We start from the raw sequence: 255,333 nt of genomic DNA, 5'->3' as shown, positions 1-255,333 counted from the left end.
TCTATCTCTAACCTCTAATCTCTATTTCTAACCTCTATCTCCAATCTCTATCTCTAACCTCTATCTCTAACCTCTATCTCTAACCTCTATCTCTATCTCTGACCTCTATCTCTGACCTCTATCTCTAACCTCTATCTCTAATCTCTATCTCTAACCTCTATCTCTAACCTCTATCTCTATCTCTAACCTCTATCTCTAACCTCTATCTCTAACCTCTATCTCTATCTCTAACCTCTATCACCTATCCCCTATCTCCTATCTCTACCTCTATCTCTAACCATCTATCTCCTATCTCTATCTCTATCTCTCTCTATATCACCTATCACCTATCCCCTATCCTCTATCACCTATCCCCTATCACTCCCTATCATCTATCCCCTATCTCCTATCCCTATCCTCTATCACCTATCCTCTATCCTCTATCACCTATCACCTATCCTCTATCACCTATCCTCTATCCTCTATCACCTATCACCTATCCCCTATCACCTATCCCCTATCCTCTATCCCCTATCACCTATCCCCTATCCTCTATCCCATATCCCCTATCCTCTATCACCTATCCTCTATCACCTATCCCCTATCACCTATCCCCTATCCTCTATCCCCTATCACCTATCACCTATCCCCTATCCCCTATCCCCTATCATCTATCACCTATCCTCTATCCCCTATCACCTATCCCCTATCATCTATCCCCTATCACCTTTCCCCTATCCTCTATCACCTATCCCCTATCACCTATCTCCTATCCCCTATCACCTATCCCCTATCATCTATCCCCTATCACCTATCCCCTGCACCTGCAGCACTGCCGCTTACCACCTCTGAGTGTCCAGCGGCGTAACTATAGCACCGCAGCCCCCGGGGGGGGGGGGGGGGGCGCTGTGCATGTGGGGGCGCAGGGGGCTGCGGTGCTATAGTTACACCCCCCCCCAATCCCCCGCAGACTTACCAATCTCGCTGGTCCCGGCGGCTCCGTTCTCTGAAACTGTCTGCTGTATGGGGGCGGCCATTTTGTGGTGGTCCTCAGCAGAAGAAGAACGGAGCCGCCGGACCAGCGCGATATATAAGGCTGCAGGGGATTGGGGGGGGGGGTTTGCATGGGCAGCGGGGGGGCGCCCAAAACTTAGTTACGCCACTGTGAGTGTCCCACAATAAGAGGAGGCAAGTGGCAGTGATGCGGGTGCAGGAGACGTATCTCATTAAGAAAAGAGCTGCATGTGGCTCAAGGGCCCTCGGATTGGCCAGTCCTGCACTAGAGGACAAAAAGAGGATGGTGTGGAATTATAAGTTCCCACCAGATGGCGCTGTCACACTCAAATAAATTTTTCTCCCTAATACACTTAAAATTGCTTTTGTGCTTGTGATTTTTTAATAATCATACACCATGGTATACATAATAAAATAGAAAATGCGCATTTTACATTTAAATTTTACACTCAAATATAACAAACAAGACAAACAACATTTAACATATAATGGGCTAGACACAGGCTGGCTATGAGGCTTTAGGCTGCATAATGCTTCATGAGACAATAATTGCTGTGAGCAAATAGTTACCAGTCCACACAGAATGGTCCCACTTGTGTCTCAGGGAAAAAGTTCCAGGTCCTATATCCGAGCAAGAACTGCCAAGTGTATTGCAGTGGATGTCCACTCCCTTTGTTGGAGGGGTTCTGCTCCAGGTACTGGTACCGTCCCTTAATAGACTGTCCAATCCCAATTGGGATATTTGTAATCCGCAGTGGTATCGACTGGCAATGGTCTGGGCAGAGCAGGCTCCAGAACGCGTTTCTCGCCCTCTATTTTGTATCAGCGGCTTCCTCAGCTGGATGCTCTGCCTCCCTCTCTGCTGCTTTTTATACACAGTGTGTTCGCGGGCTTCCGCGACTTCCGCATTCGCGTGTCGCGCCTCGCTTTCATCCATCATATCATATTTTCGCGGGTCTCTGTGACTTCCGCATTCAGCGTCTCGCGCCTCGTTTCCACCGGGACTTCCTGTATGTCATCTTCCGCATTCTGCGGTTCATAGCACCATCTCAGTTGTTTCCCTGATCAACGTGACTTCCGCCTTTCGCGGGTCACACCCTGTTTTGGGAACCATTATGGCGGCCATCTCCTTTGATAACCTCCGCATTTTGCGGGTCACATCTCATCCTTTTATTTATCACACAGACATGTGACAGGGTTTATTTGCATATATCATAGCGGCCATTCCGTTGTTGTTACAACCATTAGTGGTCTCCTTGGAAACGGTATTCCTACATATACATTGCCCGGTGGCCATTTTCTTGGTTGGTTATTAATATACTATTAGCCTTCATTGAAGTATATCTCCCTTATAAGCTCTCCCCGACACCATTTTATCGGTTTGATAGTATGTTAGCAGCCAATACTTTATATTATAGGGATCCTTTTTATATTTCAATATAGCGATATAAACCAATTTCTACCGCACACATAAGCAATTTTTATTTTAATTATGAACACATTAATTTGCATCTCATTCATTGAATTTATACATGTATTATTTCAGCCTCTTTTGCCTCTTTTCTAGCCGCTCAGCCCAAAACCTATTTGCTCATTTATTGTCTCATGCCTTCATACCAGGCCTCATGTCTAGCCTTACGACAGATAATTCATATCATACATCATATTAATATCAATATTTTTTTTAAAAAACATATAAAAAAAGGAAAGGATGAAAAATGAATAATGAAAAATAAGTAAAAATAATAATAATAATAATAATAATAATAGAAAAATAAAAAATACTAATAATAAAAATAAATATAAATATAGAAATAAAATAATAATAATAATAATAATAATAATAAATACATAGTACATATAGCAATGATATCGTAATTGTTGCTATGGCAACCTTATCATCCCTGGTACTTTCAATAATACTAGTGATAGCCAATGATGTCAGTAACATATGTGTGTTTAGTTAATCTTACTAGTTGGTCATAAGTCCACATTTATTTATGTTATATTACATCCCACATGTCCTCACTCATTACTAACACATTGTTGTTAACACATCATTATCGTTCCTGGTCTTCTTAACGATACCTAATTACATCCAATTATATCGAATGATATTAATGACCTCAGGGAATCTTATTATATTATTCTATTATTTATAGTAGAAGATCGAATTCTACCCCACATGTCATTACATCATTCTGTTATCATTAATTTATTACATTACTTTTCCTAAGGACCGGACCCCAACAGTGTCACCCATTAAGGGGAATGGGAAACTGGAGCTCTAGGGCTAGGGTGGAGACACGGCTAGGATACTCTCCCCATGTCCTCCACACCTAGTAAGGCATCAACAGGGAATGAAAAAAGAGGAAAAAACAAAAGAAAAGAAAAGAAAAGGCCCCCTGTCTGATAAGATACAGATCATAATATGAAAACAGGGCCCCATCTCTATTTGTTATTATATACCATTCATCTCTATTGTATCGTTCAGGCCATGCAGGGTTAAGGTTCTTGCACTAGAGGATATTGTAAAAGATATCGCTCAGAAAAGGCTATGTGTACAATCAATATCGTTAACGACTCGTCTGCTGAACGTGTAGGTTAACTTGGCTATATCATCAACGATCCAAATGTTCAGAGGGTCCAAGTGACGTCACTGAATGATATCACTTACCGATATAGTTCGGTGTTTACACTCAAATTGGCCACCTACTGCCATGGCCGATATCGTTAACTTTATCAGCTGTGGCCAGGATCACCTAATGTGTATGGAACTCACTATGGGTGTTTGTTGCCAAGTGAATGAAAGTGACAAAGTCTATTTTATATAAAAAAAAAAGTTTATGTTAAGTTCTATAATGTGACTTAAAGAGTCAATGTCAGCGTTTCACAAACTTTATAAAATCACGCTACAGTATCTGAATTTTTTTCATGGCACTCCTAGTTTATAAGGGTACTTGTTTCCTAGCACGGCGCCCATCTCGTTGATTGTATGCCTTAAGTTTAAGGCACTTAAGGCATACAATCAACGAGATGGACCCGATTTTCTGTCAATCACCAGCTAATTTGCCGGTGAAAGACAAAATCGGGTTGATCACGTCCAGCGCGGCCCCTAATAAGGGGCTGCGATGCGACCGATGCGATCAATGTGATTTTCCCATAGGGAACAATGTTTACGTATATTTTATTGGAATAGCCAAAAATATTGACAACAAATCAGCCAGTACAAGACATTAATATGAAGAAAGCAACAAAAACATACAGATTAATAACTGGTCCTCATACAATAGTCTGACCGATGTGGCTATTAGTTTTCAAAAAAGATTTTTTTTAGGAGTTATAATAAAGAGAAAAAAAGAAAGAGGAAAGAAAATAAAATAAAGAAAAAATAAAGAAATAAATAAAGAAAGAAAGAGAAAAAAAAAAGGTTAGAGGAAGGAGTACGGGGAAGAGGGATGGACAGACACTTTACGCGGTTAAACAAATCCAGGAGTGAGTCCAGCTCACTCCAGACCAGGTAATTGCCTTTGATGCAAATTGTACCAGCAGTCCCAGACAAGGTGAAATTTTTTGACCTAGTTATTTAAAAGGTCTGTGATATACTCCATAGAGGCAAGATACCACATCTTGTTATTCAACGCATTTAAAGAAATGGGCCTCCAGTTGCTTCCATCGAGACGCTATAAGAAGTTTTGCTGCATTGAATAGTTGAAGGCAAAGTGAATTCTGGGCTTTAGATAAAGAATCAACAGGTTTACTCAGGAGGATATTCAGAGGGGTTTTAGGAATAGATTGGCCAGTTACCCTCGAAGCCACCTGTGTGACCTCATCCCAAAATTTGGAAATTACAGGGCAGTCCCACCAAATGTGGTAGTAGGTGCCAATGTGTCCACATTGCCTCCAACAAAAATCAGAGGAGCCCGGAAAAAGCTTAGATATCTTATCAGGAGTCATATACCACCGGCAGTAAACTTTATTACAGTTCACTTTACAGGAGTCCCTAAAAGTAAAAGTAAAGGGAGCGTGGCCTAAGTAAGCACAAAACAATTAACTTTAGTTGAAATATAGAACAGAAAGGGAGATCAATTAAATACGATTCAAGGCGATCCACTCGGTATTATGGTGCGCCATAGTATAAACTCAGAACTATAGAAATGCAAGAAAATCGGAGTTCCAGAGTCCTCTCCCTCCCTGCATGCGAAATCAAGCGTCCACACGAGAGGAGGATAAACCATCAGTCACAGAAAACAACATAATAAAGGCTATAAGTAAACACATTCCCAACTAAGGATTAGTACTGTCGGTTTCTTCTATAATCTTGTCAAGTAGGCAGAGTAGCGCAATTTGAGGAGGAAGCTTCATCGTCAAGCTGGAGTAGCTGAAGTTTACGGAGCAGGCTCTTCCCTTCAGCAACATTATGTACTGATTCCTGACGACCATTAACCTCCACTATGAGGCGAAACGGGAAGCCCCATTTGTATTTGAAAGCATTGTCTCTGAGAGACTTAGTAATATCCCGCAATTCTCTTCTCCGCATTAGAGTGTTGGGAGACAAATCTTGGAAAATCTGTAATGAGCTGTCTTCAAAGCGGATGTGAGAGGAAGAGCGACTAGCTTGGGTAATTTGGTCCTTCACCTGGAATGAAAGGAACCTCAGGATCACATCGCTGGGGGGAGCATCATCCTTGGGCTTAAGCCTCAGGGCACGGTGTGCCCTTTCAATCTGAATCTGATTTTCTCCCAGCGTAGGAACCAGCGAAATGAAGAGGCGTTTGAGGTATGCCTCCAAGGCTTTAGTAGAGACCGACTCCGGGATATTCCGTATCCGCAGGTTATTCCGTCTTTCTCTGTTCTCGAGATCCTCAGTCTTCTCCTTAAGGAACTCCAACTCCCGGTGAAGGAAGTCTATGTCGTGAGTTGCATCGGAAAGTCCCTTAGACATAGAGTCGACCTTCTCCTCCATCTTGGAAGTGCGTTTAGACAAAACAGCAAGTTCTTTGCGGAGGTCAGCAGAAAGTTGCTGAAGATTAGAGGTTAAAGTTTTGGTGAAGTCCTCAAACATGGCTTGAATGTCGCTTTTAGTAGCAAAGGTGTCACCAGCTGTAGGAGACATAGTAGATGGATGACCTGGGGAGGAGGAAGGGGATTGAGCCATCAGGGTTGGGTCCGGACGGACAAGAAGTGGACGTATGCTCTGTTGGGACTATTTTCTACCTCCTCTAGCGCTGTACTTGCTCATAGTGAGATAAGCGAAATAGGTCAAAGAACCGAGTCCATAACAATAAATAGCTGATTGTAAACCGGGTGGACAGCTAGCTATTAACTTTACATCTCCCGGGTTTCTCTATGCAGGAGTTTATGCACACAGAATAAGGAAGCCGCTATCATGTACACCAGTCTAAACAGTAATAATTGTGCACTCACAGAGATGTCCGTTTCCAAGGAATTGCTTCAAATTTAAGCATACACAGGAAGGGGGACTTCCGCAAACTGCAGACATTTGTGGAGGATGTATGTAGTCTCTCCTCTCAATGTAAGCACATCCAGCCAGATAAGACTATTTCTCGACGATAGCTCAATCGAAACGTAAATTGAATTGCTGCACATGAGCCGTAGGTACAGAGTCCACCAATCAAATGAGATGTTATTTAACTTTCTAACAACTAGTAGGAATCTGAGTAAATAAGTCACCTATTTAGTTAGCATTGATGCCCAGTAGGCTGTGATTGACACGCCCAGTAGGTGGTGATGGACACGCCCCTCCAATGGTGCACTCCCTAAGGAAATGGGCTGCGCATGCCTATGCTCACCACCTATTCTTCTCTACCTCTATGGGAGTCGTGGACCCCCACAACAACATGTAAGTTGGGATTTCGACTTTTAGACTCCTGACAGTGGGGATTCCAATATCAAAGAAAAGACTATTGGAATTCCGACTGTTGGCGGGTCATCCAGCACCCCTTCTGTTTGTCCATATATTTTATGATTGGCAGCCACCAGCACTTGTTTTGCCTATTACATTAAACAAATTTGAATTGGCCTGGACCACAAACCCGAGATACCCCTGTAAATGTCCTGAGGCAAGGGCGTAACTACCATTGGTGCAGGGGGTGCAGCTGCTATGGGGCCCAGAGCTGAGGGTGGCCCACTTTGCCTGTCAAAGTATCATATACTGTACACATTTTTCAGCATTAGGTGATAAATAGGGGCCCTTACAAACTTTTGCTATGGGGCCCACATGTATCTAGTTACGCCACTGTCCTGAGGCACCCCACTGAGCCACGGCCACACAGTTTGGGAACCGTTGGTCTATTTATAGAAGTACTAAAGACCCATTTTCCTGCTTTTTTTAGCTGAAGAAATTGCTACAAGTTACCCATTAAAAACTGATGGGTAGATGTATGAAGCAGTGATAAGGGAGGAGAAGTGATAAAGTGCCTGGTACTTAATCACTGGCCAATCAGTTACTGGCTGTTCCTTTTTAAACCCAGCCTGTAACTTAACAGTCAGGAGCTGATTGGCAGGTGATAAAGTACCAGACACTTTATCACTTCTCCTACCTTATCACTGCTTCATACATCTACCCCTGAATCTGTAGAGTTGATTTATCTTTAGAAGTTTCTTCTTAAAACCAACAATAAGAGAGTAATTTGAACCAGTATCACCGATGTGAGTGATAGATAATGAATATACTGTAGCCATGGACATGAAAGCTGAAGAGCTCTATTATGTGCGCTTACTCCTTTAAAAAATGTATTCTTTAAGACCGTAACCGGCCTGCACACTGTAAACTCACCATCGACTATAAAGCTGTCCTTCAGTCCACCTAAACCGACTACAGTGTGCAGGGTCTCCCACTTTTTAACTGCCGGTCTCCTCCAGTACATGGGGCTCCTTCACTACTGCTTTTTATGCACATGCGATAGTCATTTTCATGGAGTCCCATTTGAAGTACCTAAGTGGATGAACTAGCAGCCACACGAATAGCCGAAACGGTCAGGACTTCTATGTCCCCACAGTTATCCAAGCATCACCAGCAGGACACCTGCAAATAGGGGTGAGTCCCTGAGTAGCGCCATGTGGAATCCAGTTGAGAACTTTCTCCACAGCAGCTGCACCCTGGACAGGTGGGGGGCACCACAGAGTTGGTGCCAGTGGCTCTCAAACTCAGTCCTCAGGTGCACTAATTATTGACTGACACATTTTAAAAGATACACAGGTGGAGCCAGTGGTGCAAGTAGAAATTTTTTCTTGGTGGTACTGATAGGCTCCAACAAAAAATGGCCGTGGCCATGTTTCATGAGGGGGCGTGGTTACACAAAGCTAGAGGAGTGACTAAGGCCCTTATTCTAATCTATGCGGTACGGCCCGCGTGCGGCCGTACCGCCGATGTTTTGACACTGCACATGCGCAGAGGTCAATCTGCGCATGTGCAGCCCCCTTCGCCGCAGACGGATTTCGTCCGCCGCAAAGGGGGCGTATAGGGGCGTGAGGGGCTTCATGCCCTCATTTCCCTATGTGTACGCCCCGCGTTTCATGGGCGTTCCCATGCAAACGCGGGGCGTATGCATGGTAATGAGGGCATGACGCAACTCATGGGGGCGGAAAGCTGACGTCGCCGGATGTCAGCTCTCAGCCCCCATACAAGCTACCACACGGACGATTGTCCGTGTGGTCTCAGCTTGCGGGAGCTGCTGGGGCGTGCGGACCTGCCTTCGATGGTCGACGACCATCGAATGCAGGGGGCAGCTCCCACCATGGTGGAGGCGTACGCCTCCACCATTTTTATGCGGATCGCCAGCCGTCCGTGTACGGACGGCCGTGGCGATCCGTCTCGTGGGCGGGGCTTGGTTTGTGCGGCCGGGGCACCGTGTGCGGCTCCGGCCGCACCAACCAGAATAAGGGCCTAAATGACAATAGTAGCATGGCATCAGGAGGATTCGGCATAAAAAGCCGGCGTTCGAGATCCCGGCGTTCAAAATCCCGACGCCGGAATCCCGAACGCCAAAATCCCGACAAGGGGCGGACGTGGATCGCCCCCCCTTGCGGGCTCGCTGCGGGCCCGGTGCCTCGCTATGCTCAGCACACTAATTTATTCTCCCTCTGAGGGTGTCGTGGACACCCACAGGGGGGAGAAAGTGTCGGGATTTCGGCGTTCGGGATTCCCGCGTCGGGATTTTGAACGCCGGGATCCCGACCGCCGGGATTTAAACTGCATCCCCATCAGGACACAGGGAATGATAAACAGGGAATGAGTGGGGGTGGGTTAGCTCTTGCTTGGGGGAGAGCCGGGCAGCTTGTGCTTACAATTGTGGAGCCTGCTCTTCATGGTGTTGGCGCCGCTGATGCCTGTCAGTGTGACAGGCTCAATCAGCAGTAGCCAGTAGCTGCATACAGCACCAATCATAACGCTGGGTGCGCAGGCTGCGGATGCATTATATTTAGACTTAAAATAAAACTAGAATTGACAATGGGTCAGGGGGTAAGTGGTACTGCGTACCTGCAACATATTTCTTACAGGTACTCCGTACCACGCCGTACCCCCTTACTTGCAACACTGGGTGGAGCTAATTATTTCACTTGATTCTGTGAGGAGACCTGCAAAACATGCACTGTGTGGGTTCCTGAGGACCGACTTTAAGAACCTGTGGTCTATGCTATGCATTTATCCCTGCAAAAACCAAAAGGAATTAAAAGGTAGGTTTAACCCCATGAGTGGTGGGTTTGTCCTGCCCAGCAAAACCCACCACAGAGCATAAGCTCCCTCCCACCCACTTGTTCGGGCACCTCCTTCATCTCTGCTCTGCCGCTGCCCCAGCTGTCAGTCACAACAGTGACCACAGACGGCAGGCTCGGGGATGTTCGGGGCGGCTCAGGAGGACTAGGGCGCCTGATTTCCTGAGCGTTCCGAGTCCCCCCGTCCTGCTGAGCCTGCCACCTGCTCCCTGCAAATAATAGGGGCAGGGGAGCTCCGGCGTATGATCGCCAGAGCAGAGAGGTGACAGGAGGGGAGGGGAAAGGAGGTGGGGGGTGCCTGGACAGGTGATGCACCAGTGGTGCACAGCTGCAGGCACCACTGACACACACCTTGATATTAGTGGTATGCCCAGATATGTTCCGGGACAGCCCGCTGCAGCTGAGCCCGGAAAATTTCTGGGCATACCACTCAAGTTAATAAAAAAAAAACAGGAGCCTCACACGAAATTCAGGAGAGTAGGCAACTCTGAAATCATAGGTGTTCAGGGTTATATTATTTATAATAATAAGGGATATTTTGGCAAATAAAATTATTAATATTATTATCTTATTTTTATTATGTCCAGCATGTATGGACAGCGATGACCGCTGTCATCGTTGGGGGGAAAGCCGTTCAGTGCATACATACTAAGCTGCTTTCCCCCTGCTCTGCACTGTCAGCGGTGGGGCGACGGCTATGCATAGCGCAGTGTTATGCAAAGCCATCTTCAAAGCCCCTCCTCTGCTGGTAATACCAGCAGATGAGCGGCTTTCCTGGCGATGATGCGGGAGCGCGCATCACTGCTCATCTCCAGGTTGTACACACTCGCGGCTTTGAGCTGAAAGCCGCTCAAACTGGGTGTTTTTAGCTGCTTTCAACTCAAAATTTCCCAGTGTGTATGGGCCTTTACAAATAAGTGAATACATGTGGTTATGGGGCATATTTATTAATGGGAGAATGGGTTTACCTTAGAGATAGTGCACATTGTTAAGGGGTATACACACGGAGCAAATTTGTGCTATTTTCCAAGCAATCTGACTAGATTGCTTAGAAAGTAAGCACAGATCTCTCCGTGTGTATGCTCCGAGAGATTAAATATCTCTTGCTAACTAAGTCAGTGCATGCAGTCACAATCTAGTCAGATTGCTTAGCAAATGACTGCAAATCTCTCTGTGTGTACAGAATGAGAGATACTGATCACAATCTCTCATTCTGAACCATTACCCTGACTTTTTTTGCTTAAGCAAAATCGCTCTGCAAAATCACTTAGCACAAATCTCTGCATGTGTATGTGCTCCCCATGGGAGATCTTGACACCAGCAAAATTGCTTAGCAAAATTGCATAGCACAGATCTCTACGTGTGTATGCCCCTTAACTTTGTTGGAAATTAACACACTTAATAAATCTGGTGCCCGAGCCCAAAGCTTGGCGATCGCACGCGGATTACTTTACATGTAGCGAGCCTCTCGAGGGGCTACGGAATACATGTAAGGTAATCCGCGTAATCTCGCCACGCTTCGGGCTCGGTGGTTCGCTGCGCTCGCCACACTATATAAAATCAACTCCACACTGACGTGGATAGTGGGGGTATGAAAAGGTCGGAGGATGCGTTCTGCTGCGCTTACCACGCTTCGGGGTGACGTGGAGAGTGGTGCTGTTTTAGGTGTTTTACCATATGAACTACTGAGATCTCATCTCATCTGCGATGTGATTTCACTCAGGGTGCAGTGAATAAATTAACTAAATTAACTACTGAGATCGTATCGCACACATCGCAAGGCACAAAAAGCCATGTGATGCGATGTGCGATGCGATTTCACTATGCAGAATATCCCACTAAGCAAATAGCTTATGCCCCTTTCAGACCGCACTTAAAAAACGGTATTTTGCAGATTTTAAAGGATCATTTTCTTTGTACGGTGTCTGGAATATACTGAATCCATACTTATGACTAGTCTGCTGGGCTGGGATTTCTCAGCAGTGTCCGGTAATATACCGTTTAAGAGATGCGGTGTGAAAGGGGTTTTACCTGGCAGACCCGTTTTTGGTAACGTTTTCAAATACAGGGTCAAAAGCTGCCCATACACGGTCTGTTTAACAGATCCGTTCAGGACTTAAATAGTACACATCGCATCGAATGCCTTGTGCACGCAGTGTGCATGCGATGCGATGAACAGCTAGTACAAAAAGTATGTGCAGCACATACTTTTTGTACCGTAAGATGAGATGCGCGGCAGCTAAAGCCAGTTATGCGGTCTGTAAGCAGCATTAGTGGGCGCCCTGCTAGGAAACAAGTACCAATCTGGTTATAAATTACACAACAATCTTTGGTAATATTGATAAATATCACCCTACATTACAGTAAAGTGCTGCTCAATACTGAAAGAAATCTACATTTCTTATATTGTGAAGAATAGCACATTATTTAGTTCAATTTATAAACGTATTTTAATTTGTACACTCTGTATATTTTAGCGGTATATAACCATATAAGGTGTCTAGTGTTTCAAAAGTTAATTCTAACAGAATAAAAGCTGTGATAATTTATATTATGTATGTTTTTATGAAATCCTATGATATATCATAGAAAGGAAAGTACTGTTCTAAATCTAAATACGCTTTGCTAATATATTCCAAACCTTGGACTACAATGCCAATATGAGCCGCCAGATGGCGCCATTACTACAGCGGCGATGTTCTCTCCCAGAACTAACTTTTGTATAGCGCTGTTTCCGGGCGGACGGTTATAGTTACTGGACTGGTTGGCAGCAGGTAGGGAAGTGTATATGGTGGGAAAGCTAGAGTTACGGCGTGTACATGGTGACCTGAGTCTAGCATTTGAACTTTGTTAGCGTGTGAATATAACAGCACTGATGCATTTTAAATTCTAAATTTGAAAATCGTGTACAACATTATAACATTACTCTGGAAGCTTTGTGCCTAGACTCACCTGTTTTTGCAAAATGGTATATTTAATTAAAGCAACACTACATCAGGGGACTAAGTAAAAACCGGACCCGGATAAGACACCGGAACGCCGGCCCAGACATCAAACTCTGCATTCCGGAGCTTATAGTGTCTGGTCCTAGGGGTGTCCCATGCGGGTGGTGTCTTGTCCGGGGGGATGCCTGTGATTGCTCACACCAGGGACATGGGGAAGGGGAGATTACAGCCTCCCCGTGTGGTCTGGAACGTTCCAGTTTTTATTACACCCCCGGACCATGCGGTGAGGCTGTATTCTCCCCCCTCTCCTCTCCCAGGTGACAGGTGCGAGAGCAGCCCCATCAGATGGAGCACCCCCGGACAGGACACCCCCGCACCGGATACTACAAGCTCCGGAATGCAGAGTTTGATGTCCAGTCCGGCATTCCGGTGTCTTATCCGATTCCGGATTTTACCCATACCCCTACATCAGTCATTCATATCAGGCCCTGCTGCCACAATGGAGTTTACAATCTATTCTGTATGACGTGGTGCACACAAGTATGGGGCCGATTTAGAAGCCCATTTCTCAAATGAACATTTGATGGGACTAATGGGCCCTACACACATAGTGATGTGTGCAGGGCTACCTAGCTATGCTAGGTCGGGCTGTGCTGCGCCGCTATCGCATAGCACACAGAGCTGACAGCCCACACACAGAGCGAGCTGTCAGCTCTGTGTGCTGAGCGAGCAGACAGCGCCAGTGTTCTCCGGTGGGAGAACCCTGCCGATATTGATGGACACTGTCCATCAATCTCGGCCAGCGATATAGTCCCCACACACACACCGATGTGAGGGCATTTTCTAAGCGACTTTGCCAAACTAAGCAAAATCGCTTAGAAAATGCCTTAATATCGGCATGTGTGTAGGCCGTATAAGTGAAAACCAGAATTGGGCTAGACCCATAATGCCAGACCTGACAGGCTCCATTCACCAAACTGCATTCCAGAGCTTGTTGCGTTTGGTAGAGAGTGAGACTAGATCCCCTTCAGTTTTGATGACAGGATGTGATGTTCGGTGAGGGCAGAAGTTGTTAGATGCCCTAATGTTTTGTATTGTGGGCTTTTGTATTGTTTTGAAGTGGGCTTTGACAACAGGCCCTCTTCCCTCCTGTTGTCAAAGCCCACTTCTCTTCACATGTCACTCACAGCTCTCCTTTACTCCAACACTCAGTGACCATCTTCGTCTGCATACTCCTCTCCATCATTGGCCTCAAGCCTCTAGTTGTATGTTGATTGAGTCCTCACTACTTATATCCAAGCTGTAATGTGTATTGATCTGTGGCGCTCTTTATTTGTACTGTATTTTTGTTATTTATTCAATGTTATGCCAAGTTTTGTTTCCCTGTATTGTTCCTTTGTACGGCGCTGCGAAACACTTGTGGCGCCTTATAAATAAAATTATAATAATAATAATAATATTTTATCTGTAGTTCACGCACGCTTCGGGTACGGTGGCTCGCTCCACTCGCCACAGATTTGTATTCTCCCTCCAGGTATACATGAACCCAGTCTATGATGGGAAAATTGACAAAACTGAAGGGGATCTAGACACTACCGAGCACAGGTTCTCAAACTCTGTCCTCAGGACTCCCCACAGTGCATGTTTTGCAGGTCTACTCACAGAATCACAAGTGAAATAATTAGCTCCACCTGTAGATATTTTGAAATGTGTCAATGAGTAATGAATGCACCTGCCGGGTGACCTGGAAAACATGAGCTGTGTGGGGTGCTGGGGACCAAGCTTGAGCACCCCTGTCCTAGGGGAAAGCCACATACTGTAAGTGTAGGAAGGACATACAAAGGCCACAAAGTTGCTCATAACTTCAGGACTGTGAAGCAGCAATGCTAATCACTATACCACATGTGCTGCACACATGATTCCATTGCACGTATTTGCATGTTTGAAGCTGCAGAAGGTCTCACAACTAAGGGATCAATCCTATTACTTCCGAATCATTGCAGCAGCCGCCGTACTTTACTTCAAAAGTGCTCACTGCTCCGGGTGTGGTATAGGTGTCCGACAGTCATTATCCCGACTCGCCGGACCCAGACAGCATGGCGAGCGCAACAAAGCCCCTTGCGGGCACGGTGTCTCGCTACACTCGCCACCTATTCTATTTTCCCTCTATGGGGGTAGTGGACCCCCACGAGGGAAAATAGCCGATGGCCGTCGGGAACCCAGCTGTCGTTGTTTTGACAGTCGGGATCCCGACGTCGGGTGAATGTCTGTCGGGATCCCGTCCGGCACCCCACTGCTCCATAGGGTAGCAAGCAAATTTGAGCTGAAACCAGCCTGCAAAGAGTGTGAATGGCACCTCACACCCTTCACAATAAATAGGTTTGAAACCTGTGTAAAGCTGTGTACACATGCATCGATTTTTGGCTATTTTCGATTTTGCTTATAGAAGCAAAATCAAATCCACATCGAATGGTTTTTAGGACACTTTCCATCTGCCTTCGATTCCATGCACGCTCCTGTTTTCTCAAAATCGAACAGAAAAATCTACTGTGCAGCAAAAGAGATTCGATATCGAATACAAAAGTACAGATCTAATGCCAAATTGAATGGCAAGATCTAATAGAAAATATTGTACCCAATCATACAATCTCAACTGATTGTAAAATGGATTGTATGCAGATTGTGTGCAGATTGTGTGTCCAAAAACCACCAAGGACTGCCAGGAAGTTGAAGGGAAATTGGACACAATCATGAGCGCAATCGATCTTAAGATCGATCTTTCTGATGTATGGCCACCTTAACATCAAATCTAAAGCAAAACGAAGTGTGTGTACATAGCTTCTGATAGGGAATTGAACTAGAATGACACCAGCATGGACTTAAGGTGCGTACACATGGATAGATTTGTCCAGCGATTCAATCTCGTTAACGATTTCCTCTGAACTAATGATTGAGGTGACAAATGATGAACGATTGAGCAAACGATTACACATGAAAGATTGATCTTTAACGATGGTGGAGGGAGAGGGAGCCAGTCAATCAGCCTTACCAAATCATTCATCGTGCATACACATGAAACGATTGGTACACATCGTTAACGATTGGTCGCTGATCTTTCTGCATGCAGGAAAGATCAGCGACCTCTACCAACGACCGTCGGGTACGCGCATCGTTCGATATATCGTTCATACACACGGAACGATTTGAACGATTGGTCGTTTCAATCGATCGGAAATGCCCAGATCGTTGGCCAAATCTATCCGTATGTACGCACCTTTAGTTATAGCGCTTCATGACAGTTGCTGATTTAGACCCACTAGCAGCAGGGGGTGTGTCAAGCATTCTGATTGGGCAGTGTCAAGATGCGAGGAGGGAAAATGTTAGCAGGAAGCAACAGATTGAAGGGGGAAATATCTAAAGGCCCCCATGCACTGGGCCGATTTGTCCTAAGGACAAGTCGGACCAGTTTGCCCTTGAGCACCCCCTGGCAGCTCACTGGGAGGCTCACATGCGACTTGGCACTTGATGTGCCATTTTTAAATGCAATAAATGTCATGTAATCCCGGGGAGCTGCTGTGGCTGCAGGATGTGGGCAACGGGGCCCGGCCAGCTGGCGGAGGCGGGGGACGGGCAGGTGGTAGTGGTGGGCAGCGGGATCCGAGCAGCGGTGGCAGCTGGGAGCTTGTAGCGGCATATTGCCTGGCGGGAATGGGGTGCGGCTGCTGAATATTTTGAAATTACTGGCCAAACACTTGAGAGTTCTCTCAACCAATCAACGTCCCGCCAGTCTTTTCAATATATTCAGCAGCCGCATCCCGCCCCACCGCCCGGTAAAATGCACCCCACTGCCCACCCTATGGACTCCGCTGCCCGCCCCCCGCCGCACGGACCCCGCTTCTGGCTGCACATAGGTGTGACCGGGCATCGGACCGACGGCATCTCTCACACAGCCGATTTGGTCCGATTTCACAGCCCGATCCGTTAGAATCGGACCAAATCGGCTCAGTGTATGGGGGGCCTTAAATGATCAGTGTGAGCTGTGGTTTAAGCCTTCTTGACTTTTCTGGTGGTTTTAACCTCTTCATGTGTTGCGGTTTTAAAATCTTTCAAAATATATATTTATTAGTCCAATAGCATTCACCTGTTTCTCATAATAACAATAATCATGGAAACCTTAAAGTCTTATGAGCAGAGTCAGCTGAAATGTTCGATATGCATGAATTTCTAGTTATTACAGTGGGGGAAGAGTTTGCTTATTTTTACTACATGTGATAATATCTAAAGTGAGCTTGTGAGATCGCTTAAAAAAGACCTAAAATCTCCCCGTGTGTATGCCCCTTTAGTTATATGCAGATATTTATGACAAAATCTACAGGACCCTGCTGTTTGAGCCTTGCCAATATTTTCCAGTGCAGGTGTTCTTCTTGTTCCTACACACTATGGGAAAATCCCCTCAAACTGAGACTGTTGGGAGTTACAGTATGCTGCTATTTGCAGCCATTTGAGACTGAAATAGCCCAGGGCATGAAAATTACTGGGTCCTTTACAAAAGTGAAAGTATGCTCTCATAAACGTATGCTAGCAGCAGTGGCGTAAGTTTGTTCCAGTTGCCCAGAGGCAAGATATATATTGCCCCCCCCCCCCCCCCCCCCCACACACACACACACACACAACCCTATATAACCTTATATAAAATATATATGTCTGTTCAAAAATATAGATAGATAGAGATATAGATAACACATATATATTTCAGAACTCAGCCACAAAAGTTATATCGTTGGCTTTTAAATAACTGAATTAAACTTCCAGGGGGAGGAGAGGTGCCCCCTTGAGAGCAGGAGCCCGGCGGCAGATGTCTCCATTGCCTCCCAGAGTTCTGCCTCTGGCTAGCAGTAAATAATACGCCTATCTAGTTCTTGTTTGAATAGGGGTAGAGCAGACTACAAATTTCTAGAAGAGACTTGGGTACTTCATCATCTTTGCGGCCAGCGCTTATGCCAGTTACGTTAGCCACTTTCAGAATAGCATCATACAGTAGTTCACTCTCCACAACTTTACTAAAGGTAATAGATGGTTGCATGGACACGAGGGTGGCATGGACCCAGGGTGGTGCGCCGTACGCTACGTAAGTTCTGCAGCGTAAGCGGTGGCCGCAAAGATGAGGAAGTAACGAGAATTGTTATCCAAAGAATAAATATAACACATTGTTTTATTACCTTTCATGTAATATTTATATATTAGTGTTCTTTAAAAACTCATGCAGTTCCTCTTCCCTGACTGAGGTGTCGTAGTGGTGCTGTAGTGCTTCTAGCACAGTGTGGTCTGTATATTAGCGCTGATATGTAAACCAGACTTGTGCTGGAAACACCACAGCAGACAGCAACACCCCAGGCAGAATGAACACTATTATTTTGTCAGTACCGAAGTGAAAATTATGTTTTTAGATCTGTGTACCTATATCCCTAGATTTGTGAGAAAATGGCTCTCTCTGAAGATATGGACAGCTACCTACTAAAGCTTCCCTGGAAGTCACTACAAATTGGAAACTGCAGTTTCTTTGGTAAAGTGTATTTCACAGACACTAGTTACTGCTTGCTGCTGTCTGACCTCAGCAGTATGTGGTGTGAGGAGGCGGCAGCTGATGTCATACAGGAACGCTCCAAAGTAAGTAACTGGTACCGTATGTTCCATGTGATATGATTTTAGTGGCTGTTACTGGGGGATATCCCATAGAAGTGGTTGATACTAAAAGTACTGTCAAAATGTCTTGTGGTGGAATGACTGCACAATTTTAAAATGGAGAGTGATAAACAGCCAGCCAATCAGCTCCTACCTGCCAGGCTGGGTTTGAAAAATAACTGGTAGGAGCTGATTGGCTGGCTGTTTATTGCTCTCCATTTGATCACTTTTTGAAGCTTGATACATCTGGCCCCCTGTAAGATATGTAATGTGTAACCTATAAAAATTACTTTTTTTTATTGAGTTGTATTATTAAATTAATCACTCCTACTGAGTGGCCCTGGCTGTATCGACTGGAAATTGGACCAAGATTGGACCCTAAAGCTGAGTACACACTATACAATTATTTCCTTCATGCCATTTGGTGGACACTGGGACAGTGGGAAGAGGCGGAGCCATGGCGACGGGCACCAAGTAGCAAAAACTTCACTGGTGCAGCCCAAGCCCCTCCTTCCCCACACTCCGCCTTAGGTCAGTTTTTTCTTGGTGCCTTAGAGCACAGGCACGTTTTTGTGTAGCTTCTACAGAAATACTGCAGCTTTCAAACTTAATTTTTTTTTTTTAACTATTAGCGGCAAGCAAGCCGTGTACATGGTGCTCACCAGCTCTGGAGCTGGCTCGCCGCGAACTGCCACTGACCAGCCAAACCCTTCCCCGGCACAGAGGGGATGTGTGCCGAGGAACAGGTATGCCGCGGGTATGCCGCGCTCCCATATTCCCCCTCCTCCTCCCCACACAGCACACTGCGGTGTTGCGGCTGGGGGAGACCGCAGACCGAAGGTATCTGCGAGGCAGCACAGGACGGCACATGGTGGGGTGGGAGTCTATGCGCATGATGTCGCCAGGAGTTGGAGCGCTCCTGGTGGTTTCCTGGCAGCGGCACCCGGTCCCCTGTGAGGGAGACCAAGGCCACTATACCACCAGGGTAGTACAGTAGCGGTGGGGGCCGCCATTTTTTCATACCTTGGCTTGGTTCCAAGAAGGGGAGGGTTGTCCTCCTCCCTTCCTCCCCGCCCAGGTCCTGGCAGAGAGCCTCATTCTGAGTTCCCGCCGGGGGCCTGACAGTGTTCTGGTGCAGGCAGCAGCAGAGGGCACGCTGACAGCGGACACTGAGGCACCCTTCCTTTCCCAGTCTCCACAACCGGTCAGGTTGTAGCACTGACACTGCACCTCTAGGAGTTCAGTACAATGCAGTTACACACCTTTATATATATTCTGTGCTTATTCCTGCATTCTCTCTCTCTGTCACAGACCATGGGGGTGTGTGTTCACGCTGTACTGGGAAGGATTCTCGGGGTTCAGGCCCATCCCAGGTACGCCCCCCAGAACCGGACTGGGCACAGGCCCTTACGGCCGCCATGAGGGACCTTGCTGGACAGTTGGTCGTGTCTCGTAGCTCCCCTCAGCCCACTCAGGTTTTCCCTCAACACACTCAGGTGACCCTTCAACCTGATCAAGAGGCTCCTCCCCCTCAGGTGGCTGCACCTTCTACAGAGCCAGCTTGGGTTCAAGGCCTGTCCTCCTTGGTTCAGGGCCTCCTCTTCCCTTCAATCTTTACTGGGCGCTTCTGGTAACCGTAAGGCCCCTAGGATTCACACCCAGAAGGCAGACTCTTCAGAGTCAGGGTCCTCTTCTGAGGATGAGGTATAATCAGATGACTCTGGCCAGGAATCATTGTCACAGGATGACCCAGTCCAGGGTCGAGGCTTTGGTCAGGGCGGTCCGCTCATGCCTTAACATCCAGACACCAGACCAGCCCCCTGCTGAGGAGGACCCATCCTTTAAGCGCAAGGAGAAGGACCCGGCCATTTTCCCTTCTTCCAATCAGCTAGAGGGAGATTTGGCTAAAGCCTGGGCTTATCCTAATAAGAAGTTTACTATTTCTAAACGTATGTTCACTTCTTATCCCTTTCCACAGGAGAGCCGCAAGAATTGAGGAAGCCCACCACAGGTAGATTCTCATGTCGCACGCTTAGTAAAATCTACTACCCTGCCTATACCCACGGTGGTGGCTCTTTAGGACCCCACAGATCGGAAGATGGAGCATGTAATTAGGACTATCTTTTCACATGCGGGTATGCTGACTAGGCCGGCACTAGCTTCGGCTTGGGTGGTGAGGGCAGTTGGTAAGTGGGCAGATGCACTGACACAAATCATTTCTTCAGGCACCCGCAGATCAAAGTTACTACCTTTGATGGACCTCCACATACTTAGGTGAAGCGGCTTTGGACTCAGCTACCTTATCCTCTAGAATTTCAGCTTCTTCTGTGGCGGGCAGGCAAGTCCTATGGCTCCGCACATGGAACGCGGATGCAGAGTCCAAAAAGGCTCTGGAGGCCCTGCCTTTTTTGGAAGACATGCTTTTTGGCCAAGAGCTCGATAAGATTGTGACAATGGTAGCTACCTCCAAGACAGCTTTTCTGCCTTCAGCACCATCTAAGCCAAAGTTGTCCTTTCGCTCCTTTTGTCCACAAGGAAAGCCGTGGGGACAACCTTCGGGAAGAAGCCGTTCCCCCAGAAGAGAGTCGTCTGGCAAGAACCGACAAACCTGGTCTGGCAAGTGTCAGCCTCCTAAAGCACCTGAAAGGTCCACTCAATGACACAGGGTATTCTCAGGCCAGTCCCCTGCCGGTGGGTGCTCGTCTTCTGCACTTTGCCAACTGGTGGAGGGAGACGACATTGGATCGCTGGATTTTGAGCATAGTATCCGAAGCATATTATCTCTCCTTTGATAGGCGTCCTCCGACCTGATACTTCATCACGGGCCGCCCGGCCTGCCCTCACATGGCGGAAGCTCTCCCCGCCTTTCATTCAGACCCTCCTTCGGTCTCAGGTGATAGAACAGGTCCCCCCCCCCGAACAGAAGGGTCAGGGTTATTATTCCAACCTGTTCTTGGTCGGAAAGCCGGATGGCTCTTTCCGACCAACCCTGAACCTCAAGGATCTCAATGTGCACCTGAAGGTTCCTCGTTTCCGAATGGAATCCCTGAGGTCCATTCTACAAGCCTTGGAGCCGGGGAACTTCACGGTGTCCCTCGACATCCGGGATGCATACCTGCATATCCCAATCCGTCCGGATTTGCTTTGCAACCTAGGACCTTCCTGTCCAGTTTCGGGCCTTGCCTTTTGGCCTCTCCACGGCACCAAGGGTTTTCACCAAGGTCATGGCAGTGATGGCGGCAGTTCTTCGTCTCCACGGAATTCGGATTCTCCCTTACCTGGATGACCTCCTTATCCTCGGCCAGTCCCAGGATTTCCTTCTTCAGCATCTCAAGATCACTCTGGACCTGCTACAGGCTCACGGTTGGCTGGTGGGAGGGTTCCTGGGAGTGTGACTGGATTCCCGGGCCCAACGGGTTTATCTACCGGACGACAAGCTGCAGGCCTTACAGCTACTCCTGCGTCAATTTCTCAAGCACAACAGGGTCTCTCTTCATCTCTGCACAAAGATCTTGGTCTCGTGTTTCGAGATGGTGGAATTTGCTCAATTCCACTCTCATCCTCTACAACTCCAGATCCTGTGACACTGGAATCGGTCACCGCAGGCTCTGAAGACCCAGACAATAGTTCTCTCCAAGGAAGTTCGTCTTTCTCTCCTCTGGTGGCTCAAGCCTTGTCATCTTTCCATGTACTAACCATTTCTGGTCACCGATTGGATCATCCTAACAATGGATGCCAGCCTCAGAGGCTGGGGAGCAGTGATGGAGGATCAGTCCTTTCAAGGCCGTTGGTCGCTTCAGGAGTCGTAACTACTGATCAATGTCCTGGAGCTTAGGACAATCTATCGGGCCCTTCTTCAGGCCGCCCCACTTCTCTTAAGTTTCAAACAGCCAATGCCATGGCGGTGGCTTACATTAACCACCAGGGAGGAACCCGGAACAAGGCAGCCTTTCAGGAAGTACTAAACCGTCTTGAAAAAGTTCCCGTTGCCTAGGGAACGAAACACGTCAACGTCATATCCGCCCGAACGCCAACCCACTTCTGAGGTCACGATCTCGTGGTTACGGAGCCAGCATCACGGACTGATTATCTCTGCTCGTTTTGGAGCTTACCCCAGCATGCACAGCTGCCGGCACCATCAAGCCTGTCCCACGGCTCATTTATCTGCCGCTTCCCACCGGAGTAAAACTAAGGACGCCAGCACACCACGTGCAGCGGGTCCAGCCACTGTGCCATCGGGCTCCCCGCCCCTCCACAACCAACCATCAAGGAGGGTGAGCATAATTTAAGGAGACTCTGCGCTACCTGACCTCTACCATCTGGCGTTACATGCGCTAAACAGTCGATTCGCAGTGTGCTCCTAACAACAGCTAACAAAGTGCTTTGGCTTGTACCTCTCCCCATTCCTCTAACCCATTGCCCCCTGCTACTAAGTCTGGCTGATACTAACATCTCACTGACTTTTATTTTGCTCCTGAAATTATTCTTTACCATCTAACACGTGACCCATTTGGAGTTGGCTATTTTATATCATTTCATTCTATTGCCTCATCCACATATGAGAAGCCCAACTTGATATATGGTATCTGAATTTTTATCTGTGTATTTTTTATGTGTATGTAAACTTTTTAATGTGTTTTTTTCATATATAAAAATTTAACTGTATCACTTAAAAACGTGCCCAGGTGTCCTTTTGTTCAGTGTGGTTCGCAGGCTATTAACCTAGATTCAGCAGCGCAAGTGCAAAAACCAACCATTTCTGTAATCCTTCAGTGAGTCACAAGCAGACTCACTTGCCCTTGCTGCAGCTGAACCTAAAGTATAATTGAACATCTATTATTTAAATCCATATTGAAAATATAAATCATTCCATCAAGCGCCAGGCTCTGTGTACTGTAGAGGACTCTTAGGAGCCCCCTCTATACTCACAGAATTTTTTCTTTTCAGGAAGTATGCCCAATCCTCCGGTGGGCAGAACATCACCTTCTGGCGCTGTTGGCGCTATACATCCCAGGCGTAGAGAACTGAGAGGTGGATTTTCTAAGTCGCCAGGACATCCAGTCAGGCGAATGGGCACTCCACCCAGAGGTGTTTTGCTCAGTGACCTGTCGTTGGGGCAAGCCTCAGATCGACCTCTTGGCCTCCCAGTGGAACCACAAGTTGCCTTGTTATGGGTCCAGAACTCGGGATCCCCCCACGGTTTCTTCGTCGGCTCAAGCAGGAACAGGTGACGGTGGCTCCCAATTGGCCATGCAGGTAATGGTACGCCAATCTCCTACAGATGACAATGGAGCCTCAGTGGCGACTCCCACTTCGTCCAGACCTTCTGTCTCAGGGTCCCTGTCAGCATCCTGATCTAGCTCGCCTTGCTTTGATGGGCTGGCTTTTGAAAGCTAGGTCTTGATATCTGCTAGAAAGCCCTCTTCAGCAAGGATTTACTATAGAGTATGGAGGTCCTTTTTCCTCTGGTGTGAGGACCACAGAAAGAATTGGCTTTCCTTCAGTCAGGAATGGATTTGGGCCTTCAACATTCTACTTTAAAAGTTCAGGTTTCGGCCCTTTCGGTTTTGTTTCAAAGACATCTGGCAACACGCCTGGAGGTTCATACTTTCTTCCAGGGTGTAATGCATTTGGCTCCTCTGTTCCGCAGTCCGATAGTTCCCTGGGATTTACCCTTGGTCCTCAAGGCTCTACAGACTTCTCCTTGTGAGCCTTTGGATTCAGTGGATCTCCACTGACTTTCATGTAAAATATGTTTCCTCCTGGCAATTGCATCAGCTGGGCAGGTCTCTGATGTATCCGCCCTATCTTGCAAACCACCATTTTTGGCTTTCCACCCGGATCGGACAGTTCTCTGTACCAGGTTGGGTTATTTACCAAAGGTTGTCTCTCGGTTCCATGTTAACCAAGAGATTGTTGTCCCTTTGGTACTTGTTTCCTAGAACGGCGCCCACGATTTTGATCTTAGGCATCGCAAGTAAAAAAATCGCATGCGGCCAAAAAATCGCATGCAATGCGACCGACGCGATTACCGCGATTTTACATAGAGAACAATGTGAAATGGCCCAATTGACCCGATTTCACATAGGGAACAATGTTAAATGGCCCACAGACCCCAAATACCCACCCTGAAGTGTGAAATGGCCCCCCAATTGTAAACGCCACCCCACGATCAACGTCAACCCGAAGCGTGGCGAGGGGCGGCGGTAGGCGTCCTCCGACCTTTTCATACCCCCACTATCCACGTCGGCGTGGAGTTGAGAATAGAAAGTGTGGCGAGCGCAGCGAGCCACCGAGCCCGAAGCGTGGCGAGGGGATGCGGAACACGCTCCCAAAGCGTGGCGAGCGGACACGGATTACTTAACATGTATTCCGCGTCCCCTCGCGGGGCTCGCTGCGCTCCCCACGCTTTGGCCTCGTATTCCGCGTCCCCTCGCTTCGCTCACCACGCTTCGGGCTCGGTGGCTCGCTGCGCTCGCCACACTTTCTATTCTCAACTCCACGCCGACGTGGATAGTGGTGTTATGAAAAGGTCGGAGGACACGTACCGCCGTCCCTCGCGGGCTCGCTGCGCTCGCCACGCTTCGGGTTGACGTTGATCGTGGGGTGGCGTTAACAATTGGGGGGGCCATTTCACACTTCAGGGTGGCTATTTGGGGTCTGTGGGCCATTTAACATTGTTCCCTATGTAAAATCGGGTCAATTGGGCCATTTAACATTGTTCCCTATGTAAAATCGGTAATCGCGTCGGTCGCATCGCATGCGATTTTTTGGCCGCATGCGATGCGACCGACGCGATTTACATTTTACCATGCATTTCTATGTAAAATCGCGGCCATCGCATCGGTCGCATCGCATGCCATTATAATGGCATGCGATGTACATGCGATGCCCGCGATGGGCGCCGTTCTAGGAAACAAGTACCGTCCCTTCCTTCCAGGACCCCAGTGGTGGGCAGACCCTCAATGTGCTTCGGCTCTTCGCATTTACGTTGACAGGACCAAGGACGTTAGGAAGACAGAGGACTTATTCGTCCTTTACGATCATCACAAGCGCGGATGGCCTGCCTCCAAACAGTCCCTGCTAGATGGCTGCGGCTTACTGTTCAGTAGGCTTATCTCTTGGCTAAAAGGATGGTGCCACCTGGTCTTACGGCCCATTCTACTCGCTCGGTAGGCTCGTCGTGGACTGCTGCCTCCGGAGTCTCCGCAGAGCAGCTGTGCCACGCAGCCACATGGTCTTCCATGCACACCTTCATTCACCACTATCGGTTTGATACTTTCACCGAGGTCGACTCTGCCTTCAGCCATGGCGTCTTGTCTGCAGCTCAGGAGCGCTCCCTCCCGTGAGGCGACAGCTGTGGGACGTCCCACTGTCCACCAAATGGCATGAAGGAAATAAGGAGATTTTTGTCCTTACCTGGAAAATGCTTATTTCTGAATCCTTTGGTGGACACTGGGAGCCCGCCCTTACGCCCCTGATCAGCTGGAGGGTTGGTGTTAGGGGGAGCTTTTGTTTCACGTAGGTACAATTTTGCTCTCTCTATCTTTTTCCTCTCCTTTTCCTGTGCTCCTATTGTAGTCTAAACTGACCTAAGGCGGAGTGTGGGGAAGGAGGGGCCTGGGCTGCACCAGTGAAGTTTTTGTGCTACTTGGTGCCCGTCGCAATGGCTCCGCCCCTTTCCACTATCCCAGTGTCCACCAAACGATTCACAAATAAGGATTTTCCAGGTAAGGACAAAATTCCCCTTTTTCAGGCCAACCTTCCAGATCGTTAGTCGTTGACTTGAGAATTGTTTAGTATATACATCAGTCGGCTGATAAACCATTAGATATGTCACTATTATAGTGTGTGTATTAGTGTTCATTGTTGCACCCTGCAACATTCAAAACCTGTGTAGTTCCTCTTTCCTATCTGAGGTGTCGCTCTCTGATTTGATGCTAACACTGTCTGATCTGTATCTCAGCACCAAGATACAGACCAGTCTGTACTAATAAGCATCAGAGCAAAGAGCATCATAGCAGACAGGAAAGAGGAACTACATGGGTTTTGAAAGGTGCAGGGTGCTAGAATGAACACTAGTGTATTGTACTGTAGTGCTTCATTTGTAGTGTGTACAGAGATGCGGACTGATTTTAAAAATGGTCCAAAGACCCAAGCCCCCTGCACTGCACTGGATGATTGGAATACACAACTCAGACTTCAATGCAGCTGAATGTGACCCATGTAGAAGGCAAGAGGTTCTGTGGAGCGGCTGCTAGGAGCTAGAGGGATTTAAGCTGTTCTCTGGATGCAGATGTATTATAAGAGAATACTGTAGAACATTTCTGTGAAATGCCATTTCTCTTTCAATGGTCCTGGTGACACAGCTCAACATTGGGATGTAGGAGGGTCCGTAGGAGCCAGGCACCTATCCTAAAGCTTTTGAAGTGTAGGCTCCTCCCTCTGCATCCCAGACTCTTCAGGTCATGTTAGGTGCCCACTGGAGTGGGTGCTATTCTTAAGGGCTGCAGGAGCAGCCGATGGATTAGAGTAAGTTAGGTGTTTTTATTTTATTAACTTTTACACTAGCTAGGTAGGCACAGTGTGAGGATTCTCATTGAATCCTCACACTGACAGTGCAGCAGGAGCTGACAGAAGCGCGTCCTGTCAGCTTACTGCGCACAGGGGAGACACTGTCTGGTCTCCCTGTGCGGCGCTTACAGCTTCTATTAAGAAGCTGCCTGGGCTCCGGAGCGCTCTGAAACCGGCTTCACGCTAGGTGGTGGTCATGGGGGACAGGCGCTCCGTGGGGATGCAGTCAAAATCCCGACAGTCAAAATCCCGAATGGGTCAAAATACCGACAAGGACAAAATACCGACATTTAAAATATCCACAAGGGCAAAATCCAGACATTTAAAATCCTGACAAGGTCGAAATACCGATATATAGAATGTGCAGGTGAAACTGTCAACATGACTTTGAGTCGACAGGTCGCGAGGTCGACATGGGTTTTTTCACTGTTTTCTGACCCGACATGTGCCGACAGGTGGTATTTCATGCCCTACCATCCACTAGGGCGTGGTGGGAGAATAAAATAGTGTGCCGAGCGCAGCAAGGCACCGCGCCCGAAGCATCACGAGCGAAGTGAGCGATGCGAGGGGCTGCGGTACACCTCCAACTGGGTCCATGTTGACTGTGTCGACATTCGGGTAAAAAAACTGAAAAAACCCATGTCGACCTCGCGACCTGTCGACCCAAAGTCATGTGTACAGTTTCACCTGCACATTCTATATGTCGGTATTTTGACCATGTCGGGATTTTTAAATGTCGGGATTTTGTCCTTGTCGGTATTATGACCCATTCGGGATTTTGACCGTCGGGATTTCATACCGAATTCGCTCCGTGATGGCGGCGGCCATTTTCTGCGGAGCTTACACACTGAGCTCCTGTGTGAGAGGACAGCAGTGTGTTACAGGCATGTTCCACTGTGGTCCCCAGCAGAGCGGGAGACACTGGAACTTGGAAATCCTGCAGTGGGAGCGGCTGTCTGGGGGTGGTTGGCGCCAAAAGGCCACAGACCCCGCAGCAGCAGGGACTTGGTCTCTTCCCTCACTTTGTTTGGCGCTATTCGGAGGACGCTTGCAGAGGAGCTGAACTGGCTTACAGATCCTGGCAGAGTGATTTGTATTTCCTGGGCATCGTTCTCCCCACTTTTGAAAGCTTCAGACAGATAAGTGACTGTTGTGCATTGGCTCTGTATATAACTCCTGTACATTGTGCACTGTGACTGTGTTCTGTTTGCATCATGTCTGAGCAGCAGTCTGTGGCTTTGGGGGAGGGAGCCCTTAATGCATTGTGCGCTTGTAGTGTTTGTACACAAAAATTTGCCCCTGAACAGATGGCCAAGGCGAGCTTGTGTATTACTTGCGCTGGTGTGAGACCCATGGGCAGTGAACCCCAGAGGGTAGAGCAATTGGAGCCTGCATAGACCAGTGCCCTGGGCTGGACTGTTAATGCCTTAGTGCAATTGCTGGACAGGCAGAGTGATGTGTTGGTACTGTATCTTCCCCTACACCTATGTCATCCTCTCAGCAGTCCTCTGGCTCCTTGCCTCTGACCCAAGCAGATCCTAGATTCTTACAGGTCATGCAGGATACTGCAAAAGGGATCAGCAGATTTAATGATTTGCTAGACAGATTTGATAGTGATATTGTGGGGACCCCTAAAAGGTCTTATTCAGTGCCTTTGCTTGCTGTTGAATCTGGAGAGGAGGGAGAGTGCACAGACATCCCCTGGGATCAGGGTGATGACTCTGAGGATACCTCGGCCCCAAGGGTGGAGGATTTGATTACTGCAGTTAAACAGGCTTTGAATTTGTCTGTTGAGGATAAGACTCCTGCAAAAGGGGTATTTAAACGGCAGCGTAAGGAAACTGTTACCTTCTCTGCTGACGAAGGTTTACAGGATCTGTTAGAAGGGGCTTGGAAAACGCCCGATAAAAGGCTTCAGATGCCTAAGAGGTATTTAAGTCTATATCCCATGCCTGAGGCTCATGCGGACCTCTGGGAAAAAGTGCCGGTGGTGGATGATTCTGTGGCACGGCTTTCTAAAGCCACGGTGCTACCTGTCCAGGGGGGTGCAGTATTTAAGACCCCATAGACAAGAAGCTTGAAGGTAACCTCAAGGCAATTTTTGAAGGGGTGGGTTTCACCTTACGCCCCCTTATAGCATCAGAATGGGTCTCTAAGGCCATGATTGTTTGGGCCAGCGACTTGTGTGCTATCTTGCATGCTGACCCAGGTGTGTTACTGCTAGCGGAGAAGTTGAAAGCAGCTGTGGAGTATGTGCTTGAGGCGGAGGAGGAAGCACTTAAGATGGCTTCCAGAGTATCCACGGTGTCCGTCAATGCCAGGATAGTTCTTTGGCTTCAAGCCTGGGAGGCGGATAATGAATCAAAGAAGGCCTTAGAGGTGTTGGCTTTTAAAGGAAAGCTGTTATTTGGTTCCGAGCTTGAAGAGATCATTAAGCAGGCCACGGGAGGCAAAAGAACAGGCCTCAAGGTTTTCAGCTTTTAGGCCTTCCTTTCGGCCCTCCCCCAGAGGGGGTGCGTCCTTTCGAGGACAATCATTCAGGAGAAAGTTCCAGTCCTCTAGGGGTAATGCCCCAAAGTCAAAATTCAGTTCTTTCCACAAGAAACCAAGGGCAAGGAAAAGTCCTCAGCATGACTACCTGGGGAGTCTCCCAGCTGTGGTCAAGGTGGGGGGACATCTGCGATGGTTCAGGGACACTTGGGCGTTGTTGGACTGGGATCCTTGGGTATTGGACATTGTATCCCAGGGATACAGGATTCCGTTCAAAGGTCTTCCTCCGAGAAGAGGAGGAAGACCTGCCAAAGGAGTCTCGGCTCCGTTCTGCTCTCTTGGGGGCGGCTCAATCCATGTTCGAAAAAGGAGTGGTGATCCCGGTCCCTCGAGCGGAGTGGAAGAAAGGCTTCTATTCCACTCTGTTTTTGGTGCCCAAGCCAGACGGTTCCTTCAGAACAATCTTAAATTTAAAGTCTTTCTATCTTCATCTGTGGGTAGACCATTTCAAGATGGAATCTCTGCGGTCTGTGGTCCTAAGCCTGGACCAGGGAGAATTTTTGGCTTGCATGGATGTCCAGGATGCATATCTTCATGTTCCTATCCACCCAGAACATCAGGTTCTCCTGAGGTTTGCTATAGGAGACCTGCATTTTCAATTCCAGGTGTTGCCCTTTGGACTGGCCACAGCCCCAAGGGTATTCACCAAAATTATGTCGGTGATGGTGGCTGCCCTCCAACTGAGGGGTATCACTGTGATTCCTTATCTGGACGACCTGCTGTTCAAAGCAGAGTCGGCGGAGAAGTTGCAGTAACACTTGGAAGAACCCATCAGGTTTTTGCAGGTTCATGGTTGGCTTTTAAATTTACAAAAGTCTCAGCTTGTGCAGTCACAGAGAATCCAGTTCCTGGGGGGTGGTCCTGGATACCCATCTACATCAGGTATTTCTACCAGAGACAAAGGCCAGGGACATATCTCTCTTTTTTCAGGAGATCCTGGGGTCTCTGTGTCTCAAGTTGCTGGGGAAAATGGTGGCGACTTTCGAGACACTACTGTTTACCAGGTTCCACTCTCGAGTATTCCAGTGGAACATTCTGACATCCTGGTCGGGGAACACTCAGACCATGAAGTCAGAGTGCATAGTGCTGTCTCCAGAAACCTGGTCGTCCCTGAAATGGTGGATGGAGGTGGACTACCTTCAGTGGGGTCGGTCTCTGCAGTCCTGGGACTGGCTGGTAGTCACTACCGACGCCAGTCTCAGGGGCTGGGGGGGGGGGCAGTTGTTCTGGACCTACGGCTTCAGGGCTTGTGGACCACGGAGGAGTCAGCCCTGCCAATCAACATCCTGGAATTGCGGGCTGTGTGGATGGTTATATCCCTGGCAGGAGAAAGATTGCAGGGTCTCCCCTTCAGTCGGACAATGCCACGGCTGTGGCATACCTGAATTATCAGGGGGTCACACGCAGCAGACTGGCCATGTGGGAAGTTTCCTGGATCTTCTTGTGGGCAGAGCAGAAGGTTCCAGCATTATCAGCGATATTCATCCCCGGGGTGAAAAATGTTTAGGCCGATTTCCTGAGCAGGGAGGAACTACTCGAAGGGTAATGGAGTCTGAACTCACAGATATTCCTTCAGATTACAGTGAAGCGGGGAACTCCGGATGTGGACCTTATGGCATCCAGGTTCAATCATCAAGTACCCAGGTTTTATGCCAGGACAAGAGATCCTTTGGCCGAAGTGGTGGATGCAATGACTATTCCCTGGGAGGGGGAGTCTACTTTATGTTTTCCCACCATTTCCAATGCTGGCGAGAGTGCTGAAAAGAATCCAGTCCCAAGGAATTCCGGTGATTCTAATAGCCCCAGATTGGCCAAGGAGGTCCTGGTACTCAAGTGTTCAGAGACTGTCTGTGGACTCGTGGCGTCTACCTCAGAGGTCAGATCTGTTAAGCCAAGGGCCGTTGTTCCACCTGGATTTAGCTCGGCTAAATTTGACGGCTTGGCTACTGAGACCGCCATCTTAAAAAACAAGAGGCTGTGGTGAATACCATGGTAAAGGCTAGGAAGTCGGTGTCTTTGGCTAACTATTATAGGGTCTAGAAGACCTATATTAGATGGTGTGAGAGGCAGAAATCGCATACATCTCGATTTCCACTTTCAAAGTTACTTGAATTCTTGCAAAATGGTTTCTCGTCTGGTCTAAGCCTTCAGTCACTCAAGGTACAGATCTCGGCTCTGTCAATCTATTTCCAGAAAAGGATAGCGATGCTACCGGAGGTACAGACTTTCCTGCAAGGGGTTTCCAGATTGAAACCTCCCTACAAGTAACCAGTGGCTCCCTGGGACTTATCACTGGTACTGGTGTCTCCAAAGGGCGCCCTTTGAGCCGTTAAGGTCGGCCGACCTTAAGTTCCTTACATGGAAACTTGTCTTTTTATTGGCCGTTGCATCTGCAAAGAGAATTTCGGAGTTGGGAGCATTGTCCTGCAAGTCTCCCTTTCTTATTTTTCATGATGACAGGGCTGTTCTTCGAACAGTACCCCAATTTTTGCCAAAAGTAGTCTCTGCTTTTCATTTGAATCAGGAGATAGTTCTGCCTGTGTTTCAACCCCCAGAGGATTCAAGGAAAAGGGACAAATTGAGGATTTTGGACATTGTGCGCGCCTTGCGCATTTATGTGGACAGGGTGAAGAGTGTCAGGAAGACTGATACTTTGCTAGTCTTGTATGATGTGCACAAGATTGGTTGGCCTGCTTCTAAGCAGACCATTGCTAGGTGGTTGCGTTCTGTCATTGCCTTTGTATATACTAAGGTTGGTAGGCCTGTGCCGGCCAGGATCAATGCGCATACCACCAGGTCGGTCGCCACCTCTTGGGCGGTTCGCCATGGGGCCACAGCTGAGCAGGTCTGCAGGGCCGCCACTTGGTCATCTGTTCACACTTTTGCCAAATTCTATAGGTTCCATGAGTTTGCGTTGGAGGACGCATCATTCGGGCGAGCAGTGATGAGAGCTGCAGACCTGAGCGTACCCTCCCAAAGGACCGGTTCTTGAACGTCCCAATGTTGAGCTGTGTCACCAGAACCATTGAAAGAGAAAAAGGGATTTTTGTAAGAACTTACCGTTCGAATCCCTTTCTCTGATATGGTCCTGGTGACACAGCGATCCCTCCCTTACGCTCAGTAAGTATGCCAGTGTTCATGATGTTTCATGTTATATATGGTTGAAAAGTTAATTTTGAAATTGTGCATATAATATGTGCAGGCGTTTGTACTGAGTTAATGTATTCCAGTGGCTTTGAAAGATTGAACTGAAGAGTCTGGGATGCAGAGGGAGGAGCCTACCCTCCAAAAGCTTTAGGATATGTGCCTGGCTCCTACAGACCCTCCTACATCCCAATGTTGAGCTGTGTCACCAGGACCATATCAGAGAAAGGGATTTGAACGGTAAGTTCTTACAAAAATCCCTTTTTACAGTACTTTGCAGATCTTTGTGTCAGTGCTTTTCTCACAGTAATCTCATTCCATTAGATAGGACAGTGATTCTCAAATCCAAAGTTTTCGCAACAGGTCATGTTTTGAGAATTTCTGCCTCTGGAAGCAGGTGGGATAATTAATGACCCATGAAAATGTAACTGGCATGTACACGATTAAAAACTCCCACAAAATATGACCTGTTGGTGATTTTTGAGGCGTGGAGATAATGTTATTCTCCATAAAATGCAGGAAGGAATAAAGTGGAAATAGAGTAACTCCCTTTTTTCATGCTTGGGGGTAAAGGTGAGGGCTGGGATCCTTATGTCAAAATATATTAAAATCGGTAGTTATCCTTTTAAGTTGTATTCTTGAATGTGTCTTCTTCATTAAATATCCATCTGTTTTCCCCAGGAGCTAAATAAACGCCTGAAAGCTCCAATCTCCTCTTTCCTCACCCACCTGTCCAAGCTGATACTACCACTGCTGGATTCTACAGAGAGTGACCCCAACCGGTTCTCCTATTACATGAAAGAGGGGACCCTAATGCTGCATGTGAAGAGTCAGCTCTCTGGTCTTCCATTTTACTGGGACTTTCACTGTAAAGAGGCTAGCATCACAATGGTAAGAAATATCATTATAACAGAATGTGATAGCACATGATAGTATTCAATACGGGATTTGGACTGTCAGAACGTGCTGACAGTCGGTATCCTGGGCCATTTTCGCTCAGCTTGACTGTAACTGGACCGCTGCTATTTAATGTTCCGAATGTCAAGTGTCAGAAAGTGGGCGTGCCAGCAAAAACTGCCGCGGACTGTTGAAAAACGGCCGTGATTTCGATAATTCACTGCTGTTTCAGACAAAACACATTAACTTCTTTTGAAATTGTACCTGTTTTGTTGTAATCTGCCTTCAATCCTCTTGGAAATGGCAGCATTGTCTTGGCGACGGGTGCTATTTCCGCAGGCAGAAATAGCTGCCGGGATTGAATACCGCCCTAATATCAGAGAGGGCTGTGAATAATTGGACAGCACTCTAAGGCAGATATGTTAGCTTGCAGCTGTAACACCACCTTGTTTTCTGCCAGAAGACTTCCTATTATTGGGCTGTCATGCTAAATGAACCGCTTCTTTCGACCCACCTACCAAAGTGAATAAGGATTATGCCAGGATTATGCACATGTCTAACATTAGCAGTAAGTGTCTCCACAACTGACTTCCGGTTCCGGCGGCTACATGTGCGGCGGCTAGGAGAGCCTGCTCCGCTATTACAGCCGTCCAAACTCTAAACTACAAGGCTTTAAGCCTCGAAAAACGGCACCAACTACCCCGCACAGCCTGCAGGAACGAAGCGGGCGCATGGACAAATATATGACGGACATGCCCAGCACCAAGAGCCGCGCGCAGAGGGAGAAAGTTAATAAGGACAAACCATCCAAGATGGCGCTGCCCACCGGAGCTAGCGCGTCCCGGCCGCCTTCCCCGACAAAGACTAGCTGCCTCCCAGATGAAGACTCCCGCAGGGAGGATATTCAGGTACTGGAGACACTGCACCCACCCTCATTACACACCCCGCTTTCAACAGCTGCTGAGCCAGATCCCACAGCCCCAGTCCTCTATGGGGACCTAATAGCAGCAGTGAGGGCAGCGGTGAGCCCCCTGCTAGATAAGCAAACAGCCACAATTAATAAACAGCTGGCGCAGCTTCAGCAGAGAGTGCTGCAAACGGAACATAAAATGGGAGAGACATTCGCAGAGGTCTGTGAAATTAAGAGTGTTACTGAAGATCACACCAAAACTATATTGCAATTACAGAATAAAGTGCAAGATCTGGAGAACAGGTCGAGGAGGAACAACTTACGCATAATTGGCCTCCCTGAAACTGTTAAGGGACAGGAATTATACGACTTCATAAGGATCACCCTCCCTAATATCTTAAACATCCAAGACAGATGCACAGACCTGGTAATAGAAAGAGCACATAGGCTGGGCCCCCTAAGACCACAAGAGGGAGCCAGGCCACGGGCTGTTATATTCAAGGCATTGAACTACTTGCACAAAGAGTTATTCTGGGTGGCTTCGAGGAAGAATAAGGACATTAAATGGAATGGTCACAAAATACTTATATTCCAAGATTACTCGGCTGAGTTAACCAAGGCCAGAAAAGATTTCTCCCCTGTGTGCACGAAATTAATACAGGAAGGCCGGAAATTCGCACTCTTATACCCAGCGCGACTGCGCATTTGTGAAGGTTCCGAATATAAGGACTTCATGTCAGCACAGGATGCAGAGGCGTACATAAGAGAAGCCGCCATGCCCCAACACCCCCATCAGCATATGTCAGATTGCGATTGAAGCGGAGGAAGTAATCTATACCTACCTTATCTTTGCATGTCATCTTCGCCCACATCACCAATGACCGAATAGGACGCATGGAGCATGTTGTTTTTTCTTTTTTTTTTTTCTTTTCTCATTTTGCATTACTAAGCCCCACCATCCCATCCTTCACTGACAGGAAGAGGAGAGGAAAAAAAGGGAAAATGTTCTAATTGTCATCCATTAAAGTCTATGAAAGCGAATAGACATGGGAAACATGTAGGCACAACACCCCCAGAGACACAACGCAGAGACACAATGTGATCACCTGAAATCACACACCAAGCCGAAGTTACAAGGAAGGTGTCTCACGGTCACCACATCCTAAGGAGAACACTCCGAATCATGCTCACGCAGGCATATTTCGCCTCACTTGACCCACAAGGAAGACAATCAGACGTGGGACTTGCCCACACCAGCCCCTGCATACATGTTTACAAAGAACACCTATACCTGGACTAATAAGATGATGAATGGCCGATACATGATACCCGAACTAGATTTCCACATGCCTCCTTTATACTAAAAACATGTGTTATGGAGGCGCTATATGGAAATTGTAGGCGAAATACATGCGGTGACACCAAATGTGACACTGCACCAACGTCTTTAAAACTACTATAAATAAGTTAAAGTTGCCAAAGACCGTTTAACTAGTTTATACATATATATATAGATACGTATTGGACGGCTGGCCTAAGGAGCCAGGCCTTTCCACTAGGATTTTGATCAATATGATCAATCACATTCAGTATTTACTACGGAAGTATTACTTACTACTGTTATCATTGTACCCCCTCCTTAAACCCACCCTCCCCTCTGACTTTCCCTGTTGTCCTGATCCAATGATTAAATATCTGAAACTACTACTGTATGTACCAGTTTATATGAAAAGAAAGAGAGAAAAAAAAAAAAAAAAAAATGTTGTCACAGTCAAAAACAGAGAATAGTAAGTCACAAGTTGTCCATACCCACACCATTAGTATAACATGTCCCTTAAGCTAGGAAGTTGGAACATAGGGGGCATAAATTCGCCCCAAAAAAGAAAAAAGGTGTTGATGTACATTAACAAACTTCGATTAGATATTGCTTTATTACAGGAGACACATCTGACTGCGGCAGAGACCCTCAAACTTGGCATCATGGGATGGAAGGTGGCAGCAGCGGCTCCCTACAGCTCCAAAGCCAGAGGAGTAGCAATTCTGGTAAGAGCCAATTTACCTATAACGATATCCAGTGTGGTACCTGATCCAGAGGGCCGATATATATTGTGTCATATGCTCTATGAAACCCAGCCATTTATATGCATGTCAGTATATGCACCTAATACATATTCTAAACACTTCTTTTTAAAGTTAATATCAATATTAACACCGCACTTAGATACACCTATAATACTGGGAGGCGATCTCAATCTAATTACATCCCCCATACTCGACAGGCAAATTCAGAACACAAACCGCAAGAAACTCCCAAAATTCGGTATACAGGCACTTGCTACACAACTACAACTGGTAGACATATGGAGGGTCCTCAACCCCATTGAGAAGGATTACACTTGCCTAGCAGCATCCACTGGACAGTTGTCCAGGATTGATTATATTCTAACATCCACTACATTCCTTCCCAAAATAGAGGACACACACATAGAACCAATCACACTATCCGACCATGCGGTGATCTGGACAAAAATTAAACTGTCTAGAGAACAATCATCTTTTATCACATGGAGATGCCCCTCGACACTGGCCACTTCACCCCAACTCCAAAATAAAATCAAAACCGCCTGGGAACAATACCACGAGAGCAATAAGGACACCTTAGATTCAAACCCACTTCTATATTGGGAAGCCGCGAAAGCCACAATGAGAGGTGAGATAATTTCATTCTCTACCTCCCAGAGGCGCAATACCACAAAAAAATACCTAGAGGCCCAACAACGTCTAACAGAATCCTTTCAAAAATTCAAAGCACACCCGACCCCATCACACAAAACACAATACACTCAGGCCCGACAGGAGTATGAGGCACTACTTGCAAAAATGGAGACATGGTATTCATTTAAGAAAGACTTCAGATTTAATAAATATGGAAATAAATCTGGGAAGTTATTATCAAACTTGCTACAGGGACAACGCACACCCTCCACTATTCACCCGCTGAAAAAGCCAGATTGCACCACGACGAAATCTAACACAGAGATAGCCAAGGTCCTAAATGATTACTATGGCAACCTCTACTCCAAACCCATATCGGACACCTCACAAAGCTCTGCCTTCTGGGAAGACCTGGCATTACCCCAACTCCCAGACGCACTTAACGCATCTCTAGTTAAAGACATCACACTGCAGGAGGTGACGGAGGCCATTTCTAAGCTAAAACCAGGCAAGGCCCCCGGCCCAGACGGGTTCACGACCGAATATTACAAATTACTACAACACAAAATCACTCCCTGTCTAGTCACAACCTTCAACTATATCCTACAGAGCAAGAGTATCCCCCCAAGCTTCAACATGGCAAATATACGTGTACTCCCAAAAGCAGGAAGAGATTTGTCTGATCCAGCCTCCTACAGGCCAATATCATTACTCAACCTCGACTACAAATTAATGACAAAAATACTGGCAGAACGTCTAAAACCTATTGTTCCCCTACTTGTACACCATGACCAGACAGGTTTTGTCATGGGAAGGCAGCCAGTGGCAAATATTAGAAGAGTGCTGGCGGTGGTTGGTGACTCCCAGTGCGCCGTGTCGGAGGCAACTAGGGCAATTTTATCGTTGGATGCTGAGAAGGCCTTCGACATGGTGCACTGGGACCACCTATTCCATACGCTAGAGAGATTTGGCTTTCCAGCTCTGTTTATTACATGGCTAAAAACATTATATTCAGGTTCCTCTTCAAGGATACTCTGTAATGGAAGTATATCAGACCCATTTCCCATCTTACGTGGTACAAGACAATGGTGTCCCATGTCCCCACTCCTTTTTGCACTATCCTTAGAGCCCCTGGCGGTTACACTGAGGGAGTCACCACTTTACCAGGGTATTCAAGTGAGAGAAATCGACTTGAGGGTGGCGTTATTCGCAGATGACATGCTGCTATTCTTTACACACCCAGAACATTCTATCCCAATAGCTATGGAACTGTTGGGCCAGTTTGGCAGCTTCTCAGGGTACAAAATCAATGTGAATAAGTCGGAGCTACTGATGCTACGCGGTACCCCCCCCACCTTCACGTCATCCACAAACCTACAGACAATCAAAATAAAACAACAAGAAATTAAATACCTAGGGATTCAGATACCAAACAAAACCAATCTTTTATACAAAGCTAACTTTACCCCAGCAATTGCAAAGGCTAAACAGACAATGGAATCATGGCATGATCTCCCTCTCTCACTTCTAGGCAGAGTGGAGATAATAAAGACGATCATCTTACCAAGACTGACGTACCTGTTACAACTACTCCCTACCAAACTTACTGCAGCTGACATCAAACTTCTTACACAGGCATGTACTAGGTTTGTCTGGAAATCAGGGAAACCTAGAATAGCATTGTCGAAACTCCAGATGCCAAAGACAGAGGGAGGCCTAGCACTACCAAACTTAGTACTATACTCCAAAGCGCTTCTCAATCGCTACGCCATTGACTGGCTATTAGAATCAGACAAATTTTCTATATACAAACTAGACTGCGCACTATTTTACCCCTTATCGCCAGGGGCACTACTTCACACCCCCAAAGCACACATACCAAAACAAATCTATAACCACCTACTGTTTAAAGACACCTATGAGGCCTGGTGGGCGACGTGCAAAATCCTCAAAATATCCCCCCTAAGAACACAGTGGCTACCAATATGGGGAAACCCAACATTTTCCCCTGGAATGCAAAACCCAGCATTCAAACATGTATACCAAAAAGGCCTAAAACTGATATCCCAAGTATTCGACCCAGGTGGCAAAGTACTCAGTTACAATGAAATAAAATCAAAATACAATTTAAATGCACCAAGCATATTCCCCATAATGCAATTACTACACTACATAGCATCTCTACCCACTGACACACCAAACCCACAAGCCACATCTAAACTACAAAACATCATAACCAAGTTCGAAAGCGGACGGTTCAAAGTAAAATTAATCTATTCCGAACTATTTAAACCCAAAATCCCTGCACTACAAGAACAGACCAGGACACAATGGCTAAGGGATATTCCTTTATTAACAGACAAGGACACAATATTTAAATACATTAATGAAACGCTGCATATATTAAGGTCCTCAATGTTACAGGAAACACACATGAAGATAATACATAGAGCATATATATCTCCGGCACAGCGCAGCCACTTTGTTCCTGAGGAAACTGGATGTTGTCTGAAGTGTGGAATGGCCTCAGCAACGCTATTCCATAACCTATGGACCTGTGGAAAAATTAAGAAATTTTGGTATAATATAATAGATTATATCAATACCACACTGGATATCAAGGTGGCTCTACACCCCTTCCCCCTGTTGTTTGCCAACTTTGATGTCTGGGAGCTAAGATGCCAACAACTGAAAATGATACCGTTCTTAACTATAATGGTCACTGTGGCAAAAAAATTAATTATGAAGCACTGGCTACTCAGAAACCCCCCTCACTTAACTGAATTGATTCAAATGCTAACGCGAATACGTAACTATGATCAATATGATGTGAACCTGCACACCTCAACTCCTGTGAAACTAATGGAAAGGTGGGGCCCGCTGGCGGACCCCACTGACGATGCCAATGTGGCATAGAGCTATTGAAGTTTGAAAGCTTAAAGTATAATTGACATCATCCCCCAGAAGTGACGTATTAAAAGTATTAAAAATATGGATACCTCTAAATATGACTAGATAATAAGAGACTCAGAAAGTACGAATGTGGATCAACTACTTCCCCCCCCTGTTACCTTCCCCAAAACCTTTCCTTCCCTCTCTCAGACCCCTCCCCCCCCCCTTTACATTGTTATATAAGTGTTATAGCTGTTTCTCTAGTTTGTAAACTATAGCAGACTATATATCTACAGCAAAATTGATTAGAAGTTAGATGATGGATACTGTGAGGTAGAACTACACCAGTACGAAAATGACCCCCCTTTTCTTGTTGTCATATCTATTGTCTATTAATGTCAGTAACTGTATTATATCACTGCTGTATACCGAACTGTGCATTTTTCTGGATTATCACCCACAGCTGTAATACTGAAAATGCCAATAAAAATATTTGAAAAAAAAAAAAAAAAAAAGTGTCTCCACAACTACTGTATGGAAATATATAGTGATCAATATAGGAATAACATACACATAAATTAGCGTTAGATGGTGTAGGTTGACTTAAGGTCCATACACACTATGCGACTATGCCCAGCATGTATGGACAGCGATGATCACTATAATCGCTGTGGGGAAAGCCGCTCAGTGCATACACACTGAGCGGCTTTCCCCCTGCCTGGCGCTGACGGAGGGGGGGAAGACAAAGTTTCATAGCAGAGCCGTCCTGAAAGCCACTCATCTGCTGGTATAACCAGCAGATGAACGGCTTTCCCGGCGATGTTGCGGGAGCGCGCAGCAGCGCTCATTGCCAGGCCGTACACACTGGGCGGCTTTGAGCTGAAAGCCGCCAAACCTGCTGTTTTCAGCGACTTTCAGCTCAAAATCGCCCAGTGTGTATGGGCCTTTACTAAATGTCACCCGGACCCCATAACTGGGTCTGGCGCTGTCGTTTTGTGGCCCTCTTTGACCCTATGCAGCACCCACCAAGTGTTTAGGCACCTATCTGCCATTCTCCTGGGGTTTCCTGCCATTCTGAATCATGAGCACCGTTTTCTTGATTTTTTTTCTGTGGCGGAAGTCCCGGAGGCAATGGAGTCACGTTTGAAGGGGACACCCGGCCTGACATCCATCGCCTCTGGTAAACTCCAGCCCCTGCTCGCCAGCAAAAATACTTGATGAGAGCAGCGCTGCAGTGATCAGCAGCGCTGCTCCAGGAGCTCAGTGAGAGGAGGAGATGGGACTTCCTGTCACACGCAGAGCCCCTGTCTCCTCCTGACAGCCCTGCAGCCCGTCCAGCTCTCCACCTCCTACGATCTTCTGGCTCATGCCTCATGATATAGATGGATGCCTCTTTTATAGGTGAGAGGGGGCAGTTGTAGTGTGTGTTAAAGTATTTGTGTATTGTGTGTGTATCTATATAGAGCTGTGTTTATATACATGTGTTGCTTTGTGTGCATGTATGGGCTGATTGCGCATATGTGGCTGTGTTTACAGAGGTGTGTGTATACATGTGGGTGTATGTGCATATGTAGCTGTGTGTATATATGTGTTTGTGTGTGTATAATTGTGGGTGTATGTGCATATGTAGCTACTGTATGTGCATACATGTGTGTGTGTTGCTGTGTGTGTACATGTGGGTATATGTGCATATGTAGCTGTGTGTATACATGTGTCTGTGTGTGTGTAAGTGTCAGTTTCTACATGTGGGTGTATGTGCATATGTAGCTACTGTATGTGCATACATGTGTGTGTGTTGCTGTGTGTATACATGTGATGTATGTGCATATGTAGCTGTGTGTAATCATGTGTTTGTGTGTAAGTTGCAGTGTATAATTGTGGGTGTATGTGCATATGTAGCTACTGTATGTGTATACATGTGTGTGTATGTGGCAGTGTTTATTCATGTGGTTTTATGTATGTATGTGGCTGTGTATATATTTGTGTCCCTGTGTGGCTATGTGCGTGTGTGTGTGTGTATGTGTGTGACGTGTGCCTATGTGGGTGTGTCTGCATATTAGGATGGATAACCAATAGTCTTAAGAAATACTGTTTTTTTCATGTGTGTGTGTGTGTGTGTGGGGGGGCAACATCACACTTTCGCCTCCGGGCCTCTGTTATAAACTTACGCCACTGATTTGTTTCATATGGCCCGCTCTGTTGGTTAGCTTTGCATGTTCCCCCAGCCTATCAGCACGTAGACTGCTCTATTTATACCAGGAGCTGCAGATTATATTGGTGTGGATTATTAAATAGACAGTCAATAGGTGAACATACAATAGGCTGACAGGGTCAACATGAAAAGGTAGACACATGAAAAATTTGACATGCGGTTTTCATGTTTTTTTTATGTTAATGTTGATGCTTGTAGACATGGACCCCCAATTAGTGTAACGTGTACCCTTGCTTCGCTCACAGTGCTTCGGGCCTGGTTCCTCACACTTTACCGTTCTTAGCTGTAGTCCACATGGATGGTAAAGTATGAAAAAAGTCCAAAATATTTTTTTTTTAAATGGTGAAAAACACATGTTGACCTCTTGATGTGTACACTTTTCATGTTGACCTTTTTTATGTCCACCTTTGGACCGTGTCAACCTATTGCATGTGACATTTTGGTATCGACCTATTGACTGTCTAGACACTTTAGTTCTGACAACCGGTACCAGGAATATACATTGCCAGTACAACGTCTCTCTCAGTACATTGTCTTCTAGTTCCGTTCCTAGTTTGCTTCACAGCAGTCTGCCTCCATATTCCACCAAACCCGCCACACTGTATATATCAGTGCAGCCTACTTTAGTCATGCTCCGGCACCTACTTCCAGTGTTTCCTTCAGGCTGCTCCAATTGCCACAGTTTCAATATTAAAGTGTGTTGTTAACAGCATTTGATTAGTGTTCATTCTAGCACCTGCCATATTTGAAAACCCATACAGTTCCTCTTCCCTGCCTGGGGTGTCGCTGTCTGCTGTAGTGCTTGTAGCACAGTGGGGTCTGTATATCAGCACTGATATTCAAACTAGACCTGTGCTAGAAACACCACAGCAGACAGCGACACCCCAGGCAGGGAAGAGGAACTGCAATGGCTTTCAAAGATGGCGGGTGCTAGAATGAACACTATTTGTTTGTACATTAGAATGTTCACTTAAACAGGGCCGTAACTAGGGGGGGGCTGGGGGGTCACGCACACCGGGCGCTGGAGGTGAGGGGCGCTGTGAGGCGCGGTGACAGGTGTTGCTGACGGCGATGCTGTGAACCCGGCATCGTTGAATATGCTAGCCCCGCCCCCCGCCTCTATTGACATCAAACGGCGCAACGTGGTGACGCCACACTGCGCACCCTTGTCCTGCCGCCCGACTCCCTCCCGCCTCCAGCGCTGAGCAGAGGATGCCACCCCGCCGTCGCCACTTGCCAGCACACCGGGTAGGAGCCAGCCTGAGCAACGTCAAGGGGGGGGGTCTCCGGCGCCAGGGACAAGGCGTCATTTGGTCCGGTCCCCCCTGTCAGCTGCTAACTAAGCAGCGGGGAATAAACGCTGTGCGCATGCGCACAGCATCTATTCCCGCAGCCAGGGGGCTGGGGGCATGGCTAGAGGCTCACAGAGCCCCCCCCGAAAATTTCAGCAGCATCACTGGGGGGGGGGGGGGGGGGCACCGAAAGACTGCCTTGCCCCGGGCGCCGGAAACCCTAGTTTCAGCCCTGACTTAAATAAACGTCTTCAGCAGAATAATAGGCCATGAATACATTCTTAATAGCAATAATTAGTAATAGCAATAATTAGTCATAGTAAATTTTCTTAATAACAATAATTTGTCATATTTAAGTTACAATTAATTTTACTATAATACAGTTAATGCTTGAGTCTTCTTGCCTGCACTGCAGTGTTTTCATTCTCCATTGTCTTTACATTATGGATTACAGTCTCCGCTGTGAGCGCTCAGTAATCCAAATGGACTGCATAGTGAATTATTTGTGTTGCATTGCTTCCCCATTTATTTGCCTGGGATTACATTTATACTGTGGGGTGAGACAGTGTCCTTTCCCAAAGGATGAACTAAAGGTGCATACACACTGTACAATTTTTTTGACCAACTTTTTTGACCAATTTCGTTCATTTCGGCCATTCTGAACGAAATTGGTCAAAATATCTTTCAGTGCGTTTGCGACGAACGACGAATGATGATGCGTATACCCTCCAGTTGTTCATCCTCAAGGTTGTTCGGCAACTGTGCATGCAGCTCAATTTGGATATCTTTCAAAAAGAGCCTATAAACTGTAGCTAGATCTTTCGTCTTTCGTCAACATCTTTCGTCCAGGACACTTGGTTCAAGGGAAATGTCTTTCAATGAAATTGGTCAAAAAAATTGTACAGTGTGTATGCACCTTAAGATAAAAGTTGACTGATAAACATAGCAAAAAATAATAAAATAAAATATGAAGATGAACTTGCTTATTTTTTTCTACTTTCTAGAGTTTCTGCTTTACTTCTGCTAACAAAAATGGGACAACTAGTGTGTGTTTTATATCACATTGGAACACTAGAGGTCACTATATCTTTAGTAACGAACTATCAACTTGATGACATTTCTTCATCTATTAATACTTGTGGCCCGGGAATGGAAACTGCACAATGCTTTATGTGTTTGGGTTCTGGATAAAAATTAAAAAACTAAAAATTGACGTACAATTCGATAAGCAGCACTTTGGAATATACATTCTAACCCACTTGTATATTTACTGCTCTGGATTAATTCCATTAACCTCTATATTCATATAGCTGTTAACAAATAATGTATAATATTTAATCACCTTTTTTTCCATGCTGAAAGACAGTGATTTGCTATTGGTGTTTATACAGAAGTGACTAAGACTCTCTCATACCCTCTGGCCTTTTGTAAAACTTCATGTTGTGTAACATATGGTTAGATATAGGTTGTCTATGGCTGACAGGGCATGCTGGGATTTCTGGTCCCAGAACAACTAGAAATCCACATGTTGCTTATAGCTAAATGGATATATGCATTAACAACATATATCACACTACTCTATTCTTATTTTCTTTCTATACCTATCAAGTGGTATATAATTATTTTCTCATTGTATTTATAAAAAAACACATCCTCTGTCTCTCCTGTGTTTGATTGGCAGGCATGCCGCCACTTACTACGGCCTCTGCTTTCCATGACTAAGGCTCTGGAGTGTCAGTGCCTACAGCTGGGTGCTCTGCTGGGGAGAAAGGACGCAGAGATTCAGGATTACCAGGACAGTGGAGCAGTGCTGACTCGGAGTAAGTAGCTCTTCACACAGAGGACTTTCAGTGCTTATTTTGTGTTCATATTTGAAGTAAAATATATTTACACTGACTTACTCATTTAGAATTGAAAATTATAGTTTATTTCCTTCCACATCATATCAGGAAGATATTCCCACTTCCCACATCTTTATGACATTTTCATCTCATTTAGCTGCTGTAAATCATTGCCAATTTCCCAGTCTATGAAGTCAGTTTCTGCTGTCGACTAATCTGAAAGTTTAATATTGCAGGCTCAGGGAGATGTAAGATAGAGAAGCACCCAGCTACTACTCTAGCAGACCAGTGAAAAAGAAAATATATTTTGTTCCATATAACATAGTAACATAGTAATCAAGGTTGAAAAAATACTTTAGTCCATCGAGTTCTAGTGTTCATTCTAGCACCTGCTATCTTTGAAAACCCATGCAGTTCCTCTTCCCTGCCTGGGGTGTCAAACCAGACCTGTGCTAGAAACACCACAGCAGACAGCGACACCCCAGGCAGGGAACAGGAACTGCATTGGTTTTCAAAGATAGCGGGTGCTAGAATAAACACTAGAGTTAAACCTATTTGACTTGTAACTACTGACTTCTGTAAGCAGGGCCGGATTTGTGAGGCACGGGCCTTGGGGCGGCACCAATTTAGGGCGGCACAGCAGGCTAACTGAATAAATGAATAGCAGCTGGCAGAGTTGAGCTGTCAGCGGCGACTGACGAGCAGCGCCGCCGCCGACATAATTCATCATATGTCGGAGGCAGTGGCCTCATCACCCGCCACTGCCCACCCGCACGGTCATGCACATTACATAACCATCGCAGCGGTCCCACTGCGCGTCCGGACTCCGGAGGGCTCTGCCTCTTGGTGCGCTGAATGGCTGAGCTCATGCTCACTGCTGCTGGCGCCCATTGGCTACTCTATACACACAGCCTATTGGCTGCTGTGTATACAATGGGCGGGTACAGCAGCTGAGCTGAGCAGCGCGCCCGTCCCTGCCCTGCTGCGATGTGACAGACTGTCGGTGTGTGCTAAGCTTAATCCTCCACCTCCCTGCCTCCCTCCCTCCAGGTCCTCAGTACACTGAGCAGCAGTCCAGACTGCTTAAAAAAAATATTGAGGTGGGCTAAAGTTACAATTTATTTAAATATATATATATATATATATATATATATATATATATATATATATGATGTGAGGAAGAATGTTTCAGGGCTAGGATGCCCTTTTTTCCAGACAACTTGGCAAGTTAGGACTTTAATAATGATTATATTAAAATAGGGGGGGGCGGCCAAAAATGTTGTGCCTAGGGGCGGCCTGATCCCTAAATTCGCCCCTGTCTGTAAGTCGTATCTAAAAGATTCCCTCAGTGACCAAAAATGTATCCAGTTTTGACTTAAATTCATTAACAATAGTTGCTATAACTACCCCCACTGGCAGTTCCAGAATTTTACATCTCTAATGGTGAAGAATCCTCTTCTGAATTCAGTACGGAATTTATTTTCCTCGAGCCTCAGCACATACCGCGTGTCCTAAGTATAGGCCTGTTAGTGAACAAATCATCTCCCAGTTCCATATGATTCCCATTTTTTTATTTGAATATGCTAATCATATGTCCTCTCAGCCTCCATTTCTCCAGCCTGGTTAATCTATCTTTGTATTCTAGTGATTCGAGTCCTTTTACTAGCTTAGTTGCCCTTCTCTTACCTGTTCCAATTCATTTATGTCCAATTCATTTATGTCCTTGGAACACAGTATTCCAAGTGTGGTCTCACCAATGCCTTGTAAAGAGGCACTATCACATTGGCATCCCTTGAATCCATTCCCCTTTTAATGCATCAATGCAATATTAAACTGCTTTTTCCACCTCTCCGCCCACCTTTCCAGTGTAGTGTATCCTCATCCTCTCCTGAGTTAATTTCCTTACTCAATTTTATGTCGTCGGAAATATATTTATATAAAAATATATCCAAAGTGAAGAACCGGCACTCCAAAGGTTAACGGGCTGGTATAGATGCTCAGGTGCCTTCCAAAGATCTAGAGAAACAACTCAGGGACATAGATGCAGACAGACGCGGCACTCTGAGTCATAAATCCCATGAAAAAATGGTGCTTTAATGGGCAATGTTTCGGGGGAACCTCCCCTTTCTCAAGCCAAACCACAAGAGGTTGTTGTTTGGCTTGAGAAAGGGGAGGTTGCCCCGAAACATTGCAGATTAAATCACCATTTTTGCACAGGATGTATGACTCAGAGTGCAGCGTCTGTCTGTCTGCACTTATATGTGTGTGTATATATATATATATATATATATATATACTGAATGTGTAAACATATATATGTATGTATGTATATGTGAGCCCGCTCAAAGCAAAAGCTTTGAAAGCTAATTTCTCTAGATAGATAGACAAAGTTGTCATATAGTGTATGGATCACTGTTTTAGGGATTTACTTGCACTATATTTTGTAAATCTGTTAATATGATTTTTCAACAGGTCGTTTGAGAACTGAGCCTTTCGATGAAGAGTCGTTCCATCAAGCTTTTTTGGGCGAGGTAAGCAAGATTTACATCCAGCAGTCCAGTATGGTGGTGATGCTGAAGCGAGACTAGCCGGTTCCAGCAGTGTCTTTGGCTAGTAACACTGCTTCTCTAACTGAAATAATAATAATGGCTTGTTACATATTAATGTAGAAATGTTTGATTTTTATGTTTAGTAAATGTACACTACACACACAAGCTACTAGTAATAGCCACAAATGTAAAGCAGACTTCCTGTCTGTTTGGGGGCACAGTAGTAGTGGAAGGAAGTGAGGGGAATAGTAGTGTTTAACATGCTCCCAGCTGACATCTCTTGTTTTAAGATCCATTGGTGCTTTTCTAAATCTTGAAAAGTTTTGGAAAAGAGATAAATAATAGTTGCTTTTAAAGTGTGTCAAACAATTTGGATTTTTTTGTCCATCAATCTGCAACTGCCAGCAAACATAAAGTAGTAGGCTGCATGGTTTGCTTCCCCCTCCCTCCCCTCCTCGCAGAAAAACGTACTACCCCCTACACCAGTGGTTTCCAAACTGTGCGCCATGGCACACCCTGGGGTGCCTTGGGACACGTGCAGGGGTGCCTTGGCTTGGTGGTCCATGAGTATTTCAAATTCATATTGGTCAGTGAATCATGTTCCTTACCACATAACTAACCCTAATGATGACATATAAACACAATTTACTTAATTTATTATTTTAATGGGGTGCCATGAAAAAAATTCTGATACCATAGGGTGCCGTGATTCAAAAAAGTTTGGGAACACCTGCCCTACACTAACCTTATAGCACATATTCACAACACCACATATTGCCCCCCTCTCCGCACTACATCCCATTTTCACAGCACATAATGCCCACAGAAACATATCCTGCCTCCCTCACAGCATCACATACTGTCCTCTTCACAGCACATAATGCCCCCTCACAGAAACATATCCTGCCTCCCTCACAGCGTCACATACTGTCATCGTCACAGCACATAGAGCACCCCTCACAGCACCACATCTGCACCACATACTGTGCTCTATACAGAAAATAATGCTCCCTGTGCAGCACCTCATACTAAACCACATCCTGCCTTCTTCACAGTATCACCTACTGTCCTCCTCTCAGCACATAATGCTCCCCTTATAACACACATACCGCCGCCCCTCACAGCACCACATTTTGTCTTTTTCTCCTCACAGCACCACATACTGCTCTCCTTAAATCAGGTGTTACTCCCTTCTGACTCCAGCAAGCTCACCTGCATAACTTGTCTTGAGTCTTGTTTCCGGGTTGGTTGTGCCATTCGTCAGTGCCGTCGTCCTGATGGCTGTTCTGAACTGACTCATATCTTGTTGTCTGTCCTCTGTTCTGGTTTGAAGACCGCAGTGAAAAGCACAGGCCAGGTGGAGTGTTCCAGACCAAAACTACCCCCCCTTCCCCCCCCTTGTATCTGCCTATGGTTGAGTCGACCATTTTCTTTTTGTGACTGTAGTGGCAATTAATTCATGCTAAGTTGTTTGCTCTCACTAAAGCAAGGTTTTAACATTTATATTTAGATATTTCTATCTATGCAAGTGTACATATTTGTATATATGAATGTCACTAAAGGTGATTTTAACCTTTTGAAAATATGTATGTTTACATAAAAGAATCCTCTCAACCTCCATTACCTGCATTGTACGCTATCTCTTGGCACTGAGTTCATCATGGCTCATGCAGTAGTAGGTGCTTGTGATAGTGTTGAGAAGTTGAGGGTGTACCAGTTATGCAGTGGAGGAAGTACCAGTACAGGCAGTAAGGGCAGTAAGGTACTACTACTAATTTTTTAAAGATTTTATATTAGGCAGTGTGTGTTTCAGGTTTTGTGCTTATCTAATGTGAATTAAATAATGTAAATAAACTGAATAAGAACGTAATGCTTTTAGTAATTGGAGCAGCTGCATCACCATCTTTTTTTTTTTGAATAAACGTTTTCTTTATTTTCAACATAAATAAAGACAAGTTTGCACTGTTGAATACAATCAGGTAGATCCATTATGCCCAAAATGGCAGAAGTCCAATAGTTATCATGGCAACATTGAATAAAGTAGTATACATACATTGGCGTAATACATTTTGCTTTGTCGTTATCCGACAAAACCTCATGTCAATTTATCAACCAAATCTGAAATATGGGTTATTCCTATACAACATATCTTATTACAGAGCAGTTTTAACTTCCCAAGTTCCGTCCTTGGTTCCTGTAATATAACTCACTAGTCGGACCCATCTGCCCCTTAAACACTATCCTATACCTTACATTTATAACTAACAATAGAAAGATAGAGAAAGATGAAAAGAGACAGAGGAGGAAAGAAGGGGGGGTGGGGGGAGGGGGGGGGTGTCAAATTGCGAGTAGGAGAGCTGTTTCAATTCCTATTAGCTTTTCTAATTCTCATATTTCGGTGGGTTCAAATAAATATCGTTTCGCCAATTCCTGCGCCTGGATAAGAGGCGCGCTTCTTAATGTTTTGGGAAGAGGTGGTCTTTACAGCTTGGACAATGGAGCTGAGTTGGCTCACTACAATATTTCACAACGCGAGATACTGCGTGTTGAAGCTATGTTTTACTAGGGACCAAGACTGATGCTCCGCATATAAGTAAATTTTCGATTGAGTGCCCTCATCTAGGGTAAGTATATATCTTTCCCATTTCCTGCGGAAGTTGGAACCACTTGACGGAGAAGTAGTTGACAAATATTTCCGATCATAGTACATTTGTTGTATTGTCATCCTATGTAAATCGGCTAGTCTCGGGCTGGTTTTGGCAATCCAGTGCTTGAGTATCAGTTTTTTTGAAATCGTAAAGATGATCGCAAGCAGTGGAATCACCTCTCTATGCTGAGCCATGTCCAGCCACCCCTCAAAGTTGATGCACAGACAGGCCTTAGGGTTTGGCGCAACTTTTACATGAAGCTGGGAGTTAATAAACACAAATAATTTGTTCCAATACCTTCTAATCTTGGAGCATTCCCAGAAGCAGTGTAAGAGTGAAGCCGCTACTGTCCCACATTTTGGGCATCGCCCTTCGTCGTCTGTAATAAAGTGTGCTCTTGTGTTAGGAGACATATAAGCTCTATGTACTGTCTTCAGGTGTACTTCCTGTAGGTAAGCTGAGTGCAGAGCCTTCATCGTGGCCACAAACCCCCCCACCAGGTCCCCAGGGGATCGGATCTCAACGATATCGTGGTGCCATCTGTCTGCCAGTTTGGTCATGTATGTTGCCGCAGGAATGTTGGCTAAGTGTGTATATATATTTTTCAATTTGTAGGTTTGGGTTTCCCATTTTTTCAGTGTTTTAAGGATTACATCTGTTGATGACGATTGGGTTTGTGTGAGTTGTAGGGATTGTACATAGTGGCGTACTTGTAAGTACATGAAAAAATTGGAATTAGGCAATAGATATCGCTCTCTCAGATCACTGAACTGGACAAGGGCACCGCCTGGATCAAACATTTGATTGGCTGAAGTCAAGCCTTTTTCCCTCCATTGTAGAAAGGCGGCATTATGCAGTGAGGGAACAAAAGCCGGATTACCCCACAGATTCACATATGGTGTGGCATTATGTCGTCCTTTTAGTTTTTTATTAAGTAGGGTCCATCCTAAGTAAGTATCATGAAACAATGGATGATTCAGAATTTCTGTTGGGATAAGTTTTTTCGCGGAATGAAGTAGGGCGTTTGGCGAATATGGGTGAAAGGCACATCTGTCCAATTCTAAATTTGTGTAGTTACTTTGTTCTAGCATCCAATCTGCTGCATATCTCATAAGGATAGCTAGGGAGTAGGAGTATACGTCTGGGATGCCTGACCCCCCTTCCTCCTTGGATAAAGCTAATTTAGAATATGCTATTTTTGGTTTTTTCCCTTGCCATATGAAGCGCAAAATGGCACTTCTTAATTTTTGGTTATCTTTTTTGGTTATGACAAAGGGTAGTAGTTGTAGTACATAAAATATTTTAGGGAAAATGATATTCTTTATCACAGCTATTCGCCCGACCAGTGAAATTGGTAGGTCTTGCCATCCGTCTAGTTTTGTAAGTATAGTGGAAATGGTTTTTGTCAGGTTTAGTTGGTAGATATCATGGGGTGACTTGGGAATTAAAATGCCGAGATATTTGAAGTGTGCCTGGGTGATTTTTAGGTGTGTGGTCATGGACAGTGCTTGTATATCGTTCTGTGGCATGTTAAGGGGTAAAAGTTCTGATTTAGTGACGTTAATTTTGTATCCTGCTCTGCTTCCGAATAGGGTAATGAGACGGAGAATCTCAGGTATGGAATTTTGGGGGTCTGATAAGAATAGAAGCATATCATCGGCGAACAATGCAATTTTCACCTCCTTGTCTCCCACCCTTATGCCCTTGTAACTGCTTGATGTTCTCAGCATCATCGCCAGAGGTTCCAACGCTATGGCGAACAGTAAGGGTGAGAGCGGGCATCCCTGTCTCGTGCCTTTTTCTATAATGAAGGGGTCAGACAAAAACCCATTACACGCTACTCGAGTTTGGGGTTTGTAATATAGTAATTTAATGATATTAATGAAGGCTTCGGGGAACTTAAATTTAGATAGTGTGTTATACAGGTGTGACCACTCTATAAGGTCAAAGGCCTTCTCGGCGTCTAGTGATAGTATAGCATTGTGTATGTGCGGAGATGATCTTTGAGAGGCTGTTAAGACTGCCATTACTTTTCGAACGTTAACTACTGAGTGCCTCCCTGATATGAATCCCGTCTGATTGGCATGAATTATCTGCGGCATTATAATTTTTAATCTATTTGACACAATTTTGGCTAGGAGCTTATAATCTAAATTAAGCAATGAAATCGGGCGATATGATCCCGGGAGGGACAGGTCTCTATCAGGTTTAGGGAGGATTTTAAGGGTAGCGGGGGGTTATGTTTTGTGATCATATCATTAAAGGCCTGTGTAAGTATTGGAGTTATAGTGGGAGCTAGTAGTTTGTAAAACTCTCCGCTGTAACCGTCCGGGCCTGGGGCCTTGTTCGGCTTCAAGTATTTAATTGCTTCCGCTACTTCTGCTTCTGTGATTTCTGCTATCAGCGAGTTAGACATTTCAGGTGTGAGGGTAGGGTATTGTAGGGTTTCCCATTCTGGGGTGAGGGGAGGGTTATGAGTTTCTGTCCCTTCTTGTGGTGTTGAGGAATCGGTATTAGGGATGGCGGAGGTGTAAAGATCTTTGTAGAATTGTTGCATGGTCTCGGCAATCTGGGTATTTGACTCGGTCATTACTCCGTTAGGTTTACGAAGTGGGTGAACTATCGCGGGTTTATAGGAGCCCTTTAATAGATTAGACAGTAGGGTTCCCACTTTATTACCAAACCGATGAAATTTATAATTTACTGTAAAAAGGTACCTGTCACCCATATCCGCCAAATATTCATCGAAGTGTGTCTTCGCTAGGAGATAGGCCTGTTTATGTGCCGGTGTTGGAGAGGTTTTGAAAGTAGAAAAGGCAGAAGTTAGTTCCGCCTGCAGGGTAATATATTTTTTAGAATATATCTTATTTGTCGCTGCCGTGAAGGATACTATAGATCCTCTTACTACTGGTTTTAGGGCCATCCAGAATAGAGTGGGGTTTGACTCTCTCATTTCTTTATTATCTGTGCAATAGTTTAGGATCGACTTTTCTACAAGGGCCTTAAATTTTGGGGAAGCAGTGAATCTAGAGGGGAATCTCCATAATTTATTGCTGCCAGGTTCATCAGGCAATTGAATATGCGCTGTCACCATGGCGTGATCTGAGAGAGCTATGGGTCCAATGTTAGATTTGGTCAAGAGTGGGAAAATTGTGAGCGAGACAAATATATAGTCGATGCGGGATAGGGACCCATGCGCGGAGGAGAGGCATGTGTAGTCCCTTTCTATGGGGTGGTGTGCTCTCCACACGTCCACCACCTGCAAGGAGTCTTGCAATAGTTTTAGACCAACTTTTGGTGTGTTAGAGGATGAGTGTTTACCTGATGATCTGTCAAGTAATGGGGACATTACCATGTTGAAATCTCCCCCTATAATTAGATTCTCGGTTGCATGGGGGGTTAATAGAGCTAAAATTGACCTTACAAATTGTTTTGAGTATGGTGTGGGTGCATACATGTTGACCAAGGTGTATTTTTTGCTGGCAATAGAGACAGATGACACCACGTACCTTCCATTTACATCTGTCTTAGTTGACAATATTTCCATTGGGAGATTCCGTTTTGCCAAAATCACTACTCCTCGAGCTTTGGACGTGTAAGGAGAGGATGCGACCACGACCCAGCCCAGCATCTGCAGCTTTGAAGTTTCTGCCAATGTAAGGTGCGTTTCCTGTAAGAAAGCTATGTCTATATTATTTTTGTTTAAATATATTAGAATTTTTCTCCGCTTCATGGGCGAATTGATGCCACCCACATTCCATGTACATATGGTCAGGTCAGGCATGGCTCAGCATAGAGTGCGGTTGTGGGGTCATGACCCCATCCCACCTCATGAGAAGACAAAAGCATTAGTACGCATCTAGATAGCTCAAAAAACACAACATATATCTTATTTGCCTTAAACTTTAGTTTGACGTAAGGAGATGGAGAGAGGGGGGGAGGTAAGAAAAGGAGGGTCAGAAAGGGGAGAAATAGAAAAGGCATGTAGAAGAATATCCACATAATAACAACAATTGCTCTAAGGGCAAGTGCCCTAGAGTGAACTTCCGAACAACAATATAATAAATTGAAGTAAGACTAATAACCGGCGTCTCACTCCGTCCATCCGCCCCACACTGGCTCTGCTGAAGAGAAAGGGAGGGGGGGGGGGGAGGGGGGGTGGGAATGGGTGGGGAAGAGGGTCTAGGTATGAATTATCGTCAGATGTTATAGCTCATGGTTAAGCTGTGAACGAAGAAAGAATGGTGAGGGGGGGGGGGGGGTGAGAGAGTTTTTATGTGGAGGCGGTGATGTAACATCTTCAGCATCTTGTATTTATATCTAAGGTATAAGGTGCGTCCCAGATTTTGTTGGAAGGGTTGCCTCAAATAGAAAAGATGTCAAGTCTTGTGATAAGCTTCTTGAGGCTTGGGGTACCAACTGGTGAAAACAGTTAAAGTTCCTCAGGCAACATAATTTTGGCGCCTTCTGAACCATGCAGTCTTTTGTCTAATAAGTTTAGACTCAGGAATTAGGATTCCTCTTTTTGATAGGGTATTGCTGCAGGTCCTTTGTGTTTTCTGTCAGGGGTAACCGAGTCTGGGATGGCGTCTGGGCGCTGGTTTCAAATTTTAGAGAGAAAAGAGTGGGTGGGTGAGGGACCCAACTTTAGGGGGCAATGTCAGTAATGTCTTCCGCTGTTTTAGCGTGGGATAATTCTCGCATGTATGCCTCTGCATCTTTGGGCGTGGAAAAATCTTTAAAGCTGGTGCCGTCATATATACGTAGCTTTGCAGGGTATAATAAGCCAAATCTTCGACCATCGGTGGCCAATTTAGAGCATAGGGGTGAGAAGGCTTTCCTCATTTTGGACAACTCCGCGGAGTAATCCTGAAAAACGTGAAGTCTGTTTCCTTCCCATGCAAGGTCTTTTATCTTTCTGGAGGCTGCCCAGATTTCTGCCTTGTGGAGGTAGTTCATGCATTTAAATAATGTAACTCTGGGTCTTGGTCTGGAGGGGGTGGGTGGGGGGCCTACTCTGTGCACCCTTTCTACCACCATATCCTGGCACGCTGCTTCTATTTGAAGTAAGGCAGGTAGAGTATTCCTGACAAAGTGGGCTAACGCCGGCCCCTTAATGGATTCAGGTAGCCCCACCAGTCTTATATTGTGTCTGCGCGACCTGTTCTCCAGGTCCTCCACTCTGTTCCACAACTGGTAATTCTCAGTGTTGAGCCTCTTTATATCTTTTTGTATGTCATAAACATCATGTGTGACAGCACCTATTTGCTGTTCTGTCGCTACCACCCTATGCGTGAGCTGTTGCAGCTGCTGTGTAATGTCTGTGACCGCTTTATTAAGCAGAGGTGTCATGGCGGCGTTAATGGCTTCCACTACATCGTGGTAAGTTACAGGTCCCTCTGTCCCCACACTCACTTGGCTTCTGGGCTGAGCGTCTCCTCCCGCCACCTTCTTGTGTGCTGGAGTCGTTCTGTCCCCTTTCTCAGCTGGCGCCATGTCTTCAGCCGTCCTGCGGCGTTCTGGGCGCGGCTGTTGGGCATGCTGAGGCGCATAGTGCGCCGGAGGTCCCGTCTGGCTTGTTGCGCGCTCCATCTGTTCGGCGGGTGCTGGGGGTATAGCGGGGAGGGTGTACGGCAGCAAAGAGGCTCCAGGAGCCGTGTATAAGAGCCCAAATGCGAGGCGGTGAACGGAGCTGCGGGACGGAGCTCCCTACTCCATCAAGCCGGAACCGGAAGTCCTGCATCACCATCTTATTATAGAGTATTAGTGTTCATTCTAGCACCCGCTATCTTTGAAACCCCATGCAGTTCCTCTTCCCTGACTGGGGTGTCGCTGTCTGCTGTGGTGTTTCTAGCACAGGTTTGGTTTGCTACAGACCACACTGTGCTAGAAGCACTACAGCAGACAGCATGGGTTTTCAAAGATAGCGGGGGCTAGAATGAACACTAGACTATGGTCACATTAACAATCAGCTGTTTACATACCATGCTATACAATTTGGTCTTAAAATGTGTTATATTGATCCTAAGTACTAAGGCCCTGATTCTAGTTTACTCTGTAAGCTGCGAAGATCGTACCTTCCCAGGCACCAGAGATGCCACCCTACCGAACGTTCGCGAGGAGATGTGTAACAAATACATGTTGATGTGTTGGAGGCCATCAAAAGATTTCTCCTGGCTTTTCAAATAGAAGTCAGTGGGAACTGACTTTTGATTGCGAGTGCCGGGACGAAGAGGACATCAGCTGCCTGCTCCTACCACACATCGTCCCACCCGTGCACCCATGGAAATGCCCAGCGTTTTCATGTAGACACCCATAAAACATTGGTTGTTTCCATGGGCATCACCCATCCCCGCCACCATCTGCCCCAACCCTTGCGAATGGCTCGGCGATTATGCAAGCAGCTGAAGCCATTCACAAAGGGGAGCTACACATGTGCTTAATATACCGGGTTGGGATTGTTTGGTCTACAGCATGTTGGTGGACAAGCATTAGGTCGACACAGTTAGGTCGACATGGGGAAAGATCAACATGGTTCTAGGTCGACTTGGGTTTAGGTCGACAGGTCAATAGGTTGACAGTCAAAAGGTCGACATGGGGTTTGTCACTGTTTTTTTAACTGAATGTCGACACAGTTTCCAGTGCACCCCTTCCCAACACATTGCTCGCTTCGCTCACTATACTGTGTCTTGCACACTATTTTATTCTCCCACCATGTCCTAGTGGATGGTAAGGCATGAAATACCACCTTTCGGCACATGTCGGCTCAAAAAACAGTGAAAAAGCCCATGTCGACCTTTGTGACTGTCGACCTATCGCTTGTGTGAACCTAATGACCTGTCGACTTAAACCCATGTCGACCTTAACCCATGTCGACCTAGAACCATGTTGACCTATCCCCATGTCGACCTAACGTGTCGACTCAATGCTTGTCGACCAACATACTGCAGACCCAATGACCGTATCCCAATATACCATGCGTATGCGCCGGGCCCCAAAAATCTGAAAAGGGCTGAATTCATCCTCGTCTGATTGAATTAGAATCGCCCCTTAGTACACTTTCAGCGATAATCATCAGCAAACCCACTAAGCCAAGACAGCCACTGAGGCAGGTGATGATCACCTGCAGTGATATACTGTACTGTAGTGATGCTCAGGGAAATAAATTGGCTGCGGACATCCTGTCCGCTGAAACAGCATATTGAAAGCTAAAATGTAATTACAGTACTGTATGCTGCTATTCATAGTTACTGTAAGATCCTAGTGAATTTACAGTATTGAGCAATCTGCATCCATGTGGAGACAGAAGAAAAATGGTGCTCAGTTACTGTGTGTATTCAGCGATACTGTATCCCAGCACTAATCTGTAAAGCATGTTATTTAACATACACTAAAGTAGTGCTTGCACTATATTACTGTACTGTATTTTATTGGAGACCTCACGCATTTGCAATAGTGATTTTCAAAAGACACACCAGGTGGGCGAACATAAGCATTACACTCGCCGGCAACTCCATATGCCACACTAAACCACTCTGCTCAACACTGCAACATAATATACCGCCCTATGACACGTCGCAGTGTATCTCATGTATCACTCTATGCCCCATAGGAAGGATAGATAAGCGTGGCTACATCTGTACTACACACTCCGGGAGTGGTGAAGCCAAAGTGACACCCACAAATCATCAAGTATTATGTCACAAGGGGATGGGGCCAGTCAAATTGGTAAGCCGGGTATTTCGACTCATCCCTACATGAGCCACTGTGTTTTTTTGTGAATTGATTAAAATAATATGATTTACTCTACCACCCCATAGAGGTGCACAGGAATTCAGTGTGCATAATTAAATATATATATTACAAACTGCTTGCATATCATATTTACTATTATTTCAGTACTTTTATGCTATGTCAGTAACTCCTTCATAATGCCAGTGACACTATATGCAAATTAGAAAGCAGAAGCAGATTAAACAGATAGTGGTGTAAATTGAGAAACTTTCCTCCTCGGTGGCTGGACCAATCACATTTTTTTATAATGATCCTGAAATATAAAGAACACATGTAAAGTCCAAACAAGTCCAATCCCTCCAGAGGAAATCCTATGGAACTCCGGATTTCCTCTGGAGGGATTGGACTTGTTTGGACTTTACCGTGTAACACTCAGAAGGAGCAGTACCGGCTGTCCCGGGCATCAGCCCTGCTCACCCATGCTTGTTTGAGAACTCAGATTTCTGTCTGGTTCTCCACTATCCACGGTAACATGCCACTCGGTTCATTTCACATCCAGTTTTTATATGTATATGTTGTATACATGTATATGTAGTCTTATTTACTCCACTGGCAGCTGCGGGTTGGCAATCTTGAGGGTCCAAAGGTGCCATCAGTCCAGGTGGCAGATACAACTTGGCTGAGCTCATCCCTGTAATGTAGGAGGAGTGGAGTGGAACAGGGTTTCACCACACTTAGCATGCAGCGGTGGGTACTGAGATTATGGTGTGCTAACTGTGCACCCCCCTTGCACATCATCATACCTCCCAACATGACCCTCTCCAGGAGGCACAGAATGCTCTGTTTCTGGACTTTCCTCTCAACAAATGATTGATATCACCTGTGGTGAAACACCTTTCCGATCACTTAACCTCTTTAAAACCGATGATGGCAATCATAAATTAAGAGGGAAGTCCAGAAACAGAGCATTGTGTTCCTCCTGGAATTGGGGACACAATGAAGGTATGCATCATGCACATTTAGAAAGCAGGGAAGTAACTTTCCGCAGGCAGCACATCTGATCTCACTGCAAGATCTGGGACCAACTACAGGTAGTCTTTCACTGCCTCCTTATTCAAAGCATCCCCGTTGTGCCCAAGGATTCTACCACCCCGTGGTATTTTACAGGGCCCCTAAAGGGTGGGGGCTCACTTCTGCAAAACTATTTAATTCACAGGTTTGCTGGGCTAAAATGATGCAATTCATTTAGCCCACTTCCTCCTCGTGGCACCAAAATTACGGTGATTTCCTAGCTGCACTAAGAAGGAGGATGGATGATCCACCGATTCTTTGGGGGTTTGGGGAACTTCCTGAAAATCAGGAGACACCTGCAACTTCCGCAACCTGCAAAGTCGTGGAATAGGTGGTGGCTGTTATAGCTGCAAATGGAGGACCAGCTCCATATGAACACCCATGCAAATATGTGTGTGATGTTAGGTTGTCCACATACTTTTGGCCTTGTAGTGTATATTTTCTGTTTACAAATTTATTGTTTCTTCCCTTTAAATACAAGAACATAGAGTGAAGTGTCTATTGCTCATCAATCAGTAAATATGTCTGACATTTGTATTGGTGGGTTAGAAAGTAATGAAAAATGTAGTGAGTGACTTATGCAGAGGAATGAGGTGACACCAGCTGGCATGAGCTTGGTGTGTCAGAGTTTGACATCAACGTACGCTTGTATAAGGTGTGTGGATAAACACACAGGGCGGCTGAGACTTGCCTCCTACTTGCGCATTCCCACAGTCTTGTTTTTGATCAGGAGATAGATGGATCTACTTTAGTTTTACCATATGCAACCATTTGTAAGAGAGAGGACCTGGTTAGGGAAAGATCATCCCAATAAAATATGGAACTTTTATGAATATTAATACACCAGTAATGGTATAAAAGAGCATACTTGCCTACTTTTGAAAACTAGTTTCAGGGAGATTATACTTGGTAATAGAATTTTGCAAAGCACCCCATTGAGGGGGCGTGCCATGCTCCGCCTTAAAGGGCGTGCCTAGTTCCATATATGGAGAGATTGTGAAAATATATTGTGAACGTGGTACCTAGAAGTGTGGGTGTGTAATTCAAAAATTACTTTATCCAAATGTAGACGAGCCCCAAAGCAGTTAGTAAGAGCTACTATACTTGCTAAAGTGCTGGGAAATGGTGCTGATGATTCTCTCTTGATGATTATCTGTCTATCTCCCCCCCCCCCCCCCCCCCCCCCAAAAAAAAATGTAACAGTGTAATGTGGGCTAGGTGAAATGAGGGAGATTGCTAGACTAATGAGGGAGAGAGGGCGATTGCTGCTATTTCAGGGAGTCTCCTGCAGAATGCAGGAGGGTAGGCAACTATGTAAAAGAGGTGTTGTAAACCCACCCCGACCAATTAAATGCTCATTTTCATTTTCTAGACTATGCCAGAATAAATGACATAATCTGATTGTCTACAGTTTTAATAAATGTGCACTAAATGCAAATATGATAGTTGGAATTGTTACTGAAGATGATTTTTGCAGTACTGCCCTATACCTTATGTGAAGTATGGCTGATTTAGATGGCCCTGGACAATAATCAGGTACAGGATGGACGCGCATAATATATTCCGTAAAGACAAGTGTTCTAATTCTGAATACATAAATCTCAGAGGTTGCCAGAGAGGCACTTCTCGGAATACTAGCATTTTCTGTATGTAATGTATTGTATGTGGTCACTAGGAGTTAAACACAAACAGGACATAGACAAAAGAGTTCAGATGTTCACACTACTGAAACTTTGATAAAAAGATGGAAGAATACGCTCTTAACTGTTCACACGTAAGGACACTAATAGGATAATTCATTTAAGTGCAGGAGAATATAAATCACCTCGCGGATCTCTATAGGTAACACTGCATATTTTTTCACGCACCTCCAGAGCAAGTCTGATTTTTCCTAAAATCGTTTATTTTTTAGGAGAAATCTCCAGAACTTGCTCTGGCACCTTTGGCTCTTGACAATTAAGCAATTAGAATTTCCAATTGGCTAAATTACTCCGTAATTACTCAACTTTCATGGCAGTGTCTTCTTCATCCAGTGTTGGTATCTGTTCTCCTACAGCAGAGTTGATTGTGTGTATAAGTATATGTGAGTGTGTTTTTGTGACCCCCTCCTGTGAGTGTTTAACAACCATGGGAGACCGCAACAGTGAAAAATACATCTACCGGTAACCCCTTCCCCAGTGCAAAAATGAAGGGGAGATCATCATACTGGTAAGTATCTGTTAATGCTTGTTCCAAAGTTGAAAACTCTGCGACCACTTTTTTAAACTGGTTACTGCTGTTATTAGGAGTGTGCGTGCCAGGGGTAATTGAAAATTAGGATCAATGGGTGTTTTGCATTGAAAACATCATGCCCAATCGGATTCCCTCCTAAGTGGCCAAACAGTACAGCAACAAATACACTGGAGATACTCCTGGTTTAATGATGGTTGGTGAGTGTTTAAGTAGATCAATGACATAACCTGGAGGAGAAAGAGATAGATCCTAGTTTGAAGAATAACTTACACCATGATCTGCAAATCACCCAGGGCCGTTTATTCGTATGGGCTTAATGGGCACTTGCCCAGGGGCCCCAGCTATATAAGGGCCCTATGCTGATAGCTGAGGATCCCCTTTTTCCAGGGATACCAGAATTTTTAAAATCGGCCCTGGGGAACTGAAGATATCCAACTTTAAATCAGCAGACATTATCCAACCTGTTAATTGAACTTCCCAGTCATATTTCTCAGTTTTTCTGAGAGTATATTCCAAAAGCTGGGACTCTCCCCTTTCTGTGGACACTAGCGGCTTGTCTCTATCATGCCCAGAACCAGAAATATCAGCCTTCCAGCAGCCGGTCCCTGCTCCAGCTCCAAACGTCTGGTGTACAGTTTTATATTTTTGCCAATGGATTGCTCTGGCTCCTGATCTCTGATCCCCAAGTTCCCAGCACCTCCTGAAAGGTGGGACTCTAGGTTTTTATACTATTGAAGGCTAAGAAATCTATTTCCAGATAATGGCGATATCTGCAGTCAAACAAACTGCCCTTCCACCGGAAAATGACGAATATTAAGCCCACTCCATTATCCAACCCTCCCCTGCATATAAAACCTTCCTGGAAGTCATTTACAAGAGACCCTTCATTCAGTTCAGTGCCCCCTTCCACACGTTGGTGTTCTCCCTCCCACCACCTGTGCAGTAAAGGAGTAATTAGCAGAAGCTACTGCTCCAGGTCCTACATGTTGAGTGGAAGATAGAGCACCCCCTGCCACACGTGGGACATCAAAGCTGCTGCTGATAGCACCCCCCACCCCTAGGAGTAGAGAATGGGTAAGGGCCCCAGTGCATTGCTTTGCCCATGGGCCAACACTACTGTTAAGACGGCCCTGAAATCACCTTGTTCTTCTGATTAAGAACCTAAGTAGATTTAAGTGAAATCACTGATTCAGATGTTACTGTTGATGAGACTGACAGGAGCAATTATGGATTTGAACAAATAATAATGACCGGCTCTCTTATTTTCCCATACTTAATACTTATTTGTTGAAATTTTAATAAATCTGTTTCATTGTACAATTTGTACACATTTTTCTCCAGGACATTTAATCCTGAAGATGTGCAGGGAACAGTAATGGCACATTGGTGGGGTCAGATTGCATTTATTCCAAATATGGCTGCAACAATTTTGCTTTATGACTTTTTCAAATTATGTAAAGAAGTTTTATTTAAACCTGTTTCATTATAATTTTATTAACAAATATGCATATTTGTTAATACAGTGCTTGACGAGAAGTCGGCAGCAGTGGGAGGACATTTCTGAGGTTTCCCATCACTTCTGTTAAAAGTTATTACAGCAGGTCTGACCGCACGTTTAGACTGCAAAAATCGGAATGCCACCATCGAATGGTAAAAACACTATGGTTTATAAATATTGTGATGCAATGTCTATCCCACAGTGCACGCGCACACCTACAGGAACTCCATACCCCACAAACTACCTGCGTTTGCTCCCATTAACCAGTAAGATGAGCTAGGGCTTCTCTGTGTGTCTGTAAATGACCAATAGTAAGGCAGTTATTTTAACACAACTGGCAGCATTCAGAACAGTCTGTTGTGCAGTTGTCACATATTTGTGGGCTTTGGAGTAATGAAATACTTTGTTTTAAGAGTAAACAAATAAGAGAAAAACCTTGTGAGAGCCACACCAGAATTAACAGCTAGAAAAGTCTCAATTAGCCTTAGCCAATGTATGCGTCCATCCCTGAAGCACCTGTTTATTACAGGGCAGAGTGTAGGTTTGTTGTTGACAGGCGGGTGAAGTGAGAGAGCAGTTGTTGTTTTTGGCGCTGTATCTTTGTGTTTACGGAAGTTTTGTATCTCATGGTGTGAATTGCATTTGCTGTTTAGTTCGACGGGCTTACTAATGTATGATATTTCTAGCTGCTTATGCTTTTATCTTTGTTTAAAGACAAACAAGGGTGTGTCTAGTTGTTTGTCTTGCAGATAGCTCATTAAGGTGTCACAGAATGACTGACTGTGGCCAGATGCAAATAACTAGGGTTACAGTGCAACCTTTATACTGCTTTTCGTTTCCAAAGTTTACAGGCAGACCTGATTTCTTTCTTTGAAATATCTACCTCTGAACACCAGAAACTCTTGATTAATTAAAATGACATTATTGAGTAATGCCACTGTTTTTCCTCTGATACATCATTTTAAAAGTATTGTTTGACACAAAAGACCTTTTCTCATTTCCACAGTGGCAGATTTTACCTATGCCCCCAGTTAAATTCCCCTAGCAACGTCAGTGATAGCCCATTATAAGCGCTACGTGCTAATCAAAGTGAGATAGGCAGTTAAAGGGGAGATGCTTTCTGCCCCTGGGACTGCCAGTCTGGACTTTGATAACAGAGAGAGCACTAACAATGGTAAGCCACTCCCCTGCACTTACTGTAGTCCTATCTATCTTCTAGGGACTGCAGCCAATGCAGTATTTAGAAGCCAGCTTCATTACTAATTTGTGTGCTTGCACTGAATCTCAAATTCATGCTATCTCACAATGCAGACCCCTCTTCAGTCATACCATCCTGTGTATGTGCATAATGCAGAGCCTCCCTCCCTAGCAAGTAATGTTTCCATTGTCTGCTACCCAAAATGGCATGTATTTCAGAACTAAACCATATTTCACTCCATCAATTCAATAGGCTCTAATGACATCACTGCAACATCACTGGCATGATATGAAAGGACAGTTTACATGTAGGTGGCAAGTCCACCTTAATCTAGAAACTGATATATGAAGAAAAGGTCCTTTTATGCTGTATTTTATGCATCTTCCATGCAATAGTTGATAATCTGTTTTATTTCTTTTCATCAATATTTTTTCTACCCTATATATAAATGTGTCTGTGTATTTATTTGTATGTGTGGAGAAGCTCAGCCATTCATGTAAACCATAAAATCATTAAAATAGCCGCATTTCCATATTTAGCATGTGTGTTGAGGCCGAGAGGTAAAAGCTAATAGCTGCTTAAGTGATGTTTTTGGCTTTGAAAAGGCTTTAAAATTTGTTCTCGAGGAGTAATGAAAAAAAATGTTTTGGCGCATAGCCCAAGCTACTGTACAAACTGTTAATAAAAGTTAGTGTGTATATGTCTGTATGTATATAAACGTATATAAATTTTATTAGTTAAAGGAGCCTGTTAAAATATGCACGGTTGTGTAAGGGAAGTATTCACATCTTCTGCAGATCAGAGAAATAGCTGGCTGGCCAGTAACAGTCAATTAGTCGCTGGAAGGAGACACGCTGCTAAGTAAACAAATTAGAGAGCGAAAAAAAGTGAATATTACAGTCTGCTCAAACTCTCCCAGGAGGCGAAGGTGACAGAAAAGAGTTGTTAGAATGTGTGGAAGTGTTACCCTTGAATATGTTTGTTGCATCGCATGTGAGAGATGTATAACACATCAGAAAAAGTGGTCACGGGGGTCAATTGGATACAAAAATATCTCAGCCGGGTTTATATTCATCAATGTAAGTGATCATTTAATTGCAATAATAATATTTGTGTACGTTAACCTAATAATACCCAGGGCTTTTTTTAAATGGATGACAAACTTTATGTAAGTTTCCGTAATAAATGCCTCCCTCCAATTAGCCGTGTCTTACGGGACAACCAATGTTCTGGGAGAAAGAGTGGAATTTTGATGTAAGTTCCTGCAGATACTGGTTTTCCTTGCAGCTATGTGGCCAGGATGCGGTTACAATGCCAGCGCTGGTGGTCAAAATACTGGCGCCGGAATCCTGACATCAGTAGAGATGCCTATGACAGTAACTCTATCGCAAGTATGCTGGTGTGTTGTATCGTTAGGCTGGGGGGAGGAGTTTAGGCACTAGAGGAGACTTGGGAATTAGGTTAAGGCGAGGGTTAGGCTGTGGGACAGGGGAGGGTAAGGGTTAGGCACAAACAGGTAAGGGTTAAGGTTAGGCTGCGAGGCAGGATGGATAGGGTTAGGTTTCAGGTAGGTAGAGTTAGCGTTAGGGGTAAGTAACCTTTTCTGTTCATTGGGATGCTGCTGTTGGTCTACTGTCACTGGCATCCCATCCCCCAGTCATGCATACTGAATCCATTGGCCAGTTCATATCACATTCCCAGGGCAGTTTTGCATGTTATGTGTGGTTAGAAGGTCCCGGGTGGCTCAAAGGGGATCGGCTGGCCATACACTGCTGTCTGATGTTGCAGTAGTGTAACAACCATTCGGCCCATCCAGTCTGCACTTTTAGAGGTTTAGTTAAAGTATTACTGTTAGAGTATTTGCTCCAGGCCTTGAAATAAGTATAAGGTTTGGGGTGTTACTTTAGTTGGGTAAATTGTAAGGGTTTTGGATATTAATGTTTATAGGGCCTAATTCAGACCCAGCTGCAACTTTGAAAAATTGCAACTGGTGGCGTAAGGCCATTTTAACTCTCTCCATGGCTAAGTTCATCTCCCCCTATGTCATCTGTGTTCAAGCATTGATCTCCCTTAATCCTGGACTGAGGACCCAGGTTGGGAATGCCTGCCTTAAGGCCCCCAAACACTATGCGATTTTGGGCCGATTTCATCCGATTTCGGCACTTTGTGCCGATAATCGGATGAAATCGGCCCAAAATCGTAGGTGTGTGATATCTGATCCGATCCGATGCGCGGTCCCGTGCGCATCGGACCGGATCAGGGAGGTCGGACGGTCTGTACATACGATCACGTCCGACCTCCCTGTATGCATATGCCTGCCACCTGACAGGCATATGCATGCAGACACCGGGGGAGCAGTGGGGCGGGCAGCGGGTCCTTGAGCGCCGGCGAGTGCTGCTGACTGACCTGGCCGGGCAGTGTACTGTACTATAGCAGCAGCGGGGACGGGCGTTGGGCAGCGCAGTGGCGGCTATTATATTTTAAAAATACTTGTCAAATGACCGTCCGCTCTCTGATTGGCTGAGAGCTCTCCGGCCAATCGGAGTGCGGCCGGTCATTTGACAAGTATTTTAAAAATCTAATAGCCGCCACTACGCGTCCCGTCCCCGCTGCTGCTATGTGTAAGTACACTGCCCGGCCAGGTCAGCAGCGCTCACCGCACCCGCCGCCCGCCTCCATCACCGCTGGCCGCCGCCGCTGCCTGCCCCCACCACCGCCGCCGCTGCCCGCCCCCACTACTGCTGCTGCCCGCCCCCACTACTCCTCACCGCCCTACAGCTCCCCGGGTTTTTTTTACATGGGATAAATCGCATGCGATTTATCCCATGTAAAAAATGGCACATCAAGTGCCAAATTGTATGTGAGCCTCCTGGGGAGCTGCCGGGCGGCTCGCAGGTAAATTGGGTCCGACTTGTCCCTAGGACAAGTCGGCCTAATGTATGGGGGCCTTTAGCGGTTGAGCCATGTACACATGGGCTGATTCTTCCAGGCGATTTTGACGCCACAACCGCTGTTTGACTGCACACATAGGGCCTGATTCTGGTTTACTTGCAAAGCACATTTGGTTTGCTAATGGGAAACAAAAACATGTGCACTGTAGGTGGGGCAGATGCCACGTGCAGAGGGAGTTCAATTTGGGTGGGGCTTGTTCTTCAAACTGATCTCTATATTTTATCCACTAGTTGGGATAAATTCCACCAGACAAAGGCAGAAAAAAAGATATCTGTTCTCTCCCAACTAGTGGACAATTCCACTACAGGACTAACAAATATTGCACTGGAATCATGGAGTCCAAGTATATAGTTATGGTGTACTAGCAGGCTATCACAGTTCCATGTATTGTAAGACAGTGGCAGGGAAAGTCATAGACGGCAGGTACTTTTCCCCTAGAATCCTGTCTTATGGCATATAGACTGCAGGCTGTTTCAATCTGTGTGGTAAGCTCCGGCTTACAAAGGGTGTTCCGTCCTGGGCTGGTAATCAGGAGAGCACCTGATTCTTTAAAAAGGAGTCAGCCCTCTCCATAGTGCTCTCTCTCTCCCTGGGTGTTGGAGGCAGTAAGCTGCTGCTAGAGAGAGACAAGGCTGTAAGTACTGCATTACTTGATCTATATCTGCTGTATGCGTCCAGTGTCACATAGTGTGGCCCTGGTATAGAGAGGGACGTTTATTCTGTTTAGTTAGAGCTCAGACGAGCAGGTTTTTGTTTTCTGTTTTGCCTGAAGTGTAAAGGCTGTTGTTAGTTTCTTGCTCTGAGTGCTGCAATAAAACTCAGGCAAGCCCTGTTTTGGACCCAAGCCGTGATGTCACTGTCTAAGTCTGTGCCAAATCCTCACCTGTGCCTACCCATTTGATGCTAAAACCCCACATATGGTGGAGAATGCGAGCAGGCATCTCACTTAAAGAGACATACATCGAACTATAGGACTTTTGCTACAGCAAGCTGGAAGTTGTTGCTAAAGGCAACCAGCCACAAGTGAGTGTCTGGAGTGCACTGATACTTGCATGTCCTGGCTAAAGGCTGCTGTAACACTGCAACAGGAGACTGTTAAAATGGAGGACCTTTTAAAACACTTGGTGCAGGCAAACGCATGTCAGCAAAAGGTGCATGAGGAGGCCATGCGTGCCCAGGCTGAAACCAATGTTTTGCTGCTTGAATCCAACAGACTAGCCTTAAAGGAACAGCAGCAAATTAATCTGCAATTACAAGAGCAAATACAGAATGTGGCTAAGAGTGTGGCGCAGAGTGTGCAAACACCCCAACCCTTGCTTCCAACCACACGGGCTGCAGTACAGAAATCTCTGCAAAAGATGACTCTCACGGATGATGTAGAGGCCTTTCTTGCGGTGTTTGAACGTGTAGCAGAGCGTGAACAGTTACCCGTGGATCAATGGGCAGGTGTGGTAGCACCTTTTCTAACTGGAGAACCACAAAAGGCGTATTTTGATCTGAGTGAGCAGGATGCTAACGACTACGCGAAACTCAAGGGAGAGATCCTTGCTCGCTTAGGCGTAAACATGAGTGTGCGTGCCCAGAAGGTGCATAACTGGACTTTTTCTGAACAGTTACCTGCGCGGTCCCAAATGTATGACCTGGTCCACCTGGTAAGGAAATGGCTACAGCCAGAGGAGTCTACACCAGCGCAGATCGTGGAGAGAGTCGTGCTGGACAAGTATCTTTGTTCCTTACCTCCAAAGGTTCAGCGCTGGGTCGGTCACGGCGACCCTAATGATGCCGAGGGGCTTGTCAACTTGGTTGAGAGGTACAGAGCTACTGAAAATCGAATCCAAGAAGTGCCTCCTGGACATTCCACCCTCAAGAACAGCAAATCGGCCGGATCATCTGGTAAGACTGTTCCGTTTACTAGAGGGGTGAATAATGTTGTAAAGGGAGGTGGCCTAGATGGGGAACAAACAGTGGAGAGGCGTTCCCAAGGGACAGTGGGGTCCAAACCTGGGTCGCAAAAAGACTGGGGCCGCATACAGTGTTGGCGTTGTCATGGACCTGGGCATATTGCTGCCAATTGCCCCCTTACTTCTGAGCCAATGGAGTGTGATACAGCCAGGCGAAGCTCTTTATATGCACGTTCTGTTTTCTCTGCTGAGACTGTGTCAGAAACTGGACAGCAAATTTGTCATGTAAAGGTGGATGGTTATCCCGGGAGGGCTCTTCTGGACTCTGGGAGTTTAGTTACTCTCATCCATGCCAGCTTGGTAGACCCTGGGACACTCACAGGACGTTACATAGGGGTCTTGTGCATACATGGGGACACCAAGGAGTATCCCACAGCTTTAGTCCAGCTAAAGAGTACTTGTGGAACTGTGTCCCATGAAGTGGGCGTGGTAAAGACCCTGATGCATAGTGTGATCCTGGGAAGAGACTTCCCATTGTTCTGGGACTTGTGGAAACAGAATGTACACTGCACTAGAAATGCTGTTAATAATGAGAATGTGTGCCCTGTGTTTAGTCCTGAGCCTTTTGATCAGGATACTGAGGTTCAAACGGTAGGGGTGACCACTATTGAATCTGACCGTTTTCCCCTAGCTGTTCTTGCAGGTGAAGCTGAGGAGCAGGAAGAAGCAGGTGACATGCCTGAGCTAGAGATGTCACGTGATAATTTTGGGACTGATCAACTTAGAGATCCCACCTTATTAAGAGCTAGGGAAAATCCTAAAGTCATAAATGGTGAGCCCCAATACCCCAATGCTGACAAAGAGTTCCCAAAGATGGCCATTAACCAGGATCTACTGTATCGGGTAGATAAAAAAGTGGGAAGTGTAAATTATGATGTGTTCTCAGAACTTCCAGGGCGCACCACAGCCATAAAACATGACATTGTCACCGAACCTGGAGTTCGGGTACGCTTAAAACCCTATAGAGTACCAGAAGCGCGTAGACAGGCCATGTCTGGGGAGGTCCAAAAACGTTACCTGGGGTATGTTATCGGGAGAGGTATAATAAAGCCACAAATAAATAAAGTGGAGGCTATCCAAGACTGGCCTCGTCCTTCGACAAAAAAACAAGTCAGGGCTTTTTTGGGAATTCTGGGGTATTACCGTAGGTTCATTCCCCAGTTTGCAACCATGGCAGCGCCCCTAACCGATCTTACCAAAGGAGGTAGGGCAGTTATGGTCAGCTGGAACCCAGAGGCTGAAAGGGCATTCCAAGAATTAAAAGTGGCCCTTTGTAATCAACCAGTCCTGATCACTCCAGATTTTAAAAAAGAGTTTGTCGTACAGACTGATGCTTCTGATGTGGGACTAGGTGCTGTCCTCTCCCAAGAAGTTGGTGGAGAGGAACACCCGGTAACATATTTGAGCAGGAAGCTCACATCTGCGGAGAGAAACTACAGTATAGTCGAGCGGGAGTGCTTAGCAATCAAGTGGGCCCTTGAATCCCTAAAGTACTATCTCTTAGGACGCTCCTTTAGATTAATCACTGACCACTCCCCACTTACATGGATGTACCAAGCCAAAGAGAGAAATGCAAGGGTCATGAGTTGGTTTCTCAATTTGCAAAATTTCAAATTTACAGTGGAACACAGAGCAGGAAGGCTTCAGGGTAATGCCGATGCCCTATCTCGAACATACTGCCAGTTGGCAGACAGTGTCCGACCCCACAGGTTCGAACAGAGGGGGAGGGTATGTAAGACAGTGGCAGGGAAAGTCATAGACGGCAGGTACTTTTCCCCTAGAATCCTGTCTTATGGCATATAGACTGCAGGCTGTTTCAATCTGTGTGGTAAGCTCCGGCTTACAAAGGGTGTTCCGTCCTGGGCTGGTAATCAGGAGAGCACCTGATTCTTTAAAAAGGAGTCAGCCCTCTCCATAGTGCTCTCTCTCTCCCTGGGTGTTGGAGGCAGTAAGCTGCTGCTAGAGAGAGACAAGGCTGTAAGTACTGCATTACTTGATCTATATCTGCTGTATGCGTCCAGTGTCACATAGTGTGGCCCTGGTATAGAGAGGGACGTTTATTCTGTTTAGTTAGAGCTCAGACGAGCAGGTTTTTGTTTTCTGTTTTGCCTGAAGTGTAAAGGCTGTTGTTAGTTTCTTGCTCTGAGTGCTGCAATAAAACTCAGGCAAGCCCTGTTTTGGACCCAAGCCGTGATGTCACTGTCTAAGTCTGTGCCAAATCCTCACCTGTGCCTACCCATTTGATGCTAAAACCCCACAGTATATATACTTTTCAATTCTAATTGTCATAAATTACCTTAGAATATTCATTGTTTGGATATATTTTATGTTTTTTTTTTAAATGTGTCAATGGGCAGTAAATATTTAGTCTAATAATTGTTTTTTTTTGTTTTTTTTGATTAGTTTGTTTCCAGTGTGATCCTATGCACTGTTTGTTTCTTCTGGATCTGGGTATTTCCTCATAGAATGCTGCAGGAAACCTCTATATATGTGAATATATATTTATACGTAAATATCTATATAATATATTGCGAAAATATTCTTTTTCATTGGACAGGTGTGAATACTGGGCTAAACGCCAATATACATGTATTTTTGTGATATCTATATTGCAGTGTAAAAATAAAGCAGTCAGTATTTACCCTGCACAGAAACAAAAATAACACCCAAATCTGACTCTCTCTGCACATGTTACATCTGATCACCTGCATATAAAGACATATTAAAAACTTAATTATAAAGCATGTTTTCGAAAAATTAAATGTTGGAAAAAAGTTACAATCCCCGCTATTTTCGAAGGGGGAAATAGCGATGGGAACCTATTCAATGCTGTCTTTCCCAACAGCATTAAAGAGGCAGATCAACAGAACGGGCACAACTTTAAAAGCTGTTGGGCCCATTTTGCCGATAACTGTCGTGAATTGTCACAATCACGGCCGAATCTCGACAATCCATTGCCGTTTATGTGGACACCCCCCCTTTTCGCCGATCATCAGGTGGGACATTGAATTGCAATGCTTTCAAGCAAAATTAAAACTGGCCAGGGTCATGGCTGACGGGACAGATCGACAGTCGTGACCCAGGACTGAATACCCCCCTAAGGGTGGTAAATGGCCATGGATTGTCGAGATTTCGCTGTGATCGCGACACTTCACGGCCGTTTTCGGACAGCATTGAATAGGCATACAGATAGTGGTAGATGCTTAAATTAGTTCGGTACTCTTTACCTAGCACGGCGCCCACTATTTTGATCGTGGGCATCGCAGGTAAAAAAATCGCGGGCATCGCGGCCATTGAATGCACTAAAAATCGGGTGCGACGCGACCGACGCGATGCCCGCGATTTCCCATAGGGACCAATGTTAAATTTCTCAATTGACCCGATTTTACTGTTCAATGCCTCAATTGACACGATTTTTCCATAGGAAACAATGTTAAATGGCCCACAGAGGCCAAATAGGCACCCTGAAGTGTGAAATGGCCCCCACAATTGTTAACGCCACCCCACGATCAACGTGAACCCGAAGCGTGGCGAGCGGCGGCGGTACGCGTCCTACGACCTTTTCATACCCCCACTATCCACGTCGGCGTGGAGTTGAGAATAGAATAGTGTGGTGAGCGCAGCGACACACCGAGCCCGAAGCGTGGCGAGCGGACGCGGATACCTTCACAGGTAAACGCGTCCCTTTGCGGGCTTCACAGGTATCCTCGTCCCCTCGCGGGGCTCGCTGCGCTCGCCATGCTTCGGGCTCGGTGGCTCGCTGCGCTCGCCACACTATTCTATTCTCAACTCCACGCCGACGTGGATAGTGGGGGTATGAAAAGGTCGTAGGACGCGTACCGCCGCCCCTCGCGGGCTCGCTGCGCTCACCACGCTTCGGGTTCACGTTGATCGTGGGGTGGCGTCAACAATTGTGGGGGCCATTTCACACTTCAGGGTGGCTATTTGGCCTCTGTGGGCCATTTAACATTGATTCCTATGGAAAAATCGTGTCAATTGAGGCATTGAACAGAAAAATCGGGTCAATTGAGAAATTTAACATTGGTCCCTATGGGAAATCGCGGGCATCGCGTCGGTCGCGTCGCACCCGATTTTTAAGTGCATTCAATGCCCGCGATGGGCGCCGTGCTAGGTAAAGAGTACCATTAGTTCAGTAATACCATTCAGGTGCATGCAAGGGAGGGGTTAATACTGAGTAAGTAAAGCAAGACATTGGTTCCCCCGGCACACTGAGTGGTATTAGTAACCAATCTTGAACACTACATGATAATAGAATGCAGAGATTTTGGTTACATATAACTGCGCAGGTGTATGATATGCCCCCAAGCCACGTCAAGGCTTCTCTGTATATTGGGGGTCCCTTGAATAGGCGCCAGCCACTATTTCCCCGTCGAAAATAGTGGCAGGGAGTGAATACCCCTGTATTTGGTAACTTTTTTCCAACATTTTATTTTTCAAAAACATGGTTTATAATTAAGTTTTTAATGTGTCTTTATATGGTATAAATTTATAGCAAACCCCTTGATGAAGTCCCAGAAAGGGACAAAATGATTCTTTTGTTTGCTAACTCTGCATGTGTAAACACCAGAAAGGAGTAACAACACTGTCTGGAATACCACAATCAATACTTGAAAAATAGACTTTTTAATAAATAAGAATTTGAAATTTCTATGGAATTCTAATTTATGCTTCTGAGAAAAAAGAAAATGTATATGGCTTGGCATCTCTATACAAGATCTTCACAAGAGGTGCCATCCTACAATTGTAATATATACTGTGTGTGTATGTATGTATGTATTTATATACATATATATATATATATATATATATATGGGATGCAGTCATTTGGTCGACACCATTAGGTCGACATGGGTCTAGGTCGACATGGGTCTAGGTCGACATGGGTCTAAGTCAGGCTTGTCCAACCTGCGGCCCTCCAGATGTGCTAAAACTACACATCCCAGCATGCCTTGCCACAATTTGGCTATTAGGGAATACTAGAATGATGGCAATGCATGCTGGGATTTGTAGTTTTAGCACATCTGGAGGGCTGCAGGTTGGACATGCCTGGTCTAGGTCGACATGGGTCTAGGTCGAAAGGTCATTAGTTCGACAGGTCGTTAGTTTGACGGGTCATTAGTTCGAAATTGTCTAGGTCGACAGTCAAAAGGTTGACATGGAGTTTTTCACAGTTTTTTGAGCCAACTTGTGCCGACAGGCGGTATTTCATGCCCTACCATCCACTAGGGTGTGGCGGGAGAATAAAATAGTGTGCCGAGCTTAGCGAGGCACCGTGCCTGATGCATAGAGAGCGCAGCGAGGGGATGCAATGCACTTTAAACTGTGTCCATGTCGACTGTGTTCAGGTAAAAAAAACTGTGAAAACCGGATGTCGACCTAGACAATGTCGAACTAATGACCTGTCGAACTAATGATCTTTTGACCTAGAACCATATCGACCTAGACCCATGTTGACCTTTTCCCATGTCAACCTAATGGTGTTGACCTAATGACTGTCGACCATAATGCTGTAGACCAAATTATCCCAACCCAAATATACAGTGGCGTAACAATAGAGGGTGCAGGGGATGCAGTTGCTATGGGGCCCGGCGGCTGGGGGGGCCCGGGGCCTAGCAAACATCCCCTGGACCCTTTTAATTTAATTTTGAAGTAATGCTGCGGGCAGGCTGACAGCGCCGCTGTCCCGTGTCCCAGGGACAGCGCAGTACTGTGAAAGCGGTAGTCCAGACTCCTAGTCGGTCCTGGGGCTAAACGTCACTCTCAAGTAGTGACCAGCCCCAGCGCGACATACAAAAGCGTTTGTGCACAGTTTTCGGCAGTGGCACTGGTGATGTGCGCCGGTGTGCAGACCGGCGTGGACGGTGATGAGGACTCGGGATACCCAGCCGTCTGTGCAGTTTCCGGCACTGATGTACAGTGTGGAGACAAGGCGCGGGAGGCACAGCGCGGGAGACACAGCGTGGGTGCATCTCCCGGCTCATGATGCAGACACCCGGCGCGGTGGAGATTAGGTGGCGTGCTGTGGAGCCCCAACAGTGCGGAGACCCGGCAGGGTGAAGACTGCTGCCAGAGGTACCGTCATCTGCCCTGTGGGCTTTACACAGCGGCACCTTTACTTTGTTCTGGGGGGGGGGGGTGGTGTTGTAATTACACAGAGGCACCTGTAGGTAATGGGGTAAAGTACGGTAGCAGTTGTATAGCGCCATCTTTGGGGGGGGGGGTTGCCTGTCCTGCATTCTCTCCTGTCTCTCTCTCTCCCGCTCTTTCTTCCCTGCTCTCTTTCCTACTGCACATCTTTCTCTCAGCCCAAACTCTCACTCCACCTGTCTCTCTCTTTCCTCCATCTCCTCTTTCTCTCTCTCTCTCTCTCTCTCTCTCTCTCTCTCTCTCTCTCTCTCTCTCTCTCTCTCTCTCTCTCTCTCTCTCTCTCTCTCTCTCTCTCTCTCTCTCTCTAGCAGTCTCCAACCCTTCTTTTACCTGTTCTCTCTCTCCCCCCTCTCTCTCCCCCCCCCCCCCCCCCCCCCCTCCCCTCTCTCACTCTCTGGATCCCGACACTGTTTCTCTCCTGACACCCACTGTTTCTTCTGGTGCAAGCCCCGGTCATTGTAGTGCCATTAGGGGGGGGGGGGGGGGGGCCGTCCAAGATTTTGCTATGGGGCCCACATCATTCTAGTTACGCCTCTGCAAATATATATATATTACAGGTTGAGAAGCATTTTGGATAACGGATTAATCAGTATTTTGGAATATTTCTACATTTGAATGAGGTATATTGAGGGAAACTTGCTTTTATGTTGTATAAACACATCAAACACATGAACTACACAGAAATATATTTTAACGTTTGTGTACAATCTCAAGCACTAAATTTGAATGCCAAGCAATCATTTTCTTATACATATTTAGTGGGTTACATATCATTTTCCCAGTAGTGCCAGTTAAAGAGGCCCCCTGTAGTGCCAGTTATAGATGTCCTCAATAGTGCCAGTTACAGATGTACCCAGTAGGATTTTAGCAAAAAAAAAAAACCCTACCCTATGATTTTCCGAATAATTTGGATATTGGTTATTTAGATAAGGGATACTCAAAGTCTTGAAAAGTATATATTACATATTACAAATATGATCCATTATTCACCTTGACAAAGGGGCATGGGAGCCCTGAATCTCCAACTTTTGAGTGTGCAAATGTCTGTGCAGTACGGGGACAAAGGAGAAAGAAATAAGATTGCAATACAATCACATTGCATCTCAGTGATCACTGGGATGAACTTACAGATAGTACATCTGAGCAAATAAAGGATCCTTAGGCGGTTGATAAAGAATTTTTATGTTTTCAGGGGCTGGCTTCAAAAGATAATTAATAGAAGCCTAAAGCTGCCCATACACGCTGCTTTGTGGGCGTGCTCTACTAGCACAGATCACATTGCATTGCATTGCATGTTCATCCGTTGTGCATGCAATTTGATGCAATTTGATGAAAACTAAGTACAAAAAGTATGTGCTTGCACATACTTTTTGTACTTAGGTTTCATCAAATTGCATCAAATTGCATGCACAACGGATGAACATGCAATGCAATGCAATGTGATCTGTGCTAGTACAGCACGGAAAGCACGCCCTCATAGCAGCGTGTATATAAGGGCTGCTTATGGGTGACATTCTATGGGATAAGATTTGTGTTTTTTGGCGTTAATTAGTAAACAAAATGGCGACATCGCATTTTTCCGTCAAATCGCCAATTTAATAGGATGCGCCAAGGGACTGAAATCGCATATTATGTGCGTTAACGCATGCGGACCAAAAGTGCGAGATAAATTCGCATTTATATCGCATCCAGATGTTTTCATACAGAAAAGTATACAAATCGCTTATTTAATGCAATGCGTTTTCGCAAATCGCACTTTTTAGGTGTCTAATAATCACACTTATTTCAGACCAGGTTCTGTTTGGCGATTTGGCCCAGAACTCACTTTGGTCAAGTGCACACATGGTTAATTTCAGCACAGGTGCCCTCATTTTCACTCACAAACACCCCTACATAAACCCCAACATAATTAAGGACACCTGTGAGGGTTTGAGACATGGAGATTTTGCAGAGTGGTTTGGAGTTGCTTATCTGTGATGTGGCCCATTTGGAGGAGCTGCGCAGGAGGGAGGAAGCTGCGCGCCAGATCCAGGTAGCCCCCCGACTACTGCGTACCCCACGTATGTATCGTGCTCGGCTGTACCTGGACTCCCTCTCGGATCAACAGGTTGTGGGGATGTTTAGGCTGAACCGCATTAACCTGTTGGACTTATATGAGCAGGTGAGAGATGATTTGGACCCTTTTGGGGGAGGCAACTATGCAGTGTCTGGGCTGCACAAATTAATGTGTGCCCTCTACTATTTGGCCACAGGCTCCACTCAGTCTGTGACCTCATGGTCCTTGGGGGTATGATTCGCTTCAACTTGACCTCATAGGACGTGTAGCAGACAGTGGTGGGGCTTCCTCCGCCAGTCTTGGTGGCCTCCTCCAACTCCATGGCCATTTTACTTTTCAGCTGCCTTTTGATGTCATTGAATCTCTTCTTGACATTTCTGACCAGGCGCTTGTGCTGACTTACAGCGTTCACCGCCTGGGTGATGTCCTTCCACATAGCCCTTTTGCGCTGTGCAGTGGTCTTGTGGTGAGTTTTGCCAAGTAACCGGTCAAACACAGGCATGATAGCCCGGACAAGCGCAGCATTTTCCTTGTAGGAAAATCTGACCTTTCGGCCACTTTTTGTGCGGCCAGCTTCTACCTCCTCCTCCCCTCATTTTCTACTCCAGCCATGTACCCCTCCTCCTCCATGCCAGTGTCTTCTCCTCCACACCTCCATCTTCCTCCACCTCTGACATGTGGCCCTCCTGCAGCTGCTGTGGAGTATGGTCAAGGTCTTGGCTATAGGATGGGGATGCCAGCGGATCCTCCACCTCCTCCTGCTGGGGCTGGACGCCCAGGGCCTGGTCTGGGGCTGGCCTTGCTGTGGCCATGCTGCCTGCCACACTGCTGGCTCTCCCACTTGGCTGGCTGCTGCCACTGGTCCCTCTGCCACTGGTCCCTCTGCCACTGGTCCCTCTGCCACTGCTTCCTCTGCCACTCCTCACTCTGCCACTGCTCCCTCTGCCACTCCTCACTCTGCCACCAACACCTCTTCCTCTACTCACACTGCCACTGCTCCTCTCCATGCTCCTTACTTCCTATCAAAGAGTGAAATGGCGCCAGTGCCCCTTTATATAGGGGGTGTGATGCATAATGGAGGGGACAGAGGTGGGCCAATAGGTTGGGGGGTCCTTAGTCATGCGGAGACAGTTTTGTAAATCGCACTCCGGTTGGTCCAAAACTCGCACATTACCGGCGGAAGAAATCGCACTTTTTTGTGACTTAAATTCGCACCACTTCGCCGCAAATCGCACCACTTCGCACTTTTCAGCCTACAAAGCGCATCACATTAAATATGCGATTTATTACAAAAAAATGCGATTTTAAAAAGGGCGAATAGCGGCGAAGTGGTGCGATATGAAAACATGCACATTTATCACAATCCATAGAATGTCACCCCATATGTTTTATTTGAACAATTGGTGCTCTTCCATAAAACAACTACTCCTCTCTTTACATAAGTCACACAGCATAACCCTGTAACGGTAGTTATACAGTTGACCAGTGGTGGGAATGCTGGCATTCCGAATACCCAAAGCTGGCATCTTGAAGGAGGGATCCCTGCAGGGTTCAGATAAGTATAATTACCTTTCCCCTTCCAACTCCTAACCCTTCCTGCTTAAAACCCTAACCCTTCCTTTCAGTGCCTAACTCTAACCCCCGTAACCCGCCACTTAACCCCAAACCCCTCTCTGCAGCCTAATCCTAGAGGCCCCCATACACTGGTCCAATTTGTCCTAAGGACAAGTCAGAACAGTTTGCCGGAGACCCCCTGCAGCTCCCGGGCGGCTGACAAGCGATCTGCCATTTTTACATGCAATAAATTGCAGCGGGGTACGGCCAGCTGGAGGTGGTGACACTGGGCGCGCAGATTGTAGTGTCGGGCAGCAGCGGCAGCTGGAAGCTTGTAGCCGCATTTTGCCTGGTGGTGGGGTGGGATGTGGCTACTGAATATTTTGAAATGACTGTCCGGCACTGAATAGCTAACAGAATTCTCTCAGCCAACCAGCGTCCGGTGGTCTCGGGCTTGCAGGAGGCGCTGTCTGGCACAACTGCAGCAATGATGTATGAGGACACATCTCTAGATGCTAGTCCTAACACTTGTCAAACTGTATAGTAGATTGTGACGGTAATATTAGCCTTTTTCCAAGCATTTGTTTGTGAATGAGCCATTGAATGTTTCTAAGAGTAAGAAGGTTATAAGTCAGTGGTTATATATGGCCATTAGGTCAACACGGTAAAATGTCGACATGAGTTTTTCAGCTTTTTGATCCAAAAGACTTTGTTTATGCTTTACCATACCAGTGGGCATAGACTGAGAATCTAATAGTGTGCCTGAAGCATGAAGAGTGCAGTGGTACACTAATACAGTGTATGTCGACCTAATGCATGTCGACATTTTCCATTAGTCATCCTTCTGCCTGTCGACCAATAGTGGTCAACTTTACAGTGTGTAGTAGCAAATAGGAAAGGGTCGGCGGGAAAGCTGAGACTGTTGTCCATTCAAATTATCTTGAGATGTTTCAGCTGGAACATACAAGGTACCAGGCTCAGCACAGTGCCATGAATGAGTGCTGTATATACTGTATTAAGGTTTCTATAGGATTCTGCGCAGACGCTGCAAATTATTCCATAAATGTAGGTGCCAGTATTAAATGTTTAGGAACAGTGGTACCATGACTCCAGAGCTCGTTCTGACCTGCTTAATGTTAATTGCATAAAGGAAAAGTACCTTTGCTGAAAATTCAGCTTTAAGTAAAACATTTTCCTATAGCCAGCTATGAATTTCATGTACTGCTGATTGCTTAGGGGCACAGTTAGAACAGTCATAGGACAGATGCCTTGTGAAAGGTTTCCATAATTATGTCGATAATCATGAGTGGTTTGGTGTGGTACGTGGGGGTGTGTAAATAAGGAGGTGGTGTTACTTGTCCATAATACAAATCCCACCTTCTGTTTACTGTCTGCGTACTGAGGACATCTCTGTTTCGTTCCCCCTTTCGGCCTTATTTGCAGCGACCCACATTTTCCTAAAAGGCGCTGGGTGGTGAGTCACCCCTCTGTTTACCCACAGAACTGGCACAGAATGGGCAGCTAGCAAGCATCATTCATATACCTCAACCCAAGCTGAGTGCTGACCTTTAGCCACATTGAGTACTGTCACACACCAAGCCGATACTGTTACCAGCCCGAAGAAACTTCAGTATACATAGAAGGGTTAGTACTTCTCACCAATGATTTTGTTTTTATTGATCTATATTCATAATGGGTGGTAATATCAAATATCAATCACTGATTGCTTTGCTGTTCAGCTTTATTTACTTCATACACTGGAATCAATGCTGCGATGTGTGATCTGTCAGTTTATATACCCCTAGATAGACCAGCCCTCTTTACATCACCCGATTTCAGGTCACAAGGGGCATGCAATAAACCACTATCAAAGATTTAACAGTAGGAGACTTAAAGAGGACAACATGATGTCTTGGATGAAGAAAGCTTGCCATTGGACTAAGGCAGCGGTTTCATTTTTGTAATCACTGGAGAGAAACTATGCAGGTGTGGAATAGACTGACAATACCACTACCAGCCACTAGAGGTTGCCACTTGCCCTTGCATTTACACTTAAAAGATGACTAGTAGGAATCAGGTACCTGCCATAATTGTGGGAAAATTAAATGTTTTTGGAACAAAACACTGACATTCTGTTTACGGCTTACTCTGGATCTCATTGCCATTTCTGTATGTGCTAACTTTTCGGCCTAGCGAGCAGGTTAACGCCACCCCAGCAAATGCAAACTTATCGAATCCACTCTACGCTGCAAAGGGATGCATCCATACGCATGTGCCCGCACAAAAGGAAAAATCATTCAATGGTTACTCATGATCAAATGATTTTTCCTCTGTTTGCTGCTGAAAATAAGCCAGAATTTACCTTTCAGTTGAATGGTCTTTTGCGAATTGGGGGGCGGGCGCTGACATCATGTGACATCATTTGCCTGCCTCGAGCAGTGACCTTCCTAGCACGCCCATGAAATGCCAGATGTCTACCCCAGAACGCTCCCTGCCTGTCAGTCGAGCAGCGAGCGCCCTGGGAAATAAAGTTTTCACTGAAATCGCTCGCTGCGGGGCTGCACATGCGCATTAGTGGCTATGCGCATGAGCAGTCCCCCCCCCATCAGACATATTGCATGCGGACGCCAATCCCAAATATTAAGATTTACGAGTCTACCGCTTTGGTTTTTAAACCAAAGATTGCTGAAAATATTATTCCCACCACTCGTAATCTTCTACAAGCATATGTATGATAATGAGAACTGATTTTTCAACCATGATGTTTAGTTTAGTGTGTCTCTCCCCCCCCCCCCCCCCCCCCGTCAAATAATTATAGCTCGCAACAACTTATTTTCCAGGTTCCATTTTTTTGAGGTAATAAATATACAAAACAATGACTAATGCTACCTTGGGAGACTCCATCTTGATTCCTGTGTAGGCTCATATGAGGGGTTTGAAATATGTTCTGTAATCTCTGGCTAAAGGTCTTGTGAGATGTCAGGGCACCAGAACCCTATATAAGCAGCACCTCACACAAAAACTCAGCTTGTTCTCTTCCTTCACAAACTCCGAAGCGAAACAGGAGATCATCTACCACTACACGATTTATTTGCAACAGCAGGAGAGTATTGACTGTGTGCAGGCTGCTTTTGGGGTGGAAGCGGTGGGGTGGAAGCACCCCCCAGAACCACTGTGTTTGAGGAGTTTGCAGAATTTCAGGACATGAGATGATCCCTAGAAGAAGAGCTCTGTGGCTGACCTGTGCCTGCCATCACAACTTTGCAGAGGATGCCAAGGTGACCCTGGCCCAGTTGGAGAAGGAGATAGACATCTAATCACTATCCAACTGCTTGATAGTCCATGAAAAGCTTGGCCTGAGCAAGGTTTCTGCACTCTGGGTCATCTGACAGGATGTGTTGGAGTTTCCGGAAAGTCTGGGAGATCATCAGTGGCAAGGAATCTTGGATCTACAGTTTCAACCCGAGACCAAACGACAGTTGGTCCAGAGGATCCCATTTAGAGTTGCTTCGTCACACATGTTTTGATGTGATTACTATAGGGTCAAGCAGATGGTCCCTATTTTTGTGTCCAACCAATGCCTGCTGCAAGAGCTGAATAGCAAGAACTTGCTCTTGTGATGTCCCTTTCCATCATGGCAATGCACCTGCCCACAAGTCCAGGAAAGTGGGGAATTTTCTGGTCTGTGAATGCATTCAGCACCTCGGTCACCCACTATACTGTATAATCCAGACCTTGGGCCTTGTTCTAATCCACTCTTTCTGACAAAATCCTTCTTAGATGGGCAAAACCATGTGCACTGCAGGTGGGGCAGATGTAACTTGTGCAGAGATAATTAGATTTGGGTGGGGTTTTACTTCAAAGTGAGATCTATATTGCAGTGTAAAAATAAAACAGTCAGTATTTACCCTGCACAGAAACAAAATAACTCACCCAAATCTAATTCTCTCTGCACATGTTACATCTGCCCCCCCTGCAGTGCACATGGTTTTGTCCGTCTAAGAAGGATTTTGTTAGAAAGAGTGGATTAGAATAACCCCCCTAGCTCCCTGCAACCTCTTCGTATGCCTGAAAAATCAAGCACAAGATGTGTGGGATTCATTTTAGGGGACCAGAAGCTGCAGTGGAGAGCTTCATTGAGCATGTAGAAGAAATACCTGCTTCGGACTAGTTCAGAATGAAGGAGTTTACGGAACACCACCTTCCTCCCCTCCCAGCACTGTACCGCGAAGGGGTGTAGCAGCTTTAGTGCAGTATTAGGCATCCGGGAAGCTGCTGTGGAGCGGTGCAGGGCGGGGGGAAATACCTGCTGGCATTGGATCAGTCGACTCTACTGGAGGGTTATTTGTTCTCAAGGAGCATGGTGGTTTGCCAAAAAATGCTTTATAGAGCAGCCGAGAGCTTCCTGATTGTTAATGGTAGGGTAAGGCCTGCCTTTGGAGTTGGCTCAGGTGTCCATCAGGTTTGTCTTATGAGCCTACTTCTTTACGTGTTTGCCATCGATCCTTTCATAAGGAGGATTGATGGTGGCATGGTGGGAGGGATGCAACTGGGCTGGCTCTGAAGGTAGCAGCCTATTCAGATGATGTCACAGCGGTTCTGTTGACCGCGGTGGAAGCAGGTTACCTAAACCAAGTAATCTGTGAGTACTCGGAGGCTTTGGGCTCCAGGGTGAACCAGGACAAGTAAAGCTTTCTGGATGGGGGAAGGAGGGAAAGAATTTGACCTGCCAGGCGTCTTCCCTAGGCCGAAAGAGAAAATCAAAATTTTAGGCATGCAATTCGATCATGCTGATTATGCCACGTTAAATTGGGAAAGGAAGCTGGAAGATGCTGGCCGGAAGGTTAAATGTTGAAAAGGGTGCAAGTATACCTTCAGGGAAAGGGTTGAGTTGTGCAAAACTTAACTGATGCTGGTCTTTCTGTATGTCAGTTATGTCTTGTGGATCAAGCTGTGTTCTGTATTCACAGAAGTAAGTTCTGTATTTACATAGTAAAGAGAGGAATCACTTACAAATTGAGGGAAGAGGGAGGACTTGGAATCGTAAACCCTGTACTATTTTTGACAACAACCTTTTTAAAGCTAAACATTGGAGGCCTCTTTTTAGAGACCGCCCCCCTCACCTCGATGGGTAGAAGGTTTTTCAGAATGGGTTAGAAGTTGTAGATGAATTATGGTCACCCTGCGCACCCCCTATGCAGCCCTGGAATTTATCTAGGTGTTTCCCAAAACACCCAAAAGGGAAGACTGGTAGAAGAGAATTGAAAAATGCCTTGGGCGCAAGGGGTGAGTTATAAAAGGTGGGTTTTTATTGATAAAAACAGTAAAAACAATTGAACATCACAAAAAAAACATAAAAAAAAAATTAAACATGTAATCCCCTCTCACCCAGTGATGGTGGTGGAGCCACAGATGGTATGAGGCAGAGTGTTCCAAAAAGGGGTCCACCCTGCAGGCTCCACGAGTTTGACACTGGGCTGGGTCCTTGTAGATGATAGCAATTCTGGGCCCAGGATTGCTGCCCAGGATTATGTGATCATGTGCATAAAATTGATATCCAATTGGTGCTTGAGGGTGGGAGATGTAAGGGACCTCTCAAGGAATGAGTTGTGAGAGAGGGTCTTGCAGTACTACTTTTATGTGCCACTGGCCCTGAAATATTGCCCAGGCAAGGTGTGTTCAGAGGGTTTGAAGCTGTTTAATTCACAGCAGATCCCTTTGAAGTTTAGTGACCTTTCTTGGCTCTCTTTTCAAGAGAGACTTTGTTAGAGGGAATCTTAGATTCCTAGGCACCAGGGATTGTGGATGTCCATGAGAGGAATGTCAGGAGGAGGATTCCATAGAGCACTTAGTGTGTAAGCGTCTCTTAAATTAAAAAGTTTATGAGGAGGTCTCAAGAGATATAGGTATCCCTTGCCTTTTGGGGCCTTGTTACCTGGAATGGATCTAACAGCGCTGCTCCCTGAATTGTGGTGACAAGACTGCAGGGCTTTATTTGTTGATAGAATGCTACTAACAGGCAGAGAAATGCGTTCTATCAACAAATAAAGCCCTGCCGTCCGGTCACCGCAATTCAGGGAAAAGCGCTGTTGTGTTCAACACTTGCTGGCAACTCCTATCCACATCAACCCTCTGGCTAAAGGCTCTTATCCATTGAATCCGGAGTGCATTTCTGGTAACAAAAAGGATTACAATTACATCTGGAGTCAGCACCAAAACAGCCATGGAGGAGGATTAATATTATATTTTAATATATTTCATATTCACGAAAAGGTGCCAGCCTTTTTGTCTATGTTATGTGTTGTGTGTGTCTTGCATTGTCTTTATCTATGAAGTGCACTTCAGGAAATTGTTAATTATATATATTTTTATGAATTCAGTTTTTAATACATTGATTCTTATTTAATTTACTAATTGGTGTTGTTGATATTTGATATACTGAATATAACTGCGCCTCTCATTGTACTAGTGCTAGTTTTATCACTAGTACTCCATGTTTCTTGTCCAATCGAAAGGTTCACACCCTTCTCTGAGGGGCAGCAGCAATATCCAGTAAAAGCAAAAATAATTACTAAAAGAAGACGTGCTATCTTCCACCTGCGCTTCTGTATGACCCCAGGGTCATTACTTGCTTTGTCTTTTTGATCTTGGGAGTCATGTAATTACCTAGGAGAACCTCCAAAATATATATGTGATATCTTAATTTAACGCAAGGGTAATAAAATAATAACATGATTTAAACCTTATTAGGTGTAATTAAGTTTTGTCATACATATTTTTTTAAAAGGCAGTGGCTGGGGTGAAACAATGACCGATGTTGGGTGTGTTTGTGATCATTGCAATGTTTGACTGTATTACATTTGAAGGACAAAGACAGGAATGAAGGAGAAATTATGTATTTTTCATGGACAATGTAAATTATATTATCTCTGTTTCTCTGGCATGGGTTATAAATGTCCTTAGTTGGTCACTGTAGTGAAAGTTATTATTATCTTTCCGGATTAGCAATGTCAGATGCTGCAAAGATAAATGGGATACGGTAATTAACTTCCAGCTGTAATTTATATGGATAATGGAATGTATAATACAGGTCATAGTATACTGTTTGCAGTAAGAAGTTCATGATTTCATTTTATAGATTGTTTTAATAAACACTGGTTGACACAACATAATACCCCTTTCACATCGCACTTTTAAAACGGTATATTGCCGTTTTTTTTCCATTTTAAAACGTTTAAGGCTGCAATGTGAAAGTGCCAGAGTTGATTTACCGGTTAAAGTTAACCGGTATTTCAACACGGTTAAAAAGCAGAGTCCTACACGTTTTAAAGCCGTTTTTTTGGCAGTTTGAACAGCTCTATTTCAATGGCTTGAAACGTGTCCCTTGGGGGTTAAACGGGTTGAATGTTTGATTGGTATTAAATGATTTTTAAAACGGTTTTCACCTGCAATGTGAAAGGTCTCAAGGCTCAGACTCGTTTTAAAGTCCCATTTAAGAATACCGTGTCATTACCCATTTCTGCAATGTGAAAGCAGTATTAGAGAGGCATACGTAAACATTTGTTTAGTATTGATTTTGTTTACCATTATTATCATATTCTTTCCTCCTACACTGTTGTGCTTGCTGTTGCGTGCTTTTCACATCATTGATGTCCTCAGTACACAAATATAGGCAGTAAAACATTTCTCATCACATGACTGGTAGCAACAGATACAAATGTACAATATTTGATATACAAATTTTATTTAGAGGAACAGTGTTAATTGACCATACATTAAAAGGATTTATTTCACGTTTGCTACAAGGAATCACACAACATGTGTTACAATTATATGATAGTAAGGCCTAATCAAACATGTAATTAAACCTTTTGGATTGAATGGGTGAGATGCAATAAGCATTGGCGAGATATAAATTGACCAGTCAACTTCTGTCATTTTAATGACTGCTAGATAGGTGACCATTTAGAATTTTTATCTCTCTGAAGCTTTGGAACATCCCCACAAAGTGTGCTATAGTCAGGCAAATGACAGAAATAATTAATAAGAAATGAAATCTGAGCCATGTTATGAAGGAACCAGGGAGATCTGTGTATGTAAAATATATAGAAAATTGTTAGGGGACAATATTAGGCTAGATCTAAAATTGCACTGTATCATGAAGTGTCACAGCAGCCGACAAGAAAGGATCATTGTGCCATCAGGTCAGCTCATGATTAGTCAGAGAGAGAGAGAAGGTCCAGTCTGCTCCGTCTTGGAAAATGGAATCTTGGCGAGGTAAAAACAGCATCACGGTAAACATCAGTAACCCGGACACAGCCCATATTTCATGAATCTCTGACCACTTATAGCAACTTTACCTTGGATTTGGACGCGTCTGTCTGATTTATAAACTTCCTAACTCATAAGTGTGTCTTTGTCATTACCATCACCGCAGTGACTCAGAAGAGTAGGTCTTCCATGGATTATTTCCATTAGATCTGGTCATCACAAATACAAGTAATAAAAATAAGTATTTGCCTGTTTGTGGAGACTGATAAATGCGTATGGATAGACCATACCTGGGCGTACGGTGTCTGCTGCCCCATACACTCTCCTCTTCCAGGCTGTAATTCTCCACTCTTTGGGTAGCTGATATTACATTTTCATTTTCCTATACTATGAAACCTGACCCTCAGCTCACTGCGCACACAACATGCTCTCAAGGCTGGCACTAACCTTATCTGTACGATGTTGCGATGCCACCTTTCCACTCATCACATGACAAAAGCTAATGACATAATAACATGCCTGGTATGACTCTTTGTTTACACAATATGGCCAACATGAATGTACACACTATGCCATGCTGTATGTGGGGATGGCCATTGTTGTGATCACCATTGATGGTTGCCATCGATAGCGATTGTACAAACGATCATCGATGGTAGCTTAATATGTTGTAAGGCAGTGGTTTTCAACCTTTTTACCTTGCGGCAAACTAAATAATATTTTAAAATTGCTAAGGCACACCATAAACCAAACCTATTGGCCCCCATATAAAAAAAACAATCACACTGGTCCCCACAGGTAACAAAAAAAAAATAATTGTCCCTTTACATGAAAAGAAGAGACCAGTAAATAACGGTTCTAGATCTGGGGGCACACTTGGGAACAGGTCAAGGCACACTAGTGTGCCACAACAAAGTGGTTGAAAAACACTGATGTAGGGGAACCACCTAGTTCTCACCTATTGATGGCAAACTATTCTACATCGGCCAAAAACCATCGATTACTATGAATGGTCGATAGCCATCTCTAGCTGTATGTGTGGAGTGTACAGCCCCATTGCAATGTCCGTCACATACATTGTACAGAGACAAGCGCCAGTACTCCATGTAGAGACTATTGCTCACTCTATATGATGTAAGTCGCTTAATATGATCCACAGGGATTGGCAGTATTATCTACCAGTCTGCGCTACTATTGGCTGATAGCGGTCTCCAAAGAATATGGTTAAACATTCAGGGTCATGATTGTAGCAAACTGAATGCTCATTCCATAACAAGGAATCGCGTCAGCTTTTGCTAGACACATTCGTCCGCTATGGAAGATGGGGATTGTAGTTAAGTGTTAAATGTCATTTAGGAAGTAATACAATCATACTTCTAAATCAGTTATCCTGACATGTAGTCACAGTATGTGCTGCAAGCTGGCTGCACTATCTGTGCGGAGTAGAATAGCGTTTCCTATTATTCCTGTGAGAGTGGCGTCCCTGTTCTCTTTGTTTATTTGGCTGCAGTTTCCCTGTGATAATGGGATGGATACAATGACAGGGTTGTGGTTACAGTAACAGGGTAGTGGTCAGAGTGACAACACAATGAGATGATTTTAAGGCCATTGTGGCAATTGGCTGTTCATTGTGTTACACATGTTATGAGGAGAACTTTATGGGGTGATGACACTTCTCAGAACTAACAATAAGACCCAGCCAATGCCAGACTTTTGTGATTGTGTGATATTGATTTCTTCATCGGTGCACAAAGTATTGTCATTTTCTCATTCTAGTTTGTGTATACTACAGAAACTTGTCATTGCACCATACAATGAGAAGGTTTATTCCTTGAATCTTTTTACATATACAGTAGGATGGTTTGTTGATCACTGTGATAATCTTATTTCCTACTGAGAGTTGCGTTATCACTTGTACATCTATATTTTGTCGTTAGTTTTGTTTAATGTTCTTTTTCTCCTGTGTAGGTAAATTTAATGGAGCCTACACATGGGGCGATTCAGGGCATTTTCTACGCAATCTAACTAGACTGCTTAGAAAATGCCCATACATCACTCCTTGTGTATGGGCCATAGAGACACGTGTCGCTATCACCCGGCAATTAATATCCAGCATGCTGGGTAACTCTAGTAATGTCGCCGGGCAGGGTCAGTGTTCTCACGCTCAGCAAACAACGCTGACACATTGCTGTCTGCTGAGCGTTCTGAGCGATCGAACATCGCTGCGAACGCTCATCAATCTCCCCGTGTGTAGGCCCCATTACAGAATTTTAGTTGTGATTCTTTGATAAAAATGTTAATTATAATGGACATGGGAGAGTATTACATAATCTGGGCAATTTACCATTTGTTCCTTGATTTGTTTCTACAAACTAATTGACGTATAGTTCTGCAGTGTCATGGACTACTGTGGCAACTATAGTGATATAGCTCTCTGACCTCTAGCTCTTTAAAAACATTTCTCTCTTTGCTCCTCTTTGCCATCAAATGTGCTTGACAATGAGAATGAAAAGGGTCAACTCAGGAAAAGGTTGCCATGGTTTTTTCAATTTTTTTGGGGTGTCTATGTCAAAATCTGCCATCATGGACAATGTATAAGTGTACCGCGTCCCCTCGTATGGCTCGTCATGCTTTGGGTGAGCGCAGTTGTCCACTTGGATCGTGAAGTTAAAGCTAGTCAGTTAAAAGAAAAACATAAAACCGCCTGTCAGCATTTTCCTGTGTCAACCATTTTCATGTCGTCCTTTTGCTGTGTCATTGTTGACCTAAAACCTGTTGACCTTTATGACGTGACAAACTATTCCCTGTTGACCAATAGTAGTCTAGATATTTACTGTAGACCGGATCCCAGACTGAGTAGGTCAGCTAAAATTACTTACTGCCCCCATATGTAAGTCAGCAGCTGTACATAAAAGAGGAATAATCTGTGGGTGAACAGGTTCCGTGTATAGAACGGGGTCAGCTGCACCTCCAGTCAGGTGCCTGTAATCGCTGCCACAGAACAAAATAATGTTACAAAATGGATTGACTTTGAAACTCAAATGTAGAATTAAGTAATGCTGACGGTCACACATGTTTTTTAGAAGGCAAAATTAATTGAATATTTTGTAATCACAGCTGACCACGGCTTTGCGATTAGCTTGATAGTCCATTGGGTGGAATACATACGGATCACCGGTGGTGAGGATGCTGGTAGTCCGAATACTGATGCTGGTTTCTGGTTTCCAGATGGATACCCTGCCTCCTAAACCTAACCTCCCCCTCTGCAGCCTAACCCTAAACTCCACTCTAAGTGCCTAACCCACCCTCTCCGCAGCCTAACCTCCCCGCCCTGCAGCCTAACCCTACCCCCCCCCCCCCCCCCCCATGTCAAAACCCGAAACAGCTTAGTTTTTTTTAGTAGACAGTATATGGAATGTGTTTTTATTATTACAAGAAATATGTATATAATATTTACTATGCAATGTACTGGGCCATTATAGCACCTTTGCTTTGATATTACATTTACATTGGATAGTGAATATTTATTATCTGTGGGGGCTTATAAATAACTGCCTGTTCATAAATGAGTGTGAGCGAGTAACAGCACTGTCGCACCTCCCTGGTACCGCCGGCGCCGCTATCTAGAGTCTAGGTTCCAGTCCATGCTGCTTGAGTTTCTACTGTAGTGTTGCTCCACCTAGGTAGATAGAACATTGCCCCTGCAGGAACAGAACAAGGGAAGGGCAGATGTAAGGGAGCACCATTGTGCATACTTGCCTACTTTTGAAAACTAGTTTCAGGGAGATTCCAGGTGCTAGCAGAATGCGGTGCGCCATTGATGGGGGAGGGGTATCATGCTCCGCCCAAAGGGTGTGTCTAGCTCTACCTATTTTCTGCCACTTAGGGGTGTGTACTGCAATGGCATGTGAAAATATAAATATATACTAGGGCAGTGGTTCCCAAACTTTTTGAATCACGGCACCCTAAAGTATCAGAATATTTTTCACGGCACCCCTAGGCCAAAAGTTGGTTACTAATTTCAGGAATAATATTAAATTAGTTGTGATTTAAATGTTTTCCTTAGGTCCATTTATGTGGTGAGAAACATGATTCACTTCTGTTTACCCACATATTCTTAACTGGAAGCCACAAGCACTGATTTTGCCTATTTCATTGGCCATAAATAACTTGAATTGGTTCTGGTCCACCAACTTGAGGCACCACTGCAAGTGCTCCATGGCACCCCAGGGAGCCTAGGCACACAGTTTGGGAACCACTGTACTAGGGTAATAATATAATTGCACTATATATTAATGTACAATGTACATTTGATTAGAGACGGACAAATAGAAAATATAAATACGCTGGAGTTATATTGTTTATTTAATATATGGCTGCCATACTGGATTCCGGACCCGGAATTTTGACATCCCCACACAGCACCATAGTGCATTACATTTTAAGGAGCGTACATATTGGGCAATATAATGATCAAGTGTATGCGCAACAAATGATGAACAATGCGCACTCCCGTGGGTCATTAACAACAACCTTCCCTGTTATCTGTACATACATGTCAATTCTGACTATGGGGGTATTCAATCTCAATTGAATTTTTCACCAAGCGAAAAAAATGGCAAAGATTCGCCTATCAGTATTCAGTCACAGGCATTTTTGCCCATATTTGAGTACATTTTAGAAAATGTGAAAACGGCTGCAAAAACTGGCAAAAATGGCTGGGAATGCGACAAAACCACCAGAATTTGTGGCAAATTATGAGGTTTTCACCGGTGCTGGATTTTTTGGCCGGGATTGAATAACCCCCTTTATCATTAATAACTGCCTGTACGGAGAGAGGATGGGGTAACGTCACTGGGGGATATTCAATATGTGCCAATATTTCCCAACAGGCACTCACCTATTCAATGCTACTACCCCCCCCCCCCCCCCACACCCTCCAATTACACATAATACACACAGCATTCTATGACATTATACACCCCCCTAATTACATACAGTATACACAGCATTCTATGACATTATACACCCCCCTAATTACATACAGTACACACTGTAAACACAGCCAATTCCCCATATTACAGCCAGTCCCACATTATAAAAACCGAGAGATCCCGGGAGGTTTGCGGGGCAGCGGGAGGCTCATGTAAATATCGGGAGCCTCCCGCTGAACGTGGAAGGGTAGGCAAGTCTGGCATTGTGTGTTGTGTGGTTCGGTGCTTTGCGTGATGTCACTAACCTCATTAGTACGGGTATCTGGACAGCTGGAGGGGGGTCCAAGTACGCTCCCTCCCATAAATCCAGGTGGGCAGGTGGCTGGCCAGCACCTTTAAAAATTATTCCTACGCACTGTTCTTTCGCACCCAAGTTTACAGCCCCTCAGAACCTGGGCCAGTATTGGTCTCCCCTTTGACCTCTCCTGTCACCGGCCCTGACTGTCAATACCTGATCAAAGGATATCTAATCCTCATTATCACCTATGATAGGTCCTAGCTAAACTAAGTTTTGATTCCAATGTTAAATGCAGTGTGTGTGTGTGCTTGTGTGTTTAAGACATGTGTGAACGGAAAATTAAGTGTTTTAAACATAAACACATTTCAATATGAAAAAAGTAAACAAAACCAATGTAGTTCAGAAAATACACTAAACACAACATTTGCGTTTAAAAAAGGGTATTTTGTCAAATGTAATCTTATTTTTTTTGCTACAGTATACAGTATCTGAGCCCTGTTCAATGCTCATCCCTTTCTGTGTGCTGACACTTCACTTGGTGTAGTATTTGGGCAGTATTCAATGCTCTTTTGTGAGCTGTGACGGCGAACAGTGCCAATAGCTCACCGTCACAGCTCACTGGTCAGCCTGGGTTCAGCTGCGATGTGGAAACGGCGTGTGCGGCCGCCAAAACAGCGAGGCTCGTGGCTAAATGCAGCGGGCTCCCTGCATTAGCCGCAAACCTCGCCGTTTGGGGGAATCCTTTCTGTCCTCTGACAGCGAGGATCCCCCGGGAATAGGGTGAGCAGCCGGCGCGCGGGGGGTTACATGGCGAGGGTGGCTTGTTTTCGTCGATCCTCTCCATTTAGCCCCCTCGCTGGCTGCATTGAATACGGCCCATTGAAGCAGTGGTTGGCGTACAGTAGTTGTTGTTTGATAAGTGGATGTGAATGGTGCAGATAGACTTTCATGGTGCACAAGCATCTCTTGGTGCAGCAGCATAACTACAGTATAGCTTTATGTTTGCTTCCTGATAGAATTAGTGAGGTTTTGGAACACCCTCGCAGTTGTGTTAGCTGTTCATATGTGCATGGATAGGGCAATATGCCAGTATACAGTATGCCATTTTCCAAGTTGTAATGGAACCTACTGTAGCTCAGGGTTCTGGTCTGTGTCCGCATAAACTCAGCGATTGGGGGCAATTCCCCAAATCGTGACAGTAGTTCTAGCTGGGAGGCACCTCCTATGTCGATGATGTAGATGTACTTTCTCAGACTCTACAGGCTATTCTGGCTCATGAGGATGAAATGCTTCTTCTGCTCACATCCCTCTGCTAGTGGGTTGCTGTGACTGTCCTGAAGATTGTTGGGATTGTGTGTGATGGTCATGCAAAAACACCTGTTCGATAGGAAAGTCTTCATTTCATTTTTGCATAAACCTTGAAGTAAATTCAGTTAAGGCTCATACACACTGTGTGATTTCGAGCTGAAAGCAGCTCACTTTTGTAGTTTTAGCTGCTTTCAACTCAAAAGCCGCCCGCGTGTACATTCGATCGGTGAGCGCTGATGCACACTCCTTCATCATTGCCGGACAAAACTGCTCATCTGCTGGTACAGGTTGAGTATCCCGTATCCAAAATGCTCGGGACCAGGAGAATTTTGGATAACGGACTATTCCGTATTTCGGAATATTTTAATATTTAAATTATGTAAAATATTCAAATTATGTATTTTGAAGTATCTTGCATGTATGCTGTATAAACACATAAAATACACACAAATATATTTTATTACCACATAAAATACACACAAATATATTTTATTTGTTCAAAAAACAAGGTTTCAAAACATGAAACAAAATTTGTGTACTATCTCAGATATTGAATTTGAATGCCAAGCAATCATTGTCTTGCACATATATAGTGCCAGTTACATATCATGCCCCCAGTGATGCTGTTACAAATGTCTCCAGTGAGTTTTTAGCAAAAAAAAATATTTTTTTTTCACTTTCTGGAATGTATGGTTTTCGGAATAATTTGGATAACGGATACTCGGATACGGGATACTCAACCTGTATTACCAGCAGATGAGCAACTGGGTGGATGGCTTTCCATAGCGTCCTGCTATGGAAAGTTGTCCACCAACAGGAAAATCGTTTGGACGGGCCCAGTTTGTATGGACCTTTACTCTAATACACAGTAAGCCACGATACGTACTGGTTGACCACAATTTATCTTGCACTTGTTTCGCTTTCACTTGCCTGGTGTTATTTGCATTAAAGTGGCAAAATCACATTGAACACCATAAACATGGCATCTAATGTAGGATAGCTGTATGCAGCTATTAGTGGCTGTAAACAAAGTATATTATACTATTGAAAGGTGTCAAATAAAAATGTATACTAAAAGTGAAGAGTAAAAGGAGGGGTTTTCTACCATTTAACCCTTTGAGTGCCAACATTGCTGTGAGAGATGTGCAAAATATCTGCTAAAAATGTCAGGGCCGTAGTTGAAGAATATGAATCACTTTAGTTTTTGCTGGAAAATGATTTGAATTAATTGAAGTGTAGTTAAATATTGTGCTGTGATCGGCTTACACTGCCATCTGTTGGCAGCAAGTAAAACTACATCTAATAACTTTCAGACCATTTGCTTTTAGTAGGCTTACTAGTCTTTAGATATTTGTCCCTAAATGGGCTCAGGGGCTGGAAACAAAAAGCTGCATTAATGCCTATGGATTTTTGCACGAGTTTCTATATGCGCCTTAGTGAATATCACAAAATGCATGCCTTTACACTTTATTCCATGGAAATGAATTATAGCAAATAACTGAATACAGGCCTTAATGTTCTCTTTTGTATTAACAATGATTTTCAGTTTGTTTTAGGCCTCCTCATAAGCTAGTTAACATACAGTGCAGAACACAATCTTTTGGGGGTTGGGATCGGTTGGTCGACACCATTAGGTCAACATGGGGAAAGGTCGACATGGTTCTAGGTCGACACGAGACAAGGTTGACATGGGTTTATGTCGACAGGTCAATAGGTCGACACAAGCATTAGGTCGGCAGTGTCTTGGTCAACAGTCAAACGGTCGACATGGGGTTTTTCACAGTTTTTTTACCCAAATGTTGACGCAGTCGACATGGACAGTTTTCCAGCTTCGCTCGCAATGCTTCGGGCACGGTGCCTCCCTACGCTTGCCACACTATTTTATTCTCCCACCACGCCCTAGTGGATGCTAGGGCATGAAATACCGCCTGTCGGCACGTCGGCTCAACAAAAAATGTCGACCTTTTGACTGTCGACCTAGACACAGTCAACCTAATGACCTGTGGATCTAAACCCATGTCGACCTAACAGTGTCGACCCAATGCTTGTCGACCAACATACTGTAGACCCAATAAACGTATTCCTCAGAAAAGTGTAAAATATGAGTTGAACATAACTCAAGTATTTCACAAACTTAAGAAGTTACCATCATGTGCTTAGGAAGAATACTATTTTAAAAAATTTTGTTACTCATCAGTTTATGGCTAAGATCAGTGTGTGCAATGTGGCCACCATGGAGAACTTCAGGAGGGATTTATGAGATGTAGTAAAGACTGCCCCCCATTGGCTGCATGCAGCTCCTCCACCACCTTTTTCTTTCAGCTGTCTCTTCACATCAGAGATGCTCTTGTGGAAGTTGCATAATGCCTGACTCAACCCACCATATTAACCTCATCACAGATACTCTGCCTTAAATGTTTTCTGCATTGTTCCCTTCATAGATGTTGTGGCTAGTTTTATTTTTGCTGGAGGAGGAGGGGGGGGGGGGGGTGGCACACACTGCTTCTTCCTCCTCCCCTCCTACCCCCTCCTCTCCTAACTCAGGTAAAATTCCTACCAGCTCCTCCTTACTAAATTTGGCATCACCATAACACAACAGAAAAACCAACATAATGGGCGGTATTCAATGAGCCTGATTCGCCATGTTTTTATGGCGAATTTGTGCTGTTTGGTGAATTTCTGACAAAAACGGTGAATCACCCTATTCAATGACCACATGGCGAATACATTTCAAGGTCTTTTTCGCCATGATTCACCGAGTAGCAATCGCTATCTTTTTATGGCGAAGTGGAATGTGAACTTTTAAAATAAAGTGTTTTGTTTTTTACATTTGGTGTCAAAAAATCAGGAATTTTATTCTGAGGAGGGCATGCTATTTTTATTCATGTGCTGTAAGCACATGAATATATATTTAATTTTAAAAATAATATTTTTTTTTATTTTTTTTTTTTACACAGCAGCCAGCAGGGGGCGCCGGAGCCGAGCCGCTCATTACATATTCATATATTCACTGCACGATCATTACAATCGTGTGTAGTGAATATACGCTCCGCTGCTGGCACCCCCGGGGGGGGCAGCCTGTGCTGCCTGGCACCCGGGGAGCCCACCTAACCCCCCACAAAGGTCTGGGCTAGGCAGAGAGACTACCATCTCTCTGCCTGGCACCGTCCTCAGGCTCCCCGCAGGAGCTCATATTCGCCAGTCAGGGGCTCGCTGCCCCTGACTCGTTGAATACCGGAGCCCGCCGGCTCCGGAATGTGGCGAATGTGCAGCGAATCCAAAAAAGGATTCGCTGCACCTCGCAGGTATTCACATTGAATACCAATGTTATACTAGCACACAACAGTCTAACACAAAAACATGCAGAATGTAGTAAACTAGACAGGCCAATGAACAACCGCAAATTATCAGTAATACTAATCACATCAGATAACATCTCCTAACTGCCATGTTATCGGCTGGGTTTGGTTGTATATCACTCTCCACTTTTTAACTTTTTGTAGCTTGGTGCATCTGGCCCTAGACCAGCGGTTCTCAAACTGTGGGTCCTGACCCCAAAGTGGGTCCCTACCTACTCAGCATGGGGTTGCGACTCCATGTTGCTGACCATCACCCTGATGACTGTTCTAATATCAGTCAGTGATTCAAGGAGTCTTAAAAATCTGTTGGATTGTCTGTTATGTTAGCTCCTCCCCTCATTTTGTGCCTCCACAATGCTGTCATGTATGTGCTGTCTGCTGACTACACATGTGATGTGATGACCTTCTGTAGTAACTTGCGGGGGGTCTTGTAATTATTTTTATTGTCTGATGGGGTCCCAGAGCAAAATAGTTTGAGGAACCCTGCCCTAGACCATTAAATACTTTTAATTTTTAAAAATTTTATTTATTTATTTATCTTTGTTCTTTCTTTTGCATGTGGCATCCACATATACATATCTGCAGAGACTGTGGAAGCAAATCTGTACACTATCCCTAGAGCTCTGGGCAGCAGATTATTGCTGGGTTTTTTTTTTTTTTTATATAAATTATAATGACAAAGGATTTGAATGCGCTCAAAATAAAAATAGGCGTGACAAGGAGATTAAGAAATAGAAGAACATTATACTTAAAATAAATACGAACAACAAAAGAAAACGAGGCATACATAGAAGTGCATACTGTGTTTCATATACTCTACTGTATGTCTAGGAAAATGTCTTTCTCATTTTCGAAACCTGGACATATGTCTTGACAACTTCTGCATAGATTCCCTTAAGCAAGAAGTAAATAAATGTGTCGGGAACACACGTGTTTGTTTTCACCGACAGAGGAAGCCAGCTTGCATTGCTGGAAATGAGGTGCTGTATTTAGGCTGAGTTGTTTATGTGAGATAACCCGTGACCCCAACATTGTCCTTTATCTCACCTCAAAAAAAAATTGGGAATGATGGGACTTGGAAACCATTTATAAGATATTTCTTTTCCTTTTAGGTGGGGGTCCTTCCCAATTCTTTTATGTGATGAGCTGAAATATATTGGTTAGCCTAACTTTTTGTTTGTTTAATATGCCCAGAGTGAGTCTGGCTGACCTGGGAGGAGGTGGGTTGGCATCCAGCATTGTGTTCCAGGCAAAAAATAACTGTGTGTATTCTTGGAGAGGCAGGAAACACTCTCTCTAAGTGTATATAAGGCAGAGTGGACCTTGTGTCACAGTTGAGCCAACATTCAATTAATCATTGAAAGTGTAGGGGAGATGGAAGGAGTTCAAACAGAACTTTCTTTATTGGAAAGGATCCTAATCCGGTATTTCTTCCCTGTATTCCTGAAGGAAGTGTGGTTCCTCGCTTTATGATTGACCAGCCCTGGCAAACCCAGGGCACAGTGCAGAAATGATTTGTCCTTTTTATGTAGGGGTGAATATTATCATATTGAATTTTATTCACAATTGTGTTTTATCTGTGTTTAATATATTTTTCATGATTTAGTATAATAAATTGTAATACCCAATTGGTCAAATTTTTATAATTTCATTTAAAACAACCAGCGCTCCACCATCCACCCTTCTTCTTTTTTCTAGATTTAATGACACAATAGTCTTGCTAAGTCCCCCTAAGTCTCCTGCTGCCTCCCCTCTCCAGGCTTCTCCCAGAGAGGAGACAAATAATGTAGGTAAGTATGCTGTAGTTGGATAATCAACAGTTAAAAATTCGACAAGTAGAAGGCGACCCAACATGTCGGCATGCCAGGTCTGCACTGTACAGCATTGTGACTGTCTTGGCTTTACAAGTTTAAACATGACCCCCACACTACTGTATATGAAGGCTATGGTTAGGGAGAGGGTTAGAGGCAGTGGTCAGGGTATCAGATATATAGGGCATTGGGATTAATGTTCAGGGTAAGATCATTCTATGTGCACTGTCTTGCAGGGACTTTACAGGTCTACTAAACAACTTCCACAGTTCTAAATTTCTGCTGTGATCTGTGGAAACCACTCCATTTGCCCTTTTTGTTTCTTTGTTTTTGTAACGGTCTATTCAATAACAGTTAAATATAGTATTTAGTCTAAAACATATAATACAGAAGCACATACAGGTAATGCAGTCGAGATGCTGGTCTTCTCCAAAATGACACTGGTATCCTGACTACTACCGGTAAAATCCTGACATCAATCAGAACGCACGGTTCTGAATCACGACTTCCAGGATACAGAACGATAAGTAAACCGGGCGGGTTAGCATAATACCAGGGATGGAAGGGTTTAGGTTTGGGCACTAGTTGGGGGGACTTAGGGTTAGACTGGGGGGGGGGGGTTTAGGCACTTAGATGTCAAGGTTAAGGTTAGGCTGCAGGGCAGTTTGAATTATGCTGTAGGAGTTATGGCAAACCAGTTTCATGGAGGTGTAGTATCAGAACCAGAAGGGAGAATTAGTGACACAGGGAGGGTAGTATACTTACCTGACCCCTGCCGGGGTTCTCTCCTTTGGGATGCCATTGTTGGTATCCTGACCGCTGGTCAGAACACACTCATATATATACTGAGGAATTCTAACAGAGGAATCATGTTAGGTTATTTATGACTCCTACCTCCACACCTCACAAGTTAAGTTTGGTTCTAATTACTTTAGTCTGTGCTACTTATCTTAGCTTTTTAGGTGGATTTATGCATATATATTTTATTTATTGTCTTTTATGATTTTACCTTTAGTCTCTTTTTTATTGTTATTTCCCTTGTCTTTTATTGTTATATATTTTTTGACAGCTGCACAATTTTAATCTCTTATATATTTAGCCAGATCTGTCACTCAACCCCTGTGGAGAACATTCCTGTGTAGAACAGTTTCACTTTCATGTGTCTGACGTTCCACCCCCTTGACATCACCTCCCCCCGCCCAGCCAGGGCTACAGTACACGCCCACCATCCACCATTACTCCACAGCCACCATCCACCATTACTTCTGCACATCCCTACCCTCTGCCATTAGTTCGACAGCTCAATAGGTCGACATGGTTTTAGGTCGACATACCATTAGGTCGACATGTTATTATGTCGACAGCTCATTAGGTCGACAGCTCATTAGGTCGACAGCTCATTAGGTCGACATGTTTTTAGGTCGACACTGCCATTAGGTCGACAGTGTCTATGTCGACAGTCAAAATGTCGACATGGGTTTTTTCACTGTTTATTGAGCCGACATGTGCCGACAGGCGGTATTTCATGCCCTACTATCCACTAGGGCGTGGTGGGAGAATAAAATAGTGTGCCGAGCGCAGCGAGGCACCGTGCCCGAAGCATAGCGAGCGGCTGCGGTACACTTCAAACTGTGTCCATGTCGACTGTGTCGACATTTCGGCCAAAAAAGCAGTGAAAAAACCCATGTCGCCCTTTTGACTGTCGACATAGACTCTGTCGACCTAATGGCAGTGTCGACCTAAAAACATGTCGACCTAATGAGCTGTCAACCTAATGAGCTGTCGACATAATGACATGTCGACCTAATGGTATGTCGACCTAAAACCATGTCGACCTATTGAGCTGTCGAACTAATGGTGTCGATGTAATGGCTGTCGATGTAAGTGCTGTCTAATATCCGTCCCAGACCCGACCACCCCCTCCCGCGATTCGCTGGACCTCCGCGACCACCCCCTCCCGCGAAACGCGGGACCCCCGCGACCCTCCCGCAAATCGCGGGACCCCAGCGACCCCTCCCTCCCGCGATCCCCCTCCCGCGATTCGCAGGACCCCTGCATCCTCCCCTCCCGCGATTCGCCGGACCTCTGCGACCCCCCCTCCCGGCATTAAAAAGGCCCCCCGCGACCCCCCCTCCCGCGATTCACGGCACACCCCCCCTACTGTGATTTGCGACCCCCCTCCCGCAATTCGCGCCGCCCCCTCCCGCGATTCACGGAACCCCCCGTAGCGCCCCCTCCCGCGATTTGCAGTCCCTCTCGGCACTTCTCGCGATTTGCGACCGCCCCCTAATTCACACATTCGGGGACCCCACCTCCTGCGATTCATGCCCCCCTCACGCAATTCACGGCACCCCCCACACCCCCCTTCCTGTGATTCGCAACCCCCCACGACCCCCCCTCCCGCGATTCACGAAACCCCCCGTAGCGCCCCCCTCCCGCGATTTGCGGGCTCCCTCGGCACCTCTCGCGATTTGCCACCGCCCCGTAATTCACACATTCGGGGACCCCCCCTCCCGCGATTCATGCCCCCCTCACGCAATTCACGGAACACCCCATACCCCCCTTCCTGCGATTCGGAACCCCCCACGACCCCCCCTCCCGCGATTCATGCCCCCTCCCGCGATTCACGGACCCCCGCACCACCCCCCTGCGCCCACCCTCCCTTGATTCACGCCCCCCTCATGCAATTCACGGCAACCCCCCACACCCCACCTCCTGCGATTCGCAGCCCCCCCACGACCCCCCCCTCCTGCGATTCATGACCCCTCCCGTGATTCACGGACCCCCGCACCACCCCCCCTTGACTCACGGAACCCCTGCGCCCCTCCCGCAATTCACGGACCTCCGCAACCCCCCCTCCCGCAATTCACTAACCCCGACAACCCCCCTCCCGCAATTTGCGGACCCCCCTTCCCACGATTCAAGCCCCCCGCGCCCCTGCCCACGATTTGCGGACCCCCGCCCCCTCCCGCTAACCGCGGATCCCCACACACCACCCCCCCTCCCGCAATTTGCAGACCCCCTTCCGGCAATTCCACCCCCCAGCGGACCACCGCGGCCCCCGCTCCCGCATTTCACGTACCCCCGTGACAATGGGGGATCCTGTACCACCACAAGCAGGTACCGCCCCTAGGTGGGAAATCCGGCCCTGGCTGCCGCACTGCAGGTTTCCCCACTGCCCTCTGCACCAGCGCCACAACTTTTATCAATGTCTTGCCCACATACCACTATTATACAGCCTCCTGCTCTCATGCACACTCACTCCCTCCCAGTGGGAGGAGACGCTCACCCACTGCCGGGAGCTGCATACTGTCCCCCACCCTCCTCCAGTTCTAGGGATGCCCATCGACCATCAATGATTTTCAAATAATCGATGGTTTATGGCCGATGTTGAATACTTTTGCCATCAATGTGGGAGGACACTGCCCTGCCTCCTGTTCTCCTGCCCCGTAACTTCCGCCAGTGGAGACCCGCTCACCCTGTGTTGCCCACATTCCCCTATCATGCTTTACCGCCCAGCCTCCTGCTCTCATGCACCCTAACTCCCACCCAGTCGGAGGAGACACTGACTCCTGTATTTCTGTGCTGCCACGCTGGACCCTCACCCACTGGCAGAAGCTGCACAGTGTCCACCACCCTCTTTAGTCCCCCGTATGCCCACACACCCCTATCACTACCCAGCTTCCTGCTCTCCTGAACCGTAACTTCCACCACTGGGTAATCGCTGACGCTGTGTTGCCCACATACCCCTCATATCCCAGCCTCCTGCTCTCATGCACCCTAACTCCCACCCAGTAGGAGGAGACACTGACTCAGGGCCACCGTCCGGTACTCCTGTGCTGCCACGCTGGACCCTCACCCACTGCCAGAAGCTGCAATACAGGGCATCTTTCATACAATTCTAACCATATTTCTCACAATACAAATGTTCACAAATTAAGGGGCGTAGCCCCCTACGCCGGTGTGAAGAGCGCCCGTAGGGCGCGATGAATCACCTAGTCTCTATTAAAAAGTGTATTTTTATATATTGAATTGTATATCTCCTTTAAACACCTTGAAGCACCTTAGGGCGCCACTGTATCCATACACTAGTGATTTCGATATTATATTAACTTATGACTACTGTGTGAAGGGTAATTAATGGCATTAATGAATTTTACTCTGAGATTTGCTACCTCTGTGTCTGTATTTTTTTACGAAAAAGTACACATATATATCCTCACTATGCTTATTGTAGTGTACATTGATGCTCACAGTCAGCAGGTAAACTCTACAATCAGTCACCGCTGCACAGCATGTCTGCTGTATTGTTTGCAGCGTTTACAGTTGGTGTTCAGGGTGCATCTTGCTAACACGAAGGTAATCGTCATATATAAGTTAAAGTGAACCTGTATCCAATAAAACACAAATGTTGTTTTACTAAAATTCATCCTTTTTAGTCCACTAACTAGTGAGACACTAAAGTACATCTTAAGGCCTCCATCCACTAGTGGGAGGTATTGCATGCAGTACCCCGCCAACTCACCTAGCGGCTGGATCGCATACGATACATCGTATGTGGCCCTTTTGCATACAATGTATCTTATGCGATCCCAGCAAGGGCTACAAGCTGTGATAAAATTTCATGGCAGCCCATCTGATCTGCACGGGAACAGGTCTAGCAATTACAGGAAATGGACCTTCGATATGTCACTTTTCATGCGATTCGTAGCAACAATGCGTCAGAATCTGATGAAAAGTGCCCATATTGCACTAGTGGATGGCGGTCTTTACAGTACCTCAGTAATGTTACTAATACAAACTTAATGCATAGGCTGCAGTCATATGAATTTTGGTGCAGCTTAGAGAATTACATTCTTAGTCTTAGTGACTGGTCCAATCTCAAGTCCTCCCTATCTGCATCTAAACTGTAATGGCTTTTCCAGGTCTTATGTGGACCAGGTTTGACCGAATTGTGCCATGACATCATGCAAATTATGGTATTCACTGGCTTCTTTAGAAGCATTTGGTCTTGTAAACAAGGGAGTGTTCCACGACCCACTTCCCCTGTAAAGGTTACCCCTCATTGCCTGAAGGAACAAGCAACTTCTGGAACATTGGAACATGCCCCTGATGCAATTATGGTTTAGTAGGAGTGGTAGCTTAACCCCCTGTGCTGCAAATCTTGTGTAACCCATCAGCTTTGCATAGTGTGACTCTTAGGAACCATGGTTTGAAGTCATTGCAAGTAAAACAAACATAGGAAAGGTCAGTCTGTTCCTAGATAGGTCTGCGGCTACCTGAAGTGTGAAAGAGGTGATTTGGATTTGAATCACAAAGGCAGAGCAATGAGTCTGTATCCTCATTGCGTGAACTTCGGTCCAGTCATTTTGTTTGTGCGTCTTACTCACTTCCAGTATGAGTGGCTCTGTTCAATCCTGACCTTGTCACAGTGAGACAAACAAAACCCCCATGTGCTGTATGACCATATGATTCCCTTGTGGATAAACAGCTCTTTTTTTGAAGAGTATGGAGCTGATTCAATAAGAAGATTATTGTGTCCAGTCCAAAAGATCTTACTAGTTCTGTGTCGATCTTGTAAGTAGAATATTACATAGAAAAATCTAGTTAATGATTATACTTTAATCCATGTTATATGTATTTATTATTTATTTATGAACAGGTATTTATATAGCGCACACATATTCCGCAGCGCTTTACATTTGTACTTTCACATCCGTGAATCCGTTAATATTTGAACATTCACATCTGTCCCTGCCCCAGTGGAGCTTACAATCTATATTCCCTACCAGGTATACACACAGACAAATTCATTCTAGGGTTAATTTTTGTGTTGAGAGCCAATTAACCAGTATATTTTGGATTATGGGAGGATACCGGAGTACCCGGAGGAAACCCACGCAAGCACGGGGAGGATATACAAACTCAGCACAGTTAGGGTCGTGTTGGGAATGGAACCTCAGTGCTGTGAATCAGTAATGTGTGTGTGTCTGTCTATATCGTTTTTTTCTACATGTTAAAAACATGTATGTGCATTTCAGAAAAATCATATCCATGTTGTATATAGTCATATATTTAGTATTGTATTTATCTCATAGCTTTTGTATCTGACATTTAGCCCAACTGTCATGTCTATGCAATATCTTCATTACATATAATAGAATTCTTATTTAATCTGTCTATCTAGCTGTCTGTCTATCTAATATCTACTTACACAGTAGTTAATATATATCTTATTCTAGCTATCCATCCATCTAATCTGTACCTTATATATGTCATGTCTAACTAGTTTCTAATATATTTTTATTTATAAGCTTAATATGTCCTTTGACGTTGTAGTGTTAACCTTGAGTAATCTACCTAATCAGCATCATGCCCCCCTGCAAAGTACCACTGTATGGATAGGAAGGTGAGTATCAGAGATACCAATCGGATCAAACCCACCACCAGAGCTAATCAGAACTGGCATCCCTACACCCCATCACTGCATCTAGTCACATATGGTCCTTTTTTTAGTGACATCCAGTCACTACAGGAGGGAAAAACAAGCAAAAGAAATAAGGACTTTTGGTAAGCCGGTTGATTTCAAGTTAACTGGAATGTAACCTAGTGAACTGGGGTGAGATGAGGTTTCCCAACAGGTGAATTCTCACTGGCATTGGAACTATGAAAATATCTGAATTGAGTTTTTTCTTATCCCACCAGAACCAAAACCCCTGTAAAGCCTCTCATAGGTTCAGATGCTTTTGTTTGGGTGCAGGCAGATCTCTTAGAGGAGGTGGACACATAAAGTCTATTTGGTATTCCAAACAGTGTCCTGAACCCATGCATTTGAAGAGATCCTGACCACTTGTCCTGAAAAGTTAAAGATAAGTTCTCACTGTAGGACATATCATGCAGAGATGATTTGTCGGATGCTATGGATTCTGGATGGCATGTTGGCCAAGATTCGTGTCACTAAAATGTTCGTCCCCTTGATCAGGAAGAGTGGCTTCTGATTGTTGACTCTATGTGCTCTGCTGAAAGTATGAACTCATTGAAAGTAGGATCCCTTAGGATTGTGGTTCAATAGATCTACAGTCAATAGGTTAATCTTATAAATCTGACAGGGTCAGGTCAACATGAAAATGGTGAACACAAGTTTTTTGTACATGAGTAAAATGAGTGAAAACTTACGCTTGTTGGCTCGCTTTGCTCACCACGCTTCGGGCAAGATACCTCACACCACTACCTCTGCAATTTACATACTATGATTACTATTTCCAATTGTACTCCATGTGGTATGTAAATGATGAAAAGTTTTTAACATTTAAAAAAAAAAAAGCACAACTTGTTTAACATATAATGTATATGTCGACCATTGCCATATGGAACTTTTGAGCTTGATGACCTTTTGAATCTGTTAACATTAAGCACAGTCTTCCTTTTACCTGTTGATCTTTTGAATTTCGATCATTTGAGGACTACATATTTATGAAGGAAAAGAGATGTCTTGTATGTATAGTTTATATTTTGTCAATGGTACCACCTGCTATTATGATTACAGGATTCCCAAATTTCACAGCCACTGTGTCCTTGATAATGCTGCTGGAGGCATCTTGTGCAAATAACCTCCTCCTGACGGATTCTTTGTTCCACAGCTTCAGTATCAGATCATTTGCATGAAGAAAGGCCATCTTACGCAAGGTGTCAGCTTTACTGGCACGAGCAGCATGAAAACACTAAGTCACACCCAGAGAAAGGGCCGTTATGCCCCCATTTTCTGAAACACTATGGTTTTCCATCCTTTCCTCTCCCTTAAATAAATTTCCATGGTTAGGGGGCAATTTGAACATTGTTGCAGATACAGATCTGCACATGAGCAGTACAGATCCTTTGCATACGCAGATCTGTAAACATTGGAGATGTATCAAAGATTAAATTGAGTTTGCAAAGCTCTCCAAATTTGGACCAGAGACCCACAATTTCTGTTGCCAGCCGTGGCTTTTAGGATACATATGGGGTTTATTTACTAAGATTAAAGTTCTATTGAAGATGGGATGTTGCTATGTAGGCAACCAATCAGATTTTATATATCTTCTAGAAGGTGCTAAGTAAATAAGTAGATTCTGATTGGTTGCTATGGGCAACATCCCATATTCAATTAAATTCCCATCTTAGTAAATAAACCCCTATGAGTTAATTTACCCAGTGCACAGGTGTTCTACAAGTGCATCACGTTGTGCATGGGTTTGTCTCCTTCTTTTCTCTTGTCTTAATCACCATCTTGTAACTGTTGTATTTAAATGGGTTTAGGTTTAAATCACACTCGCCAACAAGGTATCTTCTGATATAGACCTCACGAGACCTGACACATCACACTGGTTCCATGTCTATCATTTTGGACATTCTAGGCTGCTCCATCCCACTCCTTCTACACTCCTTTAGTGACTTGAGCACTTGCCACTGGTGTGCATTCCATTGAAGTGGCATCAAGAAGAGGTCATGTCTCCAAACTGTGCCTGAACTGGGGAAAAAGTCCTAATAATTGGGTATGATGTATGAAGCAGTGATAAGGTAGGAGAAGTCATAATGGGCCTTATTCTAGTTCACTCTTTCTGACAAAATCCTTCTTAGATGGACAAAACCATGTGCACTGCAGGGGGGCAGATGTAAAATGTGCAGAGAGAATTAGATTTGGGTGGGGTTTTACTTCAAAGTGAGATCTATATTGCAGTGTAAAAATAAAGCAGCCATTATTTACCCAGCACAGAAACAAAATAACTCACCCAAATCTAATTCTCTCTGCACATTTTACAGTTGCCCCCCCCCCCCCCCTAGTGCACATGGTTTTGTCCATCTAAGAAGTATTTTGTCAGAAAGAGTGAACTAGAATAAGGCCCAAAGTGCCTGGTACTTTATCACTGGCCAATCAGCTCCTCACTGTTAAGTTACAGGTTGGGTTTAAAAAGAACAGTCAGGAGCTGATTGGCCGGTGATAAAGTATCAGGCACTTTATCACTTCTCCTCCCTTATCACTACTTCATACATCTACCCCAATGGGTTCTTGTTTAGTTTCACGGCAGCAGCATGGCCGCCCGCTACTTTCCGGTTTGGCGCTCGGCAAACTTTCTAAAATAAAGTCCATGCCAATGTGTAAAGTTCATACCCCCACTATCCACGTTGGCATGGAGTTGATTTTAGATAGCGTAGCGTGATTTTAGAGCCCATAGCGTGGGCGAGCGAAGCGTGCCCCGCAAGGGGACACAGACGCTGCTGCGACTGAGACGCTGCTAAACAAGTACCCCCCAATGTTAGTCCTCGGGGACAGTTGCTATGTATGTTTAAGTTAAATTACAAGAATGTGTCCATGAATACAAAGCGTTAAAGAGTCCACAGATTATAAACCCACTGACTCTTTCTTGTATGATGAAACTTTTCTGCAGCATGACTTGGCTTCCTGTACACATATTTCTGCATGTGTAATGATAAATGTTTAGTGCATACTATTCTCTTGCCCAATTAGAGTAATTGTACATTGAGGTTTTTTGCTTCCTATGTGTTATGCTTGGTAGTTAATTTATTGAGTGGTAGCCTAAACTCCAGCACACACTTCACTCTAACTCCCCCGTATGTGGCATGGCACAGGCTCAGAACAGCCAGATAGGATAACTGAGCCGTGGTTTTGGACTTGTTTCGGGTCTACTCTTATAAGGAAGCAGTGAACCTAAAGCAGATGCTATGCGACAAAATGTTAGTGCGGTGTCTGTACCATGAGCTCTATAATGCTGCCCTGTAATCACGCTGCCAGTGCTGTTTGCCTGCCTTGTAATAAACACACCCTATATTTGTCCTGCTCACATCCTCCTCTGTAATAACAAGATGGCACAACTTAAGGATCTGGGATTTTTGGTCAGATCTGTTAAGCATTTTGAGGGGGAGACAAAGGTAAACAGATAAAAACTTCTGCAAACCCTGGTGTCATTTTCTGCCAAAAATGAACTGAATACAGATGCTGTGCTAGAAAACCCAGACTTAACGTACATCCCATTTATGTGGCTGGGAATCCATCCTATACATCACAGGGTGGGTTGGCGCAAAACATGCCTGTCACAAATTTGTTTATATGAAGAATATTTTGTAAGTAGCGTATTTCACTCTTCATTCTTTTTGTACTGCTGTTCGGGAATACCAATATGCTGGGAGAAATCCATAAACTTACATGTGCTATAGCTGTTACATTGCCATTGTTCAGTGCTACGGCTGCTAAATCAGCCTCTCTTGACATACCAGGTACTATGAGACTCTGCTACGCTGGGTGTCCTTTTTTGCATCTCATTGAAACATGATGCAGCTAGGACACACCAGGAAACTACACTCATTCATTTGTTATGCGACACTTGTTGGTGTGCGACTAAGCTGGGTACACACTAGATGGCTAAATCATATGATATAGTTAATAATTTCCCTTGAACTCCCTGGAGCTCCTGGACAAACGATATACATGTAGTGCATACACACTGGGGGTTATTCTGGTTGACATGCAGGGCTGTGTGTCATTTTCAGCCCACCCGCATATGCCGCTGCCCCCCATTCGCAGCTTGAGTTCGGCCACATTACTGCGAATGGATGTTTTGCATGGCCGCATCTCCCAGCGCCCCCGCCCGCAGTCTTGTGTGCGAATGTCCAGCAAAGAATCTGTTCGCTGTGGCCGCTCGCACATAGAGCATGCACATAAATTCGCATGCGCAGTTCAAAAACATTGTGCACCTGTGCAAATTTGAATGGGTGCGCATGGACCAGAATAAGGTCCACTATGCCATGTTGCACAATATGTTGTCAGTGGCCACATCCAGCAGTATGCTGTCATTATCAATGCTTACAAATCTTCCTGCGTGTTCAAAAGATGCAATCAAGGACCGGCAGGGATCTGGGGATCTGGTGGCTACAGATGGGGCTGCTCTCATCAGAGCAGCTCCCATTATGCCGTTCGGCAGAGGGTCACGCACGAGAAGCTTGCGCGCCCCATTCTTGACATTGGTACGCACAATCATGTGAGCCGCTCGCGTGTCGTCGTCCGCCAGCTACATCAATATGGGGAGCTGGCGGCAAGGGGAGAACGGCCCCATCTGTAACTCATGTCAGGAATCACATGCTGCTTAGTGTAATTAAAGCTAGATGTATGACACATCTGTAAAAAAACTGAATGTGGTGTGTTTAAAATAGTATAATGTCCCTTCATGATGCAGGCTGTGATTTTATAAACTGACCACATATTTATAACCATGCATGACATCAATTCACTCAATCCCAGCAATGGAATTCTAGAAGTTCACTAGGAACCAGTGTCATTACTGGACATCAGTTTGTTAGGAATCACTAGGGCAGTGGTTCCCAAACTTTTTTGAATCATGGCGCCCTAGATTATCGTAATGTTTTTCACTGCACCCCTAGGCCAACAGTTTCTAGTTTAATTTAAACAAAATAAAGTCCTTGAAAACCCAAGTGCCTATGTCTTCTATGTGAAATGTACCCGTGGTGAGATGTTTATTGAATCTGTTACGCAATGTCAAATTTTAGTGCTTCAATAAAAATTATATTAAATAAATAAAATAAAAAAATAAAGTAAATTGTGTATATCATGCTCAGGTTCAATTATGTATGGACTGGATTCATTTCTGTGTGTCCCCATATGTTATGATTGGCAGACACCAGCACTGGTTTTTCATGTTTTCACCATAAATAATTTGAATTGGTCCTGGACCACCAAGCCAAGGCACCCCTGCACGTCCTCTGAGGCACCAATGCCACGGCACACAGTTGGGGAACCACTGCACTAGTGCATTAGTTCAGTGCGAGGTATTTTGCGAATGGCTAGGCTGTATTCTCAGTGACTGTTCTTCATCCATAAAATAATTTCCTGCAGCAAGGGCTAGCAATTGCAACTGTAAATAAATGTTATCTGGATGTATTTTGTGTAGAATATGTTCATTTGTTTCTTTATATTCCATAAAGGAAATCTGTACAGAAATGATTTTTCAGCTATCGTACTGTGAGTTGCATAATCACTGAGTCATTTCCATTTTGGCCTCCATCGTCACCTCTCCGGCAGTGAACGGGTTGATTTCCTCATCTTGCGTCACTGTGTTGTGTTTTGGTGGAGTGAGAGCTCCAGCCGCTGACCGAGGCTTATCTTGGACTGAGCCCAGCAGGGAGCACAATGGGCGTGAGTGTGATATGCCAGGAATGCTGTATTAAAACATTAGAGAAGGGAAGACAGGGATGGTCATCCCACGAAAATAGCTCAGGCCTTGGCTGGCATGCCAGTGTTGTGGTTACATGCTACTAGTACATGGCACTGGAGTTTGTTCAGTAAAAGCGGCCACCAGATGCCAGTCTCAGGGGGCATTCTTAATCTTTACAGTAGCGGTCTGTCTGGGAATCTGTGTAGTGGGTGGAGACGGTAACTAGAGGGTCACTGGACGGGGCAGTGTTCTGGAAATAGTTACTCTAGGTAGTTCTACTAATGGGCAATTGGCCCTGCAAGTCCTTGATGGTAGATCTGTCGGTTCCTGATTTCTTTTCTGTCCTTCCCCACCATTATTTTATTAAATATAAAAGACAGACCAGATTTTCTGTGTCCATGTCTTTGTTTTAGATGAGGTTTGTATAAATGCAGTTAATAAACTTATCTGCATTTAAGGTTTGGTTCAGCGGTCACTGGCCACTAGGGCGGTTAACTAAAATCCACGAATGACCACATTTGCTGCACATATACAGGGTGAGGCAAGAACACCTCCCAGTTATTAAAGTCACAAAAAAGGCATAGTACTGTAAGTGCTCTTCAAAATGTTAGTCTATAATCTAAAAGGGGTGTGGTGTAGGTTGACCACAGAAGTCCACATGGTGAAAGGGTCGGCACAAGTAAAAGATAGACATGGAAAAAGGTGTTTTTATGTTATTTTGGTTGCCTAGGTCAACATGGACACCATATAAGTGTACCGCGCCCCCTCGCATGGCTTTCTGCACCCGCCATGCTTAAGGCACGGCATCATAATATGCCCTCTGTGCCCACTGGGATGGTAAAGTAGGAACGAATTGGTTAAAAAAAAAAATCACGAAAAACTAATGTTGACCGTTTTTCATTTTCGACCTTTTTCATGTGTTGACCAACAGTGGTCGACCTAATAAGTGCATACCACCTATAAGTGCATGAAATACAGTTTATTTTCAATTGAGTTTGAATATGATATTGTCACTTCTTGGTATATAGCAGCCTTCCGTTATGGTTGTTGGTGGATGATGGTAGATCTCCGCTATCAGTTGGGTACAGTATGTATGTAAGTAAAGGGCTTTCATGAAGCTAATGAGGATTGTTTTCCACCCAGTAACGGAAATTCTGCTTCTTTACGTAATGGGCAAATGAAAGTGAGCATCATCAAGAAATTCCAGTGATAACGCCAGAAGACCTGCATTTGGGTTACAGTCAATCGGTCAACCACTGTTGGTCGACATGAGCTTTTCCACTTTTTTATTTTGAACTTTCTTCATACTTTACCATCCACGGGAACTACAATTGGGCACAGTAAAGTGACGAGCGAAGTATGTGGTACACTAATTGGGAGTACATGTGTTTAAATCTACAAATTGACACCGAACTTCTTTTAGAAAAACTCCTGTTGACCTTTTGCTTGTGTCAACCTTTTCCCCATGTCGACCTTGTGCTCGTCAACCTAATAACTGTTGACCCAATGATCCCTACCCATATAAGTACAGTTTTTTTGCAGCAAATGTCCTTCCTGCTTCGAGCACCTTACACTTTCCTTAGGAAAAAAAATTATTTCACACGTCAATTCTGCCTCCTAGAAACCTCTGTGTGATGGCACAGTATTCTGGAACAGCAGAGGATCTGACTGGAGTCCTACTGCCACTATCTTCCTGCAGTTTCTGCTGTTGCTGCCCTGGTTCGGCATCTGATTTGCAAACTGAGCAGGAGATGAAAAGCCCAAGTCATGTAGGAGAATCTGGAATTAATGCGAGCAGTGTGGCTTCATTAAGCCACACACTGCTCACCTGGCTATTCATAGCTACTCTTTCATGAGAGCTTGTGCCTCACGGCCCTTTAGCCCGGAAGAGTTGGTGGCCGCACTGTCTGAGAGTCCACATTGGGTCCCACTGTTTTCGTTGGTGTTTACTGTTCTCTGTGGGATTTGGGGTTGGCCCTGAGGACGGAAGGCCTTTAGAATTAGGGGTGAGCATAGAAGGTAACACACACACACACAGCCCTTGTAGAGTTGAGGAGATGTGCAAGGAATAATTCTGACAGAGCAGATAAATCAAATGGGCGGCAGGATTTTAGGTCACCAGGGGTCAGAAAAGAGCTTACTTTTGGAATAGTCCCAGTCCTGCACCAGTCAGTGTGTCTCTAAGTGCAAATTAGTATCACTGAGCCACACTGTAGAACAGAGTATTACTGTAGGGACATAGACCATCAGAGTGTACACATCGTTGTGACTTAAAGACCATTGACTATTACCCCCCAGTTTAAACCCAATATGAGTACATTTATTTTTTTCCTGCTTTTTCTAACTGTGCATGGTAGTATTTGTCAGTGCCTATATACACAGGTGTGGGATATTTTTTACTTTTTCCGAGTAAGGATATTTTCTCTGTGGTATTGAGGGTAGAGAGAGCATTATGCTCATTTGCATAGTGTGACTGCATTGCACAGATCAGAAAGCGAGCGTGTATACATGCACCTATACTGATCTGCATGCATTAAATACAGTATGACACCTTATGACCGGAGAGGTGAGACAGGGCTGGAAAAAGGATTTCTCTCATGGGAAAACTTTCTGTAAAGGTGTCTTTAATGGGAATACAGCTTATGCAGACCAGCAATTCTGCGCATATGCACCTGTTAGGAGGCGTAGCTTGTGCTCCTACTACAGGGCAGGTGCAAGTACATATTGATGATGATTGCATCTCATGTTTATGGCTTTGTGTATGGAAATCCATTTGGGCCCTGTAATTAGCTACATGAGTTTATAATACAGAAATTAATTTGCAGGCCTTGATTTAATTTGTATTTTTTTCTGTGACTCCATTTAATTCTCCGACTTCATATTCGTATGTGTCCTATTTCTATAATATAAGAAATGTAATTTGCCAGTATATTAAAATATTAATGGATCTGTACCCCACTCACTCGCACTCTCCAGACAGACATATACAAGTAATCTTGGATTTGTACCATGTCCACTTCTGCACTTCCAGCAAAAGACAAACAAAAATCAACTCACTCTGGCGCTCCATCAGTAGTATATAAAGAGGGACCCAAGCCTTGTCCACACCAGTGCTCCCTGCAGAACTTCATAAACAGTTACACATCTGTTTCACAACTACTCAGGAGAGAAGTCCACAAATATCTATGAATATGTGCTTCATCCACATGCCCTGAATGGGATCATTTGATAGACATACATTAGGGCGACATGACTGAAGGTCGACAGGTCATTAGGTGGACACAAGCATTAGGTCGGGGAAGGTAGACATGGTTTTTTTCACTTTTTGGCCCAAATGTCAACACAGTAGACATGGACATTAAAAAAGTGCCCCGTTTCCCCTTGCATGACTCACCATGCTTCGGCACAGTGCCTTGCTGCGCTCGGCACACTATTTTAATCTCCCACCACTCCCTAGTGGATGGGATGGCATGAAATACCACCTGTCGGCACATGTCAGCTCGAAAAAAAGGTGAAAAAACCCATGTCAATGTCAGGACCACCATGTCTGCCACCCATGCCTCCCACACTGAGGCGCCATGATGCTGTGAACTCTGCCTGGGCCTTGCTGGACATGCTGCCTGGAGTGTAGTGCACACACTTCCTGGTTCTGAAACCTGTCGCCTTCCCTGGCGGTGGCCATCTTGTTGGTTTCTCCAACCAGGCTGCACTGCAAATTACCTTCAGCCAATTACAGTGCCGCTCTCTTTTTAAATACTGACCAGCTGGGCCAAACAGTCAGTCAGTACAATGATGTCCTTTCCCTAGGCATCTGACTCCCACTCCTGCTGAAAGCGCTGCTGCCTGTCAGCTATCTCCAGACTGAATCCACTCCTGCTCGCCTGCTGTGAAGACCATCCACCTGCAGAACCCTGCTGCCGCCCCTAGGGTCCGGACAAGGTTAGCCCCCCAAAGGGGATCGCCCTTTCCTCACCTGATGGTTACTTCCACTGCAACTCTCCCTGGTCACAGCTACTCAGGCCTGCTGCAATACTTCCCGGATTCATCCTATCAACCATCCAATTGTCCAACCATCCAACCGTCCAATCATCCAATTGTTCAACCATTCAATCATCCAATCTTTCATTCAATCATTCAATCTTCAATTCAATCATCTCTTCAAGTAAATCCTTCAAATCAACTATTCAAGTTTACGTTTATTCTTCAAATCTACACTTCAAGTCATCTTCAGTTTTCAACCTCGTTATCCATCCACTACGAACTTTACAATAAGTTTTATATATCATTGACTCTGGTTATTTCATATCTTCAGTATTACCTTTGTGCCACAGTTCATCTTCTGTATCGCAGTATCTTTATTAAAACTGGTTTTCTTTTATCCAATTGCATCCCTCCCTTCTGTCTTCTATGCAAAAACCTTACATCAATGCACCTAGCCTCCGTTACACTCCAGCTGGTGCTACTGCTAGCGTGACAGTCAACCTTCAGTGGTCGACTTAATCCTTAGTGACCATATCCCCTCCCACCCATAGGACAGAAGTACACAACTATCTATGGATTTGTGCCTCATCCACTTCTGGCTGAGATGGTATGGATGTTGGCCAAGGGTCTTGGATTTTTTGCACCTAATATTCAGGTTGCAGCCCTCTGACTGAGTTCCTATTGTACAGGAATTTTTGGTGGAAATGGAGACAGTGGGACTGATTGGAATGAGGCAAACTGAAGCTTAGTTAGACAAAATGGGTCAGAAACCAATGGCCAGGGAACACGCAGAAACATTCAACTTATAAGGCATAATCAGAACCAGGAGCCACTAGAAGCAGTTCCAAAAGAGCAGACTCCAAAAATCGATACATGGACCAGATCAGACACTGGGATTACACTGGGAGACAAAAGAGAACAGACTATGAGCCTAATACTTTGGCACCAGATAGTGCCCAAAGACTTTCTTAAATATGCTTCAAATTTGGCACCATCATAATGTTGCTGTTAGCCGCCGCTGTCCCGGGCAGTCTCCTGCTGTTAGCAGGTCCGGGATAGGCGGCAAAGGTATTGTGGAGAGCGAGCGCCGGGGACGTTGCCAAGCAACTCCCCGAACTTCCGCCCTCACTCTCCCTGTGGCTGGGCGTCGGGGCGTTCCGCCCGGCGAACGTCCCCTGGTGTGGCTGACATCAGCAGCCGCCGGGGGCGCAAACTTTTGAATAAATAGCCGGCGTCTGCTGGGCACAGACACCAGTTATAGCTTTGTGGATCCTGAAAAGCAATCCCCTGGCGTTCCTGGTTCCTTATCTCTCCAGAGCTGTGCAGTCTTTGTTCCTGCATCCTGCCTTGCTGCAGCTAAGTGTCATTGGACCTTCTTTGCCTTGCATTCCTCCTGTCTCCTAGTTTCCCTATTACCAGCTTGGGTACCTGCATTGTGGGGCTTGTCCCTTACAGTGCAGGAGAGCGCAGTTGATGTCTATTATTATAATCATTTACCATCTTTTGAGCATTGTTGCCATTGTTTATTATTTACCATATTCTGAGCATTGTTGCTATTGCTAACTATTTCATATCATCTTCTGAGCATTGTTGCCATTGTGTATAGTTACCACCGTCACGCATTGTTGCGTACAGCCATAGATTACCCTGTCGCATTACCCGTGGGGGCTTTCCTTATCTCCCGGTGTAGCCGCTTCCTTGAGGGATCCGGGGGCCCCTTGCCTCATGTGGGCTTTAGGTAGTTTGTCCCCTTGTTCTATCCTAGCCTTGGTGGGCGCGTTGTCACACTTAAGACCAGGTGGCATCAGGGTTGGAGCTAGAATAACTGGCTACTTTTAACGCGGCTATTATTGGTGAAGCCTAGTTCTGCACGCGTCCGCCAATCCTAGTCTGAGGCAACGGAGTTAGGGCAGGCGAGGTTGTGCCAGGATCCTAACAGTTGCACTTATGGTGTGCCTGTCCCTTCAATTTTAAAACCATTCGTCACATGATTCCCTAGGGCAGCTGCAGCTGGCGACACAGTGGCACCCTCAGCAAAAGGTGGAAAGAGATTCCGATGGTCCCCGGGGTCATTGACCTCCAGTTAGCCAGGGAAACCATTCAGTGTGACTGACCCGCAACAGAGCCATTGCTGCCCCTTGAACCAGTGTCAACAGACTTGTTGACACTGGTTCAAGACACTCCACTTTACTTGGGAGTCCCATACTCAAAGGTATAGATTATGATGGATCTGAACCTCACCCACTCCTATACATGGTAGAGAAGTACATACAATTCTATGGATTTGTGCCTCATCCACTTCCATGCTTCCAGCAGAAGTACATAGATAATGATGGACCTGTGCCTCCACCAGCTCCCAGCAGTAGCACATCAATAACCATGGTTCCGTGTCTCACCCTCACTCCTGCACTGATGGCATAAGTATATAAACATGGATCTGTGTCTTGCCCTCTCCTGTTCCCCCTCAAGTAGAACTACATTTATAATCATGGATTGGTGTCTCACCCATTCATTTGCTCAGGAGAGAATTACATTAATATATATGGATTTCTGCCTCCCCTATTCCTAATTGAGGGTAGAATTGCTTAAATAATCGTTTCTCACACACATAACTATTCTGTGTCTCCTACATCTGTGTCTCATGCACCCAGGCAGAAGTACATAAATTATCATGGTTGTACTGTTTCACCCACTTCCATGCTCCCAGCAGAAATATTGACATCCATTGATCAGTCCTAACCCTTCTCATCGGAAGTACAGAAATAATCCTGTATCCTTGCCACACTCACAGCAAAAATGTGTGTAAATAATTATTGATACTGACCCACGAGCTGTGACGGCGAGCTATCAGCACTGCACACCAAAGGGCAGAGAACCAAAATAGTTCTCTGAGGTATATTCGATGCAGAGCTGTGACGTTAAGCATTGCAGATAGTCAGTCAGTATGCAACACACCCCCTGCACTCAACGTTATCACCTCGCTGGGTATTTTCGGGCTTCGTGCATTAGCGGTAAACCTCATTGTTCAGGGGAATCATCGCCATTCCCACGGAACATAGAATAAGACGAGGATGGCTTGTTTTCGGGGCTTCTCACATGCCATTGGTTCACCCACTAGATAATAAGTCAGTTGCACTAACCATTTCAACAACCGCAGGTGTCAGTGCTACACCACCACATAAGGGACAGTGGCAGTCAGCTCTGGGCTGCACACAGGAAATTTTGGCATAGTAGCGAGATCTCATGCAAGCCCAGTGGAGCCAGTCAGGAGGTGAGACACAGCATCAATACCAGGCTGATGAGCTGTGGACTCTGATGGGTACCACTGAAGAGGGTAGTGTTCACTAAAGTGGCAAAGCAGGAATCACTATACTGTAGCTGCACAATATGTGCCAATATAATACATTTCCCCGTCAGTGTTTTACAGTTTTGTCATTTAAAGAGGACACTTTGCTAGTCTACAGTAATGAGGTCATGCAAATGTGAGTGCTTGCTGTAAAGGGACTGGCAGGGGTTCCCATAATGCTTTGCTGGAATCATGGCTGACAAGCACATGTGTAGCAAGAAGATCTTGGTGATTTGCCATACTACACAGCAAATGATGCATGGCTAAAGATGCTCATGCTGTTCTTCATTGCCCAGTGAGCATTATTTGGTAGGAGACATAGGGGGTTATTCTAGTTGACTTGTTCGGATGCGAATGCTCACCCTTGCAAATCAACCAAACCCTGCCTTGTGAACGGTGGCCGACCCACTAGTGTTCTACTCTAGTATATAGTTTCAGCACAAAGAGAAAAAGGAAATGTACTTGATATCTTTGAAAATCATGAGCAGAGAGAGGAATTATGAATAAGAAGATTGCCATGCCCTTTAAAACTTGAATCAAAATTCGATAGTGTATTACCTTTGGCAGAGTAGGAAATACTTTTGGTTTATTGCCAAATTAAATTAAGTGATGGATAGCTGAATAATTAGTATTCCCATCCCTATTTGTTTGTAAAAGAGACAGAACTTTTAATGGCTACAAGATCTTTAAAAAGGACACCATTTTAATTTTGATTGGCTCACCTCGAATAGGAAAATTACAAATTCTGCCAATTTTTAAGTACAGACATTATCTTGTCTAATGTTTTTGTTATACGCAATTTATATAATAAGTAAGACTTTTGGGAAGGTAAACACCAATGGTTAGGAATATTTTAGTGGTGCAGGACAGATCCATAGTCTGGTAAAGTTGTGAGGGACAATGACGATGTTACTGATTTTTTAATATTCCAGAAATGATTCCAGAAATGTGGCCAAATTGGGACATTTTATTGGAAAAAGTATTCAAATGTATAATCAAAGTAAAGCTTTATAACAGAGCAGGCATTAGCGATACCCTGAAATTCGCAAAGCGATTGCATAAAGCCAAGTTGAATAAAATAGAGGATAACGGGCATCCTTATCTTATGCCTTTGGACATCAGAACAAGATCTCTCTTTAGATCAGTGGTTCCCAAACTGGTACGTTGTAGACCAATTGGGGCGTACTTCAAAATAATATTGGTATTGGCGGAAGAAAAGTAAGAAGTCTTCCACTGGCATGGAGATGAATCATGACGCATCAGTTCCGGTTCCACCTGCATTGTAATCAGTCTCCTAGTTGTTTTGCCCGACAGGCAATCTACTGGGAGCTACCGATGCTGCCCTCAGACATCAGCATCCATTTGCCCCATGCTGACATGGTGGAGGAAGCAGCGGTATTAATCCTACATGCGTTAGAAGGAACACAGCTAGCGACCAGACACAGAAGAACCTGATTTTTGACCGCACACTACTCCTACGCTGCTCCTTAAGGATACGCATACCGCTCATTTACACTCCATTCGTAAGTACTGTGGATATTTCAAATTGTGAAGAGGGAGTACTCATAGATAAAAAGTCTAATCAAGGGGTAAGGGAGAGAAAAAAGGTTGGGCAGATCATTAATAATGAGTTATGTATCACCCTTAACCTTATACCCACATCATTGGAACATGGCTGGGGCCTCAGCATAACTTAAATCATCCTCTGCCTTAAGGATTTTTCTCTGTGTTTTCTGCACTCATCTGTCTCTGGTTGTATCCGCTGCACAAGTCCACCACTGAGAACGTCTAACCGAAACAATGCAAGGCTTCATATATCTTGGACACTGTATTCTTAACTGATACTGTGTGTACCTTTTTACACCTCATTAAAAAAGATTGTTCACATTCTTCTTTATAACCCTCATTGTAGGGCATACAAAGGGCTTTTGGAGTGCTTAAATACCTACAGTATGTGTTAAATATTGTCATAGCACTTGCCACACGTCCTCAACATCAGACTGGGCATATTTTTTGGAGATCTTTTGGAATGGACACTCATCAGTTGCCCTTGGTGATGCTCTAGTTCCATGTCTTTCACTTTTGTCCCCTAACTTCAAGCTAAGAGATTAGCACTTTTCCTAAAAAATACTGGTGGTAATTATCTCTAACAGTGATTCACGTAAGTGTATACAGAAGCCAAATTGACGGGATTTAAAAAAAAAAAAAACAGGGTGCAGTCAAGTGTTAACAGTCATTGTTAACTGGAAAACAAAAGGCTTGATTTTGTGTTTGGAATACAAAACGCAAATAATTGTGCACCTTGGTAAAGCCATGTTTGCACTGCAGGGGCAATGTATATATCAGAAGCAGGCCCAAAAAACTGAATAGTATCAATTTATTGTTGCCCACAATCATCTGTTGCTTCCATGTTATTTTCTTCATTTGACAAAAACTGTCCTCACACAGATTTGATCAGCCATATTTGTTTTTGATTGTACAATGAATCACTCATCCTACACTTAATGGCATTAGCCTTCACTTGCCAGTTGTGAAAGCCATGCAGGATACTTATGAAAAATCAGAAGACCTCATTTTACTTTATGTGAAACAAGAAAGAAATGGGTGTTCCCTTCACTAGCGCTACAGGTGTAGAATGGTACGTCCCTTTGTGTTGGGATGCATTCCTCTTCTCCCAGGTTAGAATGCTTAAAATGTGTAATAAATACCGTACGTCCCTCCTCATAAAAGGGCGTTCCTCTTTTCGGCCTAATGTATCAAATTTTTCACACCATAATGGATGCCTTGCCTTAAATTGACGGTAGGAAAAGATCAGACGTACTCAAGGATAGCGGATGGTCGTTAGCCGTATCCCAAAAATAAAGTGATAAAAAATGGCATATAGGGCCTTATTCTGGTTCACTCCTTCTGGCAAATTCCTTCTTTGATGGACAAAACCATGTGCACTGCAGGTGGGGCAGATGTAACATGAGCAGAGAGAGTTAGATTTGGGTGGGGTTGTGAGATCAATATTGCAGTGTAAAAATCAGTATTTTCCCTGCACAGAAACAAAATAACTCACCCAAATCTAATTCTCTCTACACGTTACATCTGCCCCACCTGCAGTGCACATGGTTTTGTCCATCTAAGAAGACATTTGCCAGAAGGAGTAAACCAGAATAAGGCCCATAGTGTAACAGCATTTATTTAATAATAAACAAATACAAATGAACAAGGCTGGAGGTGAATGAACAAAATGTTTTTTTTACAGTAGCTGGTGGAGAACATGAAATAAAATGATCGCAAATAAACAATAGTGTTACCTGGGAGACCTGGGATAAAAACATTGATATCTGAGACAGATAAAAAGGTTCAAAGTCCAAATCACATCGCCACAGTCCACACTCCAAACACAATTTCAACTGCTACGGCAGGCTTATTCAAGGAGAATATTCTCTTAGCCCACTCTTAAATGTATTTATTGAGTCTGCCAACACTACTACTTCTGTCAGAGAATTCCAAACTTTAACTGCCCTGTCCTTTTTTCAGAGGGTACAAAATCTCCTCTAATCGCAACGGGTGCCTGTGTTTTCTATGCCTAGTCCTCAAAGTAAACATAGCTCCTGACATTTGCCTATACTGACCCCTGACATATTTGTAGATCTCGATCATGTCCGCCTTTGCTCCAGCATAAACATACCAAACCTGGCTAACCTGTCCACATACAGTATGTCATGCTGTACATCCTTGCTGGCGGGTCGCCAGAACGTACGCGCTGGCGACCCGCCAGCAGCCTCGCCAGCGAGGAGACTGAGACGCGCGTGCGTCTCACGCGCACGCGCGTCTCATTCTCCGTCGCTGGCGCGACAGAAACCCTGTCCGTCTCCGCCTCAGGGAGACGGACAGGGTTAGGGGGGGTTAGTGGGGGGTGCGGGCAGGCGGCGGGGACCCCGGGTTACCGCCGGCAAGCCGGCGGGGACCCGGGGAACTGATGGAAGTGCCGTCGGAAGGGGACGCGCGCGCCCTCTCGAGCGCGCGCGTCCCCTTCTCACCATGGCGCTGGCGGGGGATGGCGGCTGGCGACGCCAGCGCCATCCCCTGCAAAGATGGGACCTGACCCATCTGTAGCTCAAGGACTCAAGACCCCGGTCAGTATAGTTGCCCTTCTCTGTAACTTTTTCAATGTAATAAATGCCCTTTTGATGGTGTGGTGCCCAGAATTGCACACGGAATTACTGATCCCAGGGTGCATGACCTTACACTTATCCATGTGAAACCGCATTTTCCATACATCTGCCCAATCCTCAAGTTTGTTTAAGTTCCTCTGTAAGATCGAGACCTCATGATTGAATAACCCTGCACAGTTTAGTGTCATCCGTGATAATGCCTTCCTCCTTAACTAGCACCCCTCCCACCTGTCCCAGATTGTTTTTCAAGACTGCACACTCCAGCTTGGCACTATGAGGGTAAGTCCTGCCATACATATATGCTGAGAGTTAGTCTGTGGGACTGTGTTTGGGGCGCGGGGCTCTTTGGGCTGCAGTTGCTGGGCTGCTCCATGGCATCATATCGTACACTTTCTATCACCCCTTTAGTTTGTTTAATATATATGTAGCACCCGTCACATTTATTATTACCTCTTACTTAGGTAAGTCTTATCACATATAATTTCCCCCTATCGCTTTTACTATCACTTCAATTTCACACTAATGTGATGCCATGGGGTGGTTCTGCTGGGCTGGCCTGGGGGGCCCTGTGCCCTGGACCTGTCCCAGAGTAGTGTTAGGGACTTGTCCTATTGAGGTAACCTGGAAGCGGTGGACAAGCCCATAATAATGGCCATCATTATGCTAATAACCTCAGAAATGCAATATAGCAATGATATTAAAAGGTCTAGCATTTATATTTAGTGTGCACCTGCAAACTCCTCCTCCTGCTTGCTGCACTACAGGTCTCAGCAGGTAGCACCTCATATGTCCAGGGTGTGTAGTTTAGGGCCCCTCCCCCTTGATTTACTTTACGACCTGACTTATCGCCGATGGGTTCCAGGCCAGCTATGCAGATGAATCATCTCTATGCTGTGATTCGGTGCTGATTTGCATTGACCCACTTACCTGTTCCAACTGCACAGTGAGCCAGCTGAACCTGTGTTCTAGCCTGCTTGCTAATAAAGTTAATATACAGGGTTTTTGGACCCGGGTTATTTGAGTTGGTTGCTTTCTTGCTGTACTATATTCTTGGTTGCTGCATGTTGAAGTGCAATAACCTGTGATCTTGATGGCCGTGTGAAAGGGGTATTATTGACAATATTATGAACTACTAAACATTTCTCCTTGTATATTATTTTTTTTGGGGGGGGGGGGGGGGTATTTCGTCGAGTTACTAATGGGTGTGACTAATTTCTTGCTTTTGCACCTGATACTTGTATAACATTAAATATAATCTTATACATTAGATTACAAGTCATTTGTAAAGTATTTCCATGGAAACGGCTCTTACCCGGGCTTTTGACCCGGGCAGGGGAGGCTGCCATTTACACAACGTCGTTTATCTCCATGCCCGCCCCCCCTCCTTCCCTGCTTTCAGGGACCATGGAGGGGATCCACCAAAATCCCGGGTATGTGACCTGGGATTCTGGTGGAAAAATGGTATAAACATTCTCCCTGGACCTGGCATAGTGATGTGGAAGCAATATTAGCTTATTGTGATGTATACCGTAGCTTTTACCACAACGTTCATTTTCAGTTTGTGTGGAATCGTTATTTAACCCCTTTAGATCCTTTAGCTTTTAAACTCCGGTCCTCTTCATGTTTTGTTTCACTGTATGTTCCATATTACATGTGTCTTGAATATGCCGTGCTGTGTGGAGAATATAAAATTATAATTATTCCCAGGAGGTGATCATGTAATATTATAACTCCTCATGAATAAAAGAGCCCTGCTACTGTATGTGTGCACACAGGAGTGTTATATATATACATGTGTCAATGCGCATCTGCGGTCTACATTGTTTGATCTGTTCAGGAGGACCCTCACCCCATTATACCTAAAACCAGCCTCTTTTATTATTCCTTGGCACAGAGGATTAGCCAGGAATGTGTCTCTCTCTCTAATTACCTCTCATTCAAAGCTTACTGCTCGGCTATATCTTTCCCTTCTTCCTCTAGTGGCGGAAAACGATTAAGCTGTGGTTTCTCTCTCTCCCTCTTTTTGTTGGGCACATGGCAGGCTTATTTTTGAAATGCATAGCTCTCGGAATGATGGAATTCCTTGCCCAGCCTGCGCTCTAATGTAGCTCCGCTTTTCAAGTGGTTTCAGTGTTACAGGTTTGAGGGCACAGGCCGCTGTAGCAGTACTATTTAATTACAGGGGCTCGTTCCCTAACTCCCATTACTCACAAGGTTTCTATATGGCCTTTCAGTTTTATTTTCCAGCTAGTAGGGGGCTGAATGAAGCTTTATGTTGTCAAGGAGTCTTGTGTTGCACATTAGAACTGAGCTTGCTTCAAATTAAAGAGCCTATCTGTCAGACAATAGATGGGGCTGATCATACTAAACTTCTGCAGCAGGGGTACATAATCAGTCATATTAGCAAAGGTGCCAGAGTATTCTGGGAGTTGTAGTTCAGCAGCATCAGAGAAACAACATATTCCCTACGTTTGTCTAATGTAATGGACAGGAAATGATAGGATTTGATTAGTTACAGGTTATGGGGAAGACTAGAACTATTTATGCAGTGCACCGTTGGATGCAGTGATTTCTCTTTGTGGGTCTGTGGATTTCAGCTATGTGTCCTTATAATCAGGATAATTGTTTAGTCTCAATCGGCCAGGCTATAACACTGAGCTACTTTCTGGATGCAATTGTGACCAATCTGGGAACACAGCAGCTGTTTCATATTTTAAGAAAACTAAAATAAACAATTGCTCCTGCTCCTATAAAGGCATGGATGAAACACATGGGGGGGGGACTTTAATAGGATGACAGATTCAGGAAGTGAGAGATTTGGTAAGAGAGCTCAAGTTTTTTTATAACGGCAATCATTTACACTTCAGAATCACACTGGTTTTGCAGTGTAAGTGATTGCCGCTTTTAAATAAACTGGAGATTTCTCACCAAATCTCTCTTTCTTAGCTCTCATCCTATAAAATTTCCCCAATGGGCTCTAATTATTAAAGAGAGAAAAGCACAATCTATTCTCCCCTTCTTTAAAATGGGTTTAACACCAGTGACAGCCGAGATAACCACTGCTGGTAACAACACTAGCAAGCATTATTCTTCTACAATAGCTGATCGTATACCAGATGCATTTACACTCAACGCCATAATCATTTTTCTGTAATCACCATCTCAGGATTGGGATAGGAGCTATTCAATGAAAAAATATTTTAATTATTTAAATAAATAGAACTAAATACCCAAATCTGAATGGGAAAGTTGCTGGACAGTGGTCATTTCAAGGGGCCTACACATGGGGAGATTTGATGATCTTTCTGAATGATGCTAGATTGCTCAGAACGCTCAGCAAGATTGCTCAGAAAGCTCAGCAAGATCGCTCAGCACACAGAGATGAGCGATCTCTCAGGGCCAGTGTTCTCCAGTGAGAACACTGGCCCTGCCCAGCAATTAACTAGATTTATCCAGAATGCTGGATATTAATCGCCATAGCGAAGTACAGGGCCGCACATCGCCATTGCTATGGCCCCTACACATGGAGAGATGTAGGAGCATTTTCTAAGCGATCTAGTGAGATAGAAAATACCCTGAAATCGCCCCATAACTCTCAATGCCCCATCCAGTATTGTCACTGTTAGATTATTGTGGAAAGGCCACAGCCATATTAAGTAGTAAACTATTGTAATGGGAGGTTTACTATTGCTGTGATAAGGGGTATGGGTCATAGGCTCGATCAGTATTGGTCAACAGGCAAAAGGTTGACACATGAAAAAGGTCAACATGAATTAGGGTGACATGGTCAAAAGGTTGACACAAACAATAGGTTGACATGGAGAAAGTTGACATGGTTTTGTGTGTCTATGTCGACATAAGACGACATGGACACCGTATAAGTGTACGGCGTCCCTTCGCATGGCTCACTTAACTCGCCATTCTTCAGGCACAATGTTATGATCTCACTCTATGCCCACTTGGATTGTAAAGTATGAAAAACCATATTTTTTTGAAAAAACAAACTGTGACAACCCATGTCGACCTTTTTCATGTGTCCACCTTTTGCCTGTTGACCAATAGGGGTTGACTTATTCACTGTCAACCTATCAACTGCATCCCTTGATAAGCATCCTACCTAATGCCAGTCTTTACAAAATGGTAAGACTTATGGTGCCCCACACACTGTGTGATTTTCGGATGCGTTTTGAACTTATTTTGGCGCGCTCTCACATAGTTCATACCTCAAGCCAAAAAGAATGTGCAGAACGTACTTTTTGTACTAGATCGCATGACATCTAGTTCAAATCGCACACTGTTGTAGCGCATCACATGAATTTAAACTAGATGCATTGAGATCTTGTACAAAACACACCTAGCACATATATCACACTGTGTGTGGGCACCATTATATAGATAAAAATCTAATGTAATTCATAAAAGTTATTTGAAAGTGACAAACCTAATTAGCTCAAGGATGCTATTGCTCATTAATTAATCCACAGTGCATTAGCTTGATCAGCTATGATGTTTGTTTGCCAGCAGTTATGGAAAATAGGGTGGTATTCAATTGTTTTTGCACCAGCATTTCTGCTTGCTATCCGCGGGGGAGGTGAGCTGAAATGTGCAAATGCATGGCTAAACCTGACCATAAAGAGTGCAAACAAATAGATCAATTGAATATCGCCCTACGATTTCCGTCATAATAATGTTTCTAATGTGATTGGAATTGAAGTAGATTTTGGACACTTTTTATGTCCCCTCCTGCACTGTACATCTACCACTGTTCTCCATCAGTCGATGAAGCTTTGGCAGAAATTTCACTTAAATACACTTTTTTCAGTTGAAAACCCATCACTAATATTATTGGAATCCGCAAAAAGCCTAAACTAAAAGCAGCCGCTGGTGTGTAAGCAATTTGATATTTAATCTGTATACGTTTCCACATATACTTCAAACCTTACCCATTAATTTTCAGTCTGCCACAATTCTTTAGTAATAAGCCACATAGAGACTGGCTGTTAAGATATGTTTATATGCAGTGGCATTTTCTATTAACCCCTTATAGGGGGTGCTTTTTTAATCTATTCCATTATGTACTCTTTATATATAGATATATAGTATGTGTTGTGTCCCTGACCATACTCTGCAACTGGTATTTGCTTCCTTATTGCATTTATCTCCCCTCCCTTCTTTATTGTGACACAGACTATTTGGGTTTTTGCACCACACCTGGGCACCCCTCCTGTCATCGGAGACTTTGTGTTTTTTCCGGTAATTATTCCAATGACCAATGCGTCTGTGGCTTGCCTCGTGGTTTGTCCACGCTGTTGGCTCCCGCTCTCTCCTCACCAGATGCTTTTGTGGGTTGTGCTTTTTATTTTCCCCTTGGCCTGAGCCAGACTGTTAACCCCAAAGAACAAACAAGCATATCACGGCTGCTGACAGGCCATGGGGGACAGAGTAAATAAATATTGATTACAGCATGACGATAACTTGTGGTTGCATGAGTGGAGGAGCAGCGTCACCGTCCTCACGACATTTCTCTTGGTTGTTTTGGAATAGATTAAATTATGTTAGTTTTCCAAATTTGAAGTCCTTGGAAAGGTTTTATGGTGAGGATGGTGTTTGAGGTGCGGAGACAGTAGAATCGTCTTCTTTGTGCGCTGTGTGCAGTGAGGGGTAGTATTGTGGGTGTGATTATTCCACAGTTTGTGCATGGAATAAACCTAGTACACATGTGTACAACCGTCTCCGGTCACTGTAGTCCATCCATGCTTCTTATTTCATCACAGAAAACCCATAGTTTAGACGATGATGAGCAGGTTTGACTGGTCATAGGCTCTATTCAGGCGGCATGAAAGCGTTCTTCTCTGAAAGATCTGTTTTTCTGGCACATTTGCGAAGACTACTTCAGTAAATAATTTTGGTTTGTCACCTTGAAAAAAGACCTTCTGGTTGCACAGTTTTGTGAGTTTCAGATATAAACTTATTTTCTTCCTCTTGTGGCTTAGATTGATCCTCTTGTGACACTGGATGCATTTGTTGGTTAGTAGCTATAACGTAGGTGAAACACACAAACTTTCTTTCTTCTAGAGCTCATCACATAGTAGCCTTATTTTCAAGTCTAGACCAAGATTTCCCAAGTTTTTTCTTTGCAATTACTGTTTCTCCTTATACAGGGTTGGACAGATCCCAGAAGTTAGGTCGCCAATTCGCCCAAAAACAGTACTGTTGACGTCTTAAGTTTTAGGAGTAATTTTTATTGATGACAATGACACACAATTTCCTGGCTCATTTGAAGAACCTAGTGGATTTGACTGACTACCTGTTAAATTGTGTGTATGTATGTGTGTGTGTGTGTGTGTGTGTGTTTGTGTAATATATATATATAGCGTAGTGGTAGTAGAATACAAACAGACAGCGGCACTCAGTGGGTTTTTCAAAAAAGCAGTGTCCAACGTTTCGGGGACTATCCCCTTTGTCAAGGGGATAGTCCACCTTGACAAAGGGGATAGTCCCCGAAACGTTGGGAGATTGGAAATACACCCGTTTTTTAAAAAAACCCACTGAGTGCCGCTGTCTGTTTGTATTCTAATACAACTACGCTATCCATAGTATACGGAGGGCACCTGGGAATTTGATTTGCTGAGAGGGAGTGCCGAGTCACCACAAAATCCCTATATATATAAATAGACGTTCAGTCTGCAGTGGAGTAAGCATCTACATTTCCCTACTGCGGAATTTACGCGTTTTTTTCCCTTCGCTGAGTGCGAGAGAGGAGGTTTTCCCACGATTGTGGGTTAAAATCCATACAATTAGATTTCACTTTCACGGCTGTATGTGCCTTTCCGTCCACCTCTGAAGGAAATACATTCGGATTTTATATTATTGGCCAAATTCCCCATCTCTACCAATACTGATTTTAACTGTACGTTTAAAGGAACATTGTCTATTATCGCTACTGTTATCTGGATATCAGGCCGAATTTGGCCATGCCCCTGATGAAGTCGTGTAGACGAAACGCGTTGGGCTTCTAATAAAGAACTGCTTTTATGATCGAGGTCTTCTGTGTTATTTTGAAGCATATGAAATTTCTTCGGAGTGATTGAAAGTGACTGCTGGATCACACACATTTGTGACAACTAGTCTGTGGCTAGGTGGTACCACAAGAGCGCACTCTGGACACTCCCTCTTTGTGTATTCTGTTCTTTGTCTCTCACTAACAGGAGAGTCGCTCCAGAGTTGCAGCTGGTCGAAAGACCTATCTGAGCGCAATTCCCTAGACCATATTGTGTTTTTTATATATATGGATGTATATATACAGAGAACTCCCCAAGTGGGGAAGACAGCACTCACCAGACTTCAGTAAAGTGTTAATAAGGTTCAAAGTCCCGATGGTTTTAATAATGTACAAGCTTACCGACGTTTCGGTCCCTCAGGACCATTCTCAAGGCAGCAGGGTACAGTCAGATATCAGCAACAGTAGTCATATATATATATATTCGCCTTCTGACTGTTGTGATACACTCATCCCTCCAGAGGAGAATCCTCACCGTGTACCTTACTTACGGTATTGAGGAGTACAGAATTTATATCATTGATGCCCACAGCGGTTGGCTTGTGTTTTTATTCTGGATCTAAGATACCTTGACAGTATCCACCCTGGTCAAGGCACAGATTCCCTTTTTTCTATTCAACCGGTCTATTTGAACACACTGATCGACTGATACCCTAATACCCCTGAAGAAGTCCTATTGGACGAAACACGTAGGGTTTTTCAGAAAAGGGGTTCTTCAACCGAGAAAATTAGAACTTAATCATATTATTACAACAATCTGTCGGAAAGTGTGTGTCACACATGTAATTTATCCTATCAGGATCATGTGTACTATTCAGTATGTTTTATGTCATTTTATGAAATAAATTTTTTAAATTTGTTATTATACATTTATGTGTACACACATTCTGTGAAACCACCAGCACACCTCTATACCTTTTTCTTGTCTTTATGTCTATCATATACCTCTATTAACAGCGAGGTATCTAGAGGTGCTGCGAACCTTAGAGCGCAGACGAAGCCCCAACCCCCCCTTTTTCTCTTGATATATATATATATATATATATATGCATATATATATTAGTAAGCCCACTTAATGCAAAAGCTTTGAAAGCTAGTCTGCTACCTTCTGTGTTTGTGCATGTGTGAGAAAGAGTTTGGAGACTAACGGACACTAGACATATACCCTTTCACAGAAAAGGTAGTGGATAAGTGGAATAGCCTCCCATCAGAGGTGGTAGAGGCTAAGACAGTAGAACAATTTAAACATGCTTGGGATAACCATATGAATATCCTTACAAAGAAATAAGGATTAAAAAGGGTTGAGATTACCTGAAGGGTAAAAATAAGGGGCAGACTAGATGGGCCAAATGGTTCTTATCTGCCGTCAAATTCTATGTTTCTATACATACCTATACATATATATATGTGTGTGTGTGTGTTGAGGGCCCCACACTGCGCTAGGATACTTAGTGAGCAGCAACTCTGAAAGGGTCCCCTGTTAGACGGAACCAAGCTATCGGGAATAGAGATCAACAAAATGGATTCAGAGTGCGCTAAACCTCAAATTTTAAAGTATATTCAAATACTATTTAATAGGGCGTAACAGTATACATATAGGGGTTTATAATACAATTCAATGAATAAAAAACAGATAAACTGTTCAAATTCACAGAAATGTCAGTTTAGACAATACAGTTGGCCAACTGTATTGTCTAAATTGACGTTTCTGTAAATTTGACAAGAGGATCATGGTCTGTAACAGAAGGTAGTTTGTTCGCTGAATGGCTGAAAGCGGTAGGAAACCATGTAGCACTGAAAAAAAAACACATATTTTTATATTTATTGGAGAGTACACATGCACAGGCGATACTGAGGGGATCTTTTACTCCACCCCAATTTAACTAGAAAGTGTCTACACCATTTATTTTGAGGTTTGAGAAATAAAGCCCAGTTTACATCATTGTCTCAAACCCTAAAGTTAATAAAGTGATATTTTGTTGGAGGTTGGTTAATAGGGGACTTTGCCATAATTGGCCACCCTGATCCATATCAGTATGATTCACCCATCTGGAGGATCATTCCTTTATTAAGGTCTATTAGTGATTGGGATCACATTTTGTGCATATACGGTTCAACTACACTTTCGGAATAAAGACTAATTATATTTGTAAAAAATCCTCTAATTAAGGAATAAAGTACTACAGTATTAATTTGCATTTGGAAGATCCAGCGTGAATAAATCATTCAAATTTCCTTACAAATTAAAAACATCTTTCATTATTATAGCTCAAAGATTAATATCAAACCCCTGATGAAGTCTCATAAAGAGACGAAACGCTTTGGGTTCTTGGTATGATCCCTATTCCACGAAAATTCTTCTAATTCCAAGTGTATTACCTTTTTTATACATATTTTTTTAATAAATGTTTTATATTTGAAAGAAGTCTTGGTTGATGATAATTCTACATTGAGTGGAAAGACTGAATACATTGTATTTTTGAATTGTACATGGGCGCTTAATAACACTATTGGGTTGTGTATTGGATTGTGTGGATCCCTCTAGTAGGGGATCTAGTGTTAATAGCGACCGCCCCATATCTAGCGCATGTACCTAGTGATATTGTATTGTTGATATATATATATATATATATATATATAGAAAAAACCGTAGTGCAGGTGGCGCTGATGATTTTCAAGTCTCTAATGAGTCCAGCAATGTTAGCCCTTTAAACAAAGAGGCACAGAAGTTTCACCAAAGTCCAATGATATAGACTGCAGCTCCCTCAATTGGAAAATGACCAAGCATCCAGGGTCAGGACGTATGAATCTAGAGAAAATATAGAACAGAGGGGCGCTCCATGGTGCATGTAAACGATATATTTATTATGGAGGAACAAACACTCCTTAAAAAGGATAAAAGCAATTGCTCGTACCAATAAAAGAACAGTGTGGGCTGGTTACCACATGATAAAACAAACAATACCACGGCAAATCTGCTCCAACCGCATCTCCACTGGCATCAAGTCTCTGACGAAGTCTCTGACGAAACATGTTAGGGCTTGGTAAGTGATACCCGTGCTGACTGTGTCCCGGCGCTGTCTTCTGCCTGTGTCCCCGGCCACCGGTTTCCGAGTCCTGTCGGCGCAACCCAGCGTCTGCGAGTCCCTGTCGACCTGATGCCAGTGGAGATGCGGTTGGAGCAGATTTGCCGTGGTATTGTTTGTTTTATCATGTGGTAACCAGCCCACACTGTTCTTTTATTGGTACGAGCAATTGCTTTTATCCTTTTTAAGGAGTGTTTGTTCCTCCATAATAAATATATCGTTTACATGCACCATGGAGCGCCCCTCTGTTCTATATTTTCTCTAGATATATATATATATATATATATATATATATATATATATATATATATATAGGATCAGTTTTTGGGTAAAAGGGAGATGGTGGCATATGGATGCCTGTAATCGATTCCATCAAATTATGAACCTCTGTCCAAAAGGATTGAATAGTTGGACAAGACCACCAAACGGACCACCAAACATGCAGGAAAGCTCCCCTCTGGCCACAGAGGATGTGGGGTATATAGCGTGGAGTCTAAAGGGAACCATATACCAGCGGAAATAAACTTTATATGCATTTTCTTTGATTCGGTCAGATATAGAGCTTTTGGCAATGGCCACCCTAATTTTAGACCAGATGCCAGGGCTTATATCCTCTCCCGTGTTTTTTTCCCATGCCAATTCGTGAGTCTCTTTTTGAGGTTGGTTGAAGGATAAAAGTACTTGGTATATAGAAGCTACTGTATGAGTTTTTTTGTTATGTGAGCGTATCTGCAAAGGGATTCAATAGGTGAGCGAGAAATGGAAGGAGCTGTTTTAAGAAGGGAGGTATAAAAGTGACGTTTTTGTAGATATTGATATAAAACGGAATTTGGGAGAAAGTATTTAGATTGTAGGGAAGCAAAGTCAGAAAAGGGCGACAAGGAAGCAGTATCTAATGGGAAGAATATAATGTGTCGGGTCCAGGATATAAAGGATTTGTGATCCATCCCAGGTGGAAAAGCGGGGTTATTCCACATAGGAGTCAAAAAGGGATGGGATTATTGTAAGTTGTAGGTTTTAACGCAGAGGTCCCAAACACATAGGGTGTGGCGAGTAGTGGGAAGAAGCATAGAGGAGGCAGGGCAGTGTGAGGGGGAGTTCCATAGTAAAGTGTATAGGGAATAGTATGCTATGCTAGTGGTTCAATAAACGTCTATACCCTATCTGAGCAGGTGGAGCGTGCCAGAGGATGCATGGGGCAAGATGGACAGCGCGATTATATTTAATGAGGTCCGGGAGCCCAAGATCGCCCAAGGTATGATGTTTTTGTAATAAACGTAGTCTGACTCTAGGCTTCTTTCCGGCCCATATGAAATTATTAATATCTTCCTGCAGTTGTTTCAGCAACTTAGTGGGGATATCTATGGGTAATGTTTGCCATAGATATAATAGACAAGGAATGATCGTCATTTTCACCGTGGCCATACAACCGAGCCAGGAAATAAATTGCGCATTCCAGGAGGAGAGATCTGATCTGATGGAAGCTAAGAGTCTAGGGAAGTTTGCAGAGTAGAGGTCCGTGTAATGTTTGGTTAATAGGGTCCTAAATATTTGATTTTACTGCTTTGCCAATGGAGAGGATAAGCAGTTCGGAGGGTGTTTAGGTTTGAGGATCGATGTTTATGTCGAGAACTTCAGATTAAGTAGTGTTTATCTTGTAGTTCGAAAATCTGCTATATAATTGAATTTCCGTTAATAGTGCGGTGAGTGAAAGGAAAGAATTGGTGATGGTCAGAATAATATCGTCAGCATAATATCGTCAGCATAAAGGGCAATTTTATGGTCAGAATGGCCTATTGTGATGCCCGATATAGCAGGGTTGAGGTGGACCCTAGCAGTGAATGGTTCCATGAGCAGAGCAAATAAACGAGGCGTTTGGGGGCAACCTTGATGAGTGCCATTTTTAATTTGAAAAGGTTCAGAGATGAGGCCATTCACCATCACTGATGCCGTGAGGTTATTATATAGAGAGAATACCGTTTAAGTATGGACCCTCAAATCCCATATGAAGAAGAGTGCTACGAATAAAGGGCCAGACAACCCTGTCAAAGGCCTTTTCCGCATCAAGGGCCACCATCAGGGTGGCCGACAGAGATTGTTCATTGGCTAATTAGATAAGGTCGATAAGGTGTCTGGTATTGTCCGAAGCCTGTCGATTTGGAATGAAGCCGACTTGATCCGGGTGAATAAGGGTTGAAAGAAGTAGAAATAACCGATTAGACTTTAGCAAACAATTTAAGATCAGTATTTAGCAAAGAGATAGGTCTATAGTTGCCCATATCAGTCGGATCTCTATCAGGCTTTACAGGAATTTTTAGGAATTACAATAATGTTAGCCCTGATAGTGGCTGAGTCTAGCAGATGGCCCTGCAGGAGGGAGTTAAATAAAAGAGTGAGCATAGGTAGTAGGGCTGTGGAAAGTTTTTTATAGTAAAAATTGGTAAATCCATCAGGACCAGGGGCTGCAGATCGACGGAGTGTTTTAATGGCTTCTAGAATTTCGTCGGAGGTGATCGGAATATTAAGTGCCGATACTTGAGAGGAAGATAACTTGTGGAGTTGGCATGAGGTTAGATAGTCATTTAAGGCTTCTGTGTTATTAAGAGAAGAAGGGTCTGAAGATGCGAGATTATAAAGGGATTCATAAAAAGAGCAGAACTGAGAGGCCATGGTTTATGAGTTATGTGTAGAAGAGCCGTCTAAGCAATTAAGAATATGTATTCTATTTCTATGGCATTTAGCTCGAAGTTGATTAGCTAATAAGGAGTCGGCTTTGTTAGATTTGTCTTAACATATTTGCTTAGCCCATAATAGAGCTTAGGAGGCCTTTGTCATGAAGAGTTGATCTAGTTGACCTTTAACTGAAAGAATTTTAAGGTACGTGCAGTGTTTAGGAAATTGTTGATGCAAGTGGGTAAGAGATGTGGATTCTAAGTCGTGTATGTGCTTGCGGACAGCCTTCCGTTGTGCTACTGCAATGCCGATAAGTTTGCCACGAGTAGTAGCTCTGTGGGCTTCCCATATTATAGATGGGGAAATGTCTGGGGTGTTATTCAAAGAGTAAAATTCAGTGATAAAGGAGTTTAAATCAGTAAGAATGTCAGGTTTAAGAAGCAGGGAGTCGTTGAGGCTCCAGTGTTGTGGAGGCTGAGATAAATGTGAAGTTGGGATAGTAAGTTCTATTACTAAATGGTCCGACCGAGAAACCGCCAATGTTTGTGCCGCTATGATATTCTGAGAAGTTGTACGGTCAGTAAAAATATAATCAATTCGAGTATGTAAGTTGTAGGGAAGGGAATAATGGGTGTAGCCTTTTGCTGAAGGGTAGAGTTTCATAGAGATCATGAAGAGAAAGATGTGTGAGGAGGCGCTTTGAAAGTTTAGCATGGCTAGGAAGAGAAAGGTAAGTACTCGACCTATCAAGTGTAGGTTGTAGAGTAGCATTAAAGTCACCTCCTATTATAGTAAGACATCGAGGAAGCTGGGCGAGACGGGCAAAGAAAGTGGAATAAAGGGAGCTCTGCTGCATGTTCGGGGCATATACTGATTGAAAGATCCTGTCAGAATAACAAATCTACTTTTATCATCTGAAATTGAGGCCCTTATTCTGATCGGTGCGGCCGGATCCGAATATGCTGCCAGGACCGTGCGTGCGAAACCCCGCCTTCCGGACGGATCGCTCACTCCGTCCGAATGCGGTAAGGAGCTGGCCGAACGGACCGCACGTGTATTTTTCATGGAATACGCCTCCTCCATCTCAGGGAACCTCCCCCATCATTCGATGGTCGCAGTTCATCGACTGCAGGACCGAATGGTCCACCAGCTCCCGCAACCTCAGACCACACGGGCATTTCTCCGTGCAAAAGCAGGGATCTGGGCGGGCAGCTGACATCCGGCGATGTCATATGTCCGCCCCCTACACGTGCGTCACGGCCGCATTACCATGCGTACGCCCAGCGTTTGCATGGGAACGCCCATGAAACGCGGGGCGTATGCATATGGTAATGAGCCCAAATAGCCCTTCACGCCCCTCTCCACCCCCTGTTCGGAGTGTTCACATTTCATGCGTGATTTGGCCGTACGCCCCGCTCGCACATGCGCAGAGACGCCTCTGCACATGCGCAGACACAAAACATCGGCGGACCGAACGCACGCGGATATTACCGCACCAACCAGAATAAGGGCCTGAGTTATCAATAACAATAGGGAGATCTCGGTGGAGTAAAATGGCTGTACCACGTCGTTTAGAAGACATAGAGGAGTAGTAGACATGGGGGTACTTCTTAGAAGAGATAGATGGGTGAGGGGGTTTGAGATGGGTTTCTTGTAACATAATAATGTCAGAGTTACACCTAGAAAAGAACTGTGTGGCCACAGGTCATTTTGTAGAGTTGAGGCCTTTGACATGGTGGGTTATAGAGAAAGTAGCAATTGTGAACAGAGAGATGATCAACGACAGCCCCAGCAGGGATATAGTTCGGGAAGAGAGAAGGAGAAAGGGATGTGATGAAAGAAAAAAAAAAGAAACATGAGAGCTCTCCAGAAGATCAGGGGAGACTCAAGGTTATGGTTAAAATATTCTTATGTAACTCTACTAACCAATCGGCAGGGCGCTGCAGGTGTTCAAGGGGTTTTCTCAGGATTCCCCATCACCAGTGCAACATTATTCACAGATTCCATGTGCATATGTGTTCTCTGTGCTTCTCATTGTAATCCAGAAGTTCTGTTGGCTTTGGGTTCCATTCTCTGGTTCCCTCCATGAATCCACAGTCTGAACTACTTCAGTTATCCTCCGGTCCAGTCCGTCTGGTCTTTATCCTTTTCCGTCTACAACTCCAGAACCCGTATCACCTCAGTAACTCTAGTCCAGTTGTCTTGTCAAATTTCCGGTATCACCATTACAACCTTAAACAAACCTCTGACCAGTTTGTGTGGTTACTCCATTCAGCTGCAAGTTATTCTGATTCAATCCCACCTCGATTTCCTCTATTCCCCTCAGTAATACTCTCTTGGTCCAGTCTCCACACCGCAGCCAGAACTAGTATCAATGCCCAGGAGAAGGTGCCGTGACCTTGTCAGACACCGCAAAATCCAAACCCCTTTACAGGGCATCCTGGTGAAGACCACTGGCGAGTTAAACTCTGCCCCCTTTTTCCTATTCTTGTCAACCTTGCAGATGAGCATTTAGGTCTGAATTAGGCCCAATGTCTGGAATATATAGCAAACAAGTACAATTTTAAAATCCTGAAGCTTTTTAATGAAAGTGGTTGTATCTTTAAAATAAGTTCCTTTCTTCTAACCCACTGGCTAGACATAATAATCCAGATAGCTTAACACTCCATAGTATAGGGAACCTCTGGCCAATATAATCAATATTTGGTCGACCTAAATATGGTTGACAGTCATTAGGTCAACTCCACTAGGTCCACATACTGCAAGGCTGACATGGGTCTAGGTTGACATGGGACAAGTTAGACAGGTAATTTGGTCGACACAATCATTAGGTCTACATGGTCTAGGCCAACAGTCAAAAGGTCGACATGGGGTTTTACACTGTTTTTTTTACCCGAATGTCGACACAGTTGACATGCACACATGATTAAGTGCACCGCGTCCCCTCGCATGGCTCGCTGCGCTCGCCATGCTTTGGGCACACTATTTTATTCTCCCACCATGCCCTAGTGTATGGAAGGGTACAAAATACCGCCTGCCGGCACGTCGGCTAAAAAAACCCAGAGAAAAACCCAATGCCGACCTTTTGACTGTCGACTTAGACCATGTCGACCTAATGCTTGTGTCGACCTAAAGACCTGTCGACCTTGTCCCAAGTCCACCTAGACCCATGTCAACCTAATGACTGTCGACCATCTTTAGGTCGACCAACCGACCGTATCCCACCACAACACACAGTGTTTATGCAGTTGTGGTAGATTATAAAACATTTAGTAGAGCAGAGTACTTTAAGGGATAATCGGGTTGATATATCAAGCAATGAAAAGAGTGGGAAGTGAACCAGTGTCGGAGTTGCCCATAGTAACCAATCAAGTTTGATGAATATTTATCAAGAACAATCTATAAAATTATATTTTCAGTGCTTGACACATCAACCCCAATGGCATTATCCATGTCTGTATTTAACATATTCTTCAATTTGTTTTTTAAAATAATCGTAGGATCAGAGGGGCAGATGTATTATGCCTTAAGAGATAAATGCAAGGGTGATAAGGAGAGATGAACGTCCAGCCAATCGCCTGCCAACTGCCATGTTACAGGCTGTGTTTGAAAAAAGTCAGTAAGGAGCTGATTGGCTGGACGGTTACGTCTCCTTATCACACTTGAATTTATCTCTTGTTAAGGCTTAATACATCTGCCCCAGTGTAAGTTTTTATACACTGCCGTGTCAGTTGCGTGTGTGATTTTCCACCTGATAATCACTTATCTTATGTTAAACAATTCCGCCCCCTTGACAACGGTGGGGAGGATTACAGTATCTTTCACTTTTCAATATATTGGAGTAAAGCTGCCCATACACGCACCGATACGGGTGTGCGTTGTGGGCTTAAATATCACGGATCACATTGCATTGCATGTGCATGCGTTGTGCATGCAATGCCATGCAATTTGATGAGAACTAAGTACAAAAAGTATGTGCAAGTACTGTGCGATGAGGTGCCGCGGGAGCATCGCAGCGTGTATGGGCTGCTTAAGACCTCTAGGCAAGGGTTCTCAATTCTAAATGCATGTGTTTAAGACTTTATTGTAGCTTTTAATGAAGGAGATAGAATTGCCTGGGAGGAAAGATGATGATCAGTTCATTTCTTTCCTTTGCCTTTCACATTGCTGCCCTCTTTTCTATTACATTATTTAATTGCCCTCTTTTCTATTACATTATTTATATAGCATACATACAGATGGAGCGCCTTCCAGCCAGTGCCAGATTGACTGGGTCACGTGTCCCAGTTACCGTGCGGTGCGAACCCTGCCCGTCTCCACTTCATTGAGATGAGCAGGCTTAGGGGGGCTCATGGAGGGGGGAGGGGCAATCGACGGGCACTTGCGGCGAGGCAGTGGGGAGCTGCGTTAGCAGGGGATGTGCACGTATCTCGTGTGCACGCGTCCTCTTCCGGGGCTGGCGATCCGACCGCCAGCCCTCGGATGGAAGAGGTTGGCTCCATCTGTACAGTATATTCCATAGCGCTTTACATACAATATTTTGAGATTCACACAAGTCCTTGCCCCAGTGGAGTTTACAATATATGGGGGTGATTCCGATTGACTCGCTACGCAGTGCAACTTTGCTAAGCCATGTAACGATGGTAACCGACCATCGAATGCTTTCTTCTTCCTTCTCAAATAAAAGTAAGTCTCAACTGACTTTTACTTGTGGGCACCGGGACAAAGACAGGGTGGGCGGCTGGCATCATATGTGACATGAGAAAATATGTGTGGTGCGCAAATCAACAGCAGCTGGCACTGGGCGGTCAAGCCCTAAAAGGTACAACAGTAAAAGCAATAGAGTAGTGCCTGCGCTGGCTATTCCAAATAATTGTTCCAGACGTTTCTCAAAAATTATAAACAATTTATTTATACATATAAAACAAATATTATTTTAAAAATCACACTTTGCATGCATATACCCGGACATATAGTCTGGGGACTGGGAATTTCCTATAACACTGATATAGTGATTATAATATGCTGTTGAAGAATTTGAATCATATGTGACATCACCTGCCCGCCCCGGCAGGCATCAGCCTGCCTGTGTACCCATGTAAATGCCCACTCCCATGGCCCAGGACCACAACTGCCCCCATCCTTCCCTCCCTCCCCACTGTGAAAAGCCCGGTGAGTGAGTAACTTACCGCGGCCGTTCGCAGTCAGGCCGAATTCGGAACACTAGGAGTGATCCAGAATCAGCCACTATGTTCCATACCACATGTACACACAAACACATTCATGCTAGGGTTACTTTTGTTGGGAGCCAATTACATGGAGAATATACAAACTCCACACAGTTAGGGCCATGGTGGGAATTAAACCCATGATCTCAGTGCTGCGAGGCAGAAATGCTAACCATTACACCATCCGTACTGCCCTCTTGGCTATTGTAGTTACCTCCAAAGCGGGTCTGTGAGATGAGATGTTGCCTTTTGCACCAGATCGCTGTTTGTGGCTAGTGCAACACTGGAGGTTTTTTGTTTCCAAGGAAAAGCATCTCCATTTATACCTAATTCTGTACACCATTGTTAATGTATTTTATATATTTTTTTTTAAAATAATCAAGTACTTTTGATATTCCTCTACCTGTGTTTTGAGTTTCTCAATCCAATCACATGTGGTGTCAGCAGTCAGTTTCAGTAGATTATGGGGTTTAAAAGCTTTCATATTTTATACTGTACATATCATGTGGGAGTGTACAGATGTAGCGCCGCTCATTAAGCCAGCGGCTGGTGATAGAATCGCCAGCCCCTGCCAGCCGCGGCAAGGGGGTGCATGAGACGCACGCGTGCCCCATTCTGACCGAGCTATCCGCTGCCTCCCCGTTGGTCTCCGCCACCTCCCTGCAGCCCTCCAACCCTGCCCGTCTCCCTGAAGTAGAGATTGGCAGGGTTTTTGCTCCCCGCCGCATCCCCATCAGATGGAGCGCCCATCCGCCAGTGATCGCCAGCGGGGGCATTTTGGCGATTCCCAGCAATGAATGAGAGGTACTCCATCTGTATGTTACAACTGCTTGCTTCTTCAAACCACTGATTTTCTCAAGGTACAGAAGCTGTTTCACTCTGCAGGTCTGCAGTGGTTTCTTAGCTAGTGCAGGCAGTAGGACGACACATGTAAAACTTTGACATGAAATAGGTCGACTTGCTAATGGTCGACACATGAGATGGGGGAGTTTTTCATGATTTTTTTAAAAAACCTGTAAAACCCGACTTGTTCTTACTTCATGATCCAAATGGTCATAGAGGGAGAATATAATAGTGTGCTGAGCTCAGTGGCACACTAACACGGTGTCCATGTCGAAAGATGTCATCATAGACAACACAAACCGTAAAAAAAAACAAAAACATTTCTTGTCAACCATTTCCATGTCGACATGCGTGTCAACCTTTTGCCAATCTTGACCTGGGTATGGGTTATAGGGTTGACTACATTAAGGTCAACATGCACTAGGCCAACCACTGAAGGTTGACAGGGCTTAGGCTGACACCTGAAATATGTCGACACGGCTAAGATCGACAGGGTCAAAATGTCAACACAAACATTAGGTCGACAATGGGAAGATCAACAGAGTTTTTATGGTTTTTTTTGTCCCTAGTGTCGACTTAGTCGACATGGACACAGTCTAAGTGTATGGCATCCCCTGGCTGCACTCGGCACACTATTTTATTCTCCCACCATGCCGTAGTGGATGGTACGGTATGAAATACCTCCTGTCGGCACTTGTCGGCTAGAAAAACTTTCAAAACTCATGTCGATGTATTGACATTTGACCTTCCCATTGTTGACCCAATGCTTGTGTCGACCTTAAAATGGTCGACCCAATGACCATATCCCGTTGACTTACACCATGTCAACCTTTTTCATGTGTCAACGTATTGCCTGACAACCGATAGTACTCGACATAGACACTGTCGCCCTAATAATCCACACCCGTAGAAACAGTCTGAGTTACATATACACACATAGCAATGGAATACACATAATTAAGTGTAATGCTTTGCATTGTCATCTGTCAAGTGGAAATCTTTCCTGTATTGTGTACAGCAGCAGTGCCAAAAACTGACATCAGGGAATTCCATTAAAGTACACCAGAAGTTATGACACGTGTGTGTCCTGCATATAGCCCGCTCTATTGTTCACTAGTGACAACTCTACCACCTTTCACCTTCCCGGCTGCTTCTAGAGACTCCCATGAGGCATATCAAACGTAATGCTTATAAGTGCTTATTCTTGTATACAGAGTTCTGTATGTTCTGTGGGCGGATCTTTCTGGATTTCTTAACAATTACTTTATAAATCTGGATAAATCAATAGCAGATACAGGTTGAGTATCCCTTATACAAAATGCTCGGAACCAGAAGCATTTTTTATAACGGAGTATTCCGTATTTTAGAATAGTTTTATATTTCAATGAGTTATCTTGAGGTATCTTGCATTTATGTTGTACAAACGCATTTTTGTAAAGGAAACAAAGTTTCAAAACATGAAACAAAGTTTGTGTAATATGTCAGGCACTGAATTTAAATGGTAAGCAATCATTTTTTTTTACATATTTAGTGCCAGTTACATATCATGTCCCCAGTAGTGCCAGTTACAGATGTCCCCAGCAGTGCCAGTTACAGATGTCCCCAGTAGTGCCAGTTACATATCATGTCCCCAGTAGTGCCAGTTACAGATGTCCCCAGCAGTGCCAGTTACAGATGTCCCCAGTAGTGCCAATTACAGATGTCCCCAGTAGTGCTTTACCTTCTAAAGGGTAAGGGCAGCTCATACACATTCTGTATCTAAAAGGGCACACACAATGGACGTTTTTTCCTCATGATCTATACTTTGAAATCGCTTTGTATACACACTGAGCGATTTTCACCCAGCCCTGCGATTTTCATGGTGGGTGAACCACTTTCCATAGTAAGAGACTGCGGACAATAGATAATTTAGCCTTTAATACAGGCGTACGATGATGTGGCAACACTAGGAGAATATGAGCTCAAAGTAGCTAAAAATGGGAAAATGTAGCTACTTTGAACTCAAAAACGCCTAGTGTTTATGGCCCTTTAGCCCACAAGATATAATGCAAACACAACTGGATGATCGTACTTACATTCCATTGTTCACCGTCCCCCAACCTGTTATCTCACGATCCATCAGGTCTATGAAGCAGTAAAAAGAGTGGAGAAGTGAGTTAGCTGAAACAATTAGTTGTTGCTGTATTGTATGTATAATATTGTACAGATGGAGCCCCTCTCAGCAATGTCGCCAGCTTGCCATGGCAAAGTTTCTGGCGGACCGCAGGGACATGCAAGCTTCTCTCTCTCGCTTGCTCACGTGTCCCTCTCACCTGGGCGGCAGGGAGCGGGGCAGGATGCTTCCCTGCCTGCTTCAGGGAGCAAGGCTCCCAGGAACATGGGGCGCACACGCATCCCTTCCTGGACGGCGGCGATGGCGACAGCATTGGCAGCTAACCCCTGATGAAGTCTTGTCTGCAAAGTATTGGGTAATTCAGCTTGTTAACATCATTTGTACACTGAAATATCTTCATTGATTTCTGCCTTCTGAAAAAACAATTATTTTATGGACTTCATTTGTACATGTCACTTAAAACAACAATAGAAATATATGGAAAAAACTATTGGGAGACTATACAACTATATAAGGCGCCGTCCCACAATTGTTTTGTGTATTTCATGTTTCTTTTCCCTCACCAACAGTGAAGTGTGTGGGTGAGGCAGCCTCATTATACACTTTCTTAAATTATGCACGAATCAAGGCTTGTGCGTTGTGTGTGTGTGTGTATATGTATATATATAAGGAGCTTTAGTCCGGCACACTCAAATAAGCGCAACCGCGCTATGATAAACGGTACTTCACCCGGTGCCCTCACTTGGTTTGTAGATAGTAGTCTCGGGATGCGGCACTCTGGGCTGGAAAAAACGAAGCAGTACACAAATCTTGTGGCTACAAGATTTGTGTACTGCTTCGTTTTTTCCAGCCCAGAGTGCCGCATCCCGAGACTACTATGTATATATATATATATATATATAATCCTTATACTTGGCACTCAGTACTTAGTAAATATTTATATGCCAGGTGCCCTCCCAAGGGTTAGATAGATAATTGGTGCTGTAGGCGGGACTTACGGTCTTTCTGATGATTCAGTCACACAAAGCATAGATTCGTAAGGTTCCTGACGAAGTTGCAACAGGTGGCACTCCTGGAAAGCATCAGCTACGCCTGCAGTTGCGTACCTCCCTACATTTGAAACTGTGGAATTGCGTCTTGCAGCACTGAAGGTATACCTGACCCAAAAAAGAGGCAGGGCTATGGGGCGAGGCTATCGGTAGAGGGGGCGGGACCTAGCAACAGGACCCCTGGTTTTGTCATTTTCAGGGGCACAACCAGCGCTTCCCTAGCAGCTAGACAGCCCCCACCTCCCTCCCTGCCCTCCCTCCTCTCTGCACTGAAAAGGTGATCTCCGGTTTCCCCCCCCCCCCCCCCCCCAGCTGCCCTATAGCTCATGGGACATTGCCACCTGCCGGAGGAACAGGAGAGCAGGGAAGCCTCCAAATAGCAGGACTGTCCCGCTGTAATCAGTTGGGAGGTATGTAGTTGGAGCTATTCACACCCCATGGGTGGAGCAGGACACCTTGCCTATGGTGGCACATCACTTCATGTCTAGGTGCTTCTTACATCATTTCCCTGAAATGGTTTCAGAAAAGTACAGTATGGTAGTGGGTGGTTTTACACTCATTTTGTACAACCTTTTGAATGTCACGTAGTTATCAAGTGAAATGGCCACAGTCTTCCAAGGTAGTAACATCATTCTGCTGAATTCTTGTTTTAAAACTGAAGGGATGACCTCATTCTATTTGTACAGCTGGGTAAAAAGGTTTCCATCAGAACTCACTGCACTGACCTTGAATATATTTGGATAAAGTTATTATATGCTCTTATATGTGTGTTTTCATAACCGATATTTCCCCTCCTCCTTTCTCATTTTGTTGTCTGTGTCTGGTTATCTCCACTCCCATGATTTAATTAAACATTTCTATAGAGACAACATTACTTTCTTCTTGTAGACCTGAATATCTCCTTATAGACGGATATAACTCTGTGGTCTTTTGTTCCTGATTCAACTGCATAATATGTTCTCCTTTATATATTAAAATGGATTGTTCACCTTCAGAGGACTTTAATTTACTGATGTATAATGCTGTCTGGCAACTTGTTCTTCTTCTGTGCATAAATATATATATATATATATATATATATATATATATATATATATATAGACGGGAGAAGGACGCAGCACTCCAGACGATTTCTCAAACAGCAAAAACTTTATTGTGCTCAGCAACGTTTCAATACAAGTGTGTATTATCTTCACACTTGTATTGAAACGTTGCTGAGCACAATAAAGTTTTTGCTGTTTGAGAAATCGTCTGGAGTGCTGCGTCCTTCTCCCGTCTATATGCACCATTGACGAAGGCACCCGACAAGCAACTATCTGTTGGAGGTGTGCCCGGCACAAAGCAGTCTATATATATATATATATATATCAACAACAACCCAAATCTCTTATATCGCGCTATTATAGGTGTCTAAAGATCGGTCGCCAATAACACTTAACCCCCTACTAGTGGGGCTCCACAAACCAATTCTCCCACAATAATGTTATTCGGCGCCCTATATAGTAAATAGGATATTTTCTGTCTCTCTAGTAATTTATACACAATTTACTTGAACATATAAAACATTTATTAAAAAACATTTAAAACAATTTTACAAATCAGGTTCTTGTCAGAGGTGTGATTTTCACGAAACTATAGATGAAACATGTACCCAACGCGTTTCATCTCGTTATGAGACTTCATCAGGGGTGTGAATGTTTTACAAATCTTTGATAAGTTTTGGTAGGAATTCCTAATTTGTATGATAGTCGATATACACGTGTAGACCCTCTAGTGGGATATGAAAGACCTTTCATAATAGATGGCTGACTTGTTTATGTACAGACCTGTCAGTGGTCTAGAATGGGAATGTTGGTTCTTATTTATACATTCCTTTCTTGACACAGACTTCTAGCGGGGTACCCTTTTCTTTATATGGGGTTAGGGATACCCTTATAATACTAGATTGGTTTCCTCATAAGTTCGACTTAGGAGACCTGGTGTGAGAATGGTCACCTCTGTTGATCCTCGATGTCTCAATTGGAAGCTACTCTTCAGGCCTTTGATTTCCCAAATAACAGTATTTCCACAAAATATATTTCAGACTGTTCCTGTGGACGGGGTGCATGTGTTCACATCAGAGATCAGCCTGGCCCACAGGGACACATGGGAAACTCCTGGTTGGCCCCATTGCCTCCTCTAGGGACCAAGTTCTAGACTGTGCACTGGAATTATACATATATTACACACTGAACAGGACAATGGTGTATAATTTATGCATGACTATTATTAATCTGGTACATTATTATGCACGGACTACATTTATCAAGGAGCACAGATCATGATCGCTCTAATATTGAGGCAAGCCTCTGTGTTAGATGGACCCCCCATCTGGAGGCTGGCCATGGCCCTGAGCATGAACCCCTACCACCAGCAACATCCTGTTAAGAAAGTGCTTCATTTTATTGTAGCAATCGTACAATCCAAAAATGTACAGTGAATAAATCTTACAAAGCAATACAAATGTCCATAGTACTGTATTAAAATGTTGTACATATCAGTACAAAAATAGTCATGGTGTGTGCAGTAGCAGTCATTCCTTCATATGCGAGTCATGGTGCCAACAGCTGTTTCGGTGTATCCTACTACACCCTAGCCATGGGCATGGAATGACTGAAAAGGGACCCTCCTATAAACCCAGCCAACCGATTCATAAATTACACTCGCCTCTAATTGACAGCACGGTAATGCCGGAAGTGTCTCGGGTTTCCCCCGAAACGAGAACCGCAGGAAATCTTCAGTAGGGTTTTGTGTGTGTAGCATAGTAATTAAGGTTGAAAAAAGATGTTAGTTAATCAAGTTCAACCTATTTGACGTGTAACTACTGACTTGAGTAAGTTATATCTATAGGATTCCCTTAGTGGCCAAAAATGTATCCAGTTTTGATTTAAATTCCTTAACAGTAGTTGCTGTGATCACCCCCACCGTCAATGAGTTCCAGAATTATACTGCTCTAATGGTGAAGAATCCTCTTCTTTATTCAGTACGGAAATTATTTTCCTCGAGCCATAGTACATGCCCGCATGTCCTAAGTATAGGTCTGTTAGTGAACAAATCATCTCCCAGTTCCATATGATTCCCAATCCTGCATTTGAACATACTGGGTGACATTTAATGGAATGGGAGTTTTTCACACTTCAGTTTTTCAGTCTGTGTAGCGCTGACTCCCTGCACGACACAGGCTGAGAGCCAATCAGGGCTGAGCTATGAGTCTCCATGGAGACGCATCGCCCAATCACGCTCTCAGCCTGTGTCGCGCCGGGAGTCAGCGCTACACAGACTGTTATCTGCACGGGAGAAAGACGGTTCAGCCCGCTGTCAGTGCGGGCTAAGCCGTCCTAGTGTTCATTCTAGCACCCGCTATCTTTGAAAACCCATGCAGTTCTTGTTCCCTGCCTGGGGTGTCGCTGTCTGCTGTGGTGCTTCTAGCACAGGTCTGGTTTTCATATCAGTGCTGATATACAGACCACACTGTGCTAGAAGCACTACAGCAGACAGCGACACCCCAGGCAGGGAACAGGAACTGCCTGGGTTTGCAAAGATAGCGGGTGCTAGAATGAACACTACGTCTATGCAGAAGGGAGACCAGCGCTGGATCCTGGATCGGTAAGTATGTTGGTGTAAAAGTGAGGTGTGTGTATGTGTGTGTGTATGTAACAAAGTTATACTTCTCTGTGCGTGTGTTTTCTTTTAACATTCTTTTTACAGGTGGACTACAAGGCCCATTAATGCCCCGCATGCTGGGACTTGTGGTTCTCCAAGTCCCAGCCTACGGGGGAGGTCTGCTGGCACTTGTAGTTCTGTATAAAGCAATGTTAAGATTTAACCCTATCAGGCCGGCGTCCACTGGCCAGGGACGCTGGTGACAGCCCCGGGCTTCAGCCCTGGACGGATGAAGCCTGGGGGGACCCCTTTATTGGGGGGGTCCCCAATCCTCCAGGTACCCCGTCCAAGGCTGACCAGCCACGGTGCTAATGTTTCGGCCTGGGGACCTTATGTAAAAAGTGTCCCCCGGCTGTTCCATGACACTGAAGGGCTGTTGCGGGCTGGCGTTTTTTTGCATCTCATTAAATATGCAAAAAAGGGATTTTGCCTGTTTTTCGCGAAAATTTCACCAAAAACCACAAATCGACTCCTATTGAATGTCACCCACTATGTGTGTGTGTGTATATATATATATATATATATATATATATATATATGTTTTGTTTTTTTCTGGTGCACATCTTTGGAACATACTGTCACTATTTTGAATATGGTGGGACTCATTCTCTTTCTGACAGAGAACACCAAAATGTCTACAGCTCTGCAACCACAAGTCCCTTTATAATCCATCAGAAATCTCCTCATACCTCTTTATATGCCATTTTCTTCACAAGCATTCACTGTCAGCCTCTAGTCCCTATAGTATTCACACACCACTCTCACTAATACCGTCAGCCTTCACTCTCCCACCAATACTAATTATGCCCTGAATGTAGCTATATAGGACTGCTTATTTACCAAGTTTACCAAACTCCAGAATGTGGAGAGTTTGGCCCCACTATCCAAAGCCATTTCCAGATGGATCCCTGCTGGCCCTTTGTTGGGACATCCTCCATTGGGATGCCAGTACCAGTGTTCTGACCAATGCTATCCCGCAGGTCATCCGAACTGTAAATGGAGACTACAAGCCTGTAACTCAGACCACAGATCTTCCAATCATGAGACAGTGGTGCAAAGCTTTTAGTAAATGAATGGGACGTATATCATGTTGGACACATTTAGTTGTGTAAACACCAGTTAGTCTTGGAATATGTTTTGGCTCCGTAATATACAGCATCTGATATATAAAACATTTGACAGTGGGCTTGCTTGCTATTTAATCTAATCTTAACCATTTACTTATTTGCAGTATTAAATTTTTAACATATGGAATATTACACTTTAAGGATTAAATCATTGCCATTATAGCAGATACATTGTATTGGCAATGTATAGTATTGCTAGAAAATGTACTGTGAAAAGAAATCCCTGACTTCTAGTTCTCCTGCTTTGTTAGATAACCTAGACTTAGTCGGCAGTGAGTGAATGGGGCATTGAATGTTTGTATCATTATTCAATCTTGCATAGTGGCTTGTGACATAGCACAGCAATAGCCTCTTGTTTTCCAGTGTCACCCAGTGGACACAAGACGTGTATTTGAACACTTCACACTCTATATACAAGCCTTTGTGGCACTGAGGTAGTCAATGACCTCTTTTTGGTGGCGTGCATGCAGACTGCTCCTCGCACTGTCTCCATTCCCCTTCCTGTCCTGTGCTCCTTACCTCGTAAAATATACAGTAGCTGGCATTGTTTCCGCTGTGCTAACCTATCACTTCTCTGACAGGGGCTTTCTCTGCCCCCACCTCCCTCTTTCTTGCTACCTGTGCTGCGGTAGCTTAAGGCTCCCTATTCTCCACCAGCCTTGGAATTCTGATCTGTGATTGGCTGCAATCCAGCCCAAACATCTCTATACTACTACTACTTACACATCAAGTGACATTAAATAGTGATACAATAAAGATTAGACTTTTTATTTTCCTCATGCACCCGCAACCCTCCCTATTTATTCTGCGTAGATTTCACCTGACCCTATAACCTTTAGAGAAGTGGGACCTTTCCAGGATGCTGTTTACCTTGCTGGAATTTGCTACTTTTTTCCGTCATGCATTTAACTGTGTTCCCCTTTTTTCACTTCTTTAAGCTGTTCCCAGCCGGAGTTCTCACTACCTCTCTCGACAGGCGCCCTCCACTCCCCTCTCTTCATCTGTCCCTTTGAGCTGTTTCTGCTCTCTGGGCTGTGGGTAATAAGGGGTCTGGATGGTCTGACAGACAGGCGCTTTCACCTCACTGCTAACCAGAGTTATTTTTGCATGAATACAGGGGAGTGTCTCACCTTTTATTATGTTTGTTTTTCTGTTTGTGTGTGCGTGTGTATTTTTAGTTTTAAAAGACGGGGAAAAAAATAGTGAAAGTCCCCCTTCTTACACAGGGCCTGCTCTCAGTCGGATTTCGACGGTAGGTCCCTGTGGACTCCGAGCATAAGACTCAGGTTTCTCAATAAAACGGCGAGGCTCTGTTCCGGGCAGCAGCCAGACCAGGAGTATGGAGAAATCTGGGGCCAGACTCCTAAAAATCCCTTCATCTCCCCTCATAAAGCCACAGAGGTGATGTGTGCATGTGACCTGTCATGATAATGGCACCGAAAAACAAAAAGACACAATAATTAGTTTCCCTTCGTTCCAGAAGCTTTGCAGATTAAACTTTCCATCAAGTTGCAAGACTTTTAACCATATACATTCAGGGAGAAGAATACAGCACATGGCGTGTGATCGCATTTCAGTTACTGGAAAGTCAATAAATATTTATATATACGTCTTTTTAGCTAATACTTACTGTCTCACGTTTTGTCCGAAATGCCATCATAAATATCAGTAGTAGTTTTCACATTTATGTCCCAGATTCAGCTACTATGTTGCAGGTCAGTCCGCTTCCGCTTCCCATCTGATTACTGCAGCAGCATTTATATAAAAGTGTTCTTTCTGGGATTGCCCAAATCTTTACTAAATGTACCCACTACTCACAATTATGGTGTACGCAGTCCCAGATCATAAAGGGTTAACTGTCAAAAGTGGTCCACGGAATGACTACTGGTAGACCCGCCGATAGGCTTGTGGCGCTCAAGGCTCATTGATGTGCTTGGGGAGCGAAGGCTAACCCGCCCAGTCTCATCCCACTGATGCGATACTGTAACGCAAATCGATGATGCTGCCTATGGGTTTAATTCAGGCCTGATCATACAGCTGTGATTTCATAGACCAGGCGATTATTGACCGCGCATACACTAGGCCTGTAGTACGTATGCGCGAGGAAGTCCTGCGATAAAAGCCTGCCACTTTTTTTTTCATCGCTAGCTGTTCACAAGGTAATTGAAAGGAAGCCGGCATTTTGTTGGTGGTAACCGAGCATTTTCTGGTAGTGTCAGGGAAAACACAGGCATGCCCAGGTGTTTATAGGTTTTCGTGCAATGTCAGCTCTGACCCTGATCAGCCACCGAGTACATTCTGGACTACGCACAGACTGGAAAAATAACTTGATGGTGATCAGCTTGCAAAAGGATTTGCACCTATTCGTAGGCCTGCCATATTTCGTGCTAAGCAATTTGCAGGCTTGCACAGGAAGGGATTTTACTCTGGCAGGGTGGCATATACCTAGTGTTCATTTTAGCACCCTGCATCTTTTAAAATCTGTGCAGTTCCCCTTTTCTACCTGGGGTGTCACTGTCTGATGTGTTTCTAACGCTGGTCTATATCTTTATGCTGAAATACAGATCAGTCTAACAGTGCTGGAAGCATTACAGCAGACAGCGACACCCCAGGCAGGAAAGAGGAACTGCATAGATTTTGAAAGGTGCAGGGTACTAGAATGAACACTTTATTTACTTGACCACTGGGTTCTGAAAATTAGCAGCCGAGAAATCAGGTCTGATTCATGCCATATGTTAGAAAAGTATATGGCCACAACTTGCCCATGCAATTCTATGGTAGCAGTTGCATGCACATGTTCCTGCACACAGCCACTGGCACTCTTTTCTCGACAAAAGTGCTGTGTATAGCCATTGCCTATCTGTAATACGAAACCAGATATTTCTATGCACAGTGAAGTGACAAAAGTCATGGGATAGGTGCTAGTATCGTGTAGGACAGGGCTGGGCAACACCGGCCCTCCAGATGTTAATGAACTACACATCCCAGGATGCCTTGCATCAGTTTCAGCATGGCCACATAGCAAAACTAATGCAAAGCATCCTGGGATGTGTAGTTCATTAACATCTGGAGGGCCGGTATTGCCCAGCCCTGGTGTAGGACCTCCTCTAGCCCAAGGATGTGTAGCATCTTCTACGAATGAATGGAGGACATCCTGAGAGATGCTGACCCATGCCATTGGATGGCTTCCCACAGTTCCCTAATATTTGTAGGCAGTGGTGGATCCTAAAGTTAAATATTATGACCAAACTTGTACACTTGTTTGGTCGTGTTTCTAAAGCTGCTGCTTAAGACAGGGAATAGTCAGTTCCCAATATAACCTAAAAAGACAACAAACAGGTATAGCAGCGCATATACCTTGTACTGTATATATCAACTAATTTCTGTATATATTAATTAGAATGAACCATGCTTGTTTTTAAATTGTGTGGACCAAGTTCCAACAGATGAATATCAACTTTATATGACAATTTAGGCAAACGTACAACTTATCAGGTGTAAAAGTTGTTACCATAATAGTCACCGGAGGGGAAGTCCAGCACTTTTTATCCTACTATACCACTTTCACATCGCAGACCCGTTTTAAAAACCGGTATTTTAAACCGGTAATTAAAACGGGTCAGAGCCTTAATAGTGGCCAGATTACCGTTTTAAATGCAGGTTTCAGTGTCATTCACATTGCAGTTGAAACGTTTCATTCTGAACACGTTTCAAGGCAGTGTGTGACCATTGCCTGTCATTATTGCCTGTCGGCAGCAGCGCGGAGGGGAGGAAGAGTGTCACAGTCTGAGTGCTGTTGCTGCTGCTGTCAGACTATCCACTCGTCCCTTCTTATTTACATCAACTTGCTGCCGCCGCCCCCACCGTGCACTGTAATAGCATCACTGCCGCCGCTGCCTGTCAGGCTGGGCGGCTGGGGAAGAGCGACCTAGAGCCGGGCTGCTGCCTGTAATCCCCACCCTGCATGGATGCGCCGCCGCACGGTTAGCCCCTGTACCAATGCACAGCGTCCGTGCGGCCATGTAAGCGGCTCCTGTGCGGTACTCGCCGTGTGACAGTGCCTGACAGTCACGCAGCGGCCGCTGCCTTCGTCCCCGCAGCGCTGCCCTTGTGTTCATCCCTGGTACATAGCCGCATTCCCCGCCGCACGCTTCCCGATGCCGAGGAGATGCAGAGCCGGAAGATGGTAGAGATGAAGCCGGGGGGCACCGTGCTGGGGAGCGGGGAGAGCGCACTGGCCCTGTCCGCCCGGCAGCACTGCGAGCTCATCCAGAACATGATCGGCATCTCCATGTCCAACCTGCGGGGGCTCCGCACGCAGTGTGCCGCCTCTAACGACCTCACGCAGCAGGAGATCCGGACCCTGGAGGTGGGTAATAATGGGCAGCAGCTGCCTCCCTGCCGCTCCCTGTCCTGTGACTATAGAGAGAGGGTGCAGCAGTAATGCCCCGCAGCGGGGCTAGTAGTGGGAACTGTACTGGGATGTGCTTGTGTTGTTTGCCTGAAATACCGTTTCAGACAAACTGTACACATTCACATTGCAGAAAAAACGGCAAGGAACCGTGTAGGACTCTGCTTTTTACACGGTTCGAAATGCCAGTTAAATTGAAACGGTAAATCGGCTGTGGTGCATTCACAGTGCAGCCTTAAACGTTTTAAAAAGGGAAAAAAACGGCAATATACCGTTTTAAAAGTGCGATGTGAAAGGGGTATAAGATACACTGTGACCTGGATACACATGGCTGTTTATTTATACAGCCTGCATGGAAACTATGGGGTAGATTTATTAAGCTCGGTGAAGTGATAAAGTGTCTGGTTTTTATCACCGGCCAATCAGTTCCTACTTGTCATTTTTCAAACCAGGCTTGTAACTTCACAGGTAGGTGCTGATTGACCAGTGATAAAAACCAGACAGGTTATTACTTCACCAAACTTAATAATTCTGCCCCTATGTGAATTATGAAGATTGGGGTACACTTGTGAGGTCCTTATAAGTGGGTCACGGTAGGCAACTAACGTGTTTCGCTGCAACCACTTTCATTTGGTGCTACGCTGCATACTGGGTGTAACACAGGTAAGAGACTCAACTGATATACTGTACATGGGGGGGGGGGGGGGTTGTACAGGTACATACTGTTGTATATATCTATTGAAAACATTGCAATTGTTGGGTTTTATTTTTTTTCATGACAATTTCCAAAATGTAGGATTCTGCTTTGATAGAAGATATTTACAGATCAAGCTTTTACATGTTTTAGTGGCCAAAAGAATTCAATCCATGAAAAAGGGTTTTGTTTTTTTGACCCATCCTCAGAATCAGAATCGGCTTTATTGGCCAGGTATTCTTGCGTATACTAGGAATTTGATTTGGATTGCTGTGCAACAGCCGTTTAGGTAACAGTTAAACAGTGACAGTACAGATATATATAACATATACAGGTATACGCTCGATGTGCCCTGGGGATTGTAGATGGCTGCACAGCGCCTAGGTAGCCATCAGTGGTGACTCTGGTCCTTGTAACAGACAGGTAGGTAACAATGGGGCACATGTATTAAGCCTTAACAAGAGATAAATGCAAGGGTGATAAGGAGAGATAAACGTCCAGCCAATCAGCTCATTACTGACTTTTTTCAAACACAGCCTGTAACATGGCAGTTGGCAGGTGATTGGCTGGGCGTTTATCTCTCCTTATCACTCTTGGATTTATCTCTTGTTAAGGCTTATTACATCTGCCCCAATATAAGCAGAGACAGTTGCATATGACACTTGCATATACAGTATGTGTGCAACTGAGTCTCATTTGGGATTTCTCCCGGGGCCTCCTCTAGATGGGGATGTGGTCATCTATTAGAATGAACTTAGGTCTACAGTCATTAGGTCGACCCCACTAGGTCGACTGGCAGGAAGGTCGACCTGACTTAAGGTCGACATTTGCCAAGGTCGACATGACTTAAGGTCGAATTTGCATAAAGGTCGACATGAGGAAGGTCGACTGGTCATAAGGTCGACATGGGGTTTTTCTCTGTTTTTTGAGCTGACATGTGCCGACAGGTGGTATTTCATGCCCTACCATCCACTAGGGCGTGGAGGAGGTTATTAAAGCTGTGGCGAGCGAAGCGAGCCACCGTGCCCGAAGCATTGCGAGCGAAGCGAGCAATGCGAGGGTCCGATTCTCATTGCCAACTGTGTCCATGTCGACTGTGTCGACATTCGGATCAAAAAACAGTGAAAAACCCAGTCGACCTTCCTCATGTCGACCTTTATGCAAATTCGACCGTAAGTCATGTCGACCTTAAGTCATGTCGACCTTGGCCCATGTCGACCTTAAGTCAGGTCGACCTTCCTGCCATTCGACCTAGTGGGGTCGACCTAATGACTGTAGACCTAAGTTCATTCTGACAGATGTACCGATTCCTCTAGATGGTGGACAACAGAGCAATTCCATTGTTGCTCCATTTAGCGTGCTCTGCAAATGGAGACACATTTCAACTTAGGGCCCCTTGTACTGGGGAGCTGAATTGTGCAAAAGGTGACCCAAACAGCACTGTTAAGATCATGCCTAGCATTTGTCTGCCTGTCTGGATGCGATAAGCACAATAACAAAAAAAAATATGCCCCCCCCCCCCCCCCCCCCCTCAATCTCCTGTCATTTTAGAAGTGAGAATGGAAGCAATAAACAATTGAACCGCCCTCTATGTATCTGTACACAAAATGCTATGCAGTGTAGCAATGGCAGATTTTTTTTGCAATGTAAGTTCTGTTCTGCTCGGTATTCGGACTTTAGGTATGTTTTTTTTTTTTTTTACTTTTCATACCATCCACGTGGACTATAAATGGGAACAGTGGCGTATTTGTGCACACGGGCCCCTTAGTCCCTTTCTTTCATACTCCTCTGGGGTCCTGTAGTGCCTGCCTCAGTGATGTTGAAACCCCTGGAAAAATGGCAGCACCAAATTTCTGGTGATCTGTGCATGCGCAGTAGGGTCCAAGCATGCACTTCTGCCACTACAGAAAGTGCTGGAAAAGTAGCCACTCTGCCATGTTTCTGAAGATCTGTGCGGCACTGCTCCTGGCAGAGAGGAGGGGGCTGTAAACGGGCCTCCTCCTCTCTTAAAACGCCTCTGAGGAACATTAATTGTTTCATGTGTCAACCAATTTCTTATTGACTCTTTTTTTTTGTGTTGACTTTCTTCCATGTAGACCTTGTGCATATCGACCTCTTGGGGTCAGCCTAGACGATGTTGACCCTATGAACCAAACCCATTCTGCTCCATATACAGATTAAGTCACACAAAAAAATTAATCAGCACATTATTATATATTTTTTATTACAGTTTCTTAAATAGCGCAGCAGATTCTGTTGCGCTTTACAATTGGGGACAGTGATAGAACAAACTGGGTAACAACAGACAGACATGGAGGTAGGAGAGCCCTGCTGCAAGCTTACAATCTATATCCTTGTGCAGCATAGTGGCATTGCGTTGCATATTGAGTCTAGATGTATGAGTACACATCTATACATTTATAGCATGTGTATATGTACACGATATGTGTTTGTGTAAATATATATAAGTCGACAGTCAAAAAGTCGACAACTATTGGTTGACAAATGAAAAAAGTCAACTGAGTTTTTCACAAGTTTTTGTCTATGTTGACACAGGTCAACATGGACACCGTATAAATGTACCACGTCTCCTCGCTCGCCATGCTTTGGCCACGGTTTAAATGATAGTTCCCAATATGGTAAATTATGAACAAGTTTATTTAAAAAATAAAATCATGAAAAACCCATGTTGACCTAATGCTTGATGACCCTTTTGACTGTCAACCTAGATAGTGTTAAATCAACGAATAAATAAATATATCTAAAGAGAGAGAGCGAGAGAGTTTGTTAAGATGGAGGATTTGAGAATATTTCTTCTTTATATTTCTATAATGAGACCCTCACCAGAGTTCATCCAAAACACAGGATCAATTCCTGTATCTATCTTTCAAATTGATTTTATTCAGAAAGGTTTTAAAAGGATCTTACATAGCAAATGCAGTGACTTTGTTGGGTGCGATTGTTAAAACATGATGTGCGATCTCATATACTCCAGGTGTGCCCACTTTTTACCATCCCACTAATCACCCAACGCGTTTTGTAGAATTATCCACTTCCTCAGGGGTGTTGAAGTGTTTAGACTGGCATCTCCACGGAAGTATTCAATCCTTGTTTCCACTATGCATACGCCTGGGTATACGCATTGCGGTACGATGCTACAAGCTGTTAATTGTCACACTCCGTGATCGCCCATAAACTTTAATGCCATGTGTTCATCTCAGTCATGGGTACATTTGAAGCACCAGTTGTACGCATCACAGCAAAGCTGGCTACATCTGTGTATATATGGTACTGATCGGTACTACACTTAGGAGCAGCCATATAAGTACACACCCAGGGCTTCCTTATGTCGGCCCTAGCAGTAACAAAGTAACAGATTTTTTATAATAAACACCACATAGCTGTCACTGACTCGTTCCAACATTGCGAATGTATGTACACATATTTTGCCAGTACCCAGTGAAGTATTTCTTTTGTTATGCCCATGAGTGCTGCATAAAATATATATTTGACATAAGCTAGAAAAAGTCCAAATAAAGTACAGTATTCTATTGTGAAAGCTCTGCACTGTCCTAAACTGGCTGCTGTGTATAAAACATTTACTATACTGTTTATTGAAATATAATACATACTTGTAACGCAGCACTGTAAATATTTGGCTGACCCCCTCCCCTACTGCATATTGCGGTGGCACCTCTGTGACAAGGTGCCATGCTGCCGCTGTCTAATTGAATCGTGCAGCACCCAGTGTCCTTTTACTCGTCCATCAGTATGGCCCCCAGATGTTTCATGTCAGCCCTGACCATCGAGAGCAGGTTTAGGCTCTGCCAAGCCACAGTCAGCTGAGATCTCGAGTAAGAAATGTACATATTCTGGTGTACAGGAAGCAGCATATTTTAAGATGAAGACTTTCAATCCCCCCGTTGTAATGGGGGTTCATGGCCTCCTGCTACCTGAGAAGGTCTTCTCAATTCTTCTGTGTCTCTGACCTACTTAGTAGGATCTGATTGCTGGCAATGGTATTACAAGGTTCTGAGCTACAAACAGCTCCCATTACTCTCTGTTTATTCAGTAGCTTTGACAAGTTCCACCTTGCTTCTCAGTCTCTGATTTTAATACGGTTCATACCCAGGTGCCAATGATGGCATTTGCAGGCACCAAACTAGCCACACAATACCTTACACACAAGCCCAGCTATTGAATAAATGAGATTTAGTATATGAAAGTAAGTGGCACAGGCCTAACCTTTTAATATTCTGTATTCCTGAGACTTAACACTAGCCTCATAGTTGTGGACCTGAAAGTGTTGAAGGTTGGAATTTCAAGGTAGCACAGAATTATCGGATAAAGGATGTGGACGCTCCAGATTAGTGAACTGTCACTTCCCATATTAAAGGAGCACTTAACCACTCGCCTGTCACTTTCCTACTGTTGAGGGGTCCGTATGAAATTGAATGTGTGGAAAATGTCCAGATCTCTGAGTGTCAGTGATGGTGCCCCCTGGCACACATAGTGTATGGCATGCTACGGGCTGCAGCCAAGGACTGCAGAACCTAGTCACTCCCTCAAGGAAGATAAACATGTATGCAATGAAAGATTCCTTCATTGCTGCTTGCTTTATTGCAGCCTGCCAGGACTGACACCCTTTAGAAAGAAAGACTGGTTTGTGATATAGATTTTACTGACGGGGAATGAGTGACATGGAGTTTCTGAAATACTCAAATGCAGCTGTGGAGTGACAAGTGCTGAACAACAATAGGAGAATGATACCTTATTGTTGTCCCATCCAGTCAGCATATCTGCAGTCATAGATTCTCTGTTTTACTTCTCCGGTGACCTCAGCTCCAGTTGAGTCCAGACTTCTTGAATCCGAACATGTTGAAGCCTGTCTCTTCAGTGAAGTTGTTTGCTAAAAAGTCTTTGTAACAAAATAGTCATGATTGATTCTTATTCATGCAGGCAATTGACTTGGTAAACGTTCATAGTTTTTAATGAGTGCTGGGGTCTGTTCGAGACTCCCTTAGAGAGAAATACATTTGCTGGGAAACATTGAATGAGTTTCTGATTTCATTTCACTTGTGTACGACGGCTCAAGAGAACTTGTAAACACAAGTGCGTTTAATCTGTTCTGTGCGTTCTGCTTTATATTCTGGACAAAAGTTTGTGTTGCCATTTTCCAGTCTGAGTGGCCACACGTGCCAGCTTTGTTGTGCGTGTAGAACTGCATGCTGGACATGTGCCAACACACAGAGTTGCCTACTTCATCGGCTTTCTTTCGGAATTGCAGGTATCTGTGTGAGAAGTGTCTGGCCTTATTTGCATTTCAATATACATATGAGTATTTCCAGTTTAGCCATTTGATCACAAACAAGTCCAGTTGGCCCAACCTTTGCTAATTTTCCCTTTTTCAAAAACTGTTCACCTGTCCTTATCCTATATCTGGGAAGGATGATATTCTCAATGATATAACAATGTGCTTTCATCTAATACTGCGCAATGGCTGCAGAGGATGGGCAGATAAGAACAGCTGAAAATTCTTCATTGCTGGTTATTCTTCATCCACTCAAATTCCTAAATCCCCCTATATCCCACTTTTTAACCAGGGAATGTAAGATGAATAGTTGAGACCAAGTCAAACTACCTTTGTGGCTCTGGCTTAAGCATGTTGGTGAAGTCTAGTCTATAGTGTATTTTAGATAGTGCTGTTTTTATGGAGGCTGATAGTGAGAGAGTTCTGTATATGGATTGTCTTAACTCTTCAGTTTGGTATTCCCCGGCACCCGAGGAGTGTTTGGCCACCTAATAAAATGCAATGAAGTTTAGATTATTGATTATTACCATCCAACACCAGGGGGGAAAGCCATACTCTTGCATTAGTGGGTTTTATTATAGTGTGCACTTTATTCCTCCGTAAATCACTAGTTCCTTGTAGACTAATAGATTTCATTGTTAAAATTGTGACTTTTTGCAGGTGGCGTTGCTGAACCAGGTGCTAATCGTGTAAGAAAACCTAATAGTCTTGCAAATGTTTAGTTAGATAGTGGCCAGACGTTTATCTGCAGTAAGCTGAGCACCTGAGTAGGGTCTTCAGGTGGCCTAGAGGTAGTAGTAGACATCTGCTCAATGGTCATTGAGCTGTGTACTACATTACAAACATCCAGCGTCTTCGGTCTGTCTCCCAGTAGTTTATCCCTGGATGGATGGTTCTCTGACAGTAAGGACATACACTTTCAAAGACATGCAGTCTTGGGAAATACCAAGGAAAGTGGTTGTGCAAATTGAGTAACTCAGATAAAACTTTGGTTAAAAAGTGTAGTTTCTCTGACTTCAACCTAATCTCAATTGAAAATACATTTCCCATAATTATCAACTATAGATCACTTGCAAAAAGAAATATTTCCATTTTTAAAACACATACTTCACAATTCTAATCAACAGTTTATGCCACATTCAAATATTGATTGTTTTCATATCTATCATGATTTTGAGGTGTTTAAAGGAACCAGTAGGGGGCGCACATGCCTAACATGCAGATAAAATTGGGTACAAAGTATGTCTGTTGCAAAGCTCAAATTGTCTGTCAGTACATACAAAGGCTTGTGATATCAAATAGTCATAACAGAAACTGGGAATCTGTGTACGTGAATTTTAGTTGAGATCTAGTAGCAATATTGTTGCTAGCATAAGTAATGTCTGAGGTAAATGTTACACGTGGCTTTTTTTTATTCTTATTAGTATTAAGAATCTGATTTAAAATAATAATAAAATGACAATGCAGATTTAATGTCATCATTTAGAAGTGCAAAAGTGTACACAATAAATGAAACAAATGTTCTAAAGGTACAATGGATATTAAATCCTGCACATATACTTTGGAAGACCTTACAAATGCCTTCTGTATCTCCTGCGACATATTTACTTCATCTATGTACAGTTTTTTAATATTTTAAATATTTATTCGATTTAAAATATTTTATTCTATTTTAAATATTTTAGATAGAACATATCTATCTCCTCACAGAAGTTTTTTGATGTGAAGGTCTTCCACACACTCCTGCTATAGATGTGGGGAGGGCTACGCAGATCTTATCATTGCTTTTGGTTGTGTCCACTTACAAGGCGGTTTTGGCTTTAGGTCCAAAAATATGCTGAGACTACCTATTAAATCCTGTACCTTAAAGGCAGAATGGGTCATTTTTTAGATACTTCCACCTGAATTAAGAATAAGCAAAGGAGGAAACCGCTTATTATTAGTGCGTAATGCGTCTGCCCACAAAACAATATTACATGAATAGATATCCCCATACTCCCCATCATTGTCATTATTTAAATACAAAACATATTTCACTTATTTTGCATGCACTGGATTGAAGTGACAAAAAAAATGAAGTGATAAGGTCTTTCTGAGGTGTCTGAATCAGGGGGGTGTTGTCTTTTTTTTTTTTTTTCATTGTTCTTTTTTAGTTTAATTTTATATTTTTTATTCCGTGCATTCTTTGAAAATGTTGTAATAACAATTGTATAAAGTAAACAATGTCAATCTGCATATTGATGGAAAAAAACTCATGGTTTAATGTACCCATTGCATACTTTTGGGTATTCAAATAAAGTTGGATCCATTTTGACATTCATTTTCCCGGAATGGATCCAACATGCCCTATTCAGTGCAGCCAAATCCGACTGTCAGATCAACCAACCAATCCGCTGAAGCATGAATTCCAGATGACTGCAGCAATCAATCATTGTACACTGCTGCTATAAGTAGGTTTAATACCAACCTGCTGCTCCTCCTGGCTTCCTGTCAGCCTCAGCTGATTCCTATACACTATCGGTTTATCTCCATGTAATACCTGGCATCGATATTTTACTTGCCGGTGTCCAACAGAGCTTTTGCATCGATATACCCAACCTGCGGTGTCAATATTGGTACCCTGTCATTGATGTTCACCATCAGCACCTGACAATACCATCTTTCCTCAGAACCAACTCCTGTTGGGGTATCTTCCAGCACTGTCCCACAGTGTCCTTTGCCAACCAACATTGCTTGCAACCATTGACTCAAGTATTCTCCATCGGTAGCAGCCACTGTCACACTCTGGGGATTTGTAGGGACTGGCAAATGGGGAGTAACCTTGGAGGAGATGGGAATTGGATGGCAGAAGCTTGGTGGACGGATGTAGTGCTTTCTCATGTGCTGGAGTACAAGATAAACGAAGGAGAAGTTGAGTAAGGTTGAGAGGTTTTAATAATCAGGTCTTGCAATACAGTCACTGAATAAACTGAAGCAGAAATAAGCAACAAATACTGGTAATGCACAGAATAAGTTGTTGGATAAACAACTGTAAAGAGAGTGGAGATGACCAAAGGATTTGGAGACCACTGTAAGAAGTTGTAGATGACGGTGAGGACCTTGAACTAAACTCTAAAGAATGGAAGATAATTGAAGAACTTTGGAAACCACTGTAAAGAGTTGGTAGATGATTATATACGACTTGGAAGTACTGTGAACAACTGTGACGACTTGGAGATGACTGTGGGTAACAGTGAAGACTTGGAGATGACTGTGGGTAACTGTGAAGACTTGGAGACGACTGTGGGTATCTATGAAGACTGGAAGACTGTAGCACTTAGACACGACTGGGAACAACTGTAGCACTTAGACACAACTGTGAACAACTGTAGCACTTGGACACGACTGTGAACAACGGTAGCACTTGGACACGACTGTGAACAACTGTAGCACTTGGACACGACTGAACAACTGTAGCACTTGGACATGACTGTGAACAACTGTAGCACTTGGACACGACTGTGAACAACTGTAGCACTTGGACACGACTGTGAACAACTGTAGCACTTGGACACGACTATGAACAACTGGAGCACCTCAGAGACACTGTGAATAACTGCGGCACTTGGATACAACTGTGAACAACTGTAGTACTTTGGAGACAACTGAGAGTAATTGCGGCACTTTGATACAACTGTGAACAGCTGCAGTGCTTTGGAGACAACTGTGAATAACTGCAGCACTTGGATAGAACTGTGAACAACTGTAGTACTTTGGAGATAAATGTGAATAGCTACGGTACCTTGAACACAACTGACAGTCACTGAGGAACTTTGGGAGATAACTGTGAAGCGCTGAAAGGTAATCCCAACAGGAGAGAGGTGGGTCCCCTGCAGCACGCTGGTAGGTCACTTCGGCACTGGTACCTCTAAGGAACACCGGACAGGAGCATCAGCAGGTTAGGCAGGAACACTGTGGAGCACAAAGCCACTCCAGGAGGTAGACTGAAGCACTGGCAGGGAGATATGGGCCACGACTGTTTATCAGGGAAAGATAAATTGGATTGGCTGGAGAAACCCTTGGCAAGGGGATTGGAGAAACCTTGGTCTCCAACATGGCTGCCTACATACTGGAGACCCTGCAGAGAACCAGGGACAGAGGAGTCTCACAGACACGCAGCAGGTCTGCCCCTCCACAACACTGTGCTACAATGGCGGCCTCCATTGCCGCACCACGCTGCCCGGAACCTGCCTCCTGTGTGCTCGGCGTGCCGACCACACCACGCGGCCCGCAGGGCAGACAGTGCAACACCTACCTGTGGTAAGCCTCTGCGCGCTGACAGCCAACTCAAGTATTCTCCATTGGATTCTCATTGAATTCACATTCTGGCCTTCCTCCATAGTACACCTTCCATCTGCAGATCTTTCAGTGTGAATTAATTTCTTCCAAACCTGCACCCCTACAGTGTCATAGCCTCACCTTGGTTCATTACTCATCTATCCTTCTTGAACATTCTAGTATATGTGGAAGAACCTTATAAAACCTCCATGCTTCCTCTACACTCTGTCCCCAGTGCCTGATTCCACATTGGATCAGATTTAACCCTCAGATGTGACACCACATACCTAACCCTAAGGGTGAAAGGTAGGCACAATTTACTTAATTTAATATATATTATTTTAATTTATAAAAAAATGTTTTTTTAAAAAAATATATTTTTTTAGTTAAAGGTATTGTGCATGGGAGTGGGGTAGTGCAGGGCAGGGCGGTTTCACCTATCTGCCGACGTGACAATGATTAATGGTGCTGAGCATCGGAAGCTGAGGCACACTGACTGCACAAGTGCATTACTGGGAGTTGACTAAGTTTGATTAGTGGAGATCATCACATGCTTCTCAAGCCTGTGGACAACAACAGTAGCAGTCTTTTATAATCCGAGGCAGTGCTGAGCCTGTAAGGTCTCCTACAGGGCAAGGTACAGATGGACAAAACGGATTCGGTATGGAATCCCGGCGGTCGGAATCCCGGTGTTCAAAATCCCGACGCTGGAATCCCGACCGCCGAAATCCTGACAAGGGGGGTATGTGAAGCGCCCCCCCCCCCTTGCGGTGGCTCGCTATGCTCGGCATGCTAATTTATTCTCCCTCTATGGGTGTCGTGGACACCCACGGAGGGAGAAAGTTTCGGGATTTCGGTGGTCGGGATTCCAGTGTTGGGATTCTGAACGCCGGGAAATTGACTGCATCCCGACAAAACAGCCTTTTCATGTGGTGTGTGTATATGTGTGTATATATATATACAGTGCGGAAGCGGCGGCACTCGCAGGACTTGTAATAAATGACGAAGGACACCAATGTGTCAAGCGACGTTTAGGTCTATTTATTTCAGACCTTTTTCAAGCTCATCTTGAGCTTGAAAAAGGTCTGAAATAAATAGACCGAAACGTCGCTTGACACATTGGTGTCCTTCGTCATTTATTGCAAGTCCTGCGAATGCCGCCGCTTCCACACTGTATATTTGGTGTCCCTACACCTAGGAAGGCACCCAGGCAATTACCTATTGTCAACCCAGGAGTGCCGACTCATTTCTTTGGTATATATATATATATATATATATATATATATATATATATTTGTTTATTTATTTCTACCTCCTGCAGTTATCCATTGACTATTGGTCCTTAACCTGAGTCCCTTATGGACACTTCCCCTATTAGAGCTTTCAGATTATCAGCCTGTTGTACAGTCTAGATCCCACAAGACATCTAGGGGAAAATTTACTAAAATGTGAAATACACTTCACAGGCTGTTGGGCAACCAATCAGATTCTGTCTACTATCTCCTAGAGGGTGAAAAATAAATAAGAAGTAGCTTTTGATTGGTTGCCCATAGCAACATGACCTGTGAAGTGTATTTCACATCTTAGTAAATTTCCCCCCTAATACCAGCAAGTTTGTACGTACTCTCCCGCGTCATTTTTCCCTATTCTTTCTGACCGACCCCAGTTGTAGACCACAATTATTATAAATTCAACTCTGTGATAATCCAGATGCCCTGACTAGCACGCTTACCCCTGGGTTTTACATGTACTCTCCCTACTAATTTGGGGTTTACATGTATCCTCTTATCGCAATGTTCCTACCTTTGCTTTAAGACCTGTCCTTACACTTGAACTTGTCTCCTAGTTTATTTTAACTAGTCAGTGACATTATACATATGTATGATGTATGATCTACATGAAAGGCTTTGCTGCTAATATTGCCAGCGACTCTATAGGTGCCCATACATGGTACAATTGCCAGGTGTGATGAGATGCGCGCTCCCGTGCACATCCCATCGCACAGCCCAAAAAGTATATGCTGCACAAACTTTTTGTACTAGATTGCATCTTATTGCATTACAAAACATATGTGATGCAATCTAGTCCAAATTGCATACAATAATTGTACTGTGTATGGGCACTTCTTTGGACTGTAAATCTATTGTGCCTTTAGTCTGTGTTTTGACAGTATAATATTCTCCCATGCAGATTGCGGCCAGTAATGACAAGAGGGAGAGGGCCCCCCTGTCTAAAATGACCCGGGCCCCCGAATACTTAATCTGGCCCTGATCTATGTACAGTATAAAGCAGAACAGTGCAGAGCTTATAAGCTTTTTCTATGTTTTTTGCCAGAGATACAGGTTTCTTCTTCCTCCTATTTAGATTCTTAGATAGATTATTATCTGCAGAAGAAAAATGGATTTATCTGAGGGCTCTATATTTTCACAGTTTATCACAACCCCTGCAGTGTCTGCTTGGTTTAACAAGTGGTAGAAAGTATTACCCAATATACTTCAGTGGTGGATCTTCATTGCCGCTGTCCACACACATGCGCATATGCCTGAACCTGTTTGCCACTAGCTTATGCTGCCAGTTAGGGGGGAAATACACCTCTTATTAGCAGCAAAAGGTGCACTGGCAGCGTATATTGCAGTGTACTGCTGTGAAATCCAGAAATATATACTAGTTCGTAATGCAAGGGGATAGTGAATAGCCCCCCCTGGTGTATATCACCTATTCATCATTTGCACCTGGGGTGAGGAGTTTTAAAACAAGCATTTTTATTTATTGAGTTCAGTTCCACTTTCACTAAGCCTGTGAATATTTGAGAACTCTGATGCTTGTTTGCAAAATGTTTAAAAGGATTTCAGACTTTAAAACTGTGGCTTACAGGTTACACTACTACTTGGGGACAGTGCCAGCAATGACCAGGCATGTAACAGATGAAAGATGTAATGGTGATTCAGCAGAAAGTGCACAGCTGTGTGAGGCCATGCATGGAAAGGTTTCATAGATACTTTGCTAAACAACAGTAAAAATGTATCGACCTTATATTTGATTTAACATATCAGCCTGTCATGATATCCTGATTCTAAGCGTTTTTTAGATCCCTGTAAAGGCTAGTACAGATCACGCCAAGCAAGCTTGTGAGCAGGGCCCTCCTACATTTTGACTGTCTGTAAATACCCTGTTTTGTTGTTTCACTGTCTGCTATTGTAAAGCGCAACGGAATATGCTGCGCTATATAAGAAACTGTTAATAAATAAAAAATAAATAAATATATCATAGGTGAGGAGGAGTTAATCTTAGGTATTGTCTCACCCGCAGTGGTGAAAATAGAACAGAGCGGAGATGGATTTTAATGTTGCAAAGAGATACTGGAAGAAGGGGGAGAGTGGTGCCCAAAATACTCCTCTCATGCAGCCCAGCGGACACATTAGTAAAAGACAGCGGCCTTAATGTGGGAAATGGAATGTTCTCTGTGCCCTGTAAAGGATTCAGATTTTATTGTTATTTATGATGCTGGCACAGTCAGGGTGTCTCAGATTACAATGAAAATATATAATATAGTAACATACAGTAGATGTTTGCTGGCTCACTGGCTGTCGCTGACCGCAGAGAGATGACAATGTGTTATCAGTTCCCACATTTTATATAATATAAGGTACTCGTGGTAAGCAGAACGGGTCTGGGTAGCATAGATTACCACTGACCTATTGATGTTGGCATCATATGTCAGAAAGTCTTGTTTTTATCCAGCTTTACCTTATATTTGCCTCATGCATACACACTGAGTGATATTCACCCATCTAAGCTATTTCCCTGGGGGTGGACTGCTTTCCATACCAGGACGCTATGTAGTCGCGCCTTAAGAACCCATGACCCTGTTGCCAGATAATCAGTTGTTCTTCCCTGGACCACTTTTGGTAGGTAATTAACAACCAGCCAATCAACTCCGAACTGTTATTTTTCAAACCAAGCCTGTGACAGGACAGTTAGAAGCTGATTGGCTGGCTGTTTTTCACTCTCCATTTTATCACTTATTGAAGCTCGATACATCTGGCCCTTATTCCCTGGCACACCTCGCAAGACCTGCAGTTTTGGCCCAGTTGTCTAACCAACACAACTTGGCCTTTGTCATAGTTTCTCAGATCCTTAATCTTGCATATGTTTCCGGCTTCCCAACACTTTAACTTCAAGAACTGACTATCTATTTGCTGCCATATGTATCTAATCCTTTGACCGGTGCCATTATAAAAAACAATCATCAATATAATTTTTTTTTTACCTGTGATTGGTTTGAATATCATGGCTGATGGATGCACCTGTATTTTACAATCAAAACACTCCTTGTGAATGACAGCTTGTCAGACTTGCTGTGTGTGGATTGGTTGTTCATAAACAGAGTCAGAGCCAATGTTGTCACAGCAACTGTCTTTTAACCTCTTTAGGTCTCATCAGTGTGGGATCTGCACCACTTCATGGCCTAGGGAGGACATTTTTCACTTACACACTACAGGGAAAAGTCAAAGGTAACAATTTTCCTTGGTTGATCTCTGATGGTATAGTGGTTATTCAATCCTAGTTTGGGCTTGATTTAGGGGGTAATTCAGGATGGATGGATAGCATAAGCAAACAGGTGGCATTTCCGGTAACGGGCGTGTTGCCCCCATTTTCCGGATGTGGCCAAGCCGAGGACTAGACTTACTCCGGCTTCATTTAAAGAGGTGCACTGCAACCGATGGCAGCAATGTTCCTCTAACCTGCAATCATATCACAGTTCGATACGATCGCAAATGCAGATGGGGGTGGTTTGCACCTCTTCCTGCATGTACATTGCTTAAGGATTGCATAAGATAAGCTGCTGTGAGCTACAATGATATATATACTGCACAAAATACACTTATGGAATGATTGTTACAGTGTCAGACAAGGACACATGCTATAAACTGATGGATGAATGGCTGTAGTAGTGTCAGACAAGGACAAATGTGCAATAAACTGATGGCTGGCTGTAGTAGTGTCAGACAAGGATAATTACAAAACTAACTGCAAGTAGGTTACAACTATTTCATAGGTAGTGTTGTATGTAGTTACAACACAAGGTGGTATGTTCTGCAGCCTCAGTATGGCTGCCTGCTTAGCTTATCTCCCAACGGTTTCCAGTACATTTTCGAACTCCAAAAAAGAGGGGTAAATCAAGGGTTTGGCCAGTTGTGACCAATTAGCAGACATGTCACATATAAAATGCTAATAAAAATGCTTCTACCATTTACCATAATTCATGATACTTTCCTGTTGCTACAGTAATTGCCATTTTACAGTGTAACATGGGGTATTCTGTGTATTTTAGTAATGTATTTGAAAGGTACAAATGTAGTGTACTCCCGACAATACATCTGATATTTATTTTATCCGGTGCAGTAGACTACTCAGTACAACACAGCAGCAGTGTATGTAGATAGCAGCATGTTGAACAAATAAAATGGACCCTTATGAAAGATACTGTTACTCTATATGTATTTGATTTAAAAAAATCCCCATAATCACAACGTTACTCTATATATATATACACCCCTGACGAAAACTGGAAGGCATCCAGTTGAAACGGCTATTGGGTCAGCCTTGCTGCACTAGACTGTGTATAATGTTTTGACAAATACACTTCTTTTTTGCTTCAACTTCTCTGCGTGATTGCTGGTCTGTTATCCTAACCTGGTCCCCAGGATAGGTAAGTGCTATTTATATATATATATATATATATAACCAACTGATGGACGGCGGCACTCAGAAATGACGACACGTACACGTGTGTGGGAGCCATAATTTATGGAGTCTCGTAACGGAGGAAGGCAACAGAAACAGTAACCATTTGTGTCGACTGAGTGCCAGAGCTACAGCACGTATATATATATATATATATATATTTATATTTGTTTTAAGCTCTTTTATACGTAGCAACTCGCGATTTACATTTAGCAGCTTAACAATAAGGCAGACACAGACTATACTAGTCAGATGTTTTATCAGCTGTTACGTCTTTAAACAACCTTGAATTGGTATTTGTAGCAGAAACACAAAAGAAATGCATTCTCTGTGGAGTCTGTTAAAGTCTTTATCTTCTTTGTCTGGTTACAGAGCATTCTGCTTTAGCCAAACGGCATTACCGATGGTTGGCCGGTCTGCCTTTCTGTCTATTTACATGGCTACATTAAGTTAGAACATCTTCTGAGCCTTTAAGTGTATTTCTGAGGCTGTGAACATCTTGGTAGGAACATTCAGAGCTGACCCTAACCAATGTAATGGTGAGGCAGGAATGTGGCTTGTGCCTCTAATCTTGACAATTGTTCTGCCTTGGAACTGCCATCTCTCCTAGCAGCTCAGTTCACAGCAGCAGCCAGTTACATCCACATAATTGTAATCAGACATTATACGGCCCTGTGTAAGCAAAAGCATTGGCACTCCTACTCACTAAATTTTATATAGGGACCGTATTCACATTGCGTCACATTATTCATGTTAATCCTCCTCACAGTAGTGTCTGCTATTCACATTACACCACGTAGTAATGATACTTATTCACATTACACCACATCATCCTAGTATCTAGCCTCATTTTGTCCTTCAGGTCACTTTTTGACAATTTGTGATTGAAATAACTATCTTTAGGGTAGAACACCATATTGTTGATCCCTGAAACTCAGGGGCCATGACTTTCTACATGTGACAGTAGCAGTGGGGTATTAGGTACAAGGTGTCTCATGTACTGGATGAGAAGAAGCATTATACAAGATACATTGTACAATTAAAGCTCTCCAGGCTGGCATTTAAAGCAGGTCTCAAGTCAGAAATGGGATATAATAATATTTTTCTTAATATTTTAAAGACTATTTGCTTAAAAAAAAAAAAATCATTTTAGTCCCCTCCTTCAGTGATCCCTTATATAGTCTCCAGTCTACATTTCAGGGATCCCTTTTATAGTACCTCCGCCTGCAGAGCCCCTGGGCACTCACCCTGCCTCCCCACATTCTTGGCAATGTGCTGAGAGCTGTGGACCAGGACCAGCTAGTTGGTGGTAGCACTTTTACTGCGCATAGAAAGTGCAGCTGGACACACCACCAGCAAAACGTCCTCCTCCACAGTCCTTTCATTATCCTTCTCCTCAGCAGCCTATGTCGGACCCAGCATGGCCAGCCTCTCCCCGATTTCCTACAGTTTGGCCACGGTAACTCCTCTACATGGAATGTCACTCACAGCTTTCTTTGTGATGAGCAGCAGCTTGACTCCTGTCTTGTTCATCTCAGAGTCCATGCATCTTGCCCTCTTCTCACGAAAGGATACATAGCCTGAGAGAGTGAGATTGGGTCAGGTGGCCATTTACTTGACTTTCCATGTAGAAGGCCCTGAACCAGCAGCATGTTGCATAATGGTGTAACTAGTCAATTGGAAAACACAACACTGCTTCTACAGAGTGCTGTGGCCAACTAAGGTGGCATGAGGAGGTACCTGACATTAGGGTGTGCCTGTGCACACAGTCATCCCTGTGCGTATGCCTATAAATTAACTGAGCATTCCACTGTCAAGCTGACCTAGGCTTTGAATGCATGCCCCTAAGTTTGCCTACTGTATGTCGAAGGCCAGCTCTGAGAATATTCTCACTGGACTATGCTCGTCTAATGAGAGGACACGTGGCTGGCCTTGCCATTAAAATTATACAGTATTATGCACCCCCTGCTGCATTCATGTATATTGGTTCAGTCCCAACCTATCTGTCGACATGCAGAATATTGACTGTGACAAAAGGTTGACACAAGTTAAAAAAAAAACGAAATTGTCAGTGGCGACACCTGTTGACATGGACCCCCAATTAGTGTATCACGGATCCTTACATGGCTCACTTCGCTCTCCATGCTGTCCACGTGGATGTGAAAATATGAAAATGTTCCAGAAAGGAAGAAAAATGTAAAAGTGAATAACTCATGGGGCGAAATGTAATAGAGTGCGATTTTTTAGACATGTGCGATTTTTGGTCAAAAACGGCCGAAATCGCACATTTTCCGAAAATCGCACATTTAATAGGTTGAAAATCGCGGTAAAAAAATCGCACTTTTTACCGCGAAATCGCACTTTTAGAAGTGCGATTTTTAGTCACATTTCAATTCGCATCCAGATGTTTTCCCATTATAAAGTATACAACTCGCAAATGTAATAGGGTGCGATTTTTGGTCAATGTTACCAAAAATCGCAAAAAAAATAGACCAGGTTCTGACAGGCGAATTTGACAGAACCATGCACAGATCATTGAGATCTGTGCATGGTTCTGTTAATAAAAATGTGTAAAAGTGTTTTTATAAAAAAAAAAACGGCGTGGGGTCCCCCCTCCTAAGCATAACCAGCCCCAGGCTCATTGAGCCGGACCTGGTTCCAAAAATACGGGGGAACAAAAAGCATAGGGGTCCCCCGTATTTCTGAAACCAGCCCCGGACTCTTGGACCGGTCCTGGTTCCAAAAATACGGGGGACAAAAAATCTGGGGGTCCCCCGTATTTTGAAACCAGCACCGGGCTCCAACAGCCCGCGGTGTCATGCCACAGCCGGGGGACACTTTTTATACAAGGTCCCCCGGCCAAAACATGAGCACCGTGGCTGGTCAGCCTTGGACGGGGTACCTGGAGGAGTGGGGACCCCCCCAATAAAGGGGTCCCCCCCCCCAGGCTTCACCCGTCCAGGGCTGAAGCCCGGGGCTGTCACCGGCGTCCGTGGCCAGTGGACGCCGGCCTGATAGGGTTAAATCCATCATACATATCATTACATTGCTTTTTACCGGCGAACTACAAGTGCCAGCAGACCTCCCCCGCATGCTGGGACTTGGAGAACCACAAGTCCCAGCATGCAGGGCATTAATGGGCCCGCTGGGACTTGTAGTCCACCTGTAAAAAGAATGTTTATAAAAAACACACACACAGAGAAGTACAAGTTTATTACACACACACACCTCACTTTTACACCAGCGTTACTTACCATTCCTGGATCCAGCGCTGGTCTGGCTGCTTTACAGCCGGCTCCCCCCGCACTGACAGGCAGCGGGGAGAACCGCTTTCTCCGTTGCCTGTCACCGGCTTTCTCCGTAGCTTCTGTAGCTCTGTCCCAGTGCTACAGAGGCTGAGAGCGTGATTGGCTGAGCTACAGTATGCGTCTCCATGGAGACGCATAGCTCAGCCAATCAGGACTGAGCTATGCGTCTCCATGGAGACGCATACTGTAGCTCAGCCAATCACGCTCTCAGCCTCTGTAGCACTCGGACAGAGCTACAGAAGCTACGGAGAAAGCCGGTGACAGGCAACGGAGAAAGCGGTTCTCCCCGCTGCCTGTCAGTGCGGGGGGAGCCGGCTGTAAAGCAGCCAGACCAGCGCTGGATCCAGGAATGGTAAGTAACGCTGGTGTAAAAGTGAGGTGTGTGTGTGTAATAAACTTGTACTTCTCTGTGTGTGTGTTTTTTATAAACATTCTTTTTACAGGTGGACTACAAGTCCCAGCGGGCCCATTAATGCCCTGCATGCTGGGACTTGTGGTTCTCCAAGTCCCAGCATGCGGGGGAGGTCTGCTGGCACTTGTAGTTCGCCGGTAAAAAGCAATGTAATGATATGTATGATGGATTTAACCCTATCAGGCCGGCGTCCACTGGCCACGGACGCCGGTGACAGCCCCGGGCTTCAGCCCTGGACGGGTGAAGCCTGGGGGGGGGGGACCCCTTTATTGGGGGGGTCCCCACTCCTCCAGGTACCCCGTCCAAGGCTGACCAGCCACGGTGCTCATGTTTTGGCCGGGGGACCTTGTATAAAAAGTGTCCCCCGGCTGTGGCATGACACCGCGGGCTGTTGGAGCCCGGTGCTGGTTTCAAAATACGGGGGACCCCCAGATTTTTTGTCCCCCGTATTTTTGGAACCAGGACCGGTCCAAGAGTCCGGGGCTGGTTTCAGAAATACGGGGGACCCCTATGCTTTTTGTTCCCCCGTATTTTTGGAACCAGGTCCGGCTCAATGAGCCTGGGGCTGGTTATGCTTAGGAGGGGGGACCCCACGCCGTTTTTTTTTTTACTTTTTTTTTTTTGCACAAAAGCGCATTTATAAAAATGCGCACATTTTCATGACTGAAAATGCGCACATTTTCATGACTAAAAATCGCGGCAAATCGCATTTTTTTGCCGCTAATTCGCATCTCATTACATATGCGAATTCGCGGCAAAAAATGCGATTTTTAAAGGTGCGATTTGGTGCGATTTTTTTTTAGTCTAAAAAATCGCACCCTATTACATTTCGCCCATGACCTTTTGCTTGTTTCAACCTTTTGGCAATGCCGACTTTTTTGCGGGTCAACATTTTGTAGTGGGTGGATATTTTGCTTGTTGACACTGTACACCTATCAACCTAATACCTTCATCATTGTGAGTGGTGATTGGCGCTTTAAGTGATTTGCTAATTGTTCTGTTCACTAGAATCTGTATGGTTGGCTCTGTATAGTTATGGATTGCATTACACACACAATACAGGCTTGTCCCTTTGAGGCCTCTATGTTGGATTCACATATAAGAAAATATACTGATGATATTGTTTCAGACTCCTCCAAAATATTGTAAAAGATAGTATATTGTCACTGGTTATGATTTCTGACAAGAAACAAGCTAGAAAATGTCATATTGCAATTTCTTTTATCATGCAATAAATCTCAACCAGTTATGTGTAAAATGTCATTATTGATTAATAGAGCAGCAACAGCAAAACTATCCAAATTACAAATGTACAGTAGTAAATGTATTGAATGGGTTTGGTCATAATATCAATATGTTTATCAGGTCAAAATCTGTTAAAAATCGACATTTGGAATGTGAGTGTCGAAATGCTACTTATTTGCAGTTTCCATTGTTAATTTATAATCTTGCCCTCTTGGTTCAATCCGGAGTATTAAATAGAATTTTATGACTGTGTTATCTTATCCTGGTGCTGCTAATGCTGCGTAATCTCACATTGTCTGCACTTGTGTTTCAGAATATCCAGGATCTGTGCTCCTCGGGGAGTGCACCAGGGTTCAGTGACCGGTTGCAGCAGTTATACAGTGCAGTGATCAAAGCTGCTGGTATGTTAACATGAGTCTATGTAGAAGTGCTTTCATACTGCTTGGACAACCACTATGCTTTTATTTGGGTGTGGTATGCCAGGCCAACAGTTGGGATTCCGACGGTCATTTTACTGACATCGGATTCCTGACTGCCGGTACTCTGACAGGGAGGAGAGCGCATTGAAGCCCCTTGTGGGCAGGTTCTATTCTTCCTCTATGGGGGTCGTTGACCCTACGAGAGGGAAAAGCTCATCAGTTGGGATCCTGACTGTCTGTCATTTTACAGTCAAGATCTTGATGTCGATGTACTGACCGTCTGAATCCCGACTGTCGCTCCGTCATCCGGCACCCTTTTATTGCCTCTAATGTTATGTCCCAATTATACCGTGTTCTTACTGCCAGTGAGAAATATACGGCTTTTACCCAGCATTAAAGTGCTGGGGACTGCAGGGACGGACCCCCGTTCTCACTGCAAGGCAAATTCCCGGGTGAAGAAGTTCTACCCGGTAATTTGCCTTTTAACACGGGTTTTTATGCAGTGAGAACGGGTCAACCCGTGTCTGCATACCCAGATCTCAAACATGGGTAAAAAGAAGGGTTTTACCCGTGTATGAGATCCGGGTATGCGACCCGTTCACACTACAAAAAAAACTGTGTTAAAAGGCAAATTTTCCCGGGTCGACATGCTAGACCCGGGAATTTGCCTGCAGTGAGAACGGGGTATTAGTAGCAGTCTTTAATGGTTGAGGTTTGACACATGCTTCAGAATATTACAGCCATCTTGTTTTTTTCCATATTAAGGTGACAGCGAGCAGGCTGGACCTCTTCCTAAACCACTGTCTGTGGATGAGAACAGTGGCGGTGTAGATATAAAGGAAGCTTCAACTGCTCAAGATGATGGTGGCAATGGATGCAGACCAAAATCATCGCAGGTTTGTCTAAATGTATAAATTAGTGGATGCAAATGTCATTCATGTCACACTATGTACAATGAGTGATGCACTTACTAACCCTTGTTTGACCTCAATACCTAAAATGTAGAATATATCACATACTGTAAAACACTACATGGGTTGAATATGTTTCAGACGCTCATTAGATTTATTACTAGATCAGAATAAGATGTGGTGAAAGTTTTCTCCTATGTACAAAGAAATAGACTACATTATGCAAACTGAATATTGAATTACAATGAAGTATAAATACTGGTATCAGGACAATAGCTTGCAGTATGCAAAATAACAAATTTACATACTATATAACACCATATACTTTCTTTTTTACTTTTATAAGTTCAAAAAACTGTACCTCCCAACTGTCCAGTTTTTTGCAGGACAGTCCCACTGTCTCATCAGCGGACAGCTGTATTCTGCGGTTGGGGGGGGGGGGGGGGGGCAGTTGGAAGTTTCCCTGTCACTTGCTGCTCTGCTTGGGAGATAGAAGGGTTGGGGGCATGGCCAGCAGCCCTCAGTGCACTGGACATGTCCCCGTAGTTATTAAAAAAAGAGTGATTCATAGGAGGTAGAGGGGTTAAGGGTATGGCCAGCATACTCCCATAGTTATGAAACATAAATTCCTGGGACATAGGGGGGCAGGGGGCATGGCCAGCTGCTCTCAGACCTCTGGGCATGCTTCCATATTTCTGAAAACAGGGGAGTGGCTCACAATGACATCAGCCACATGAAATAACACCCCCTTTGATGAGGTCACACCCCCTTTCCATGAGCCAGTTTGGCTTCAGGTTTTCACATGCTGAATGTTGGGAGTTAAGGTGCCCATACACTAGTAAGATTTATCTTCAGATCTGGCTGGTTGGAACAAAAACCTGGTAATATCTGAATTACAGTTTGTCAGTTTTCCAGCATTTCTCAAGAAAATGGTCAACTGTCATTTGATCTCATCCATAACCAGGTTTTTGTTCCAACCAGAAAGATCTGCAGATAAATCTGCGTGTGTATGGCCACCTTTAGGTATAAACTCTGCCCTTACATTCCATGTTCAAGGCTTTCCATGCTTGAACAAAGGTAACTTAATTAGTACCTCAGTCCAATATGATTTAACCATCTGGACTCAAGCATGGATATTTTAAAACCTGGACTGTAATATTAGTAGAGCATGGGCAACTCTGCTATAGCCTAAAAATGACCGCAAGTCCCCGCAGGCTGTAGTATATTTATACATTTCACCAAGTTCCGGCTGTCGAGTGATGGAAAGTCCGTCGATCTACAAAATCTGTGGCCTTTTCAGAAAAAACAGATCTGACTTTTTAAAAAGTCGCTTCTGCCACATTCAGTGCTGTCATTAACGGCAACATTCAATAGCTGAGTGTCGGGAAATATTGGCAGAGATTGAATACCTTAGACTCTTAGAGATTTGATATTATCATATTCATAAAACATTTTACTCCCAAAATGGAATGCTTAAAAATATTTTAATAAATTTAATTTACCTAGCAGTGCAGGCGTGGACCGGTGACGGGCTGTGCACATGGGAATGCCCAGCGTTTCATGGATATTCCCATGCAAATGGCGCCGTGGATCGGGTGCCGACAGCTCACATCACCGGATATCAGCTGCCCGCCCTCTTCCGGTACAGGGAAGATGCAAAGCTAAGACACCAGAATGTGTCTTAGTTTTGCGTGCATATTCCATACCATTCGATGGTCGGCGAACAAAAACATGGTTATGGATGAATGACAGTTTGTCAGTTTTCCAGCATTTCCAAGCAAGTGGTCAACTGTCATTTGCTCTCATCCATAACCATGTTTTTGTTCCAACCAGCCAGATCTGAAGATAAATCTGCATGTGTATGGCCACCTTAAAACCTGATGGACTGTAACCAGTAGCAACTGACCAGATGATTGTTTTCATTTTGTGAATCCCACTTTTCTTTTTACTAAAAAGAAAACCAATTTAATGCCATATTCCTGGCATGCAGTCACCATGTTGACATTCCAAATGTTGACCATAGCAACGTCAAAAACCACAAAGTTGATCATTATGTCAAAATGATGACATTGTACACTTCAAAATCTGCAAAATGTCAACTGTTTAAATTGTCGACGTGTTAAATATCAACATTCTGTAAGGAGGGACAGACTGATTTGAGAGGGTTAGTCATTAGGGGGAGGGTTATATTAGGCTGCAGGAGTGAAGGGTTACAGTTACACTAGTGGGCGCTAACTTGTATGGCCCCATTTCAACTTAAGATTATATACAGTATTATTGAAAATTGTCAGTCTTCCCATAACATCTGACCCTGATATCACCTAACCGCGAAGGCCACACATTGCCTACATCATGCTAAAATGTCCAGTTGCTTCTTTTCGAATACTCTCAAAAGCCACTGCTTTCTCCTCAGCCAAACTGTTAGGCTGGGTACAGCACCAGAACGATTTGGGCTCAATTCCATAAATTTCGACAAGTCTAACGACCGATTGTATGTATGAACAGCAGAATTGTGCATGTTTTCAATGCGATTCCGATCCGATGCGCGTCCCTGCTGCTTGAAGGGTCGCTTTGGAGATTCTACATGGCGAACTAAAGATCCCTCAATCTGACTCCGAGCCGGTGTTTATTGGATGCACATCATGTGTGTTTTTGGACGTACAACCGTCGTGCAACCCTGCCTATTTGAGTGGCATTTCCTGTACACTTCCGTGTTTTTCAGCATCATGCACAGTGCTATCATAGCAGTGGGATTCTCCTCAACATTTCTGGATCCCATCCCAATCCAATTGGACCATTGGATCCCGATCGGATTGAGATCATTTCTCACAAAAACGCAGTTTTTACAAATCATGAGCTGGGGACTGCCTGCCAGCTCCCAGGAAGTTCAAGGGAAATTGTTTCTCGATCGTCGTACAATCATGGTAGTTCTGGTTTGTACTCTACATAACTCACACAAACTGAGAGTTACATTCTGTCTTGCTTGGACTACTGCCACTCCCTCTAACTTCTCTAGATGCATTCTATGGGCCTGATTCTGGTTCACTTGCAAAAGTAAATTCGGTACTTATGTAGTATCTGGGCTGCCGATTTTCTGATTGTATGCCTTACCTTAAGGCATACAATCAGATGCGATTCGACGCGATTTTCGGCAAAATCGCATCCGATATCACATGCGATATCGCATGCGATTCGATGCGATTTTGCATAGGATTCAATGTTAACAAGGTCCTGTTCATTTCCCCACTATCCAAGTGGGCATAGAGTTGATTTTATAAAGTGTGGCGTGCGCACCGAGCCCGAAGCGTGGCGAGCGCAGCGGAAAACATTTTACGTAATCGCCGGCCCCTCGCGGGGCTCGCTGTGCTCGCCACGCTTCGGGCTCGGTGGCTCGCTGCGCTCGCCACGCTTTATAAAATCAACTCTATGCCCACTTGGATAGTGGGGAAATGAATAGGACTATGTTAACATTGAATCCTATGGAAAATCGCATCAGATCGCATGCGATATCGCATGCGATTCAATGCAATTTTTTCGACCAGATTTTAAAATCGGGCGCCCAGATACTACATAAGTACCGTAAATTATCTCTAAAGGTCAAAACCTTGTGCACTGCAGGTGGGGTAGATGTGACATGTGCAGAGAAACTTAGATTTGGGTAAATTATTTTGTTTCTAAGCAGAATAAATACTAGTTGCTTTATTTTTACACTGCAATATAGATATCAGTTTGAAATACAAACCCCACCCAAATCTACGTAACTCTCTCTGCACGTGTTACATCTGCCCCACTTGCAGTGAACATGGTTTTGTCCATTATAGAGATAATTTGCTTTTGCAAGTGAACCAGAATCAGGCCTTATATCACCACCCTAAGCTCTATCCTCAGATGTGTTACTATAGTGCTTTAATTGCGCCTCAATGTACTTGTGTTTCCATCCCAATCTATCGTACGCCTGCATTAGGCTTAAATGCTGCTGCTTCAAATGGAATAATTGACAGATTATTAGTTCTGCTCTTCGATGCTTCCTCTCTAGACTATTCGGTACTTGTGAGTTATCTGGGCGTCCGATTTTGGTACTAGATCGCATGCGATATCGCATGCGATTTGCGATTTGCATGCGATTTAACATGCGATTTGCATAAGATTTGCTATTCATTTCATTACCCCACTATCCCCAAAGTGTGTCTATCAACGTGAACCCGAAGCGTGGCGAGCGCAGCGAGCCCGCGAGGGGCGGCGGTACGCGTCCTCCGACCTTTTCATGCCCTACTATCCACTAGGGCGTGGAGTGAGAATAGAATAGTGTGGCGAGCGCAGCGAGCCACCGAGCCCGAAGCGTGGCGAGCGGACGCGGACACCTTCACAGGTATCCGCGTGCCCTTGCGGGCTTCACAGGTGTCCGCGTCCCCTCGCGGGGCTCGCTGCGCTCGCCACGCTTCGGGCTCGGTGGCTCGCTGTGCTCGCCACACTATTCTATTCTCACTCCACGCCCTAGTGGATAGTAGGGCATGAAAAGGTCGGAGGACGCGTACCGCCGCCCCTCGCGGGCTCGCTGCGCTCGCCACGCTTCGGGTTCACGTTGATAGACACACTTTGGGGATAGTGGGGTAATGAAATGAATAGCAAATCTTATGTAAATCGCATGCTAAATCGCATGCGATATCGCATGCGATATCGCATGCAAATCGCATGCAAATCGTAAGTACCCAAAATCGGACGCCCAGATAACTCACAAGTACCGACTATTCTCTACCAACTCACACCACAAACCCAAGATAATACATCAGCCATTTCTAGTTTGGTTCTAGTTTTCACAGTCTAACTGTGGCACTACTTATATGCCAAATTAGCTTGCAAAGTGCCTCTGTCATATAATTGGTCCCTGGAAAATTGGTAGACCTCAATTTTGTAGCCGTTTATTTACACCACAAAATATATACCCCCGTATGGAGGTGATGTTTACTGTACTCTAGCTCAGGGTTGCCGACTTTTAATTGCTCCTCTCCGGGAGAAGCCCGGAGAGGAGACTTTCCTTACCCGATCGGGGGCGGGGCTTGACCTGTGACGTCATCAAGCCCCGCCCCCATTACGGGAAATAGGCGAAATGACTGATCTCCATGGAGGGGGCGGGGCTAAAATGACACGATTGTGCCGTTTTAGCTCCGCCCCCTCCTCTGAGACCCGCGGATTGCGGCATGTATATGCCGCAATTCGGGGGGCTCAGGGGGGTCCCCCAGATTCCGGGAGGGTTGCCCACCCTTCCGGGGGGCCGGGAGAGGGACCCGATTTTCGGGAGACTCCCGGGAATTCCGGGAGGGTCGGCAACCCTGCTCTAGCTTTTTCTGTGCAAAACTCTCATGTAGGTCCACCATTAAATCTATGAATTAAAAGTGAAATGTGATTTGATAATGGTGGATTTAATCTTATCATTTCGCAAGGAATAATAAATCTAGCCTCTCAGTGTACCAACGCATTTGGCTTGAGTAAATACTGTATGTTATGGCCAGTTGCCTGCAGAATCCTAGACTAGATGCTGCAGCTTCCTGTGACCTTGTCAGAGCTTGCTATCTCTCCGTGCACTTTAAAACTGAATTTTCACCTAGTCAGAGTTTCTGTTTGTTCTTCCTGCAGTACTGGAGCAGTTCTTATTGAAACAAAGTAAATAATATTTGTTAAAATGCTGAGAAACATTAGTTTGGGGAATTTGTGGTGTTCGAGGTCATGTCCAGCAGTTATGACATCATTGCATGATATCATATTATTTTTCAGTACACATAGGACATGTACACAAAGGGAAAAGTGCATGTGAACAGGTAAAAAGCTAGAATGGTTTTGCTCTGTGCACTACTGATCACCACCGGGGACACTCTGACCTGAGAGATCCTTTGATGTGCTGCCCACTACTGTCTTGTGACCTCCTTAGCTCACTGTATTGGGCTAGTCAGGTCACCGCGCTTAGGCGTGAGAGAGTGAAAGGGGAAACAGGTAAATGTATCTGAACTCAGGTTAGGAACTGCTCAATGACAGCAAGAACTGCACTGGGGTCCACTGAGACTACCTGCCAATGAATATAGAGCATTACTTTTTATTTAATTAGGATGTAATCTAAAATAGTATGCTACTGTAGCATGCCTGTCTGGTATGGCGTTCCCTTAGATAATTGTTTTGGGGTTGAAAGGAAAGCATTTTATATGTATTTTATGCATGTTACCCCTGTTCAACGTACCTCTAACTTATAACTAGATAAAGAACCTGATGCCTTAGCAGGGGCTAGGACCCTACATTTATCATATAGGGCCAGATGTATCGACCTTCAAAAAGTGATAAAGTGGAGCGTGATAAACAACCAGCCAATCAGCTGTTTACTCACATTTTTCAAACCTAGGGCCAGATTCTCTAAGCTTCAAAAGTGATAAAATGGAGAGTGATAAACAGCCAGCCAATAAGCTCCTGCCTGACATTTTTCAAACACAGTCTGTGACATGGCAGGTAGGAGCTGATTGGCTGGCTGTTTATCACTCTGGATTTTATCACTTTTGAAGCTTAGGAAATCTGGCCCCTAGACTGTAAGATGACTGTTAGGGGCTGATTTTATCTCCATTTATCACTTTTTGAAGCTTGATACATCTGGCTCATAGCCAGTGATAGGAGCGGAAAGTTAGAAGTGGCTGCATGGATAATATATGTAAATAGAATATAATTACATGGGAAGAAATAGGAGAAGTGGTGGTAGGGCATACTGCTATATATACAGGCCCCATATACACTATAGCTCAGTACCTCACCTAAAATGTCAACAGGTGGCTTACATAAGGGAAGTCTTCTGCTATGTAGACAGGATGCTGCAGGCAACATTGCAAGATCTACCGGAAGTTTTACACCTTCTGTTATGTTGCCTCTGATCACTAGGGAATATGGTGTATTTAATCTCGTATTAAGCTCTGTTACCATTTTATTTATTTAACCATCTGGAATGGTTTCTTCTATTCTTTCTAAGTTGCCATCTTTTTCTACCCAACTGTCTGCAATGAGAGCATTTCCCATCTATAGCAGTGGTGCAGTATAGATCCCATTCTACTGTACATATGAAGTGTGCATAATATGTGTTGTTGACGTTAATATACTTCTGTTTCTGGCAGGTGCCTGCAGTTGCTGATCTCACGTTGACACAGTGTCCCCCAATTACAGTGTCCAAAGCCAAGAAAAGGAAAGCAAAGGGTCTCTTCACATGATAGCCCTGCAGTCACCTGGAGATGTGTGGGAAGACAAAATAATTACCTCAGGGGCATACTTTACATTTACATGATCATTCAGCATTCATTTCGCAGTCAGTCAGACTCACTCACTGGTTTCCATTGAATAAATCATAGCCACCTTGTGGTCAAAAGAAGTGTTTCATTGTGGCCTGGCTTCATATTAAATTCTATACAGTTATGAAAAGCATAAACCTGTTAGGGATACATCACATTATCCTCGAGTTTGGGAACATGTATTTTTACATTTGTGTAATGTAGTTAGTGATACATACGGTGCATACATTATTGGAAGGTCTTCCCCTGTTACATGCAGTTGATATTTCCTTCTGTAAACTTTTAACGCTAACTCAATTCCATTTAGTCAGTGACCAGTTGCTGTAGATGACATCTGTGTACACATATAAATAAGGTAGAAATGTAATTCTTACCAATGGTCGCAACATGCTTCTCTCATGCACCAGCATCATCAATTTCCAGTAGAGGTTTCCAGGAAAATTAGCGATATTAAGGTGCTGTATTTCTGTGAAATGTTCTAAGCCAAAAATCATGTCCATTGCTGTGAACTTAGAGGCATATTTAACAATGAATGATATTCATGTTCTTTTTTTTTTTTTTAAGCACATTTTTTTTTTCAAGGAAATAAACAGGTCTCAAGACATGTGTCAATTGTAAACATCAGTTGTCATTTCGAGTATTGTATAATTGCAGATAGTATCTAACATCTGCAAACACCTCACATACAACTACTCATAACATCTCCAAGGACCAAAGTATGTCCTAATATATTCATCTTTATCTTTACAAAAATTAGTACAATAATACACGTAAAAAATCTGTTCAGAAAATAAAATACCTTAAGGGGGGGAGACAGACATACAAGACGCACCGGGAAGCACATGAGGGACGTGGGAAGGAGTACCAGGGCATTAGGGTAATATCCTACACCTTAAACATCTACATGAAGGCGAAATAATCTATTCACATCAACAAATTGAGCATATGGAATAATGAGATTGTAAGGCAATAACAATGTCATATCTAGGTAGACCCGTATTGATCATATCCAAATACAGTTACCATGCAACTGCCTTATGAGGAACCAAGAGGTATTTTCGTATAGTCGCAATATTTGAGTGTCAGTAGGTAGTGTTTCAATGTACGGACCCCATTTTTTATAGAAACGCAGAACCCTGTTTTCTATGTCAGGTAGGGTAGCCTTCCTCTCCATGTACAGTGTGTTAAACAACATTGTTTTGGTTTATAAGATGGAAGGGGCCGTGCGTTTAATCCAATGCTTAAGAATTAATTTCTAAACAACCCCCAATATCACTGTCAATATAGGCAGAATAGGTTTTTTTACGACCTCCCAGATCCCAATTGTCAAAGACAAGGAGCAGGCATACGATATTCATGTTCTTACTCGTTAATAATCTTAAATGGTGCTCCACCACGTATCTGCTAACTGCAATTTTTCAAACATAAGGCAGGAGCTGATTGGTTGGAACACAATTCAAAATGAATAACAAGTGATAACAAGAATATCACTTATTGTTAAATGTGCCCCTGAATTACCATCCCAACAGTTCTTATGAAATAACCTGCATTCCCTCTACTTCATTTTGCAGAAATAGTCACCCCCAACCAGAAGCCCCAACCTTAATATTTTGGACAAAATAAACTGCAACTATAAAGCTCCGACAGTGTTCATGGGGAAATTTGCGTTCCCACGGTCGGTAGCAATGGAAGTTTAGTTTGATGTGTGTACAAGCTATATTATTAACCAGTAACCTGAGTATGCTGATGGAGGCTGAAACATTATTGTTCAACCCCTTATTAAAGTCACTCCAGTATGCACACCCAATTAGGGCTTATGGTAACTCGCTCCAGTGTGTACCCAGTTTAAGTATAAGATGCACACATTTATAGGACTCCTTTTGTAACAATTTGTGTATGCTGTTGTGAATATAATGAGCATTTTTTTATTTAATCTGTAAAGATATACTTTAAGATATACTTTAATGTATTGTATACCCCCACCACTAAATACAGTACAATTCATTGTAGAGGAAGTGGCTTAAGATGCATATACACGGTGCAAAATGTACTTTTGATTTTGACTATATAATCAAAATGGAAAGAAAAGTTAGTACATATTGCACAGTATGTATACAGCTTGCGATGCCAATGTGCAGCCCGCAAGGCCGGTGTTGCAAGTAAAAATAGACTGTGCAGTCAATTCATCTTGTATTATATTGTATACTATCTAGTGTTCTATTATAGTAAAAATCTGCCAAATACAGTCAAATCTGTGGTTCTGATCTTCGGGGAGATCATGGGAAATCGAATAGTCAAAATCGTCCATAGCCAAAATCTCTGCAGGAACTTGTAACTCCTCCGTTTTGTCTACTGTCAGTGACCATTTGCATTAGTAACGCAGACACAATAGTATTCTAACTAGACTCCTGCATGCACCTTCTGTATCACTAGCTATATATTCTTTATGGGTTGGAACTGCTATACTCCTGGTAAGTCAGCTGCAGTTTTTTCTTACTGTGTAAGGGCTATTTCACATGCTCCGGCTGATGCCGGGCGGCAAAACTCTGCACAACCAAAGGCTGTGCCATACAGATACCTCACAGAGGACAGCTAATGTGTCCTTTCATGCGGGATGGTCACTGCCCGGCCACCAGGTTGCAGCCAGATTTAACCACTGGAAAGGACATCTGCCGGGCCATGGCCATCCCATGCTAACAGGTTAGTGTGTCCAGAGGGCGGTGGGAGCCTTTCTCACACACACACCGGTCATTTGGTGTGCTGTTTTAGTGCTCTCTGCCCCCAACCAGTGGTAGCATCTGGCTGCAACCGGGTGGCCGGGCCATGGCCGTCTCATGTGAATGGACACAACCATGTCTAGTATTAACTACTGTGTATGGTACGGCTTTTGTCCGTGCGGGGTTTTGCCGCCCGGCAGCAGCCGGAGCGTATGAAACTGGAAACTATCCTAATTCCCACCATTAAATTTACACAGCACCGGCTCATGGAGCCGATGCACGTGAAAGGAACAACTGTCCGGCAAAAATCTGGACAAAGTTTGTCTGTGTTTTTGCCTTCCGGTTAAAACCGGAGCGTGTGAATTAGCCCTCAGGAAGTGCAGACAAAACAACAATTACATTTGTACAGTATAACAGACTGGATGTAAGGTTTGTTCACTTGTTCATCATGTTATAGTCCTGCAATATATGCAGTGGTGTTTAGATTTTGTAAAGTATGATTTTATTACATTCTATTTTGTTCAATAAATCATTTTTTTTTTTTTGCATGCACAGTTCCTGCTTTTCCTGACTGTAGAAGGATTTATAACCACTTGCTTGTATTATTGTTCCTTTTTTCATTAAATGAAGATAATGAATATAAGGGAGAGGTGAGATCGTCTGATACATAGAGGTAAGGCTACGGTTTCACCATTCAGTGTACAGATCAGCTTGAACTACTATTCCGTCACTTCGTTTCCAGCATCATTATGCAAACAGCCTACATCTACAGAATGTGTTCTTAATGACATAAAAATGTGGAGGTGTAACTTCGCTGAGTTTACATATTTAGTACAGCTAATTAGATATGGGTGTGGTATGCGCCTCCAACAGTGGGGATCCCGAAAGTCAGTATAATAACTTCTGGATCCCAACTGCCGGTGCTTTGACGCTGCGGGTCCGGTTGCTTGCTTTGCTCACCACAGGTTCTTTTCTCCCTCTATGGGGGTCATGTGTCGGTATCCCCCCTGTTGGAGCACCGGCAGTTGGAATCCCGACGTCGGGATACTGACTGTCGGAGCGTCATCCTGCACCCATTAGATATATATATATATATATATATATATATATATATATATATATATACACACACACCTTCTCATACCTTTAATTATGCCATTAAAACCCCTCCACATGTCCTACATGTACATTTATAAGGCATCAGGTGTCAAAGGATGGACGGATGGAAAACCAGCCCGGGAAATTTCTCGGAGTAGCCCAAATAAAGGCGGGGTCTGTTAAGGGGTGGGTTTTTGTCAATAGGGGTGAAATACTCTCACTGTATATGGGTGGGACACAGTTGCAACCTTCTTGCATCTTTTGCTACAGTTGCAAGGGGAGAGAGAGTGTCATGGAGAGAAAGTGAAGAGTGTTCGGGAAAGAGAGCGAGCTAACAGGTACACATCCAAAATGTATTACTGAGTTGAAAGAAGTTGATTTTGGTGCATGGTTTTGAAACCGCAGTCAGAAAAAAAATCACTACTTGATTAAAGCACAGAAGCGAGGTGGAGGCATGGACAGACAGATGGGGGCTGGGACAGAGTGCACAGAGCACAATATGGGGGCATAGACTGATGGATGGGAGGGGGCACAAATAAAAAGATGGAAGGGCAGGAGCGGGCATAGATGGACCAAAAGACAGACGTATAGACGGGAGAGAGGGGGCATAGACCAACATAAGAATGGAAGGGAGGAGTATAGACAGACAGATGGGAGGGGTACAGATGGTTGGATGGACAGGTCGGGCATAGACTGACAGATGTACATACAGGAAGGGCAAGGTCGACATGACTAAAGATTGACAGGGTCATTAGGTCGACAAGCATTAGATTGACATGAAGAAGGACGACATGGGGTTTTTCACCGGTTTTTGAGCCGATATGTGCCAACAGGCAAGCTGCATTTGCTCAAATCACACCAACATTCAATGCAGGAGGTATCAGAAGCATATCCAGCAGGTCAGTGCAGTGTTCTTTAGCTTCTATCGTATAAGGGAGCAGAAGACCTACCACAGTGTCATCATATGACCCTAGACAGAGGGCCTCACCTTGGCTTTTGACGTCATGAATTGGATTATGCAGGTGAATGGTGGTTACATAATGGTGTGGGGTGTGTTCAAGTGACATGGGTTGAGTATGCTGGTCTGCCTGAACATGTCCCTGACCAGTAACCATACTGTACTTTGCATTGGTGATAACCATTTGTATTCCTTAATGGACATCATGTACCCCCACAATGATGGGAAATTCCAGCAGGACAATGCACCATGGCATTGGGCCCAAGTTGTCCAAAATTGGCTCAAGGAGTTCAGGCGAATGTGTGACCACTCCATATGCCCCACATGAACCCAATCCAGCATTTAAGCGATGTGATGGAAAGGTCCATTTGCACCCAATATCCAAATGGCATGGTCCAACTCACTACAGCAGTCTTACATTTACTTGAGGAATCTACGTCACTTCAAGTTTACACACATTACAGGGCTAAAGGGGGTCCTACATGATGTAAGACACCTATTCCATAACTTTCAACACTTCATTCTATATAATTAAACATATATAAAGTAACAAAAAAACACATTAATAAATACATACTATACATACACATTTGATGCACCCCCTCACTTTCAGCAAACACCACACTTACCACAGCTGCATCTTTTATGCCTTGATATGATGCAGCAGTTGACACTCTAATGACTCCTCCAACAGCTATAACATGCACCACACAGCCCAGTAACTCTGCCCTTACAGTTTTAAGGATATCCATGGTTGAGCAATGGTAACTTATTTAGTATCTCACTCAATGTAATTTAACCATCTGGAATTAAGCATAGATTCAAAACCTACTGTAGACTGTAATGGCAGAGTCTGGGAAACTCTGAATTAGCATTATATAAACACCTGCAGCTGTACAGAGCCAAGGAAGAGTGCAGTGATAGTCACTAAGCCAAGCATATCCAAATAATGGCCCTCCAGCTGTTGTGAAACTACACATCCCAGCATGCTTTGCAATAGTTTTAGCATTCCATAATAGCAAAACTGTGGCAAGGTCTGATGGGACTTGTAGTTTCACAACAGCTGGAGGCCCATAGTTTCGACATGCGTGCACTAAGCACTCAAGAGCCATCGGAGCTTCAGGTAGGAGCTGTGTGCCATAACAGCTTCCCTGATGGACTCTGCAATCTCCATCATGCTGGGCAGCTCCCATTGCTGACACTGTCAAAACAAAGCTCTGACAAGACAGAGACAAAGCTCTCCCTTTTACACAAAATTTGGTGCAGCAGCAATGAATCAGTTTGGAGAGGGGGGATCCTTGGTACACAGAAATCCCCCATCATGTGCCACTGTATGAATACATACAAATATGTGGTAGTACAGCTGAGTAATTAAGTCTATTACACTGTATGGCTGCTTGGAGGCACCTGCTATGTGACAATTACACCTTATAAGAAGCAAATACAACCAACTACAGGCCAGGAAAGGTTATTGAGAAAGTGGTTGCAACTCAACTAGAGACCCATCTGTCAACCCATGACATTTATGATCCATTCCAGTCAGGATTCAGGAGAAGACATAGCACAGAAACAGCTCTGGTATGTGTGCTCAATGATCTTCTAAATGCAAAGGATAGAGAAGAATGTTCAATCCTAATCCTTCTGGACCTCTCTGCAGAATTTAACACAGTTGACCATGGGATTCTAATTGAGCGCCTGAAGAATTCATGTGGTCTGGGTGGCACAGTCCTTAGCTGGTTCAAATCATTTCTTGCTGGCAGGTCACAGAGGGTGTCGTTTGCAGCTGGTGCAAAATGCAGCCACCAGACTATTAACTAACCAGCCCCGCTCCTGCCACATAACTCCCATTTGCTACGCCCTTCACTGGCTACCTGTAAAATGGTGATTCGTTTTCAAGATTGGCTTACTCACTTTCAAGGACCTACATGACCAGGGCCCAAGGTACCTGCAGCAGCTTCTCATTCCTTACTGTCCTACTCGATTACTTTGATCCGTTGAAGAAGGACTACTAACAGTATCCAAAATTTCCCTGAATTCACCTGGGGGTCGAGCTTTCAACTTTGTTGCTCCAACTCTATGGAACTCTCTTCCTCACACAGTCCGAGAAGCCCCCACTGTAGAATCCTTTAAATATAGACTAAAGACGTACTTATTTACTCAAGCATTTCTACTGTTAAGCTTGTTTTATATTTTGAGCTGTAAAGATAATGGTAAAGCACTTTGAGTCCTATTGGGAAAAAAGTGCTATATAATTATTATTATTATAAATAGTACACAGTCGGCCCCACGAGGGACACCAAACAACAAGTAAAACAAAATGAAAATAAAAATAAAATACTCATTAAGTGTAAACCATGTTAACAGAGCCAGATTAAGGTCTAAATGGGCCTGGAGCTGAAAATTATCAATGGCCTATTATGCGCAATAATAGGGGTAGTGGCCAGCACATTATAATGTGGTGGGCGTGACCAGTGTTCTGGTTGGGTGGTCTGCTCATGGGTGTGTCTCTATTTGTGTAAATACTTTCAACTAATTATATACAGATGGAGCGGGCCTCGCTCTTGCAGGGGATGGCGGAAGATTCGCCATCTGCCATCACCTCCATCTGTTCTGCGAAAGGGGACGCGCGTGTCCCCTTCCTGACTGCACCTCACAGCTTTCCCACCTAACCCTGTCCGTCTCCCTGGAGCGGAGACGGACAGGGTTCCCGCTGCCCGGAAACTGAGACGCGCGTGCGTGTGAGACGCGCGCGCGTCTCAGTCAGATAGTCAGATGGAGCGGATCGCCAGCGGAGACAATCTGGCGATTCGCCAGCAAGAGGGAGGCTAGCTCCATCTGTATGCCTGGAAAAGGCAGGAGGCTGGCATAGGAAAAATGGCACAGAAAAGAGGGAAAATAGAAGCTGTACATATACTTACAGGGTGCCCTTCAAAGGTGCACCCGCAGAACGCCAATGTCCTAAGATGCTTGCGGGTTGACACAGCACTCCAGTCATAAAAAAATACTGAAAGACAAATCTTGGTAGACAATATTTCAGCACCTTTTATGTGGTCACCTAAGTTTACCACACCATACTGTATACCCCTTATACAAAACATGCAACACAGTAGTAACCCCCTTATACTGTACTTGCCTCTTACACATTATGCCACATGGAATGAGACAAAATTCACACTATGGCACATGGATTGAGTCAAAATTCACGTTAAACCACACAGATTAAGGCAAAATTCACATTTTGCTACATGGATTGAGCCAAAATACACACTATACCAAATGGATTGAGCAAAAATCCACAATATGCTTCATAAAAATTTACACCATAATGCCCATTACATGTTAAGCCACACACCGTAATGTCCATTACGTATTATGCCAAACACCATAATGACTATTAAAAATGATTCTACATAAGTGCTGCTTACCTACATGCTCATGTAGGGTAGGACTAGGTGTGTGGACCCAGTTGCCATGATTTCACAGTTCTGCTGGCCTCCTGCAGGCTAAGGCTTCACCAATAACAGCCACGTTTGTAGGGCTGAAGTAGGTCCAGCCCCAAATGGTGCCGCCTGGTCTTGAGTGGGACAAGGTGGCCCGCAGGAAGTGGGACACACGGCAAGGTGGGGTGAGATGGCGTAAACACCCAGCCTACCAATGCGTGGGAAAAGTAACCCCACAGGTGCAACAATACACTAAGGTGGTATATACACAACAAACCCCTTGACTACTTCGCGCAGGGAAGGAATGATCCCTAGAGGGCAAACCAGACCCCCAGTGCGAGCTGCTGCAACAATGCAATACTGGTACAGTACAATTTCAATAAAAGAAAAGCAGCAGGCAGAACCCCTGACTTATCTGGGATGATGCTATCACAGCACAAGGAACTCAGGGGACTGAAGCACAGGAATAGGCAGGAAGGAGCACTGATTAGGACCAGGAACACAGACCCTGTAGCACAAGCAAGGCTGGGCACAGGACGCTGGATACAAGGGCTGGGACCGGGCACGCTCTGGAGCAGGAACCAAGACAAACAGAACTGCACTGGGAACTATAACCGGCAGTGTCTGCATGCTGAGAACCTAACTATATAGCCTTGCATGCAGCCACACTCAAGAAGCAGGATATGCATGAAACCCAGGGAGCTGGATCAGCAAAACCCTGATCCAGGGTAAAACATACAAACTGCAAACAGAATATATTAACTGCACATTTACACCGATCCACTAGAGGTATATCGTAAAAGCTCATTGCCAGGGGTTCCATGCTCATTGCCATGTGGGTTTACATGCTCATTGTCATGTGGGTTTACATGCTCATTGCCATGTGGGTTTACATGTTCATTGCCCCTTGGCAATGAACATTTAATCCCATGTAGCAGCCGCCGGGCAGAAGTGACAGCCATTGACAGCAGCCTAGTCCCTCCCCTCCCTCCCCCTTTTAATCAATTGGCTATATCTTCGGATCCAACTGATCCATTTACATGAGACCAGTATCATATTGAAGAACTTTTGAGTGGCTTCGAATGATTTCGGTCCTGTGAAACCATTTGGCTCCAGAGAAATCTGCCCTCAAACAACATGAACAGCCAGAAATTACATTTCAGAAATGAAAAACTGGTTTACCCACAATATCTCTGGAACCAATTAACCGATATGGACCAGCCTGGTATCAGATTGAAGGCCCAGCGATTTGGGTTCAACTGAGATGAACATCGAGCCGGAGGGGGAACTGGCAGCCGTTGGAACTGGGTGGGGGTCGGAATTAGCGGGTCCCATGTTATCCATGGGGGAAACGTGTATATATATATATATATCGCAGTTTGTTGCATAATTTGTAATAGGCATTTACTGTGAGTGGCATAACGTGTAAGTGGCATTACGATGTGCAAAATCAAGAATAGAATTGGAGCAAAGGTTAAAAAAATATAAGGCATGTCAAGGGACAGGACTGGAGGCAGGTCAATGGGTGGGATGTGGGTGGATCAAGGGACGGACCACTGTCCAGTAATCTCTCAACCAAAAGGTGGTAACCCTATATGTTGACCATTTTTAGGTGTCAACCTAGGCATTGTTGACCATAACCCTTGAAATGATGTAAAGTGTTCCCACTTAAAAAAGTCTTCTTTAGTAAATATTCTTTTATAATTAATAAAAAAAAAAAAAATGGAAGAGTCGCTGTAACAGCTGTTTGGTATTACTATAGAGGTGTCAAGGTTATTTTTAGCTAAGCAAAGTAATATTCGTAATGCATACCTCCCAACTTTTTGGATGAGGAAAATGGGGCAGCTGCGTGTGCCCAAAATTAGGAGTGTGGCTTCTCGACAAGGGGGCATGGCCTGCAAATTACATCATCCCCGCATGGCCATGTCTGTTTTCGCCGCTGTGGAGGCCTTTGCAGGTCTCCTCATAGAATAAGTGAAATAATTAGTTCCACCTGTGGATCTTTTAAAATGTGTCAGTCAGTAATGAGTGCACCTGGCTTAAGAATATAGTGTTGATTATTGATAGCTCCAACGTTGATGCGATAAGTCAGGCATTGATGGAGAACCTTGGGTGAATTTTGTTTTGCAGATGAGCAGTCAGCTGATGCTATTACACCAACTAAACTAATGATAATCAATGGCAACCGTAATCTCCTTTCACCGCTGTGACTATTTACAGTGTTGTAGAGAGCTGGCTGTGGCCTCAATAATTTTTTGGGGGACGTGCCGGTTATCATAGGAGGTTTGGCCAAGCCCAGGCTTGCCTACCCTCCCGTAATTGCCGGGAGGCTCCCAAAAATCATGCCCCCCTCCTGGCCCCCTGGGAAGGTGGGCAATCCTCCCGCATTGGCCAGGCAGCCCCCGCACCCCCTTCCATGCTGCACAAAATTACCGGTTTTCGCGGGTCCGCAGCGGGGCTAAAATGCAGTGAATTGCGTTGTTTGACTGCTTTGTGGGCGGGACTTGATGACGCCTGCCCTGCCCCGCCCCCTGGCTTCTCCCGGAGAGGAGAAAACAAAAGTCGGCAAGTATGGCAAAGCCCCTTTATTGAAAAAATTAGCAAAAAAAAAAAATGGCTCACCACAATGAAAAAGACAGCATTGGGGGAGGAGCGATCAGTGTTATAGATTCCACCCTTTCACAAGTGGGCAGCAGACCCAGACTCCTCTAATACCACTTTTACACTAGAATCCCGGGTCGAACCCTGTATTTTGACCACAGGAATTTTCCAGGTCAGACCCTGCTTCAGACACCATTTACACTGCACTTCAACCACGTTATTCCCAGGTCAGTGCTCTTTTATACTTAAAACGGGTCAGCCCTGCTTTTCCCTGTTGATGTACTTTAATATTGCCTTTTTGGGCTGTTTAAGATGAGGTCACAGGTCACAGCAGCAAAATATTAGTTATCCATCTGTTCTTCAGTGAACCACTCGCTAACACTAACTAGTCCCTATACATGCACAGAGAGACTCCTAGGTCTCAGAAACTAGAGGATATATAGTAATTGCATGGTAATAAGAAAAACATATATACAGAGAGAGAGAGATTGTCAAAGATACACCTTCTTAAAGATACATAGGGCCTGATTCAGGTGGGGGTCTGTGAATGCGCATGCCTGGATCTGCGCATGTACAGACTCCCTGTGCAAATGCCTTTGGTAAGTATCACACTCTCCAAGGCATTCGCATGGGCAGAGGAGGGCGGGGGAGGCAGCAGGCGAACACCCAGCGGCCCCATGAACTGACATTCCCATGGGATGCAGGTGATTTCACATGACGTCAGCGTCTGCCCCCAATTCAGTCATCAGCAGCCATCTGACAGGTAAGTATTGACTTACTTTTCTGACTGAAAGCTGCAGAAAGTTGACGCTTGGTCTTTCCGATATATTTTTTTCCACATTTACAGTATATAGATCAGGTGTGTAGTGAGACGTCATGCAGCTTTTAATAACCCATGATTTTTTATGTCCCAAAATCTGTGCTATAATCTTCATCTACATATTGGCACGTTTTGCACTTTTTGCATTGGAAAACACCTTCGCTGTTTGTAACCAATTTATTTTAACAGTTGACTTAAGGTGATGACAGATTTCAGAATGGCAGCTCACCTAAACACTTATTGAGGCTTGGGAGGAAGAAAAGTTTGTAGCAGGGGATGGACAGGTACTACATCCCAATGTTTAGTTAACATTTCTCTTATATAAGAAAGTAGTAATGTAAGAGACATTTTAACTAAACATTGGGATGTACGTGGACCCCCTTCTACAATGTGGCTCTGTCCAGTGTATTGCTGGCAGCAGAGGATGATGTGGGGTATACTGTACATGTGAGTGCTGCATGGCCATAACCAACTGCCACCACCAACTGCCGCCCGCATGCCACATTGCAATCCTCAGTGCACAGCAATATCACTGGCATTTCCTGGGCAGCAGCTGATGTGGACACAGGAGAAAAGGCCTCTCAGGTGAGATCAATTTACAGGCTATTAATCGCTGCCAGTGATTCTCCTAGTGAGTTATCAGTGAGTGGAGCTCAGCGCACAATTACATCTGTGCTTTTTCTTTCTCTTTTTTTCCCCCCTTTTTTTTTTTTTAACTTGATCACCTTCTGCCTCCGGTTACAATGAGCCGTCGAGAGTTATCCCAGCTGATTGGAAATGAAGGTCAGTAAATCTTTAGTAAATTAAATCTTAGACCAATGTCTCTTCTCTAGCAGTTGTCCTTTGTAGTGGGAGGGATTATAGCAGTGGTGGCTGGCCAGTGTCCCTGTGTTACTGGCTGGCACCTCCCATGCTGTCAGTTACAGATCAGGAACCGCTAAGCATTGGGGCCTGCATCCATACACTCATACTGTTACAGCTCTGTTTTTCAGTTGTATAGTAATATAATATATAAATCATGTTACTGCTGCAAATCTTATTGTACACCAGCAATATCTGATCTTTACATGTCACATATGGCTATTTGTTATATCTGCAATATATGAAATATCATTTTAGATGGACCCAGCCAGAACACCAGAGAGCCATGGCTGAGGTCAGGACGCCGCAGACCATCCCGTGGGAGTCAGTCAGCAAGAAGATCTGGACCAACATCGGGAAGAGGAAGAACTGGACGAAGAGGAAGAGACCATCAGGCAGTTGCAGACAGAGTAGATCACCTCCTGCTGGACAGCATCATGCGGCTCGTCCTGTCCCATCTCCCCACCTACAGCAGGCGCACCATTGCAGACGGAGAGGAACCAGAGTACTGCTCCATCTGCATCTCTGAAATTGGGGTAGGTACAGAAATGGCTGTATCGCACTGTCACCACACCTTCCATGTCCCCTGTCTGACAGAATGGCTGCAGGTAAACAACATCTGCCCACTGTGCCGCACGAGACTCTTGAACCCAGATCATTTCTCCCACCTTTACTGACGGCTCCCCAGCAAAGCAGAACAACCAAACATAAGATCATGGTCTAAAGCGGTAAGTTCCTGTTTTAAAGTTCAAAAGTTTTTACACTTTTACAGTGTTTTTTTCAATTTACAGTTTTTGATTTTTCTAATTATTAATAAGACTTGTCACTGATCCCTCCAGTTCCAACAATTGTTGTTACACGTTTACAGTGTTTTTCTCTATTTAAATGTTCTGTTTTGAAACTGGAGGGAATTGACGTGAACAAGCTGGGGATTAGGGCTACTGGCGACACCCCAAAAACAAAAACGACATTGAGCAGCCACCTCATGGGTGTGTTGGAAGAGCTGCTAAGCTGCTAATTATTTTTTAAATGGACAATTAAATCCAACTCATTGATTACTTAATACTTGAACATTTAACATTTAAACCATCACCGGTACTTCAGCTAGTAATTAGTAAACCTGACCCTTTTCATCGCCAATAAGTCTCCAAGTCATTATTTAAAATTTGATTATTATTTATTTATTACCAGATTCTTATATAATGCATATATATTCCGCAGCGCTTTACATAGAATATTTGAATATTCACATCAGTCCCTGCCTCAGTGGAGCTTACATTCTATATTATATATCTTACATCTATATTCCCTACCACATGTAAATGCACACACGGATATTGTAGGGTTAATTTTTAGCCTAAACGAAAAAAGGGGGTATAATTGAGCACTTGGGTGGGCTCAAGAATAGAACAGGCGCCTAGTGGGGTGTTGTGACGAGCTGCTCCCACATAGGCGGCACTTGTACTTTTAAAACCAGGTCCGGATTCTAAAGGTTGTACTGTTTTTTCCTACTACAATTTATCTCCGTATCTCATCCCTGGGTTTAACTTTGGAACTTTCTCAGCAATATACTAACATATGGGACACCACCACCTGCATACTGTGGATTACAAATACCGCATACATCGTGAGGACACTCCCTTGACTCAAGGATTGCATTCACCCTCCAGCGATATTTCAAGCTCCTGCATGGTTTATGGACTCCCTTAAGTCGATCATGGCAAAATCACCCAGTGGGAAAATGAGTTATTAATCTATATAGGAGATACACAAGAACAAGCAGGACTCCAGTACTACTAAGTTACATTGGGCCAGATGTGTTAAGCCTTAACAAGAGATAAATGCACGGGTGATAGAGAGAGATAAACATCCAGCCAATCAGCTCCTTACTGACTGTTTTCAAACACAGCCTGTAACATGGCAGTTAGCAGCTGATTGGCTGGACGTTTATCTCTCCTTTTCACCCTTGGATTTATCTCTTGTTAAAGCTTAATACATCTGCCCCATAGTTACATAGTAGGTGAGGCTGAATAAAGACTTGCATCCATCTAGTTCAACCTATGTTTATAATAGTTTATCCCTTGTTGTCAGAGCCAGATTAAGGTCTAAATGGGCCTGGAGCTGAAAATGATCAAGGGCCTATTATGCGCAATAATAGGGGTTGCGGCCAGCACCTAATAATGTGGGGGCGTGACCAGTGTTCTGGTTGGGTGGTCTGCTCATGGGTGTGTCTCTATTTGTGTAAATACTTTCAACTAAGTATATATACCTGGAAAATGCAGGGGGCTGGCATAAGAAAAATGCAGGGAGATATATTGGCGGGTGCACTCCAAAGGTGCACCCGCAGGACGCCGATGTCCTAAGATACTTGCGGGGGGAGGCGGCACTCCAGTCATAAAAAAATACTGAAAACCGAAACTTGGTAGACAGTATGTCAGCACCTTTTATGTGGTAACCTAACTTTACCACACCATATACCCCTTATACAAATCATGCAACACAATAGTAACCCCTTATACTGTACTTGCTTCTTACACATTATGCCACATGGAATGAGACAAAATTCACACAGATTTAGCAAACATTCACACTATGGCACACAGATTGAGTCAAAATTCACGTTATGCCACACAGATTAAGGCAAAATTCACATTTTGCCGCATGGATTGAGCCAAAATACACATTATACCAGGCATGTCAAAACAGTGGCCCTCCAGCTGTTGTGAAACTACACGTCCCAGCATGCCTTGACATAGTTTTAGCATTCCCTAATTGCAAAACTGTGGCAATGTATGATGGGACTTGTAGTTTCACAGCTGGAGGGCCATAGTTTGGACATGCCTGCACTATAACAAACAGATTGAGCAATAATGCACAATATGCAATATAGGGGCATTGGCGCACATTAAAAATTTACACCATAATGCCCATTACATGTTAAGCCTCACACCATAATCTCCATTACGTATTATGCCAAACACCATAATGCCTATTAAAAATGATACTACATAAGTGTTGCTTACATACATGTTCATTGCCAGGGGTTCCATGCTCGTTGCCAGTGGTTCCATGCTCATTGCCATGTGGGATTACATGCTCATTGCCAAGAGGGAATACTAATCGGGGTAACTGGGGGACAGTCGCCGCCGGGCAGAAATGACAGCCATTAACAGCCGGGCAGAGAGCAGGGGGCTGCCCGGCTGTATTCAGAGCACTGCATGTCCCGGCTATATTTTAAATAATACCCCTTTCATACAAGAAAATGCAAGGAATATGGTCCCAGGATCATTTTTTGGTGTGAGGGGGAGAGAAAAACACCCCCGCCCCCCTTTAAACAACCAGCTATATCTTCGGAACCAACTGACCCATTTACATGTAGCCTTCGAATGATTTTGGTCCCATGAAACTGGGCCGTTTGGTTCCAGAGAAATCTGTCCTCAAACAACATGAACAGCCATTAAATTACATTTCAGAAATGAAAAAAAAAATAGTTTTACCTGCAATATCTCTAGAACCAATGAACCCATATGGACCAGGTATCAGATTGAAGGCCCAGCGATTTGGGTTCGACTGAGATCAACCTCGAGTTTCTGTGATGCTGTAGGGGGAACTGGCAGCCGTTGGAACTGGGTGGAGGTCGCAATTAGCGGGTCCCATGTTATCCTATAGGGAAAACGTTCCAGGTTTGCCTGGCGGTATCTCCGGTTCCCGGGGGGCTAGCAACGCATGGCTGATCTCGTTGGAAAGCCCTGACCCTCAGCTACAAAATGGGCCTATTTGGAGAGTGGGCCTGGAGCTATAGCTCCATCAGGCCCATTGTTAATCCGGCTCTGCATGTTAATACAAAAGATAAACATATACAAATTAAAGAGTCGATACAGACATGTGATCTAAAACCAGAAATATAGAAATTGACACATGGAAGAAGATTATGTTGTAAATCTGTATTGATACATGTATATATGTGAATCCAGAATATCTTATCAGGAGCCTAGTGGCTCAATCAGCTAGAACGACTGATACTAGACTGGAGGTTACAAGTTAGAGTCTGGAAAAGTCCGCAATATAAGAATGGAATTTTTTTGTAATATATATATATATTAATATTAATAAATGTATATATGTGAACCAAGAATGCCTTATCAGGAGCCTAGTGGCCCAATCAGCTAGAACGCCTGATACTAGACTGGAGGTTGTAAGTTCGAGTCCGGAAGAGTCCGTAGTATATGAATGGAATTTTTGTAGTATATGCATGTATTTCAAGCTTTTTATCTGTGTATTTATGCACTCTATATGGGAATAATAGTAACTATAAATGTAAGGGTAAAATTATACAAATGAATAGAGTAGTATCAAAAATATCTCTAAACCTGGAAGTCTCTTCATCTGAACACTAAATGTTTATGTATAAACCGTGAGGGAGAAAGAAAATAGAATTATCCATATATATGGATTTTTTTCTATTTATATTTAAAGACAAAACCCTCTATCGGTTTGTTTTATATAATTTCTTGTGTATATGTTTTTCTTTTATATATTTATTTTTATACTCTTGTGGTAAAGATGTTATTTATTTACCTGATTATTTTTCTGTCCGTTACTTACAAATAAAGATAGTTATAACAATGCAATTAGAACCTGTTTAGACCCAGGAAAATGTTGAAATCAACTGCACCTGTCTCACCTCCCCTAGACCAATTGAAAGGGAGAGACAATCAGTGGCTGGGTATATTAAGTGAGGAATGACACAAATCAAACACTCTTTGAAAAAGCCCCCCTGTTAGGGGCGAAACGCGTTAGAGGGAGAATTTCCAGCCTGCCCAGTGCATAAAGCCTTGTGGAACCTGTACCTGCAAACTTACAAAACTAGCAGAAAAATTACGGCACCTGCACCGGCGATTTCCACCTGCCACCTCGCTGCATATTCCATCCGGCACATCTGAGAACTCCAATGATGCACCAGTGAACCCAGCGTCTGCGAGAGAGATGACACCGCCCATAACATCAATAGCGGCACGGGTCCGGAGGGTAAGAGCGGCAGCCAGCAACAACATCCACCTGGCCAGCTCCCCTCCACCGTTGCTCCGGAGGGACACTCAGATCTCCTAGCCAGCAGCGCACGGAGGCGCAGGTGAGAGTCGCGCACTCAGCGTCTGTATACACACTTTCAATCCAGATTATAACCACAAATAGTGACTGCACTACAACCACTAAATTTAAAGTGGTACCAAAATACGGAGACAGGATTTGTTTCTTTTATTGAATTTTTTTCTTTTTTTTCAAATTATAGGGTGTAGTACAAACACCTGTTTTACTATAAAACGTATACGTTTATAATTCATCCAATTGCATTTTTATGTACTAATGTATATTGATATATGTCTTTAGGTGGCCACCTGGAAAGTATATGAATTTTTATATATATTTTTTATGTACAATTGTTTTTTCTTAAAATTAAAATACGATTTAATATATTCAGTAAAAATACAAAAAACACCCCCTTTGTGTAAGTGTATTATTCCATGGTACTTGATATTTTTTATAAGCGCAGCTCTCCACCCCTTTTCTGTTGTATATATTATAAATAGTAGCAACACTAAAAATTGGAACACAACAAGTGAAGGATTAAAAATAGGTTTAATACATATTAAGCATAAGGTTATAAAACATAAACCTGGAACCACACATTATGGACTGGAAATGTCAGTAATGACCGGTATTCTAAATGAGTCCCAGTAATCATACCTCCAAACATTTGCTGGCCCTCTCAGGACCTGCCACCCCGAAAGCGTGTCTGTCCTGAAAAAGGGGCAGAGCTACCGGGTGGGTAGGTGTGACCTCGGGTAAAGGGGGCATGAACTAGCACCATGACCCCCATTTTCATCATTTTGGAGTTGTGCCCAGGGCTCTCCTAGCAGCTGAGCACCCCCCTGCTCCCTCCTTGCCCTCCCACCCTTACTCCCGGCACTGAAGAGATGCTGTGTGAATGTGCACGACATCTCGACAGTGATCACCAGCTCTGTCCAGAGCAGCGATGATCTCCGACTGCCCCCACCCAAGGAACACTGACACCACAGGAGGGACAGCGGGACAGTTGGGAGGTATGCAGAAATGGCTAAATGTGCCAAGTGTTCTGTGTTTAATTACCACACAGAGGGGATTATTCTGGTTGATTCACTTGGAAGTGTATATGCATCATTGCGAGTCAACCTAACACCGCCTTGCGAATGGTGGTACGCCAGCCCACCATTCACAAGGCGCATTCCTTTGCACTGCCTGCGAATGGATGTTTTGCGTAGACATCCATTTGCAGCATGCAGGGTAAAGCCTACATCATTCGATGGTTACCGACCTTAGAATGATGTGGAACGTGAACGCATATGTAAGAGTGGTCTGAGGCACCCTTACATATGCGTGGACGTTCTGAAGGAAATGGGACGGGCAGCTGACATCCGGTGTTGTCAGCTGCCCGTTCTCGTTGGCCATGTCATGGCCTCATTAGCATGAGAACGCCCAGCATTCCCATGGGAACGCTCATCAAATTCTGGGCATTCAAATATGCTAATGGGGTCACCCCTCTCTACACGCCACCCCCATATCTTATTTCCCTTTCTCACCTCTCTCTCTCTATCCCTGATACTGTCTTTGATTCCCTTCTCTTCACTCTCACCCCCTCTCTATCCATCCCTGAAAAAATTCTCTCACCCGTTATCTGATACTGTGTGTCTCTCTCTCTCCCTGCCACTGTCTCTCCCCCACTATCTCCATGACACAGTCTTTCTCACCCTAACACTCTCGCCCTCTCTGCCTGTCCTTTTCCTCTCTGACACTCTCTTGCTCCTTTCTCTCGATCTCCCCAACACACTATCTCCCTGACGTCTTATTTGCTCCACTCATTCCCCTTTTTCCATGAAACCATCCCTCTCTCTTCTTGCTCCTCTCTCTCACTCTGACATTCTTTTTTAGCTCTCACTCCCATCTCTCTCCTGCTCCACAATGAGCATTGTAGTGACAACATTGGCAGGGGGCCCCTTTCAAGATTTTGCTATGGGGCCCTCAAAGATGTAATTATGCCCCTGCTCTTCATGTTATCACGGACAGACTTATTAAAGTGGAGATCAGAGCTCTGTGAAGGCTATAGCATAATTTCCACAACTCCTTGTTCCCTCGTTACGCTGAAGTTCTTAATGACATTGGTTGGATGTTTGGGGTTGTTCTCCTGCAGCAAAATAAATTTGGATCTCTGACGGTATTGAATGATGGATAAGGACCTGCCTGTATTTCTCAGCATTGGGGACATCAACAATTGATTTTCTAATACCATCAAAAACAAATAGACGAGAACAGCAGAGCAATTTAAACATGCTTGGGATAGGCATATGAATATTATTGGGAAAAAATAATGATCAAAAAAGGTTGAGATTATACATACATAAAGGATAAAAACAATGGGCAGAATAGATGGGCCAAGTTGTTCTTATCTGCTGTCAAATGTTTCTATTAATCCTGACTAAATCCTGAACTCCATTACTGAAATATAGAGCCAAACTTGCAAGGAACCCCCTACATGCTTCACTGTTGCCTGCATACTCTCATTATTATACCGTATCTTCTGTTACAGTCAATTATTTAACATTTTGACTCATCAGTCTAGAGCACCTGTTGCCATTTTTTCAGTACACCCCAGTTCCTATGTTTTTGTGTATAGTGAAGTCACTTGGCCTTGTTTCCATGTTGATGATGAGTGTATCAAGGTCCCACTGGTTTTTGCCAGATCAGAGCCGATGACACGGTTTGAAATTTTCCGATTTTGAATAGAAGTAAACATGATGTGTCTTTTATCTTATGCAATCGGCCGACCACTGCGTCTATGATCCTTAATGTTGCCCATTCCTTTGTTCTTCAAAAGAGTACAGCACATCTTAAAACCCCAGTCTGCTTTGAAATCTTTTCCTATGGGAGTCCTTGCTGATGCGGTAGAACTACCTTGTGTCTATCTTGTTGCAGTGCTTAGTCTTGCCATTGTCTTCCACAAGCTCACTTTTGTAGCTGTGTTTGGCTGTTCCTCACCTAGTTTTCGGGGGGTATTCAATCTCCCGCAGCCATTCCCGACGGGGGATATGGCTGTGGGGCCTTATTCTTCCTCAACAGCATTGAACAGGGGATTTTGGCAGAACAAGCCCAACTTCACAAGCAGTTGGGCTCATTCTGCCGGGAACGGCTGGGAATTGCCGAGCTCCCGGCCGCAGCTTGCCGATTCCCACCTCTTCTTGCAGCCACACCCCCTTCTCGATGGCTGTCGGGCCAGCCCGACAATCGTGACCCAACATTGAATATCCCCCTTAAGCCTTCTTCACAGGTGTATCTGTTTCACTTGATGACTGTGTTTCAACCTATTGTAGATATTGTAGATAGGTTAGTACTACATTGTATGATTCGTTAAACATACAACTGACTATTGTGGAAGTCGAGTTGCACACACGCCATTTTAGAATAGTATGGCCGCCATTTTGGTTCGCAGAGTTGCGCAAATAAAGTTTCCATACCCGAGTCTGTGTGACAAAGTGGACCAGAAGCGCAGCCATACTATTACACATAAATTCATAAGAACATACTGACACTAAATAAAATATAGTTAAAGGTTTAGAACGCCACACATAGCTTAGTTAGCATTGCATACATCTGTCTGTATAGTGTTTAGTACCGTTCCGTTCCGATTCTTATGCGCAGTATTCCGGTCATTGCGAATATTTCGCAATATACACGGCCCGATAGTTATGGACATAATCCATATTCCCAGGACAGTTTCTGTTGAAAAAGGTATAACAAAGGAATCCAGATGTAACCGGTTTCTAATGCTTTTTACAATCCCTGACGACGATACTAACAAACAAAGGACTCCAAAAGTTCACTCCCCTGCACCTTTCCTAACCAGTTGGATTACTTTGCCCCAATCACAGAGAACCTGACATACGATCTCTGACCAATAGGAATGGCCTTTGACCTCCCCCTTCTGACCCTATAAGATAGGTGACCCAGGGCGGCCTCGGTCACTTCGGCACATTTTCCTTTCCCTGACCTTTGACCGGACTATGTTCAAACCTGAACATAGTGAGCTCCGACCGGACTGCGCTGCGCTATTTCCCCTGAAGGTAACATTCGTATTCCCCTTTTATGTGATGTGGCTGATTATGATTGTGTCCTGTATCTGTATTTTCTTCCCCTAGTAGAGCCTGTTTATTGTATTCATTGTTAGTCTATTGTATCACTTGTTATACCTGTATTTTCTATTCCTGTAACCCCCTTTAGTCCATTAGGGACTTAAATACATCTCTTTACGGAGTTCTTATCTCCTTACTTTAATACTGTGGTTGTGTCTGTTTATTCGCATTCAGCGATAAGGTATATAACGGACACTGTCCTTAAAGGTATATTCGCAGATTAGAGTCAGAGTCCTGCGAAAGGATCTCTTAATAAGGTATTGGTTCTGTTGTGTATAATACACAATAAAGGTAAGCTACGCTGCACTACGTTTTGTTCGCACGTAGCTAGGTATAAAGGGTACGCTGGTTACGGACATATTACGTAAACTGCGCTTTTCACTTATTGTTTCTTTGGTCATATTTAATCGCCATTAACACTATAATCCTACATAATCGTTGACTTTGTGCAAGTTACTTAGCAGAATTGATGCTGTTTTAAAGTCAAAGGGTGGTCACACCAAATATTGATTTGATTTATATTTTTCTTCTGTTCATTCACTTTGCATTCTGTCAATTGATAAAAAATAAAACACCTTTTGAATGAATTTGTATTTTGCATCATTTTTACAAACCTATCTACACATTAAAACGTTTTCACAGTAAACGTGTATGTATTTATATATAGTTTTTATCTTCAGGGAACAAAGAGAATCCAGAAACACCTACTGACAAAGTCCTGTAGTGACAAAAGGTCCCTGGTGCTCTAGATGTCCTTTTGGGAGAGCTGCAGTACCAAACTTTTTATATGCTGTTGCTTCATTGATTTATAATGACTTATTACTCTTTATTATAGAGTCTTTATATACTTCGCAACTGAGCAGCCCTTTTTTTGTTTTGTTTCCTGAACATACTGAATCATTTGGCCAGGTGTGGCCTAGTTAAAAATAAGGAATCTCGTGGAAAAATTGGACTGTAATTTAGAACAAGGGGAAGTAGACTTGCGGTGTATTTATTATTTTGTTGCTGAATTTATTTTTTCCTTATATACTAATCAGCTCTTAAATGTGAAAAGTAAATACTATAAATAGCTTTTGTGATGTCATCACATATTACTGACATCACCTTCACCATGCTTCCAGGAAATGTGGTTATAGAAAACATTGCAACACATCAATAGACAAGTATCTAGCTTGTGTTAAGATTGAACCCACAAAGTATTCAAGATTACTTATAACCTATTACTAGGAAGATGACATCTTTAACACAACCTCTGAAATCCTCTCCAGTTCTCTCCCCTCTCTCTATACTTTAAGGTCAGGGGTGTGGAAACCGTTTGCTTTCAAACCACAGAATGAGCTGACGAGCTACAAGAACCGTGTTATAATTATGGCTGCATGTTCCGCCTTTACGGAAAAATACAGACGCAAATGTGTCTCTCTTCTTTTTTTTTTTTAACCAGCATCAATTTTTAAAGCTGATTAAAATAAAAAGTACAGGAACTTTCAGCCTCTTACCCAAATATGCTCCTATTAAATTCAGCAAATGATTTGTAATGGATATGTTTTCCAACTAACATGGAATTAACATGAAAAATTAACACGTGCAGGAAGCTGACAAGGTCGGATATATATACATAGAAAATGTTCTGTTCCTGGTACGCGAAAAAAGAATCTTTGTGGATTCTCTATTTCTGTTTTATAGAGCAAGAAACTCAAAACATGTTTAATGTGCTCTGCTCAGGAGGGAGTTAGCTCATTTCATGTAATGTTAGATACACTACAGGAGAGAGCAGTGGCGTAACGATGGAGGGTGCAGGGGATGCAATTGCTATGGGGCCCGAGGGCTTGGGGGGGCCCGAGGGCCCAACAGGCAATCCCCTGCACCCCTTTGAATTATTCGATTTTTTTCAATTGAAACTGCGGCGCTGCGCTGAGAAGAAACATTCTATAGTGGCAGCTGGTAGAGAAGGGACGGGACAGGGTGCAGGGCACTCGGCAGCATGAGCACCAGACTCCAGAGGGCGCTGCAGCTGCCATCTCTCTTTGGCACTAGCTGGCAGTCATCCCCCCTGCACGCACACACGTCACACAGTCCCAGCAGTTACCTCCGTGTAGGCCAGGTGCCGCAGAGCTCTAACGCCGTAGAGGTGTGAGCCCGGCAGAAGAAGCCTGTGCCGCGCGGTCCCTTACTTGAAATTCCGGAGCTGCCTGTGATGATCAACCAGGTAAAAGAGGTTGGGCAGGTGGTGGGAAGAGCGGGGGTAGGCTCAGCGGGTCATGGTGGAGGAGCCAGCCTGCTCCCCACCTGCTCTTCTGCATGACATTCTGCTCCCACCCCAGCTCTCCTGCGTGACAGCCTGCTCTACTGCGTGACAGCCTGCTCCCCCCTGATCTCCTGCGTGACAGCCTGCTCCACCCCCCCCCCCCGAACTCCAGTGTGACAGCCTGCCCTGCTCTCCTGTGTAACAGCCTGCTCCCCCCTGCTCTGCTGCCTTACAGCCTGCCCCCCTGGCCTCCATCTCCAGTGTGACAGCCTGCTCCACCTCCCTGCTCTCCAGCATGCCAGCCTGCTCCCCCTTCCCCCCCAAAACTGTCTGTCTTGTGTATCCCCCCACCTGGTCCCTCCTCATACTTGCCTACTTTTGAAAACTAGTTTCAGGGAGATTCCAGGTGCTAGTAAAATGCGCTGTGCCGCTTCAAACTGCGACCTGTCGCGCCAAAGGCGTGGCCGGCCCAAGAATGGGCGGAGCTACACACCAGGTGGGTGTGACCCCCATTTTTATCATTCCTAGCAGCTGGGTAGCTCCCTGCCTGCACTCCCTCCGTCCCTGCGCTGAAGAGATGCCATGTGCAGGCTTACGGCATCACTTCAGCGATCACCAGCTGCTATGCAGAGCAAAGCAGCGGTGAACTTCGGCTCCTCCCAATTACCCACGTGGAAAGGACAGCGGATCAGTCTCCAAATAGCGGGACTGTCCTGCTGTAATTGGGACAATTGGGAGGTATGCTATAGTACTAAAAGCAGCAAATAAAGAAAAAAAAAGAATAGAAGTATTGTACCTCATCCACACACAGCACCTGGTGCATTACATTTTATGGTGAGCACACACATGGCAATATAATGAACGGTATCATAATATTGCCCTGTCTGTACACAACGAACGACAAGCGCTCCTGATAGTGAACTTAACAATATTGCTCATGAAGCAAATTGTCAAGTCTGTATGGGTAACACAGCATACCCCTTCCAAGTACTACACCCAGTACACCCAGCACCAAGCTACATTACACCCACCCACCCCATATTAGACTATGTACACAAAGCACCATATTACATTATACACAGCCCCCCATATATAACACACAGCACCATATTACATTATACACAGCCCACCCATATTACATTATACACAGCCCACCCATATTACATTATACACAGCCCCCCATTATTACATTATACACAGCCCCCCCATATGACATTATACACAGCCCACCCATATTACATTATACACAGCCCACCCATATTACATTATACACAGCCCCCCATATATAACACACAGCACCATATTACATTATACACAGCCCACCCATATTACATTATACACAGCCCACCCATATTACATTATACACAGCCCCCATATGACATTATACACAGCCCCCCCATATGACATTATACACAGTCCCCCATATGACATTATACACAGTCCCCCCATATGACATTATACACAGCCCCCCCATATGACATTATACACAGCCCCCCATATGACATTATACACAGCCCCCCCCATATGACATTATACACAGTCCCCCCATATGACATTATACACAGCCCCCCACACACACATTACACAGAGTACCCACAGGCATATGACAGCCCCCTCTCCCCCAGACTAGTACACATAGCCCCACAGTAAATCCTACAAGTGCCAGATTACACACAGCCCATCAGTCCCCCAGTACACAGCACTCGCCTGGCTGTGTTGTCCCTTCCTGGGAGGTGCAGGGATCTGGCAGTGTGGTGGATGCAGCACATGGCAGCCGGTGACAGGAGCAGGCCAGGAAGAGCGTTGCATGGAGCTCACTCTGGGGTTTATTCTAGTTCATTCTTTCTGACAAAATCCTTCTTAGATGGACAAAACCATATGTGCACTGCAGGGGGGCAGATGTAACATGTGCAGAGAGAATTAGATTTGGGTGAGTTATTTTGTTTCTGTGCAGGGTAAATACTGACTGCATGATTTTACACTTCAATATAGATCTCACTTTGAAGAAAAACCCCACCCAAATCTAATTCTCTCTGCACATGTTACATCTGCCCCACCCGCAGTGCACATGGTTTTGTCCATCTAAGAAGGATTTTGTCAGAAAGAATGGACTAGAATAATCCCCTCTGTGTGAGTGGGTGGGCGGAGCCAGCATCTGAAGGAAGCCCTGACTGACGGACTCTCCTGTTCCTTCTGCTGTACGGACTTCCGCCCAATATACACAGCATGGGCTTCCCACAACCCTGCGGTGCCGGCTGTCATGTACTGGATGGATTGCAGGTCCCTCGGAAGTGGTGCGCGCACATGCGCAGTCCGGAATGAACTGAAGGCCCCACAAAAACCGGGAGGTGGGGGCAGGTTTGCGGGGCAGCGGGAGGCTCCTGCAAAAACCGGGAGCCTCCCGCTGAATGCGGGAGGGTAGGCAAGTCTGTCCCTCCTTCATGTGCTGGATGACCCCCCCCCCGTTTTTCCCCCTCTGTATCCCACTATTTATTGCTCCCCTCTCTATCTGTCTGACATGGTATTTCTCTCACCCTGATGCTCTTTTTCTCTTGATGATGCTCTTTCCAACCCTCTTTGCTCTCTCTCTCCCTGACTCCCCCCCCCCCCCCCCAATTAACGAACACATTCTCCTGCTCTCTGTTTGTCCCAGATGCTCTCTCTCTCTCTGAGGGCGGGATGTTATAACATCCGCGGCCCCCCTTCGCCGGACATCGCATTTTTAATAACGGCATATGCTGTAACATATGCCGTTATTAACGCAAGGGACAGCTCTTGCGGTAAGAGCTGTCCCTTGCGATGCGGTGCCGGTGCTGGACTTCCGGGTCTGTGACCCGGGAGTCCATCTGCGCATGCGCAGACCCCGGCGCCGGCCGCAGGGCACGCTGGGAGGGATCCGTGACGGATCCCTCAAACAGCGCTGCGGTAAGAAGCCCATAGGCTTCTGCAGGGATTCGCCAGCTTTTGCTGGCGATTCCCTCCGCAGCGCTGACACTGCGGAGGCACAATATAGCATATAGAGATGCGGTAGAAACCCCGAAAACGGGGTTTTTACCGCATCTCTGCTATATAGAATCCCTGACACTTACTTTCTCTGACAATCTCTCCCTGACTATGTCTGTCTCACTGAGTGCCTGACACTAATGGGGGGGGGGGGGCTTTTCAAGATTTTGCTATGGGGCCCACTGAGTTCAAGTTACGCCCCTGGGAGAGAGCGTATCTTTCTGACAAATGTAGATATGTTGGAGGAAGAAAGAAACACCAAAATGTTCTTTCGAATTTAAATATAGAATGCTTAAATATAAAAAATGGACATAAACATATTTAGGACCTCCAAATTGGCATTTGGGCATAACACTGTGATACTTACATTTACGAAGAATCTTTAAAACATCCATTTAAAGCAGCTGAACCGGTAATACACCTCAGAATGTATGCAGGATGTGTCTATCTAGGAATGGGCTAGTCTGCCCAGTATCTCTCATCCCAATTGTCTTCCGCATATACTGTATATACCGCTACTTAAGGTGTGTCCACATCAGCCGATCCAGCAGCCACCAATATCTATTTGATAGGGTGCTGGCATTCACTGTCAGGGAGGCACTGCATGGCAGTGGGAGCGGGGCTCTTGTTCTGAGATAGTATAAATAGACTGTTCTGCACAGTCTATTTCTGCATTCGATTCTGATGCTGGGGCCATGCATCGAGATCAAATTGGGATTGGGTGATGCAAAGCAGTGGCGGAACACCTGGAGGCAATGGAGTCATCTGCCGCCGGACGCCAGCCTTAAAGGGGGCACTGGCTCCATTGCCTACCGATGTTCCGAGCCAGCAGTTGGGTGGGAGACTCCACAGAAGTGCCCGGGCCCCAACACAAATGGACCGGTAATTGTATGATGCACTGGGTCCCCGCTCATTAGATATGCACGAGCATCGACCTCGGCAGCAGTGAGCGCGTCCCTGCCCCGTTCATATCTAATGAGTGGGACCCGGCACAGTGCATATTAGATATGCACGAGTGGGGACCCACTCAATCACTATGCACTGCGATGGGTCTCCGCTCATTATATATGCAAAGGGCAGGGACCCCCTAAGGCAGCAGAGAGCAAGGAGCTGGGCAAGGGCGGTACTACCACCGGTGCAGTGCATGGGGTTAAAGGGGCCAGTGCAGCTGTCTGCCCGGCATGATGAATTAATTTTTTTTTTTTAACATGCGGGCAGCCAGGCCTGGCTGGTAAGCATCATGTCGGTGTGGGCTGTGATGTGAGTGCAGGGGGGGGGGGATATATCTGTGAGTGAGTGTAGGGCAACAAATTGCTTAGGGCCAACTCTGTGCATTATATTTAATTAAGTGGTGAGGGGGGCATCAACAAAAATCTTGCCTTAGGGCGCCTGGGATGAACTTATGCTATTGCATGGTCAATGTGTCGACCATTTTCATGTTAACCTTTTCACACTGTTGACCTATTGTAACTATAGACCTTAACCACTGTCGACTTTTTATCTGTTGACCTTTTGCACCTGTCAACTTCATGCATGATGACTATGGGGGTTATTCTAGTTCATTCTTTCTGACAAAACCCTTCTTAGATGGGCAAAACCATGTGCACTGCAGGTGGGGCAGATGTAACATGTGCAGAGAGAATTAGATTTGGGTGGGGTTTTTCTTCAAAGTGAGATCTATATTGCAGTGTAAAATCATGCAGTCAGTATTTTCCCTGCACAGAAACAAAAAATCTCACCCAAATCTAATTCTCTCTGCACATGTTACATCTGCCCCCCTGCAGTGCACATGGTTTTGTCCATCTAAGAAGGATTTTGTCAGAAAGAATGAACTAGAATAAACCCCTATATGTTGTTGACCTATTGACTGTCTACGTAGACATTGTAGATCTATTATACCTACCCCGGCCAAATGTAATATGCAGCGGGTTTTGGAAGTGCCAAGAATGTGGTGGGTTAGCAGTCAGATTTAAAGCGTAGTAGCAGTCAGATTTACAGCATACAGTAGAACTTTCTAGAAACTTGTTTTGGGAGGGGCTTGGCCACACCTCCTTGATATGGTCACGGGCCTCAATACCTCGACCCATAACAGCTCTCAGCAGCCCTGTGCTCCTGCACTCCATTTATGGAAGAGAATGCATATATTCGCCTGTATCTATTTGTAAGTACTAGCTGCTTTATTTTTACAGTGCAATTTAGATTTCAGTTTGAACACAACCCACACAAATGTTAAGGGACATACAAATGGGGTGATTTAAACCCAATTTCTAAGCAATCTGACTAGATCGCTTAGAAGTGAAGCACAGATTGTTGCATGTGTACACCCTATAGCAGTGGTTCCCAACCTGGGGTACTAGTACCCCTGGGGGTACACTGCAGACCAGTTGGGGGTACTTGAAAATAATATTGGTAATGGCGGACAATGAAAAGGTCTTTTGATGGCTGAAGAAGACCCATTGCCATGGAAACAAACCATGTTGTGTCATATGCCTGACCAGCAATCCACTGGGAGCTTCCCATGCTGCCCTCAGACAGGGTGAAATGTAATAGGATGAGAGATTCAGAAAGTGAGAGATTTTGTAAGAAATCTCCAGTTTTTTTTAAAGTGGCAATCATTGACACAGCAAAACCAGTGTGATTTTGCTGTGTCAATGATTGCCACTTTAAAAAAACTGGAGATTTCTTACCAAATCTCTCACTTTCTGAATCTCTCATCCTATTACATTTCACCCCAGCAGTCATCTGCCCAGCACTGACAAAGGTGGAGGAAGCAGCAGCATTAATCCTACCGGTGTTAGCGGGAACCCTGGAGATAATATACAACCAGTGTCTAGACCAGTGGTTCCCAAACTTTTTTGAATCACGGCACCGTAGAGCATCAAAATATTTTCAAGGCACCCCTAGGCCAAATGCTTCTTATCTTGAAATTTAGAAAAAATATATTCAATTAAGTGCATTGTGTTTGTATGTCACAGTTTTGTGGTGAGGGACAGGATTATTTGCTTCTGTTTGTCCACATATATTATGATTGGCAGCCACCAGCACTGGTTTTGCCTGGTACATTGACCATAAATAATATGAATTGATCTTGGTCCACCAACCCAAGGCACCCCTTTAAGTGTCCTGATGCACCCTAGGGTGCCTAGGCACACAACAGTTTGGGAACCACTGGTCTAGACACAGAAGGGCATGATTCCTTGCTGTATACTACTCCTCCGCTTCTCCTTAATATAAGGACATGCATAAGGATCCGCATACCACTAAGTACTGTCCATATTTAAAAATGAGAGGAGGGCATACCTCCCAACTGTCCCGCTAAACGCGGGAACGTCCCAATTTTTCAGCTATTCTAGTTTGAGTCCAGCTGATTTTGGAAAATCAGCTGTAGAAATTAAAAGAGGTGATGAAATAAAGTGAATCTGCAAAGTGTGCCTGACTTGAAGATAGTCCTTCATTTGCTATTCCAAGATACAAGGGTTGCCAATATCTTGAAATTGGATCACTACATTTTGGCAACTGTGCTTGATCCAAGGTTTAAGTCATCTGCTGTGTCTTTTTTCCCAACTAACCCTGATCTTAAGGGATGGAAAGAGCTCCTGGTAAGCTATTTTGCAGCTCAAATGACACGTGGCACTACAACTTCTCCTTTAGTTTCTTCTCCACAGCCAGGAGAAATTCAGCTTCCCCAAAAGATCCAGTGGTAATACAAATAAGTCACAACATTTTGACATCTGGTCAGGTCTTAAAGATTTGCCCAGCATTAGTGACACCTCTACCCTAATGCCAGTGGCGTAACTATGGAGGGTGCAGGGGGTGCAACTGCTATGGGGCCCGGGGGTTTGAGGGGCCCCATGGACCAGCAGGCAATCCTCTGCACCCTCTCTCGAAGTAGTTGTCTGTTTTTTAAATAGTGCAGCCAGCAGGTAGTGGCAGCGGCTCTGCTGTCCGTCCTATGCACTTTTGACCTTCTTATTCCCCTCTCCTACCCACATGACATTGCGAGTCCTGGTGCCCGGGAAGGGAAAAATTGGGGCTGCCAGGAGACCCAACGCTGCTGATTGCTACAGCAGGAGCTGTCAACGGGAGATCTAGCGCTGCCAAACGCTACAGCAGGAGCTGTTAGCATGAGATCCAGTGCTGCCAAACGCTAAAGCAGGAACTGTTAGCATGAGATCCAGCGCTTGTGGCACCATGAGCACCAGGTCCGATGGCACTAATGAGACCAGGTACCCTGTGCAGCTTTGAACTGGAGGAGGTACTTAGAGAGGTACACAGGGAGTAGGGGGGATAAGGCGGTACTGTACTTGATTCATGTTACCACCCCCTCTCCCTGCCCCCCCCCCCACACTCTCCCTCTCTCTGCAGCCCCCCTTTCTCTCCTCATCCTCCCTCGGATCTCTCTCTCCCCAGCCCCCCTTTCTCTACCCATCCTCCCTCGGTTCTCTCTCCCTAGACCCCCTTTCTAACCCCATCTGCCCTAAGCTCTCTCTCCCCAGCCCACCCTTTCTCTCCCCCTCCCTAACCCCCTTTCTCTCCTCCCTTTGTCCTCAGCCACCCCTTAAAGTGCCCACACATTGAGCCTCCCTGACATTCTATCTTTCTCGTGCTCGCATCCCCCCTCCGACACCCCTATCTTTTACCTCATTCATTCTTTTTCCATGAAGTGTTCTCCTTGACCACCCTTCTGTCTCTCTTTATCGCTCCTCTCTTTTTCTCTCCCCGACACCCTCTTTGCCACTCTTTCTTCTTCACGCTTAATTGTAGTGACAATGGTGTGGGGGGCCCCTTTCAAAATTCTGCTATGGGGCCCTCCAAGTTCTAGTTACGCCTCTGCCTAATGCCATCTGATACGGTCACTATCCAAAGAACCGTGGAAGATTATTATCATTACATCATCAAAATAGGCATGTACAACAGTTCCTTCCAGTACTGGAAGGGAAAATGGCAGGTTGGAGACCATTATAAAAACTGGCTCTGTATTACTTAAACTGCCCACCTTCCAGTGTGTACTCGGAGAGAGATTTCAGGACAGCCTAGAACCTTGTTAGGGAACGGCGTAGGCTACTTCCTCAAAATATGGAAAAAAGGATGTTCATCAAAATGAACTGGAAATTCCATGAGGAAGACCGTTTATGGCAACTTTTGTAATGGTGGATTCCAGTGTGGATGAATTAATTTTGTTAAGGAGGATATGCACACTGATGAGGGTGAGGATAAGGATGGCAATGATGAGGACATTTTGCCACTGCAGAGCCGTTGCCTTAAGCTGATAGGTAGCTTATTCTGTAGGGTCTAAACAAAACAAACACTTCAGCCACAAAAGCTGGTGGGCTTGGTTTGTTAAAATGTGCATGTCTTTTTTAATAACCAACTTAAAGGAGTGCCCAAGGACAATTCCATGTGCACCACCTTTCATTTCTCCCACTGCTATGTGGCAGTGATTCATAGATATGTATTAAACTGCAGTGTGCTGTGCTGCTGCTCTGTCACTTAGGGCCTTATTCTAGTTCACTCTTTCTGAAAAAATCCTTCTTAGATGGACAAAACCATGTGCACTGCAGGGGGGGGGGGGGGGGCAGATGTAAAATGTGCAGAGAGAATTAGATTTGGGTGAATTATTTTGTTTTTGCGCAGGGTAAATACTGGCTGCTTTATTTTTACACTGCAATATAGATCTCACTTTGAAGTAAAACCCCACCCAAATCTAATTATTTCTGCACAAGTAACATCTGCCCCACCTGCAGTGCACATGGTTTTGTCCATCTAAGAAGGATTTTGTCAGAAAGAGTGAACTAGAATAAGGCCCTTAATAACCAGCCAACTCGCTGCAGCTTTTGGGCTAAAGTCAGGGCGGAATTAAGGGCGACTCAAGGGGTCTGTACCCCTGGGCCCCCCTCTATCTAGGGGCCCCCTGTGGTTGGCATGTATTTAAAAATATATATATTTTTTTTAGTTAATGGTTTTGTGCAGGGGAGTGCGGTAGTGTTGCAGCTTTACCTATCTGCCAATGTGACAATGATTAATGGTGCTGAGCATCGGGAGCCAAGGCACACTGACTGCATAAGTGCAGTGGTGTAGCTAGGTGCCACGGCGCCCGGAGCAAGGACATGTTTGCGCCCTACCCCCCCAATTTGAAGTAGGTGAGGCTCCTGCGCAGTGAAAAGGGGACATGGCCTAACATTGTACCACACGCCGTAATGCCCATTACACGTTATACCAAACACCATAATGCCCATTACACAATATGCCACACACTTTAATGCCCATTATACATAATACCACACACTGTGATGCCCATTACATATAATAACACACACTCTAATGCCAATTACACCTTATGCTACACACCATAATGCTTATTACATATTATACCGCACACCATCATGCCCATTACACATTATGCCACATACTGTAATGCCTATTATATATTATGCCACACAAATGTGGCTTACCTAAATGCTTGTTGCCAGGAGTTACATGCTCGATGCCAGGGGTTTCATGCTCGTTGCCATGGGAAATTCGTGCTCGTTGCCATGGGAAATTCATGCTCGTTGCCATTGGGGATCACATGCTCCTTGCCCAGAGGGTTATATGTGTAATACCCCCAAAGTAGATACTCCTTTTACAGACTTGTGCTGCTTATCACTGCTGTAATAACCCCATTAAGGTTGTGGTTAAGTTACCCCCATTTCCCCCTTGGCAGCAGCAGGGCAGACAGGTATACACTCATATTCACCTAATTAATCTGGTCTATTAAACGCTGCTGTATGACGAGTAACACTACCATGCACAGATGGAACAACACTGATGCTTCATATAATTTTCCCAGAATCACGCCAAAATTTTAAACACAGAAGTAATTTGCAATAATAGGTGATTTCTGTTCTTGGATGAAGTAAGCACATAGCTAGATGAGCTAAATATCCATTAATATAACTACCTGAGGTTTTAGCCAAAGGGTTACTATACTTCAGGAAATATGGCTAATACCGCCCATACACTTGTGATATATACTGTAGTGTACAATCATAAAATATATATATATATATATTTTTATTTTTTTTAAGTAAGTCAGTAAGCATGAGATACAGACAATGCAGGTGTACAACCAGTGACACATTGCACATATATAAAAGAATACAGTCATGTTGTATAGGTAACAAAGAGTGTCTAGTAGGGGATATCCTATAGATTGTACGCTGGCGAGCAGGGCCCTCCTATATCTATGTAGGTTTGTTTCTACCCAGTTTGTTTAATCACTGTTGTTTCCAATTGTAAAGCGCAATGGAATATGCTGCGCTATATACGAAAGTGTAAATAAATAAATATCAGAACTAGTAAAGCTGTGGTGAAATATCATTGAGCAATAAATGAGTAAAGAGCACAGGATTTAACCATGCGATTTTGATAAATCGCATGGATCACACACCAGTCGCATGTGTCATCTGATGCAATGCACGGGCACGTTGGTCGAATCTCTCATCTTGGATATTATGTGCTCATGAAATTTATCACATTGCATCTGTGATCGCATGTGGTTTTTAAACATATGCAATTTATTGCAATGCGATATGCAATCTGAGAGTTTATAAACCTCCAGATAGACCAGACCTCATTCCATCACCCGATTTCAGGTCACAAGGGGCATGCAATATATCGCATGATTGTATGCACATTGAATGTAAAATAAAAAGCACTTGAGATTTAATTTATCACACGGAGAGATTCAAGGGTAATCGCAATGCATGCCATCTCACAAGTGTATGGGCACCATGACAGAGATGCTTCTGGAGATCATAACCGGATTGTAGGATAGATGTCAGGTAGTGTAAAGACTAGAGTACAGAAGTGGACACGTTGTCCGTAGGAACATGCTTAATACATCTCCCCCTGTGTTTGTTAGCTAAGGGCCGGATTCAGACTTTTTTGCTAGGCTGCATCTGGCCCCTTGTGAGCTGCTTTTCGGTGACACCTTAAAAGGTGCCTCCTGTTCCCTTATAATCGTTCTCTCTGTAACAATTTACATTTAGGGCTCGAATATTAAATAAAATTAGCTTAATTCGCCCCCTGTTGAGATTCACTGCCCTTCTCCAGCTGTGTATATTCATCATGAGTTTTTTTTTAAATGTTTAGGCCAAGACAGTAGCCCAAAATGTCATCGCCCCTTCAGAGTAAATGGCCCCCAAATTTTTAGCACATCTCCATCTTGCAAATAAGGAACGGAGACAGAGATATTTAGAGACAGAGGGGAAATGTTCAGAGTTCTACTTAAAATAAGCTGTGGATTGCGGTTCAGGAGGAGGATGAAGCCAGTACAGTGAGGGAATTGAATTAAACTTGGTACAGATTTTTTAAATGAGGAAGAACTGTAAGGAGAAATACTGTGTGCAAGATTCTAATCAGATATTGAAATGGGAAAATTAAATATGCCAAGAAGTGTCAAATTCTGTTTCAAACCATACTGAATGGAAGAATTTATTTTCAAAGTTTAAATTGAAATGTATTAACTCGTCCGCCCATTGGGGTGTCTGCCGCGCGTTAATTTCTCCCTGCTTTGCTAAGAAACTAGAAAGGCTCATGGAAGTGTAGATTGCACTATAGGCCCTTGTGGCTTTTCGCTCCTCAGACTGGAGTTCTCCACTCTTCCTCTAGATTACAAGCACTCTTGAGAAATGAACTTCAATCCCAGAATAAATTCCCTTCTACACAGTTCAAGCTGAGTGATACGATTCCTAGAGGACAGACTTGTTAACCCCTGAGGGCTGGAGCCTCTGAATTTTAACCCCTGAGGTTAGGATGTTTTTGTTGGCAGCCTGCATTAAACTTAATACTAGCAGGAAAGTTCGCCCCAGGTTGTAAATAGTGACTTTACTAGCTTTCTGTTTGGCTTGCTCAGTATTCCAATAATACAGCTCTGCAGTAACCCCCCTCCTCTGCCGCTGCCCCACCCTGCTAATTTGTCACTTTTTTTTATCGAGTGGTTTTGGGGGAGCCGGACTTGTTTAAAGACCTCTTTGATTGGTTAGGGAGTATTTTTAGAATGGGGATAACAAGGGCAGTGAATGAACAAGGCTTCTTGAGATTTAGTCTAGCTGCTGGCGGGACCTAGTGTCCCCAATCTTTCATTAGGGTGCCCCCCCCTTCTTCTCAGGCGGAGACAGTGCGACTGGCACTGAGGTGCCTGCATACAAGACATAGGACACCACAATGCAGAGGTCACAGAGGGTTTTATTAGGGTTAAACCACACTTCATAATTAGCTATTTCTTCACTAATTCGTCTTTAGCTGTGTTAAACCTGTGCTGTATAGCCCTAGTCAATAAAATGGTTAGGCCAAGAAGGCATAAAGGGAACACTGACTATAGAGTTAAAAGAGTTAATTGTCATATGTGTAAAGCAGCAGAGAGATTCCATTATACGACGATTTAGGTTTCTCACAATGTTCTCTATATCCAGCATGTGCCATATTAGTATTACACTCAGGATAAAAATGGCTAAACTCTCTGGTTTTGCACATGGGCACATGCAAGGTCTGCCCAGTGCACATAAGGCTGGATACCCACTCTGTGTGCCCAGGAGACTAGCGGAGGAACAGGATCATCTGAATAACAAGAACACTGTACCAATATGTCGGCATCACATTGTGTCCAAACTCCCTTTTTAACAATTTAAACATGTATGCTTTTTCTCCTGCACTACTGTTCAGATTAGCCTCCTTTATGGGTTAATAAACCATGCAAGAGATGGGGCATTGGACATATATTTATTATCAGTTTCTTATATAGCACACGCATATTCTCCAGCACTTTACAGAGAATATTTGAACATTCACATCAGTCCCTGCCCCAGTGGAGATTACAATCTATATTCATTACCACATGTACATGTACATACAGACATTCTAGGGTTAATTTTGTTGGGAGCCAATAAACTTACCAGTACATTTTTGGATTGTGGGAGGAAACCAGAGCACCCAGAGGAAACCCACGCAAGCACGTGGAGAATATACAAACTCTGCACAGTTAGAGCCATGGTGGGAATCCAACACATGACCTCAGCGCTGTGAGGCAGTAATGCTAACCATTCGTGCTGCCCATATATATATATATTATTATTATATATATATTATTGCATCTGTCACTTGTGTGTGTCTGAAACATTTTAGTGCATTGGGTATACTGCGCATAAGAGTGCAATTCTCTAAAGTGTAACATCGAGGTGCAAAATAAATCTGAAGGCAGACAGGGTTATTAGGTCGACTTGAGGAAGGTCGACCATCAAAAGGTCGACATGGAGTTTTTCACTTTTTTGAGCTGACATGTAGCGACAGGCGGTATTTCATGCCCTACTATCCACTAGGGAGTGGTGGGAGAAGAAAATGGTGTGCCGAGCGTAGCGAGCCTCTGTGCCCGAAGCATGGCGAGTGCAGCGAGCCATGCGATGGGGAAGCAGTGCTACTTTTTCAGTGTCCATGTCGACTGTGTCGATGTTTGGGACAAATATGAAAAGAAAAACCTTTTGTCAACCTTTTGACTGTCGACCTTCCCCATGTTGAACTAATGCTTGTGCCGACCTAATGACCCTGTTGACCTAACCCATGTTGACCTTCATGCATGTTGACCTAGTGATGTCGACCTAGTTCATGTCTGTCACGCTTCCCCGGACCGCGGGGGTCTCTTACCGGGTCCGGGGTCCAGCGTGGTGTAGTGGGCGAGTCCGGGGTCCTGGGCCCTGGGCGGCAGTGTCTGAGCGGTGTTTGGAAGCCCAGGGGACAGAAGCCCGGGCAGCACGTCCCCGTCGGCAGCAAGGGTCCTCCTGCAGCTCCAACCTGAGCGTGCAGTTTCCGGATTAGCGGGCACGCGCCCACTAGAGGCACGCGCACCGTCCTGAACTAGATTTAAAGGGACAGGCAGGAAATTAGGTAGTGATCCTGCAGGGATAAAAGGAAGTCCCTGACAGGTGAACGCTGCCAGAGTATAGGTTTACAACAGCCCCAGCGTCCTTGTGCATTTATATCTAGTCTCCTATTATCGTATTGACCCCGGCTTGTTCCTGACCATTCCCTTGTCTGATCCTACTGTACCTAAACCCGAGTTACTCCGTGTGTGACCTTGGCTTGCCTCTTCGACCATTCTCTCAGTCTCATCCCAGTGTCCCACGAAATGTACTACCTGTGTATGACCCGGCCTGTGCTCGGATTCTCTTTTGCTTTCCCCCTTGGGTACCTCCTGACCGTACTGATATCGACCCGGCTTGACGACCACGCTTCCATATTCCCATAACCACCCACCAACTCACGTGGGAAACCTGACCAGGGGGCCGCGACTAACGTGTCGGGCGCAGGCTAAAGTCCAAATCCCGCTTGGAGGGGTCACTGGCAGAAAACCCCCGGCACGGTTAGACCCTGTGTCAGGTCGAGCCAATTCCCGAGTTGGTGGGGATCGTATTACAGTTGTGACAGAATACTCTGGCCCATTGGAATATGGATCCAACTAGCGGTCCGTCTCCTAAGGAACTTCTGGAACACTTGTTGACCAGAGTAATAAAACAAGAACAGGATCAGGCACAAATAATGCAGTGTTTGCAGACTCTGATGGAGCGTATGGAGGCACCCCCGCCTTCTCCTCCTCTGGCACCAGCACCCCCAGCCATAGTAGCCAACGCTGCTCCTCTTCGAATTCCGAATCCCAGGAAGTTCGGCGGAGATCCAAAGGAATGTCGAGGATTCTTAAACCAATGTCTTATCCAGTTCGAGATCCAGGCCGCATCCTTTTCTTCAGAGAGAGCAAAGGTAGCCTATATAATTTCGCTACTGACGGGTCAAGCCCTGTCCTGGGCCTCACCCCTGTGGGAGAAGAATGACGCCATGATCAATAATAGCACTGATTTCATTGCTGCGTTCCGCAAAGTGTTTGATGAACCAGGCAGGGTGACGTCTGCTGCCTCAGCAATTCTCCGATTGAAGCAGGGAACCCAAACTGTGGGACAATACACCGTACAGTTCCGGACCCTTGCCTCCGAGCTAGGGTGGAACGAGGAGGCCCTGATAGCCACATTCACGCAGGGGCTCTCGGAGAAAATTAAGGATGAATTGGCATCTCGGGAGCCAGCAGCATCGCTGGATGAGCTTATCTCCATGTGTACTCGGGTGGACCTTCGCCATCGGGAGAGGGAGAAGGAGAGGGAGCAATCTCGGAAGTATAGCTTCAAACTGGCACCTCGATTTATTCCGCCAGGAGGCGCCTCTTCTTCGGCGTCCTCAGTTTCGGATAGTCAACAATCCGAGGAACCCATGCAGATTGGGAAATCTCGTCTTCCATTCGCAGAAAGGGAACGGAGATTCAAGAACCGTCTGTGCCTTTATTGCGGGGAGTCTGACCATCGTCTCTCCAGTTGCCCTAAGCGTCCAGGAAACAACAAAGCCTAACTGACAGTAGGGGGGTCAGCCTGGGCGCATTATTATATACCCCTTTTCAAGTCCCTGTAGTGGGATTCACCATAGACATCACTCTACAGAATCAAGATTCCTCCTTGGTTCTAAAAGCCTTCCTAGACTCAGGCGCGGACGGCAACTTTATCACAGCACAAACCGTTAAACGCCTGGGGATTCAGTGTCAAAGACTGGCCAATCCGTTGCATATTGTGGGAGTGGATGGCAACAGACTGCCATTTTCAAGCATTCATTCCAACTCTTTGATTCATATGAGAATAGGGGCTCTTCATCAAGAGCTTATTTCTTTCTTTGTACTTCCTTCGGCAGAGAATCCAGTTATTTTGGGATTACCCTGGTTACAGTTACACTCTCCCATACTAGACTGGAGGAATCCACAAGTACTGGCATGGGGTGCGGAATGTCGTGTCTCACCAAGGTGGAACGACCTCAGTTTACTATTTCCTCTGCTAAGTTGGATCCCGAGGTCAAGCTCCCGCCACCTTATCGGGCCTTTCTGGACGTGTTCAGTAAGAAGGAGGCAGAGAAATTGCCAGCCCATAGGGATTGGGACTGTGCTATCGATTTAATACATGGGAAGTCGCGCCCACGTGGCCGGGTATTTCCGTTATCCATGGCTGAGTCCCAGGCAGTCTCGGAATACATTAAAGACAATCTGGAGCGGGGCTTTATTAGAGAGTGCAGGTCGCCTGCGGGTGCGGGTCTATTCTTTGTTAAAAAGAAGGATGGGGGCCTTAGGCCATGCATCGATTATAGGGGTCTTAACGCCATTACGATAAAGGACCGTTTCCCTCTTCCTCTAATTTCAGAGCTCTTCGACAGGATCAAGGGGGCATACGTTTTTACGAAGTGGGATCTCCGCGGAGCATACAATTTAATTCGAATTAGGTCTGGAGACGAGTGGAAGACGGCCTTTAATACGCGTGAAGGGCATTTTGAGTATTTAGTAATGCCGTTTGGTCTTAGCAACGCCCCGGCAGTTTTCCAAAGATACCTGAACCATATCTTTCAAGACCTCTTGAACAAGTTCGTAGTCGTTAACTTAGACGACATTTAAATTTTTTCTAAAAACCTCCAAGAGCATCGGCACCATGTTCGTGAAGTACTGTCCCGCCTTCGGGAACACCGGTTATATTACAAACTGGAGAAATGCTCTTTTGAACAGCAGGATATGCCTTTCCTGGGGTTCATTGTCACAGGCACGGAATTGCGGATGGATCCGAAAAAACTATCTGCAATATCCGACTGGCCCCAACCTATAGGACTGAAGTCCATCAAGCGATTCCTGGGATTCTGTAATTTTTACAGACAGTTTATCAAAAATTATTCATCGGTGGTGGCCCCAATAACTAAGCTTACCCGGAAAGGAGAGAATACAAAGGAATGGCCCTTGGAAGCCAAACAAGCTTTTTTTTTACTTAAACAACTCTTTGTATCCGCCCCCATCTTAAGATGTCCCGATCCTGATAAACCTTTTTTCCTGGAAGTAGATGCTTCATCAGTAGAAGTTGGGGCAGTCCTTTCCCAAAGAGATGATGCTAATAAGTGGTATGCCTGTGGTTTTTTTTCCAAGAAATTTCAATCTCCAGAACTAAATTATGCAGTTGGAGACAAGGAATTGTTGGCCATCAAACTGGCCTTGCAAGAATGGTGGCATATTTTAGATGTGGCAAAGTTTCCAGTAACAGTTTATACTGACCACAGGAATTTGATGTATCTAAAAACCGCTCATTGTCTCAACTACCGGCAGGCTAGATGGTCTTTGTTCTTTGACCGATTCAATCTCATTTTAACCTATCGTCCAGGGTCCAAAAATATCAAAGCGGATGCCTTTTCTCGAGTCTTTGGGCCAGCTTCTTCGGAAGAATTGGAAGGGCAGAAACCCATCTTAAAATCATCCTGTTTTATTGCATCCTCTAGGAAAATTAAGATCCCAGTTGGGAAGACTTTCGTGCCTTCAAGTTCACGAACTAAACTTTTACATTGGTTCCATTCCTCTCATTTCCTCTCGGACATGCTGGCGCAAAGAAAACTATGGAAATCATTTGCCGTCACTACTGGTGGCCATCGGTGAAAGCGGATGTTAGGAACTTTGTGGCTGCTTGTGACACGTGCTCAACACAAATCTTCTTCTCAAGCTCCGGTCGGGTTACTTCAGCCTCTTCCAATTCCAAGTCATCCCTGGGTAGACATTTCAATGGATTTCATTACCGAACTTCCTGTCAGCCAGGGTTGTAACACTATCTGGGTGGTAGTGGATAATTTTTCTAAGGCAGCCCACTTCATTCCACTAAAGGGTCTCCCGTCTGCCCCCAAGTTAGCCAAGATCTTCATCAAAGACATTTTCAGGCTGCACGGTTTCCCTCAAAGTATTGTTTCAGATAGAGGGGTTCAGTTCACTTCCAGATTCTGGCGAGCCTTATGTTCCTCTTTTAACATCAAACTTAATTTTTTCTCGATCTACCATCCCCAGAGTAACGGACAAACCGAGAGGGTTAACCAAGACCTAGAGAAATTTTTAAGAGTTTATATTTCAGCCAATCAAGATAATTGGGTGTCCCTACTTCCCTGGGCAGAATTTGCTCACAACAATCTGTTTCATGAGTCCACCGGTCGTTCTCCTTTTTTCATTCAGAATGGGTTTCATCCTAACCTTCCAGAATTCTTTTCCACATCTTCCAGTACGTTACCAGCCGTTCAACAGATTGTTAAAAGATTTTGTAGACATTTGGTCAGAAGTAAGGAAAAACTTGATTAAATCCTCTGATCGCTATAGATGCTACGCTAATTATAGAAGAAGAAATGCTCCTCAGTTTAAACCCGGAGATAGGGTCTGGCTCTCCACGAAGCACTTACGACTCAGGGTTCCATCCATGAAGCTTGCTCAAAGATTTATCGGTCCGTTCCGCATTCTCCAAGTAATTAATCCTGTGGAAGTAAGACTCAAACTTCCAGAATCCCTTAAGATTCCCAACGTTTTTCATGTGTCGCTTCTCAAACCACTTTTTATTAATAAGTTCTCCACCATTAAACGTTCTTCCGCTCCCATTCTTGTGGGAGATCATGAGGAGTATGAAATAAATCAAATTCTGGATTCCAGGATTTCCAGAGGAGTTCTTCAGTTCCTCATTGACTGGAAGGGATCGGCCCTGAAGAGCGCTGCTGGGTTAGGGCTTCTGAAGTTCACGCCCCACAGGCACTTCACAACTTCCATCGGAAATATCCCAACAAACCCTTCATAGGGTGTTCGGTGCCCACCCCTAGGGGAGGGGGTAATGTCACGCTTCCCCGGACCGCGGGGGTCTCTTACCGGGTCCGGGATCCAGCGTGGTGTAGCGGGCGAGTCCGGGGTCCTGGGTGGCAGTATCTGAGCGGTGTTCGAAAGCCCAGGGGACAGCCGCCTGGGCAGCACGTCCCCGTCGGCAGCAAGGGTCCTCCTGCGGCTCCAACCTGAGCGTGCAGTTTCCGGATTAGCGGGCACGCACGCCATCCTGAACTAGATTTAAAGGGACAGGCAGGAAATTAGGTAGTGAGCCTGCAGGGATAAAAGGAAGTCCCTGACAGGTGAACGCTGCCAGAGTATAGGTTTACACCAGCTCCAGCGTCCTTGTGCATTTATAACTAGTCTCCTATTATCGTATTGACCCCGGCTTGTTCCTGACCATTCCCTTGTCTGATCCTACTGTACCTAAACCCGAGTTACTCCGTGTATGACCTTGGCTTGCCTCTTCGACCATTCTCTCAGTCTCATCCCAGTGTCCCACGAAACGTACTACCTGTGTATGACCCGGCCTGTCCTCGGATTCTCTCTTGCCTTCCCCCTTGGGTACCTCCTGACCGTACTGATATCGACCCGGCTTGACGACCACGCTTCCATATTCCCATAACCACCCACCAACTCACACGGGAAACCTGACCAGGGGGCCGCGACTGACGTGTCGGGCGCCGCTAAAGCCCAAATCCCGCTTGGAGGGGTCACTGGCATAAAACCCCCGGCACGGTTAGACTCCGCGCCCCTGTGTCAGGTCGAGCCAATTCCCGAGTTGGTGGGAATCGTATTACAGTTGTGACAATGTCTATCCAATGATCCATACCAACTTTAAATCCTTTGGTGCAATGTAAAAGGCTTACAACTCTGTACTACATGGAACACCCCTTAAAATGAGGCCTCTTGGCAAAACCAAACCTCCATAAAACAATGTGCACATCCATACTAATAAAGGATGGTCCCCACTATGGCGGTGTGGATTGAAAAGTGTACAGTTTCTAGGAAGACAGTCAATAGGTCGTCACCGAGAAAATGTCGACATACAATAGGCCGACAGGGTCAACAGGCAATAGGTTGACAAAGTTGAAATGTCAACATGCATTTCTCACATGTTTTTATGTGAATGATGACACCTGTCAACATGGACCACCAATAAGTATAGCCCATTCCTCGCTTCAAGTGCCATGCTTCGTGCCTGGTGCCTCGTTCCACTAGCACTATGCTCAGCACATTTTACGATTCCCAATTTAGTCCATGTGGATGGTAAAGTACAAAAAAGTTAAACAAATTGAAAGAATTGTGAAGAACTCATGAACTCATGTTGACCGTTTCGTGTGTCCCACTATGGCCAACTCCTTACCTCAAACTGTGCATTTCCATCTAGGTACACAGAAGGCCCAGATCTGAGCTTACATAATACACTGCATGTTATACACTTTGCAAGTACCCTTAAGGATATAACAAAATATGGTACTTATATGTTAATTGGGTGCCCACTAAGCTATTTGCTTAGTTTTCCGCATCCCCTCGCGGGGCTCACTACACTCACCACGCTTCGGGCTAGGTGGCTCGTTGCAGTGGCGTAACTATAAATTATGCTCCCCCAAGCCAAAATATTTTTTGGCGCCCCCCCCCCCCCCCCCCCCCCATCCCAGTGAAACTCATTCATGACCACTCATAATATATTGACCCCCCCCCCCCCTTACTATCTATAATCCCCCAAGCCTTAAAAATGTATGTATCCCACTCACCCCCCACCCTTTGTTTATTTTACACTAATTTTTCCCCTCCCTTCTGTCTTTATAAACTGACGGTTACTGACCTCTAAAAGTACAGGAGCATTCTCCAGCTCCTAGTCTCCACAGCCCCAGCGTCTGGTGAAAATCAACAGCAGCAGATTCCTGCCGCCAACCTCCAGCTTCTCAGCGTCTCAGCATCACCAGTGGCCCGGCGCCTGCATCTACTATTAACCACCGGTGCTGCAGCAGCAGCGCCAGTAACGAGAGCTAGCAGCGCACGGGTACAGCCGCACACATAGGAACAACTACTATACTTTTCCCCAGGCATCGTCATTAGGGAAGCGACGGTAGCGCTGCTTGCTCCTGTACTGCAGCGCTGGTGATTACTAGTAGATGCAGGTGCCGGGACTCTGGTGACACTGAGAAGCTGGAGGTTGGCAGTGGGAAGCTGCGTCTGCTGAGAGTGAGACACCGAGGAGCTGCAGAAGAATAAGGACTCACTCGTTGCGGTGCTGCTGCTGACAGGGAGTACAGGTAATGAGATCCTGACTCTCCGTGCGGGAGCCGGCGCCCACGCAGCCCCCGCTCCCCCAAGCAGTGGCGGGGGCTGCCTTACACAAGTTACGCCAGTGGCTCGTTGCGCTCGCCACACTATATAAAATCAACTCCATGCTGATATGGATAGTGGGGGTATGAGCGTACTAACTATAGTGGGCGCCCAACTAACATATAAGTACCCAAAATATTTATTACAGTTATCACACAGGAATTACTTTCATAGTATTAACATTTATTTACATAGCACAAGTGTACTGCATTGGAACAAACACAGCAATGAAACAAACGTTTATGCCACATTGTAGTGTTGCTGGTATATATTATACCACATATTGCCCTCAATTCACATTCTGCCATAATGTCTGCTGAATATATTATGCCACACTGAAGTGCCTCTGGTTCATAATATGACAGACTGTAGTGCCCTGTTTATAGTATGCCACATTGTATTTCCTCCAGTGCATATTATGCCACAATGTAATGCTAACACTCCATAATGTGCAATATTATAGTAACTCCAGTTCAAATTATGTAACATTAAGGTGATTCCAAGATCTAAGTGGGACAAGGCCAACAAACTCTACATGGATTCAGACATTGGACCTAATTCATGTTTGTAAGTAATAGCTGATGTTCATGCATCAGAGGGATTATCAGCAGCCTGTGCATATGCCATGATTGCGTAATGCACGCACCAAGTTGCATTTGCGATCACGTTCGCATTGAGTATTTTGTGAAGATGGAGGCCCCTTAGATCGAGTTGAAGAGCTCTTTGATTGGAAAGAAAAGGATAGCAATTGTTAACTGTAAAATCATTTAGGCCCCTGTAATCAATACAGAACCGGAGACATCCATTTTGTTTTAGTTTAAGAAGCTTGTCCTTGTCAGATATGAGGAAGGGCAGATGTAGCCATGTTGAAGCTTCTGTTTAATGAAATCGCATTGCTTGAGGCTCTGGTCAGAGAGAAAGGGCATATACCATTGGACGGCTGTAAAGAGCTTTGCCAGGTCCAGGCACTGTAAGAAGGTGTGGCCTAACCACCGAATTGCGAAATTTAAATAAACTGCTGTTTCAGATCCAGATCCAAGGGAAGTGCGATTGCAGCAGCCTCCTAACCTCCCTGGACCCAGACTAGCACACCTGCTGGGTCCCTCCAACAAGCCCTTTCCCAGTTAATTAGTATCCTTTTATTATACTATCCTCAGCGCAATCCCTGGCAACACTACTTCACAACAGTGTGAGTATCATCTCAGAGACAGATCTATGTAATGGTAAAGACAGAACAGTTTTCTGACCAGCTGGTCCATTTATCAATAATCACATTTGCAGTGCCCAAAGTCAAATTGTAGTATGCACTTATATAGCTGCAATGTATAAATGAAATCACGCAGGGACTAGAGCCCATCCCTGATGTGTTCATTCCTGTGTCAGGCACAATCTTGTTAGCATGTTAGAGCAACACACTGGGACACAGCCGTGTTCTACTTAGCTAAGTGATGTACCCTGCATCCACAGGATTCACCGCTTGAATCCAGCACTGCTATAGCATACAGCCGCTGGGTGATGGTCTGTATGCTCAACCTCCGCTCCATGATGAGAGTCTGTTACATGCATAACTGCCAGTATGTCTGAACATTCAGGTTACTCATACTTGCCTACTTTTGCAAAAGCATTTCAGGGAGATTGTGAAGGTGACAACTATAAGCGCTGGCTTGTACTGCTACATCTGAGAGTCATAGAAATAACTTACATCAGGGTTGCCGACTTTAAAAAAAAAAAACTCTCCGGAGAGGAATCTTGCATTACGAGTTTTGGGGGTGGGGCTTAACTGTGACGTCATTAAGCCCCGCCCCCATTACATCAAATAGCATAAATAACTGATATCCATGGAGGGGGCGGGGCTAAAACGACACGATTGTGCCGTTTTAGCTCCGCCCCCTCCCCTGAGACCCGCGGATTGCGGCATATAAATGCCGCGATCGGGGGGCTCAGTGGGGGTCCCCCTGATTCCGGGAGGGTTGCCCACCCTTCCGGGGGCCAGGAGGAAGGACCCGATTTTCGGGAGACTCCCGCAAATTCCGGGAGGGTCGGCAACCCTGACTTACATACACATGTAGATGAGCTCCAAAGCAGTAAGAGCTACTGTACTTGTTTCAGAAAAGACACTGATATGTTCATGTATGTTTTTTTTTTTAAATGCTGCATATAGCCATATAGGTCATGGGGCGGGATGTTGTAACATCCACGCCCCTCTCCACCCTACTTCACCAGCTACCGCATGCATACTAATGGCATATGCACTAACATACGCGATTATTAACACATAGCTCTTGCAATAAGAGCTGTCCTTTGCGATGTGGCGCCGCCCCAGGACTTCCGGGTCTGAGACCTGGGAGTCCCTCTGTGCATGTGCAGAGTGACGGTGCCGACCACAGAGCATGCTGGGAGGGATTCCTTATGGATCCCTCACATAGGGCCAGATTCTCTAAGCTTCATAAGTGATAAAATGGAGAGTGATAAACAGACCTCCAATCAGCTCCTACCTGCCATGTCACAGACTGTGTTTGAAAAATGTCAGACAGGAGCTGATTGGCTGGTTGTTTATCACTCTCCATTTTATCACTTTTGAAGCTTAGAGAATCTGGCCCACAGTGTTTGGAGAGTGCAACGGTGCCCCAGTGGAGGGGCTTTAATTCATACGAAGATGCGGTAAAAACCCTGGTAATGGGGATTTTAACAAATTTTGGCTTTAGCGCATCCCACCCATTGTTTATTATAACCAATGCAGGGAAATTACACTGAACAGGGTTGAACTGGCCCATAGTGGTATAGGGGTAATCCCATGTGGGCCCCACTACTCCTTCCCCCTTAGGTTTCTGGTTCCAGGCTGAGTAAATATAGGTGTATTCTCTACAGTGCTATCTGGTACACTATCATGCATGCACCAAATCAATGTGGTGACTGGCAACACCCCCTCAGAAAATTGGTCACACCAATAAGCATGGGCCCATAACACTGCACTGCATTCCAATGGTGGGCCCTTCATTCCTCAGTCTGACACTGGAACTGAATATATATATATATATATATATATAATATAGGCATTGGATATTTCTCTGTCAAAGAAACCAGCCAGCACTCCACTGGCTTATAAATGTGCAAAAGCAAATGATTTATTAAATCATATAGACATTTCAAGGTCTCTTGGAACTTTTCATCAGCATAACATGAAAAGGTCTTAGATGTAAAGGTCCTAGAGATCTTGAAACATCAGTATGATTTAATATACCACCCGCTTTTGCACATTTCTTTGACAGAGAAACACCCAACCCCTATTTAATTTATAAAGAAGGCACCCCAGCTTTATACGCTCTCTATCTCTCTCTCTATATATATATGTCATATATATATATATATATATATATATATATATATAAACGTGAAGGCACCGGGACATCTTTTCAGCTGTCCCGGTGCCTTCACGTTTCGGAGCTTTTGCTTCTTTATCAAAGCGTGTAGGTGAGACGCTTTGATAAAGGAGCAAGAGTTCCAAAACGTCAGCTCTTTCATTTTGAATACACTTCTATGAAAAGACCTCTGAGCAGGGCTGGTTTTCCCACTAGGCTCATGAGGCACGGGCCTATGAGCGGCACCTACTGGTGGCGGCAAGCAGTGGCGTGTTTTTCTTTGGTCACTTAAAAAAATAATACTTTTCCGCTGTGCGGGAAGTGCCGCCTCCTCCCCCAGCTGTGCCTGCAGCGTCTGTTCTGTGAACCGGCGCCGGGGATCAAGTGCCGAGCACCCAGCACCGGAAAGAGGCAGCCCTGTCATGTCAGTGACATGACAGAAGCGTAGCGCTTCCGGCGCTGGGGAGTGAGTGCTGCTGCTGAACACCCGGCACTGGGGAGATTCTGCAGAGGGGGCTGAACACCCGGGAAGGTATCTCTCATTTGGTGGGAGGGGGGGCGGCAAAAAATTTGGTGCTTATGGGCGGTATGGCAATGAAATACGGCCCTGCCTCTGAGTGCCGCTGTTTATTTCGTCCACTATATATATATATATATATATATATATATATAGGGTGTAGGAAGGAAACGCACACTCCTAGTAGAGGTATCAATCAGGGTGCAAGGACGATAAATCAATATTATGTGTCAATCCCCAGATAGAACAGTCCAATCTTGAGACAGACAGGTCCAGCACACCTCAGCATATCACATGCAGTAAAATCAATTTAATGAAGCAGATAATCAGTACAGGGTTTCATTATACTTAGCATATCCGTGGCAGTAGCTGAAGACAGCAGTATAAATTTATATCCACAGGCATAGCCCTGACGGGTCGTTTCGGTGTCCAACCACCTTCATCATAGGGCATCCTATATATATAAAACAAGGTATGGGGGTCCCCTCTCTGCGCTCAGAGTTTTTGGAAGCAGCACCTCTGAGAGATCCTCTGTTAGATAGGATCCAGGAAATAGAAATGAGAAAGAAAGGGAGGTTTCAGAGGGCTCTAGAATAACACAGCAATTTAGATAAAATAATTGTATTTAATACAAAAGGATTAAGAATGAAATTTCACATGAATCACCCTATATCGGGTGTAACAAATAAACACAAGTGTTATAACAATATGCCACTTCTGGTGGGTAGATGAATTGCTCAAAAGATGTTCACAAATGTATGCACAACTCTGGTGGGTTGATGGTGGAAAAACGCGTTTCGTCATTCTCATGACTTCATTAGGGGCAACTTCATCAGGAGCAACAGAGCAAACGATACAGCTGTGGATCATATTGTAATACGTATAAGTAACAATATTCAATATTAAAAAAACGTACCAGATGTATAACAATATACACACAAAAAAAAAAGGATGAAGAACAGGTTTTTCGGGATGGAGGAGAGCGAAAATTAAAAAAAAGGGGGACTACAGTTGAAAGTGTCACCATTAAAAACCATTGGTAGATGGAATCACCAGTAGAAGAAGGAAGTCAAAAAACAATGATTGAAACACATACCTATGTCAATCCAAATCAAAAATATATATCCAGATCCATATCTATATCTATATATATATATATATATATATATATATATATATATGTAGAAAATAGATAAAGAGAGGGGCGCTCCATAGTGCATAAAACAGTTTTATTCAAGTGTACAGCAAACAGCAGCGGTAAAAAATGGTCACAAGTTGCTCGTACCAAATAATTCAACAGTGTGGGCTGGATACCACATGGTTTAATCATAGATGTTACCAGGCCAAAGCAGGTCCAACGGAAGTCCGGGGCACCGTCAGGAACACAGCCCACGCCGCTTTCCCCAAAGAGGATTCACAGCGTGCCGGGAACCTAGGCAGGAACAGACCGCCAGAGGACGGCTTGGAAGCAGGACAGCGAGCGTCACCGTGGCCACGCCCTAACGCGTTTCGTGGAACATATCTATGTAGTGGCACTCGCGTTCTTTAAAGTAAATGAGACGATGACTACTGTACAGTCTATATATATATATATATATATATATATATATATATATATATATATATATATATATATACTAGAATATTGTGGGCCCCATAGCAAACTTTTGAAGAGGGCCCCCCACACACACACATTGGGCCTTATTCAGATCTGAGCTCAGTACAAATTTGTTTGGAAAATGGGGAAAACCATGTGTACTGCAGGTGGGGCAGATTTAACATGTGCAGAGAGAGTTAAATGTGGGTTGGGTGTGTTGAAACTGAAATCTATATTGCAGTGTAAAAATAAATCAGACAGTAATTACCCTGCACAAAAACAAAACAACACAAATCTAACTCTCTCTATACATTTTACATCTGCCCCACCTGCAGTGCACATGGTTTTGCCCATTTTACAAATAAATTTGTACTGAGATCAGATCTGAATAAGGCCCATTGTCCATACAATTCCCCTTAGGCTGGGTATACACTGGGCGATTTATTGGTAACGATATGGACAATATCGATAGCGTTACCGATATCGCATGAATATCCTCCAGTCTGTACCCAGCATTATGGTAGCAAGAGAGGGAGGGGAGTTGATGACAAAGAGGTTGTTAGGGGGAGACTGGGGGCCAGATTCTCTAAGCTTCAAAAGTGATAATTGGAGATTGATAAACAGCCAGCCAATCAGCTCCTACCTGCTATGTCACAGACTGTGTTTGAAAGATGTCAGACAGGAGCTGATTGGCTGGCTGTTTATCACTCTCCATTTTATCACTTTTGAAGCTTAGAGAATCTGCCCCAGAGTGAGAAACAGAGTGGTGTGAGGGAGGGAGGGAGGTAGACAGCGCCAGAAAGAGAGGGGGAGGAGACGGCGTCATAGAGAGGGGAGGAGATGGCATCCGAGAGAGTTTGGAGGAGACAGTGTCAGAGAGAGGGGGGGAGGAGACAGCATCAGAGACATGGTGATGATACATTCTTAGAGAGAAAGGGGGAGGGAGATGGCTTCAGAAACATACAGGAGGCAGACAGCTTCAGAAAAATAGAGAGAGGGGTGAGAGACTGGAGAAAGAGAGAGGGAGGCAGAGAGAAGGGGGGGGGTGAACATTACCTTATTGCAGCAATCTCTGGGAGCAGAGCCAAGGGCCTCTTATCGGACGGGCACTTTAAGGCATTAAGCCCCGCCCCCTAAATGTCTGTGAATTGCGGGAGTTCAGGAGGCCGGCCAGTGACTAAGGAAGGATGGTGAGTGTATTGGAAGTAACTTGGTGCAGAGCAGCTTCATCCTCCGTGGCTGTGGGTTGCCCAGGGTGAGGGGGCTGTCACAGCGGCTGCTTTCTCATGTGTGCAAGGGGGAGCAGGGAGCACTGATCTTTGGGTGCAGGGGGAGCAGCGGGCCCTAGAACAGCTCGGACCCCATAGCAGCTGCACCCCCTGTACACTCTGTATTTATGCCACTGACCTGATTTCTTTTCTCTAGATAATATAGGTTAGGTGTAATCAGGGAGATGGCTGGATGTGACACTGAGCGGGATGTATTAATAAACATTGCGCCCTGCGCCTGACAGCCGCCGCCAGGCTGCCGCATATGTACATATGCGGCTAGCATCAGTTTGCGGTGACGAAGACACCCACAATACCTGTGATGTAGTCTGCGGGGGTCTCCGTCACATCCCGGCGGCTGCCAGTGTCCCCCTGCGTCTCCTTCTTCCCCTGCAGCCGGATGTCCTCCCGGCTGTGACACCTGCTAGGGGAGGAGGAGATCAAAGGAGGGGGGGGGGGGCGCGGATGGTGGGCAGCGATAGAAGCCCATAGGCTTCTATAGGGTATCACCACCAAGAGGGTGGCGATACCCTGCCAGGCGAAGACGGGGCGAACGGTATTGGTACATAGGAAAATGTGGTAAAACCCCCGTTTTACCGCATTTTCCCTTTAGTACATCCCGCCCACTGTGAGGAGGTATCTGCTGGACATTAATGGTCATTTTATTGTGACACTATCCTGGGCCGATTATTGACTAAGATCCCAAAATACGATACCCATTATAAACATTGGTTTGTGGTAGGACCCAAGGAGAATTATTATAATAATAACCCCATTTAGGTTGGAGTTCCTAAAGGAGTTTTTTCATTCAATTCTACCATCAATACCAACTTGACACTATTTTTATGGCTTACGGTCAGGGGCGAATTTAGGGGTCAGGCCGCCCCTAGGCACAACATTTTTGTCCTCCCCCCCCCTATTTTAACATATATATTATTAGGTTATATAATATAAATATATGACCACAGGCAGCAAGCTCAGACAGTCACATTACATACATACAGTTGCAAGTACAGATCCCTTTCCGTCCCAGTGGATGGAGAGACCCTTCTTACTGCTGAGCTGCTGCTAGCTGCCCCACAACCCAGAGGCACGCACGCACTCACACCCAGCAGGCATCAGCCCTGCCTCTCTACTCCCACCCTCAGTCTGTGCCCCCTATCCTCGTCCCCAGGCCAGAGACAGCTTCTGCAGCAGCAACTCCGTGGTGGACTTCCTGGCAGCGTCCTGTGTGCAGAGGAGTAGCTAGGCAGCATGGTGCCCAGAGCAAGGCTATGTTTTGACACCCCTCTCATAGTAATTTTTGTTTCTTATAGTAATGCCCATTCCACATTATTCCACACACCATAATGCCCAGTACACATTATGATACATACCATCATGCCCATTGTACATTATGGCACACCGTAATGCCCACTGCCTCACAGCTCCTGTCCGCTCCTCCCAGGGCTGCCATCAGAAATTTTGGTTGCCTGGGATTGATCAGATAGACAGCCTCTCCAAGATGAGCATCGGTACAGCCGGCTAAGCATGTCACCACAAGAAGTGCACTAAACTGAATCCTATTGTTAGTGAAATATTGAGCAGAGTTAGTAAATAAATTGAAAAAGTGCTTTTCAGAGTCCTGCAATGATCGAATTCTGCAAAGCAGAGAGACTTTTTATATTGATGAGGCTTATTAGCGCTTTTCCAGGTTAAGGTCTTTTGTTAGTAAAGCAGAAAAAGCACAGTTTACTAATGCAAGCAGCTGAGAGGTATAGTTACCACATCCTTAGGGCAATGTTTAATTTTCTGTCCATAGGGTGGTTTTTATCCCAAAGTGGTAATCAGAAAGTAGATATATAATTTCAAGCAGGCAGAGGGCTCCTGTCTCCTGGTTGTTATAGGGTTAGCAGTCCCACTTTACCATATCAGGGTCCGCCCACAGTCAGATGAAGAACTGCTTGGCTAAATGTGCTTGTCCGTCTCAATTGGTCACATATTTTTCATTTATTATTGTATATGTTTGTTTTTTATTCACTGCAGCTTTTAGTGGAATTATTTCAATTATACACACAATGGCTTCTCTGGCGCACAGCCCTTTATCCCTTCTTTTTTTGCTTACTAAGTCTATTACCTATTCATTATTGACATTGCTCCTGATGAAGTCCTAATGGACGAAACGTGTTGGGTTTCATCATTACTACTTTCGTGACTTGATTTTCGGAAGAACTGTGAACCACGCATAATACGCTAATAATATGAATCAGTTGGACAAATGTCCAGACACATGTTTTAAAATATGTGCTTCTTGAATTGTAAAATAAATATTTTTTAACAATGGAATGTTTTATTCATGTTCAGTAAAGCTGTTTTTACATGACATAGGAGAATCACCAATAGCGCACCTCTATTTTTTTTTTTTTATCCATTTCTATTTTCCTTTACTAACAGAGAGGACATATGCTGCTTTTTCATTTCTATCCCCCTAGCGGACATCAGAGTTATTTGTTTGAGATATAAATACCATTATCAGAACCCGAGAAGACCATCATCAGCAAAGGGTTGTCCTTTGTGCCGACATGTCCCTTTGATAATTTCCAATGGAAGGTGGACACCTATAAATTTGGACAAAATCTTTGGCTTAAAGATTATTTTTCCACCAACCAAAGCACAAATTTGATTTAAGAACCCCTGTCCAAATTTCGTCCACAATCCCACTTTGACCCACCAAATAACAAGACCCGCCAAATAACAAAACCTCACTTAAATGCTTTACCCGGATAGTGGAGGAACAGGGTAGTTTGTTGGCCCAGTCTCCTAACAAGCATAACAATTTGACCAAACAAGACCTTTTTACCCTAAAAAACCTGAGTGAGGACCAATCTATAGTAATCCGCCCTGCGGACAAGGGCGGCGGCATAGTTGTTCAGGACATTGCCCAGTATAGCACAGAAATCTATCGTCAACTTAATGATCACGCGGTGTATCGAACACTACAAGAGGACCCCACTACATTGTTTAACAAAGAGTTGGAGACTCGAGCAGTCGAGAAGAACATTATTTCAGATAACACTCCAAAAGCCCTCTACAATCCCAATCCTAAAACACCTGTACTGTATACATTGCCGAATCTGCACAAAGATCCGGTTGTACCATCAAGTCGACCAATTATAGCAGCAAGAGACTCGATCTTTTATGTTGTTTCCAAATACTTAGACTTCCAACCTGTTGTGCAGATGCAGGACACCTATCTAAGGGCCTTATTTTGGTTCATTCTTTCTGACAAAATCCTTCTTAGATGGACAAAACCATGTGCACTGCAGGGGAGGCAGATGTAACATGTGCAGAGAGAATTAGATTTGGGTGAGTAATTTTGTTTCTGTGTAGGGAAAATACTGACTGCTTTATTTTTACACTGCAATATAGATATCACTTTGAAGTAAAACCCCACCCAAATCTCTGCACATGTTACATCTGCCCCACCTGCAATGCACATGGTTTTGCCCATCTAAGAAGGATTTTGTCAGAAAGAATGAACCAAAATAAGGCCCTAAGAGACACCACTACTCTTATTATGAAACTGCAAGCCATCTCTGCTTTACCTACGAATTGTTGGCTATGTACTTTAGACGTGGTCAGCCTGTACACTAGGGAGATTGCCGGACTTGTCAGGGAGACAGGGAGATTGTTACTATGTTAGGGAGTCTCCTGCAGAATTCAGGATTGTAGGCAACTTTGGGCCTGATTCTGGTTCATTTGCAAAAGCAAATTCTCTCTCTAATGGACAAAACCTTGTGCACTGCATTGTCAATTAGAGTATACCTCCCAACTTTAAGACTTTGCGCAGTTGGACATCTGCACACGCCATAGAGGTGCACACAAATTTTGGGAGCATGACCTGGCGGCAAGGGGGGCATGGCCTACAAATCACATCATTCTGCATGGCTACGCCCATGTTTTGCCACTGTTCGGGCATGGCCAAGAGGCTCTGTGAGCTTCTAGCCCCCAAAATAGTGACAGTTGGGAGGTATGATTAGAGAAAGAATTTGCTTTTGCATGTGAACTAGAATCAGGCCCTATGAGGTTACAGCTAAATAAACCTCTCTTCTGGTTAAGTACTGGGCTGTTCAGTTACTTCTGTTGGTGTGTACATTTATTCTGTCATACCATCTGCAATGGTACTCACATACTCTAACAGGAACTTCATTTAATCTAAGTACAAACATTTGATTTTTCCTTTCTTACTTTAGTTTAAAAATAGTACTTTGCAGTGTATTTGCACCTAGATGGAGCAAATAACTGAAATATGAAAAGATCCAATTACCATCACCTCAGAGTTTCAGGTCAGTTAGCACAGTTAAAAGTATTGCTGTTTCTCATAAAAACAGGAAATCTTTCAACATATGTAACTATACTGTGAATGTACATACCTCATCTTGCAAAATGTAATCTGGAAGCAGAAGCTGTAGCAGATCTTCTCTTCAAACCAGCACATGCTGCTGTGTGCTGGGGTGCAGTGTGGCCACAAAGTAAGGATTACCATTGACCATTGATGATTCAAAATCATTGATGGTTTATGGCTGATGTGGAATACTTTTGCCATCGATGTGGGAGAACCAGATGGTTTCCTTCCATTGGTGGCACAGCACAACTGAATATTTTTAGATATTTTGGTACTTGTTTCCTAGGACGGCGCCACCGATTTCTATTGTATGTCATCGGGTCGGAAAAATCGGTCAGATCGCATCGCATGTGACCAAATCAACCCGATTTTTAATTGTACAGCCACCCTGATGGCTGATTACAATGTTAAATGCCCCCCCAGACCCGATTTTTAATTGTATACCCACCCTGATGGGTAATTACTATGTCAAATGCCCCCCATTGTTGATACCACGATCAACACCAACCCGAAGTGTGGCGAGCGCAGCGAGCCCGCGAGGGGCGGCGGTACATGTCCTTCGAACTTTTCATACCACTACTATCCACGTCGGCGTGTAGTTGATTTTATATAGTGTGGCGAGCACAGCTAACCACCGAGCCCGAAGCGTGGCGAGCACAGCAAGCCCGAAGCATGTCGAGCGCAGCAAGCCCTGCGAGGGGACGCGGAATACATGTGAAGTATTCCGTGTCCCCTCGCGGGGCGCGCTGCGCTCGCCACGCTTCGGGCTCTGTGGGTCGCTGCGCTCGCCACACTATATAAAAAATCAACTCCACACCGATGTGGATAGTGGGGGTATGAAAAGGTCGGAGGACGCATACTGCCGCCCCTCGCAGGCTCGCTGCACTCGCCAAGCTTCGAGTTGATGTTTATCGTGGCATTGCGTTAACAAAGGGGGGGATTTGACATAATAATTAACCATCATGTGGGTATACAATTATAAATCGGGTCTGGGGGGCATTTAACATTGGGTACAATATAAAATCGGGTCGGTCGCGTCGCATCGCATGCCATTGTAATGGCATGCGATGGACCGATTTCTCAATTGTATGGGAAGGTCTTTAAAATCCGAAAATCGGGTCTGTCGGGTCTGATCGGGTCCCATCACATACCTTAAGTTATGGTATGCGATGGGACCCGACGGGCGCCGTGCTAGGAAACAAGTACCAATATTTTTTACCAAGGTGTCAGGACATGGAGCATAGCTCCACCCCCCATACCCCTGAAGTCCCGCCCCCACATTCTGATTGGCCTACAGGCCAGACAGTCAAAGAAAATGAATGAATGCCCATCAATAGGTAAAACTATTGATGGTCATCCAGCACATAGTATGTCACTATCGATGGCTGGTTGCAGTATCACCATCGATGACAACCATCAATGGCGACCACACTGATGGCCATCCCCCCCACAGAGATGCTTAAAGTACTATTTTGTACCATATTTTATTTTAAGGAAGCATGGCCACACATCCTGTGATTAGATCATGCCCCCAGTAAAATACCTGGGCCTGGCCAGGCTCTTTACTGCCCTGTCTGGTTGCCCTTGATTCCTGGTACTCTGACAATGTCTGATGCAGTGGCGGCTGCAGCCCCACAGGTACAATCCGCCACTGTAGTGAAGCGAGATGCAGTCTGTGAGACTGCACTGGCTTCACTGTGACTGACAGTGACTTCCTATTGGAAGTCCGACCTACCAGTCACCAAAGCAGTCCCAATGGGAGGTGTTCCCTCCCTCCGGGATGCCTTTCTGCGGGCTGCCATGCAAAATCCCTGAGTGCGCATGCGCAGTAACTATATCAGTACTGCGCACGCGCTGGTCCTGGTGCCTGTCATCTGTATTATACAGACGCAGGGACCATGATTCCCTTCTATGGGCTGCTGCCAAAGCCTGTCATCATTGCACAGGTGCCGGGAACTCTCTGCAGGGACCGGGAGCAGCGGCGACGGCGACAGGCGTGTGTGTGCCTGTATGGCGGTACCCCCGCGGTGGCTATGGCTGAGGCCAAAGGCAGCCCCCCTCCCCCAAACAGGTACCGGCCACCACTGGTCTAATGGCATGAACTGATCACAATCAGGGCAGTGCGTGCCTGTGCATGCTGGGGCCAACAAACACTTAAATGCAAATACTGTTAAGTGTCACAACCATACATTTGTGTTGATGCAGTGAGGCTGGGCAAATTACTCCTGCCTACACACCAACCCACATCCGATAGTCTAACAGACCATTTTCCTACACAATCACAAAGGCAGTTTTGTAACCATCACCATGACTAAAGAAAACTGGTAGTACATTGGTAATGCCCCTTACAGAAGCTATCGTGGTGGCATATGCAGATGAAGGAATGGTTGCGCCATTTGGGAAGCATAGTGACACCTCTCTAGCGATTGTGCTCCTAAAGGGGCTGGTTACTTTTTCTATGCCCCTGAAAATGGGTGCAATCTCATTGATGATTTACAGAGTATGACCAATTCCAGAGTTTGGTTATTTCTGTAATATGAATTAATTTAAATCAATGATAATAAATGATAAAATTATTTATTGTTCCATGAAAATACGCATACCATTTTTGGGGATTTTGCATAATTTTTTTTATGAAACGTTAATCTTGTACATACTGGACATACCATAATATCAACTCAGTTATGAAGAATTTATGCCAAATGTTATAGGGGGGTTAGATGTACTAAGCTTGAAAAGTGATAAAATGGAGAGTGATAAACCACCAGCCAATCAGCTCCTAACTGTCATATCCCAGCTGTGTTGTAAAAATGACAGGTAGGAGTTGATTGGTTGGTGGTTTATCACTCTTCATTTTATCATTTTTCAAGGCTTAATACATCTCACCTAGGGTGTGAGAATCGGAAAGTGAAAGATTTTGGGAGAGCTTCCCCAAAAGCGTCAATCAATTACGTGGCAAAATAAACCTTTTTTTTTTTACTGTAAATGATTACCGCTTTTAAAAACATGGTAAAAACTCCCAAAATCTTTTACTTTTTGATTATTGCACCCTATTATATTTGGCCCCTTATCTATGTTTTTGCAGCTTCCTTAAGTCCTACAAACTGTAGGAAATGACTTCCCCATGAACACTGCAAAGACCCTGCCCCACTTGTGAGGTAATTTTAGAGACATTGGCAATAGATACCATCACCAATAACTGAAGTTAATTATAAGGTCTCTGGTAACCCACAAAATATATATATAGTCTAATACAGTGGTTCTCAAACTCGGTTCTCAGGACCCGATACAGCTCGCGTTTTCTATGTCTCCGGCAGGAACACTGCGTATCTCCAACTGTCACATTTTAGATATCTACAGCTACAGTTAATATGGAAAACATGAACTGTGTGGGGTCTTGATGACCAATTTCAAAAACCTGTGGTCTAATATAAATTAATAAAAAGAATCTTCTTGGAGCATATTCCGCACCACATTACTTTGTTGAATGTACAATATGTGAAAATATTATATCTGCCCAAAATGTAACCAAACCTAAAGAAGAAGAAAAGATTGATCCATTAGATTGCACCTTGCAGACATGTTTATTGACCCTTTAGCTATCACACTTTATACCAGTGTGGAATTAAAGCACAGAATGCAAATGAAACTGCCTATACATGCCAATATTCCATGTCCTACAGTTCCTTCAGTAAAGAGGTGCTGTGATACCCTTTCTCTGGAGATCAGTAAAATGTTACAATGAGCATTACTATCTCCAAGTGCCAGTGGTATCTCCATATTGCAGTGGGCTTCACACTGCAGGACTTCCAGAGCTCTTCTGTATTGGATATACACAGTAGTAGGGTGTACTGTAGCTAGGAAACAACACTGATGTTTCCTAACTACAGTATTCTTTCAAGGAGGCATTTCCAGTGATCCTCCATCAACATTGAGGCAGCAAGGACTCCTGCATTGTGCCTTGGGACATTCTATTCTTCTTTTTTGTCAGTAGGGTGTACTGTATATGGGGGTAAGCCAACTGTCACTTCTCCTACTGCTTCAATTATTGTAGTACCAACTTTTATTCACTTATATTTTCCATGTCACCCTTCTACATTTCCAAATAAGATGATTGAACCTAGATCTGTGAGCCTGGGTACAGATATCCAAGCCAAGGTTTACTATTATCTACCAAACCAAAGAGAGGGGGGCAGGGGTGCTAGGTCACAGTGGGTGGAACATGAGGATGTAAACTGTATCATTAATTCCCACCTGACATCACTTCATAAATATCCCCTCCTCATCTCCTGAAGCAGACGGTGTAATGTGTGTTGAAGTCCATTAATTCCAGCTCTTCATGCAAAATGCATTAACTTTAATGTGATTAATTAAATAGCTCCTGGTGTGAAAACTGGTGCTATGGTAGACCCCACATCTAATTGAGTAGGAGTAGGTCAAGAAATTGCGCCTTGTCACTCATTGAAAATGGATGCGATATACAGTACCCCCATTTCTGGAAACGCTGGCTGCCCCTGTGCCTCTGCCTGTCCGCTTCTGCTTGACTGTCAGACAGAGACATCCAACTGTAAAAAGGGGGGGGGGGGGGGGATAGACATACAGACTGTCACAGTCTTTGCTGCCTACCCTCCTGCATTCTGAAATAGCTACCTGACTCCCTGAAATAGCAGCAATCTCCCTGTCTCCCTGAAAGGTCTAGCAATCTCCCTCATTTCACCGAACCCATATTATACAGTGGTTACAATTTTGGGAGGAAAAAGAAAAAAAGAAATACGAGATATACAGTATACATTCAAATGGATTCATCAAAACCATTTCCCTGCATTGGTTATTATAAGGCACAATGATGCCTATGGCTGAATGCTTTTTAAATAAGGTTTCTCAGGGCACTTATATGGAACCATGTGTAAAATACGATGGCAAGTATTCAATGCTCCGTCGAGTGCAGGGTCAGCGCCCGCTGTCATGCGACACAGCGGCTGCTTGCAGGATGGCGGATGCCCAGCGTATTAGACAGGCAGGAGGGGGACAGGGCGGCCACTGCGGAGGGACGGAGGGCTGCAGCACATATTTATCCACTGCAGGGAGGGCCGGGTGACCCAGGCAGTAGTGTGCACTGATCTGGTCCCGCTCCGCGCCTATCTAATGAGTGGGACCCAGCGCAGTGCATATTTAATGAGCGGGTCCCCGCCTCCTGCATAAAAAAAAGTGAATCAACGGCATTGAATACTGCCCAAATACATGACAAGTCCTTTCTTCAACAAGTACAGTAGATCTTACTGATTGCTTTGGGGCTCATGTACATTTACATTTAGATGTAAGTCATTTGATGACATTCCTCTCGGATGTAACAGTGCCTATCCATGCTTCTAGGTGCCACTTTCCAAGGACCCACCTTATGGTGCCTCCTTTACAATGCTTCTGGTGCCTCCTTTACCATGTCCCTTCAGCACTAGGCAGGTGAAGCCTGAGGATGACCCCTTGATTGGGGAGGGGTCCCCACTTTCCCAGGTACTCTGTCCAGGGCTGACCAACCACAGTGCGCATGGTAGGGCTGGGGGTCCTTACGTACAAAGTGTCCCCCGGCTGTGGCATGACACTGTTGGTTGTTGGAGCCTGGTGCTGGTTCTAAAATATGGGGAACCCCATGTTTTTTGGTCCCCCCTATTTTGGGAACCAGGATCGGCCCAAGAGCCTGGTGCCGGTTTCTTAAATACAGGGAGACCCCTATACATTTTGTCCCCTGTATTTTTTAAACAGGATCGGTTCAATGAGCCTGTGACTTGTTATGCTCAGGAGGGGGGACCAGATGTCACAGATCTGTGCATTGTTCTGTCAAAGTCACTAGTCTGAACTTGGTTTATTTGTTTTGCTATTTTTGGTAACGTTTTCCAAAAATAGCACCCTATTGCATTTGCAAGTTGTATACTTTAGAATGGGAAAACATCTGGATGCAAATTGAAGTGTGACAAAAAAATCAACAGGCCAAAATGTGCGATTTTTGTGGAAAACGTGCGATTTTACCACAATTCGGATCCTATTAGGTGTGATTTTCGGAAAACTCTTTTTTAAAAAATCTCAAAAGTCAAAAAAATCTCATATTATGTCAGCCTTCATGTATTCTAAAAGAAAACATCAAATTCGCAAAATGTAATAGAGTGACATTTATCAAATCGCATTGTAAACATTACCAAAATCACCAGAAAAATAGACCTGGTTCTGTCAGGTGAGCGTGCCAGAACCACGCACAGATCAGTAAGATCTGTGCATGGTTCAGTCTGTAAAAGTGTTTTTTGTTTTTTAGTAACACTGTAAAAAAAAAGCCAGGTGGGGCATCCGCCCACCAGCCGAGTTCCAGCAAGCCTCCCCTTCACAAAACATGGCCATTCTGCTTCTGACTTTTCAGTTATTTTAGTCTGTGCAGCCAGGGAGCAGCTGGTACTGTGCGAGCACTTCGCTATGTAGCACAGCGCTTGCACTTTAGCATTGTGCCTGGAAAATATTGCAGGTTCATCGTGGGGCATTACTACTGTTACATTATGGCCCTTATTCCGATCTCTTTGCTCGGATGCGTGAATGGGCCACAGCGAATGTACCAACCCCCGTCTAGGGAAGAGATCACCCATTCGCACTCCGAATTCGCCCACTTGGCTTGCGAATGGACGGCGAATGGATGTTATATGTGAACATACAGTCGCTTGCTAGTGGGAACCTCCCCCATCCTTTGATGGTCACCAACCATCGAATGATGGGGCAAGCACTCGACCATGCACGAGTGGTCTAGACTACTCATACATATGTCAGAAGAAAAGCAGGGATATGGGCGAGCAGCTTACATCTCTGCCTCCATGCATGCATGTCACGACCGCATTTCTATATGCACGCCTACCGTTTTCATGGGAACGCCCATGTATAGAAGGGCGTACACATATGGTAATGAGGCTGTTCAGCCCTCCACGCCCTTCTCCATCCACCGGGAGCGTGCACTGGGCGAGCATAATTCTCGCCAAGTTCGGACTTTCTCTGTGTACAGACATGCGCAGAAAAGGCTCTGCGCATGCGTATACATTAAACATCCATCCGCGGCCCAAATACGCGTCCATGCAAAGCGATCAGAATAAGGGCCTATGTGTATGGGGCACTACTATATGTGGCATTACTACTGTAGATGTTGAATGTAAAGGGCACTACTGTGAGCATTACTATTGTGGGTGTATTGTCTGGCACTACTACTGTTGGCATAAAGCATAAGGGGCACTATTACTGTGGGCATTAAGTGTAAAGAGCACTATTACGTTGGGGATTATGTGTGGCATCATTTGATTAGGAGGTACTATTGTGTGGCCATGACCCTCCCTTGTGAGACCACACCCATTTCTTGCAGCAAGAGCCAATGGTGTGGATTTAGACCTCATGGGGCCTAATGTAAGGTACCGCTTTGGTAGCACTATCATTATTCTGCTGATTGCCAATTGCAGGTGGCATCAATAGAGTACATTGGCTCATGCTAAGTCTACCGATACATGCTCAGCTACATGAACATCGGCATTGTGTGCAAATCTAAAACATGCTCTAGGTCTTTGGGAAGTAGGCTTAATACCTGTGTCACATTTCAAGTAAACTGCATACAGTGGATGAATCCATTTTGTGAGTTCAAACATTTTTTTAATCCTACCACAGAACATTAAGGGGACTTTAAAAGTGTGGGCAAGTCCTTGTGATGCCATAATGTCATTTGGTAGTCATGCAATGCTCCTCTGGGAACATTTTGGATGGCCAGGATATCTTTATGGGGCCTCTTGGGACCTGCTGGACCTTGGCGTTTGCCTTTTGGAAAATCCGCCTCTGGCTCTGTCCCTTTGTTACATATGGGAGATCGCAAATTTATCATTTGCAGGGATTAAACATACGCCCAAGCACAAACCCTGATTAATATAATAATATAAAACACATCTCTAATAAAAGGACACTTCCTCTGTAGCTTTGAAGAGAACATAATAAGGGCTTTTCTAAGAGATCTTTCTGTTTAAACATATTTATATTCAACAGTCATTTACAAATATCATTATTTGATGTGGTTTTATCTTGTGGAGACGGATCCACCTTAATCTAAACCTTCAATTTATTCATAAAGGTGGTCTTGCAGCTTCTTGTGGTTGAAGTAAACAAGCAAGTATTGTATTTCCAATTGACAATGGCAGAGCAGGGTTAAAGAGAATCATGGGAAAATCTGGTTAAGTCAGATGTACAACATGGGTGTGGAATACTGGAAACAGTTTATTGTACCCCTCTGGCAGCATCAGTGCATTAATGAGGGGGAGGAGGTTTATGTCACTGCATTAGTTGGGAACATGTCTTGTATGTAAGCAGGGAATACAGCATGATATTGTAGGTTATCATAAACCTGTATCAAAGTATTTCCTTACCTGCTGGGAATCTACCCTAACCTCTGTCACATATATTACTGAAATTCAGTTATTTTTGTTAGAGCCTATTGAATGGCACATACCTCCCAACTTTTGGAATCCCTAAAAAGGGACCTGTTGCGGCTGGCCCGAAAAGTGTCGTGATTAATGGAATAGTGGATGGGGCCTTGGGTTAAGGGGGCTAGGCCTAGTGCAGTGACCCCCGTTTTTTAAATTTTCGGGGGCATGCCCAGTGCTCTCCTAGCGACTGGGCAGCCCCTGACCTCCTCAATGTCCACATCCCTCTTTCCTGCACTAAAGAGATCCTGTATGCAGGCACACGGCCACTGTTGGCCATTGAATAGGCGACAGTCACTATTTCTGCAGGCGGATATAGCAGCCAAGATTGAATACCAATCTCTATCTCTCTGGGATGCTTATTAAATACACACCATAAGTATTATGCACACCATGCATTTATACTCACAGGTATATGAAAATGCAAATATATTGTTTTGAGACCAACAACAGCTACATAAAAGGAGGAGGCAGTCAATGTTACTGATTTTTGTTGATGTTGTTTACAGTATGTTTTTTTGATTTCTTGGGGCACTGTCTTCTAGGACTAGTGCTGGGTACACACGTGTCCGTTTGATCTTTAGATTAATCTAAAGCCCGTACTTACTATGTGATAAAGTTAGACGATATGAACAATAATGATATTTTGTTAAAGGGGTAATCATTTACAAGGCAGTGGCACCCATAAAGGTTTTGTTAAAGGGGTAATCATTTACAAGGTACCCAGACTCGCCGATGTGAATTTTGAAATTTTTTTTGTTTTATTTTTATTGGAGTTGCAGGGAGTGGGGGGCACCAGGCTAAGGCTGCTGCTGTCAGCTCTTCCTATGCAGCTATGATTGGTCCCAGCCCGCAGTACCTCTAGTTTTAGGGCTATGCATGCAGTGGTGGAATCTAGTGCTGCCACAGCCTCAGTTGCATTGCTGATTGCGAGGGGCAGACAGACTTGATGCCCATCGCTGCCCACCATTCCTGGAAGCTGCTCTGTTTCCTTTTGCTGAGTTCCTCTGACTCCTCCTCAGTGAGACACCAGTGTCACTCATCCTCCAAACTAGGGACAAAGTACAGTACTAGGGAACGTGCTTTCCTCTCTGTCCTCTGATAGTTTTCTCACCAGGAATTTTTAAAAGCCTGCAGGGGTGGGCGTGTGGCAAGCAGGGAAAGTAGTAACAGCACTGGCGCCTCCAGGTGAGCTGGGAAACCAGCCCAATCCACAATGGTGATTAACTGTATATAGTGTGGCTCGGTAATAGCAGTGAGCAAAGCTAAAATGGCAGCCGGCGTTGTGAGAAAAGGACGGCCATTGATATTGTAATGTATAAGGCCTGAAGAAATGGTTGAACTTATGTCCTCTGCTACATTTCCCCCTTCCCCAACCCATTAGGTGGAACCAGGACCAGTGATACGGTTTTTGGCATACACCCCCCTCCAAACTATAAATTTGTGCCCCACCTCCCATTTATAAAGAGACACAAGGAAAGCTGTGTAAAAATTACACCACACAGCAGCACAATCTTATTCACAACACACTGCATTTAGTGCCCCTGATTCATATTACACCATAGTAGTGTCCCTTATTCACATTATGGCCACAGTAATGTCCTTTATACATGTTACAATAGTCAGTAGTGCCTATTGTTCACGCTATGCTACACAGTAGTATCCCTTATACATTTTATGCCACACAATAGTGTCCTTTTACACAGTAGTAGTACAGTTCCCACAGCAGTAGTACCCACAGTAGTAGTACCCCTTATACATATAAAATCCAAAGTAGTAGTTCCCCTTATACATAAAATGTCCACAGTAAAAGTGCACCTTATGCACAGAATACCCACAGTAGTGGCATTTATACACATCTCTGCCTGTCATTCTAGCAGCTCACTGCCTGTGTCCCTCCAGCAGTTTCCCCATCTCTCTGTGTCCCTGCAGCCCCATACCACCTTATCTTCAGCACAGAGCCTGCTTCTCTTAGCAACTCTTCTTCACTTCAGCAGCGGTGATGGCATGACATTACATGCGCCGTGGCAGAAAAGGGGTGGAAGGAGGATGTGTTGTGAGTATTAAAAGGGGGAGGGAGGTGAATGTTTGGTGAATATTGAAGGAATGGTTCATGAAATGTGATGTGGTGAAGGGGGAGAGTGCATTGAAGTGGAAGAGTGCTGTGAGAGGTGGACATTGAAGGGGGAAATGCTGTTTCCAGACCTGCCTACACACACACGCACACACACACACACTCATCTGGTCAGCCACCAGACCCATATGCACACCCTGGTTGCGATGGTTGGGATGTACCAAACCATCACTGTACATCACATCACTTACTGTGCAAATACTTTTTAGTATTGCAAAGAGGAAATCTCACGATAAGAGCTGTCCTTTGCAATGCGTCCAGGTTTAGGACCCTGGAGTCTGTCTGTGTATGTGCATAGTGATGCAGTGGCCACAGGGAATGCTGAGATGGATCCCTCTGACTGCATTAATGTGGAAAGAATCCCATAGGTTTCTGTAGAGTAATTCTGTCATTACCCTCAGTATTGGAAACCTGGCATCTAAGGCTTAGGCAAATACATATGACAAATGCAGTAAAACACAGAAAATGGGTATTTTACTGCATTTTCCCATTAGTACACCCTGCCCCCTTTCACCGACCAGACCTGTCTCTGCAGACTCACCTTGTCCACTACCAGACTTATCCCCGCACACTCACCCTGTCACCTACCAGACCTGTCTCCACACAATCTCCGTCACCTGCCAGACCTGTACTCAAAGGACGTGGCTCATGGGTACCGCATTTCCTTTGAGGCCAAGCCTCTTGCTATGAGGAGTGCCGGATAACTGCCCGACAGTCAGGATTCAGACGGTCATTACTCCGACATCAGAATCCCGACTGTTTAGATGCCATATAGTCAAGAACCCGACAGACAGGGGCTATTCTTCCTTGTGGGGATCCATGACCAAGCCAACAGCGTGGCGAGCGCAGTGAGCCTGCAAGGGGCTTCTTTGTGCTCACCCCTCTGTTGGAGCACCAGCAGTCAGGATTCCGATGTCGACATACTGACCGTCTGGATCCCGTCGGAAAATATCGGCGCCCTCCCCCTAAAGTTATCCCTGCCTCCCCCGCCCTGTCTTAACCTGCCCCCCCCCCCTGTATTCGACTGGGAGTCGGGACCGCAGATCTACTAATATAAGATTATAGATGGTGGGGGAAATTTACTCAGAATACGGATACGAAAATTTGTATTCGTATTCTTAATACGAATGCATACAGTTGTTTTAGCCGTATGCAAATTCGTATTCCGGAGGAAAATTAACTAATCAGTCATATTTGACTTATTCGTGTTTTAGTTGATACAAATTTGTATTTTTAAATACAAATTCGTATCGGCTTCAGTGTGTAAATTTTTTTAAAAAAAAAACGGCGTGGGGTCCCCCCCCCCCATGGCCGTAACCAGCACCAGCATCAAAGAGCCGGTCCTGGTTGTAAAAAATCAGGGAAACATCTGTGTAGGGTTCCACTGATTATTTATAACCTGCACCAGGCCCCAGGGCCTTTCCTGGTTCCCAAAATATGGGGGACAAAATGGGTAGGGGTCCACCGTATTTTGAGTACCAGCCCCAGACCCAACTAGCCAGCAGGGTAATGCAACAGCTGAGGGGAGACTTTTTATACAAGTGCCCTCGGCCAAAGCATTCATCCCTACCGACCAGTCAGCCTGGGCATTCAGCCTAGCGGCCAATCAGGAGCCGCTAGGCGGCCAATATCACTATTTTGGGCGGAGCCGCACGATGTAAACAAAGACAGCGTGCGGCTCCTGCTCAGTCCGGTGGTTAGTGTTATTGGTTTGTTTTTTTGCCATGTCCCAGGGATCCTACATGGAACGAAGAGGACAGATCTACGCCGTAGGAGACTCGTAAGTATAATTTGCTTCCATAGGTACCCCATGGATTTCTTCTGGAATGGACACACCGATGAACGGAGGGCTACCTACGGGATCAAGATAGAAAAGTATCAGTATGAAAAGGCTCTGTATGTAATAAAGGTTTATTTTTCTTATGTGTCAGTGTTTTTTTTAACTATTTGTATTGCTGTACAATTTAGAATGCTGTAGTGATTATTTGATATAAATGATTTAGGTACTTGTGTAGTATCACGGGTGCAGTTACGTAGTTTACGTAGTGCTGTATTGAGAATACCAAAGCAGCACTATGCTGCCTACGTAAACTATGCTTCTGGAGCCCTGAGACTACACAATGGTTAATATCCCCACGGCATACCCCCAGTGTCCACGTCGGCGTGGATTTGATTTTATAAAGTGTGGCGAGCGCAGCGAGCCACCGTGCCCGAAGCGTGGCGAGCGCAGCCTGCCCCGCGAGGGGCCGCGGATACGCATACCCTCACGGGGCACGCTGAGCAACCACGCTGCGGGCTCGCTGTGCTTGCCACACTTTATAAAATCTACTCCACACCGATGTGGATACTGGGGGTATGATGTGGATAGTGGGTATATGACATGGATAGTGGGGGAAATGTGTGTGTGTATTGTGCATTAAACTTACCCTCCTCCGGCCACCGCGTCCACTGGTTCCCAACGATCCACCAATGGGCAGCGTTTAGTCCCCCTCCTCCGGCAGTCACTCCCCGGCACCATCGTTCAGTCCCCCTCCTCCGGCACTGGCAGTGGACAATGTACGCAATCAGCGTAGTGCCGCTGGGGGAGCTGGGAAACCATGTGATGCTCCCCCAGCGGCAATGTGCTGAAATACGTACATTGCTGGCGCCGGGGAGTGACTGCCGGAGGAGGAGGACTGAAAGCTGCCGTCGGGGAGTGACCATCGCCCGCGGGGATGGTAAGTATAAAACAAAAAACCTACCACCTTGCTCTCCCTGCTCCCATGTGTAGTTTCACAGCGCCGGCTACACTGACAACGTATCTTAGGATACTTTGAAAACGTAGCATAGAGCTGCTGCCGTGAAACTACACAAGTACCATGATTTATTTATTTATGTCTTTTTCACACATTGTCTACATCTGACTGATCTGTGCAGGCTTCTACCATATACGCCAGGAAAATGAAGTGTATTTGGCCGGCAATTAGCATGCGTTTACCAATAATTAGATGGCCATCCCTAGGCCGAGGCAGCAGGAGTTAACTTGAAGAGTCAGAAGTGGGCTGTACCCAGGGGTTAAAGTGGGCCGGAACGGGGCGGAACTGAGTTCCGGCAGTTGTAATTGAAGCCGGAACTCAGTTCCGCCTCCTTCCACCCACCGTGCATGGCCACAATTATATTTAAATTTCCTCCAGGAGGCTGGCTCATATTAGACCTCAGCCTCCGGAGCACGCCTATTGTGGCACCCCAACCTGGACTTCAAGGGGTTAATACCCCGTTCAGTGGAGGGCGCGAAAGAGAACCCCCAGACTGATTGACAGCCAAAGGGGAACCAATGGAGCAGGAGGGGAGGTACCAGCCTCTGGGGGGTCAGAGGTCCGGGAAGCCTGAAGAGCGAGCGGGATCGGGAAAAAGGGCTGCGGAGGAAGGGAGAAGAAGCGTGGTGTGACGGAAGGGGAGGAGGAAGAAGGGGCCGCTGAGCGCACTGCTGCAGGAGGAAACGGGGGACCCGACATCTCGTTGCCGGAGAGCGGTGATTGACAGCGGGCGCCCGGCCAGACAGAGCGGAGCGGGCGCTGTGAAAACCCCCACCGCATGACGGAGGCTGAGCACGTAGGGAGAGGAGCAGCCGGTCACCAGTGTTGAGGGACGGCGGGCTCCCCGAGAAGAGGAAGTGGAGCAGTCCCGGAAGAAGCAGCGTGGGGAGACTGAGCCCAGCAGCCAGCGGGGAGAGAAGCCAGCGCAGAGTACAGCGGGGCAGGAGTAGCGCGGCTGAGTGCGGCAACGCTGCAGTAGCAGCGCCCCCACTAGACCGCTCTCCTGCAGAAGAGTGACCAGAGCCAGCATTCCAGACGGCCGGAGACCTGATCGTGACGGGCAGGAGCCTGCACCTTGTTGCAGCCACCAGGTATCCTCTGTACCGATGCCCCCAGACCTGCCTCCCAGTACTCACTCCCTGCCACCAACGCAGACTACTCTTTGTGGGAAAAAACCCCCTGTGCGTTTCCCCGGAATGCCCCTATCCTCCTCTAACCCGCCCGTTTACTGTATCAGCTGATGCCACCCCCAACACCTCACTAAGGAGCACCAAGTGTAGACAATCATTCCTTTACTTCAGAGGATCTCAGTTAGGAAGTTCCACAAGTTGTAAAAGCACTGCTGCCACCTGTTGTTACATATCTGACACTGTGGAGGCATATCTGGCACTGTGGGTGCAGATCTGTTTCTGGCACTGTGGGGGCATGTATGTGTCTGGCACTCTGGGGGCATGTATGTGTCTGGCACTATGGGGGCATATCTGGCACTGTGGAGGCATATCTGGCACTGTGGGGGTATGACTGGCACTGTGGGGGCATGCCTGCCACTGTGGGGACATATGTATCTGGCACTGTGGGGTCATATGTGTAATGGGCATCATGTTGTGCGGCATAATGGGCATCATGGTGTTTGTAGTAATGTGGAATGGGCATTACGGTGTGGGGTGTAATGTGTAATTGGCATCACAATGTGCGGCATAATTTGTAATTGGCATTACAGATAGATAGTATATAATGATTTCAGTATCCTGTCATTGTTTGGGCTTGATTTGTGAGGCGTACTAGGTAACTGTGTGGGCCTTTATGTTTTTATGATGCCCCCTGCTGAATACCTGCCCCCCGCCCACCACTGAATACCCTTGCTACCATGTAAGGGTGGCATTAGGGGCGTGGCTTATTCCAGGTGGGAGGTGCTATGGGTGTGGCCCGAAAGGGTGGGTGTAGAGGGTTGAGTTCCACCACCTCCCTTGGACCACTTTAAGCACTGGCTGTACCGCTGACAGAGGTGCACACTGGTGACCGTGGCTGCACCCTCCTCCTCAGACTCACAGGCAGATGCCTGCCTGTGACAGTGTGTGCTAAGGCAGCCAGGG

The 255,333-nt window shown here is 44.8% G+C and overlaps 1 protein-coding gene across 1 annotated transcript; it reads left to right on the top strand.

Moving 5' to 3' along the window:
* Positions 1-12,479: 12,479 nt before the first annotated feature.
* On the top strand, positions 12,480-186,931 carry NHEJ1 (non-homologous end joining factor 1). The gene is made up of 8 exons (XM_083153736.1): positions 12,480-12,506; positions 18,147-18,344; positions 33,309-33,518; positions 45,227-45,365; positions 47,859-47,917; positions 175,346-175,433; positions 176,217-176,347; positions 183,505-186,931. The coding sequence occupies exons 2-8, from the start codon at positions 18,159-18,161 to the stop codon at positions 183,595-183,597; spliced, it is 906 nt and encodes a 301-aa protein (XP_083009862.1). The 5' UTR covers positions 12,480-12,506; positions 18,147-18,158; the 3' UTR covers positions 183,598-186,931.
* Positions 186,932-255,333: the final 68,402 nt, after the last annotated feature.

Source organism: Crinia signifera, chromosome 7 (assembly GCF_055691185.1).
Source record: "Crinia signifera chromosome 7, ASM5569118v1, whole genome shotgun sequence".
In the NCBI taxonomy this organism is placed as follows: domain Eukaryota; kingdom Metazoa; phylum Chordata; class Amphibia; order Anura; family Myobatrachidae; genus Crinia; species Crinia signifera.
The sequence above is the reverse complement of the archived record's forward strand: the minus strand, read 5'-3'. Positions and strand labels throughout refer to the sequence as shown.

Bases quoted from the DNA above. Each gene is read 5' to 3' on its own strand.
- NHEJ1 (XM_083153736.1), top strand. From the start codon at position 18,159: ATGGCTCTCTCTGAAGATATGGACAGCTACCTACTAAAGCTTCCCTGG. The intron at 33,519-45,226 runs GTAAGAAATATC...TTTGATTGGCAG, and splicing joins AAGAGGCTAGCATCACAATG to GCATGCCGCCACTTACTACG. The intron at 175,434-176,216 runs GTATGTTAACAT...TTCCATATTAAG, and splicing joins TGCAGTGATCAAAGCTGCTG to GTGACAGCGAGCAGGCTGGA.